This window comes from Scyliorhinus torazame, chromosome 2, assembly GCF_047496885.1.
Source record: "Scyliorhinus torazame isolate Kashiwa2021f chromosome 2, sScyTor2.1, whole genome shotgun sequence".
Lineage (NCBI taxonomy): Eukaryota > Metazoa > Chordata > Chondrichthyes > Carcharhiniformes > Scyliorhinidae > Scyliorhinus > Scyliorhinus torazame.
The window spans coordinates 189,858,144-190,061,737 of NC_092708.1; the positions used below are offsets into that span (position 1 = coordinate 189,858,144).

At 49.0% G+C, this 203,594-nt stretch overlaps 1 protein-coding gene across 2 annotated transcripts; it reads right to left on the reverse strand.

Annotated features, from left to right (window-relative positions):
• Nucleotides 1–242: 242 nt before the first annotated feature.
• On the reverse strand, nucleotides 243–153,103 carry cdk15 (cyclin-dependent kinase 15). Of its 2 annotated transcripts, XM_072481638.1 has the most exons (15): nucleotides 152,789–153,103; nucleotides 142,910–142,941; nucleotides 138,532–138,681; nucleotides 137,858–137,952; nucleotides 129,250–129,329; nucleotides 116,930–117,024; nucleotides 115,379–115,441; nucleotides 52,106–52,229; nucleotides 50,018–50,138; nucleotides 46,926–47,019; nucleotides 45,297–45,360; nucleotides 24,813–24,861; nucleotides 19,162–19,301; nucleotides 6,812–6,933; nucleotides 243–4,173 (listed from the first exon to the last, which is right to left on the reverse strand). In XM_072481638.1, exons 1-14 carry the CDS (start codon nucleotides 152,832–152,834, stop codon nucleotides 6,833–6,835), a joined length of 1,254 nt encoding a protein of 417 aa, XP_072337739.1. In that variant the 5' UTR covers nucleotides 152,835–153,103; the 3' UTR covers nucleotides 243–4,173; nucleotides 6,812–6,832. The 2 variants fall into 2 exon arrangements, with proteins under 2 accessions (XP_072337739.1, XP_072337745.1); XM_072481644.1 differs by lacking the exon at nucleotides 6,812–6,933.
• Nucleotides 153,104–203,594: the final 50,491 nt, after the last annotated feature.

Here is a 203,594-nt window from a genome sequence, read left to right on the forward strand (position 1 = left end):
CACGCACAGAAGAGGAAATAAAAATATTGAGTGGCTAATTTCCCCTGTGGTCTGGGGGACAGGGGGGGGGGGGGGGGGGGGGGGGGGTTGGCCTTCCTTTTAATTGGATATTGGACCTACGCTCAGTGGCACAGTGAAACAAGTGGAATCAAGCTGGAAACCACCAAACCCAAGAATGAATTATACCTTCCTGAAGAAAATATTTATCATTGTTCGAAATTAAGTTGAAAAGACACCAGAAAGACAGCCACATCAGACAAGGTTTATTCTGGATTAGTTACACACAGAATTCCTCACACTAACCCTCAATTGGTATACGCAACAGACAGGAGCAGTCAATGGCTAGACTCCCCCTGTCCATCAGGGACGCACAGGCAACTGGGCAGCACTGATGAGTAAGGGACTCATCAAGAGAGCAATGTTCACATTGGGCAATGTTTCCCCCCCCTCAGCCGCATCCTCCTCCCGCCCGCCGACCCCCAGGGTGACGGGGCCACAGGAACACATGCCCGCAATGGGACACTATCCCAACACTGAATGAATGCGGTATAAAGCTACATCAAGGCTATGGTGTGTCAAACCCAACTCTCAATATAAAAGCCGCATCACCATGTGGTGTCCAATGAATGAACCCATTGGATGGGAATAGGTGATCAGATACACACAGGACAGTCCAGTCCAGGCACAAAGCACACATTTGACAATGAGCATTTATGATTTGGGGGAAATTGTTTAAGAATAGTTTATGTAGCGCCTTTCATGATCTCAGGATGCCCTCAAGTGCTTTGCAGCCAATGAAGCAATTTTCAAGTGTAGTCACGGTTGTAATGCAGGAAACGCAGCGGCCGTTTTGTTGCACAGGGTGATCCTACAAACAGCAATGCAATCATGCCCAGATATTCGTTTATTGAGGTTATGTTGGATGAGGGATAACTCTTGGCCCTGCTCACTGGGGAAAACTCTCCAGTTCTCCCCAGAGGGCAGGCGGGGCCAATGTCTCATGCAAAAGATGGCACTTCCAGCAGTGCAGTGGGCCCTCAGTAGTGCACTAAGATTGTCAGCCTAGATTCTGCACTGAACTTATTTGGAATGGGGGCTTGAACCTATGAGTTGCTGACGGGAGGGCAAACAACTGAGTCATGGTTCACGAAGAAAATCCTTCGAATTTGCCATTCCCGTAGATTGGGAAATTGCACAGGGTTAGTGCAGAGCCACATCAGGAGATCAACTAAATTATTATCTCACAACCCTTGGGAAGTGCCACATTACGAATGAACGGCAGGCAGTTGGCCGAAAGCAGGAACTTCTTTCCTGTCAGCAGGAAGGGCAACACTTGTGTGAATTGGGTAAATCTAACTGTCCCTGGGAGATCACACCTTTTGTTTGATGAGTTGCAGCCCATTTATGTCCTCTGTTGTGAGGTCCATCACTCAATATCAGAGGAAAAGGGCAAATCGAACGTCCTCCAGAATGACGCTCTTCACAATGGAACACATACACATCAATTTGGATTTGGTGGGGCTGTTCTGTTATTGAGGTCAATTGCATATTGCCACACCCTCAAACCCCAGCTCCCAATCAACCTCACATTTGAAGTGGAGTGGAAGGGGGGGGGCAGTGGTGAATGTAGAGATCTCACTGGAATGTGGCTTCTGAGGACATGATACCCTACATTAAAAAAAAAAAATTTAGAGTACCCAATTCACTTTTTCCAATTAAGGGGCAATTTAACCTGGGCAATCCACCTACCCTGCACATCCTTTGGGTTGTGGGGGCGAAACCCACGCAAACACGGGGAGAATGTGCAAACTCCACACGGACAGTGACCCAGAGCCAGGACCGAACCTGGATATCCTACATTATTTACTCAGGAATCTGAATGCCTGCAGATTGAGGCAAGTCTATCCTGATAAGGGCATCGCTCACACTGTTTCTCACATGTATGGTTTTCGGGTCATCAGTCTCTAGCACAGGAACCAACTATGAACTTAGAACCACACCTGTCCCAACCAACGCCAATGATAACTTCCAGTAATATATTTCCCCAAATATCAATTATCTCCAATATGCTTTTACGTTAACTGAGCTCATCAAAGCAAATAAATGACAGTGCATTCCAATTCTGGCACAGAGAGCAGGTACAGCACAAGGTTAGATAGAGAGGAAAGCTCCCTTTACACTGTCCCCATCAATCACTCCCAGGGCAGGTACAGCACAAGGTTAGATAGAGAGGAAAGCTCCCTTTACACTGTCCCCATCAAACACTCCCAGGGCAGGTACAGCACAAGGTTAGATAGAGAGGAAAGCTCCCTTTATACTGTCCCCATCAAACACTCCCAGGGCAGGTACAGCACAAGGTTAGATAGAGAGGAAAGCTCCCTTTACACTGTCCCCATCAAACACTCCCAGGGCAGGTACAGTACAGGGTTAGATAGAGAGGAAAGCTCCCTTTACACTGTCCCCATCAAACACTCCCATCAGCACAGGGTTAGATAGAGAGGAAAGCTCCCTTTACACTGTCCCCATCAAACACTCCCATCAGCACAGTGTTAGATAAAGAGTAAAGCTCCCTTTACACTGTCCCCATTAAACACTCCCAGGGCAGGTACAGCACGGGATTAGACACAGAGTAAATGTCCCTTTACATGTCCCCATCAAACACTCGCAGGACAGGTACAACACGGGGTTTTTGATAGAGTAAAGCTCCCTCTACATTGTCATAGAATCCCTACAGTGTAGGGCGGTACGGTAGTGCAGTGGTTAGCACTACTGCTTACAGCACAGATGATGCGGGTTTGATCCCGATCCCGGGCCACTGTCTGTGTGGAGTTTGCACATTCTCCCCGTGTCTGCGTGGGTTTCACCCCCACAACCCAAAGATGTGCAGGGTAGGTGTACTGGCCACACAAAATTGTCCCTTAATTGGAAAAAAGATGATTGGGTATTCTGCATTTTTAAAAAAGAAAAAAAAAGAATCCCTACAGTGCAAAAGGAGGCCATTCAGCCCATCAAGCCTGCACCGGTCCTTGAAAGAGCACCCTACTTAAGCCGACACCTCCACCCAATCCCCATAACCCAGTAACCCCACCTAACCTTATTGATGCGAAGGCCCAATTTAGCATGGCCAATCCACCTAACCTGCACAACTTTGGACTGTGCGACTAAACTGGAGCACCTGGAGGAAACCCGCGCAGACAGGGGGAGAAAGAGCACACTCCACATTGTCACCCGAGGCTAGAATTGAAACCGGGACCCTGGAGCTGTAAGGCATCAGTGCTAACCACTGTGCTACCTTACCGCCCAAAACACTCATCATGTTCCCATCAACCACTCCCAGGACAGGTACAACACAGGGTTAGATACTGAGTAAAGCTTCCTTTACACTGTCCCCATCAAACAAACCCAGGACAGGCACAGCACAAGGTTAGATACAGAGTAAAGCTCCCTCTACACTGTCCCCATCAAACATTCCCAGTACAGGTACAACACGGGGTCAGATACAGAGTAAAGTTCCCTCTACACTGTCCCCATCAAACACTCCCAGTACAGGTACAACACGGGGTCAGATACAGAGTAAAGTTCCCTCTACACTGTCCCCATCAAACACTCCCAGGACAGGTACAGCACGGGGTTCGATACAGAGTAAAGCTCCCTCAACACTGTCCCCATCAAACACTCCCAGGACAGGTACAGCACGGGGTTAGATACAAAGTAAAACTCCCTCAACACTGTCCCCATCAAACACTCCCAGGACAGGTACAGCACAAGGTTAGATACAGAGTAAAGCTCTCTCTACACTGTCCCCATCAAACACTCCCAGGACAGGTACAGCACGGGGTTATATACAGAGTAAAACTCCCTCAACACTGTCCCCATCAAACACTCCCAGGACAGGTACAGCACAGGGTTAGATACAGAGTAAAGCTCTCTCTACACTGTCCCCATCAAACACTCCCAGGACATGTACAGCACGGGGTTATATACAGAGTAAAACTCCCTCAACACTGTCCCCATCAAACACTCCCAGGACAGGTCACTTATGAAGCATCATGGATTGAAAGTTGGTGCACTGAGAGTTTAGGAAGATGAGGTCCGCTAACGAGTCTGAGAGTCTTCATTCTCTCGATGTTGAGGGTCTGGAAGGTCGAATGGCAGTATCTCAGAAAAAACAATCTGCAAAGTATAAGAGCAGAGGGTTAAGGAGATGAAATCATTGGGTATCCAATCATGTGTACGTATGAAATAGGAGATGTAGGCCTTTTGGCCCTTCGTACCTGCCCCTCTGGTCAATAAGATCATGGCTGATCTTTTTGTGTTTCGAATTCCACATTCCCATCTCGCCCCCGATAACCTTCGATTCCCTTGCCTAACAAGAACTTATCTACCTCCAGCTTAAAAATATTTAGTGACCCCCAGCCTCCACTACCTTCTGAGGTAATGAGTCCCAAAGGTGCAAAACCCTCTGGGGAAAAGAAATTATCCTCATCTGGGTGACTGTGTGGAGTTCGCATGTTCTCCCCGCCGTGTCTTCATGGGTTTTCTCCGGTTCCTCCCCACAGTCCAAAGATGTGCAGATTAGGTGGGACTGCGAGGATGGAGCAGGGGAATGGGCCTAGGCACTTGGAGCGAGTCGGAGCAGACTCAATGGGCTCAATGGATTCCTTCTGAACTGTAGTGATCCTATGATTCATCTCTGTCCTGCAAAGGCAACTCCTAAACTCGGCACGGGCTTGGAGGGCCGAAGGGCCTGTTCCTGTGCTGTACTTTTCTTTGTAAAGAGCAATTCAGGATCTTATATACTTCAACCCAATCACCCATCACTCTTCTAAACTGCTCTGGAAAGAAGCCCAGCCTGTTCAACCTTTCCTCACAAGACAAGCCCCTCATTCCAGGTAACAATTTAGTGAACCTCCTCTGAACCGCCTTCAACGCATTTATATAATTTGCGTCAGAAGGAATTATCTTCAGGGGAGAGACAAGTGAAGCCCCACAGGAATATTCAAATTGGGGGCGGGAGAGGCCACTCGGCCCCTCGAGCTTGCTCTCCCATTCAATATGATCATGGCTGATCTGATTGTGACCTCAACCCCACATTCCTGCCCATCCTGATAACCTTTCACCCCCCCCTTGTTAATCCTGAATCTATCCAGCTCTGCCTTAAAAATATTCAAATATTCTGCTTCCACTGCCTTTTGAGAGTTAGAGAGACTCACGACCCTCTGAGAAAATCCTTCTCCTCATCTCCGTTTTCAATGAGTGGCACCTTATTTTTAAACAGTGACCCCTAGTTCTAGATTGTCCCACAAGATGAAACATTGTCTCCACATCCACCCCTCAGGTCGCCTCTTACTCTTCTAAACTCCAATGGATACAAGCAGAGCCTGTCCAACCTTTCCTCATAAGACAACCCGCCCATTCCTGCTATTAGTTTAGTAAACATTCACTAAACTGCTTCCAACGCATTTACACCCTTCCGTAAATAAGGAGACCAATACTGTACACAATACCCCAGATATGCTCTCACCAGTGCCCTGTATAATTGAAGCATAACCTCCCTCACAATAAACAATAACATGCTATTAATTAGCTTTCTATTTACTTGCTGTACCTGTATATTAGCCTTTTGTTCCTCTGAATCCCAGAGCTCTGCAATCTCTCACCATTCAGATAAGCTTTTTTATTCTTCCTGTCAAAATGAACAATCCACATGTTCCCACATTATACTCCATTTGTCAGATCTTTGCTCACTCTCTTAACCTATTTAAATTCCTTTGTAGTCTCCTTACGTCCTTTTCACAATTTACTTCCCTACATAAGTTTGTGTCATCAGCAAATCTAGGAGCCGTCCCTTCATCCAAATAATTTCTATCAATTGTAAAAGTTGAGGCCCTAGACTGATCCATGTGGCATACCACACATCACATCCTGCCAACCAGAGGAAGACCCATTTATGCCAATTCTCTGCTTCTTGCTAGCCAGCTAATCTCCAATCCAAGCCAATATGGAGGATTTCATCCTAGTCAAGCTTGAAAACCATATACTAGATGCACGCAAATGTTCAAATAGACGATTGCTTTGTGGAAGGAAGGCGCAAAGAGACTCTACAATCAGTGCAAAAGCAAAAAGGGAGCGGCCTCAGTACCCAGATCAAGGAGGCAACCCATCTGGGCTTCCTGTTCATTATCATTGTCCGATACCTCATTCTGGTAAATAAATTGAGGCTGCTGAAGGAAATGTTGGCAGAACATTGCAGCCTTTTAAAAAATTCTTTCATGGGATGTGGGCATTGCTGGCCAGGTCAGCATCTATTGTCCATCCCTAATTGCCCTCGAGAAGGTGGCGGTGAGCTGCCTTTTTGAACCACTGCAGTGCATGTGGTGGAGGTACATCCACTGTGCTGTGAGTAACAACAAGGAACACGTTTAAGATTCTTCAAATATTACAGTGGGAACCCAGGGAGGGAGAGGCAGAGAGAGAGAGATGTTCATTTTTGTTCTTGTTAAATCACTGCCATTTCCATGGAGGAACCTGAGTCCCAGGTTGAGCCTCACTGTATGAGAGAGACTTACCCTATCGATGCTCAGAAAATATTGTTGAAGAGGTTTGTGTCAACAGGCCGATGAGGACGGTATTGCCCAGGGAGCCTAGCTGACCCAGTCAGCCTCCCCATCCCAGATTGACAGTCAGCTCTGAGTCCCAGACTCTCTGGCTTTGGAAATAACCCTCCCCCTCTTCCCCCACCACCCATTTTAAGCAGCTTTTTCCCATGCCCTCCTGGGGGGTTGCGGTAAGACCCCGCTCCGTGCCTCACCTGTCCTGTTCTCTCCCCACGTCAGGCAAGAATTGAGGTGCACCTGACCTTCCGAAAGGGATGAAAAGCATTCCTGGCCTCAGGCTCCAGGCGAACTCCAGTCACGCTAAAGATGGAAACCACTGCAAGAGAAAGAATGGCAGCAGCATTGCGGGGCATGAAGGAGAGTGCTGTGGACCCAATACCTGGCGTAGCACTAAAAATACAATTCAGATACCGACAGTGTCTCGTGGGATGCGTGAAGCTCAATTCCTTCACAAAAGATTAATACTGTGCCCTCTGCTACCGGCACTGCCAACCTATCCTGCACCCCCTCACACACAGTGGAAATGACAATGGTGCTGACATTGAGGGGAGTCTCTGACCCATCGGAGTGGGTATATTTGGGACGGTGTGGGGGGGGTGGGGGGGAATTACATCTGGAGTAAGCGACAGGACAGCACAGGGTGGGCGGGAGTGACAGTGTGGCACAGGGTAGGAGGGAGAGAGGGTGGGAGAGTGAGAGTGGCACAGGGTGGGAGAGAGAGAGTGGCACAGAATGGGGGGGGGAAGAGAGAGAGTGGTACAAGGTGGAAGGGAGAGGGGGTGGGAGAGAGAAAGTGGCACAGGATGGGAGACAGTGGCATAGGGTGGGAGCGAGAGACAGAGAGTGGCAAAGGGTGGGAGAGAAAGAGAGTGGCACAGGGTGGGAGAGAAAGAAAGTGGCACAGGGTGTGAGAGAAAGAAAGTGGCACAGGGTGGGAGAGAAAGAGAGTGTGACACAGGGTTCTACCAGAAATTGCAGGTTTCACTCCAGCACAGTGAGTATTTATGTAATCGTCCCCTCACCTCCTCTTGGCAGGGAAATGTTGCTAATGGACATATGGCCAAGTTCAACATGAGGCTCACTGACAGGGCAAGAGCAGTGCAGAAGGAGGACGCTGAGTTATCGCCGGTGAAATGCTTCACTAAATACAAAGCACCTGCAACTCCTCCCTCACCTTCTCCAGGGGAAAATATTTGGTTACTGTTTGTGAGAGGTTATTCTCCACTGTGCGGATGTTCACTGAATCACATCAGGATGGGGAATAGCTGTCTCATCTGAGATACAAAGTGACTGGCATCAGCTGCAGCAGCTTCCTGCTGTTCAGTGACTCCTTGCTGGATAGCAGAGAGGGGAGCAGCAGAGCCGAACATGACAAAGATATTCAGCAGGAGGCGGAGGACGATGAGGGCACCATACAGCTAGCTGCTCAGATTTCCTCTTTATTCTTTCATGGGATCTGGGTGTCGCTGGCTGGCCCAGCATTTGTTGTCCATCCCCAAATGTCCTTGCATTGAACGGCTTGCCAGGCCATTTCAGAGGGCAGTTTAGAGTCCAGAAGACCACAACATATGGGAGTAGAATTAGGCAATTCAGCCCATCGAGTCTGTTCCATCATTTGATCATGGCTGATATGTTCCTCATCCGCATTCTCCTGCCTTCTCCTCAAAACGTCTGATCTCCTTTTTAACCAAGAACCCCCCTTTTTAATCAAGAACACCAGATTTGTGCTTGAGGTGCTGTTACCTCCAGGGCTACAGACCAAGAGCTGGAAGGGGGAATTAGACAGAATAGTTCTTTCTTAGAACATAAGTACTAGGAGCAGGAGGAGGCAATTTAGCCTCTCGAGCCTGCCCCATCGTTCAATACGATCATGGCTGATCTCATCCTGGCTTCAACTCCACATCCTGCCCGTTCTCCACACCCTTCAACCCATTATTTAAAAAAAATATATATTTTTATTAGAGTATTTGCGATTTTTATAATAATAACAAAAACAGCGACATAAACATGGTACAATAAACATTCCCACAACATCACAATCTTCACCCCCCCCATAAAACAAGAGTCTGCCCCCCCCCCCCCCGCCAACTTTGGAATTCTGCTTCTGCTGACACTTTAATTTTCCCCGAGAAAGTCGACGAACGGCTGCCACCTCCGGGTGAACCCAAACCTTGACCCTCTTAAGGCGAACTTTATTTTCTCCAGACTGAGAAACCCAGCCATGTCACTAACCCAGGTCTCTACACTCGGGGGCTTCGAGTCCCTCCACATTAACAAGATCCGTCTCCGGGCTACCAGGGAGGCAAAGGCCAAGACGTCGGCCTCTTTCCCCCCCTGAACTCCCGGCTCTTCAGACACTCCAAAGATCACTACTTCTGGACTCGGCGCCACCCGTGTTTTGAGACATTGCCTTAGCAAAACACTGCCAAAACCCTCTGAGCTTCGGGCATGCCCAAGACATGTGGACATGATTTGCTGGGCTTCCCGCGCACCTCGCACACCTGCCCTCGATGCAGTCATGTGTGCCGGTGGACTACCTTGAACTGTATCAGGCTACGCCTGGCACATGATGAGGATGTATTAACCCTGCTTAGGGCATCCGCCCACAGATCCTCCTCTATCACTCCCCCTAGCTCGTCTTCCCACTTGCCCTTGAGCTCCTCCACCGGAGTTTCCTCTGATTCCAAAAGTTCCTGGTAGATATCTGATGCCTTCCCCCTCTCCCACCCATGTACTGGAGACCACTCTGTCCTGTATCCCCTGTGGCAGCAGCAACAGGAAGGCCGGAACCTGCCTTCTCAAGAAGTCTCGTACCTGCAGATACCTAAACCCATTCCCTGCTGGCAATTCAAATTTATCCTCCAAGGCTTTCAAGCTGGGGAAGCTCCTGTCTATAAATAGGTCCCCCATCATTCAAATTCCTGCCCTTTGCCAACTCCGGAACCCGCCATCTGGCCTACCCGGTACAAACCGATGATTATTATAAATCGGGGTGCAAACCGATGCTCCCTCCACTCTCTTATATCACCTCCACTGCCCCCAGATTCTCAGAGCCGCCACCACCACCGGACCTGTGGAGTATCGGGCCGGCGAGAACGGAAGAGGTGCCGTTATCCATACTCCCAGACTGGTGTCTTTGCATGACGCCGCTTCCATCCGCTCCCACACCGACCCCTCCCCCACTACCCACTTCCTGATCATGGCTATATTAGCCGCCCAGTAGTAATTGCAGAAGTTCGGCAGCGCCAACACACCCTCGCCCGACTGCACTCCAGCAACACTTTCTTCACTCGCGGGGTTTTATCCGCCCACACAAAGCCGGAGATAACCTTATTCACCCGCTTGGAAAAGGCCTTTGGGATGAAGATGGGGAGGCACTGAAAGACAAACAGAAATCTGGGAGGACTGTCATCTTCACGGTCTGTACCTCCCCGCCAGTGATAGCGGGAGCATGTCCCATCACTTAAAGTCCCCTTCCATTTGTTCGACTAGCCGGGATTGGTTTAACTTTTGCAGTGCCTCCCATTCCCGGGTCACCTGGATTCCCAGATATCGAAAGCTCTTCCCTACCATTCTAAGCGGCAGCTCTCCCAGTCTCTTCTCCTGTCCTCTCCCCTATATTGCGAACATCTCACTTTTTCCCATGTTCAATTTATACCCCGACAAATTACCAAATTCCCCTGGGATCCACATAACGTTCCCCAGCACCTCCCACAGGTAATCCCACTCCATCCGATCAAAAACCTTCTCCGCATCCATCGCAACCACCACCTCCATCTCCCCTCCTTCCGAGGCCTTCATAATAACATTTAAAAGCCTTCGAAAATTGCCATGAGTTGCCTGCCCTTTACAAATCCTGTCTGGTCTTCCCCTATCACCCCTGGTACACAGTCCTCTATCCTTGTGGCCAGTATCTTAGCCAGCAGTTTGGCATCCACATTTAGTAGAGAAATCGGCCTGTATGACCCGCATTGCTCCGGATCCTTCTCCCATTTCAGGATCAATGAAATTGAGGCCTGCGACATTGTTGGGGGGAGGACTGCGTTCTCTCTTGCTTCATTAAATGTCCTCACCAGCAGTGGGCTCAATGTCTCCGAAAACTTCTTATAGAATTCCACCGGGTCGCTGTCTTCTGGAAGCCCTTCCAGAAAAAAGGTGTACCCACTATCTCATTCCTTCAGATGGCCTGCTCCTGTATGTCACGTCATACTGAGAGCAGCAATGATAATGCCCTTTAGAGTATCTGGGCAAGAGAAAACTGGGCCATCAGAACATGAGGCAGTGTGTGAGGGTCCAACTGAGGTTGGAAGTGGGGAGGCAGCGGGGAGAATGAGGATGTTTTAAGTGGACTCCACAATCCCATACTTGCCTTTCACATTCATCCCTGTCATGGCCCAGCCACACTGGCCTGCTCACAGTGCGCAGGACTGCACTTTGGACACATTCCTGGCTCTCCCACTTCTACCCTTGGCAGACTTAGAGTCATCCAATGTCAGCTGCCAGTGACTTTAAGCAAGTCCCTTATCACGGCTGGGCTTGCCAACCTACACTATCTCCCAGCCAAGCTACATCGTGACTTTAAAATTCTTATCCTTTTTCTCAAACCCCTCCATTGAATCGCCCCCTTTGTACCTCTGTAATCCCCTCCAGTCCCACAAACCTCCACGGTATTGTTCTCCTCTAATTCTGGCCTCTTGTTCATTCCTGGTTATAATCGCTCCACCGTTAGTGGCCGTGCCTTTAGTTACCTGGGCCCCAAGTTCTGAAATTCCCTCCCGAAACCACCCCATTTAGCTCACTTTCCTCCTTTCAGACACTTCCTGAAAACCTTCCCTTTCAAACAAAACAAAGAACAAAGAAATGTGCAGCACAGGAACAGGCCCTTCGGCCCTCCAAGCCCGTGCCGACCATGCTGCCCGACTAAACTACAATCTTCTACACTTCCTGGGTCCGTATCCCTCTATTCCCATCCTATTCATGTATTTGTCAAGATGCCCCTTAAATGTCACTATCGTCCCTGCTTCCACCACCTCCTCCGGTAGCGAGTTCCAGGCACCCACTACCCTCTGCGTAAAAAACTTGCCTCGTACATCTACTCTAAACCTTGCCCCTCTCACCTTAAACCTATGCCCCCTAGTAATTGACCCCTCTACCCTGGGGAAAAGCCTCTGACTATCCACTCTGTCTATGCCCCTCATAATTTTGTATACCTCTATCAGGTCTCCCCTCAACCTCCTTCATTCCAGTGAGAACAAACCGAGTTTATTCAACCGCTCCTCATAGCCAATGCCCTCCATACCAGGCAACATTCTGGTAAATCTCTTCTGCACCCTCTCTAAAGCCTCCCCATCCTTCTGGTAGTGTGGCGACCAGAATTGAACACTATACTCCAAGTGTGGCCTAACTAAGGTTCTATACAGCTGCAACATGACTTGCCAATTCTTATACTCAATGCCCCGGCCAATGAAGGCAAGCATGCCGTATGCCTTCTTGACTACCTTCTCCACCTGTGTTGCCCCTTTCAATGACCTGTGGACCTGTACTCCTAGATCTCTTTGACTTTCAATACTCTTGAGGGTTCTACCATTCGCCGTATATTCCCTACCTGCATTAGACCTTCCAAAATGCATTACCTCACATTTGTCCGGATTAAACTCCATCTGCCATCTCTCCGCCCAAGTCTCCAAACAATCTAAATCCTGCTGTATCCTCCGACAGTCCTCATCGCTATCCGCAATTCCACCAACCTTTGTGTCGTCTGCAAACTTACTAATCAGACCAGTTACATTTTCCTCCAAATCATTTATATATACTACAAAGAGCAAAGGTCCCAGCACTGATCCCTGTGGAACACCACTGGTCACAGCCCTCCAATTAGAAAAGCATCCTTCCATTGCTACTCTCTGCCTTCTATGGCCTAGCCAGTTCTGTATCCACCTTGCCAGCTCACCCCTGATCCCGTGTGACTTCACCTTTTGTACTAGTCTACCATGAGGGACCTTGTCAAAGGCCTTACTGAAGTCCATATAGACAACATCCACTGCCCTACCTGCATCAATCATCTTAGGGACCTCCTCGAAAAACTCTATCAAGTTAGTGAGACACGACCTCCCCTTCACAAAACCGTGCTGCCTCTCACTAATACGTCCATTTGCTTCCAAATGGGAGTAGATCCTGTCTCGAAGAATTCTCTCCAGTAATTTCCCTACCACTGAAGTAAGGCTCACCGGCCTGTAGTTCCCGGGATTATCCTTGCTACCCTTCTTAAACAGAGGAACAACATTGGCTATTCTCCAATCCTCCGGGACATCCCCTGAAGGCAGCGAGGATCCAAAGATTTCTGTCAAGGCCTCAGCAATTTCCTCTCCAGCCTCCTTCAGTATTCTGGGGTAGATCCCATCAGGCCCTGGGGACTTATCTACCTTAATATTTTTTAAGACACCCAACACCTCTTCTTTTTGGATCTCAATGTGACCCAGGCTATCTACACACCCTTCTCCAGACTCAACATCTACCAATTTCTTCTCTTTGGTGAATACTGATGCAAAGTATTCATTTAGTACCTCGCCCATTTCCTCTGGCTCCACACATAGATTCCCTTGCCTATCCTTCAGTGGGCCAACCCTTTCCCTGGCTACCCTTTTGCTTTTTATGTACGTGTAAAAAGCCTTGGGATTTTCCTTAACCCTATTTGCCAATGACTTTTCATGACCCCTTCTAGCCCTCCTAACTCCTTGCTTAAGTTCCTTCCTACTTTCCTTATATTCCACGCAGGCTTCGTCTGTTCCCAGCCTTTTAGCCCTGACAAATGCCTCCTTTTTCTTTTTGACGAGGCCTACAATATCTCTCGTCATTCAAGGTTCCCGAAAATTGCCGTATTTATCCTTCTTCCTCACAGGAACATGCCGGTCCTGAATTCCTTTCAACTGCCACTTGAAAGCCTCCCACATGTCAGATGTTGATTTGCCCTCAAACATCCGCCCCCAATCTAGGTTCTTCAGTTCCCGCCTAATATTGTTATAATTAGCCTTCCCCCAATTTAGCACATTCATCCTAGGACCACTCTTATCCTTGTCCACCAGTACTTTAAAACTTACTGAATTGTGGTCACTGTTACCGAAATACTCCCCTACTGAAACATCTACCACCTGGCCGGGCTCATTCCCCAATACCAGGTCCAGTACCGCCCCTTCCCTAGTTGGACTGTCTGCATATTGTTTTAAGAAGCCCTCCTGGATGCTCCTTACAAACTCCGCCCCGTCTAAGCCCCTGGCACTAAGTGAGTCCCAGTCAATATTGGGGAAGTTGAAGTCTCCCATCACCACAACCCTGTTGTTTTTACTCTTTTCCAAAATCTGTCTACCTATCTGCTCCTCTATCTCCCGCTGGCTGTTGGGAGGCCTGTAGTAACCCCCCAACATTGTGACTGCACCCTTCTTATTCCTGATCTCTACCCATATAGCCTCACTGCCCTCTGAGGTGTCCTCTCGCAGTACAGCTGTGATATTCTCCCGAACCAGTAGCGCAACTCCACCTCCCCTTTTACATCCCCCTCTATCCCGCCTGAAACATCTAAATCCTGGAACGTTTAGCTGCCAATCCTGCCCTTCCCTCAACCAGGTCTCTGTAATGGCAACAATATCATAGTTCCAAGTACTAATCCAAGCTCTAAGTTCATCTGCCTTACCCGTAATACCTCTTGCATTAAAACATACGCACTTCAGGCCACCAGACCCGCTGTGTTCAGCAACTTCTCCCTGTCTGCTCTGCCTCAGAGCCACACTGTCCCTATTCCCTAGTTCTCCCTCAATGCTCTCACCTTCTGACCTATTGCTCCCGTGCCCACCCCCCTGCCATACTAGTTTCTGGTCATCTGCCCTCATTGGCACGATTCAATGACCCTCTGGTGACCAGCGTAGATCCAGGCACAGCAGGTGAATCCCAGGAGAGCCCCTAATGGCTCATTTAAATACCTGGACACTGGTTTCATGCAGCGCCCGGGACTCACCGGCTGGGCCTGAGACCTCGCCAAGGCGCCGTTTAGTACTGTCCCACACAAACATGGACCAGGCATAACAGCACCTGGGGTGGGGTTCCTGGTGGTCGGGGACAGGGCAGGGTAGTACTATGGCACTGCCCCTGGCAGCCAGGCACCTTGGCACTGCCACCTGAGCACCCTTTGTAATGTCTGTCTGAAAATAGATGCAGAATTTTCTTGTCTCTCTCGGGACCGAGTATAATCCACTTCAGAATTCCGGCAAATGGTTACTTTGCCGTCTCAGCCCGTTTTTGTTTGTATTTCCTTTTTTAAAAAACATGTCTTATTTAAAAGAGCAATATGTCCTTCTGTAATTCGGGGCTGCACTGCATTGTCGTGACAGTGCGAGTGAATGCAGAGACTGTGAAGGATCAGCTCATTTGCAAGGTCAGTGGGTGTGAGGACCCAGAAGGCCGAATCTGGCAGTGGAGGTGATGTATGCAGCGGGATGCAGGTGACTGTGCAATTGTGTCCACCTTCCCTGGTCTGGTTAGATCATTGAACCTCTCCCTGCACTGCACCCAGAAGTGTTGCATGAGGCACTTGCTGTTTACCTCCTGGGCAATCTCCATCCATTACCTTCTTTTTTTTGCCTCCTGCTGCTGGAGGATAGGACATCCCTCAGCCCTCTCACAGCCCCCCGGCAGCCCATCAAGGGAGGGCCCTTGAATGTCTCAACTCTGATTCTGCAACTGCCTCCTCCCTTCTTCCCAATTCCAACACCTCCAAATTCCAGCTTTGTTTTGGCCCTTTAAATACCAAAGTAGCGATCAGTTCCTGAACACACCAGTGTCGCGGATTGGAAAGGAAACACAGAAATTAAAACGTGTGGTCCAGTTAAAAAAACCCTGAAGTACACGCTCAACATACTCCCAGATTGTCCATGTGACATGACAGGGCACACCTCTCTGGATATTTCCCCGTTGATATTGGGCCCAGTATTAGCTGTCTTACAGAACTGGTCTGTCACACAAACTACACGACTCACGCACACTCTAACAGAAAATCAATTTGGTCATTATCCACCTGGAGTATTCACTCAAAATTTGCCAATTTCCCCAAAGTCCAAATTTATTATTTTTTCAATTATAAGTTACGCATCATTTTTTTCTTTTTTCTTTTAAGTTATTACTTCTTCAGGTCTCTGACCCACAGTACCACAACCTCCACCATGGGGAGGGCAAGGAATCAGCTGGGATGGGGGTCAAACCCCGTGCTGTGGAAACCAATCGGATCCACACCGGCCGTCCAGCCAACTGAGCCAACTAGCTCCCCCAAGGAGCCAGAGTATCTGTGTCAGCATACACCTTTACATGCATGTTGTAGTCTTGAACTATGGACAGGGATGGTAGAGGCTACAATGTTCTTTCCATCACATGGCTGCCCAGGAATCTCTGCCATTCTTACTGCTAGCCATTAGTGTGTTGGAAGGATTTACAAGTTGATAATAAACCTTTTTGGTTGCGCTATGAATGTACCCTCCTTGGCTGTTAAGTCCTGGAGTGAGATTCGGACCTGGAGCACCTGGCCCAGAGGCAAGAACACTCCCCACTGCCCCACAAGGCTTCCTTGGTTTTAACTATTGAATGTTGTGACACAAATATCATGGGCATCATCTACTGGCCGCGTTGTGACCGAAAGGCAGCACGGCGTGGCCAATAGATGCTGGGAGGTCCGTCTTCTGGGATCTACTCGGCTCGCCACGCCTCCCGAGATCGAATGCAATCTCGCGATCTGAATCCCGCCCACTGTGGGTGGGACCGCTATCTTGCAAATCTGCATATTAGAGTGAGACAGTTAGTCTAACCCTTCACCTCAGAGATCTCAGGTGAGCACCATTCAGTGCTAGTCTCCACAAACAGGGACCAGACGGAACAGTATTTGTGGGGGTCTCCCAGGGGATCGGAGGTCCCCAGGTGCTTACCCTCTGGGAAGGTGGCACCCTGGCACTGCTGGTGCCACTTGGGCACCACCAACCTGGCACCCTGGTAGTGCCACCTGTGTGCCAGCCAGGCACTGCTAAGGTGGCATTTTCTCGCAACGAGGATTGGACCCGGGGTGCCCTTCGCAGGTGGACAGGGAAGCTCAAGGACCCCCTTATAGGTGAGATGGGGCTTTGGGGGTTGTGCCAGAGGGCTGAGAGGTCAGGACGGCATTTAAAAATGTCATCCTAATCTCACTCTGCACTGAGGAGTTCCGGCGAATCGAGCTCCCCAGTTTAGGAAACGGAACTAAGTGTGGCCTCGTCGGTGCATTCCCCACTGAGGCCCCAAATAGCAGCAGAGTCCTGATAAATAGTGCAGTGTTGGGAAAAAGCCAGCTAAATGTGTCCATTATGGGGCCGTTCCCATTCAGTTAAATCACGCCCCATATTTTACAAGATTTTCTCAATATTACTGTGGTATAGTATGTGTGTGTGACTAATTTAGTTAGACTGAAGACAGACTGCAATGTTAAAAATATCAAAATGGATTAGGTGTGAAAGCAAGGATTTTGAAGTGGAGATGAGCAGTGCTGAAATGGCACTAGTGAGCAGCTTGAGATTTGCATTGGGAAGATGAGGGAGGTGACTAGAAGTTTAACTATTATATTTCAAAGGAAATGTATAGATGGCAAAGATCATAGAACAGAGAGTGCAGAAGGAGGCCATTTGGCCCATCGAGTCTGCACCGACCCACTTAAGCCCTCATTTCCAACCTATCCCCGTAACCCAATAACCCCTCCTAGCCTTTTTGGTCACTAAGGGCAATTTAGCATGGCCAATCCACCTACCCTGCACGTCTTTGGACTGTGGGAGGAAACCGAAGAACCCGGAGGAAACCCACGCAGACATGGTGAGAACGTGCAGACTCCGCACAGATAGTGACCCAGTGGGGAATTGTACCTGGGACCCTGGAGCTGTGAAACCACAGTGCTAGCCACTTGTGTTACCGTGCTGCCCTTCATAAATGAATAAAGCAAAATATTAAGTTTATTTTTACCCAAAAGTTGTAGTCATAGAAAGAACATGAAAGATCTGTATATTCTGGAAAAGGGAACTTCCAAAGGGTTGTAAAACAATGGATTTAAATGTGAAAGGGGAAAATCATACTTCAAGAGAGATTTGAAGTTTAGGTGAGTCTGGTCTTGAGATTCTGAAGAGTATGTGGGCTGAAAACAGACCTATGAATAAAGTAGCCTGCAGCAACCCTCAGAAAAGACAAGGGGCAGGATTCTCCGCGAACGGCGCAATGTCCGCTACCCGGCCCCAAAATCGGTGCGGATCAGTCCGGCGCCGGGCTGCCCCAAAGGTGTGGAGAATTCCGCACCTTTAGGGGCCAAGCCCTCACCTTGAGGGGCTAGGCCCGCGCCGGAGCGGTTTCCGTTCCACCGGCTGGCGGGAAAGGCCTTTGGCGCCACGCCAGCCGGAGGCGAAAGGTCTTCACTGGGCGACGCATGCGCGGGGGTGTCAGCGGACGCTCACGGCATCCCCGCGCATGCGGAGGGGAGGGGGTCTCTTCTGCCTCCGCCATAGTGAAGACCATGGCGAAGGCGGAAGAAAAAGAGTCCCCCCATGGCACAGGCCCGCCCACAGATCGGTGGGCCCCGATCGCGGGCCAGGCCACCGTGGGGGCACCCCCCGGGGCCAGATCGCCCCGCGCCCCCCCCAGGACCCCGGAGCCTGCCCGTGCCGCCTTGTCCCGCCGTTGAAAAGGAGGTCTAATCCACGCCGGCTGGCGAGGTTTGACAGCGGCGGGACTTCGGCCCATCGCAGGCCGGAGAATCGCCAGGGGTGGGCCCGCCGACCAGCGCAATTCCCGCCGACCGGTGCGGCGCGATTCCCGCCCCCGCCGAATCTCTGGTGGCGGAGAATTCGGGACACGCCGGGGGCGGGATTCACGCCAGCCCCCGGCGATTCTCCGACCCGGTGGGGGGGGGGTCGGAGAATCGCGCCCAAGGATTGTATCAAGTGAGAGAGGAAGAACCCTTAGTAATACTTAACCTTGTAGCAACAGTGGATGTTGTGGTAATCTGTGAGAATTGTTGCCTAAACGGGGTATTTAGCTCTGAGTTTAATCAAGCTGAAATATTTTGGGAAATGTTTGTAGAACAACTGTTAACTGTTTAAACGTAATCTTGTGTGTTTAAGTTTTCTTTTTTAATAATTGTTTAAACTTAATATTTTAAATCTCCAAAAGTGATTTGAATTTTTTGCACCTGGCTTGAGTGTAGATACCTTCTCAAAATAAGTTGCAAACTGCAAACTATTGTGATAACTTGTTCAAGTTTTCCTTTGGGATTTGGGCAACCCTGGCATTACCACCTGGTACATCATTACAATGTTCGATTGTTCAATGGTGGCTCATTTTACTGTGACTATTCTCCACATTGCTCACATTTCCATTGCCACTCTCCCTGGTGACTGTTCTCACTCAATCCTGATAGTCTATATATTTCCTGATAGTCTATATATTTGTGCGCAGCAGAGCAAATATAGGTTTGTAACAGGAATGAACATGTACATACTGTCAGGAAGCTGGAACAAGGCAAGGGGTAGACTGCTGAAGTACTCGTGTGCCAGGGCATCCTCTGCGGAACTCCTGTCCCGTGGATAGCACTGGAGGAGCTGTGATGTTAAAGACTCTGCTTGTGGAACCAGGCCTAGTCTGAGCAAAGGGAACAGACAGGTCATTAGGAGAGACTGAGTGCTACAATGCAGCAACACACTCAAAATCAAAAGCTTGTATTTATATAGAACCCTCAATGTAGTAAGGAGTGCTTCACGGGAACATTAGTGATAGACAAAACTGGACATTGAGCTGCATAAAGAGATATTAGGACAAATCATGGAGGGGTCAATTTTAAAAAGACTCTTCTTGGAGGGGAGAGGTGGGAAGATTTAGGGAAGGAATTCCAAAGCTTAGGGTCTTGGCAGATAGAGAAAAGACAGAGAGAGGGAGAGGCTGAGAGAAAGACAGACAGAGAGAGAGAGACAGGCGGAGAATGAGAGTCAGAGAGAGAGTGAGAGTCAGAGAGAGAGTGAGAGTCAGAGAGAGAGTGAGAGGCAGAGAGAGAGTGAGAGGCAGAGAGAGGGTGAGAGGCAGAGAGAGAGTGAGAGTCAGAGAGAGAGTGAGAGGCAGAGAGAGAGTGAGAGGCAGAGAGAGAGTGAGAGGCAGAGAGAGAGTGAGAGGCAGAGAGAGAGTGTGAGGTAAAGAGAGTGAGAGGCAGAGAGAGTGAGAGAGAGGCAGAGTGGGAGAGAGAGAGGCAGAGAGGGAGAGAGACAGGGAGCGAGAGAGAGTGGGAGACAGTGAGGGAAAGAGAGAGAGAGAGGAGACACGGTGAGAGAGAGAGTGACACAGCCAGAAACAGAAAGTGAGAGAGACACACAAACAGTGAGGAAGACAGAGTGTCATGGGAGTGTCCCTTTAGAAATGTTTTTGTCTTATCACATGGCTTCAGTGATGTCATTGTGTGGGTGGTGTTGGGCTGTGGCTCTGTGGGTTTTACTTTCGCTATGAGTTTGGACTGGTATGAACTGCACAGATTGAAAGAAGTGTTTCTCTATCTTCATTTTAAAAGCTGTTTCCAGACTACTTGATAACTTAAAAGAGATAATTGCTTTCTGGAAGGAATTCAAATCTGCTGTTTGAAAAGGGGAGCAGAGTATCAATAACAAGTCTTATACCAGTGAGAGTGCCGTGTGCTGGGCCACACCTTTGAAAAGGGGTTTCTAGTTTTACTTGGATTTTGTTATTGAATTGGAACAGTTAAGGGGGTATTCATTAAGGGTTATACATAGATTACTGAAGCTGTGTGGGGTCTTTATGGTTGTAGTTGATAAAAATTCTTAATGTGTGCATTTATGCAAATGTTAACTAAATTCGTAGAATAAAGCTTGTTTTTTGATTAAAAGCACCTAAGAACTCTGATGAATAACACCTGAAAGGCAGGCTCTTGCGCTCATCATAGCCAAATTCAATAAACAGTGAGAGGTCAGGTGAACTCCATAATATACTTTGGTGTTTTCTAAACCCTGGCCCACAACAAATGAAACAAATAAAAGAACGCTAAGGAGAGCCAGCGAGAGGGACAGACAGACAGAGAGAGACAGACAGACAGAAACAGAACGTGAGATAGACAGAGACACAAACGGTGAGGAAGACAGAGAAACAAATAAAAGCACGATAAGGAGAGGCCAGAGAGAGACACACAGAGAGTGAGGAAGACAGAGAGAAAGCAAAAGAGGGATAGAGAAACGGTGTGACACAGACAGAGAGGGACACAGGTGGAGTGAGAGAGAAAAAGACAGAGAAAGACACAGAGAGACAGAGAGAGAAACAACAAAACACAGAGACAGAGAGAGGGAAAATCAAAGTCAGGGATGGAAAGACAGAAGGAGCTTTAATCTGGGTGACTGTGCAGGTTTGGTTAACATTGGGGGATCTAAAAGCTAGGGAAAATGTGAAGACTTCACACCAGAACACTGGGCTCTCTGAGCTCCATGTGTCTATCTTATCACAGGCACGGGGCATTAGCGACTGCATGTACATGACAATCCTGGCACTCTCAAATCAGCCAGGAGTATTTGCTGACCGTAAGGGTCTTCACTCCCATCAGTCTGCACAAGTGTGCAGACACAGTCAAGTGTTTCTGCGGGTGAGCACTTGATTCCTGGGCTGTCTTCATCCACCCTCCCTAACTTCTCCATGCCACGAAGCAGGGTGACAGGCACCTAGCTCGCAGGCAAGGTATACCCGCTGAAAGATGACGCTGGTGACAGAAAATGGCAGAATGAGACCCGGGAACGAAACAGCGAAAACTGTGTTACCATCGGGCACGTCATCAAACGGCCATCAGCAATGCTGAAGATACGCGCGCTTAGGTGCCTGGACAGATGTGGAGGCAACCTTCAGTTCATACTTGGCGCTGTTTCCGGAATGATCGTGGTGCGCTGTGCTCCACTCATTACACCTGCTGTGTACACCAACTTCAGATAATTCTGAGGGGGAGAAGGGGCATCAGGAGGAGGAAGAGGAGGCAGATGGTGACGTTGATCCTCTTGCTGCCTGCTCCCACTCACTAATACAAAGTTCACATACAAAGCTTGCATCAGCCCGCAGCTGGGAGAATCATAGAATCTACAGTGCAGAAGGAGGCCACTCGGCCCATCGAGTCTGCAATGGCCCCCGGAAAGAGCACCCTACCCCAGGCATTGTAAAACTCGGGGGCACGACCCGCGGGTGGGTGTTGGGAGGGTCGCTGAGCCATCCGTCACGGCGCTCCCGATCGTGCAAATCTGCGCACAACAGCCGCAGCAGCCAGCTGTTTATAACGCCGGCTGCAAGCGGCCTTCAAAATGGCTGCGAACATGTAAAAAAAATGCGGCCGCACTGCGCATGCGTGCCAGATCATAGGCACGCATGCGCCAAACTATGTGCATGCGCGCCGATGATCGGGCACGCATGCGCAGTGCGGCCGTTTTAAAACTTTTTGTTTTACAAGTTCGGGGGGGGGGTTTTATTCATTTATTTTTTTTCATTTATTTAATTCTTTTTGTTTTACAACTTCGGGGGGGGGGGGGGGGTTATTTGATAAAATTTTACAAGGAAAAAATGCACAACTCTGGATAGATGGAGACTCCATACTTTCCAACACCGGAAGTCTTCCCCTTCATCCAACAGGTTCCATTGGAGGAGTGTGTACGAGGGCCAAAGGGACCCAAAACCATTTCCTCCATTTTTGTCAGCAGCAAACGAGGTAAGAGAAAATGGTGGGTAGCGCAGGAAGGCCGGCGTGGGTCGCGAATGTCGGCCGGGTTGGTAAAAATGAGTCCCCTGAAAAAAAGTTTGAAGAACACTGCTCTACCCAAGCCCACGCCTCCACGCTATCCCCGCAACCCAGTAACCCCACCTAACCTTTTTGGACACTAATGGCAGCTTAGCATGGCCAATCCGCCTAACCTGCACATCTTTGGATTATGGGAGGAAACCGGAGGAGGAAACCCACGCAGGCACGGGGAGAAAGTGCAAACTCCGCACAGACAGTGACCCAAGCCGGGAATCGAATCTGGGATCTTGAAGCTGTGAAGCAATTGTGCTAACCACTGTGCTACCGTGCCCCCCCCAGGGAGGTGCATCAGCCTGAGGCTAAACTAACTGGATTTTAATGTATCTGATAGATGAGATCAGTTATTCAAATCTAGGTATTTGTCAGCTTTAAAATAGGGTGTAAACTCACCTTACGTCAATCTTGGACATTGAGTTTATGCTGATGTTGTTTTGACTCGTGCTGTGCTACAATACACTCAAACTGAATTTGTAATCTGAGCTTTAATGATTCTGTCAGTTCGTAACATCTGCTGAATTGTTCTGCTGCTTTTAATGCTTGATAGTAAATGCTGAGCATCGTTTAAACAAGTATCAATAAAGACCGGATTTCATGGTCTGACCGTCCTTGGAACAGATTAACTCATTCATTCAGTTGTTGCTAGATGTGCAAATGGGATTGAATTTGGGCCAATGATGCAAGAGCTCATGCCAACCAAATTTAGGCCTCCAGAAATGTAATTCATCTGTGGAAGTGGGAACTTCCAAACAGTACTTTGATTAGGTGTTTGGGGAGGGGAATAAGGCTGAGTCTCAGGTAGGAATATACCCTGTAAAATAAGCACCCCTACTCCGTCTGACCCTGTCTCACATTGTCTTTATTCAGAGGTGAACAATGAATGGTTCTCTCTGGACAGCAAGGCTGGCGTTGTGTTATGGGTCATTCAGGGAGTCCGGGTTGCTGTGGCAACATGCATTTAGTACTCTTGGAGCTAGGAATGGTGATAGTAGAGGCTCCAATTCCTTTCCATCACATACATATCTGACCAAGAATCTCTCCCACGCTTAACACCTGCATGTGTTGGAAGGATACACAAGTTGATAACCAAATTGTTTTGGCCGTGTTATGAACGCATCGTCCTCGGCCATCAAGTCCTGGGATGGGACTCTAACCTGGAGCTTCTGGTTTAAAGGCAGGGATGCTACCCACTGCATTACAAGACCTCCAATCCGACACCAATCCTGAAATACAATTGTGACTCTTATAGAACCCCTACAGTGCAGAAGGAGGCCATTTGGCCTATGGAGATTGCACCGACCCTCTGAAAGAACACCCTACCTTGGCCCACTCCCCCGTAACCCCACCTGCACACCTTCGGGCACTAAGGGCAATTTAGCAAGACCTAACCTGCACAGCTTTGGACTGTGGGAGGAAACCAGAGGAAACCCACGCAGACACAGGGAGAACGTGCAGACTCCGCACAGTCTCCCATGGCTTGAATTCAACTCGGATCTCTGGCACTGTGAGGTCACCATGCTGCCCTTGCCTGCAGAGACAGAAATCTGACCCCTCAAGTTGCCACTAGCTAAAGAGATTTGAAAAAGGTGGACTAGAGAGTGAGAAGGATACAATTGGAAGTAGAGTATGAAAGAAATTGGGGGGGGGGGGGGGGGGGGGGGGGAGAGAGAGAGAGAGAGAGAGAGAGAGAGAAAAAGAGAGAGTGAGAGGGAAATAAAGAGTTCCAGGTGAGAAGCGAGTGTGGAGTAAGCTGGTGATATTCCCATTTGCACTTTCTGCTCTTTACCTCTATGATACAGGAAAGTTACCTGACGGAATCTGACACCCAGCCACATCAGCAGATATTAGAACATGTGATCAAAGGCTTGGTTAAAGAGGGTAAGTTGAAAGGAGAATCCAATTGATTGAATGATTCAGCAGGGTAGCACAGTGGTTAGCACTGTTGCTTCACAGTGCCAGGGTCCCAGGTTCGATTCCCAGCTGGGTCACTGTCTGTGCGGAGTCTGCACGTTCTCCCTGTGTCTGCGTGGGTTTCCTCCGGGTGCTTCGGTTTGCCCCCACAAGTCCCGAAAGACATGTTGTTAGGTGAATTGGACATTCTGAATTCTCCCTCTGTGTACCCGAACAGGTGCCGGGGTGTGGCGACTAGGGGATTTTCACAGTAACCTCATTGCAGTGTTAATGTAAGCCTAATTGTGACACTAATAAAGATTATTATTATTACATGAAGTCACCAGGGGAGGAGTGGGGAACCTGGGAAGCAGTGTTTCAACTCAAACGGCCACTGTTTACCCCACACTCCCTGTGATAAATTCCTCTGAAAGAACACTCACCTTTTCCAAACATAGCCTAGTTTCTGAGGCGGGTGAGGTATAAAGTGCTCTGTGAGGAGAAAAGAGGAAGAATGACAGGATGGGTCCAACGTCCCCCTCAGAACACCTACATGCAAACCACTTCATATAACATTCCCACACCAACACACAACCAAACGTATTACCACTCCCCACACAGACACACCCACACAGTCCCACAAACGCTTCACCAATGTATCACCCCCAGACTGAACCGCAATATATCACCCAGACTGGACCCAATATATCTCCCAGACTGAACCCCAATATATGACCCAAGACTGAACCCCAATATATCACCCAAACTGAACCCCAATATATCACCCAGAGTGAACCCCAATATATTACCCCCAGACTGAACCCCAGTATATCACCCAGACTGAACCCCAATATATCACCCAAACTGAACCCAATATATCACTCCCAGACTGAACCCCAATATATCTCCCAGACTGAACCCCAATATATTACCCCCAGACTGAACCCCAGTATATCACCCAAACTGTACCCCAATATATCACCCAAATTGAACCCCAATCTATCATTCAGATTGAACCCCAATGTACCTCCCAGACGGATCCCCAATATATCACACCCAAACTGAACCCCAATATATTACCCAGACTGAACCCCAACATATCTCCCAGACTGAACCCCAATATATCACCCAGACTGAACCCCAATATATCTCCCAGACTGAACCCCAATATATCACCCAAACTGAACCCCAATATAACACTCCCAGACTGAACCCCAATATATCACCCAGTCTGAACCCCAATATATCACCCAGACTGAACCCCAATATATCTCCCAGATTGAACCCCAATATATCACTCTTATACTGAACCCCAATATACCACCCAGACCGTACCCCAATATATCACCCGGACTGAACCACAATATATTACCCAGACTGAACCCCAATATATCGCCCAGACTGAACCCCAATATATCTCCCAGACTGAACCCCAATATATCACCCAAACTGAACCACAATATATCACTCCCAGACTGAACCCCAATATATCACCCAGACTGAACCCCAGTATATCTCACAGACTGAACCCCAATATAGCGCCCAAATTGAACCCCAATATATCACCCAAACTGAACCCCAATATATCACTCCCAGACAGAACCCCAATATATCTCCCAGAGTGAACCCCAATATATTACCCCCAGACTGAACCCCAGTATATCACCCAGACTGAACCCCAATATATCACCCAAACTGAACCCCAATATATCACCCAGACTGAACCCCAATATATCACTCCCAGACTGAACCCCAATATATCTCCCAGACTGAACCCCAATATATCACCCAGACTGAACCCCAATATAACACCCAAACTGAACCCCAATATATCACTGCCAGACTGAACCCCAATATATCTCCCAGACTGAACCCCAATATAACACCCAAACTGAACCCCAATATATCACTGCCAGACTGAACCCCAATATATCTCCCAGACTGAACCCCAACATACTACCCTCAGACTGAACCCCAGTATATCACCCAAACTGAACCCCAATATATCACCCAGATTGAACCCCAATATATCACCCAGATTGAACCCCAATATATTACCCAGACGGATCCCTAATATATCAACCAAACTGAACCCCAATATATCACCCAGATTGAACCCCAATATATCTCCCAGACTGAACCCCAATATATCACCCAGACTGAACCCCAATATATCACCCCCAGACTGAACCCCAGTATATCACCCAGGCAGAACCCCAGTATATCTCCCAAACTGAACCCCAATATATCACCCAGATTGAACCCCAATATATCGCCCAGACAGATCCCCAATATATCACCCAAACTGACCCCCAATATATCACCCAGATTGAACCCCAATATATCTCCCAGACTGAACCCCAATATATCACACAGACTGAACCCCAATATATCACCCCAGAATGAACCCCAGTATATCACCCAGACTAAACCCCAATATATCACTCCCAGACTGAACCCCAATATATCTCCCAGACTGAACCCCAATATATTACCCCCAGACTGAACCCCAGTATATCACCCAAACTGTACCCCAATATTGCAACCAAACTGAACCCCAATATATCGCCCAGATTGATGCCCAATATATCTCCCAGACTGAACCCCAATATTTCACCCAAACTGAACCCCAATATATCACTCACAGACTGAACCCCAATATATCTCCCAGACTGAACCCCAATATATTACCCCCACACTGAACCCCAGTATATCACCCAGACTGAACCCCAATATATCACCCAAACTGAACCCCAATATATCACTCCCAGACTGAACCCCAATATATCTCCCAGACTGAAACCCAATGTATTACCCCAGACTGAACCCCAGTATATCACACAAACTGAACCCCAATATATCACCCAGATTGAACCCCAATATATCACCCAGATTGAATCCCAATATATTACCCAGACGGATCTCCAATATATCACCCAAACAGAACCCCAATATATCACCCAGATTGAACGCCAATATATCTCCCAGTCAGAACCCCAATATATCACCCAGACTGAACCCCAATATATCTCACAGACTGAACCCCAATATATCCCTCAGACTGAACCCCAATATATCTCCCAGACTGAACCCCAATATATCACCCATACTGAACCCAATATATCACTCCCAGACAGAACCCCAATATATCTCCCAGACTGAACCCCAATATATCACCCAAACTGAACCCAATATATCACTCCCAGACAGAACCCCAATATATCACCCAGTCTGAACCCCAATATATCACCCCCAGACTGAACCCCGGTATATCACCCAGATTGAACCCCAATATATCACCCAAACTGAACCCCAATGTATCACCCAGATTGAACCCCAATATATCTCCCAGACAGATCCCCAATATATCTCCCAAACTGAACCCCAATATATCACCCAGATTGAACCCCAATATATCACCCAGATTGACCCCAAATCCACTCCCAGACTGAACCCCAATATATCACCCAGACTGAACCCCAATATATCACCCCAGACTGAACCCCAGTATATCACCCCGACTGAACCCCAATATATCACCCAAACTGAACCGCAATATATCACTCCCAGACTGAACCCCAATATATCTCCCAGACAGAACCCCAATATATTACCCCCAGACTGAACCCCAGTATGTCACCCAAACTGTACCCCAATATAGCACCCAAACTGAACCCCAATATACCACCCAGATTGAACCCCAATATATCTCCCAGACTAAACCCCAATATATCTCCCAGACTGAACCGCAATGTATCACCCAGACTGAACCCCAATATACCTCCCAGACTGAACCCCAATATATCTCCCAGACTGAACCGCAATGTACACTCCCAGACTGAACCCCAATATATCACCCAGTCTGAACCCCAAAATATCACCCCCAGACTGAACCCCAGTATATCACCTAGCCTAAACCCCAATATATCACCCAAACTGAACCCCAATATATCACACAAATTGAACCCCAATATATCACCCAAACTGACCCCCAATATTTCACCCAGATTGAATCCCAATATATCTCCCAGACTGAACCCCAATATATCACACAGACTGAACCCCAGTATATCTCCTAAACTGAACCCCAATATACTACCCAGACTGAACCCCAATATATCTCCCAGACTGAACCCCAATATATCACCCAAACTGAACCCCAATATATCACTCCCAGGCTGAACCCCAATACATCACTCCCAGACTGAACCACAATATACCAACCAGACTGAACCCCAATATATCTCCCAGACTGAACCCCAATATATCACTCCTATATTGAACTCCAATATATCACCCAGACTGAACTCCAAGATACCACCCAGACTGAACCCCAATATATCACCCAGACTGAACCCCAATATATCACCCAGGCTGAACCACAATATATCTCCCAGCTGAACCCCAATATATCTCCCAGGATGAACCCCAATATATCACCCAGACTGAACCCCAATATATCACCCAAACTGAACCCCAATATATCACACCCAGACTGAACCCCAATATATCACGCAGACTGAACCCCAATATATCACCCCCAGACTGAACCCCAGTATATCACCCAGACTGAACACCAATATATCACCCAAACTGAACCCCAATATATCACTCCCAGACTGAACCCCAATATATTACCCGCAGATTGAACCCCAGCATGTCACCCAAACTGTACCCCAATATAGCACCCAAACTGAACCCTAATATATCGCCCAGATTGAACCCCAATATAACTCCAAGACTGAACCCCAATATATCACCCAGACTGAACCCCAATATATCACCCAGACTGAACCCCAATATATCACTCCCAGAATGAACCCCAATATATCTCCCAGACTGAACCCCAATATATTACCCCCAGACTGGAACCCCAGTATATCACCCAGACTGAACCCCAATATATCACCCAAACTGAGCCCCAATATATCACCCAAACTGAACCCCAATATATCTCCCAGACTGAAACCCAACATATTACCCCCAAACTGAACCCCAATTTCTCATCCAGATTGAACCCCAATATATCTCCCAGACTGAACCCCAATATATCACCCAGGCTGAACCCCAATATATCTCCCAGACTGAACCCCAATATCACTCCCAGGCTGAACCCCAATATATCACCCAGACTGAACCCCAGTATATCACCCAGACTGAACCCCAATATTTCACCCAAACGGAACCCCAATATATCACCCAAACAGAACCCCAATATATCACTCCCAGACTGAACCCCAATTATATTTCCCAGACAGAACCCCAATATATCACCCAGATTGAACCCCAATATATCACCCCAGACTGAACCCCAGTATATCACCCCGACTGAACCCCAATATATCACCCAAACTGAACCGCAATATATCACCCAAACTGAAACCCAATATATCACCCAGATTGAACCCCAATATATTACAGACGGATCCCCAATATATCTCCCTGACTGAACCCCAATATATCACCCAGACTGAACCCCAATATATCACCCAAACTGAAGCCCAATATATCACCCAAACTGAACCCCAATATATCATTCCCAGACTGAACCCCAATATATATCTCACAGACTGAACCCCAATATATCCCTCAGACTGAACCCCAATATATCTCCCAGACTGAACCCCAATATATCACCCAAACTGAACCCAATATATCACTCCCAGACAGAACCCCAATATATCACCCAGTCTGAACCCCAATATATCACCCCCAGACTGAACCCCGGTATATCACCCAGATTGAACCCCAATATATCACCCAAACTGAACCCCAATGTATCACCCAGATTGAACCCCAATATATCTCCCAGACAGATCCCCAATATATCTCCCAAACTGAACCCCAATATATCACCCAGATTGAACCCCAATATATCACCCAGATTGACCCCAAATCCACTCCCAGACTGAACCCCAATATATCACCCAGACTGAACCCCAATATATCACCGCAGACTGAACCCCAGTATATCACCCCGACTGAACCCCAATATATCACCCAAACTGAACCGCAATATATCACTCCCAGACTGAACCCCAATATATCTCCCAGACAGAACCCCAATATATTACCCCCAGACTGAACCCCAGTATGTCACCCAAACTGTACCCCAATATACCACCCAGATTGAACCCCAATATATCTCCCAGACTAAACCCCAATATATCTCCCAGACTGAACCGCAATGTATCACCCAGACTGAACCCCAATATACCTCCCAGACTGAACCCCAATATATCTCCCAGACTGAACCGCAATGTACACTCCCAGACTGAACCCCAATATATCACCCAGTCTGAACCCCAAAATATCACCCCCAGACTGAACCCCAGTATATCACCTAGACTAAACCCCAATATATCACCCAAACTGAACCCCAATATATCACACAAATTGAACCCCAATATATCACCCAAACTGACCTCCAATATTTCACCCAGATTGAACCCCAATATATCTCCCAGACTGAACCCCAATATATCACACAGACTGAACCCCAATATATCTCCTAAACTGAACCCCAATATATCACCCAGACTGAACCCCAATATATCTCCCAGACTGAACCCAATATATCACCCAAACTGAACCCCAATATATCACTCCCAGGCTGAACCCCAATACATCACTCCCAGACTGAACCACAATATACCAACCAGACTGAACCCCAATATATCTCCCAGACTGAACCCCAATATATCACTCCTATATTGAACTCCAATATATCACCCAGACTGAACTCCAAGATACCACCCAGACTGAACCCCAATATATCACCCAGACTGAACCCCAATATATTACCCAGACTGAACCACAATATATCTCCCAGCTGAACCCCAATATATCTCCCAGGATGAACCCCAATATATCACCCAGACTGAACCCCAATATATCACCCAAACTGAACCCCAATATATCACTCCCAGACTGAACCCCAATATATCACGCAGACTGAACCCCAATATATCACCCCCAGACTGAACCCCAGTATATCACCCAGACTGAACACCAATATATCACCCAAACTGAACCCCAATATATCACTCCCAGACGGAACCCCAATATATTACCCGCAGATTGAACCCCAGCATGTCACCCAAACTGTACCCCAATATAGCACCCAAACTGAACCCCAATATATCGCCCAGATTGAACCCCAATATAACTCCAAGACTGAAGCCCAATATATCACACAGACTGAACCCCAATATATCACCCAGACTGAACCCCAATATATCACTCCCAGAATGAACCCCAATATATCTCCCAGACTGAACCCCAATATATTACCCCCAGACTGGAACCCCAATATATCACCCAAACTGAGCCCCAATATATCACCCAAACTGAACCCCAATATATCACTCCCAGTCTGAACCCCAATATATCTCCCAGACTGAAACCCAACATATTACCCCCAAACTGAACCCCAATTTCTCACCCAGATTGAACCCCAATATATCTCCCAGACTGAACCCCAATATATCACCCAGGCTGAACCCCAATATATCTTCCAGACTGAACCCCAATATATCACCCATTCTGAACCCCAATATCACTCCCAGACTGAACCCCAATATATCACCAGACTGAACCCCAGTATATCACCAGACTGAACCCCAATATTTCACCCAAACGGAACCCCAATATATCACCCAAACGGAACCCCAATATATCACTCCCAGACTGAACCCCAATTATATTGCCCAGACAGAACCCCAATATATCACCCAGATTGAACCCCAATATATCACCCAGATTGAACCCCAATATATTACCCAGACGGATACCCAATATATCTCCCAGACTGAACCCCAATATATCACCCAGACTGAACCCCAATATATCACCCAAACTGAACCCCAATATATCACTCCTAGACTGAACCCCAATATATCTCCCAGACCGAAACCCAACATAATACCCCCAGACTGAACCCCAGTATATCACCCAAACTGCAACCCAATATATCACCCAGATTGAACCCCAATATATTACAGACAGATCCCCAATATATCTCCCTGACTGAACCCCAATATATCACCCAGACTGAACCCCAATATATCACCCAAACTGAAGCCCAATATATCACCCAAACTGAACCCCAATATATCACTCCCAGACTGAACCCCAATATATCGCCCAGACTGAACCACAATATATTACCCCCAGACTGAACCCCAGTATATCACCCAAACTGAACCCCAATATATCACCCAGATTGAACCCCAATATATCACACAGATTGAACCCCAATATATCACACAGATTGAACCCCAATATATCTCCCATGCTGAACCCCAATATATCACCCAGACTGCACCCCAATATATCTCCCAAACGGAACCCCAATATATCACCCAGACTGAACCCCAATATATCACCCAAACTGAACCCCAATATATCACCCAGATTGAACCCCAATATCACTCCCAGACTGAACCCCAATATATCACCCAAACTGAACCCCAATATATCACCCAGATTGAACCCCAATATCACTCCCAGACTAAACCCCAATATATCACCCAGACTGAACCCCAATATATCACCCAGCCTGAACCCCAATATATCTCCCAAACGGAACCCCAATATATCACCCAGACTGAACCCCAATATATCTCCCAGGCGGAACCCCAATATATCACCCAGACTGAACCCCAATATATCACCCAAACTGAACCCCAATATATCATCCCAGACTGAACCCCAATATGTCTCCCAGACTGAACCCCAATATATTACCGCCAGACTGAACCCCAGTATATCACCCAAACGGAGCCCCAATATATCACCCAAACTGAACCCCAATATATCACCCTGAATGAACCCCAATATATCACCCAGACTGAACCCCAATATACCACCCAGACTGAACCCCAATATGTCACCCAGACTGAACCCCAATATATCACTCCTATACTGAACCCCAATATAACACTCCTATACAGAACCCCAATATATCACCAAGACTGAACCCCAATATATCTCCCAGACTGAACCCCAATATATCACACAGATTGAACCCCAATATATCTCCCAGGCTGAACCCCAATATATCACCCAGACTGAACCCCAATATATCTCCCAAACGGAACCCCAATATATCACCCAGACTGAACCCCAATATATCACCCAAACTGAACCCCAATATATCACCCAGATTGAACCCCAATATCACTCCCAGACTGAACCCCAATATATCACCCAAACTGAACCCCAATATATCACCCAGATTGAACCCCAATATCACTCCCAGACTGAACCCCAATATATCACCCAGACTGAACCCCAATATATCACCCAGACTGAACCCCAATATATCATCCAAACGGAACCCCAAAATATCACCCAAACGGAACCCCAATATATCACTCCCAGACTGAACCCCAATATGTCTCCCAGACGGAACCCCAATATATTACTGCCAGACTGAACCCCAGTATATCACCCAAACTGAGCCCCAATATATCACCCAAACTGAACCCCAATATATCACTCCCAGTCTGAACCCCAATATATCTCCCAGACTGAAACCCAACATATTACCCCCAAACTGAACCCCAATTTCTCACCCAGATTGAACCCCAATATATCTCCCAGACTGAACCCCAATATATCACCCAGGCAGAACCCCAGTATATCTCCCAAACTGAACCCCAATATATCACCCAGATTGAACCCCAATATATCGCCCAGACAGATCCCCAATATATCACCCAAACTGACCCCCAATATATCACCCAGATTGAACCCCAATATATCTCCCAGACTGAACCCCAATATATCACACAGACTGAACCCCAATATATCACCCCAGAATGAACCCCAGTATATCACCCAGACTAAACCCCAATATATCACTCCCAGACTGAACCCCAATATATCTCCCAGACTGAACCCCAATATATTACCCCCAGACTGAACCCCAGTATATCACCCAAACTGTACCCCAATATTGCAACCAAACTGAACCCCAATATATCGCCCAGATTGATGCCCAATATATCTCCCAGACTGAACCCCAATATTTCACCCAAACTGACCCCCAATATATCACTCACAGACTGAACCCCAATATATCTCCCAGACTGAACCCCAATATATTACCCCCACACTGAACCCCAGTATATCACCCAGACTGAACCCCAATATATCACCCAAACTGAACCCCAATATATCACTCCCAGACTGAACCCCAATATATCTCCCAGACTGAAACCCAATGTATTACCCCAGACTGAACCCCAGTATATCACACAAACTGAACCCCAATATATCACCCAGATTGAACCCCAATATATCACCCAGATTGAATCCCAATATATTACCCAGACGGATCTCCAATATATCACCCAAACAGAACCCCAATATATCACCCAGATTGAACGCCAATATATCTCCCAGTCAGAACCCCAATATATCACCCAGACTGAACCCCAATATATCTCACAGACTGAACCCCAATATATCCCTCAGACTGAACCCCAATATATCTCCCAGACTGAACCCCAATATATCACCCAAACTGAACCCAATATATCACTCCCAGACAGAACCCCAATATATCTCCCAGACTGAACCCCAATATATCACCCAAACTGAACCCAATATATCACTCCCAGACAGAACCCCAATATATCACCCAGTCTGAACCCCAATATATCACCCCCAGACTGAACCCCGGTATATCACCCAGATTGAACCCCACTATATCACCCAAACTGAACCCCAATGTATCACCCAGATTGAACCCCAATATATCTCCCAGACAGATCCCCAATATATCTCCCAAACTGAACCCCAATATATCACCCAGATTGAACCCCAATATATCACCCAGATTGACCCCAAATCCACTCCCAGACTGAACCCCAATATATCACCCAGACTGAACCCCAATATATCACTCCCAGACTGAACCCCAATATATCTCCCAGACAGAACCCCAATATATTACCCCCAGACTGAACCCCAGTATGTCACCCAAACTGTACCCCAATATAGCACCCAAACTGAACCCCAATATACCACCCAGATTGAACCCCAATATATCTCCCAGACTAAACCCCAATATATCTCCCAGACTGAACCGCAATGTATCACCCAGACTGAACCCCAATATACCTCCCAGACTGAACCCCAATATATCTCCCAGACTGAACCGCAATGTACACTCCCAGACTGAACCCCAATATATCACCCAGTCTGAACCCCAAAATATCACCCCAGACTGAACCCCAGTATATCACCTAGACTAAACTCCAATATATCACCCAAACTGAACCCCAATATATCACACAAATTGAACCCCAATATATCACCCAAACTGACCCCCAATATTTCACCCAGATTGAACCCCAATATATCTCCCAGACTGAACCCCAATATATCACACAGACTGAACCCCAATATATCTCCTAAACTGAACCCCAATATACTACCCAGACTGAACCCCAATATATCTCCCAGACTGAACCCCAATATATCACCCAAACTGAACCCCAATATATCACTCCCAGGCTGAACCCTAATACATCACTCCCAGACTGAACCACAATATACCAACCAGACTGAACCCCAATATATCTCCCAGACTGAACCCCAATATATCACTCCTATATTGAACTCCAATATATCACCCAGACTGAACTCCAAGATACCACCCAGACTGAACCCCAATATATCACCCAGACTGAACCCCAATATATCACCCAGACTGAACCACAATATATCTCCCAGCTGAACCCCAATATATCTCCCAGGATGAACCCCAATATATCACCCAGACTGAACCCCAATATATCACCCAAACTGAACCCCAATATATCACACCCAGACTGAACCCCAATATATCACGCAGACTGAACCCCAATATATCACCCCCAGACTGAACCCCAGTATATCACCCAGACTGAACACCAATATATCACCCAAACTGAACCCCAATATATCACTCCCAGACTGAACCCCAATATATTACCCGCAGATTGAACCCCAGCATGTCACCCAAACTGTACCCCAATATAGCACCCAAACTGAACCCTAATATATCGCCCAGATTGAACCCCAATATAACTCCAAGACTGAACCCCAATATATCACCCAGACTGAACCCCAATATATCACCCAGACTGAACCCCAATATATCACTCCCAGAATGAACCCCAATATATCTCCCAGACTGAACCCCAATATATTACCCCCAGACTGGAACCCCAGTATATCACCCAGACTGAACCCCAATATATCACCCAAACTGAGCCCCAATATATCACCCAAACTGAACCCCAATATATCTCCCAGACTGAAACCCAACATATTACCCCCAAACTGAACCCCAATTTCTCACCCAGATTGAACCCCAATATATCTCCCAGACTGAACCCCAATATATCACCCAGGCTGAACCCCAATATATCTCCCAGACTGAACCCCAATATATCACCCAGTCTGAACCCCAATATCACTCCCAGACTGAACCCCAATATATCACCCAGACTGAACCCCAGTATATCACCCAGACTGAACCCCAATATTTCACCCAAACGGAACCCCAATATATCACCCAAATAGAACCCCAATATATCACTCCCAGACTGAACCCCAATTATATTTCCCAGACAGAACCCCAATATATCACCCAGATTGAACCCCAATATATCACCCCAGACTGAACCCCAGTATATCACCCCGACTGAACCCCAATATATCACCCAAACTGAACCGCAATATATCACCCAAACTGAAACCCAATATATCACGCAGATTGAACCCCAATATATTACAGACGGATCCCCAATATATCTCCCTGACTGAACCCCAATATATCACCCAGACTGAACCCCAATATATCACCCAAACTGAAGCCCAATATATCACCCAAACTGAACCCCAATATATCACTCCCAGACTGAACCCCAATATATCTCACAGACTGAACCCCAATATATCCCTCAGACTGAACCCCAATATATCTCCCAGACTGAACCCCAATATATCACCCAAACTGAACCCAATATATCACTCCCAGACAGAACCCCAATATATCACCCAGTCTGAACCCCAATATATCACCCCCAGACTGAACCCCGGTATATCACCCAGATTGAACCCCAATATATCACCCAAACTGAACCCCAATGTATCACCCAGATTGAACCCCAATATATCTCCCAGACAGATCCCCAATATATCTCCCAAACTGAACCCCAATATATCACCCAGATTGAACCCCAATATATCACCCAGATTGACCCCAAATCCACTCCCAGACTGAACCCCAATATATCACCCAGACTGAACCCCAATATATCACCCCAGACTGAACCCCAGTATATCACCCCGACTGAACCCCAATATATCACCCAAACTGAACCGCAATATATCACTCCCAGACTGAACCCCAATATATCTCCCAGACAGAACCCCAATATATTACCCCCAGACTGAACCCCAGTATGTCACCCAAACTGTACCCCAATATAGCACCCAAACTGAACCCCAATATACCACCCAGATTGAACCCCAATATATCTCCCAGACTAAACCCCAATATATCTCCCAGACTGAACCGCAATGTATCACCCAGACTGAACCCCAATATACCTCCCAGACTGAACCCCAATATATCTCCCAGACTGAACCGCAATGTACACTCCCAGACTGAACCCCAATATATCACCCAGTCTGAACCCCAAAATATCACCCCCAGACTGAACCCCAGTATATCACCTAGACTAAACCCCAATATATCACCCAAACTGAACCCCAATATATCACACAAATTGAACCCCAATATATCACCCAAACTGACCCCCAATATTTCACCCAGATTGAACCCCAATATATCTCCCAGACTGAACCCCAATATATCACACAGACTGAACCCCAATATATCTCCTAAACTGAACCCCAATATATCACCCAGACTGAACCCCAATATATCTCCCAGACTGAACCCCAATATATCACCCAAACTGAACCCCAATATATCACTCCCAGGCTGAACCCCAATACATCACTCCCAGACTGAACCACAATATACCAACCAGACTGAACCCCAATATATCTCCCAGACTGAACCCCAATATATCACTCCTATATTGAACTCCAATATATCACCCAGACTGAACTCCAAGATACCACCCAGACTGAACCCCAATATATCACCCAGACTGAACCCCAATATATCACCCAGACTGAACCACAATATATCTCCCAGCTGAACCCCAATATATCTCCCAGGATGAACCCCAATATATCACCCAGACTGAACCCCAATATATCACCCAAACTGAACCCCAATATATCACTCCCAGACTGAACCCCAATATATCACGCAGACTGAACCCCAATATATCACCCCCAGACTGAACCCCAGTATATCACCCAGACTGAACACCAATATATCACCCAAACTGAACCCCAATATATCACTCCCAGACTGAACCCCAATATATTACCCGCAGATTGAACCCCAGCATGTCAGCCAAACTGTACCCCAATATAGCACCCAAACTGAACCCCAATATATCGCCCAGATTGAACCCCAATATAACTCCAAGACTGAAGCCCAATATATCACCCAGACTGAACCCCAATATATCACCCAGACTGAACCCCAATATATCACTCCCAGAATGAACCCCAATATATCTCCCAGACTGAACCCCAATATATTACCCCCAGACTGGAACCCCAATATATCACCCAAACTGAGCCCCAATATATCACCCAAACTGAACCCCAATATATCACTCCCAGTCTGGACCCCAATATATCTCCCAGACTGAAACCCAACATATTACCCCCAAACTGAACCCCAATTTCTCACCCAGATTGAACCCCAATATATCTCCCAGACTGAACCCCAATATATCACCCAGGCTGAACCCCAATATATCTTCCAGACTGAACCCCAATATATCACCCATTCTGAACCCCAATATCACTCCCAGACTGAACCCCAATATATCACCAGACTGAACCCCAGTATATCACCAGACTGAACCCCAATATTTCACCCAAACGGAACCCCAATATATCACCCAAACGGAACCCCAATATATCACTCCCAGACTGAACCCCAATTATATTGCCCAGACAGAACCCCAATATATCACCCAGATTGAACCCCAATATATCACCCAGATTGAACCCCAATATATTACCCAGACGGATACCCAATATATCTCCCAGACTGAACCCCAATATATCACCCAGACTGAACCCCAATATATCACCCAAACTGAACCCCAATATATCACTCCCAGACCGAACCCCAATATATCTCCCAGACCGAAACCCAACATAATACCCCCAGACTGAACCCCAGTATATCACCCAAACTGAAACCCAATATATCACCCAGATTGAACCCCAATATATTACAGACAGATCCCCAATATATCTCCCTGACTGAACCCCAATATATCACCCAGACTGAACCCCAATATATCACCCAAACTGAAGCCCAATATATCACCCAAACTGAACCCCAATATATCACTCCCAGACTGAACCCCAATATATCGCCCAGACTGAACCACAATATATTACCCCCAGACTGAACCCCAGTATATCACCCAAACTGAACCCCAATATATCACCCAGATTGAACCCCAATATATCACACAGATTGAACCCCAATATATCACACAGATTGAACCCCAATATATCTCCCATGCTGAACCCCAATATATCACCCAGACTGCACCCCAATATATCTCCCAAACGGAACCCCAATATATCACCCAGACTGAACCCCAATATATCACCCAAACTGAACCCCAATATATCACCCAGATTGAACCCCAATATCACTCCCAGACTGAACCCCAATATATCACCCAAACTGAACCCCAATATATCACCCAGATTGAACCCCAATATCACTCCCAGACTAAACCCCAATATATCACCCAGACTGAACCCCAATATATCACCCAGCCTGAACCCCAATATATCTCCCAAACGGAACCCCAATATATCACCCAGACTGAACCCCGATATATCTCCCAGGCGGAACCCCAATATATCACCCAGACTGAACCCCAATATATCACCCAAACTGAACCCCAATATATCACTCCCAGACTGAACCCCAATATGTCTCCCAGACTGAACCCCAATATATTACCGCCAGACTGAACCCCAGTATATCACCCAAACGGAGCCCCAATATATCACCCAAACTGAACCCCAATATATCACCCTGAATGAACCCCAATATATCACCCAGACTGAACCCCAATATATCACCCAGACTGAACCCCAATATGTCACCCAGACTGAACCCCAATATATCACTCCTATACTGAACCCCAATATAACACTCCTATACAGAACCCCAATATATCACCAAGACTGAACCCCAATATATCTCCCAGACTGAACCCCAATATATCACACAGATTGAACCCCAATATATCTCCCAGGCTGAACCCCAATATATCACCCAGACTGAACCCCAATATATCTCCCAAACGGAACCCCAATATATCACCCAGACTGAACCCCAATATATCACCCAAACTGAACCCCAATATATCACCCAGATTGAACCCCAATATCACTCCCAGACTGAACCCCAATATATCACCCAAACTGAACCCCAATATATCACCCAGATTGAACCCCAATATCACTCCCAGACTGAACCCCAATATATCACCCAGACTGAACCCCAATATATCATCCAAACGGAACCCCAAAATATCACCCAAACGGAACCCCAATATATCACTCCCAGACTGAACCCCAATATGTCTCCCAGACGGAACCCCAATATATTACTGCCAGACTGAACCCCAGTATATCACCCAAACTGAGCCCCAATATATCACTCTGAATGAACCCCAATATATCACCCAGACTGAACCCCAATATATCACCCAGACTGAACCCCAATATATCACTCCTATACTGAACCCCAATATAACACTCCTATACAGAACCCCAATATATCACCAAGACTGAACCCCAATATATCTCCCAGACTGAACCCCAATATATCACACAGATTGGACCCCAATATATCTCCCAGGCTGAACCCCAATATATCACCCAGACTGAACCCCAATATATCTCCCAAACGGAACCCCAATATATCACCCAGACTGAACCCCAATATATCACCCAAACTGAACCCCAATATATCACCCAGATTGAACCCCAATATCACTCCCAGACTGAACCCCAATATATCACCCAAACTGGACCCCAATATATCACCCAGATTGAACCCCAATATCACTCCCAGACTGAACCCCAATATATCACCCAGACTGAACCCCAATATATCATCCAAACGGAACCCCAAAATATCACCCAAACGGAACCCCAATATAGCACTCCCAAACTGAACCCCAATATATCTCCCAGACTGAACCCCAATATATTACCCCCAGACTGAACCCCAGTGTATCACCCAAACTGAACCCCAATATATCACTCCCAGACTGAACCCCAATATATCTCCCAGACTGAACCCGAATATATTACCCCCAGACTGAACCCCAGTATATCACCCAAACTGAACCCCAATATATCACCCAGATTGAATCCCAATATATCACCCAAATTGAACCCCAATGTATTACCCAGACGGATCCCCAATATATCTCCCAGACTGAACCCCAATATATCACCCATACTGAACCCCAATATAGCACCCAGACTGAACCCCAATATATCACTCCCAGACTGAACCCCAATATATCACCCAGTCTGAACCCCAATATATCACCCCCAGACTGAACCCCAGTATATCACCCAGACTGAACCCCAATATATCACCCAGATTGAACCCCAATATATCACCAGATTGGACCCCAATATATTACCCAGACGGATCCCCAATATATCACCCAAACTGAACCCCAATATATCACCCAGATTGACACCAATATATCACCCAGACTGAACCCCAATATATCACCCAGACTGAACCCCAATATATCACCCAGACTGAACCCCAATATGTCACCCAGACTGAACCCCAATATATCACTCCTATACTGAACCCCAATATAACACTCCTATACAGAACCCCAATATATCACCAAGACTGAACCCCAATATATCACCAAGACTGAACCCCAATATATCTCCCAGACTGAACCCCAATATATCACACAGATTGAACCCCAATATATCTCCCAGGCTGAACCCCAATATATCACCCAGACTGAACCCCAATATATCACCCAAACTGAACCCCAATATATCACCCAGATTGACCCCAATATCACTCCCAGACTGAACCCCAATATATCACCCAAACTGAACCCCAATATATCACCCAGATTGAACCCCAGTATCACTCCCAGACTGAACCCCAATATATCACCCAGACTGAACCCCAATATATCACCCAGACTGAACCCCAATATATCATCCAAACGGAACCCCAAAATATCACCCAAACGGAACCCCAATATATCACTCCCAGACTGAACCCCAATATGTCTCCCAGACGGAACCCCAATATATTACTGCCAGACTGAACCCCAGTATATCACCCAAACTGAGCCCCAATATATCACCCAAACTGAACCCCAATATATCACCCTGAATGAACCCCAATATATCACCCAGACTGAACCCCAATATATCACCCAGACTGAACCCCAATATATCACCAAGGCTGAACCCCAATATATCACTCCTATACTGAACCCCAATATAACACTCCTATACAGAACCCCAATATATCACCAAGACTGAACCCCAATATATCTCCCAGACTGAACCCCAATATATCACACAGATTGGACCCCAATATATCTCCCAGGCTGAACCCCAATATATCACCCAGACTGAACCCCAATATATCTCCCAAACGGAACCCCAATATATCACCCAGACTGAACCCCAATATATCACCCAAACTGAACCCCAATATATCACCCAGATTGAACCCCAATATCACTCCCAGACTGAACCCCAATATATCACCCAAACTGGACCCCAATATATCACCCAGATTGAACCCCAATATCACTCCCAGACTGAACCCCAATATATCACCCAGACTGAACCCCAATATATCATCCAAACGGAACCCCAAAATATCACCCAAACTGAACCCCAATATATCACCCAGATTGAACCCCAATATATCACCCAAATTGAACCCCAATGTATTACCCAGACGGATCCCCAATATATCTCCCAGACTGAACCCCAATATATCACCCAGACTGAACCCCAATATAGCACCCAGACTGAACCCCAATATATCACTCCCAGACTGAACCCCAATATATCACCCAGTCTGAACCCCAATATATCACCCCCAGACTGAACCCCAGTATATCACCCAGACTGAACCCCAATATATCACCCAGATTGAACCCCAATATATCACCAGATTGGACCCCAATATATTACCCAGACGGATCCCCAATATATCACCCAAACTGAACCCCAATATATCACCCAGATTGACACCAATATATCACCCAGACTGAACCCCAATACTCAAACTGAACCCCAATATATCACTCACAGACTGAACCGCAATATATCTCCCAGACTGAACCCCAATATATCACCCAGACTGAACCCCAATATATCTCCCAGACTGAACCCGAATATATCTCCCAGACTGAACCCCAATATATCTCCAAGGCTGAACCCCAATATATCACCCAGACTGAACCCCAATATATCACCCAAACTGAACCCCAATATATCACTCCCAGACTGAACCCCAATATGTCTCCCAGACTGAACCCCAATATATTACCCCCAGACTGAACCCCAGTATATCAACCAAACTGTACCCCAATATAGCACCCAAACTGAACCCCAATATATCGCCCAGTTTGAACCCCAATATATCTCCCAGACTGAACACCAATATATCACCCAGACTGAACCCCAATATATCACTCCCAGACTGAACACCAATATATCTCCCAGACTGAACCTCACTATATTACCCCCAGACTGAACCCCAGTATATCACCCAGACTGAACCCCAATATATCACCCAAACTGAACCCCAATATATCACTCCCAGACTGAACCCCAATATATCTCCCAGACTGAACCCCAATAAATTCCCCGCAGACTGAACCCCAGTATATAATCCAAACTGTACCCCAATATATCACCCAAACTGAACCCCAATATATCACCCAGTTTGATCCCCAATATATCTCCCAGACTGAACCCCAATATATTACCCAAACGGATCCCCAATATATCACCCAAACTGACCCCCAATATATCACCCACATTGAACCCCAATATATCTCCCAGACTGAACCCCATTATATCACCTAGACGGAACCCCAATATATCTCCCAGACTGAACCCCAATATATCACCCAAACTGAACCCCAATATATCACTCCCAGACTGAACCCCAATATATCACCCAGTCTGAACCCCAATATATCACCCCAGACTGAACCCCAGTATATCACCCAGAGTGAACCCCAATATATCACTCCCAGGCTGAACCCCAACATATCTCCCAGACTGAACCCCAATATATTACCCCCAGACTGAACCCCAGTATATCACCCAGTCTGAACCCCAATACCCAAATTGAACCCCAATATATCACTCACAGACTGAACCGCAATATATCTCCCAGACTGAACCCCAATATATCACCCAGACTGAACCCCAATATATCACCCAGACTGAGCCCCAATATATCTCCCAGATTGAACGCTAATATATCTCCCAGACTGAACCCCAATATATCACCCAGACTGAACCCCAATATGTCACCCAGACTGAACCCCAATATATCATCCAGACTGAACCCAATATATCACCCAGACTGAACTCCAATATATCACCCAGATTGAACCCCAATATATCACCCAGGCTGATCCTCAATATATAACACGCACTGTCCCCTCTCCCCATCTCCAGTTAGTGTTTGGTTTTGGGGTGTTTACCTGCCCTGTAGTTTGGCAGTGCAGAGACTCCGGGCCAATGTTCCTCCGTGGGAAAGCCCAGTACCTGAAAATAAATCACCTTGTCAGATTGGGAATGGTCACCTCACACCACAGCTGGTCCTGGCTCAGCCACATTACAGTCACGTGTGTCCTTTCAACAGTTACCTCTCAGACTCTCCACGGTCGATCTCGACCTCTTCTCATAAACACGTAGAAAATAGGAATAGGAAGCCATTCAGCCCTTCAAGCCTGCAAACCCATTCATTAGGATCATGGCTGATCATCCAGCTCAGCAACCTGCTCCAGCTTTCCCCCCCACATCCTTTGATCCCTTTACCCCGAAGAGCAAAATCTAACTCCTTGAAAACATGTTTAAAGAAGGGCCCATCTGGGACCTGAACCTGGGACCTCTGGCATACTCACTGATCGTTAACCCAAAGCAAGAATCATATCCATAGACCAACAAGCCACTTAATTTGCGCTCTGTGAATGGGGACTCAAGCGAGAGGGTTATATCGGAGTGAGCCATTAGGGTTCAGAGAGACTAGAATCCAGTTGTTCAGAGCTCCTTCTGGAAACAGGAGTGTGGGGCTAACCAGGGTCAAGTGACCTGGGATCCCAACCTGGTCTCTGAACCCCACATTATTGCTGTCCTGCCATGTTGCAAATCAAATGAATAGGGGGAAAAGGGGAGATATCACTCCCTTGCCCTGGGCTGGATGGAAACCAAGGTCTCTCTCTCCTCTACGCCACCCGCCCAGAAATCTGGCTTCACTGGGCTGAGGCCATCTAAAATGGCCACCCGCAAAGGATAATGGGAATTGTGGTCAGGCTGGAACACAGACAAGACACAGCTTGTGTGTATTGGCAAAAGCAACCCAGACCTATACAGAAACTTGTACCTGCGAGAGGTCAATCACAGGTCTCCCCTGGACAATGGGACTCAGATTGAAACATAACAGTACTAACAGACTCGGGGGCACCTATTCACTTTATTTGGGAGTGCATACGTGCCTTGGACAATAACAACCAGGACCCGCCCCTAATTGGCCAGAATCGATTAGGGCGATCAAAATCCTATCGATCCATTGGATCCCGAGTTGGGACCGCCCAAAAGAGCGCAAAAGATCGGAGGATAAGAGGAACTTCGCGACCAACGCTCTGTCTGTTTTGGGACCGGCCTCTGCCCCACCAACTGCAGCACATCGACCAGCCAAGTTCAAGGAGCCGCGATCGCTACCTGAAGGACGAGCCGCAGATTAGACGTACCTGACAACTTCCAGCCGCCACACATGGGGAACCAGATAAAGGCCTTATCTAACCTGCACAGAGCTGGTCACTTGAAAATAAAGTAAAGGTCATTTAAGCTGTTGGATATAGTCTGAGATGTAGTAGCATGTAAGTTATTAAGTATAGAACCAATCCTATGTTTAATAATAAACTATAATTGAACTAATGTACTGGTTGTGGGTCATTTGTCCAAAACACGGAATACTCGCATCTTGTGGTATTAATAAAGATAGAAATCAACAGGGCATTCAGTCACCGCTTCCCCCTCAGTCTGAGCTGGATTCAAACCTCGATTGCAGAGCCTCTCTCTGAACTATTGCAACATCCAAAGTCACTTACTGTCCAGATTCTCTGTAGCTGCTCCGTGATATCAGAGACACCAGGGAAAGCTGGGCAACCTTCCACCATCTCAATGAATATACAGCCTGCACCCCTGTGAAGGAAATACAGAGTTACTCCCCATAATCGTCACTGCAAGTCAGCGGCAATCACAGAACCATTAACTCCTTTGATTGATACACTCCAGGCTTCTCACTGATGCCAATGGGAATTCTGGTTAACAATTTCCATGTATTCCGATGTAGCTCATTGTGTATTTGTGTGTTTATATTCGTGTATTTGTGGCATGTGCATGTGTAAGTGACATGCACATGCATGTGTGTGTGTGCTTGCATTAATGTGTGCTTGTATTAGTGTGTGCATGTGTATTTGTGTGCATATATTTGTATGTGTATGTATTTGTGTGTGTACTATGTTAGCATTTCTGAGTATGTTAGTGTGTATATTTTGTGTGCTTTTGTGTGTGTATTTATTTGTCTGTGTATGTGATTCTGTGTATTTTTGTATGAGTATGTATATTTCTGTGCATGTTTCTATATGTATTTGTGTATGTGTGCATTTGTGTATGTATTTGTATGTGTGTATTTTTGTGTGTGTTAGTTTGTGTATTTGTGTTAGTTTTTGTGTTAGTGTGTGTATTTGTATGTATTCTTTGTGTGTGTGTGTATAGTTGTGTGTATGTACATGTATTTGTGTGTGGGGGGAAGATGTTTCATGTGGGGGGGATCAGTACGCAATGGGTTAAAACAGCTTTCTTTCTGCACAAAAGGGAGGCTGTGTTAAAAATGAGAGGCTGATAAAAGTAGGGAAATCACTCATCCAAATCTGAAGGCCCCGGCACATTGGTTGGTCACTTGTTTATGGTAATAAAGAGGACCAAATAAACGGTACCGGAATCACTGGGAGAAACTGATGAGCATGAAGGTGTGTGTTCTTGGCTCCAAGTGATCTAAAGTCTGCCTTGTGTGTCTATTAAAGTGTTGTAAATCAGTATTTGGTAGTCACGGAATGCAGGCATCAAAAGATAGAATTGATAGAAGTGTTTAGAGCAAATTAGGTTGGCATGGTAACGCTTGGTACCCGAGTACTGTAGTCAATTGTCAACTCAGTAATAAAGGATCATTTGATTGAGCAACTCATGCTGTATTGTATAACAAGGGCTCATTAAAGTCAAGGACCTGGGGCGAGATTCTCCGACCCCCCGCCGGGTCGGAGAATCGCCGGCGGCTGGCGTGAATCCCGCCCCTGCCGGTTGCCAAATTCTCTGGCATCGGCGATTCGGCGGGGGCGGGAATCGCGCCGCGCCATTTGGCAGGCCCCCCTCGGCGATTCTCCGGCCCGGATGGACCGAAGACCCGCTGCTAGAATGCCTGTCCCGCCGGAGTGGATTAAACCACCTCTCTTACCGGCGGGACAAGGCGGCGCGGGCGGGCACCGGGGTTCTGAGGGGGGCGCGGGGCAATCTGGCCCCGGGGGGTGCCCCCACGGTGGCCTGGCCCGCGAGCGGGGCCCACCGATCCGCGGGCGGGCCTGTGCCGCGGGGGCACTCTTTTCCTTCCGCCTTCGCCACGGTCTCCACCATGGCGGAGGCGGAAGAGACCCCCTCCACTGCGCGTGCGCGGGGATTTCCACGCCAGCTGGCGGGGCACCAAAGGCCTTTCCCGACAGCTGGCGGGGCGGAAATCAGTCCGGCGCGGGCCTAGCCCCTCAAGGTTAGGGCTCGGCCGCTCAAGATGCGGAGGATTCCGCACCTTTGGGGCGGCGCGATGCGAGACTGATTTGCGCCGTTTTTGGCGCCGGTCGGTGGACATCGGTGACAAGATAGACGCTTCTAGCACGAAGATGAGCTGAGGTTGCAGAGGTAAAATACTTGTATTTATATGGCCACCTGACATCTCAAATTATTTACAGCCAGTGAAATACTTCTCAATTGTAGATATGGTTGTATTAATTTTCTAATTGCAGATTTTTGATCGACACGGGAGGGAAAGGTTATGGGGGACACAGACAAGAAAATGGAGTTGAGACCACAATCAGGTCAGGCAATGATCTTACAAAGTGATGAAGCAGGTCTAAGGAGTTGGGCCCATTCCTGTTCCTATTTTGTATTTCAAAAAGTAGGAAACACAGCAGCCAATTTGTACACAGCAGAATCCCACAAACAGTAATGTGATAATAACCAGGGATAAATATTGGCTGCGACACCGGGGAGAACTCCCCTGCTCATCTGCGAACTGGTGCCCTGGGGTCTTTCACTTGCACCCGAGTGGGCAGCCAGGGCCTCTGCTTGACATCTCGCCCAAAAGACAGCACAGCTGACAGTGCAGTATTCCCTTGATTGCTGCACCAGAGTGTCAGCCTGGATTCTACATGCTCAAGTCCTGGGGTCAGACTTCAACCCGCCAAATTTCTGCCTCAGAGGCGAGCGTGACACCCGGCGAGAACAGCTTTCTGGGTTGTTGGTCCCCGTGCCTCCTATCCTCAGCAACACAAATGAGGATACTTTGGCCCTTGGAGAGGCTGCAATGCAGCTTCACCAGACTAACAGCTGGGTTAAAAGGGTTAAATTGTGAGTCCAATTCGCATGGGGCTAGGCTTATATTTCTTTTAGTGTAAAAGATTGAGATATTTGAGATATTAATTGCGTTGGTACAGTAAATAGAGAGAAATTGTTCCCTCTGGTGGGAGTTACAGTCAGGCTGTTCAGGGGCGATGTCAGAAAGAACTTTTTTCACAAAGGGGAGTGCAAATCTAGAACACCCCCACCTCCAAAAAAAACTATTAGGATTGGGAGTCAATTGGCATTTGACGCTGAGATTGATCGATTTTTGTCAAGGGTACAACGGGCGATGGAACTGAGACAAATAAATTCAGTGAAAATACAGATCAGCTAAAATCTAATGGAATAGAATGACGGAGCAGGTTCCAGGGGCTGTCTGGTCTTTTCCTGATCCTATCATTACGGATGGGCTGCTAATCTGGATTCCACCTCCAATAGCTACTACTAGCGCCCAGCTTGAGGGGCGGTACTCCTGATTTCAGCCCCGGAGTCGCCACAGGTTTTGATCGGAAAGGATGTGAAGTGTCCTCACCAGATGTCCAGGGCCATGGAGTAATCAGTGGCTCCGAGCAGGATGTCAGGTGGACGATACCACAAGGTCACCACCTGTGAAGAGTAGGTCTGACTGGGGACAGACTTTGCTCTCGCCAATCCTGTGGTCAAAGCAAACAAAGAACAGGCAGAGGGTGAGAAACCAACGCTGAGACCTTCAAGAAGGAAGTGATGGAGGAGATGTCTGTAACTGCTGGCTTCAGAGATGCTTAGAGATAAACACAGCGCACATGAAGAAAGAGGATTCTAAAATGACACAGAATGTGTCAGAGTAAACAGATATATATGTATTTGTACAGGACATTGCAAAGATCTCATGACTAACTCCCCCAGAAAATCCCATCACTCTGGCACATTAACCCTGCACACACTCACACACACACACAGACACAGATCCACCCGCACGGACACATTAACAGACCCACCGCGTGGGCATACATACACAGACCCATACATACGGCCACACAAACACAGATTCACATGCATGGACACATTAACAGATCCACACACACAGGCACACATACACAGATCCACACGCACTGACACACAAACACAGATCCACAAGCATAGACACACAAACACAGATTCACATGCACGGACACACAAAACTCAGATCCACACGCATGGACACATACACAGACCTACATGCACGGACATACATGCACAGATCAACTTGCATGGACACATTCAGAGACCCACACACACGGACACACTTACATGGATCCACATGCATGGATACACATACAGATCCACACACATGGACAGATACACAGACACACATACACAGACCAATATGCATAGACAGACACACACCCACAGACTCACACACATGGACACACGAAAGATGAACACATATACACACGGACTCACAAACACACACATGGTCACGCATACACACGAGGTCACACACACACACACACAGACAAACACACATGGAAACAGATGCACACATATGGTCATGGAAACACACATACAGATAGACACTCACAAACACAGACAACACATATGGACACACACACACACACACACACGGGCCCACAAACACTGGCGCACACACAAACACATGGATGCGTGGACATACAAAGACATACACACACAGTAAAGGAAACATTTATACACATGGAAAAACATTCAGACACAGATGCATGAACACACACCACATGGCACATGCACTCAGACACAATTGTAAACACACATATGGTCATGGAAACACATACACCGATGCACACTCACAGGTACAGACAAACACATCTTGGGCGAGATTCTCCGACCCCCCGCCGGGTCGGAGAATCGCCGGGGGCTGGCGTGAATCCCGCCCCCGCCGGTTGCCGAAGTCTCCGGCACCGGAGATTCGGCGGGGGCGGGAATCGCGCCGCGCCGGTTGGCGGGCCCCCCCGCGCGATTCTCCGGCCTGGATGGGCCGAAGTCCCGCCGCTAAAATGCCTGTCCCGCCGGCGTAGATTAAACCACCTACCTTACCGGCGGGACAAGGCGGCGCGGGCGGGCTCCGGGGTCCTGGGGGGGGTGTGGGGCGATCTGGCCCCGGGGGGTGCCCCCACAGTGGCCTGGCCCGCGATCGGCGCCCACCGATCCGCAGGCGGGCCAGTGCCGTGGGGGCACTCTTTCACTTCCGCCTCCACCACGGTCTCCACCATGGCGGAGGCGGAAGAGACTCCCTCCACTGCGCATGCGCGGGAATGCCATCAGCGGCCGCTGACGCTCCCGCGCATGCGCCGCCCGGAGATGTCATTTCCGCGCCAGCTGGCGGGGCACCAAAGGCCTTTTCCGCCAGCTGGCGGGGCGGAAATTCTTCCGGCGCGGGCCTAGCCCCTTAAGGTTGGGGCTCGGCCCTCAAAGATGCGGACCTTTGGGGCGGCGCGATGCCCGTCTGATTTGCACCGTTTTGGGCGCCAGTCGGCGGACATCGCGCCGTTTCCGGAGAATTTCGCCCATGGATACACATGCAGGCAGACACATAGACAGACACACTGACAAACACACACACAGCCAAACACACACACACACAAAACAACAGACACACACACACGAACAGGTATAATGAACTGACCAAAGTCTGCCAATTTGAGTTCTCCAACACAGCTGATGAGCAGATTCTGTGGTTTCAGGTCACGGTGCAGGATGTGACAATGATGAATGTACGCTAGGCCACGCAGGAGTTGAAAGAGAAAGAGCTAGAAAGGAAGAAAGTTTGCTGTTCAGTTATTCAGGAGAGAGCACAGTAATGGAGCGGGCCACACTCAGAACAAGCCGAGTGACAAAGTACCTCAGAATGGTCACCATTTTGCTCAGTAAATCCCCAGTAAGAAGCAAGAACTTCACTGGATTTTCAAAAAAAAACATCGTCAGGATGTAATCAAAAAAGCCAATGGAATTTTGGGCCTTATTCCCAAAGATACTGGATTGCAAAGATGAAGCTAAACTTCAAATTATACAGCGTCAGGTAGATCTGACCTGCAGCAACTGCATTCAATTCTGGGAACCTACCTCAGGAAGAATATATTGGCCTTGGAGAGATGTAGTGTAGGCTCAGCAAAATGAAATCAGAGAGTGACCACTGCTAGGGATCCAGAGAGTACCCGGTGCTAGGGAAGAGTGACCAGTACTGGGGAATCAGAGAAGCCAGAGAGTGTTTTAAAAAATATATATATTTATTAAAGTTTTTTAACACAATTTTTCTCCCTTACAAACATTAGCCCCCCCCCACCTCGTAACAAAAAAAAAACGAGAAAACGTGCAGAGCAAGATATATACATGGCAAAATGATATATTTACACAGCTTGAAGCCAGAGAGTGTTAAGAGAACCTGAGGTTAACCAGTGCTGGGGAATCAGAGGGTGACCAGTGTTAAGGGAACCAGAGGGTGACCAGTGTTAAGGGAACCAGAGGGTGACCAGTGTTAAGGAAACCAGAGGGTGACCAGTGTTAAGGGAACCAGAGGGTGACCAGTGTTAAGGGAACCAGAGGGTGATCAGTGTTAAGGGAACCAGAGGGTGATCAGTGTTGGGGAACCAGAGGGTGACCAGTGTTGGGGAACCAGAGGGTGATCAGTGTTGGGGAATCAGAGGGTGTCCAGTGTTAAGGGAACCAGAGGGTGACCAGTGTTAAGGGAGCCAGAGGGTGATCAGTGTTGGGGAATAAGAGGGTGACCAGTGTTAAGGAAACCAGAGGGTGACCAGTGTTAAGGGAACCAGAGGGTGACCAGTGTTAAGGGAATAAGAGGGTGTCCAGTGTTGGGGAACCAGAGTGTGATCAGTGTTGGGGAATCAGAGGGTGATCAGTGTTAAGGGAACCAGAGGGTGACCAGTGTTGGGGAACCAGAGGGTGATCAGTGTTGGGGAATCAGAGGGTGACCAGTGTTAAGGAAACCAGAGGGTGACCAGTGTTAAGGGAACCAGAGGGTGACCAGTGTTAAGGGAATAAGAGGGTGTCCAGTGTTGGGGAACCAGAGTGTGATCAGTGTTGGGGAATCAGAGGGTGATCAGTGTTAAGGGAACCAGAGGGTGACCAGTGTTGGGGAACCAGAGGGTGATCAGTGTTGGGGAATCAGAGGGTGACCAGTGTTAAGGGAATAAGAGGGTGTCCAGTGTTAAGGGAACCAGAGGGTGATCAGTGTTAAGGGAACCAGAGGGTGACCAGTGTTGGGGAACCAGAGGGTGATCAGTGTTGGGGAATCAGAGGGTGATCAGTGTTAAGGGAACCAGAGGGTGACCAGTGTTGGGGAACCAGAGGGTGATCAGTGTTGGGGAATAAGAGGGTGACCAGTGTTAAGGGAACCAGAGGGTGATCAGTGTTAAGGGAACCAGAGGGTGACCAGTGTTGGGGAATAAGAGGGTGACCAGTGTTAAGGGAACCAGAGGGTGATCAGTGTTGGGGAATAAGAGGGTGACCAGTGTTGGGGAATCAGAGGGTGATCAGTGTTAAGGGAACCAGAGGGTGACCAGAGTTGGGGAACCAGAGGGTGATCAGTGTTGGGGAATCAGAGGGTGATCAGTGTTGGGGAATCAGAGGGTGACCAGTGTTAAGGGAATAAGAGGGTGTCCAGTGTTAAGGGAACCAGAGGGTGATCAGTGTTAAGGGAACCAGAGGGTGACCAGTGTTGGGGAACCAGAGGGTGACCAGTGTTGGGGAACCAGAGGGTGATCAGTGTTGGGGAATCAGAGGGTGATCAGTGTTGGGGAATCAGAGGGTGACCAGTGTTAAGGGAATAAGAGGGTGTCCAGTGTTAAGGGAACCAGAGGGTGATCAGTGTTGGGGAATAAGAGGGTGACCAGAGTTAAGGGAACCAGAGGGTGATCAGTGTTTAGGGGACCAGAGGGTGACCAGTGTTGGGGAACCAGAGGGTGATCAGTGTTGGGGAATCAGAAGGTGACCAGTGTTAAGGGAATCAGAGGGTGACCAGTGTTAAGGGAATAAGAGGGTGATCAGTGTTGAGGAACCAGAGGGTGACCAGTGTTAAGGGAACCAGAGGGTGATCAGTGTTGGGGAACCAGAGGGTGATCAGTGTTGGGGAATCAGAGGGTGACCAGTGTTAAGGGAATAAGAGGGTGACCAGTGTTAAGGGAATCAGAGGGTGACCAGTGTTGGGGAACCAGTGGGTGATCAGTGTTGAGGAATCAGAGGGTGATCAGTGTTAAGGGAATAAGAGGGTGTCCAGTGTTAAGGGAACCAGAGGGTGACCAGTGTTAAGGGAACCATAGGGTGACCAGTGTTGGGGAATAAGAGGGTGAACAGTGTTAAGGGAACCAGAGGGTGATCAGTGTTGGGGAATAAGAGGGTGACCAGTGTTAAGGGAACCAGAGGGTGATCAGTGTTGGGGAATCAGAGGGTGATCAGTGTTGGGGAATCAGAGGGTGATCAGTGTTAAGGGAATAAGAGGGTGACCAGTGTTAAGGGAACCAGAGGGTGACCAGTGTTGGGGAATAAGAGGGTGACCAGTGTTAAGGGAACCAGAGGGTGATCAGTGTTGGGGAATAAGAGGGTGACCAGTGTTAAGGGAACCAGAGGGTGATCAGTGTTGGGGAATCAGAGGGTGATCAGTGTTGGGGAATCAGAGGGTGACCAGTGTTAAGGGAATAAGAGGGTGTCCAGTGTTAAGGGAACCAGAGGGTGATCAGTGTTGGGGAATAAGAGGGTGATCAGTGTTGGGGAATCAGAGGGTGATCAGTGTTGGGGAACCACAGGGTGATCAGTGTTAAGGGAACCAGAGTGTGACCAGTGTTAAGGGAACCAGAGGGTGATCAGTGTTAAGGGAACCAGAGGGTGATCAGTGTTGGGGAATCAGAGGGTGACCAGTGTTAAGGGAATAAGAGGGTGTCCAGTGTTAAGGGAACCAGAGGGTGATCAGTGTTGGGGAATCAGAGGGTGACCATTGTTGGGGAATAAGAGGGTGACCAGTGTTAAGGGAATCAGAGGGTGACCAGGGTTAAGGGAATAAGAGGGTGTCCAGTGTTAAGGGAATAAGAGGGTGTCCAGTGTTAAGGGAACCAGAGGGTGATCAGTGTTGGGGAACCAGAGGGTGATCAGTGTTGGGGAACCAGAGGGTGATCAGTGTTAAGGGAATAAGAGGGTGTCCAGTGTTAAGGGAATAAGAGGGTGATCAGTGTTGGGGAATCAGAGAGTGACCAGTGTTAAGGGAATAAGAGGGTGACCAGTGTTAAGGGAATCAGAGGGTGACCAGTGTTGGGGAACCAGAGGGTGATCAGTGTTAAGGGAATAACAGGGTGATCAATGAGGGGAATCAGAGGGTGATCAGTATTAAGGGAACCAGAGGGTGACCAGTGTTGGGGAACCAGAGGGTGATCAGTGTTGGGGAATAAGAGGGTGACCAGTGTTAAGGGAACCAGAGGGTGATCAGTGTTAAGGGAACCAGAGGGTGACCAGTGTTGGGGAACCAGAGGGTGATCAGTGTTGGGGAACCAGAGGGTGATCAGTGTTGGGGAATCAGAGGGTGACCAGTGTTAAGGGAATAAGAGGGTGTCCAGTGTTAAGGGAACCAGAGGGTGATCAGGTTAAGGGAACCAGAGGGTGACCAGTGTTGGGGAACCAGAGGGTGATCAGTGTTGGGGAATAAGAGGGTGACCAGTGTTAAGGGAACCAGAGGGTGATCAGTGTTAAGGGAACCAGAGGGTGACCAGTGTTGGGGAATAAGAGGGTGACCAGTGTTAAGGGAACCAGAGGGTGATCAGTGTTGGGGAATAAGAGGGTGACCAGTGTTGGGGAATCAGAGGGTGATCAGTGTTAAGGGAACCAGAGGGTGACCAGAGTTGGGGAACCAGAGGGTGATCAGTGTTGGGGAATCAGAGGGTGATCAGTGTTGGGGAATCAGAGGGTGACCAGTGTTAAGGGAATAAGAGGGTGTCCAGTGTTAAGGGAACCAGAGGGTGATCAGTGTTAAGGGAACCAGAGGGTGACCAGTGTTGGGGAACCAGAGGGTGACCAGTGTTGGGGAACCAGAGGGTGATCAGTGTTGGGGAATCAGAGGGTGATCAGTGTTGGGGAATCAGAGGGTGACCAGTGTTAAGGGAATAAGAGGGTGTCCAGTGTTAAGGGAACCAGAGGGTGATCAGTGTTGGGGAATAAGAGGGTGACCAGTGTTAAGGGAACCAGAGGGTGATCAGTGTTTAGGGGACCAGAGGGTGACCAGTGTTGGGGAACCAGAGGGTGATCAGTGTTGGGGAATCAGAAGGTGACCAGTGTTAAGGGAATCAGAGGGTGACCAGTGTTAAGGGAATAAGAGGGTGATCAGTGTTGAGGAACCAGAGGGTGACCAGTGTTAAGGGAACCAGAGGGTGATCAGTGTTGGGGAACCAGAGGGTGATCAGTGTTGGGGAATCAGAGGGTGACCAGTGTTAAGGGAATAAGAGGGTGACCAGTGTTAAGGGAATCAGAGGGTGACCAGTGTTGGGGAACCAGTGGGTGATCAGTGTTGAGGAATCAGAGGGTGACCAGTGTTAAGGGAATAAGAGGGTGTCCAGTGTTAAGGGAACCAGAGGGTGACCAGTGTTAAGGGAACCATAGGGTGACCAGTGTTGGGGAATAAGAGGGTGACCAGTGTTAAGGGAACCAGAGGGTGATCAGTGTTGGGGAATAAGAGGGTGACCAGTGTTAAGGGAACCAGAGGGTGATCAGTGTTGGGGAATCAGAGGGTGATCAGTGTTGGGGAATCAGAGGGTGATCAGTGTTGGGGAATCAGAGGGTGATCAGTGTTGGGGAATCAGAGGGTGACCAGTGTTAAGGGAATAAGAGGGTGTCCAGTGTTAAGGGAACCAGAGGGTGATCAGTGTTGGGGAATAAGAGGGTGATCAGTGTTGGGGAACCAGAGGGTGATCAGTGTTAAGGGAACCAGAGTGTGACCAGTGTTAAGGGAACCAGAGGGTGATCAGTGTTAAGGGAACCAGAGGGTGACCAGTGTTGGGGAACCAGAGGGTGATCAGTGTTGGGGAATCAGAGGGTGACCAGTGTTAAGGGAATAAGAGGGTGTCCAGTGTTAAGGGAACCAGAGGGTGATCAGTGTTGGGGAATCAGAGGGTGACCATTGTTGGGGAATAAGAGGGTGACCAGTGTTAAGGGAATAAGAGGGTGTCCAGTGTTAAGGGAATCAGAGGGTGACCAGGGTTAAGGGAATAAGAGGGTGTCCAGTGTTAAGGGAATAAGAGGGTGTCCAGTGTTAAGGGAACCAGAGGGTGATCAGTGTTGGGGAACCAGAGGGTGATCAGTGTTGGGGAACCAGAGGGTGATCAGTGTTAAGGGAATAAGAGGGCGTCCAGTGTTAAGGGAATAAGAGGGTGATCAGTGTTGGGGAATCAGAGAGTGACCAGTGTTAAGGGAATAAGAGGGTGACCAGTGTAAAGGGAATCAGAGGGTGACCAGTGTTGGGGAACCAGAGGGTGATCAGTGTTAAGGGAATAACAGGGTGATCAATGAGGGGGAATCAGAGGGTGATCAGTGTTAAGGGAACCAGAGGGTGACCAGTGTTGGGGAACCAGAGAGTGATCAGTGTTGGGGAATAAGAGGGTGACCAGTGTTAAGGGAACCAGGAGGTGATCAGTGTTAAGGGAACCAGAGGGTGACCAGTGTTGGGGAACCAGAGGGTGATCAGTGTTGGGGAACCAGAGGGTGACCAGTGTTAAGGGAATAAGAGGGTGATCAGTGTTCAGGGAACCAGAGGGTGACCAGTGTTAAGGGAACCAGAGGGTGACCAGTGTTGGGGAACCAGAGGGTGTCCAGTGTTGGGGAACCAGAGGGTGATCAGTGTTGGGGAACCAGAGGGTGACCAGTGTTAAGGGAATAAGACGGTGACCAGTGTTAAGGGAATCAGAGGGTGACCAGTGTTGGGGAACCAGAGGGTGACCAGTGTTGGGGAACCAGAGGGTGATCAGTGTTGGGGAACCAGAGGGTGACCAGTGTTAAGGGAATAAGTGGGTGATCAGTGTTGGGGAATCAGAGGGTGATCAGTGTTAAGGGAACCAGAGGGTGACCAGTGTTAAGGGAACCAGAGGGTGACCAGTGTTGGGGAACCAGAGGGTGATCAATGTTAAGGGAACCAGAGGGTGATCAGTGTTGGGGAATCAGAGGGTGACCAGTGTTAAGGGAATAAGAGGGTGTCCAGTGTTAAGGGAACCAGAGGGTGATCAGTGTTGGGGAATCAGAGGGTGACCATTGTTGGGGAATAAGAGGGTGACCAGTGTTAAGGGAATCAGAGGGTGACCAGGGTTAAGGGAATAAGAGGGTGTCCAGTGTTAAGGGAATAAGAGGGTGTCCAGTGTTAAGGGAACCAGAGGGTGATCAGTGTTGGGGAACCAGAGGGTGATCAGTGTTGGGGAACCAGAGGGTGATCAGTGTTAAGGGAATAAGAGGGTGTCCAGTGTTAAGGGAATAAGAGGGTGATCAGTGTTGGGGAATCAGAGAGTGACCAGTGTTAAGGGAATAAGAGGGTGACCAGTGTTAAGGGAATCAGAGGGTGACCAGTGTTGGGGAACCAGAGGGTGATCAGTGTTAAGGGAATAACAGGGTGATCAATGAGGGGAATCAGAGGGTGATCAGTATTAAGGGAACCAGAGGGTGACCAGTGTTGGGGAACCAGAGGGTGATCAGTGTTGGGGAATAAGAGGGTGACCAGTGTTAAGGGAACCAGAGGGTGATCAGTGTTAAGGGAACCAGAGGGTGACCAGTGTTGGGGAACCAGAGGGTGATCAGTGTTGGGGAACCAGAGGGTGATCAGTGTTGGGGAATCAGAGGGTGACCAGTGTTAAGGGAATAAGAGGGTGTCCAGTGTTAAGGGAACCAGAGGGTGATCAGGTTAAGGGAACCAGAGGGTGACCAGTGTTGGGGAACCAGAGGGTGATCAGTGTTGGGGAATAAGAGGGTGACCAGTGTTAAGGGAACCAGAGGGTGATCAGTGTTAAGGGAACCAGAGGGTGACCAGTGTTGGGGAATAAGAGGGTGACCAGTGTTAAGGGAACCAGAGGGTGATCAGTGTTGGGGAATAAGAGGGTGACCAGTGTTGGGGAATCAGAGGGTGATCAGTGTTAAGGGAACCAGAGGGTGACCAGAGTTGGGGAACCAGAGGGTGATCAGTGTTGGGGAATCAGAGGGTGATCAGTGTTGGGGAATCAGAGGGTGACCAGTGTTAAGGGAATAAGAGGGTGTCCAGTGTTAAGGGAACCAGAGGGTGATCAGTGTTAAGGGAACCAGAGGGTGACCGGTGTTGGGGAACCAGAGGGTGACCAGTGTTGGGGAACCAGAGGGTGATCAGTGTTGGGGAATCAGAGGGTGATCAGTGTTGGGGAATCAGAGGGTGACCAGTGTTAAGGGAATAAGAGGGTGTCCAGTGTTAAGGGAACCAGAGGGTGATCAGTGTTGGGGAATAAGAGGGTGACCAGTGTTAAGGGAACCAGAGGGTGATCAGTGTTTAGGGGACCAGAGGGTGACCAGTGTTGGGGAACCAGAGGGTGATCAGTGTTGGGGAATCAGAAGGTGACCAGTGTTAAGGGAATCAGAGGGTGACCAGTGTTAAGGGAATAAGAGGGTGATCAGTGTTGAGGAACCAGAGGGTGACCAGTGTTAAGGGAACCAGAGGGTGATCAGTGTTGGGGAACCAGAGGGTGATCAGTGTTGGGGAATCAGAGGGTGACCAGTGTTAAGGGAATAAGAGGGTGACCAGTGTTAAGGGAATCAGAGGGTGACCAGTGTTGGGGAACCAGTGGGTGATCAGTGTTGAGGAATCAGAGGGTGACCAGTGTTAAGGGAATAAGAGGGTGTCCAGTGTTAAGGGAACCAGAGGGTGACCAGTGTTAAGGGAACCATAGGGTGACCAGTGTTGGGGAATAAGAGGGTGACCAGTGTTAAGGGAACCAGAGGGTGATCAGTGTTGGGGAATAAGAGGGTGACCAGTGTTAAGGGAACCAGAGGGTGATCAGTGTTGGGGAATCAGAGGGTGATCAGTGTTGGGGAATCAGAGGGTGATCAGTGTTGGGGAATCAGAGGGTGATCAGTGTTGGGGAATCAGAGGGTGACCAGTGTTAAGGGAATAAGAGGGTGTCCAGTGTTAAGGGAACCAGAGGGTGATCAGTGTTGGGGAATAAGAGGGTGATCAGTGTTGGGGAACCAGAGGGTGATCAGTGTTAAGGGAACCAGAGTGTGACCAGTGTTAAGGGAACCAGAGGGTGATCAGTGTTAAGGGAACCAGAGGGTGACCAGTGTTGGGGAACCAGAGGGTGATCAGTGTTGGGGAATCAGAGGGTGACCAGTGTTAAGGGAATAAGAGGGTGTCCAGTGTTAAGGGAACCAGAGGGTGATCAGTGTTGGGGAATCAGAGGGTGACCATTGTTGGGGAATAAGAGGGTGACCAGTGTTAAGGGAATAAGAGGGTGTCCAGTGTTAAGGGAATCAGAGGGTGACCAGGGTTAAGGGAATAAGAGGGTGTCCAGTGTTAAGGGAATAAGAGGGTGTCCAGTGTTAAGGGAACCAGAGGGTGATCAGTGTTGGGGAACCAGAGGGTGATCAGTGTTGGGGAACCAGAGGGTGATCAGTGTTAAGGGAATAAGAGGGCGTCCAGTGTTAAGGGAATAAGAGGGTGATCAGTGTTGGGGAATCAGAGAGTGACCAGTGTTAAGGGAATAAGAGGGTGACCAGTGTAAAGGGAATCAGAGGGTGACCAGTGTTGGGGAACCAGAGGGTGATCAGTGTTAAGGGAATAACAGGGTGATCAATGAGGGGGAATCAGAGGGTGATCAGTGTTAAGGGAACCAGAGGGTGACCAGTGTTGGGGAACCAGAGGGTGATCAGTGTTGGGGAATAAGAGGGTGACCAGTGTTAAGGGAACCAGGAGGTGATCAGTGTTAAGGGAACCAGAGGGTGACCAGTGTTGGGGAACCAGAGGGTGATCAGTGTTGGGGAACCAGAGGGTGACCAGTGTTAAGGGAATAAGAGGGTGATCAGTGTTCAGGGAACCAGAGGGTGACCAGTGTTAAGGGAACCAGAGGGTGACCAGTGTTGGGGAACCAGAGGGTGTCCAGTGTTGGGGAACCAGAGGGTGATCAGTGTTGGGGAACCAGAGGGTGACCAGTGTTAAGGGAATAAGACGGTGACCAGTGTTAAGGGAATCAGAGGGTGACCAGTGTTGGGGAACCAGAGGGTGACCAGTGTTGGGGAACCAGAGGGTGATCAGTGTTGGGGAACCAGAGGGTGACCAGTGTTAAGGGAATAAGTGGGTGATCAGTGTTGGGGAATCAGAGGGTGATCAGTGTTAAGGGAACCAGAGGGTGACCAGTGTTAAGGGAACCAGAGGGTGACCAGTGTTGGGGAACCAGAGGGTGATCAATGTTGGGGAACCAGAGGGTGATCAGTGTTAAGGGAATAAGAGGGTGTCCAGTGTTAAGGGAATCAGAGGGTGATCAGTGTTGGGGAATCAGAGGGTGATCAGTGTTAAGGGAACCAGAGGGTGACCAGTGTTAAGGGAACCAGAGGGTGACCAGTGTTAAGGGAACCAGAGGATGACCAGTGTTCGGGAACAAGAGGGTGACCAGTGTTGGGGAACCAGAGGGTGATCAGTGTTGGGGAACCAGAGGGTGACCAGTGTTAAGGGAATAAGAGGGTGACCAGTGTTAAGGGAATAAGAGGGTGCCCAGTGTTGGGGAACCAGAGTGTGACCAGTGTTGGGGAACCAGAGGGTGAACAGTGTTAAGGGAACCAGAGGGTGACCAGTGTTAAGGGAATAAGAGGGTGACCAGTGTTAAGGGAATAAGAGGGTGTCCAGTGTTGGGGAACCAGAGTGTGACCAGTGTTGGGGAACCAGAGGGTGATCAGTGTTAAGGGAACCAGAGGGTGACCAGTGTTGGGGAACCAGAGGGTGATCAGTGTTGGGGAATCAGAGGGTGACCAGTGTTCAGGGAACCAGAGGGTGATCAGTGTTAAGGGAACAAGAGGGTGACCAGTGTTGGGGAATAAGAGGGGGACCAGTGTTGGGGAACCAGAGGGTGAACAGTGTTAAGGGAAGCAGAGGGTGACCAGTGTTAAGGGAATAAGAGGGTGACCAGTGTTAAGGGAATAAGAGGGTGTCCAGTGTTGGGGAACCAGAGTGTGACCAGTGTTGGGGAATCAGAGGGTGATCAGTGTTAAGGGAACCAGAAGGGTGACCAGTCTTGGGGAACCAGAGGGTGATCAGTGTTGGGGAATCAGAGGGTGACCAGTGTTAAGGGAATGAGAGGGTGTCCAGTGTTAAGGGAACAAGAGGGTGACCAGTGTTAAGGGAACCAGAGGGTGACCAGTGTTGGGGAACCAGAGGGTGATCAGTGTTGGGGAATCAGAGGGTGATCAGTGTTAAGGGAACCAGAGGGTGACCAGTGTTGGGGAACCAGAGGGTGATCAGTGTTGGGGAATAAGAGGGTGACCAGTGTTAAGGGAACCAGAGGGTGATCAGTGTTAAGGGAACCAGAGGGTGACCAGTGTTGGGGAATAAGAGGGTGACCAGTGTTAAGGGAACCAGAGGGTGATCAGTGTTGGGGAATAAGAGGGTGACCAGTGTTGGGGAATCAGAGGGTGATCAGTGTTAAGGGAACCAGAGGGTGACCAGAGTTGGGGAACCAGAGGGTGATCAGTGTTGGGGAATCAGAGGGTGATCAGTGTTGGGGAATCAGAGGGTGACCAGTGTTAAGGGAATAAGAGGGTGTCCAGTGTTAAGGGAACCAGAGGGTGATCAGTGTTAAGGGAACCAGAGGGTGACCAGTGTTGGGGAACCAGAGGGTGACCAGTGTTGGGGAACCAGAGGGTGATCAGTGTTGGGGAATCAGAGGGTGATCAGTGTTGGGGAATCAGAGGGTGACCAGTGTTAAGGGAATAAGAGGGTGTCCAGTGTTAAGGGAACCAGAGGGTGATCAGTGTTAAGGGAACCAGAGGGTGACCAGTGTTGGGGAATAAGAGGGTGACCAGTGTTAAGGGAACCAGAGGGTGATCAGTGTTGGGGAATAAGAGGGTGACCAGTGTTGGGGAACCAGAGGGTGATCAGTGTTGGGGAATCAGAGGGTGACCAGTGTTAAGGGAACCAGAGGGTGATCAGTGTTAAGGGAACCAGAGGGTGACCAGTGTTGGGGAATAAGAGGGTGACCAGTGTTAAGGGAACCAGAGGGTGACCAGTGTTGGGGAACCAGAGGGTGATCAGTGTTGGGGAATCAGAGGGTGATCAGTGTTGGGGAATCAGAGGGTGACCAGTGTTAAGGGAATAAGAGGGTGTCCAGTGTTAAGGGAACCAGAGGGTGATCAGTGTTGGGGAATCAGAGGGTGACCAGTGTTAAGGGAATAAGAGGGTGTCCAGTGTTAAGGGAACCAGAGGGTGATCAGTGTTGGGGAATCAGAGGGTGACCAGTGTTAAGGGAACCAGATGGTGACCAGTGTTAGGGAATAAGAGGGTGATCAGTGTTAAGGGAACCAGAGGGTGATCAGTGTTAAGGGAACCATAGGGTGACCAGTGTTGGGGAATAAAAGGGTGACCAGTGTTAAGGGAACCAGAGGGTGATCAGTGTTGGGGAATAAGAGGGTGACCAGTGTTAAGGGAACCAGAGGGTGATCAGTGTTGGGGAACCAGAGGGTGATCAGTGTTGGGGAAGCAGAGGGTGATCAGTGTTGGGGAATCAGAGGGTGACCAGTGTTAAGGGAATAAGAGGGTGTCCAGTGTTAAGGGAACCAGAGGGTGATCAGTGTTGGGGAATAAGAGGGTGATCAGTGTTAAGGGAACCAGAGTGTGACCAGTGTTAAGGGAACCAGAGGGTGATCAGTGTTAAGGGAACCAGAGTGTGACCAGTGTTAAGGGAACCAGAGGGTGATCAGTGTTAAGGGAACCAGGGGGTGACCAGTGTTGGGGAACCAGAGGGTGATCAGTGTTGGGGAACCAGAGGGTGACCAGTGTTAAGGGAATAAGTGGGTGATCAGTGTTGGGGAACCAGAGGGTGACCAGTGTTAAGGGAATAAGTGGGTGATCAGTGTTGGGGAATAAGAGGGTGACCAGTGTTAAGGGAACCAGAGGGTGATCAGTGTTAAGGGAACCAGAGGGTGACCAGTTTTGGGGAATAAGAGGGTGACCAGTGTTAAGGGAACCAGAGGGTGATCAGTGTTGGGGAATAAGAGGGTGACCAGTGTTGGGGAATCAGAGGGTGATCAGTGTTAAGGGAACCAGAGGGTGACCAGAGTTGGGGAACCAGAGGGTGATCAGTGTTGGGGAATCAGAGGGTGATCAGTGTTGGGGAATCAGAGGGTGACCAGTGTTAAGGGAATAAGAGGGTGTCCAGTGTTAAGGGAACTAGAGGGTGATCAGTGTTAAGGGAACCAGAGGGTGACCAGTGTTGGGGAACCAGAGGGTGACCAGTGTTGGGGAACCAGAGGGTGATCAGTGTTGGGGAATCAGAGGGTGATCAGTGTTGGGGAATCAGAGGGTGACCAGTGTTAAGGGAATAAGAGGGTGTCCAGTGTTAAGGGAACCAGAGGGTGATCAGTGTAAAGGGAACCACAGGGTGACCAGTGTTGGGGAATAAGAGGGTGACCAGTGTTAAGGGAACCAGAGGGTGATCAGTGTTGGGGAATAAGAGGGTGACCAGTGTTGGGGAACCAGAGGGTGATCAGTGTTGGGGAATCAGAGGGTGACCAGTGTTAAGGGAACCAGAGGGTGATCAGTGTTAAGGGAACCAGAGGGTGACCAGTGTTGGGGAATAAGAGGGTGACCAGTGTTAAGGGAACCAGAGGGTGACCAGTGTTGGGGAACCAGAGGGTGATCAGTGTTGGGGAATCAGAGGGTGATCAGTGTTGGGGAATCAGAGGGTGACCAGTGTTAAGGGAATAAGAGGGTGTCCAGTGTTAAGGGAACAAGAGGGTGATCAGTGTTGGGGAATCAGAGGGTGACCAGTGTTAAGGGAATAAGAGGGTGTCCAGTGTTAAGGGAACCAGAGGGTGATCAGTGTTGGGGAATCAGAGGGTGACCAGTGTTAAGGGAACCAGATGGTGACCAGTGTTAGGGAATAAGAGGGTGATCAGTGTTAAGGGAACCAGAGGGTGATCAGTGTTAAGGGAACCATAGGGTGACCAGTGTTGGGGAATAAAAGGATGTCCAGTGTTAAGGGAACCAGAGGGTGATCAGTGTTGGGGAATAAGAGGGTGACCAGTGTTAAGGGAACCAGAGGGTGATCAGTGTTGGGGAACCAGAGGGTGATCAGTGTTGGGGAATCAGAGGGTGATCAGTGTTGGGGAATCAGAGGGTGACCAGTGTTAAGGGAATAAGAGGGTGTCCAGTGTTAAGGGAACCAGAGGGTGATCAGTGTTGGGGAATAAGAGGGTGATCAGTGTTGGGGAACCAGAGGGTGATCAGTGTTAAGGGAACCAGAGTGTGACCAGTGTTAAGGGAACCAGAGGGTGATCAGTGTTAAGGGAACCAGGGGGTGACCAGTGTTGGGGAACCAGAGGGTGAACAGTGTTGGGGAATCAGAGGGTGACCAGTGTTAAGGGAATAAGAGGGTGTCCAGTGTTAAGGGAACCAGAGGGTGATCAGTGTTGGGGAATCAGAGGGTGACCATTGTTGGGGAATAAGAGGGTGACCAGTGTTAAGGGAATAAGAGGGTGTCCAGTGTTAAGGGAATCAAAGGGTGACCAGGGTTAAGGGAATAAGAGGGTGTCCAGTGTTAAGGGAATAAGAGGGTGTCCAGTGTTAAGGGAACCAGAGGGTGATCAGTGTTGGGGAACCAGAGGGTGATCAGTGTTGGGGAACCAGAGGGTGATCAGTGTTAAGGGAATAAGAGGGTGTCCAGTGTTAAGGGAATAAGAGGGTGATCAGTGTTGGGGAATCAGAGAGTCACCAGTGTTAAGGGAATAATAGGGTGACCAGTGTTAAGGGAATCAGAGGGTGACCAGTGTTGGGGAACCAGAGGGTGATCAGTGTTAAGGGAATAAGAGGGTGATCAATGATGGGGAATCAGAGGGTGATCAGTGTTAAGGGAGCCAGAGGGTGACCAGTGTTGGGGAACCAGAAGGTGATCAGTGTTGGGGAATAAGAGGGTGACCAGTGTTAAGGGAACCAGAGGGTGATCAGTGTCAAGGGAACCAGAGGGTGACCAGTGTTGGGGAACCAGAGGGTGATCAGTGTTGGGGAACCAGAGGGTGACCAGTGTTAAGGGAATAAGAGGGTGATCAGTGTTGGGGAATCAGAGGGTGATCAGTGTTAAGGGAACCAGAGGGTGACCAGTGTTAAGGGAACCAGAGGGTGACCAGTGTTGGGGAACCAGAGGGTGATCAGTGTTAAGGGAATAAGAGGGTGTCCAGTGTTTAGGGAATAAGAGGGTGATCAGTGTTGGGGAATCAGAGAGTGACCAGTGTTAAGGGAATCAGAGGGTGACCAGTGTTGGGGAACCAGAGGGTGACCAGTGTTGGGGAACCAGAGGGTGATCAGTGTTGGGGAACCAGAGGGTGACCAGTGTTAAGGGAATAAGAGGGTGACCAGTGTTAAGGGAATCAGAGGGTGACCAGTGTTGGGGAACCAGAGGGTGACCAGTGTTGGGGAACCAGAGGGTGATCAGTGTTGGGGAACCAGAGGGTGACCAGTGTTAAGGGAATAAGTGGGTGATCGGTGTTGGGGAATCAGAGGGTGATCAGTGTTAAGGGAACCAGAGGGTGACCAGTGTTAAGGGAACCAGAGGGTGACCAGTGTTGGGGAACCAGAGGGTGATCAGTGTTGGGGAACCAGAGGGTGATCAGCGTTAAGGGAATAAGAGGGTGTCCAGTGTTAAGGGAATCAGAGGGTGATCAGTGTTGGGGAATCAGAGGGTGATCAGTGTTAAGGGAACCAGAGGGTGACCAGTGTTAAGGGAACCAGAGGGTGACCAGTGTTAAGGGAACCAGAGGGTGACCAGTGTTCGGGAACGAGAGGGTGACCAGTGTTGGGGAACCAGAGGGTGATCAGTGTTGGGGAACCAGAGGGTGACCAGTGTTAAGGGAATAAGAGGGTGACCAGTGTTAAGGGAATAAGAGGGTGTCCAGTGTTGGGGAACCAGAGTGTGACCAGTGTTGGGGAACCAGAGGGTGAACAGTGTTAAGGGAACCAGAGGGTGACCAGTGTTAAGGGAATAAGAGGGTGACCAGTGTTAAGGGAATAAGAGGGTGTCCAGTGTTGGGGAACCAGAGTGTGACCAGTGTTGGGGAACCAGAGGGTGATCAGTGTTAAGGGAACCAGAGGGTGGCCAGTGTTGGGGAACCAGAGGGTGATCAGTGTTGGGGAATCAGAGGGTGACTAGTGTTAAGGGAACCAGAGGGTGATCAGTGTTAAGGGAACCAGAGGGTGACCAGTGTTGGGGAATAAGAGGGTGACCAGTGTTGGGGAACCAGAGGGTGAACAGTGTTAAGGGAACCAGAGGGTGACCAGTATTAAGGGAATAAGAGGGTGACCAGTGTTAAGGGAATAAGAGGGTGTCCAGTGTTGGGGAACCAGAGTGTGACCAGTGTTGGGGAATTAGAGGGTGATCAGTGTTAAGGGAACCAGAAGGGTGACCAGTGTTGGGGAACCAGAGGGTGATCAGTGTTGGGGAATCAGAGGGTGACCAGTGTTAAGGGAATAAGAGGGTGTCCAGTGTTAAGGGAACCAGAGGGTGATCAGTGTTAAGGGAACCAGAGGGTGACCAGTGTTGGGGAACCAGAGGGTGATCAGTGTTGGGGAATCAGAGGGTGATCAGTGTTAAGGGAACCAGAGGGTGACCAGTGTTGGGGAACCAGAGGGTGATCAGTGTTGGGGAATAAGAGGGTGACCAGTGTTAAGGGAACCAGAGGGTGATCAGTGTTAAGGGAACCAGAGGGTGACCAGTGTTGGGGAATAAGAGGGTGACCAGTGTTAAGGGAACCAGAGGGTGATCAGTGTTGGGGAATAAGAGGGTGACCAGTGTTGGGGAATCAGAGGGTGATCAGTGTTAAGGGAACCAGAGGGTGACCAGAGTTGGGGAACCAGAGGGTGATCAGTGTTGGGGAATCAGAGGGTGATCAGTGTTGGGGAATCAGAGGGTGACCAGTGTTAAGGGAATAAGAGGGTGTCCAGTGTTAAGGGAACCAGACGGTGATCAGTGTTAAGGGAACCAGAGGGTGACCAGTGTTGGGGAACCAGAGGGTGACCAGTGTTGGGGAACCAGAGGGTGATCAGTGTTGGGGAATCAGAGGGTGATCAGTGTTGGGGAATCAGAGGGTGACCAGTGTTAAGGGAATAAGAGGGTGTCCAGTGTTAAGGGAACCAGAGGGTGATCAGTGTTAAGGGAACCAGAGGGTGACCAGTGTTGGGGAATAAGAGGGTGACCAGTGTTAAGGGAACCAGAGGGTGATCAGTGTTGGGGAATAAGAGGGTGACCAGTGTTGGGGAACCAGAGGGTGATCAGTGTTGGGGAATCAGAGGGTGACCAGTGTTAAGGGAACCAGAGGGTGATCAGTGTTAAGGGAACCAGAGGGTGACCAGTGTTGGGGAATAAGAGGGTGACCAGTGTTAAGGGAACCAGAGGGTGACCAGTGTTGGGGAACCAGAGGGTGATCAGTGTTGGGGAATCAGAGGGTGATCAGTGTTGGGGAATCAGAGGGTGACCAGTGTTAAGGGAATAAGAGGGTGTCCAGTGTTAAGGGAACCAGAGGGTGATCAGTGTTGGGGAATCAGAGGGTGACCAGTGTTAAGGGAATAAGAGGGTGTCCAGTGTTAAGGGAACCAGAGGGTGATCAGTGTTGGGGAATCAGAGGGTGACCAGTGTTAAGGGAATCAGAGGGTGACCAGTGTTAAGGGAATAAGAGGGTGTCCAGTGTTAAGGGAATAAGAGGGTGTCCAGTGTTGGGGATCCAGAGGGTGATCAGTGTTGGGGAACCAGAAGGTGATCAGTGTTAAGGGAATAAGAGGGTGTCCAGTGTTAAGGGAAAAAGAGGGTGATCAGTGTTGGGGAATCAGAGAGTGACCAGTGTTAAGGGAATAAGAGGGTGACCAGTGTTAAGGGAATCAGAGGGTGACCAGTGTTGGGGAACCAGAGGGTGATCAGTGTTAAGGGAACCAGAGGGTGACCAGTGTTCAGGGAACTAGAGGGTGACCAGTGTTAAGGGAATCAGAGGGTGACCAGTGTTAAGGGAACCAGAGGGTGACCAGTGTTAAGGGAACCAGAGGGTGACCAGTGTTAAGGGAACCAGAGGGTGTCCAGTGTTAAGGGAACCAGAGTGTGACCAGTGTTGGGGAATCAGAGGGTGATCAGTGTTAAGGGAACCAGAGGGTGACCAGTGTTAAGGGAATAAGAGGGTGTCCAGTGTTAAGGGAACCAGAGGGTGGTCAGTGTTGGGGAATCAGAGGGTGACCAGTGTTAAGGGAATAAGAGGGTGTCCAGTGTTAAGGGAACCAGAGGGTGATCAGTGTTGGGGAATAAGAGGGTGACCAGTGTTAAGGAAACCAGAGGGTGATCAGTGTTAAGGGAACCAGAGGGTGACCAGTGTTGGGGAACCAGAGGGTGATCAGTGTTAAGGGAATAAGAGGGTGATCAGTGTTGGGGAATCAGAGGGTGATCAGTGTTGGGGAATCAGAGGGTGATCAGTGTTGGGGAATAAGAGGGTGACCAGTGTTAAGGGAACCAGAGGGTGACCAGTGTTGGGGAACCAGAGGGTGATCAGTGTTGGGGAATCAGAGGGTGATCAGTGTTGGGGAATCAGAGGGTGACCAGTGTTAAGGGAATAAGAGGGTGTCCAGTGTTAAGGGAACCAGAGGGTGATCAGTGTTGGAGAATCAGAGGGTGACCAGTGTTAAGGGAATAAGAGGGTGACCAGTGTTGGGGAACCAGAGGGTGATCAGTGTTGGGGAACCAGAGGGTGACCAGTGTTAAGGGAATAAGAGGGTGACCAGTGTTAAGGGAATAAGAGGGTGTCCAGTGTTGGGGAACCAGAGTGTGACCAGTGTTGGGGAACCAGAGGGTGAACAGTGTTAAGGGAACCAGAGGGTGACCAGTGTTAAGGGAATAAGAGGGTGACCAGTGTTAAGGGAATAAGAGGGTGTCCAGTGTTGGGGAACCAGAGTGTGACCAGTGTTGGGGAACCAGAGGGTGATCAGTGTTAAGGGAACCAGAGGGTGACCAGTGTTGGGGAACCAGAGGGTGATCAGTGTTGGGGAATCAGAGGGTGACCAGTGTTCAGGGAACCAGAGGGTGATCAGTGTTAAGGGAACAAGAGGGTGACCAGTGTTGGGGAATAAGAGGGGGACCAGTGTTGGGGAACCAGAGGGTGAACAGTGTTAAGGGAAGCAGAGGGTGACCAGTGTTAAGGGAATAAGAGGGTGACCAGTGTTAAGGGAATAAGAGGGTGTCCAGTGTTGGGGAACCAGAGTGTGACCAGTGTTGGGGAATCAGAGGGTGATCAGTGTTAAGGGAACCAGAAGGGTGACCAGTGTTGGGGAACCAGAGGGTGATCAGTGTTGGGGAATCAGAGGGTGACCAGTGTTAAGGGAATGAGAGGGTGTCCAGTGTTAAGGGAACCAGAGGGTGATCAGTGTTAAGGGAACCAGAGGGTGACCAGTGTTGGGGAACCAGAGGGTGATCAGTGTTGGGGAATCAGAGGGTGATCAGTGTTAAGGGAACCAGAGGGTGACCAGTGTTGGGGAACCAGAGGGTGATCAGTGTTGGGGAATAAGAGGGTGACCAGTGTTAAGGGAACCAGAGGGTGATCAGTGTTAAGGGAACCAGAGGGTGACCAGTGTTGGGGAATAAGAGGGTGACCAGTGTTAAGGGAACCAGAGGGTGATCAGTGTTGGGGAATAAGAGGGTGACCAGTGTTGGGGAATCAGAGGGTGATCAGTGTTAAGGGAACCAGAGGGTGACCAGAGTTGGGGAACCAGAGGGTGATCAGTGTTGGGGAATCAGAGGGTGATCAGTGTTGGGGAATCAGAGGGTGACCAGTGTTAAGGGAATAAGAGGGTGTCCAGTGTTAAGGGAACCAGAGGGTGATCAGTGTTAAGGGAACCAGAGGGTGACCAGTGTTGGGGAACCAGAGGGTGACCAGTGTTGGGGAACCAGAGGGTGATCAGTGTTGGGGAATCAGAGGGTGATCAGTGTTGGGGAATCAGAGGGTGACCAGTGTTAAGGGAATAAGAGGGTGTCCAGTGATCAGTGTTAAGGGAACCAGAGGGTGACCAGTGTTGGGGAATAAGAGGGTGACCAGTGTTAAGGGAACCAGAGGGTGATCAGTGTTGGGGAATAAGAGGGTGACCAGTGTTGGGGAACCAGAGGGTGATCAGTGTTGGGGAATCAGAGGGTGACCAGTGTTAAGGGAACCAGAGGGTGATCAGTGTTAAGGGAACCAGAGGGTGACCAGTGTTGGGGAATAAGAGGGTGACCAGTGTTAAGGGAACCAGAGGGTGACCAGTGTTGGGGAACCAGAGGGTGATCAGTGTTGGGGAATCAGAGGGTGATCAGTGTTGGGGAATCAGAGGGTGACCAGTGTTAAGGGAATAAGAGGGTGTCCAGTGTTAAGGGAACCAGAGGGTGATCAGTGTTGGGGAATCAGAGGGTGACCAGTGTTAAGGGAATAAGAGGGTGTCCAGTATTAAGGGAACCAGAGGGTGATCAGTGTTGGGGAATCAGAGGGTGACCAGTGTTAAGGGAACCAGATGGTGACCAGTGTTAGGGAATAAGAGGGTGATCAGTGTTAAGGGAACCAGAGGGTGATCAGTGTTAAGGGAACCATAGGGTGACCAGTGTTGGGGAATAAGAGGGTGACCAGTGTTAAGGGAACCAGAGGGTGATCAGTGTTGGGGAATAAGAGGGTGACCAGTGTTAAGGGAACCAGAGGGTGATCAGTGTTGGGGAACCAGAGGGTGATCAGTGTTGGGGAATCAGAGGGTGATCAGTGTTGGGGAATCAGAGGGTGACCAGTGTTAAGGGAATAAGAGGGTGTCCAGTGTTAAGGGAACCAGAGGGTGATCAGTGTTGGGGAATAAGAGGGTGATCAGTGTTGGGGAACCAGAGGGTGATCAGTGTTAAGGGAACCAGAGTGTGACCAGTGTTAAGGGAACCAGAGGGTGATCAGTGTTAAGGGAACCAGGGGGTGACCAGTGTTGGGGAACCAGAGGGTGAACAGTGTTGGGGAATCAGAGGGTGACCAGTGTTGGGGAATCAGAGGGTGATCAGTGTTGGGGAATCAGAGGGTGACCAGTGTTAAGGGAATAAGAGGGTGACCAGTGTTGGGGAACCAGAGGGTGATCAGTGTTGGGGAATAAGAGGGTGACCAGTGTTAAGGGAACCAGAGGGTGATCAGTGTTAAGGGAACCAGAGGGTGACCAGTGTTGGGGAATAAGAGGGTTACCAGTGTTAAGGGAACCAGAGGGTGATCAGTGTTGGGGAATAAGAGGGTGACCAGTGTTGGGGAATCAGAGGGTGATCAGTGTTAAGGGAACCAGAGGGTGACCAGAGTTGGGGAACCAGAGGGTGATCAGTGTTGGGGAATCAGAGGGTGATCAGTGTTGGGGAATCAGAGGGTGACCAGTGTTAAGGGAATAAGAGGGTGTCCAGTGTTAAGGGAACCAGAGGGTGATCAGTGTTAAGGGAACCAGAGGGTTACCAGTGTTGGGGAACCAGAGGGTGACCAGTGTTGGGGAACCAGAGGGTGATCAGTGTTGGGGAATCAGAGGGTGATCAGTGTTGGGGAATCAGAGGGTGACCAGTGTTAAGGGAATAAGAGGGTGTCCAGTGATCAGTGTTAAGGGAACCAGAGGGTGACCAGTGTTGGGGAATAAGAGGGTGACCAGTGTTAAGGGAACCAGAGGGTGATCAGTGTTGGGGAATAAGAGGGTGACCAGTGTTGGGGAACCAGAGGGTGATCAGTGTTGGGGAATCAGAGGGTGACCAGTGTTAAGGGAACCAGAGGGTGATCAGTGTTAAGGGAACCAGAGGGTGACCAGTGTTGGGGAATAAGAGGGTGACCAGTGTTAAGGGAACCAGAGGGTGACCAGTGTTGGGGAACCAGAGGGTGATCAGTGTTGGGGAATCAGAGGGTGATCAGTGTTGGGGAATCAGAGGGTGACCAGTGTTAAGGGAATAAGAGGGTGTCCAGTGTTAAGGGAACCAGAGGGTGATCAGTGTTGGGGAATCAGAGGGTGACCAGTGTTAAGGGAATAAGAGGGTGTCCAGTATTAAGGGAACCAGAGGGTGATCAGTGTTGGGGAATCAGAGGGTGACCAGTGTTAAGGGAACCAGATGGTGACCAGTGTTAGGGAATAAGAGGGTGATCAGTGTTAAGGGAACCAGAGGGTGATCAGTGTTAAGGGAACCATAGGGTGACCAGTGTTGGGGAATAAGAGGGTGACCAGTGTTAAGGGAACCAGAGGGTGATCAGTGTTGGGGAATAAGAGGGTGACCAGTGTTAAGGGAACCAGAGGGTGATCAGTGTTGGGGAACCAGAGGGTGATCAGTGTTGGGGAATCAGAGGGTGATCAGTGTTGGGGAATCAGAGGGTGACCAGTGTTAAGGGAATAAGAGGGTGTCCAGTGTTAAGGGAACCAGAGGGTGATCAGTGTTGGGGAATAAGAGGGTGATCAGTGTTGGGGAACCAGAGGGTGATCAGTGTTAAGGGAACCAGAGTGTGACCAGTGTTAAGGGAACCAGAGGGTGATCAGTGTTAAGGGAACCAGGGGGTGACCAGTGTTGGGGAACCAGAGGGTGAACAGTGTTGGGGAATCAGAGGGTGACCAGTGTTAAGGGAATAAGAGGGTGTCCAGTGTTAAGGGAACCAGAGGGTGATCAGTGTTGGGGAATCAGAGGGTGACCATTGTTGGGGAATAAGAGGGTGACCAGTGTTAAGGGAATAAGAGGGTGTCCAGTGTTAAGGGAATCAGAGGGTGACCAGGGTTAAGGGAATAAGAGGGTGTCCAGTGTTAAGGGAATAAGAGGGTGTCCAGTGTTAAGGGAACCAGAGGGTGATCAGTGTTGGGGAACCAGAGGGTGATCAGTGTTGGGGAACCAGAGGGTGATCAGTGTTAAGGGAATAAGAGGGTGTCCAGTGTTAAGGGAATAAGAGGGTGATCAGTGTTGGGGAATCAGAGAGTCACCAGTGTTAAGGGAATAATAGGGTGACCAGTGTTAAGGGAATCAGAGGGTGACCAGTGTTGGGGAACCAGAAGGTGATCAGTGTTAAGGGAATAAGAGGGTGATCAATGATGGGGAATCAGAGGGTGATCAGTGTTAAGGGAGCCAGAGGGTGACCAGTGTTGGGGAACCAGAAGGTGATCAGTGTTGGGGAATAAGAGGGTGACCAGTGTTAAGGGAACCAGAGGGTGATCAGTGTTAAGGGAACCAGAGGGTGACCAGTGTTGGGGAACCAGAGGGTGATCAGTGTTGGGGAACCAGAGGGTGACCAGTGTTAAGGGAATAAGAGGGTGATCAGTGTTGGGGAATCAGAGGGTGATCAGTGTTAAGGGAACCAGAGGGTGACCAGTGTTAAGGGAACCAGAGGGTGACCAGTGTTGGGGAACCAGAGGGTGATCAGTGTTAAGGGAATAAGAGGGTGTCCAGTGTTAAGGGAATAAGAGGGTGATCAGTGTTGGGGAATCAGAGAGTGACCAGTGTTAAGGGAATCAGAGGGTGACCAGTGTTGGGGAACCAGAGGGTGACCAGTGTTGGGGAACCAGAGGGTGATCAGTGTTGGGGAACCAGAGGGTGACCAGTGTTAAGGGAATAAGAGGGTGACCAGTGTTAAGGGAATCAGAGGGTGACCAGTGTTGGGGAACCAGAGGGTGACCAGTGTTGGGGAACCAGAGGGTGATCAGTGTTGGGGAACCAGAGGGTGACCAGTGTTAAGGGAATAAGTGGGTGATCGGTGTTGGGGAATCAGAGGGTGATCAGTGTTAAGGGAACCAGAGGGTGACCAGTGTTAAGGGAACCAGAGGGTGACCAGTGTTGGGGAACCAGAGGGTGATCAGTGTTGGGGAACCAGAGGGTGATCAGTGTTAAGGGAATAAGAGGGTGTCCAGTGTTAAGGGAATCAGAGGGTGATCAGTGTTGGGGAATCAGAGGGTGATCAGTGTTAAGGGAACCAGAGGGTGACCAGTGTTAAGGGAACCAGAGGGTGACCAGTGTTAAGGGAACCAGAGGGTGACCAGTGTTCGGGAACGAGAGGGTGACCAGTGTTGGGGAACCAGAGGGTGATCAGTGTTGGGGAACCAGAGGGTGACCAGTGTTAAGGGAATAAGAGGGTGACCAGTGTTAAGGGAATAAGAGGGTGTCCAGTGTTGGGGAACCAGAGTGTGACCAGTGTTGGGGAACCAGAGGGTGAACAGTGTTAAGGGAACCAGAGGGTGACCAGTGTTAAGGGAATAAGAGGGTGACCAGTGTTAAGGGAATAAGAGGGTGTCCAGTGTTGGGGAACCAGAGTGTGACCAGTGTTGGGGAACCAGAGGGTGATCAGTGTTAAGGGAACCAGAGGGTGGCCAGTGTTGGGGAACCAGAGGGTGATCAGTGTTGGGGAATCAGAGGGTGACTAGTGTTAAGGGAACCAGAGGGTGATCAGTGTTAAGGGAACCAGAGGGTGACCAGTGTTGGGGAATAAGAGGGTGGCCAGTGTTGGGGAACCAGAGGGTGAACAGTGTTAAGGGAACCAGAGGGTGACCAGTATTAAGGGAATAAGAGGGTGACCAGTGTTAAGGGAATAAGAGGGTGTCCAGTGTTGGGGAACCAGAGTGTGACCAGTGTTGGGGAATTAGAGGGTGATCAGTGTTAAGGGAACCAGAAGGGTGACCAGTGTTGGGGAACCAGAGGGTGATCAGTGTTGGGGAATCAGAGGGTGACCAGTGTTAAGGGAATAAGAGGGTGTCCAGTGTTAAGGGAACCAGATGGTGATCAGTGTTAAGGGAACCAGAGGGTGACCAGTGTTGGGGAACCAGAGGGTGATCAGTGTTGGGGAATCAGAGGGTGATCAGTGTTAAGGGAACCAGAGGGTGACCAGTGTTGGGGAACCAGAGGGTGATCAGTGTTGGGGAACAAGAGGGTGACCAGTGTTAAGGGAACCAGAGGGTGATCAGTGTTAAGGGAACCAGAGGGTGACCAGTGTTGGGGAATAAGAGGGTGACCAGTGTTAAGGGAACCAGAGGGTGATCAGTGTTGGGGAATAAGAGGGTGACCAGTGTTGGGGAATCAGAGGGTGATCAGTGTTAAGGGAACCAGAGGGTGACCAGAGTTGGGGAACCAGAGGGTGATCAGTGTTGGGGAATCAGAGGGTGATCAGTGTTGGGGAATCAGAGGGTGACCAGTGTTAAGGGAATAAGAGGGTGTCCAGTGTTAAGGGAACCAGACGGTGATCAGTGTTAAGGGAACCAGAGGGTGACCAGTGTTGGGGAACCAGAGGGTGACCAGTGTTGGGGAACCAGAGGGTGATCAGTGTTGGGGAATCAGAGGGTGATCAGTGTTGGGGAATCAGAGGGTGACCAGTGTTAAGGGAATAAGAGGGTGTCCAGTGTTAAGGGAACCAGAGGGTGATCAGTGTTAAGGGAACCAGAGGGTGACCAGTGTTGGGGAATAAGAGGGTGACCAGTGTTAAGGGAACCAGAGGGTGATCAGTGTTGGGGAATAAGAGGGTGACCAGTGTTGGGGAACCAGAGGGTGATCAGTGTTGGGGAATCAGAGGGTGACCAGTGTTAAGGGAACCAGAGGGTGATCAGTGTTAAGGGAACCAGAGGGTGACCAGTGTTGGGGAATAAGAGGGTGACCAGTGTTAAGGGAACCAGAGGGTGACCAGTGTTGGGGAACCAGAGGGTGATCAGTGTTGGGGAATCAGAGGGTGATCAGTGTTGGGGAATCAGAGGGTGACCAGTGTTAAGGGAATAAGAGGGTGTCCAGTGTTAAGGGAACCAGAGGGTGATCAGTGTTGGGGAATCAGAGGGTGACCAGTGTTAAGGGAATAAGAGGGTGTCCAGTGTTAAGGGAACCAGAGGGTGATCAGTGTTGGGGAATCAGAGGGTGACCAGTGTTAAGGGAATCAGAGGGTGACCAGTGTTAAGGGAATAAGAGGGTGTCCAGTGTTAAGGGAATAAGAGGGTGTCCAGTGTTGGGGATCCAGAGGGTGATCAGTGTTGGGGAACCAGAAGGTGATCAGTGTTAAGGGAATAAGAGGGTGTCCAGTGTTAAGGGAAAAAGAGGGTGATCAGTGTTGGGGAATCAGAGAGTGACCAGTGTTAAGGGAATAAGAGGGTGACCAGTGTTAAGGGAATCAGAGGGTGACCAGTGTTGGGGAACCAGAGGGTGATCAGTGTTAAGGGAACCAGAGGGTGACCAGTGTTCAGGGAACCAGAGGGTGACCAGTGTTAAGGGAATCAGAGGGTGACCAGTGTTAAGGGAACCAGAGGGTGACCAGTGTTAAGGGAACCAGAGGGTGACCAGTGTTAAGGGAACCAGAGGGTGTCCAGTGTTAAGGGAACCAGAGTGTGACCAGTGTTGGGGAATCAGAGGGTGATCAGTGTTAAGGGAACCAGAGGGTGACCAGTGTTAAGGGAATAAGAGGGTGTCCAGTGTTAAGGGAACCAGAGGGTGGTCAGTGTTGGGGAATCAGAGGGTGACCAGTGTTAAGGGAATAAGAGGGTGTCCAGTGTTAAGGGAACCAGAGGGTGATCAGTGTTGGGGAATAAGAGGGTGACCAGTGTTAAGGAAACCAGAGGGTGATCAGTGTTAAGGGAACCAGAGGGTGACCAGTGTTGGGGAACCAGAGGGTGATCAGTGTTAAGGGAATAAGAGGGTGATCAGTGTTGGGGAATCAGAGGGTGATCAGTGTTGGGGAATCAGAGGGTGATCAGTGTTGGGGAATAAGAGGGTGACCAGTGTTAAGGGAACCAGAGGGTGACCAGTGTTGGGGAACCAGAGGGTGATCAGTGTTGGGGAATCAGAGGGTGATCAGTGTTGGGGAATCAGAGGGTGACCAGTGTTAAGGGAATAAGAGGGTGTCCAGTGTTAAGGGAACCAGAGGGTGATCAGTGTTGGAGAATCAGAGGGTGACCAGTGTTAAGGGAATAAGAGGGTGACCAGTGTTGGGGAACCAGAGGGTGATCAGTGTTGGGGAACCAGAGGGTGACCAGTGTTAAGGGAATAAGAGGGTGACCAGTGTTAAGGGAATAAGAGGGTGTCCAGTGTTGGGGAACCAGAGTGTGACCAGTGTTGGGGAACCAGAGGGTGAACAGTGTTAAGGGAACCAGAGGGTGACCAGTGTTAAGGGAATAAGAGGGTGACCAGTGTTAAGGGAATAAGAGGGTGTCCAGTGTTGGGGAACCAGAGTGTGACCAGTGTTGGGGAACCAGAGGGTGATCAGTGTTAAGGGAACCAGAGGGTGACCAGTGTTGGGGAACCAGAGGGTGATCAGTGTTGGGGAATCAGAGGGTGACCAGTGTTCAGGGAACCAGAGGGTGATCAGTGTTAAGGGAACAAGAGGGTGACCAGTGTTGGGGAATAAGAGGGGGACCAGTGTTGGGGAACCAGAGGGTGAACAGTGTTAAGGGAAGCAGAGGGTGACCAGTGTTAAGGGAATAAGAGGGTGACCAGTGTTAAGGGAATAAGAGGGTGTCCAGTGTTGGGGAACCAGAGTGTGACCAGTGTTGGGGAATCAGAGGGTGATCAGTGTTAAGGGAACCAGAAGGGTGACCAGTGTTGGGGAACCAGAGGGTGATCAGTGTTGGGGAATCAGAGGGTGACCAGTGTTAAGGGAATGAGAGGGTGTCCAGTGTTAAGGGAACCAGAGGGTGATCAGTGTTAAGGGAACCAGAGGGTGACCAGTGTTGGGGAACCAGAGGGTGATCAGTGTTGGGGAATCAGAGGGTGATCAGTGTTAAGGGAACCAGAGGGTGACCAGTGTTGGGGAACCAGAGGGTGATCAGTGTTGGGGAATAAGAGGGTGACCAGTGTTAAGGGAACCAGAGGGTGATCAGTGTTAAGGGAACCAGAGGGTGACCAGTGTTGGGGAATAAGAGGGTGACCAGTGTTAAGGGAACCAGAGGGTGATCAGTGTTGGGGAATAAGAGGGTGACCAGTGTTGGGGAATCAGAGGGTGATCAGTGTTAAGGGAACCAGAGGGTGACCAGAGTTGGGGAACCAGAGGGTGATCAGTGTTGGGGAATCAGAGGGTGATCAGTGTTGGGGAATCAGAGGGTGACCAGTGTTAAGGGAATAAGAGGGTGTCCAGTGTTAAGGGAACCAGAGGGTGATCAGTGTTAAGGGAACCAGAGGGTGACCAGTGTTGGGGAACCAGAGGGTGACCAGTGTTGGGGAACCAGAGGGTGATCAGTGTTGGGGAATCAGAGGGTGATCAGTGTTGGGGAATCAGAGGGTGACCAGTGTTAAGGGAATAAGAGGGTGTCCAGTGATCAGTGTTAAGGGAACCAGAGGGTGACCAGTGTTGGGGAATAAGAGGGTGACCAGTGTTAAGGGAACCAGAGGGTGATCAGTGTTGGGGAATAAGAGGGTGACCAGTGTTGGGGAACCAGAGGGTGATCAGTGTTGGGGAATCAGAGGGTGACCAGTGTTAAGGGAACCAGAGGGTGATCAGTGTTAAGGGAACCAGAGGGTGACCAGTGTTGGGGAATAAGAGGGTGACCAGTGTTAAGGGAACCAGAGGGTGACCAGTGTTGGGGAACCAGAGGGTGATCAGTGTTGGGGAATCAGAGGGTGATCAGTGTTGGGGAATCAGAGGGTGACCAGTGTTAAGGGAATAAGAGGGTGTCCAGTGTTAAGGGAACCAGAGGGTGATCAGTGTTGGGGAATCAGAGGGTGACCAGTGTTAAGGGAATAAGAGGGTGTCCAGTATTAAGGGAACCAGAGGGTGATCAGTGTTGGGGAATCAGAGGGTGACCAGTGTTAAGGGAACCAGATGGTGACCAGTGTTAGGGAATAAGAGGGTGATCAGTGTTAAGGGAACCAGAGGGTGATCAGTGTTAAGGGAACCATAGGGTGACCAGTGTTGGGGAATAAGAGGGTGACCAGTGTTAAGGGAACCAGAGGGTGATCAGTGTTGGGGAATAAGAGGGTGACCAGTGTTAAGGGAACCAGAGGGTGATCAGTGTTGGGGAACCAGAGGGTGATCAGTGTTGGGGAATCAGAGGGTGATCAGTGTTGGGGAATCAGAGGGTGACCAGTGTTAAGGGAATAAGAGGGTGTCCAGTGTTAAGGGAACCAGAGGGTGATCAGTGTTGGGGAATAAGAGGGTGATCAGTGTTGGGGAACCAGAGGGTGATCAGTGTTAAGGGAACCAGAGTGTGACCAGTGTTAAGGGAACCAGAGGGTGATCAGTGTTAAGGGAACCAGGGGGTGACCAGTGTTGGGGAACCAGAGGGTGAACAGTGTTGGGGAATCAGAGGGTGACCAGTGTTGGGGAATCAGAGGGTGATCAGTGTTGGGGAATCAGAGGGTGACCAGTGTTAAGGGAATAAGAGGGTGACCAGTGTTGGGGAACCAGAGGGTGATCAGTGTTGGGGAATAAGAGGGTGACCAGTGTTAAGGGAACCAGAGGGTGATCAGTGTTAAGGGAACCAGAGGGTGACCAGTGTTGGGGAATAAGAGGGTGACCAGTGTTAAGGGAACCAGAGGGTGATCAGTGTTGGGGAATAAGAGGGTGACCAGTGTTGGGGAATCAGAGGGTGATCAGTGTTAAGGGAACCAGAGGGTGACCAGAGTTGGGGAACCAGAGGGTGATCAGTGTTGGGGAATCAGAGGGTGATCAGTGTTGGGGAATCAGAGGGTGACCAGTGTTAAGGGAATAAGAGGGTGTCCAGTGTTAAGGGAACCAGAGGGTGATCAGTGTTAAGGGAACCAGAGGGTTACCAGTGTTGGGGAACCAGAGGGTGACCAGTGTTGGGGAACCAGAGGGTGATCAGTGTTGGGGAATCAGAGGGTGATCAGTGTTGGGGAATCAGAGGGTGACCAGTGTTAAGGGAATAAGAGGGTGTCCAGTGATCAGTGTTAAGGGAACCAGAGGGTGACCAGTGTTGGGGAATAAGAGGGTGACCAGTGTTAAGGGAACCAGAGGGTGATCAGTGTTGGGGAATAAGAGGGTGACCAGTGTTGGGGAACCAGAGGGTGATCAGTGTTGGGGAATCAGAGGGTGACCAGTGTTAAGGGAACCAGAGGGTGATCAGTGTTAAGGGAACCAGAGGGTGACCAGTGTTGGGGAATAAGAGGGTGACCAGTGTTAAGGGAACCAGAGGGTGACCAGTGTTGGGGAACCAGAGGGTGATCAGTGTTGGGGAATCAGAGGGTGATCAGTGTTGGGGAATCAGAGGGTGACCAGTGTTAAGGGAATAAGAGGGTGTCCAGTGTTAAGGGAACCAGAGGGTGATCAGTGTTGGGGAATCAGAGGGTGACCAGTGTTAAGGGAATAAGAGGGTGTCCAGTATTAAGGGAACCAGAGGGTGATCAGTGTTGGGGAATCAGAGGGTGACCAGTGTTAAGGGAACCAGATGGTGACCAGTGTTAGGGAATAAGAGGGTGATCAGTGTTAAGGGAACCAGAGGGTGATCAGTGTTAAGGGAACCATAGGGTGACCAGTGTTGGGGAATAAGAGGGTGACCAGTGTTAAGGGAACCAGAGGGTGATCAGTGTTGGGGAATAAGAGGGTGACCAGTGTTAAGGGAACCAGAGGGTGATCAGTGTTGGGGAACCAGAGGGTGATCAGTGTTGGGGAATCAGAGGGTGATCAGTGTTGGGGAATCAGAGGGTGACCAGTGTTAAGGGAATAAGAGGGTGTCCAGTGTTAAGGGAACCAGAGGGTGATCAGTGTTGGGGAATAAGAGGGTGATCAGTGTTGGGGAACCAGAGGGTGATCAGTGTTAAGGGAACCAGAGTGTGACCAGTGTTAAGGGAACCAGAGGGTGATCAGTGTTAAGGGAACCAGGGGGTGACCAGTGTTGGGGAACCAGAGGGTGAACAGTGTTGGGGAATCAGAGGGTGACCAGTGTTAAGGGAATAAGAGGGTGTCCAGTGTTAAGGGAACCAGAGGGTGATCAGTGTTGGGGAATCAGAGGGTGACCATTGTTGGGGAATAAGAGGGTGACCAGTGTTAAGGGAATAAGAGGGTGTCCAGTGTTAAGGGAATCAGAGGGTGACCAGGGTTAAGGGAATAAGAGGGTGTCCAGTGTTAAGGGAATAAGAGGGTGTCCAGTGTTAAGGGAACCAGAGGGTGATCAGTGTTGGGGAACCAGAGGGTGATCAGTGTTGGGGAACCAGAGGGTGATCAGTGTTAAGGGAATAAGAGGGTGTCCAGTGTTAAGGGAATAAGAGGGTGATCAGTGTTGGGGAATCAGAGAGTCACCAGTGTTAAGGGAATAATAGGGTGACCAGTGTTAAGGGAATCAGAGGGTGACCAGTGTTGGGGAACCAGAAGGTGATCAGTGTTAAGGGAATAAGAGGGTGATCAATGATGGGGAATCAGAGGGTGATCAGTGTTAAGGGAGCCAGAGGGTGACCAGTGTTGGGGAACCAGAAGGTGATCAGTGTTGGGGAATAAGAGGGTGACCAGTGTTAAGGGAACCAGAGGGTGATCAGTGTTAAGGGAACCAGAGGGTGACCAGTGTTGGGGAACCAGAGGGTGATCAGTGTTGGGGAACCAGAGGGTGACCAGTGTTAAGGGAATAAGAGGGTGATCAGTGTTGGGGAATCAGAGGGTGATCAGTGTTAAGGGAACCAGAGGGTGACCAGTGTTAAGGGAACCAGAGGGTGACCAGTGTTGGGGAACCAGAGGGTGATCAGTGTTAAGGGAATAAGAGGGTGTCCAGTGTTAAGGGAATAAGAGGGTGATCAGTGTTGGGGAATCAGAGAGTGACCAGTGTTAAGGGAATCAGAGGGTGACCAGTGTTGGGGAACCAGAGGGTGACCAGTGTTGGGGAACCAGAGGGTGATCAGTGTTGGGGAACCAGAGGGTGACCAGTGTTAAGGGAATAAGAGGGTGACCAGTGTTAAGGGAATCAGAGGGTGACCAGTGTTGGGGAACCAGAGGGTGACCAGTGTTGGGGAACCAGAGGGTGATCAGTGTTGGGGAACTAGAGGGTGACCAGTGTTAAGGGAATAAGTGGGTGATCGGTGTTGGGGAATCAGAGGGTGATCAGTGTTAAGGGAACCAGAGGGTGACCAGTGTTAAGGGAACCAGAGGGTGACCAGTGTTGGGGAACCAGAGGGTGATCAGTGTTGGGGAACCAGAGGGTGATCAGTGTTAAGGGAATAAGAGGGTGTCCAGTGTTAAGGGAATCAGAGGGTGATCAGTGTTGGGGAATCAGAGGGTGATCAGTGTTAAGGGAACCAGAGGGTGACCAGTGTTAAGGGAACCAGAGGGTGACCAGTGTTAAGGGAACCAGAGGGTGACCAGTGTTCGGGAACGAGAGGGTGACCAGTGTTGGGGAACCAGAGGGTGATCAGTGTTGGGGAACCAGAGGGTGACCAGTGTTAAGGGAATAAGAGGGTGACCAGTGTTAAGGGAATAAGAGGGTGTCCAGTGTTGGGGAACCAGAGTGTGACCAGTGTTGGGGAACCAGAGGGTGAACAGTGTTAAGGGAACCAGAGGGTGACCAGTGTTAAGGGAATAAGAGGGTGACCAGTGTTAAGGGAATAAGAGGGTGTCCAGTGTTGGGGAATCAGAGGGTGACCAGTGTTAAGGGAATAAGAGGGTGTCCAGTGTTAAGGGAACCAGAGGGTGATCAGTGTTAAGGGAACCAGAGGGTGACCAGTGTTGGGGAACCAGAGGGTGATCAGTGTTGGGGAATCAGAGGGTGATCAGTGTTAAGGGAACCAGAGGGTGACCAGTGTTGGGGAACCAGAGGGTGATCAGTGTTGGGGAATAAGAGGGTGACCAGTGTTAAGGGAACCAGAGGGTGATCAGTGTTAAGGGAACCAGAGGGTGACCAGTGTTGGGGAATAAGAGGGTGACCAGTGTTAAGGGAACCAGAGGGTGATCAGTGTTGGGGAATAAGAGGGTGACCAGTGTTGGGGAATCAGAGGGTGATCAGTGTTAAGGGAACCAGAGGGTGACCAGAGTTGGGGAACCAGAGGGTGATCAGTGTTGGGGAATCAGAGGGTGATCAGTGTTGGGGAATCAGAGGGTGACCAGTGTTAAGGGAATAAGAGGGTGTCCAGTGTTAAGGGAACCAGACGGTGATCAGTGTTAAGGGAACCAGAGGGTGACCAGTGTTGGGGAACCAGAGGGTGACCAGTGTTGGGGAACCAGAGGGTGATCAGTGTTGGGGAATCAGAGGGTGATCAGTGTTGGGGAATCAGAGGGTGACCAGTGTTAAGGGAATAAGAGGGTGTCCAGTGTTAAGGGAACCAGAGGGTGATCAGTGTTAAGGGAACCAGAGGGTGACCAGTGTTGGGGAATAAGAGGGTGACCAGTGTTAAGGGAACCAGAGGGTGATCAGTGTTGGGGAATAAGAGGGTGACCAGTGTTGGGGAACCAGAGGGTGATCAGTGTTGGGGAATCAGAGGGTGACCAGTGTTAAGGGAACCAGAGGGTGATCAGTGTTAAGGGAACCAGAGGGTGACCAGTGTTGGGGAATAAGAGGGTGACCAGTGTTAAGGGAACCAGAGGGTGACCAGTGTTGGGGAACCAGAGGGTGATCAGTGTTGGGGAATCAGAGGGTGATCAGTGTTGGGGAATCAGAGGGTGACCAGTGTTAAGGGAATAAGAGGGTGTCCAGTGTTAAGGGAACCAGAGGGTGATCAGTGTTGGGGAATCAGAGGGTGACCAGTGTTAAGGGAATAAGAGGGTGTCCAGTGTTAAGGGAACCAGAGGGTGATCAGTGTTGGGGAATCAGAGGGTGACCAGTGTTAAGGGAATCAGAGGGTGACCAGTGTTAAGGGAATAAGAGGGTGTCCAGTGTTAAGGGAATAAGAGGGTGTCCAGTGTTGGGGATCCAGAGGGTGATCAGTGTTGGGGAACCAGAAGGTGATCAGTGTTAAGGGAATAAGAGGGTGTCCAGTGTTAAGGGAAAAAGAGGGTGATCAGTGTTGGGGAATCAGAGAGTGACCAGTGTTAAGGGAATAAGAGGGTGACCAGTGTTAAGGGAATCAGAGGGCGACCAGTGTTAGGGAACCAGAGGGTGATCAGTGTTAAGGGAACCAGAGGGTGACCAGTGTTCAGGGAACCAGAGGGTGACCAGTGTTAAGGGAATCAGAGGGTGACCAGTGTTAAGGGAACCAGAGGGTGACCAGTGTTAAGGGAACCAGAGGGTGACCAGTGTTAAGGGAACCAGAGGGTGTCCAGTGTTAAGGGAACCAGAGTGTGACCAGTGTTGGGGAATCAGAGGGTGATCAGTGTTAAGGGAACCAGAGGGTGACCAGTGTTAAGGGAATAAGAGGGTGTCCAGTGTTAAGGGAACCAGAGGGTGGTCAGTGTTGGGGAATCAGAGGGTGACCAGTGTTAAGGGAATAAGAGGGTGTCCAGTGTTAAGGGAACCAGAGGGTGATCAGTGTTGGGGAATAAGAGGGTGACCAGTGTTAAGGGAACCAGAGGGTGATCAGTGTTAAGGGAACCAGAGGGTGACCAGTGTTGGGGAACCAGAGGGTGATCAGTGTTAAGGGAATAAGAGGGTGATCAGTGTTGGGGAATCAGAGGGTGATCAGTGTTGGGGAATCAGAGTGTGATCAGTGTTGGGGAATAAGAGGGTGACCAGTGTTAAGGGAACCAGAGGGTGACCAGTGTTGGGGAACCAGAGGGTGATCAGTGTTGGGGAATCAGAGGGTGATCAGTGTTGGGGAATCAGAGGGTGACCAGTGTTAAGGGAATAAGAGGGTGTCCAGTGTTAAGGGAACCAGAGGGTGATCAGTGTTGGAGAATCAGAGGGTGACCAGTGTTAAGGGAATAAGAGGGTGTCCAGTGTTAAGGGAACCAGAGGGTGATCAGTGTTGGGGAATCAGAGGGTGACCAGTGTTAAGGGAATCAGAGGGTGACCAGTGTTAAGGGAATAAGAGGGTGTCCAGTGTTAAGGGAATAAGAGGGTGTCCAGTGTTGGGGATCCAGAGGGTGATCAGTGTTGGGGAACCAGAAGGTGATCAGTGTTAAGGGAATAAGAGGGTGTCCAGTGTTAAGGGAATAAGAGGGTGATCAGTGTTGGGGAATCAGAGAGTGACCAGTGTTCAGGGAATAAGAGGGTGACCAGTGTTAAGGGAATCAGAGGGTGACCAGTGTTGGGGAAAGAGGGTGATCAGTGTTAAGGGAACCAGAGGGTGACCAGTGTTAAGGGAACCAGAGGGTGACCAGTGTTAAGGGAATCAGAGGGTGACCAGTGTTAAGGGAACCAGAGGGTGACCAGTGTTAAGGGAACCAGAGGGTGGCCAGTGTTAAGGGAATAAGAGGGTGTCCAGTGTTGGGGAACCAGAGTGTGACCAGTGTTGGGGAATCAGAGGGTGATCAGTGTTAAGGGAACCAGAGGGTGACCAGTGTTAAGGGAATAAGAGGGTGTCCAGTGTTAAGGGAACCAGAGGGTGGTCAGTGTTGCGGAATCAGAGGGTGACCAGTGTTAAGGGAATAAGAGGGTGTCCAGTGTTAAGGGAACCAGAGGGTGATCAGTGTTGGGGAATAAGAGGGTGACCAGTGTTAAGGGAATCAGAGGGTGATCAGTGTTAAGGGAACCAGAGGGTGACCAGTGTTGGGGAACCAGAGGGTGATCAGTGTTAAGGGAATAAGAGGGTGATCAGTGTTGGGGAATCAGAGGGTGATCAGTGTTGGGGAACCAGAGGGTGATCAGTGTTGGGGAATCAGAGGGTGATCAGTGTTACGGGAACCAGAGGGTGATCAGTGTTGGGGAATAAGAGGGTGTCCAGTGTTAAGGGAACCAGAGGGTGATCAGTGTTAAGGGAACCGGAGGGTGATCAGTGTTGGGGAATCAGAGGGTGACCAGTGTTAAGGGAATAAGAGGGTGTCCAGTGTTAAGGGAACCAGAGGGTGATCAGTGTTGGGGAATCAGAGGGTGACCAGTGTTAAGGGAATCAGAGGGTGACCAGTGATAAGGAAATAAGAGGGTGTCCAGTGTTAAGGGAATAAGAGGGTGATCAGTGTTAAGGGAATCAGAGTGTGGCCAGTGTTAAGGGAACCAGAGGGTGATCAGTGTTGGGGAACCAGAGGGTGATCAGTGTTGGGGAACCAGAGGGTGATCAGTGTTAAGGGAATAAGAGGGTGTCCAGTGTTAAGGGAATAAGAGGGTGATCAGTGTTGGGGAATCAGAGAGTGACCAGTGTTAAGGGAATAAGAGGGTGACCAGTGTTACGGGAATCAGAGGGTGACCAGTGTTGGGGAACCAGAGGGTGATCAGTGTTAAGGGAACCAGAGGGTGATCAGTGTTGGGGAATCAGAGGGTGACCAGTGTTAAGGGAATCAGAGAGTGACCAGTGTTAAGGGAATAAGAGGGTGTCCAGTGTTAAGGGAACCAGAGGGTGATCAGTGTTGGGGAATCAGAGGGTGACCTGTGTTAAGGGAATAAGAGGGTGTCCAGTGTTAAGGGAACCAGAGGGTGATCAGTGTTGGGGAACCAGAGGGTGACCAGTGTTGGGGAACCAGAGGGTGAGCAGTGTTAAGGGAATAAGAGGGTGATCAGTGTTGGGGAATCAGAGGGTGATCAGTGTTAAGGGAACCAGAGGGTGACCAGTGTTAAGGGAACCAGAGGTTGACCAGTGTTGGGGAACCAGAGGGTGATCAGTGTTGGGGAACCAGTGGGTGACCAGTGTTAAGGGAATAAGAGGGTGATCAGTGTTGGGGAATCAGAGGGTGATCAGTGTTAAGGGAACCAGAGGGTGACCAGTGTTAAGGGAAGCAGAGGGTGACCAGTGTTGGGGAACCAGCGGGTGATCAGTGTTAAGGGAATAAGAGGGTGTCCAATGTTAAGGGAATAAGAGGGTGATCAGTGTTGGGGAATCAGAGAGTGACCAGTGTTAAGGGAATCAGAGGGTGACCAGTGTTGGGGAACCAGAGGGTGACCAGTGTTAAGGGAATAAGAGGGTGATCAGTGTTGGGGAATAAGAGGGTGACCAGTGTTAAGGGAACCAGAGGGTGATCAGTGTTAAGGGAACCAGAGGGTGTCCAGTGTTAAGGGAACCAGAGGGTGACCAGTGTTAAGGGAACCAGAGGGTGATCAGTGTTAAGGGAACCAGAGGGTGACCAGTGTTAAGGGAAGCAGAGGGTGATCAGTGTTAAGGGAACCAGAGGGTGTCCAGTGTTAAGGGAACCAGAGGGTGACCAGTGTTAAGGGAATCAGAGGGTGATCAGTGTTAAGGGAGCCAGAGGGTGTCCAGTGTTAAGGGAACCAGAGGGTGACCAGTGTTCAGGGAATAAGAGGGTGATCAGTGATAAGGGAACCAGAGGGTGTCCAGTGTTAAGGGAACCAGAGGGTGACCAGTGTTAAGGGAATAAGAGGGTGACCAGTGTTAAGGGAATAAGTGGGTGATCAGTGTTAAGGGAATAAGAGGGTGATCAGTGTTGGGGAACCAGAGGGTGACCAGTGTTAAGGGAATAAGAGGGTGACCAGTGTTAAGGGAACCAGAGGGTGATCAGTGTTGGGGAATAAGAGGGTGAACAGTGTTAAGGGAATAAGAGGGTGACCAGTGTTAAGGGAACCAGAGGGTGACCAGTGTTAAGGGAACCAGAGGGTGACCAGTGTTAAGGGAATAAGAGGGTGACCAGTGTTAAGGGAACCAGAGGGTGACCAGTGTTAAGGGAACCAGAGGGTGACCAGTGTTAAGGGAACAAGAGGGTGATCAGTGTTGGGGAACCAGAGGGTGACCAGTGTTAAGGGAATGAGAGGGTGTCCAGTGTTAAGGGAATCAGAGGGTGATCAGTGTTAAGGGAATAAGAGGGTGTCCAGTGTTAGGGGAATAAGAGGGTGATCAGTGTTGGGGAACCAGAGGGTGACCAGTGTTAAGGGAATAAGAGGGTGACCAGTGTTAAGGGAACCAGAGGGTGTCCAGTGTTAAGGGAATCAGAGGGTGATCAGTGTTAAGGGAATAAGAGGGTGATCAATGTTGGGGAACCAGAGGGTGACCAGTGTTAAGGGAATAAGAGGGTGATCAGTGTTAAGGGAATAAGAGGGTGTCCAGTGTTAAGGGAACCAGAGGGTGTCCAGTGTTAAGGGAATAAGAGGGTGATCAGTGTTGGGGAACCAGAGGGTGATCAGTGTTAAGGGAACCAGAGGGTGACCAGTGTTAAGGGAATCAGGGGGTGACCAGTGTTGGGGAATCAGAGGGTGATCAGTGTTGGGGAACCAGAGGGTGATCAGTGTTAAGGGAATCAGAGGGTGATCAGTGTTAAGGGAATAAGAGGGTGATCAGTGTTAAGGGAATCAGAGGGTGATCAGTGTTAAGGGAATAAAAGGGTGACCAGTGTTGGGGAATCAGAGGGTGACCAGTGTTAAGGGAATAAGAGGGTGATCAGTGTTAAGGGAATAAGAGGGTGATCAGTGTTAAGGGAATAAGAGGGTGATCAGTGTTAAGGGAATCAGAGTGTGACTAGTGTTAAGGGAACCAGAGGGTGACCAGTGTTGGGGAACCAGAGGGTGATTTGTGTTGGGGAACCAGAGGGTGATCAGTGTTGGGGAATCAGAGGGTGATCAGTGTTGGGGAACCAGAGGGTGACCAGTGTTAAGGGAATAAGAGGGTGACCAGTGTTAAGGGAATAAGAGGGTGTCCAGTGTTGGGGAACCAGAGTGTGACCAGTGTTGGGGAACCAGAGGGTGAACAGTGTTAAGGGAACCAGAGGGTGACCAGTGTTAAGGGAATAAGAGGGTGACCAGTGTTAAGGGAGTAAGAGGGTGTCCAGTGTTGGGGAACCAGAGTGTGACCAGTGTTGGGGAACCAGAGGGTGATCAGTGTTAAGGGAACCAGAGGGTGACCAGTGTTGGGGAACCAGAGGGTGATCAGTGTTGGGGAATCAGAGGGTGACCAGTGTTCAGGGAACCAGAGGGTGATCAGTGTTAAGGGAACAAGAGGGTGACCAGTGTTGGGGAATAAGAGGGGGACCAGTGTTGGGGAACCAGAGGGTGAACAGTGTTAAGGGAAGCAGAGGGTGACCAGTGTTAAGGGAATAAGAGGGTGACCAGTGTTAAGGGAATAAGAGGGTGTCCAGTGTTGGGGAACCAGAGTGTGACCAGTGTTGGGGAATCAGAGGGTGATCAGTGTTAAGGGAACCAGAAGGGTGACCAGTGTTGGGGAACCAGAGGGTGATCAGTGTTGGGGAATCAGAGGGTGACCAGTGTTAAGGGAATGAGAGGGTGTCCAGTGTTAAGGGAACCAGAGGGTGATCAGTGTTAAGGGAACCAGAGGGTGACCAGTGTTGGGGAACCAGAGGGTGATCAGTGTTGGGGAATCAGAGGGTGATCAGTGTTAAGGGAACCAGAGGGTGACCAGTGTTGGGGAACCAGAGGGTGATCAGTGTTGGGGAATAAGAGGGTGACCAGTGTTAAGGGAACCAGAGGGTGATCAGTGTTAAGGGAACCAGAGGGTGACCAGTGTTGGGGAATAAGAGGGTGACCAGTGTTAAGGGAACCAGAGGGTGATCAGTGTTGGGGAATAAGAGGGTGACCAGTGTTGGGGAATCAGAGGGTGATCAGTGTTAAGGGAACCAGAGGGTGACCAGAGTTGGGGAACCAGAGGGTGATCAGTGTTGGGGAATCAGAGGGTGATCAGTGTTGGGGAATCAGAGGGTGACCAGTGTTAAGGGAATAAGAGGGTGTCCAGTGTTAAGGGAACCAGAGGGTGATCAGTGTTAAGGGAACCAGAGGGTGACCAGTGTTGGGGAACCAGAGGGTGACCAGTGTTGGGGAACCAGAGGGTGATCAGTGTTGGGGAATCAGAGGGTGATCAGTGTTGGGGAATCAGAGGGTGACCAGTGTTAAGGGAATAAGAGGGTGTCCAGTGATCAGTGTTAAGGGAACCAGAGGGTGACCAGTGTTGGGGAATAAGAGGGTGACCAGTGTTAAGGGAACCAGAGGGTGATCAGTGTTGGGGAATAAGAGGGTGACCAGTGTTGGGGAACCAGAGGGTGATCAGTGTTGGGGAATCAGAGGGTGACCAGTGTTAAGGGAACCAGAGGGTGATCAGTGTTAAGGGAACCAGAGGGTGACCAGTGTTGGGGAATAAGAGGGTGACCAGTGTTAAGGGAACCAGAGGGTGACCAGTGTTGGGGAACCAGAGGGTGATCAGTGTTGGGGAATCAGAGGGTGATCAGTGTTGGGGAATCAGAGGGTGACCAGTGTTAAGGGAATAAGAGGGTGTCCAGTGTTAAGGGAACCAGAGGGTGATCAGTGTTGGGGAATCAGAGGGTGACCAGTGTTAAGGGAATAAGAGGGTGTCCAGTATTAAGGGAACCAGAGGGTGATCAGTGTTGGGGAATCAGAGGGTGACCAGTGTTAAGGGAACCAGATGGTGACCAGTGTTAGGGAATAAGAGGGTGATCAGTGTTAAGGGAACCAGAGGGTGATCAGTGTTAAGGGAACCATAGGGTGCCCAGTGTTGGGGAATAAGAGGGTGACCAGTGTTAAGGGAACCAGAGGGTGATCAGTGTTGGGGAATAAGAGGGTGACCAGTGTTAAGGGAACCAGAGGGTGATCAGTGTTGGGGAACCAGAGGGTGATCAGTGTTGGGGAATCAGAGGGTGATCAGTGTTGGGGAATCAGAGGGTGACCAGTGTTAAGGGAATAAGAGGGTGTCCAGTGTTAAGGGAACCAGAGGGTGATCAGTGTTGGGGAATAAGAGGGTGATCAGTGTTGGGGAACCAGAGGGTGATCAGTGTTAAGGGAACCAGAGTGTGACCAGTGTTAAGGGAACCAGAGGGTGATCAGTGTTAAGGGAACCAGGGGGTGACCAGTGTTGGGGAACCAGAGGGTGAACAGTGTTGGGGAATCAGAGGGTGACCAGTGTTAAGGGAATAAGAGGGTGTCCAGTGTTAAGGGAACCAGAGGGTGATCAGTGTTGGGGAATCAGAGGGTGACCATTGTTGGGGAATAAGAGGGTGACCAGTCTTAAGGGAATAAGAGGGTGTCCAGTGTTAAGGGAATCAGAGGGTGACCAGGGTTAAGGGAATAAGAGGGTGTCCAGTGTTAAGGGAATAAGAGGGTGTCCAGTGTTAAGGGAACCAGAGGGTGATCAGTGTTGGGGAACCAGAGGGTGATCAGTGTTGGGGAACCAGAGGGTGATCAGTGTTAAGGGAATAAGAGGGTGTCCAGTGTTAAGGGAATAAGAGGGTGATCAGTGTTGGGGAATCAGAGAGTCACCAGTGTTAAGGGAATAATAGGGTGACCAGTGTTAAGGGAATCAGAGGGTGACCAGTGTTGGGGAACCAGAAGGTGATCAGTGTTAAGGGAATAAGAGGGTGATCAATGATGGGGAATCAGAGGGTGATCAGTGTTAAGGGAGCCAGAGGGTGACCAGTGTTGGGGAACCAGAAGGTGATCAGTGTTGGGGAATAAGAGGGTGACCAGTGTTAAGGGAACCAGAGGGTGATCAGTGTTAAGGGAACCAGAGGGTGACCAGTGTTGGGGAACCAGAGGGTGATCAGTGTTGGGGAACCAGAGGGTGACCAGTGTTAAGGGAATAAGAGGGTGATCAGTGTTGGGGAATCAGAGGGTGATCAGTGTTAAGGGAACCAGAGGGTGACCAGTGTTAAGGGAACCAGAGGGTGACCAGTGTTGGGGAACCAGAGGGTGATCAGTGTTAAGGGAATAAGAGGGTGTCCAGTGTTAAGGGAATAAGAGGGTGATCAGTGTTGGGGAATCAGAGAGTGACCAGTGTTAAGGGAATCAGAGGGTGACCAGTGTTGGGGAACCAGAGGGTGACCAGTGTTGGGGAACCAGAGGGTGATCAGTGTTGGGGAACCAGAGGGTGACCAGTGTTAAGGGAATAAGAGGGTGACCAGTGTTAAGGGAATCAGAGGGTGACCAGTGTTGGGGAACCAGAGGGTGACCAGTGTTGGGGAACCAGAGGGTGATCAGTGTTGGGGAACTAGAGGGTGACCAGTGTTAAGTGAATAAGTGGGTGATCGGTGTTGGGGAATCAGAGGGTGATCAGTGTTAAGGGAACCAGAGGGTGACCAGTGTTAAGGGAACCAGAGGGTGACCAGTGTTGGGGAACCAGAGGGTGATCAGTGTTGGGGAACCAGAGGGTGATCAGTGTTAAGGGAATAAGAGGGTGTCCAGTGTTAAGGGAATCAGAGGGTGATCAGTGTTGGGGAATCAGAGGGTGATCAGTGTTAAGGGAACCAGAGGGTGACCAGTGTTAAGGGAACCAGAGGGTGACCAGTGTTAAGGGAACCAGAGGGTGACCAGTGTTCGGGAACGAGAGGGTGACCAGTGTTGGGGAACCAGAGGGTGATCAGTGTTGGGGAACCAGAGGGTGACCAGTGTTAAGGGAATAAGAGGGTGACCAGTGTTAAGGGAATAAGAGGGTGTCCAGTGTTGGGGAACCAGAGTGTGACCAGTGTTGGGGAACCAGAGGGTGAACAGTGTTAAGGGAACCAGAGGGTGACCAGTGTTAAGGGAATAAGAGGGTGACCAGTGTTAAGGGAATAAGAGGGTGTCCAGTGTTGGGGAATCAGAGGGTGACCAGTGTTAAGGGAATAAGAGGGTGTCCAGTGTTAAGGGAACCAGAGGGTGATCAGTGTTAAGGGAACCAGAGGGTGACCAGTGTTGGGGAACCAGAGGGTGATCAGTGTTGGGGAATCAGAGGGTGATCAGTGTTAAGGGAACCAGAGGGTGACCAGTGTTGGGGAACCAGAGGGTGATCAGTGTTGGGGAATAAGAGGGTGACCAGTGTTAAGGGAACCAGAGGGTGATCAGTGTTAAGGGAACCAGAGGGTGACCAGTGTTGGGGAATAAGAGGGTGACCAGTGTTAAGGGAACCAGAGGGTGATCAGTGTTGGGGAATAAGAGGGTGACCAGTGTTGGGGAATCAGAGGGTGATCAGTGTTAAGGGAACCAGAGGGTGACCAGAGTTGGGGAACCAGAGGGTGATCAGTGTTGGGGAATCAGAGGGTGATCAGTGTTGGGGAATCAGAGGGTGACCAGTGTTAAGGGAATAAGAGGGTGTCCAGTGTTAAGGGAACCAGACGGTGATCAGTGTTAAGGGAACCAGAGGGTGACCAGTGTTGGGGAACCAGAGGGTGACCAGTGTTGGGGAACCAGAGGGTGATCAGTGTTGGGGAATCAGAGGGTGATCAGTGTTGGGGAATCAGAGGGTGACCAGTGTTAAGGGAATAAGAGGGTGTCCAGTGTTAAGGGAACCAGAGGGTGATCAGTGTTAAGGGAACCAGAGGGTGACCAGTGTTGGGGAATAAGAGGGTGACCAGTGTTAAGGGAACCAGAGGGTGATCAGTGTTGGGGAATAAGAGGGTGACCAGTGTTGGGGAACCAGAGGGTGATCAGTGTTGGGGAATCAGAGGGTGACCAGTGTTAAGGGAACCAGAGGGTGATCAGTGTTAAGGGAACCAGAGGGTGACCAGTGTTGGGGAATAAGAGGGTGACCAGTGTTAAGGGAACCAGAGGGTGACCAGTGTTGGGGAACCAGAGGGTGATCAGTGTTGGGGAATCAGAGGGTGATCAGTGTTGGGGAATCAGAGGGTGACCAGTGTTAAGGGAATAAGAGGGTGTCCAGTGTTAAGGGAACCAGAGGGTGATCAGTGTTGGGGAATCAGAGGGTGACCAGTGTTAAGGGAATAAGAGGGTGTCCAGTGTTAAGGGAACCAGAGGGTGATCAGTGTTGGGGAATCAGAGGGTGACCAGTGTTAAGGGAATCAGAGGGTGACCAGTGTTAAGGGAATAAGAGGGTGTCCAGTGTTAAGGGAATAAGAGGGTGTCCAGTGTTGGGGATCCAGAGGGTGATCAGTGTTGGGGAACCAGAAGGTGATCAGTGTTAAGGGAATAAGAGGGTGTCCAGTGTTAAGGGAAAAAGAGGGTGATCAGTGTTGGGGAATCAGAGAGTGACCAGTGTTAAGGGAATAAGAGGGTGACCAGTGTTAAGGGAATCAGAGGGTGACCAGTGTTGGGGAACCAGAGGGTGATCAGTGTTAAGGGAACCAGAGGGTGACCAGTGTTCAGGGAACCAGAGGGTGACCAGTGTTAAGGGAATCAGAGGGTGACCAGTGTTAAGGGAACCAGAGGGTGACCAGTGTTAAGGGAACCAGAGGGTGACCAGTGTTAAGGGAACCAGAGGGTGTCCAGTGTTAAGGGAACCAGAGTGTGACCAGTGTTGGGGAATCAGAGGGTGATCAGTGTTAAGGGAACCAGAGGGTGACCAGTGTTAAGGGAATAAGAGGGTGTCCAGTGTTAAGGGAACCAGAGGGTGGTCAGTGTTGGGGAATCAGAGGGTGACCATTGTTAAGTGAATAAGAGGGTGTCCAGTGTTAAGGGAACCAGAGGGTGATCAGTGTTGGGGAATAAGAGGGTGACCAGTGTTAAGGGAACCAGAGGGTGATCAGTGTTAAGGGAACCAGAGGGTGACCAGTGTTGGGGAACCAGAGGGTGATCAGTGTTAAGGGAATAAGAGGGTGATCAGTGTTGGGGAATCAGAGGGTGATCAGTGTTGGGGAATCAGAGGGTGATCAGTGTTGGGGAATAAGAGGGTGACCAGTGTTAAGGGAACCAGAGGGTGACCAGTGTTGGGGAACCAGAGGGTGATCAGTGTTGGGGAATCAGAGGGTGATCAGTGTTGGGGAATCAGAGGGTGACCAGTGTTAAGGGAATAAGAGGGTGTCCAGTGTTAAGGGAACCAGAGGGTGATCAGTGTTGGAGAATCAGAGGGTGACCAGTGTTAAGGGAATAAGAGGGTGTCCAGTGTTAAGGGAACCAGAGGGTGATCAGTGTTGGGGAATCAGAGGGTGACCAGTGTTAAGGGAATCAGAGGGTGACCAGTGTTAAGGGAATAAGAGGGTGTCCAGTGTTAAGGGAATAAGAGGGTGTCCAGTGTTGGGGATCCAGAGGGTGATCAGTGTTGGGGAACCAGAAGGTGATCAGTGTTAAGGGAATAAGAGGGTGTCCAGTGTTAAGGGAATAAGAGGGTGATCAGTGTTGGGGAATCAGAGAGTGACCAGTGTTCAGGGAATAAGAGGGTGACCAGTGTTAAGGGAATCAGAGGGTGACCAGTGTTGGGGAAAGAGGGTGATCAGTGTTAAGGGAACCAGAGGGTGACCAGTGTTAAGGGAACCAGAGGGTGACCAGTGTTAAGGGAATCAGAGGGTGACCAGTGTTAAGGGAACCAGAGGGTGACCAGTGTTAAGGGAACCAGAGGGTGGCCAGTGTTAAGGGAATAAGAGGGTGTCCAGTGTTGGGGAACCAGAGTGTGACCAGTGTTGGGGAATCAGAGGGTGATCAGTGTTAAGGGAACCAGAGGGTGACCAGTGTTAAGGGAATAAGAGGGTGTCCAGTGTTAAGGGAACCAGAGGGTGGTCAGTGTTGCGGAATCAGAGGGTGACCAGTGTTAAGGGAATAAGAGGGTGTCCAGTGTTAAGGGAACCAGAGGGTGATCAGTGTTGGGGAATAAGAGGGTGACCAGTGTTAAGGGAATCAGAGGGTGATCAGTGTTAAGGGAACCAGAGGGTGACCAGTGTTGGGGAACCAGAGGGTGATCAGTGTTAAGGGAATAAGAGGGTGATCAGTGTTGGGGAATCAGAGGGTGATCAGTGTTGGGGAACCAGAGGGTGATCAGTGTTGGGGAATCAGAGGGTGATCAGTGTTACGGGAACCAGAGGGTGATCAGTGTTGGGGAATAAGAGGGTGTCCAGTGTTAAGGGAACCAGAGGGTGATCAGTGTTAAGGGAACCGGAGGGTGATCAGTGTTGGGGAATCAGAGGGTGACCAGTGTTAAGGGAATAAGAGGGTGTCCAGTGTTAAGGGAACCAGAGGGTGATCAGTGTTGGGGAATCAGAGGGTGACCAGTGTTAAGGGAATCAGAGGGTGACCAGTGATAAGGAAATAAGAGGGTGTCCAGTGTTAAGGGAATAAGAGGGTGATCAGTGTTAAGGGAATCAGAGTGTGACCAGTGTTAAGGGAACCAGAGGGTGATCAGTGTTGGGGAACCAGAGGGTGATCAGTGTTGGGGAACCAGAGGGTGATCAGTGTTAAGGGAATAAGAGGGTGTCCAGTGTTAAGGGAATAAGAGGGTGATCAGTGTTGGGGAATCAGAGAGTGACCAGTGTTAAGGGAATAAGAGGGTGACCAGTGTTACGGGAATCAGAGGGTGACCAGTGTTGGGGAACCAGAGGGTGATCAGTGTTAAGGGAACCAGAGGGTGATCAGTGTTGGGGAATCAGAGGGTGACCTGTGTTAAGGGAATAAGAGGGTGTCCAGTGTTAAGGGAACCAGAGGGTGATCAGTGTTGGGGAACCAGAGGGTGACCAGTGTTGGGGAACCAGAGGGTGATCAGTGTTAAGGGAATAAGAGGGTGATCAGTGTTGGGGAATCAGAGGGTGATCAGTGTTAAGGGAACCAGAGGGTGACCAGTGTTAAGGGAACCAGAGGTTGACCAGTGTTGGGGAACCAGAGGGTGATCAGTGTTGGGGAACCAGAGGGTGACCAGTGTTAAGGGAATAAGAGGGTGATCAGTGTTGGGGAATCAGAGGGTGATCAGTGTTAAGGGAACCAGAGGGTGACCAGTGTTAAGGGAAGCAGAGGGTGACCAGTGTTGGGGAACCAGCGGGTGATCAGTGTTAAGGGAATAAGAGGGTGTCCAGTGTTAAGGGAATAAGAGGGTGATCAGTGTTGGGGAATCAGAGAGTGACCAGTGTTAAGGGAATCAGAGGGTGACCAGTGTTGGGGAACCAGAGGGTGACCAGTGTTAAGGGAATAAGAGGGTGATCAGTGTTGGGGAATAAGAGGGTGACCAGTGTTAAGGGAACCAGAGGGTGATCAGTGTTAAGGGAACCAGAGGGTGTCCAGTGTTAAGGGAACCAGAGGGTGACCAGTGTTAAGGGAACCAGAGGGTGATCAGTGTTAAGGGAACCAGAGGGTGACCAGTGTTAAGGGAAGCAGAGGGTGATCAGTGTTAAGGGAACCAGAGGGTGTCCAGTGTTAAGGGAACCAGAGGGTGACCAGTGTTAAGGGAATCAGAGGGTGATCAGTGTTAAGGGAGCCAGAGGGTGTCCAGTGTTAAGGGAACCAGAGGGTGACCAGTGTTCAGGGAATAAGAGGGTGATCAGTGATAAGGGAACCAGAGGGTGTCCAGTGTTAAGGGAACCAGAGGGTGACCAGTGTTAAGGGAATAAGAGGGTGACCAGTGTTAAGGGAATAAGTGGGTGATCAGTGTTAAGGGAATAAGAGGGTGATCAGTGTTGGGGAACCAGAGGGTGACCAGTGTTAAGGGAATAAGAGGGTGACCAGTGTTAAGGGAACCAGAGGGTGATCAGTGTTGGGGAATAAGAGGGTGAACAGTGTTAAGGGAATAAGAGGGTGACCAGTGTTAAGGGAACCAGAGGGTGACCAGTGTTAAGGGAACCAGAGGGTGACCAGTGTTAAGGGAATAAGAGGGTGACCAGTGTTAAGGGAACCAGAGGGTGACCAGTGTTAAGGGAACCAGAGGGTGACCAGTGTTAAGGGAATAAGAGGGTGATCAGTGTTGGGGAACCAGAGGGTGACCAGTGTTAAGGGAATGAGAGGGTGTCCAGTGTTAAGGGAATCAGAGGGTGATCAGTGTTAAGGGAATAAGAGGGTGTCCAGTGTTAGGGGAATAAGAGGGTGATCAGTGTTGGGGAACCAGAGGGTGACCAGTGTTAAGGGAATAAGAGGGTGACCAGTGTTAAGGGAACCAGAGGGTGTCCAGTGTTAAGGGAATCAGAGGGTGATCAGTGTTAAGGGAATAAGAGGGTGATCAATGTTGGGGAACCAGAGGGTGACCAGTGTTAAGGGAATAAGAGGGTGATCAGTGTTAAGGGAATAAGAGGGTGTCCAGTGTTAAGGGAACCAGAGGGTGTCCAGTGTTAAGGGTATAAGAGGGTGATCAGTGTTGGGGAACCAGAGGGTGATCAGTGTTAAGGGAACCAGAGGGTGACCAGTGTTAAGGGAATCAGGGGGTGACCAGTGTTGGGGAATCAGAGGGTGATCAGTGTTGGGGAACCAGAGGGTGATCAGTGTTAAGGGAATCAGAGGGTGATCAGTGTTAAGGGAATAAGAGGGTGATCAGTGTTAAGGGAATCAGAGGGTGATCAGTGTTAAGGGAATAAAAGGGTGACCAGTGTTGGGGAATCAGAGGGTGACCAGTGTTAAGGGAATAAGAGGGTGATCAGTGTTAAGGGAATAAGAGGGTGATCAGTGTTAAGGGAATAAGAGGGTGATCAGTGTTAAGGGAATCAGAGTGTGACCAGTGTTAAGGGAACCAGAGGGTGACCAGTGTTGGGGAACCAGAGGGTGATTTGTGTTGGGGAACCAGAGGGTGATCAGTGTTGGGGAATCAGAGGGTGATCAGTGTTAAGGGAACCAGAGGGTGACCAGTGTTGGGGAACCAGAGGGTGATCAGTGTTAAGGGAATCAGAGGGTGATCAGTGTTAAGGGAATAAGAGGTTGATCAGTGCTGGGGAATCAGAGGGTGACCAGTGTTAAGGGAACCAGAGGGTGACCAGTGTTGGGGAACCAGAGGGTGATCAGTGTTGGGGAACCAGAGGGTGATCAGTGTTAAGGGAATAAGAGGGTGATCAGTGTTAAGGGAATAAGAGGGTGATCAGTGTTAAGGGAACCAGAGGGTGACCAGTGTTAAGGGAACCAGACGGTGTCCAGCGTTAAGGGAACCAGAGGGTGACCAGTGTTGGGTAATCAGAGGGTGACCAGTGTTGGGGAATCAGAGGGTGATCAGTGTTAAGTGAACCAGAGGGTGACCAGTGTTAAGGGAACCAGAGGGTGTCCAGTGTCAGAGAACCAGAGGGTGACCAGTGTTAAGGGAACCAGAGGGTGTCCAGTGTCAGAGAACCAGAGAGTGACCAGAGTCGGGAAACCAGAGAGTGACCAGAGTCAGGGACCCAGAGATGGGCCAGTGTCAGAGAAGCAGAGAGTGACCAGAGTCAGAGAACTAGAGAGTGACCAGTGTCAGGGTAACCACAGAGTGACCACTGTCAGAGAACCAGAATGTGACCAGTGTCAGAGAACCAGAGAGTGACCAGTGTCAGAGAACCAGAGTGTGACCAGTGTCAGAGAACCAGAGAGTGACCAGTGTCAGAGAACCAGAGAGTGACCAGAGACAGAGAACCAGAGAGTGACGAGAGCCAGAGAACCAGAGAGTGACCAGTGTGACGGGAACTAGAGAGTGACCAGAGTCAGAGAACCAGAGAGTGACCAGTGTCAGAGAACCAGAGAGTGACCAGTGTCAGAGAACCAGAGAATGACCAGAGTCAGAGAACCAGAGAGTGACCAGTGTGACGGGAACCAGAGAGTGACCAGAGTCAGAGAACCAGAGAGTGACCAGTGTCAGAGAACCAGAGAGTGACCAGTGTCGGAGAACCAGACAGTGACCAGTGTCAGGAGAACCAGAGAGTGACCAGTGTCAGAGAACCAGAGAGTGACCAGTGTCAGGGAACCAGAGAGTGACAAGAGTCAGAGAACCAGAGAGTGACCAGTGTCAGGGGAACAAGACAGTGACCCGTGTCAGAGAACCAGAGAGTGACCAGAGTCAGCGAAACAGAGAGTGACCAGTGTGACGGGAACCAGAGAATGACCAGTGTCAGAGAAACAGAGAGTGACCAGAGTCAGGGAACCAGAGAGTGACCAGAGTCAGGGAAACTAGAGAGTGACCAGCGTCAGAGAGCCAGAGAGTGACCAGTGTCACACGAACCAGAGAATGGCCAGTGTCACATGATCAAGAGAGTGACCAGAGTCAGGGAAACTGGAGAGTGACCAGTCAGAGAACAAGAGAGTGACCAGAGTCAGAGAACCAGAGAATGACCAGAGTCAGGGAAACTAGAGAGTGACCAGTCAGAGAACAAGAGAGTGACCAGTGTCAGAGAACCAGAGAATGACCAGAGTCAGAGAACCAGAGAATGACCAGTGTCAGAGAACCAGACAGTGACCAGTGTCAGGAGAACCAGAGAGTGACCAGAGTCAGAGAACCAGAGAGTGACCAGAGTCAGAGAACCAGAGAGTGACCAGTGTCAGAGAAACAGAGAGTGACCAGAGTCAGAGAACCAGAGAGTGACCAGAGTCAGAGAACCAGAGAGTGACCAGTGTCAGGGAACCAGAGAATGACCAGTGTCAGAGAAGCAGAGAGTGACCAGTGTCAGGGGAACCAGAGAATGACCAGTGTCAGGCGAACCAGAGAATGACCAGTGTCAGAGAACCAGAGCGTGACCAGAGTCAGAGAACCAGAGGGTGACCAGAGTCAGAGAAACAGAGAGTGACCAGTGTCAGGGAACCAGAGAATGACCAGTGTCAGAGAACCAGAGAGTGACCAGTGTCAGGGGCACCAGAGAGTGACCAGTGTCAGAGAACCAGAGAGTGACCAGTGTCAGGGGAACCAGAGAGTGACCAGTGTCAGAGAACCAGAGTGTTACCATTGTCAGAGAACCAGAGAGTGACCAGTGTCAGGGGAACCAGAGTTACCAGTGTCACAGAACCAGACAGTGACCAGAGTCAGAGAACCAGAGAGTGACCAGTGTCAGAGAACCAGAGAGTGACCAGTGTCAGGGGAACCAGAGAGTGACCAGTGTCAGGGGAACCAGAGAGTGACCAGTGTCAGAGAACCAGAGAGTGACCAGTGTCAGAGAACCAGAGAGTGACCAGAGTCAGAGAACCAGAGAGTGACCAGTGTCAGAGTACCAGAGAGTGACCAGTGTCACGGGAACCAGAGAATGACCAGTGTCACATGATCAAGAGAGTGACCAGAGTCAGAGAACAAGATAGTGACCAGTGTCAGAGAACCAGAGAGTGACCAGAGTCAGAGAACCACAGAGTGACCAGAGTCAGAGAACCAGAGAGTGACCAGTGTCAGGGAACCAGAGAATGACCAGTGTCAGGGGAACCAGAGTTACCAGTGTCACAGAACCAGACAGTGACCAGAGTCAGAGAACCAGAGAGTGACCAGTGTCAGGGGAACCAGAGAGTGATCAGTGTCAGGGGAACCAGAGAGTGACCAGTGTCAGAGAACCAGAGAGTGACCAGTGTCAGAGAACCAGAGAGTGACCAGAGTCAGAGAACCAGAGAGTGACCAGTGTCAGAGTACCAGAGAGTGACCAGTGTCACGGGAACCAGAGAATGACCAGTGGCACGTGATCAAGAGAGTGACCAGAGTCAGAGAACAAGAGAGTGACCAGTGTCAGAGAACCAGAGAGTGACCAGAGTCAGAGAACCACAGAGTGACCAGAGTCAGAGAACCAGAGAGTGACCAGTGTCAGGGAACCAGAGAATGACCAGTGTCAGGGAACCAGAGAGTGACCAGTGTCAGAGAACCAGAGAGTGACCAGTGTCAGGGGAACCAGATAGTGACCAGTGTCAGAAAACCAGAGAGTGACCAGTGTCAGAGAACCAGAGAGTGACCAGAGTCAGGGGAACCAGATAGTGACCAGTGTCAGAAAACCAGACAGTGACCAGAGTCAGTGAACCAGAGGGTGACCAGTGTCAGAGAACCAGAGAGTGACCAGTGTCAGGGAACCAGAGAGTGACCAGAGTCAGTGAACCAGAGGGTGACCAGTGTCAGAGAACCAGAGAGTGACCAGTATCAGGGCAACCAGAGAGTGACCAGTGTCAGAGAACCAGAGAGTGACCAGTGTCAGAGAACCAGAGAGTGACCAGAGTAAGAGAACCAGAGAGTGACCAGTGTTAGAGAACCAGAGAATGACCAGAGTCAGAGAACCAGAGAGTGACCAGTGTCAGAGAACCAGAGAGTGACCAGTGTCAGAGAACCAGAGAGTGACCAGTGTCAGAGAACTAGAGAGTGACCAGTGTCAGAGAACCAGAGAGTGACCAGCTTCAGAGAACCAGAGAGTGACCAGAGTCAGAGAACCAAAGAGTGACCAGTGTCAGAGAACAAGAGAGTGACCAGTGTCAGAGAACCAGAGAGTGACCAGTGTCAGAGAACCAGAGAGTGACCAGAGTCAGAGAACCAGAGAGTGACCAGTGTCAGAGAACCAGAGAGTGACCAGTGTCAGAGAACCAGAGAGTGACCAGAGTCAGAGAACCAGAGAGTGACCAGTGTCTGAGAACCAGAGTGTGACCAGTGTTAGAGAGTGACCAGTGTCAGAGAGTGACCAGGGTCAGGGAACCAGAGAGTGACTAGAGTCAGAGAACCAGAGAGTGACCAGTGTCACAGGAACCAGAGGGTGACCAGGGTCAGAGAACCAGAGAGTGACCAGTGTCAGAGAACCAGAGAGTGACCAGTGTCTGAGAACCAGAGTGTGACCAGTGTTAGAGAGTGACCAGTGTCAGAGAGTGACCAGGGTCAGGGAACCAGAGAGTGACTAGAGTCAGAGAACCAGAGAGTGACCAGTGTCACAGGAACCAGAGGGTGACCAGGGTCAGAGAACCAGAGAGTGACCAGTGTCAGAGAACCAGAGAGTGACCAGTGTCAGAGAACCAGAGAATGACCAGAGTCAGAGAACCAGAGAGTGACCAGTGTCAGAGAACCAGAGAGTGACCAGTGTCAGAGAAACAGAGAGTGACCAGTGTCCGAGAACCAGAGAGTGACCAGTGTCAGAGAACCAGAGTGTGACCAGTGTAAGAGAGTGACCAGTGTCAGAGAGTGACCAGGGTCAGGGAACCAGAGAGTGACCAGTGTCCGTGAACCAGAGAGTGGCCAGTGTCTGAGAACCAGAGTGTGACCAGTGTAAGAGAGTGACCAGTGTCAGAGAGTGACCAGGGTCAGGGAACCAGAGAGTGACTAGTGTCAGAGAACCAGAGTGACCAGTGTCAGAGAACCAGAGAGTGACCAGTGTCAGAGAACCAGAGAGTGACCAGTGTCAGAGAACAAGAGAGTGACCAGTGTCAGTGAACCAGAGAATGACCAGAGTCAGAGAACCAGAGAGTGACCAGTGTCAGAGAACCAGAGTGTGACCAGTGTCAGAGAAACAGAGAGTGACCAGTGTCCGTGAACCAGAGAGTGGCCAGTGTCTGAGAACCAGAGTGTGACCAGTATAAGAGAGTGACCAGTGTCAGAGAGTGACCAGGGTCAGGGAACCAGAGAGTGACTAGTGTCAGAGAACCAGAGAGTGACCAGTGTCAGAGAACCAGAGAGTGACCAGTGTCAGAGAACCAGAGAGTGACCAGTGTCAGACAACAAGAGAGTGACCAGTGTCAGAGAACCAGAGAATGACCAGAGTCAGAGAAACAGAGAGTGACCAGTGTCAGAGAACCAGAGAATGACCAGTGTCAGAGAAACAGAGAGTGACCAGTGTCCGAGAACCAGAGAGTGACCAGTGTCAGAGAACCAGAGAGTGAGCAGTGTCAGGGTAACCAGAGAGTGGCCAGTGTCAGGGGAACCAGAGAGTGACCAGTGTCAGGGAACCAGAGAGTGACCAGAGTCAGGGGAACCAGAGAGTGACCAGTGTCAGGGGAACCAGAGAGTGACCAGAGTCAGGGAACCAGAGAGTAACCAGTGTCAGAGAACCAGAGAGTGACCAGTGTCAGAGAACCAGAGAGTGACCAGTGTCAGGGAACCAGAGAGTGACCAGTGTCAGAAAATCAGAGAGTGACCAGTGTCAGAGAGCCAGAGAGTGACCAGTGTCAGGGAACCAGAGAATGACCAGTGTCAGAGAACCAGAGAGTGACCAGTGTCAGGGGAACCAGAGAGTGACCAGAGTCAGAGAGCCAGAGAGTGACCAGTGTCAGAGAACCAGAGAATGAGCAGTGTCAGAGAACCAGAGAGTGACCAGTGTCAGATAACCAGAGAGTGACCAGTGTCAGAGAACCAGAGAATGAGCAGTGTCAGAGAACCAGAGAGTGACCAGTGTCAGGGAACCAGGGAGTGACCAGTGTCAGCGAACCAGAGAGTGACCAGTGTCAGGGGAACCAGAGTGACCAGTGTCACAGAACCAGACAGTGACTAGAGTTAGAGAACCAGAGAGTGACCAGTGTCAGAGAACCAGAGAGTGACCAGTGTCAGGGGAACCAGAGAGTGACCAGTGTCAGGGGAACCAGAGAGTGACCAGTGTCAGAGAACCAGAGAGTGACCAGTGTCAGAGAACCAGAGAGTGACCAGAGTCAGAGAACCAGAGAGTGACCAGTGTCAGAGTACCAGAGAGTGACCAGTGTCACGGGAACCAGAGAATGACCAGTGTCACGTGATCAAGAGAGTGACCAGAGTCAGAGAACAAGAGAGTGACCACTGTCAGAGAACCAGAGAGTGACCAGAGTCAGAGAACCACAGAGTGACCAGTGTCAGAGAACCAGAGAGTGACCAGAGTCAGAGAACCACAGAGTGACCAGAGTCAGAGAACCAGAGAGTGACCAGTGTCAGAGAACCAGAGAGTGACCAGAGTCAGAGAACCACAGAGTGACCAGAGTCAGAGAACCAGAGAGTGACCAGTGTCAGGGAACCAGAGAATGACCAGTGTCAGGGAACCACAGAGTGACCAGTGTCAGGGGAACCAGAGATTGACCAGTGTCAGAGAACCAGAGAGTTACCATTGTCAGAGAACCAGAGAGTGACCAGAGTCAGAGAACCAGACAGTGACCAGAGTCAGAGAACCAGAGGGTGACCAGTGTCAGAGAACCAGAGGGTGACCAGTGTCAGAGAACCAGAGAGTGACCAGTGTCAGAGAACCAGACAGTGACCAGAGTAAGAGAACCAGAGAATGACCAGTGCTAGAGAAACAGAGAATGACCAGAGTCAGAGAACCAGAGAGTGACCAGTGTCAGAGAACCAGAGAGTGACCAGTGTCAGAGAACCAGAGAGTGACCAGTGTCAGAGAACTAGAGAGTGACCAGTGTCAGAGAACCAGAGAGTGACCAGCTTCAGAGAACCAGAGAGTGACCAGAGTCAGAGAACCAAAGAGTGACCAGTGTCAGAGAACAAGAGAGTGACCAGTGTCAGAGAACCAGAGAGTGACCAGAGTCAGAGAACCAGAGAGTGACCAGTGTCAGGGAACCAGAGAGTGACCAGTGTCAGAGAACCAGAGAGTGGCCAGTGTCTGAGAACCAGAGAGTGACCAGTGTCAGAGAACCAGAGAGTGACCAGTGTCAGGGAACCAGAGAGTGACCAGTGTCAGAGAACCAGAGAGTGGCCAGTGTCTGAGAACCAGAGTGTGACCAGTGTCAGAGAACCAGAGAGTGACCAGTGTCAGAGAACCAGAGAGTGACCGGAGTCAGAGAACCAGAGAGTGACCAGTGTCAGGGAACCAGAGAATGACCAGTGTCAGGGAACCAGAGAGTGACCAGTGTCAGAGAACCAGAGAGTGGCCAGTGTCTGAGAACCAGAGTGTGACCAGTGTAAGAGAGTGACCAGTGTCAGAGAGTGACCAGGGTCAGGGAACCAGAGAATGACTAGAGTCAGAGAACCAGAGAGTGACCAGTGTCACAGGAACCAGAGGGTGACCAGTGTCAGAGAACCAGAGAGTGACCAGTGTCAGAGAACCAGAGAGTGGCCAATGTCAGAGAACCAGAGAGTGACCAGTGTCAGAGAATCAGAGAGTGACCAGTGTCAGAGAACCAGAGAATGACCAGAGTCAGAGAACCAGAGAGTGACCAGTGTCAGGGAAACAGAGAGTGACCAGTGTCCGAGAACTAGAGAGTGACCAGTGTCAGAGAACCAGAGAGTGAGCAGTGTCCGAGAACTAGAGAGTGAGCAGTGTCAGGGTAACCAGAGTGTGGCCAGTGTCAGGGGAACCAGAGAGTGACCAGTGTCAGGGAACCAGAGAGTGACCAGAGTCAGGGGAACCAGAGAGTAACCAGTGTCAGAGAACCAGAGAGTGACCAGTGTCAGAGAACCAGAGAGTGACCAGTGTCAGAGAACCAGAGAGTGACCAGTGTCAGAGAACCAGAGAGTGACCAGTGTCAGAAAATCAGAGAGTGACCAGTGTCAGAGAGCCAGAGAGTGACCAGTGTCAGGGAACCAGAGAATGACCAGTGTCAGAGAACCAGAGAGTGACCAGTGTCAGGGGAACCAGAGAGTGACCAGTGTCAGAGAACCAGAGAGTGACCAGTGTCAGAGAACCAGAGAGTGACCAGTGTCAGAGAACCAGAGAATGAGCAGTGTCAGAGAACCAGAGAGTGGCCAGTGTCTGAGAACCAGAGAGTGACCAGTGTCAGAGAACCAGAGAGTGACCAGTGTCAGGGAACCAGAGAGTGACCAGTGTCAGAGAACCAGAGAGTGGCCAGTGTCTGAGAACCAGAGTGTGACCAGTGTCAGAGAACCAGAGAGTGACCAGTGTCAGAGAACCAGAGAGTGACCGGAGTCAGAGAACCAGAGAGTGACCAGTGTCAGGGAACCAGAGAATGACCAGTGTCAGGGAACCAGAGAGTGACCAGTGTCAGAGAACCAGAGAGTGGCCAGTGTCTGAGAACCAGAGTGTGACCAGAGTCAGAGAACCACAGAGTGACCAGAGTCAGAGAACCAGAGAGTGACCAGTGTCAGGGAACCAGAGAATGACCAGTGTCAGGGGAACCAGAGTTACCAGTGTCACAGAACCAGACAGTGACCAGAGTCAGAGAACCAGAGAGTGACCAGTGTCAGAGAACCAGAGAGTGACCAGTGTCAGGGGAACCAGAGAGTGATCAGTGTCAGGGGAACCAGAGAGTGACCAGTGTCAGAGAACCAGAGAGTGACCAGTGTCAGAGAACCAGAGAGTGACCAGAGTCAGAGAACCAGAGAGTGACCAGTGTCAGAGTACCAGAGAGTGACCAGTGTCACGGGAACCAGAGAATGACCAGTGGCACGTGATCAAGAGAGTGACCAGAGTCAGAGAACAAGAGAGTGACCAGTGTCAGAGAACCAGAGAGTGACCAGAGTCAGAGAACCACAGAGTGACCAGAGTCAGAGAACCAGAGAGTGACCAGTGTCAGGGAACCAGAGAATGACCAGTGTCAGGGAACCAGAGAGTGACCAGTGTCAGAGAACCAGAGAGTGACCAGTGTCAGGGGAACCAGATAGTGACCAGTGTCAGAAAACCAGAGACTGACCAGTGTCAGAGAACCAGAGAGTGACCAGTGTCAGGGGAACCAGATAGTGACCAGTGTCAGAAAACCAGACAGTGACCAGAGTCAGTGAACCAGAGGGTGACCAGTGTCAGAGAACCAGAGAGTGACCAGTGTCAGGGAACCAGAGAGTGACCAGAGTCAGTGAACCAGAGGGTGACCAGTGTCAGAGAACCAGAGAGTGACCAGTATCAGGGCAACCAGAGAGTGACCAGTGTCAGAGAACCAGAGAGTGACCAGTGTCAGAGAACCAGAGAGTGACCAGAGTAAGAGAACCAGAGAGTGACCAGTGTTAGAGAACCAGAGAATGACCAGAGTCAGAGAACCAGAGAGTGACCAGTGTCAGAGAACCAGAGAGTGACCAGTGTCAGAGAACCAGAGAGTGACCAGTGTCAGAGAACTAGAGAGTGACCAGTGTCAGAGAACCAGAGAGTGACCAGCTTCAGAGAACCAGAGAGTGACCAGAGTCAGAGAACCAAAGAGTGACCAGTGTCAGAGAAACAGAGAGTGACCAGCGTCAGAGAACCAGAGAGTGACCAGTGTCAGAGAACCAGAGAGTGACCAGTGTCAGAGAACCAGAGAGTGACCAGAGTCAGAGAACCAGAGAGTGACCAGTGTCAGAGAACCAGAGAGTGACCAGAGTCAGAGAACCAGAGAGTGACCAGTGTCAGGGAACCAGAGAATGACCAGTGTCAGGGAACCAGAGAGTGACCAGTGTCAGAGAACCAGAGAGTGGCCAGTGTCTGAGAACCAGAGTGTGACCAGTGTTAGAGAGTGACCAGTGTCAGAGAGTGACCAGGGTCAGGGAACCAGAGAGTGACTAGAGTCAGAGAACCAGAGAGTGACCAGTGTCACAGGAACCAGAGGGTGACCAGGGTCAGAGAACCAGAGAGTGACCAGTGTCAGAGAACCAGAGAGTGACCAGTGTCAGAGAACCAGAGAATGACCAGAGTCAGAGAACCAGAGAGTGACCAGTGTCAGAGAACCAGAGAGTGACCAGTGTCAGAGAAACAGAGAGTGACCAGTGTCCGAGAACCAGAGAGTGACCAGTGTCAGAGAACCAGAGTGTGACCAGTGTAAGAGAGTGACCAGTGTCAGAGAGTGACCAGGGTCAGGGAACCAGAGAGTGACCAGTGTCCGTGAACCAGAGAGTGGCCAGTGTCTGAGAACCAGAGTGTGACCAGTGTAAGAGAGTGACCAGTGTCAGAGAGTGACCAGGGTCAGGGAACCAGAGAGTGACTAGTGTCAGAGAACCAGAGTGACCAGTGTCAGAGAACCAGAGAGTGACCAGTGTCAGAGAACCAGAGAGTGACCAGTGTCAGAGAACAAGAGAGTGACCAGTGTCAGTGAACCAGAGAATGACCAGAGTCAGAGAACCAGAGAGTGACCAGTGTCAGAGAACCAGAGTGTGACCAGTGTCAGAGAAACAGAGAGTGACCAGTGTCCGTGAACCAGAGAGTGGCCAGTGTCTGAGAACCTAAGTGTGACCAGTATAAGAGAGTGACCAGTGTCAGAGAGTGACCAGGGTCAGGGAACCAGAGAGTGACTAGTGTCAGAGAACCAGAGAGTGACCAGTGTCAGAGAACCAGAGAGTGACCAGTGTCAGAGAACCAGAGAGTGACCAGTGTCAGACAACAAGAGAGTGACCAGTGTCAGAGAACCAGAGAATGACCAGAGTCAGAGAAACAGAGAGTGACCAGTGTCAGAGAACCAGAGAATGACCAGTGTCAGAGAAACAGAGAGTGACCAGTGTCCGAGAACCAGAGAGTGACCAGTGTCAGAGAACCAGAGAGTGAGCAGTGTCAGGGTAACCAGAGAGTGGCCAGTGTCAGGGGAACCAGAGAGTGACCAGTGTCAGGGAACCAGAGAGTGACCAGAGTCAGGGGAACCAGAGAGTGACCAGTGTCAGGGGAACCAGAGAGTGACCAGAGTCAGGGAACCAGAGAGTAACCAGTGTCAGAGAACCAGAGAGTGACCAGTGTCAGAGAACCAGAGAGTGACCAGTGTCAGGGAACCAGAGAGTGACCAGTGTCAGAAAATCAGAGAGTGACCAGTGTCAGAGAGCCAGAGAGTGACCAGTGTCAGGGAACCAGAGAATGACCAGTGTCAGAGAACCAGAGAGTGACCAGTGTCAGGGGAACCAGAGAGTGACCAGAGTCAGAGAGCCAGAGAGTGACCAGTGTCAGAGAACCAGAGAATGAGCAGTGTCAGAGAACCAGAGAGTGACCAGTGTCAGATAACCAGAGAGTGACCAGTGTCAGAGAACCAGAGAATGAGCAGTGTCAGAGAACCAGAGAGTGACCAGTGTCAGGGAACCAGGGAGTGACCAGTGTCAGCGAACCAGAGAGTGACCAGTGTCAGGGGAACCAGAGTGACCAGTGTCACAGAACCAGACAGTGACTAGAGTTAGAGAACCAGAGAGTGACCAGTGTCAGAGAACCAGAGAGTGACCAGTGTCAGGGGAACCAGAGAGTGACCAGTGTCAGGGGAACCAGAGAGTGACCAGTGTCAGAGAACCAGAGAGTGACCAGTGTCAGAGAACCAGAGAGTGACCAGAGTCAGAGAACCAGAGAGTGACCAGTGTCAGAGTACCAGAGAGTGACCAGTGTCACGGGAACCAGAGAATGACCAGTGTCACGTGATCAAGAGAGTGACCAGAGTCAGAGAACAAGAGAGTGACCACTGTCAGAGAACCAGAGAGTGACCAGAGTCAGAGAACCACAGAGTGACCAGTGTCAGAGAACCAGAGAGTGACCAGAGTCAGAGAACCACAGAGTGACCAGAGTCAGAGAACCAGAGAGTGACCAGTGTCAGAGAACCAGAGAGTGACCAGAGTCAGAGAACCACAGAGTGACCAGAGTCAGAGAACCAGAGAGTGACCAGTGTCAGGGAACCAGAGAATGACCAGTGTCAGGGAACCACAGAGTGACCAGTGTCAGGGGAACCAGAGATTGACCAGTGTCAGAGAACCAGAGAGTTACCATTGTCAGAGAACCAGAGAGTGACCAGAGTCAGAGAACCAGACAGTGACCAGAGTCAGAGAACCAGAGGGTGACCAGTGTCAGAGAACCAGAGAGTGACCAGTGTCAGAGAACCAGACAGTGACCAGAGTAAGAGAACCAGAGAATGACCAGTGCTAGAGAAACAGAGAATGACCAGAGTCAGAGAACCAGAGAGTGACCAGTGTCAGAGAACCAGAGAGTGACCAGTGTCAGAGAACCAGAGAGTGACCAGTGTCAGAGAACTAGAGAGTGACCAGTGTCAGAGAACCAGAGAGTGACCAGCTTCAGAGAACCAGAGAGTGACCAGAGTCAGAGAACCAAAGAGTGACCAGTGTCAGAGAACAAGAGAGTGACCAGTGTCAGAGAACCAGAGAGTGACCAGAGTCAGAGAACCAGAGAGTGACCAGTGTCAGGGAACCAGAGAATGACCAGTGTCAGGGAACCAGAGAGTGACCAGTGTCAGAGAACCAGAGAGTGGCCAGTGTCTGAGAACCAGAGAGTGACCAGTGTCAGAGAACCAGAGAGTGACCAGTGTCAGGGAACCAGAGAGTGACCAGTGTCAGAGAACCAGAGAGTGGCCAGTGTCTGAGAACCAGAGTGTGACCAGTGTCAGAGAACCAGAGAGTGACCAGTGTCAGAGAACCAGAGAGTGACCGGAGTCAGAGAACCAGAGAGTGACCAGTGTCAGGGAACCAGAGAATGACCAGTGTCAGGGAACCAGAGAGTGACCAGTGTCAGAGAACCAGAGAGTGGCCAGTGTCTGAGAACCAGAGTGTGACCAGTGTAAGAGAGTGACCAGTGTCAGAGAGTGACCAGGGTCAGGGAACCAGAGAATGACTAGAGTCAGAGAACCAGAGAGTGACCAGTGTCACAGGAACCAGAGGGTGACCAGTGTCAGAGAACCAGAGAGTGACCAGTGTCAGAGAACCAGAGAGTGGCCAATGTCAGAGAACCAGAGAGTGACCAGTGTCAGAGAATCAGAGAGTGACCAGTGTCAGAGAACCAGAGAATGACCAGAGTCAGAGAACCAGAGAGTGACCAGTGTCAGGGAAACAGAGAGTGACCAGTGTCCGAGAACTAGAGAGTGACCAGTGTCAGAGAACCAGAGAGTGAGCAGTGTCCGAGAACTAGAGAGTGAGCAGTGTCAGGGTAACCAGAGTGTGGCCAGTGTCAGGGGAACCAGAGAGTGACCAGTGTCAGGGAACCAGAGAGTGACCAGAGTCAGGGGAACCAGAGAGTAACCAGTGTCAGAGAACCAGAGAGTGACCAGTGTCAGAGAACCAGAGAGTGACCAGTGTCAGAGAACCAGAGAGTGACCAGTGTCAGAGAACCAGAGAGTGACCAGTGTCAGAAAATCAGAGAGTGACCAGTGTCAGAGAGCCAGAGAGTGACCAGTGTCAGGGAACCAGAGAATGACCAGTGTCAGAGAACCAGAGAGTGACCAGTGTCAGGGGAACCAGAGAGTGACCAGTGTCAGAGAACCAGAGAGTGACCAGTGTCAGAGAACCAGAGAGTGACCAGTGTCAGAGAACCAGAGAATGAGCAGTGTCAGAGAACCAGAGAGTGGCCAGTGTCTGAGAACCAGAGAGTGACCAGTGTCAGAGAACCAGAGAGTGACCAGTGTCAGGGAACCAGAGAGTGACCAGTGTCAGAGAACCAGAGAGTGGCCAGTGTCTGAGAACCAGAGTGTGACCAGTGTCAGAGAACCAGAGAGTGACCAGTGTCAGAGAACCAGAGAGTGACCGGAGTCAGAGAACCAGAGAGTGACCAGTGTCAGGGAACCAGAGAATGACCAGTGTCAGGGAACCAGAGAGTGACCAGTGTCAGAGAACCAGAGAGTGGCCAGTGTCTGAGAACCAGAGTGTGACCAGTGTAAGAGAGTGACCAGTGTCAGAGAGTGACCAGGGTCAGGGAACCAGAGAATGACTAGAGTCAGAGAACCAGAGAGTGACCAGTGTCACAGGAACCAGAGGGTGACCAGTGTCAGAGAACCAGAGAGTGACCAGTGTCAGAGAACCAGAGAGTGGCCAATGTCAGAGAACCAGAGAGTGACCAGTGTCAGAGAACCAGAGAGTGACCAGTGTCAGAGAACCAGAGAATGACCAGAGTCAGAGAACCAGAGAGTGACCAGTGTCAGGGAAACAGAGAGTGACCAGTGTCCGAGAACTAGAGAGTGACCAGTGTCAGAGAACCAGAGAGTGAGCAGTGTCCGAGAACCAGAGAGTGAGCAGTGTCCGAGAACTAGAGAGTGAGCAGTGTCAGAGTACCAGAGAGTGAGCAGTGTCCGAGAACTAGAGAGTGAGCAGTGTCAGGGTAACCAGAGTGTGGCCAGTGTCAGGGGAACCAGAGAGTGACCAGTGTCAGGGAACCAGAGAGTGACCAGAGTCAGGGGAACCAGAGAGTAACCAGTGTCAGAGAACCAGAGAGTGACCAGTGTCAGAGAACCAGAGAGTGACCAGTGTCAGAGAACCAGAGAGTGACCAGTGTCAGAAAATCAGAGAGTGACCAGTGTCAGAGAGCCAGAGAGTGACCAGTGTCAGGGAACCAGAGAATGACCAGTGTCAGAGAACCAGAGAGTGACCAGTGTCAGGGGAACCAGAGAGTGACCAGTGTCAGAGAACCAGAGAGTGACCAGTGTCAGAGAACCAGAGAGTGACCAGTGTCAGAGAACCAGAGAATGAGCAGTGTCAGAGAACCAGAGAGTGACCAGTGTTAGGGAACCAGAGAGTGACCAGTGTCAGGGAACCAGAGAGTGACCAGTGCTGGAGAACCAGTGAGTGACCAGTGTCAGAGAACCAGAGAGTGACCAGTGTCAGAGAGCCAGAGAGTGACCAGTGCTGGAGAATCAAGGAGTTACCAGTGTCAGGGGAACCAGAGAGTGACCAGTGTCAGCGAACCAGAGAGTGACCAGTGCTGGAGAACCAGTGAGTGACCAATGTCAGAGAACCAGAGAGTGACCAGTGTCAGAGAGCCAGAGAGTGACCAGTGCTGGAGAATCAAGGAGTTACCAGTGTCAGGGGAACCAGAGAGTGACCAGTGTCAGCGAACCAGAGAGTGACCAGTGCTGGAGAACCAGTGAGTGACCAGTGTCAGAGAGCCAGAGAGTGACCAGTGCTGGAGAATCAAGGAGTTACCAGTGTCAGGAGAACCAGAGAGTGACCAATGCTAGAGAATCAGGGAGTGGCCAATATCAGGGGAACCAGAGAGTGCCATCCACCATTGGAAACAGGCAGACTAGTGCTAATTGAACCAAAGTGACCAGGGTCAGAGAAAAAGTGGAGTCAGAGAAAAAATGGACCAAAGTGACGGGAACCTGGGTGACCAGTGGCAATGACCAGTCAGTTTGTGTCTTTACCGTCAAGGAAGGATTAATGAAAGTTGGAATTTTAGGACTGCTGCCTCACGGCGCTGAGGTCCCTGGTTCGAATCCCGGCTCTGGGTCGTTGTCCGTGTGGAGTTTGCATATTCTCCCCGTGTTTGCATGGGTTTGAGCCCCACAACCCAAAGATGTGCAGGGTAGGTGAATTGGCCATGCTAAATTGCCCCTTAATTGGAAAAAATGAATTGGGTACTCTTAAATTTATTTTTAAAAAATGAAAGTTGGAATCAAAGCGAGAAGTGAGACATGCATTGCGGGTTTGATAGTTTGCGTTAATTGAGCCTGTGTGTTGTGTATTTTACAGGATCAGTGCTGGAGTGGTCGATCATTTTCTCTCTCACAGTGTCAGGCTTGTTAATGGGAACAGTGGGCCTCTGCATCTCCTGAACTCCACCTTACCTTGACATTGTGTGTGTGCAGACCTCCTGGGTGCTGGGTCATGTACTGCGCAAGATCTGTTTGCTGGATTGGGAGAAAGAAACTGGAATGAATATAATACAGATTCAGCCAAGGCAGACTGCAAACTTTCCCTTGTAAATCCTTAAACACATCACCAAGTTCTGGAGTTAAGTGTATGACAACTGTAAGGGCCGGTTTAGTTCAGTGGGCTAAACAGCTGGTTTGTAATGCTGAACAAGGCCAGCAGCGCGGGTTCAATTCCCGTACCGGCTTACCCAAACAGGCGCCAGAATGTGGCGACTAGGGGCTTTTCACAGTAACTTCATACTTGTGACAAAGATTATTATTACAAAGAAACTTCCCCTTCTTGATCCAATTGTTTACTGATAATCTCAACTGTACCCTGTCTGCAGGTGATTTACTTCTTCATTTTCTCCCTCAAGCACAAACAACATTGAATTACATAGACTATACAAGCCAGAAACAGGCCATTCAGCCCATCCATCCCATGTCTGTCAGCATGTGTGAGGTTGGTTTGTATGGATCACATTAACATGTTTCTGTATCTAACTCCATCGGAGATGCCCCCACAGCCACAGTGTCCTATTCAACCCCACATCGGTGCTTTAAATCCACACTCAGTCATCGCCAACCACTTTCTTCCACACCCCAAGAATTGGCCGCCTGTTCTCAAAGCCTCCAGGACTGACTCCCCTGGCACTCTCGTTGCTGGACTCCCCACTCCCTCCCGGCTATTATACCCATCTCCATTGGCCTGCCATTTCTCATTGATTTGATTTCAAGATCCTTTTGTCTTCACAAATCTCTTTGTGGTGTCAAGCCTCTCTGAGACATCATTAGCATTGGTCAGAAAGTGAACCCTTTGATCCTCCTGGCACTAGACCAACCCTCGACCAACCCTCAACATCCACCCACCACTCCCTGACTCATCACTCCTGTCCCAAAAACCAGTCACAAACCTCTTCAAACGAGTCCAGGAAATTTTGATCTTCATGTTTATCCTAGGTCATCTTAACTCCATCATTCTGGGCCTCGATTGCCGAGCCATCTGGCACACCAATGTAGGGCATCCATGCCCTCCCCGCACAAACCCTTCCCTGTGTGTTGTACATCTTCACCCCTATTCTTGTCCATGTGCACAACTACATTGCAATCAGAAAACACTCTCAAGCCAGAGTCAAATGGGGTTGAAGTACGGGTCGGCCATGATCTAATCGAACGGCAGTCAGTGCTCAAGGGGTTGGATGGCCTCCTGATGGTCCCATGTCTCCACTCTCCTCCTACCAATGTGGAAATCAAGCTACATCTCGGTGTCTCCAAATATCAGCATTGCTACAATTCAGGTCTCTTGCAAATCTCCACTTCCATCATTCCACCATTGGCGGCCGTAACTTCAGCTGCCTGGGGCCAACGCTCTGGAAGTCCCTCCCTAAATCTCTCCCCCTTTTAAGGTGCGTTATAAAACATGAGCTTTGTTCGGTTACACACACACTTCACTCCTTCCACACCAACAGCAGTTAACTAACTCACCACATATTCAAAAACGAAGGTCAGAGTTTCCTGTGTGTGGATGATGTCGTGTAGCAGTACGATATTGCTGTGTTTCAATCCCTTCAGCAGCGAGGCTGCAGGCAGGAGAAAAGCAGGATACGAGATGTTTTCCGGAAAAGATAAAAGGGCATCAAGAATACGGTATATATAACACACCCTCACAGCAGTGAATTACAGTATATATAACACACCCTCACAGCAGTGAATTACGGTATATATAACACACCCTCACAGCAGTGAATTACGGTATATATAACACACCCTCACAGCAGTGAATTATGGTATATATAACACACCCTCACAGCAGTGAATTACGGTATATATAACACACCCTCACAGCAGTGAATTACAGTATATATAACACACCCTCACAGCAGTGAATTACGGTATATATAACACACCCTCACAGCAGTGAATTACGGTATATATAACACACCCTCACAGCAGTGAATTATGGTATATATAACACACCCTCACAGCAGTGAATTATGGTATATATAACACACCCGCACAGCAGTGAATTACGGTATATATAACACACCCTCACAGTAGTGAATTACGGTATATATAACACACCCGCACAGCAGTGAATTACGGTATATATAACACACCCGCACAGCAGTGAATTACGGTATATATAACACACCCTCACAGCAGTGAATTACGGTATATATAACACACCCTCACAGCAGTGAATTACGGTATATATAACACACCCTCACAGCAGTGAATTATGGTATATATAACACACCCGCACAGCAGTGAATTACGGTATATATAACACACCCTCACAGCAGTGAATTACGGTATATATAACACACCCGCACAGCAGTGAATTATGGTATATATAACACACCCGCACAGCAGTGAATTACAGTATATATAACACACCCTCACAGCAGTGAATTACGGTATATATAACACACCCTCACAGCAGTGAATTATGGTATATATAACACACCCTCACAGCGGTGAATTACGGTATATATAACACACCCTCACAGCAGTGAATTACAGTATATATAACACACCCTCACAGCAGTGAATTACGGTATATATAACACACCCTCACAGCAGTGAATTATGGTATATATAACACACCCGCACAGCAGTGAATTATGGTATATATAACACACCCGCACAGCAGTGAATTACGGTATATATAACACACCCTCACAGCAGTGAATTACGGTATATATAACACACCCGCACAGCAGTGAATTACGGTATATATAACACACCCTCACAGCAGTGAATTACAGTATATATAACACACCCTCACAGCAGTGAATTATGGTATATATAACATACCCTCACAGCGGTGAATTACGGTATATATAACACACCCTCACAGCAGTGAATTATGGTATTTGTAACACACCCTCACAGCGGTGAATTACGGTATATATAACACACCCGCACAGCAGTGAATTACGGTATATATAACACACCCGCACAGCAGTGAATTATGGTATTTGTAACACACCCTCACAGCGGTGAATTACGGTATATATAACACACCCTCACAGCAGTGAATTATGGTATTTGTAACACACCCTCACAGCGGTGAATTACGGTATATATAACACACCCGCACAGCAGTGAATTACGGTATATATAACACACCCGCACAGCAGTGAATTACAGTATATATAACACACCCTCACAGCAGTGAATTACAGTATATATAACACACCCTCACAGCAGTGAATTACGGTATATATAACACACCCTCACAGCAGTGAATTACAGTATATATAACACACCCTCACAGCAGTGAATTACAGTATATATAACACACCCTCACAGCAGTGAATTACGGTATATATAACACACCCGCACAGCAGTGAATTACGGTATATATAACACACCCTCACAGCAGTGAATTACGGTATATATAATACACCCGCACAGCAGTGAATTACGGTATATATAACACACCCGCACAGCAGTGAATTATGGTATATATAACACACCCTCACAGCGGTGAATTACGATGTATATAACACACCCTCACAGCAGTGAATTACAGTATATATAACACACCCTCACAGCAGTGAATTACAGTATATATAACACACCCTCACAGCAGTGAATTACGGTATATATAACACACCGTCACAGCAGTGAATTACAGTATATATAACACACCCTCACAGCAGTGAATTACAGTATATATAACACACCCTCACAGCAGTGAATTACGGTATATATAACACACCCGCACAGCAGTGAATTACAGTATATATAACACACCCTCACAGCAGTGAATTACGGTATATATAATACACCCGCACAGCAGTGAATTACGGTATATATAATACATCCTCACAGCAGTGAATTACGGTATATATAACACACCCTCACAGCAGTGAATTACGGTATATATAATACACCCGCACAGCAGTGAATTACGGTATATATAATACACCCGCACAGCAGTGAATTACGGTATATATAATACACCCGCACAGCAGTGAATTACGGTATATAGAATACACCCGCACAGCAGTGAATTACGGTATATATAACACACCCTCACAGCAGTGAATTATGGTATATATAACACACCCTCACAGCAGTGAATTACGGTATATATAATACACCCGCACAGCAGTGAATTACGGTACATATAATACATCCTCACAACAGTGAATTACAGTATATATAACACACCCTCACAGCGGTGAATTATGGTATATATAACACACCCGCACAACAGTGAATTACGGTATATATAATACATCCTCACAGCAGTGAATTACGGTATATATAACACACCCTCACAGCAGTGAATTACGGTATATATAACACACCCGCACAGCAGTGAATTACGGTATATATAACACACCCGCACAACAGTGAATTACGGTATATATAACACACCCTCACAGCAGTGAATTACGGTATATATAACACACCCTCACAGCAGTGAATTACGGTATATATAACACACCCGCACAGCAGTGAATTACGGTATATATAACACACCCGCACAGCAGTGAATTACGGTATATATAACACACCCGCACAGCAGTGAATTACGGTATATATAACACACCCGCACAGCAGTGAATTACGGTATATATAACACACCCGCACAGCAGTGAATTACAGTATATATAACACACCCTCACAGCAGTGAATTACGGTATATATAACACACCCTCACAGCAGTGAATTACGATATATATAACACACCCGCACAGCAGTGAATTACGGTATATATAACACACCCTCACAGCAGTGAATTACGGTATATATAACACACCCGCACAGCAGTGAATTACGGTATATATAACACACCCTCACAGCAGTAAATTATGGTATATCTAACACACCCTCACAGCAGTGAATTATGGTATATATAACACACCCGCACAACAGTGAATTACGGTATATATAACACACCCTCACAGCAGTGAATTACGGTATATATAACACATCCTCACAGCAGTGAATTACGGTATATATAATACACCCGCACAGCAGTGAATTACGGTACATATAATACATCCTCACAGCAGTGAATTACGGTATATATAACACATCCTCACAGCAGTGAATTACGGTATATATAATACACCCGCACAGCAGTGAATTACGGTACATATAATACATCCTCACAACAGTGAATTACAGTATATATAACACACCCTCACAGCGGTGAATTATGGTATATATAACACACCCGCACAACAGTGAATTACGGTATATATAATACATCCTCACAGCAGTGAATTACGGTATATATAACACACCCTCACAGCAGTGAATTACGGTATATATAACACACCCGCACAGCAGTGAATTACGGTATATATAACACACCCGCACAACAGTGAATTACGGTATATATAACACACCCTCACAGCAGTGAATTACGGTATATATAACACACCCTCACAGCAGTGAATTACGGTATATATAACACACCCGCACAGCAGTGAATTACGGTATATATAACACACCCGCACAGCAGTGAATTACGGTATATATAACACACCCGCACAGCAGTGAATTACGGTATATATAACACACCCGCACAGCAGTGAATTACGGTATATATAACACACCCGCACAGCAGTGAATTACAGTATATATAACACACCCTCACAGCAGTGAATTACGGTATATATAACACACCCTCACAGCAGTGAATTACGATATATATAACACACCCGCACAGCAGTGAATTACGGTATATATAACACACCCTCACAGCAGTGAATTACGGTATATATAACACACCCGCACAGCAGTGAATTACGGTATATATAACACACCCTCACAGCAGTAAATTATGGTATATCTAACACACCCTCACAGCAGTGAATTATGGTATATATAACACACCCGCACAACAGTGAATTACGGTATATATAACACACCCTCACAGCAGTAAATTATGGAATATCTAACACGCCCTCACAGCAGTGAATTATGGTATATATAACACACCCGCACAGCAGTGAATTACGGTATATATAACACACCCTCACAGCAGTAAATTATGGTATATCTAACACACCCTCACAGGAGTGAATTATGGTATATATAACACACCCTCACAGCCGTGAATTATGGTATATATAACACACCCGCACAGCAGTGAATTACGGTATATATAACACACCCGCACAGCAGTGAATTACGGTATATATAACACACCCGCACAGCAGTAAATTATGGTATATATAACACACCCTCACATGAGGGAATTATGGTATATATAACACACCCGCACAGCAGTGAATTACAGTATATATAACACACCCGCACCGCAGTGAATTACGGTATATATAACGCACCCGCACAGCAGTGAATTATGGTATATATAACACACCCTCACAGGAGTGAATTATGCTATATATAACACACCCGCACAGCAGTGAATTACAGTATTTATAACACACCCGCACCGCAGTGAATTACGGTATATATAACGCACCCGCACAGCAGTGAATTATGGTATATATAACACACCCTCACAGCAGTAAATTATGGTATATATAACACGCCCTCACAGGAGTGAATTACAGTTTATATAGTACACACTCACAACAGTGAATTATGGTATATATAATACATCCTCACAACAGTGAATTACGGTATATATAACACACCCGCACAGCAGTGAATTACGGTATATATAACACACCCTCACAGCAGTGAATTCCGGTATATGTAACACACCATCACAGCATGAATTACGGTATATATAACACACCCGCACAACAGTGAATTACGGTATATATAACACACCCTCACAGCAGTAAATTACGGTATATATAACACACCCTCACAGCAGTGAATTACAGTATATATAACACACCCTCACAGCAGTGAATTACAGTATATAGAACACACCCTCACAGCAGTGAATTATGGTATTTGTAACACACCCTCACAGCAGTGAATTATGGTATATATAACACACCCTCACAGCAGTGAATTACAGTATATATAACACACCCTCACAGCGGTGAATTACGGTATATATAACACACCCTCACAGCAGTGAATTACGGTATATATAACACACCCTCACAGCAGTGAATTACAGTATATTATAACACACCCTCACAGCGGTGAATTACGGTATATATAACACACCCGCACAAAAGTGAATTACGGTATATATAACACACCCTCACAGCAGTAAATTACGGTATATATAACACACCCGCACAACTGTGAATTACGGTATATATAACACACCCTCAAAGCAGTAAATTACGGTATATATAACACACCCTCACAGCAGTGAATTATGGTATTTGTAACACACCCTCACAGCAGTGAATTACGGTATATATAACACACCCTCACAGCAGTGAATTACAGTATATAGAACACACCCTCACAGCAGTGAATTATGGTATTTGTAACACACCCTCACAGCAGTGAATTATGGTATATATAACACACCCTCACAGCAGTGAATTACAGTATATATAACACACCCTCACAGCGGTGAATTACGGTATATATAACACACCCTCACAGCAGTGAATTATGGTATATATAACACACCCTCACAGCAGTGAATTACAGTATATATAACACACCCTCACAGCGGTGAATTACGGTATATATAACACACCCGCACAACAGAGAATTACGGTATATATAACACACCCTCACAGCAGTAAATTACGGTATATATAACACACCCGCACAACAGTGAATTACGGTATATATAACACACCCTCACAGCAGTAAATTACGGTATATATAACACACCCTCACAGCAGTGAATTATGGTATTTGTAACACACCCTCACAGCAGTGAATTACGATATATATAACACACCCGCACAACAGTGAATTACGGTATATATAACACACCCGCACAGCCGCAAATTACGGTATATATAACACACCCGCACAGCAGTGAATTACGGTATATATAACACACCCTCACAGCAGTAAATTACGGTATATATAACACACCCTCACAGCAGTGAATTAAGGTATATATAACATCCTCACAGCAGTAAATTATGGTATATATATATATAACACATCCTCACAACAGTGAATTACAGTATATATAACACACCCTCACAGCAGTGAATTACGCTATATGTATAACACACCCTCACAGCAGTAAATTACGGTATATATAACATACCCTCACAGCAGTGAATTACAGTATATATAACACACCCTCAAACAGTGAATTACGGTACATATAACACACCCTCACAACAGTGAATGACGGTATATTTAACACACCCTCACAGCGGTGAATTACGCTATATATATATAACACACCCTCACAGCAGTGAATTATGGATTATAAAACAGACCTTCACAGCAGTGAATTACAGTATATATAACACCCTCACAGCGGTGAATTACACTATATGTATAACACACCCTCATAGCAGCGAATTACGTTATATATAACATCCTCACAGCAGTAAATTATGGTATATATATCACACTCTCACAACAGTGAATTACAGTATGTATAAGATGCTCACAACAGTGAATTACGGTATATATAACACCCTCATAGCAGCGAATTACGTTATATATAACATCCTCACAGTAGTAAATTATGGTATATATATCACACTCTCACAACAGTGAATTACAGTATGTATAAGATGCTCACAACAGTGAATTACGGTATATATAACATCCTCACAGCAGTGAATTACGGTATATATAACACACCCTCACAGCAGTGTATTATGGTAGAGATTACACCCCCCCACAGCAGTGAATTACGGTATATATAACATCGTCACAGCAGTGAATTATGGTATATATAACACACCCTCGCTCTGCACCATCCCTCATACCAGTAAATTACAGTATATGTAACACACCCTCGCTCTGCACCATCCCTCACACCAGTGAATTACGGTATATGTAACACACCCTCGCTCTGCACCATCCCTCACACCAGTAAATTACAGTATATGTAACACACCCTCGCTCTGCACCATCCCTCACACCAGTGAATTACGGTATATGTAACACACCCTCACTCTGCACCATCCCTCACACCAGTAAATTACAGTATATGTAACACACCCTCGCTCTGCACCATCCCTCACACCAGTGAATTAAGGTATATGTAACACACCCTCGCTCTGCACCATCTCTCACACCAGTAAATTACAGTATATGTAACACACCCTCGCTCTGCACCATCTCTCACACCAGTAAATTACAGTATATGTAACACACCCTCGCTCTGCACCATCTCTCACACCAGTAAATTACAGTATATGTAACACACCCTCGCTCTGCACCATCTCTCACACCAGTGAATTACGGTATATGTAACACACCCTCGCTCTGCACCATCCCTCACACCAGTAAATTACAGTATATGTAACACACCCTCGCTCTGCACCATCTCTCACACCAGTGAATTACGGTATATGTAACACACCCTCGCTCTGCACCATCTCTCACACCAGTGAATTACAGTATATGTAACACACCCTCGCTCTGCACCATCCCTCACACCAGTAAATTACAGTATATGTAACACACCCTCGCTCTGCACCATCTCTCACACCAGTAAATTACAGTATATGTAACACACCCTCGCTCTGCACCATCTCTCACACCAGTGAATTACAGTATGTGTAACACACCCTCGCTCTGCACCATCTCTCACAGCAGTAAATTACAGTATATGTAACACACCCTCGCTCTGCACCATCCCTCACACCAGTGAATTACGGTATATGTAACACACCCTCGCTCTGCACCATCTCTCACACCAGTGAATTACGGTATATGTAACACACCCTCGCTCTGCACCATCTCTCACACCAGTGAATTACAGTATATGTAACACACCCTCGCTCTGCACCATCTCTCACACCAGTGAATTACGGTATATGTAACACACCCTCGCTCTGCACCATCTCTCACAGCAGTAAATTACAGTATATGTAACACACCCTCGCTCTGCACCATCTCTCACACCAGTGAATTAAGGTATATGTAACACACCCTCGCTCTGCACCATCTCTCACACCAGTAAATTACAGTATATGTAACACACCCTCGCTCTGCACCATCCCTCACACCAGTAAATTACAGTATATGTAACACACCCTCGCTCTGCACCATCTCTCACACCAGTGAATTACAGTATATGTAACACACCCTCGCTCTGCACCATCCCTCACACCAGTGAATTACAGTATATGTAACACACCCTCGCTCTGCACCATCCCTCACAGCAGTAAATTACAGTATATGTAACACACCCTCGCTCTGCACCATCTCTCACACCAGTAAATTACGGTATATGTAACACATCCTCGCACTGCACCATCTCTCACACCAGTGAATTACAGTATATGTAACACACCCTCGCTCTGCACCATCTCTCACACCAGTAAATTACAGTATATGTAACACACCCTCGCTCTGCACCATCTCTCACACCAGTAAATTACAGTATATGTAACACACCCTCGCTCTGCACCATCTCTCACACCAGTAAATTACAGTATATGTAACACACCCTCGCTCTGCACCATCTCTCACACCAGTAAATTACGGTATATGTAACACACCCTCGCTCTGCACCATCCCTCACAGCAGTAAATTACAGTATATGTAACACATCCTCGCACTGCACCATCTCTCACACCAGTGAATTACAGTATATGTAACACACCCTCGCTCTGCACCATCCCTCACGGCAGTGAATTAAGGTATATGTAACACACCCTCGCTCTGCACCATCTCTCACACCAGTAAATTACAGTATATGTAAGACACCCTCGCTCTGCACCATCTCTCACACCAGTAAATTACAGTATATGTAACACACCCTCGCTCTGCACCATCTCTCACACCAGTAAATTACGGTATATGTAACACACCCTCGCTCTGCACCATCTCTCACACCAGTAAATTACAGTATATGTAACACACCCTCGCTCTGCACCATCTCTCACACCAGTAAATTACGGTATATGTAACACACCCTCGCTCTGCACCATCTCTCACACCAGTAAATTACAGTATATGTAACACACCCTCGCTCTGCACCATCTCTCACACCAGTGAATTACGGTATATGTAACACACCCTCACTCTGCACCATCCCTCACACCAGTAAATTACAGTATATGTAACACACCCTCGCTCTGCACCATCTCTCACACCAGTGAATTACGGTATATGTAACACACCCTCGCTCTGCACCATCTCTCACACCAGTAAATTACAGTATATGTAACACACCCTCGCTCTGCACCATCTCTCACACCAGTAAATTACGGTATATGTAACACATCCTCGCACTGCACCATCCCTCACGGCAGTGAATTACAGTATGTGTAACACACCCTCGCTCTGCACCATCCCTCACACCAGTAAATTACGGTATATGTAACACATCCTCGCACTGCACCATCTCTCACACCAGTGAATTACGGTATATGTAACACACCCTCGCTCTGCACCATCCCTCACACCAGTGAATTACGGTATATGTAACACACCCTCGCTCTGCACCATCTCTCACACCAGTGAATTACGGTATATGTAACACACCCTCGCTCTGCACCATCTCTCACACCAGTGAATTACAGTATATGTAACACACCCTCGCTCTGCACCATCTCTCACACCAGTGAATTACGGTATATGTAACACACCCTCGCTCTGCACCATCTCGCACAGCAGTAAATTACAGTATATGTAACACACCCTCGCTCTGCACCATCTCTCACACCAGTGAATTAAGGTATATGTAACACACCCTCGCTCTGCACCATCTCTCACACCAGTAAATTACAGTATATGTAACACACCCTCGCTCTGCACCATCCCTCACACCAGTAAATTACAGTATATGTAACACACCCTCGCTCTGCACCATCTCTCACACCAGTGAATTACAGTATATGTAACACACCCTCGCTCTGCACCATCCCTCACACCAGTGAATTACAGTATATGTAACACACCCTCGCTCTGCACCATCCCTCACAGCAGTAAATTACAGTATATGTAACACACCCTCGCTCTGCACCATCTCTCACACCAGTAAATTACGGTATATGTAACACATCCTCGCACTGCACCATCTCTCACACCAGTGAATTACAGTATATGTAACACACCCTCGCTCTGCACCATCTCTCACACCAGTAAATTACAGTATATGTAACACACCCTCGCTCTGCACCATCTCTCACACCAGTAAATTACAGTATATGTAACACACCCTCGCTCTGCACCATCTCTCACACCAGTAAATTACGGTATATGTAACACACCCTCGCTCTGCACCATCCCTCACAGCAGTAAATTACAGTATATGTAACACATCCTCGCACTGCACCATCTCTCACACCAGTGAATTACAGTATATGTAACACACCCTCGCTCTGCACCATCCCTCACGGCAGTGAATTAAGGTATATGTAACACACCCTCGCTCTGCACCATCTCTCACACCAGTAAATTACAGTATATGTAAGACACCCTCGCTCTGCACCATCTCTCACACCAGTAAATTACAGTATATGTAACACACCCTCGCTCTGCACCATCTCTCACACCAGTGAATTACGGTATATGTAACACACCCTCGCTCTGCACCATCTCTCACACCAGTAAATTACAGTATATGTAACACACCCTCGCTCTGCACCATCTCTCACACCAGTAAATTACGGTATATGTAACACACCCTCGCTCTGCACCATCTCTCACACCAGTAAATTACGGTATATGTAACACATCCTCGCACTGCACCATCCCTCACGGCAGTGAATTACAGTATATGTAACACACCCTCGCTCTGCACCATCCCTCACGGCAGTGAATTACAGTATATGTAACACACCCTCGCTCTGCACCATCTCTCACACCAGTAAATTACAGTATATGTAACACACCCTCGCTCTGCACCATCTCTCACACCAGTAAATTACGGTATATGTAACACATCCTCGCTCTGCACCATCTCTCACACCAGTAAATTACAGTATATGTAAGACACCCTCGCTCTGCACCATCTCTCACACCAGTAAATTACAGTATATGTAACACACCCTCGCTCTGCACCATCTCTCACACCAGTGAATTACGGTATATGTAACACACCCTCGCTCTGCACCATCTCTCACACCAGTAAATTACAGTATATGTAACACACCCTCGCTCTGCACCATCTCTCACACCAGTAAATTACGGTATATGTAACACACCCTCGCTCTGCACCATCTGTCACACCAGTAAATTACGGTATATGTAACACATCCTCGCACTGCACCATCCCTCACGGCAGTGAATTACAGTATATGTAACACACCCTCGCTCTGCACCATCTCTCACAGCAGTAAATTACGGTATATGTAACACACCCTCGCTCTGCACCATCTCTCACACCAGTGAATTACAGTATATGTAACACACCCTCGCTCTGCACCATCCCTCACACCAGTGAATTACAGTATATGTAACACACCCTCGCTCTGCACCATCCCTCACGGCAGTGAATTACAGTATATGTAACACACCCTCGCTCTGCACCATCCCTCACACCAGTGAATTACAGTATATGTAACACACCCTCGCTCTGCACCATCCCTCACGGCAGTGAATTACGGTATATGTAACACACCCTCGCTCTGCACCATCTCTCACACCAGTAAATTACAGTATATGTAACACACCCTCGCTCTGCACCATCTCTCACACCAGTAAATTACGGTATATGTAACACATCCTCGCACTGCACCATCCCTCACGGCAGTGAATTACTGCATATATAACACACCTCGTTCTGTACCTACCCTCACGGATTGCTGTGAAAGGGACGCCTTCTTCTTCCTGCATCTTAATCACTTTCAGGGCAACAAGGTTACCATTTATCCTGTGCAGAGTGAGTGGAGCATTAACACCAGTGATACTCATACTGAAATATCTCAGACTGTTTGCCATAATAGTGGTGCAATGGTTGTTGTGTGGAGAAATGGGACAATTACTCAAGAGCAGCAATAAGAGGGATTTCCAGTTAACCTGGCGGTTTAGCGGTCACCCCAACTCTTTGAACACGTGCTGTGGCCTTTATATGGATGACCCAGCATTTAGCTCTGGTCTTTCTATTAGAATGATAATGGGAATCTGTATCCCCTGGCAGAGGGATCAAAAGAAAATGATCCAGATTCAAGATAATTGGTAGAAATGGCTGCAACCAACAATTTGACAAGTAAACAGCTGAAACCACCCACTTTTGAACCATTCGGATAAAGTTAGTAGCCACTCCAAAATGAGACACACAGCACAGATTTGTGAAAGTCAATTCACGTTTGAAGGAGATAAAGGAAATGTGGGGGATGTTAAGTGTAGAGATTTTCAGAAAGTACTTGCTAGGATGGGGTGGAGGAGGCTGTCTGTGTTTCGAATAATTCAAAACAGAGTGGCATGGATAGCCAGATAAAGAGCATAGTGAGGAGGAGTGAGAACAACCTCAGGTTAGTGGAATGGCAGAGAGGGGCAACTCTGGTTTAATGTGGAGGGGTGAGGGGTAATACATGTTCAGAGGGAGTGGGAGGGAACACTAAATGAAGAGACCTTGGAGCACATGGATAGCCAGATGGCTGATTGACATGAGGATTCACAGTTGGAATGAATGGCGTATTCCTGAGATTAGGCATGAGTTGAGAGTAGGATGCCCGCAGGGTTAATGCTGGGCACAGTCGTCTTCTCAATGATATGGATTTGGGCACAGGGACAACAGTCTAAAACGTGGACAATGATTGAGTACAGTAAGATGGCTTGGCGTAGTTGAGGTGGAGTGAGAACAACCTCAGTTTAATGGAACGGGCAGAGAGTGGGCAACTCCAGTTTAATGTGGAGAGGTGAGAGGTAACCATGTTCGGAGGGAACGGGAGGGGACCTTAGAGCACGTGGATAAACAGAGGCTGTCAGATTCAAACACACAAATCCCGACAGTTTGAATGGAGGGAGATAATTCCATTAAAAGGGTCATTTTGATTTGGGATTCTATAAATAGAAGCTTTTTAGGCATTTTTACAGAAAAGAGAACAAGCTCAGAGAGAAGTTACAAAGTGGATTCACCAGGCTGAGGGCAGGGATGGAAGCTAAAAGTTATGGGGAGAGATTGGAATTGTTTCCACTGGAATAGAAAAAACTATTGTTACAAAGGTGTGCTCTGTGGTACATTAATTGGTAACGTGACCTGCTGAACACGTAAACTTTCTGAAAAGGACATTTTGTGTAAACCAAAGGACACTGGCGTATTGCAGTGACTAAGATGCATTTGTAGAGACCATGTGCAGATTTATGGAGAAAGGGGGGGGGATTTTCCGCTCCTGTTTTCCAGAGGGGGGAATTTCAAAACGAATCTCATGGCGGCGAGTTTTCCTGCTGCGATTGTCCATGTCCCCCCGCCAATGACATAACAGGTATCCCGATGTTCATTTGTCCATTTATGACAGTGTGAATCATGACAGGTTTCAGCCCCCCCCCCCCCGTTGCGGTTTTACCCCCGTGAGGGGGAGTGTCACGCCTGGACTTTGCCAGGGGACAGTACCAGGAATGGTGTTGGCAGGGTGGGTGTTCCGTAGTGGGAGCTTTGTGAGGGGGCGTGGCAAAACGACACTCCATCTTTTAAAAACCCCAGTTGTTGTCTGAGCCCGCCCGCCTCGCTAGTGTGTTGTTGTAGGACCGGCCCCTTAAAATTATGTTGACTTGGCGCAGTGGTTAGCACTGCTGCCTCACGGCACCGAGGTTCCAGGATCGATCCCGGCTCTGGGTCACTGTCCGTGTGGAGTTTCCACATTTTCCCCGTGTCGGCATGGGTTTCGCCTCCACAACCCAAAAGATGTGCAGCGTAGGTGAATTGGCCACGCTAAATTGCCCCTTAATTGGAAAAAATGAATTGGGTACTGTAAATTTATTTATTTTTTACAATTTATGTTGACTAAGAGCCTAAAAATGCAGTGGAGGAAGCCGCCTTTGGGCCAAGCACCCTCAACCCAGTTTTTCACACCCACTGCGCCACTCTGCAAAACAAAAAGTCAGAACATTCCAACCAGAATCTATAGAGCTCTCAGGGACAGTGGCTAAGAAAAGGCCCAGATTGAAACCTGAGAGACGTCACATGACACAACTGCATATTAGATTTGAACAAACAGACAGAGACTGCAACAGGGACAGTAGGAACAACCCCCTTACCCCCTCGTTCTGAAACCCCTCAACAAAGCTGAGCCTGTTTGTCGTTTGAAAACTCACGAGAAGAGCAGCTCATTGCTGAAAACTGAGAGGTCTTAAAGGAGTAGACACGGTTAAGTTCACATTGAACTGGCAATATCGCTTTTTTAAAACAAATATTCAAATGTCAGTTCACCCTTCCTAGCCTGGTTGTAACACTATGGGGAAATTTAATAAGGAATGCTTTGGAAACTGAGGGGTTACCTGTACACTCATCTGATCCCATCACTCCCCCTCCCTGGCACCATCAACACACCTTCCCTTCCCCCAATCCTACTGCACTCCTTTCCGAAACCTGATCCCCCATCACTTCCGTGCCCTGACTGCATCAGTTTCCTCTCCTTCCCCATGACCCTGCCACGCCCATTCATGTATCTTGCCATCATCACTCCCCCTCTCTGCACCATTACTCCCACCTGCTCCATTAACCCCCTTCTCATTACTCCCCCTTGCCCTATTCCTAGTCCCCCCCACCCTACAGTCTGCTCCTCCCATTTACCTCCCCTTCTGGAAATTGGAGGTAATAGTTTGTCAGGTTTGATGGGCGCTACACTGGATAGTGTCCCTCAAAAAGCCTCCAAAGGACTTCCGGTTGCGGTGAGGATGAGCTAGCCGCACGTTTCGGCGGCTCCAGCTCCGACGGACCTTCGGGCTCTTTTAAGAGCCCCAACGGGGAATTTTTTGACGACGCAACCCGGTGTGGGGTGTGTGAGAAGGGAGTCCCCCCCCCCCAACGAAGGAGGAAAAAACCGGCGGCGGCGGCTGCAGCGCGAGGAATCGTCGACCAAAGGGTCAGAAAGAGAGAAGCACAAGATGGCGGCGGAGAAAGCGCAGGCGACATGGGGGCCTGAGCAGGATGAAATTGTGAGACGGTGCGTGGAGCTGCTGAAGAGGGAGGTGCTGACCCCGTTGCTACAGGCAATTGAGGGGCTCAAGGAGACACTAAAGACCCAGGAGACAGAGCTCCGCGTGGTGGAGCAGAAGGTGACAGATATTGAGGATGAGATCCTGGGCCTGGCGGTTAAGACACAGGCGCACGAGGCACTTCATAAAAAGTGTACTGAAAGGATCGAGGCCCTAGAAAACGGAGCGCGAAGGAAGAACCTTCGGATACTGGGTCTCCCTGAGGGTGTGGAAGGAGTGGACTGTGGAGCTTATGCAAGTACAATACTGAGCTCACTGATTGGTGCTGAGGCCCCTACGGGCCCCTTGGAGGTGGAGTGGGCAAATCGGATTCCGGCGAGAAGACCAAAAGCGGGAGAACCACCCAGGGCGATAATCGTGCGATTTTACCGCCTTAAGGATAGAGAAGAGGTCCTGAGATGGGCGAAAAAGGTGCGGAGTAGCAGATCGGAGAATGCAGTGGTACGGGTATACCAGGATTGGAGTGCGGAGGTGGCGGAAAGGAGGGCGAGCTTTAACCGAGCCGAAGAGGTGTTGCATAAAAGGAAGGTGAAGTTCGGGATGCTGCAGCCGGCAAGACTATGGGTCACGTATCAGGAGAGATACCATTATTTCGAGACGGCGGAGGAAGCCTGGACCTTTATCAAAGAGGAGAAATTGGATCGGAACTGAGGGACTGATGCTGCAGGAAATGTTATTGTTAATGTTATGGTTGGAGTTAATTGAGAAGTAAATTGGGAAGGGGGGAGACATTGGGGAAATGTGGGCGCCGGTGAGGGGGGAAAGACGGGACATAGTTGGAGAATGGGGAAGGGGAGGGGGAGGGGAAAGGGAGCTGCGCCATAAGAGGCGGGTCAGGTAAAGGGATGTTCCCGCGCTAGAAAGAATAAGGCGGGAAGACAGGCGCAAGGCGGATGGGAGTTCCCCACACGGGGGGGTCGAGGAGTGAGCAGGAGTAGCCGGGGTCAGTTGAAGTCAGCTGACTTACGGAAGTAATATGGGGGGAGCAATCACGCTAGAAAGAGATCTAGCGGGGGGGGGGGGGGGGACAACTGGGTTGCTGCTGCGGAAATCCAAAAGGAAATGGAGTGGGTGGACGGGGATGGTGTGCGACGCTGGGGGAGCGAGCGGGAGCGCGGAGGCGGAATATGGGACTGGCCTAGAGAAGGTAATGGCTAGTCGACACGGGAGGGGGGCAGGTAGCCCCCTAGTGAGGCTGATCACGTGGAACGTGAGAGGCCTGAACGGACCGATAAAAAGGGCCCGAGTGCTCGCGCATTTAAAAGGACTAAGGGCAGACGTGGTTATGCTCCAAGAGACGCACCTAAAGGTGGCGGACCAAGTTAGGTTAAGGAAAGGATGGGTGGGACAGGTGTTCCACTCAGGACTAGACGCAAAGAATAGAGGGGTGGCCATTTTGGTGGGGAAACGGGTAGCATTTGAAGCAAAGAACCTCGTAGCAGATAGCGGGGGTAGATATGTAATGGTGAGTGGCAGGCTGGAGGGAATGGAGGTCGTGTTGGTTAATGTGTATGCCCCAAACTGGGACGATGCGGGATTTATGAGACGGATGCTGGGGCGTATACTGGACCTGGAGGTAGGAAACTTGATTTTAGGAGGGGACTTTAATACGGTGCTGGACCCGGGGCTAGATAGATCCAGCTCAAGGACCGGAAGAAGGCCGGCAGCGGCCAAAGTACTTAAGGGGTTTATGGACCAAATGGGGGGAGTGGATCCATGGCGATTTCTTAGACCTAGGGCTAGGGAGTTCTCCTTCTTCTCCCATGTCCATAAAGTGTACTCCCGGACAGATTTTTTTGTTTTGGGAAGGTCGTTGATCTCTAGGGTGGAAGAAGCTGAGTACTCAGCCATAGCAGTTTCGGACCATGCCCCACATTGGGTGGACCTGGAATTAGGAGAGGAAAGGGAGCAGAGAACACTCTGGCGATTAGAGGTGGGACTGATGGCGGATGAGGGAGTGTGTGCAAGAGTGAGGGGGTGTATTGAGAGATACCTGGAGGTCAATGACGACGGCGAGGTCCCTGTGGGAGTGGTATGGGAAGCACTAAAAGCGGTGGTCAGAGGAGAGCTGATCTCCATTGGGGCCACAAAAGGAAAACAGAGGCCAAGGAAAGGGAAAGATTACTGGGGGAGATTTTAAGGGTGGATAGGGAATTTGCAGAGACCCCGGAGGAGGAACTGTACAGGGAGAGGAGACGACTCCAGACGGAGTTTGACCTTCTGACCACCAGAAAGGCGGAGGTACTGTGGAGGAAGGCACAGGGGAGGAGGTATGAATATGGGGAAAAGGCTAGTCGCCTGTTGGCTCATCAATTGCGAAAGAGGGCAGCAGCGAGGGAGATAGGAGGAATTAGAGACGAAAGGGGAGACACGGTGCGAAGGGCAGGAAAGATAAATGAGGTGTTCAAGACCTTCTATGAGGGACTGTATAGGTCTCAACCCCCAGAGGGAGAGGAGGGGATGCGGCAGTTCCTGGACCAATTGAGGTTCCCGAAAATGGAGGAGCAGGAGGTGGCAGGCCTGGGGGCACCGATTGAGGTGGACGAGGTTATTAAGGGACTGGGAAGCATGCAAGCAGGGAAGGCCCCGGGACCAGACGGGTTCCCGGTGGAATATTACAGAAAATATGTGAACTTGTTGGCCCCGTTGATGGCGAGGACGTTCAATGAGGCCAGGGAAGGGGGGACTCTACCCCCGACGATGTCGGAGGCGACGATATCGCTAATTTTGAAGAGGGATAAAGATCCGTTGCAGTGCGGGTCCTATAGACCTATTTCATTATTGAACGTGGAGGCCAAATTGCTGGCAAAGGTACTGGCATCGAGGATAGAGGACTGTGTCCCGGGGGTAGCGCACGAAGGCCAGACAGGGTTCGTAAAAGGGAGACAACTGAATGTTAACGTGCGACGACTATTAGGGGTGATAATGATGCCCCCAGTGGAGGGGGAGGCAGAGATAGTGGCGGCAATGGATGCAGAGAAGGCATTTGATAGGGTGGAGTGGGAGTATTTATGGGAAGTGTTAAGGAGGTTTGGGTTCGGGAACGGGTTTATTAGCTGGGTTAGACTTCTTTATGGGGCTCCAACGGCAAGTGTAGTTACAGGTCGACAAAGATCGGAGTATTTCCGACTATATAGGGGAACAAGACAGGGATGCCCGCTGTCTCCATTGTTGTTCGCATTGGCAATTGAACCTCTGGCCATGGCGTTGAGAGACTCCAGGAAATGGAGAGGGGTGATTAGAGGGGGAGAAGAACACCGAGTTTCGTTATACGCAGATGACCTATTGTTATATGTGTCGGACCCAGCGGGGGGGATGATAGAGGTAATGCGAATTTTGAGGGGGTTCGGGGATTTCTCGGGGTATAGGCTAAACATGGGGAAGAGTGAATTATTTGTGATACATCCAGGGGACCAGAGTAGAGAGATAGAAGGCTTGCCTCTAAGGAAAGTGGAAAGAAACTTCCGATACCTGGGGATTCAGATCGCTAGGAGCTGGGGAACCTTGCACAGACTTAATCTGACACGGCTGGTAGAACAAATGGAGGAGGACTTCAAGAGGTGGGACATGCAGCCTCTATCGCTGGCGGGCAGGGTGCAAGCAATCAAGATGATGGTCCTCCCGAGGTCCCTATTTGTATTTCAATGTCTCCCTATACTAATCACCAAGACCTTTTTTAATAAAATAGACAGGAGCATAACGAGCTTCGTGTGGGCAGGGAAAGTTCCGAGAGTAAGGAGGGGGTTCCTTCAGCGTAGTAGGGACAGAGGAGGATTGGCACTACCAAACTTGGGCGATTACTATTGGGCCGCCAATGTGGCAATGATACGTAAATGGATGATGGAGGGTGAGGGAGCGGCGTGGAAAAGACTGGAGAGAAAGTCCTGTAAAGGGACGAGTTTAGAGGCGCTGGTGACGGCACCGCTACCGTTCTCACCTAAAAAGTTTACCACGAATCCGGTGGTGGCGGCAACATTGAATATCTGGGGACAGTGGAGGTGACAGAGAGGGGTGCGGGGAGCCCTGGTGGGGTCCCCAATCAGGAACAACCATAGGTTCGCCCCAGGAAGAATGGATGGAGGATTTCAGAGCTGGCACCAGTTGGGAATTAGGAGGGTGGGAGATTTGTTTATAGATGGGACTTTTGCGAGCTTGGGAGCATTGGAGGAAAAGTATGGGTTGCCCCGGGGAAATTTCTTGAGATATATGCAGGTGAGGGTGTTTACTAGACAACAGGTGAGGGAATTTCCGCTGCTCCCGACACAGGGGATTCAGGACAGAGTGCTTTCAGGGGTGTGGGTCGGAGAGGGCAAGGTGTCAGAGATATACCGAGAGATGAGGGAAGAGGGGGAGGAGTTGGTGGGCGAACTAAAAGGAAAGTGGGAAGAAGAACTAGGGGAGGAGATAGAGGAGGGTATGTGGGCTGATGCCCTAAGCAGGGTGAATTCCTCTTCCTCATGCGCCAGGCTTAGCCTGATTCAATTTAAGGTGCTACATAGAGCACACATAACGGGAGCAAGATTGAGCAGGTTCTTTGGAGTGGAGGACAGATGTGGGAGGTGTGGCGGGAGCCCGGCAAACCACGCACATATGTTTTGGGCGTGCCCGGCACTGGAAGGGTATTGGAAGGGAGTGACGGGAGTGATTTCGAAGGTGGTGAAGGCCCGGGTCAAACCAGGATGGGGTTAGCTCTATTTGGAATTGCGGATGAGCCGGGAGTGCAGGAGGCGAAAGAGGCCGACGTTGTGGCCTTTGCGTCCCTAGTAGCCCGGCGCAGGATCCTACTCATGTGGAAGGAGGCGAAACCCCCCGGACTGGAGGCCTGGGTAAACGATATGGCGGGGTTCATTAAACTGGAGCAGATAAAGTTTGCCCTGAGAGGGTCGGCTCAAGGGTTCACCAGGCGGTGGCAGCCATTTCTCGACTACCTAGGGGAACATTAGAGGGAAGACAGATGACCAGCAGCAGCAACCCAGGGGGAGGGGGGGGGGGGGGGGGGGGAGGGGGGGGGCGGGGGTTTTAGTTTAGTTTATGTCAAAAGATAATGGGGTTTTGTTATTTGTGTATTGTTAAAAATTTCTTTATTGTTATGTTTGCTTTGTAAGAGGGGAAAAATTGTTGTTTGGAAAAATTTTTCAATAAAATATATTTTTTTAAAAAAGCCTCCAAAGGTCTTCAGTGCTGGAGGAACCAGTCCGAACTGGGGTAACAAGGAGGATTAAAAAAAACATTATAACTAACCTGCTGATCCCCTTGTACACTGTGGAGTAGGATCCTTCCCCTAGTTTCTCCAGGTTTAGGTAAGAGGCTGCTGTCCCGAAACGTAGGCCACTTCGCTGAAATGCAGAAACTAATATTACAACTTGCATTTCCATAGCGGCTTTCATAACCTCAGGACATCCCAAGTTGCACCAGTGAAGTACTTTTGAACTGTTAGCACTGGCATAAAGGGGGAAATGTGTCAGCCATTTTGTGCACAGCAAGCTGCCAAAAATAGCAATGAAATAACAGCCCAAAGACCTTCTTTGGCGGTGTTGGCTGAGGGATGAATGTTGCCCAGGACACCGGGGAGAACTCCCCTGTCCTTCTGAGAAGGCAGGTGGGGCCTCCGTTTAATGGATCATTCAGAAAATGGCACCTCCAACACTGCAGCACTCTCTCAGTACTGCAACGTTACTTTCTTTTCATGCTTAAGTCTCTGGAGTGGAACTTAAGCCCACAACCTTCTGACTCATAGATGAGAACGCTACCCAATGAGCCACAGTTGACACTGTCCAATCTATAGATAGATCTAGAGAAGGTTACAGGGGGATACATCCCAACATAAAATGCATCATACTCTAAGTGGACTTGGGGAGATAAGCTATGATACGGGTAGGGACTGTTATATGGAGATTAGTGTTGATGCAGCGTACCCATTGGTGACCCTGGGTGTAGTTCTTGCACCCTATCGGAATGCTGTTGCTGCGACTCCTGTGCCCGCTGGGTTTTCGGGCCTGCAGTGTGTGGTACAGGCGGGGCTCGCAGACAAACGGACTTCTCGGTGACTCGGCAACCTCAGTCAGCTGGAAAAAGAGAAAACAACGTTCTTATCGAGACAGTGCTGGGTTATACGCCGAATAATCACCATCGCTGTGAAAATGCTCGGGCTCCAATTGCTTACTGGTCCTCTCCCCTGGTCCCTTTGCTTTGCCATGTGATCTCCAGTGATATTCAAACCTTTCCTGCCCCTACAGCTGGGCTCGGTGGGTATCACTCTTACCCAGAATTAGAAGGTTGTGGGTTGAAGCCCCATTCAAGGGACTTCAGCGCATCGTCCAGGAGGAGAGAAAGCCAGGGCTATCCCAGGTCCCAGAATTTGGGAGGGGCCTGCTGTCAGGGATGGGGTTTATCCCAACTCCTAAAATGTGGGAGAGGCCCGTTATTTGGTGCGGTTATGCGAGGGGCTTGTTGTTAAGGGTGGAGTGATGGGAGAGACCTGTTGCTAGGGGCAGGGCGATCCCAGCTCCAAATGTGCAGAAGGGCATGTTGTTCAGGGCAGGGCCTGTTGTTAGAGGCAGAGCATGTTGCTAGGGATGTGGTCATGGGAGGAGCCTGTGTTAAGGGATGAGGCTATCCCAGGTCCAATAATGTGGGAGGAGCCTGTGTGTGGGAAGGAATGTTGATAGGGGTCTGGTAATAGGGGGGACCTGTTGTTAGGTGGGGGGGGGAGGGTGATCTGAGCTCCCAAAGTGGGGCAGGGTTATAGGAGTGGATTGTTGTTGGGTGCGGCACTATCCCAGCTCCCATTGTGTGGGGCAGAACTATGGGTGGAGCCTGTTGTTAGGGTGGGGTAGTTCCATGTTCAGTAGTTTGGGGTGGCCTGTTGTTAGGAGTGGAATTGTGGGCGGGACGTGTTGTTAGAATCATAGAATCCCTAGTGTAGAAGGAGGCCATTCAGCCCATTGAGTCTGCACCGACCCTCCGTGAGAGCAACCTACCTAGGCCCACCCCCCTCCCCACTATCTCCGTAACCCTACCTAACCTGAACACCTCTGGACACTAAAGGGCAATTGAGCATGGCAATTCACCTAACCAGTACATCATTGGATTGTGGGACGAAACTGGAGCACCTGAATGAAACCCACGCAGACACTGGGAGAAAGTGCAAATTCCACACAGACAGCTAACAGTAGGATTATCGGAGGGGCGTATTGTCAGGAGCAGGATTGTTGGATGGGCCTGTTAGGGGTGGAGCTATGGGAAGCACCTAATGTTAGAGGTGGGACTATGGAGCAGCCTGTTAGGGGTGAGTGTTTAGCAGGGACGTGTTGTTAAGGGTGGAGTTATGGGAGGGGCCTGTTAAGGGTGGGATTATGGGAGGGCTCTGTTGTTAGGATGGGGTTGTGGAAGGAGCCTATTGTTAGGGTTGAGGTTATTAGACGGGCAGGTTGTTCGGGATGAGTTATGGGAGGAGCCCAACGTCAGGGGTGGGGTTAGAGGGCAGCACAGTGGCGCAGTGAGTAGTACTGCTGCCTCACGGCGCCGAGGTCCCAGGTTCGATCCCGGCTCTGGGTCACTGTCCGTGTGGAGTTTGCACTTTCTCGCTGTGTTTGCATGGGTTTCGCCCCCACAACCCAAAGATGTGCAGGGTAGGTGGATTGGCCACGGTAAATTGGCCCTTAATTGGGAAAAAAAATGAATTGGGTACTCTAAATTTATAAAAAAAATAGGGTGAGGTTATGCCAGCTCCCATTCATTGAGGTGGATTCTTTCAGTTCCTGCTGCCAGCACCATGTTGGCCAGGGCTAAAATTACTTGCAATAACCTGGACCACTAATAAGCATCTAAACAAGTTTCTAATAATAATCTTTATTATTGTGACAAGTAGGCTTACATTAACACGGCAATGAAGTTACTGTGAAAATCCCCTTGTCGCCACACTCCAGCACCTGTTCAGGTATACGGAGGGAGAATTCAGAATGTCCAATTTTATGTATAGATACCCCAATCGGAACCTGGCCCTTTCTAACACACAACATCCCGTTGTCCAGCTTCTGTTTGAGAACACTCTCTCAGCTTGCAGCGACCTCCTGATGCAGTAGGATGATAAATAACATTCAAATCAAACTTAACAAACCCTGGGGTTGATTCCCAAAATGGCATTGCGTGACAGTGATTCAATCTGAAGATTAAAATGTAGGCCAATAATGCTTGGTGATTCTGAATTTTGTTTCTTCGCTGAGTCTTTAGCTCCTCTTTGTTGCCTCCTCTGTGTGTTGAGACTTCCTTCTCGTGAGGTTAGAGTTTCTGTCACACTGCAACCTCAGGATGGCCTGAGCATGGGCATCACCACATTGTCTCCAAGGTAAAGGTTACAATGCACCTCTGCCATGGAACCTTTTACTTAAAATTACAGACATACAGCTCAGAAACAGCAATGTGGTCCAACCAGTCCACTAGAATCTCTTCTCCATCCTCGCTCATCTACCTCAATCAATGTAACTCACTACATGGGTGGCAGGGTAGCACAGTGGTTAGCACTGTTGCTTTATAGCTCCAGGGTCCCAGGTTTGATTCCCAGCTTGGGTCACTGTCTGTGCGGAGTCTGCACGTTCTCCCCGTGTCTGCGTGGGTTTCCTCCGGGTGCTCCGGTTTCCTCCCACAAGTCCCACAGACGTACTGTTAGGTAATTTGGACATTCTGAATTCTCCCTCAGTGTTCCTGAACAGGCGCCGGAATGTGGCGACTGGGGGATTTTCACAGTAACATCATTGCAGTGTTAATGTAAGCCTACTGGTGACAATAAAGATTATTATTTTTTTCCCGCTCCCACATTTCTGTTTTCTCCTTTAACGCATCAATACCACTTGCCTCAACTACTCATTGCCAGTGAATCGCTTTGTCCTCAGCTTTCATACCGGAATTACCTCAAAAGAAGCTTCCCTTCCATTCCGAACGCTTGCCAGACTGGACTCAGATCCTGAACAGCAACAGATTCTTCCCCATGTTCTCCACTTGGACATTCTATCCCTGACTGCACAGCCCTCCCTCAGCGAGACTTCAAACAAATTACTGTTCAGTCACAGGGCTAGAGTCTCATGACTCGTCACAACAAGGCTCTAGTCAGGAGGCAGGCAACTCCTCACCAGAACGAGCAGTGAGCCCAGCATTTCCCAGAGCTGGCAACCTGTCAGGAACAGTGAGCAAAGTGGGAATGTCCAAGGAGGTGCCTGGAAGTCTTTTGCAAAATTGAAACGTAGACAAGACAAGAGGAGATTGGCTGTATTGGGAAAGTGCAGAGTGAGTAATTCAGAATGAGAAGAATGCAAGAGAGCAGCAAAGGGAAAGAATGGAGTGGGGAAACAAGCTGGGATCACCCCATGAGTATGGAGCCACGCTAATAAGATGCCAGAGCGGAGGAGCTATTGATTGGGGGGTGGAGCTTGACACCAGAGGGGGAGGAATTATTGACTGGTGTGTGGATCTAGAGCACACCAGAGGAGGGGCTATTGACTGTGGGGGGGGTGGATATAGAGCTCAGAGAAGGAAGAGTAGGAGCTGGGGAATTCAGCTCAGAGATGGCAGAGCTATTGCCTGAGTGGGGCGGAGCTTGACACCAGAGGGGGAGGAGATATTGACTTAGTGGGGCAGAGCTTGACACCAGAAGGGGAGAACTATTGATTGAGGGTAGGGGTGGAGCTGGAGCCCAGCGGAGGAGCTACTGCCCAAATCCCATAGGCAGGGATTATTTCGCAAATTGGGAGCATCTATTGCCCTGGGGTTAGAGCCATCCCTCAATGAGAGACAAGGTAGGTCCCAAGCAGAAGGACTGAAGCATAGAGAGGGAGGAGTGAAACCCGGGGGAGCAGCCAGAGGACAAAAGGGAGGCGCCCCAGCTCTGGGGTGAATGATAGGGTGGGGGAGGAGCTGGAAAAGAAGGGGAGGTGCTGGAGTAAAGGGGAGGAGCTTTAGCAGAAGGTGGGAACTATAGCGGAGGGCGGGACAGGGACGGAGGGAGCTGGAGCAAAAGGGGTGGAGTTAAAGCCCAGTGGAGCTGAGGCTTAGAGTTGGACTCCTGTGGGTGGAAGTGACAGGGCCCAGTGAAGGGTCTGTCCTACCCACTTCATCTGAAACTCCCTCGCATCCCCAACAGACTCCGGCTCAACGCATGCAGCACTCTCAAACTCCTGGATTGCTTTAGACATGGACAATAAAGGCCTGTATGCCTGACAGTGACATCTATAACCTAAAAACAATCCACTCAAAGTGAATGAATCAACCTCACTCTCACTGAGCAGCAGAACCTTTTACCTCTTTATATCCAGGGTGTCGGTGTGTGAGACCTGTTAAAAATAAATAACAAACTGAGTAGTCTGAATACTTATTGAAGATATTATAGAACAAGGAAAAACAGAAATCAGAAATAAGAGCAGAAAATGCGAGAACTTTGCCACCCATCCCCCAACATAGAATCCCTACAGTGTAGGAGGAGGCCAATTGGGCCATTGAGTCTGCACCAACCCTCCCAAAGAGCAGCCTATCTAGGCCCACTCCCCCACCCTATCCACCGCAATCCTGTTGCCCCACCCAACCTGCATATTTTAGGATTGTGGGAGGAAACCGGAGCACCCAGAGGAAACCCACGCAGACACGGGGAGAACGTGCAGACTCCACACAGACAGTCACTGGAGATCGGAATCGATCTCGGGGTCTCTGACGCTGTGAGGCAGCAGAGCTAACTGTACTGCCGTGCTGCCCATATCTGGAAAAGAGGTTGATAATTATAACACAGCTTGCATTTATATGGTTCCATTAACGTAATAATACTTCCCAAACCAATTCACAAGAGCATTGTGCAGCAAAATTCAACATTGAGTCGCATGAGGAGGATAAAGGAACATAGGAACAGGAGTAGGCCATTCAGCCCCTCCAGCCTGTCCCGCTATTCAATGAGATCATGGCTGATCTGTGGCCTAACCCAAACACCTGCCTTTGGCCCATATCCCTTAATATCTTTGCTCAACAAAAATCTATCTCAGATTTAAAATTAACAACTGTTCCAGCTCCAACTGCTGTTTGTGGGAGAGAGTTCCAAACTTCTGCCACCTTTTGCATGAGGAAGTGTTTCCTGACATCTCTCCTGAACGGTCTGGACCTAATTTGTAAAACAAGCCCTCTAGTTTTAGAATCTCCAAAGAGTGGGAATAGTTTACCTTTATCTACCCTGTCTATTTCTGTTAATATCTTGAATACTTTGATCAGATCACCCCTTAATCTTCTAAATTCTAGTGAAAACGTGCCTAATTTGTGTAATTTCTCTCTGGGCATCCTTCACCTGTTTCCATTTAGAAAGTACCCTGCTCTATCCATTTTTGGTCCAAAATGGATAACCTCACACTTGCTTACTTTGAGTTCCATCTGCCACAATTTTGCCCATTCACCCAGTCTGTCAATATCTTCATGCAATTTTATGCTATCAGCTGATCTGTCTACAATGCCATCTAACTTTGTATCATCTGCAGATTTAGATATATGACTTTCTATGCCATCATCCAAGTCATTAATGAATAATGGGAATAAGTCTTTAATAATATTTTTATTAGTGACACAAGTAGGCTTACATTAACACTGCAATGAAGTTACTGTGAAAAGCCCCTAGACACCACACTACTGCACATGCTCGAGTACACTGAGGGAGAATTCAGAATGTCCAATTCACCGAACAAGCACGTCTTTCAGGACTTGTGGGGGGAAACCGGAGCACCCGGAGGAAACCCACGCAGACACGGGGAGAACATGCAGACTCCACACAGTGACCCAAGCGGGAATCGAACCCGGGTCCCTGGCGCTGTGAAGCAACAGTTCTAACCACAGTTCTACTGTGCCATCCCCAACACAGATCTCTGTGGTACACCACGAGTCTCCTCCTGCCAATTAGAATAATTACCCATTATCCCCACTCTCTCTCGCTGCCACTCAACCAATTTCCTAATCATATTAATAATTTGCCCTCAACTCCATGGGCTTCCAACTTAGTTAACAGTCTCTTCGGTGAGGCTTTATCAAATGCCTTCTGGAAGTCCATATAAATAACATCCAGAGGCATTCTCCTGTCCACTACCTCCGTCAGGCACTTCAGAAAATTCAATAAGATTAGTTAGGCATGAGGGGCAGCACGGTGACAAAGTAGTTAGCACTGCTGCCTCACGCCGCTGAGGTCCCAGGTTCGATCACGGCTCTGGGCCACTGTCCGTGTGGGGATTGCACATTCTCCCCATGTTTGCGTGGGTTTTGCCCCTACAACCCAAAGATGTGCAGGATTGGTGGATTGGCCATACTAATTGGAAAAAATGAATGGGGTACTCTAAATTTATTTAAAAAAGAAAAAAAAAAGATTAGTCAGGCATGACCTTCCCTTCACAAATCTATGCTGGCACTCCCTGATTGACCAAAATGTTTTGAGGTATTCAGTTACCCCATCCCTGATTATAAACTCCAGCAATTTGCCCACCACAGATGTTAGGCTAACTGGTCTGTGATTCCTTGGTTTCCCCTTTCACCTTTCTTAAAAAGTGGAGTGACATGTGCAATTTTCCAATCCAGAGGGACTACTCGGGTCAGGTCAGATGATCAAAAACTTGGTCAAAGATGTGGGTTTTAAAAAAAGGATGGAGGTGGAGAGGATTAGGGAGAGAATTCTAGAGCTTGGGGTCCAGGAGATGGGAAAGTGATCAAGTCAGCCTAGAAGGCAGAGCAAAGATAAACGTGTTAAGACACAAGGAAATAACGCAACAAAAACAGAAAATGCTGAACAATCTCAGCAGGTCTGACAGTATCTGTCGAGAGAATGGAGCTAATGTTTCGAGTCTGGATGACTCTTTGTCAATATATATGGCAAGAATATGGCAAGGCTGGTTGGCATTTATTTTAATGCAAGGGGCCTTATGGGCAAGGCAGATGTATTAGGGCACTGATTAACACATGGGAGTATAATATTATTGCTATCACAGAGACATGTTTGAGGGAGGGGCAGAACTGACAGCATAATATAGGGGCTGGTTTAGCACTGGGCTAAATAGCTGGCTTTTAAGGCAGGCCAGCAGCATGGTTCAATTCCCATACCAGCCTCCCCGAAAAGGCGCCGGAATGTGGCGACTAGGGGCTTTTCACAGTAACTTCATTTGAAGCCTACTTGTGACAATAAGCAATTTTCATTTCATTTCATTTTTCATATTCTGGGGTATAGAATATTCAGGCGAGGTAGGGGGGATGTAAAAGAGGAGATGCTGTTGCAATATTGATCAAGGAGTTGATTACTGCAGTAAGGAGGGATGATATCTTAGAAGATTCCTCAAATTAGGCCATATGGGAAGAACTTAAAGACAGAAAAGGGGTAATCACATTGCTGGGAGTGCACTATAGGTTTCCAAACAGTCAGGGAGAGATAGAAGAGCAGATATGTGAGAAAATCTCAAGAAGTGTAAAAACAATAGGGTAATAATAGTAGGGGATTTCAACTTCCCCAATATTAATTGGGATAAGCAAATTGTAGAATTATTAGAGGGGCTGGAATTCTTGAAGTGCATCCAGGAGAGCCTTTTGAGCCAGCATTTAGAAAGTTCTACAAGAGAGAGGACCTACTTTTAGGGAATGAAGCCAGGCAGATGGTAGAAGTGTCAATGGGGGAGCATTTCAGTAATAGTGATCATACCTCAGTGAGATTTAGGGTAATTATGGAAAAGGACAAAGATGGACCGGAAATAAAGCTTCTGAATTAGGGGGAAGGCTGATTTTAATAAGATAAGACAGGATCTGGCCAAAGTTGACTGGGAGCAGCTACTTGCAGGAAGATCCAGGAGGAGTAATTCAAAACGGAGAGTGAGTACAATGCCAACATGTTCCCATAAAGGTAAAGGATGAGACCAACAAGTCCAGAGAACCCTGGGTGTCAAGGGATATACAGGATTGGATAAGGGAAAAAGGGAGGCTTATGACTCATACAGGGGGCTCAAAACAGTGAAAACCTAGAGGAGTATAGAAAGTGCATGGGTGTACTTAAAAAATAAATTAGGAGAGTGAAGAGGGAGCATGAAAAAACACTGGCAGAAAAAATAAAGGAAAATTCCAAAGTGTTTTATAAGTATATTAAGAGCAAGAGGATAATCAGGCAAAGAGTAGGGCCTATTAGGGACCAAAGTGGCAACCAGTGTATGGAGCCAAATGATGTAGGTGAGGTATTAAATGAGTATTTTGCATGTGTGTTCACTATGGAGAAGGACAATGTTGTATCAAAAGGAGAGAGGAGGACTTTGATATAAATGAACTGATTAGCACAGAGAGGGAGGAGACATTTACGGTTCTAATAGGCTTAAAAGTGAATAAACGCCCAGGCCCAGATGAGATGTATCCTAGGCTGCTGAGTGACGTAAGGGAGGAGATTGCAAGGGCTCTGATGTTAATTTTCAAATCCTCTCTGGCCACAGGAGAGGTGCCAGAGGACTGGGGAACAGCAAATGTGGTACCATTATTCAAGAAGGGAAGTAGGGAAAAACAAGGTAATTATAGGCCAGTGAGTCTAACATCAGTGGTAGGGAAATTATTGGAAACAATTCTGAGGCACAGAATTAATCCCCACTTGGAAAGGCAAGGATTAATCAAGGATAGTCAGCATGGCTCTGTCAAAGGAAGGTCATGTCTAACAAATTTGATTTAATTTTTTGAGGAGCTGACTAGGTGTGAGATGTGACTACTCCAGTTGATGTAGTTTACATGACCTTCAGTAAGGTTTTTGACAAGGTCCCGCATGGGAGACTGCTCAAGAAGGTAAGAGCCTGTGGGATCCATGGCAATTTGACAAATCGAATCCAAAATTGGCTTAGTGGCAGGAGGCAGAGGGTGATGGTCCAAGGTTATTTTTATGAATGGAAACCTGTGTCCAGTGGTGTTCCACAGGGATCGTCGATGCTGGGTTCCTTGTTGTTTGCAGTGTACATTAATTATCTAGATGTGAATGTGGGGGGTATTATGATCAGTATGTTTGCAAATGACATGAAAATTGGTGGTGTGGTAAATAGTGAGGAGGAAAGACTTAGATTACAGGACGATATAAGTGGGCAGAACAGCGGTAAATGGAATGTAACCCTGAAAAGTGAGAGGTGATGCATTTTGGGAGGACTAACAATGCAAGGGAATACACAATGAATAGCAGTATTATAACCTCAGACCAGATCCCAACAGTGGCTAGGATACTGGACAGAAACTCCAATATTTTATTCTAATTTTGTAAGACTGTGAGAAAAGGATACCTCATGCTAGGTAAAATTCATGCAAAATAGCGATATGGTATATTAAAACAAACTTTATTACAAACACAGTATTGAAATATCTTTAACATCACTCAAGACAATAACTTACAATTACCTCTTAAACAAAGATAATCAATATAGTGACACAATAACCCTTAACTGCTATCTTTATTCCCACTCAAAACACAAACCATCTCAGCTTTCAATTCGCTTTTGTTTTATAAATTTAGAGTACCCAATTATATTTTTTTCCAATTAAGGGACAATTTAGCATGGCCCTAAATCCAGCCCAATACATCTCAAATTCCCACATTCGTCACAGTAGAACTCTGGGCAGCACGGTGGTGCAATGGTTAGCACTGCTGCCTACGGCGCTGAGGACCCGGGTTCAATTCCAGCCCTGAGTCACTGTCTATGTGGAGTTTGCACAGTCACCCGTGTCTGCATGAGTTTCACCCCCACAACCCAAAGATGTGCAGGTTAAGTAGGTTGGCCACGCTAAATTGCCCCTTAATTGGAAAAAAATAATAATTAGGTGCTCCTGGAGCATTTCAGCTATGAAGAGAGGCTGGATAGGCTGGGGTTGTTTTCCTTGGAGCAGAGAAGGGGGGGCGGGGAGTGTACAAAATCATGAGACATATAGAGAGGGGAGTGTCCAACCAACAACCCAACTAGACACGACTGCACTCAATGCATATACCCCTCATGGGGGAATCGAGAGGGGCACCATCTCAAAATAAAGGGCCTTTCATTTAATACATATTTCTTCTCTCAGAGGAGCATAAATGTTTGGAATTCAGTGGGGGACAGTGTCACTGAACATCCTGGAGGCTGAGTTGGACAGATTTCTGATTGACAAGTGGGCAAAGGATTTGGGGGTGGGGTGGGGGCAGGCAAGGGAGGTGTTAAGGCCACAGTCCGATTGGCCATGATCTTATTGAATTGTCGTGATCTTATCAAGTGTCTGGATGGCTTGATCTTGCCCCTGTGGCTTATGTACCCATGACCTCAAGTTGCCCAAAGCCCCCTTAAGGGGGCTACAGTCACCCATCTTCTCTCGAGAACTGAGCCAAGTCAACTCTTGATGGAGCTTGGGACCAGCACGGGAAAAGCACTGGAGGATGGCTGGGCCTGGTCAAGGCTTTTAGTTCTGAGCTCTGTACCTCAGGCAGAATATGTTGGCTTCTGTAGGGGTAATATTTGCCATAATGACCCCAGGACTAATTTACAAGAACAGATCGCATAAACTAGGCTTGTATTTGCCGCAATATAGAACATTGAGGAGTGATCGAATTGAGGTGTTTAAGCTGATTAATGGATTTGATGGGGCGGAGAGGGAGAGACTATCCCCTCTGGTTTAGGGGTTGGGGGGAAGGGGGGGTAAGTCTGGAACAAGAGGGTAGAACTTTCAAATTCGAGCCTGCCCATTCAGGGGTGATGTCCAGAATGCACAAAGGAATGTGAAAGTCTGTAACTCTCTCCCCCTAAAAAGCGACTTAGGCTTGGGGTCCAGTGAAAATTTCAGAGCTTTTAGGCCATGGTATTAGGGGAGTCAGAAACATGGAGATAAAATATCAAACATGACCTAATTGGATCAGGCTTGAGGGGCTGAATGGTCTTATGTTCCTATGTTGCATCCCAGCATTGACCAGTTTACCTGCTGACTATAATATGCTCAGCTGCTGGTTCCCTGGGCCAAAGCCTGCTGAGCACCCTGAGTTGGGTAAAAGCAGATAGCCACAGATTATAAACCCAAATAGCAAAATGAACTGACTCCAGCAAGCTCGGAGTGACCACATGAAAACTCCTCTTTGTAAAAGAGGGATTTGAATGCACAGATGAGGGAGGCATTTATTTACTGCCCCTCACCAGCTGCTCCGAGAAAGTGAACGGTCCCCACCCAGAACCAATATCAATGGTTTTGACATGACTGAGTGGCTCAGCCTTTTCAGAGGGGCAGTTAAGACTCAAACTGTGGGTCTGGAGTCACAAGTAGGCCAGACCAGGTAAGGATGGCATATTTATTTCCCGAAAGGACGTTAAGTTGGGTTTTAATGCCATCACAGAATCACACAGATACACAGAATAATACTGCACAGAAGTGACCCTTCGGCCCTTTGCTGCTGCACCAATGCATGTAAAACACCTGACCTGCCTCCCTAATCCCATTTGCCAGCACTTGGCCCATAGCCTTGAATGTTATGACGTGCCAAGTGCTCATCCAGGTACATTTTAAAGGATGTGAGGCAACCTGCCTCTACTACCCTCCCAGGCAGTGCATTCCAGGCCAACACCATCCTCTGGGTAAAAAAATATTTCCTCAAATCCCCCCTAAACTTCCTGCCCCTCATCTTGAACTTGCGGATAGCGATGAGGACTGTCGGAGGATACAGCAGGATTTAGATTGTTTGGAGACTTGGGCGGAGAGATGGCAGATGGAGTTTAATCCGGACAAATGTGAGGTAATGCATTTTGGAAGGTCTAATGCAGGTAGGGAATATACAGTGAATGGTAGAACCCTCAAGAGTATTGAAAGTCAAAGAGATCTAGGAGTACAGGTCCACAGGTCATTGAAAGGGGCAACACAGGTGGAGAAGGTAGTCAAGAAGGCATACGGCATGCTTGCCTTCATTGGCCGGGGCATTGAGTATAAGAATTGGCAAGTCATGTTGCAGCTGTATAGAACCTTAGTTAGGTTCACTGGGTCCGTATCCCTCTATTCCCATCCTATTCATGTATTTCATCCTCTTCACTGCTACCCAGCCCCCCTCCACCCTGGACACAGGCACACACTTGGAGTATAGTGTTCAATTCTGGTCGCCACACTACCAGAAGGATGTGGAGGCTTTAGAGAGGGTGCAGAAGAGATTTACCAGAATGTTGCCTGGTATGGAGGGCATTAGCTATGAGGAGCGGTTGAATAAACTCGGTTTGTTCTCACTGGAACGAAGGAGGTTGAGGGGAGACCTGATAGAGGTATACAAAATTATGAGGGGCATAGACAGAGTGGATTGTCAGAGGCTTTTCCCCAGGGTAGAGGGGTCAATTACTAGGGGGCATAGGTTTAAGGTGATAAGGGCAAGGTTTAGAGTAGATGTACGAGGCAAGTTTTTTACGCAGAGGGTAGTGGGTGCCTGGAACTCGCTACCGGAGGAGGTGGTGGAAGCAGGGACAATAGTGACATTTAAGGGGCATCTTAACAAATACATGAATAGGATGGGAATAGAGGGATACGGACCCAGGAAGTGTAGAAGATTGTAGTTTAGTCGGGCAGCATGGTCGGCACGGGCTTGGAGGGCCAAAGGGCCTGTTCCTGTGCTGTACATTTCTTTGTTCTTTGTTCTTTTGTTCTTTGTGTCCTCTCGCAACTGATCTTTTAACTAATGGGAACAGCTGCTCCCTATCCACCCTGTCCAAGCCCTTCATAATCTTATACACCTCGATCAGGTCACTCCTCATTTTTTTCTGCTCCAGCAAAAACAAGCCAAGCCTATCCAACGTCTCTTCATAACTTAAATGTTCCATCTCAGGCAACATCCTGGTGAATCGCCCCTGCACCCACTCCAGTGCAATCACATCCTTCCTATAATGTGGCAACCAGAGTTGCACACTGTATTCCAGCTGTGGCCTAACCAAACTTGCATACAATTCCAAAATTACCTCCCTGCTTTTGTAATCTATGCCTCGATTGATAAAGGCAAGTGCCCCATTTGCCTTTTTCACCACCCTATTAACCTGCCCTCCCACCTTCAGAGATCCATACTTCTGTTGATATATTCTTCACTGCTACCCAGCCCCCCTCCACCCTGGACACAGGCACAGACACACACAGACATAAACACACACAGGCACACACCCACAGATACGTACACACCCACAGACAGAAACACACGCACACAGACATCCACACAGACACAGCTGCACACAGGCACACACAGATGCAGACACAGGCACAAACACACAGGCAAGCACACATGTGCATACACAGACATCCGCACACAGGCACACATGCATATACATGTGCAGACACACATGCACACACACATAGACATGCACACAAAAGCACACACAGGCATATATACACACACACACACAAACACAGGCACATGCACGTGCACACAGGCACAGACACATACACACACACAGGCACACACATACACACACCCAAGCACACATACACACAGACAAGCAGGCACACACACTCAGGCACATACACAAGCACATACACAGAGGCACACACAGGTGCACATACACAGGCGCACACTCATAAACATACACACACAGGCGCGCACACAGACATGCACACACACAGCCACACGCACAGACCCACATGCACGCAGACACACAAATGCGCACACTAGTACACACACACTTCAATACACACAAAAACGTGGCCACAGACACACACACACACAGATACAGACACAATCATATACACAGAAACGCAAACACACACAGACAGATTCAGATACAAGGACACACAATTCCTGTGTTTGGGCGATTGGGAATGCATATCAGGAGCAGGAATGTGTTACAGTCCGCCACTGGGCTCAACTCACAGAGATCTCATCCTGAGCTGGCTCTCCAGGTTGAAAATGCAAATGTGGTCCTTGCTGCATTAATTCCCCGACCCTGCCCGCCCCCACCCCATCTCCCCCTCTTGTGGAAAACCATCTCCTCCCAACGCACACGGAGGGAAAGATCAATCTGTCCTTGACCTCGAAGGATTAACAGTGATCAGTTTGTTATCCGGTGCTGCCAATTTGATGTCTGAGAGCTGGGACAATCCGTGTTGGAGGTGAAGCTGGGCTTTAAATGCAAAGGCCGGGCAAGTGCAACCAGGGACGGGCTCAGATTCAGTGCAGTCTGTCGATGCATTGCTCACCTAAGCGGCTCAGTGTGTCTGCGGCAGCCTGTCTCAGAGTCTTCATTCCGGAGTCTCTGCCTGGTTGGAAGCGTCACTTGCTCCAAACCAGCGGAGCATCCCAGCTCTCCAGCAGCTTGAGGCCGGCTCCTGTATCCTGTGTCAGGGGGAAGACTGGACCACCGGCCCTACCCCTCTGTCTGATTGCAATAACTTCCCAGGACACACGGCAGCTGCACACAACCACAGCAGATCATTAAATACAGCAAGGCAGAGTGTCCTGACCCCAGCACACACACACAAACAGCAATCCCAGCACACATACAAACAGCAATCCCAGCCCACACACACGCAAAGCAATCCCAGCACACACACCAATCCCTGCACACACACACAAACAGCAATCCCAGCACACACACAACAATCCCAGCACACACAAACAGCAATCCCAGCACACACAGCAATCCCAGCCCACACACACAAACAATCCCAGCACTCACACACAAACAGCAATTCCAGCAGACACACACCAATCCCAGCACACACACAAACAGCAATCCCAGCACATACACATCAATCCCAGCACACACACAAACACCAATCCCAACACACACCAATCCCTGCACACACAAACAGCAATCCCAGCAGACACACACCAATCCCAGCACACACACAAACAGCAATCCCAGCCCACACACACAAACAACAAGCCCAGCACACACACCAATCCCAGCACACTCTCACACACAAACAGCAATTCCAGCAGACACACACCAATCCCAGCACACACACACAAACAGCAATCCCAGCACATACACACCAATCCCAGCGCACACACACACACAAATAGCAATCCCAGCACACGCACACCAATCCCAGCACACACACAAACACCAATCCCAACACACACCAATCCCAACACACACACACCAATCCCAGCACACACACCAAACGCAGCACACACATGCAGACATGTGGCAGCATGGTAGCACAAGTGATTAGCACTGTGGCTTCACAGTGCCAGGGCCCCAGGTTCGATTCCCTGCTGGATCACTGTCTGTGCGGAGTCTGCACGTTCTCCCTGTGTCTGCGTGAGTTTCCTCCGGGTGCTCCGGTTTCCTCAAACAGTCCAAAGACGTGCCAGTTAGGTGGATTGGCCATGATAAATTGCCCTTAGAGACCAAAAAAGGTTAGATGGGGTTATTGGGTTACAGGGATAGGGTGGAAGTGAGGACTTAAGTGGGTTGGTGCAGACTCGATGGGCCAAATGGCCTCCTTCTGCACTGTATGTTCTAAAAAAAAACACCAACCCCAGCACACACATCAATACCGGCACATACACCAATCCCAGCACATACACACACCAATCCCAGCACATATATACACCAATCCCAGCACACACACACACACCAATCTCAGCACACACACACCAATCCCAGCACATACACGCCAATCCCAGCACACACACACACCAACCCCAGCATACACACACCAATCCCAGCACATACACATACCAATTCCAGCATACATATCAATTCCAACACACACACCAATCCCAGCATGCACACCAATCCCAGCACACACACCAATCCCAGCACACACACACGAATCCCAGCACACACACACTAATTCCAGGTCACACACATCAATTCCAGCACACACACCAACCCTAGCACACACATACTAACCCCAGCACCCACACACCAATCCCAGCACACACACCAATCCTAGCACACACACCAATCCCAGCACACACACACCAATCCCAGCACACACACACCAATCCCAGAACACACACCAATCCCAGCACACACACACTAACCCCAGAACATGCACATTAACCCCAGCACACTCACACCGGTCAAGGTGACGGTCGCCCTGAACTTTTACACGACGGGGTCCTTCCAGGCGCCGAGTGGGGACCTGTCCGGGATCTCACAGACCTCGGTGCACAGGTGTATCCACGCCGTCATGGAGTCCAGGCAGGCACAGGAGGCCGCATGATGTGTGCGCCAGGGCCAACATGCATGGGATGTCTGATTGCCTCCAGGTTCACCAACTGGGGTGGGTGGGGGGACTGGCCAGGAGAACGGACACCTCATCCCAATCCAAAACCCCCTAACTCCCCTCCCCCCCACCTGGCCCCCTCCCCCTTCCCGCATGCAACCTCACCCATGATACATACCTGCCGCACTACGGGATGGGGGCCTGGGTTGGCAGTAACAACGGGTCTGGTCCATGGGATGGAGGATGATGACAACCCGCTCTGAGATGAGCTCTGGTGCTCCACATCATCTGACAACGTCTGACACCTGTCCAGGGTAACACTTTCCACCATCCACCTGGGTGATCCCTGCATGCGAGCTGGCTACTCTATCACATGGTCCCATCGATTCCCTGAGGTGACAGTGGTGGGGATGGTGATGGGGGGGGGGGGGGATTGTGGGGAGCTCAGGCCACCCACAACGGCCATCCACTCCCCCCTTCCCTCCCCCATGTTTGGCACACTGAGACCAGCCACCCCTCACATTCATCCCACAGAGAACTGTGACAGGTTGTAACTGTGGTAGCAGGTGTTTAATGTGAGTTCTCCCAGTGAGCCAGAGAAGACAGAGCCAGGAGTGAGACACAGCTAAGTGTGAGTTTGTGAATTTGAATCTAGGTGGGAATTCGAAGCTGGGTGGGGAGGAAGTGCTTTTTATCCCTGGTAAGTGACTGATAAGTAGTGTTTCTGTTTTTCTGTTTCTTTTCATTGGTATATTTATTTATTTTTTCTTTGTTGTTTTTTTTGTTGAATTTGAAATTGTTGAAGTTAACCGAAGGTTTAAGACATGGCAGGAGATCTCAGACCCGTGTCATGCTCCTCGTGTGCGATGTGGGAGCTCAGGGACACGTCCACTGTCCCTGGCTCCTTCACGTGCAAGAAGTGTGTCCAGTTGCAGCTCCTGTTAGACCGCTTGACGGCTCTGGAGCTGCGGATGGACTCACTTTGGAGCATCCGCGATGCTGAGGACGTCGTGGATAGCACGTTTAGCGAGTTGGTCACACCGCAGGTGAAAGGTACTGAGGGAGATAGTAAATGGGAGACCAAAAGACAGAGCAAGAGTAGGAAGGCAGTGCAGGTGTCCTCTGCGGTCATCTCCCTGCAAAACAGATATACCGCTTTGGATACTGTTGAGGGAGATGGCTCACCAGGGGAAGGCAGCAGCAGCCAGGTTCATGGCACTGTGGCTGGCTCTGCTGCGCAGCTGAGCAGGAAGAAGAATGTCAGGGCTATAGTGATAGGGGACTTAATTGTAAGGGGAATAGACAGGCGGTTCTGCGGACGCAATCGAGACTCCAGGATGGTATATTGCCTCCCTGGTGCAAGGGTCAAGGATGTCTCGGAGCGGCTGCAGGACATTCTGGGGGGGGAGGGTGAACAGCCAGCTGTCGTGGTGCACATAGGCACCAACGATATAGGTAAAAAAAACGGGACGAGGTCCTACAAGCTGAATTTAGGGAGCTAGGAGTTAAACTAAAAAGTAGGACCTCAAAGGTAGTAATGTCAGGATTGCTACCAGTGCCACGAGCTAGTCAGAGTAGGAATGTCAGGATAGAGAGGATGAATGTGTGGCTCGAGAGATGGTGTAAGAGGGAGGGATTCAAATTCCTGGGACATTGGAACCGGTTCTGGGGGAAGTGGGACCAGTACAAACCGGACGGTCTGCACCTGGGCAGGACTGGAACCGATGTCCTAGGGAGGGTGTTTGCTAGAGCTGTTGGGGAGAGTTTAAACTAATGTGGCAGGGGGATGGGAACCCATGCAGGAAGTTGGAAGGTAGTAAAACAGGGACAGAAATAAAAGGCAGTAAGGGGGAAAGTGTAAGGCAGAGAAGCCATAGTCAAAAATCAAAAAGGGCGACAGTACAAGGTACAGTGACTGAGGGGAGCTCAGTGAATAGGACCAGGAATACTAAAAGAAATAAAATGGGAAGTGAAAACATTAATGGTAAGTGACGCGGCAGATATGGGTTCAATGACAAGGAAAATTAGGAGAAAGGTTAAGAGGAAATATAACTTAGGCGAGGTTACTGATCGAGGTGTTAAGATTCAGAACAGAGGTAAAAAAGCCAACATAAGTGTACTTTACCTGAATGCTCGTAGTATTCGGAATAAGGTAAATGAGTTGATGGCGCAAATCATCGTGAATGACTATGATTTAGTGGCCATTACTGAAACATGGTTAAAGGATGGTCACGACTGGGAGTTAAATATCCGAGGGTATCAAACTTTTCGGAAGGACAGAGTGGATGGTAAGGGAGGTGGTGTAGCTCTGTTATTTAAGGATGACATCCGGGCAACAGTAAGGGATGACATCGGTGCTATGGAGGATAAGGTTGAATCCATTTGGGTGGAAATCAGGAACAGTAAGGCAAAAAAGTCACTGATAGGAGTAATCTATAGGCCACCAAATAGTAAAATTATGGTGGGGCAGGCAATAAACAAAGAAATAACTGATGCATGTAGAAATGGTACAGCAGTTATCATGGGGGATTTAAATCTACATGTCGATTGGTTTAACCAGGTCGGTCAAGGCAGCCTTGAGGAGCAGTTTATAGAATGTATCCGCGATAGTTTCCATAACAGTATGTAATGGAACCTACAAGGGAACAAGCGGTCCTAGATCTGGTCCTGTGTAATGAGACAGGATTGATTCAGGATCTCATAGTTAGGGATCCTCTCGGAATGAGCGATCACAATATGGTGGAATTTAAAATACAGATGGAGGGTGAGAAGGTAAAATCAAGCACTAGAGTTTTGTGCTTAAACAAAGGAGATTACAATGGGATGAGAGAAGAACTAGCTAAGGTAGACTGGGAGCAAAGACTTTATAGTGAAACAGTTGAGAAACAGTGGAGAACCTTCCAAGTGATTTTTCACAGTGCTCAGCAAAGGTTTATACCAACAAAAAGGAAGGGCGGTAAAAAGAGGGAAAATCGACCGTGGATATCTAAGGAAATAAGGGAGAGTACCAAATTGGAGGAAAAAACATACAAAGTAGCAAAGATCAGTGGGAGACTAGAGGACTGGGAAATCTTTAGGGGGCAACAGAAAAAAAGCTATAAAGAAGAGTAAGATAGATTATGAGAGTAAACTTGCTCAGAATATAAAAACAGATAGTAAAAGTTTCTACAAATACATAAAACAAAAAAGAGTGGCTAAGGTAAATATTGGTCCTTGCGAGGATGAGAAGGGAGATTTAGTAATGGGAGATGAGGAAATGGCTGAGGAACTGAACAGGTTTTTTGGGTCGGTCTTCACAGTGGAAGACACAAATAACATGCCAGTGACTGATGGAAATGAGGCTATGACAGGTGAGGACCTTGAGAGGATTGTTATCACCAAGGAGGTAGTGATGGGCAAGCTAATGGGGCTAAAGGTAGACAAGTCTCCTGGACCTGATGGAATGCATCCCAGAGTGCTAAAAGAGATGGCTAGGGAAATTGCAAATGCACTAGTGATAATTTACCAAAATTCACTAGACTCTGGGGTGGTCCTGGCGGATTGGAAATTAGCAAACGTGAAACCAGTTTAAAAAAGGAGGTAGGCAGAAAGCAGGTAATTATAGGCCAGTGAGCTTAACTTCGGTAGTAGGGAAGATGCTGGAATCTATCATCAAGGAAGAAATAGCGAGGCATCTGGATGGAAATTGTCCCATTGGGCAGACGCAGCATGGGTTCATAAAGGGCAGGTCATGCCTAACTAATTGAGTGGAATTTTTTGAGGACATTAACAGTGCGGTAGATAACGGGGAGCCAATGGATGTGGTAGCTCTGTCATTTAATGATGACATCCGGGCAGTAGTGAGGGTTGACATCGGTGCTATGGAGGATAAGGTTGAATCCATTTGGGTGGAAATCAGGAATAGTAAGACGAAAAAGTAATTGATAGGAGTGGTCTATAGGCCACCAAATAGTAACATTATGGTGAGACGGGCAATAAACAAAGAAATAACAGATGCATGTAGAAATGGTACAGCAGTTATCATGGGGGATTTTAATCTACATGTCGATTGGTTTAACCAGGTCGGTCAAGGCAGCCTTGAGGAGGAGTTTATAGAATGCATCCGCGATAGTTTCCTAGAACAGTACTATAATGGAACCTATGAGGGAACAAGCGATCCTAGATCTGGTCCTGTGTAGTGAGACAGGATTGATTAATGATCTCATAGTTAGGGATCCTCTCGGAAGGAGCGATCACAATAAGGTGGAATTTAAAATACAGATAGAGGGTGAGAAGGTAAAATCAAACACTAGTGTTTTGTGCTTAAACAAAGGAGATTACAATGGGATGAGAGAAGAACTAGCTAAGGTAGACTGGGAGCAAAGATTTTATGGTGAAACAGTTGAGGAACAGTGGAGAACCTTCCAAGCAATTTTTCACAGTGCTCAGCAAAGGTTTATATCCACAAAAAGGAAGGTCGGTAGAAAGAGGGAAAATCGGCTGTGGATATCCAAGGAAATAAGGGAGAGTATCAAATTGAAGGAAAAAGCAAACAAAGTGGCAAAATTAGTGGGAGACTAGAGGATTGGGAAATCTTTAGGGGGCAACAGAAAGCTATTTAAAAAGCTATAAAGAAGAGTAAGATAGATTATGAGAGTAAACTTGCTCAGAATATAAAAACAGATATTAAAAGTTTCTACAAATATATAAAACAAAAATTAGTGGCTAAGATAAATATTGGTCCTTTAGAGGTTGGGAAGGCAGATTTAATAATGGGAGATGAGGAAATGGCTGAGGAACTGAACAGGTTTTTTGGGTCGGTCTTCACAGTGGAAGACACAAATAACAATGCAGTGACTGATGGAAATGAGGCTATGTCATGTGAGGACCGTGAGAGGATTGTTATCACCAAGGAGGTAGTGATGGGCAAGCTAATGGGCAGCACAGTAGCACAGTGGTTAGCACAGTTGCTTCACAGCTCCAGTGTGCCAGGTTTGATTCCGGCTTGGGTTGCTGTCTGTGCGGAGTCTGCACATTCTCCCTGTGTCTGCGTGGGTTTCCTCTGGGTGCTCCGGTTTCCTCCCACAGTTCAAAGATGTGCATGTTAGGTGGATTGGCCATGATAAATTGCCCTTAGTGTACAAAAAGGTTGGGTGGGGTTACTGGTTACGGAATAGGGTGGAGGACTTAATTGGGGTCCTCTTTCCAGGGGCCGGTGCAGACTTGATGGGCCGAATGGCCTCCTTCTGCACTGTAAATTCTATGATCTATGATTACAAGTCTCCTGGCCCCGATGGAATGCATCCCAGGGTACCAAAAGAGATGGCTAGGGAAACTGCAAATGCACTCGTGATAATTTACCAAAATTCGCTAGACTCTGGGGTGGTCCCAGCGGATTGGAAATGAGCAAACGTGACACCACTGTTTAAAGAAAGGAGGTAGGCAGAAAGCGGGTAATTATAGGCCAGTTAGCTTAACTTCGGTAGGGAAGTTGCTGGAATCTATCATCAAGGAAGAAATAGCGAGGCATCTGGATGGAAATTGTCCCATTGGACATGCATGGGTTCATAAGGGGCAGGTTTTGGGCAGCACGGTAGCACAAGTGGATAGCATTGTGGCTTCACAGTGCCAGGGTCCCAGGTTCGATTCCCGCTGTGTCACTGTCTGTGCGGAGTCTGCACGTTCTCCCCGTGTCTGCGTGGAATTCCCCTGGGTGCTCTGGTTTCCTCCCACAGTCCAAAGACGTGCAGGTTAGGTGGATTGGCCGTGCTAAATTGCCCTGAGTGTCCAAAAAGTTTAGGAGGGGTTATTGGGTTACGGGGATCGGGTGGAAGTGAGGGCTTAAGTGGACCGGTGCAGACTCAATGGGCCGAATGGCCTTCTTCTGCACTGCATGTTCTATGTTCTATTTTCATGCCTAACTAATTAAGTGGAACTTTTTGAGGACATTACCAGTGCGGTAGACAATGGGGAGCCAATGGATGTGGTATATCTGGATTTCCAGAAAGCTCTTGACAAGGTGCCACGCAAAAGGTTGCTGCATAAGATAAAGATGCATGGCGTTAAGCGTAAAGTAGTAACATGGATAGAGGATTGGTTCATTCATAGAAAGCAAAGAGTGGGGATTCATGTGTGTTTTTCTGGTTGGCAATCAGTAGCTAGTGATGTCCCTCAGGGATCAGTGTTGGGCCCACAACTGTTCACAATTTACACAGAAGATTTGGAGTTGGGGACCAAGGGCAATGTGTCCAAGTTTGCAGACGACACTAAGATAAGTGGTAAAGCAAAAAGTGCAGAGGATACTGGAAGTCTGCAGAGGGATTTGGATAGGCTAAGTGAATGGGCTAGGGTCTGGCAGATGGAATACAATGTTGACAAATGTGAGGTTATCCATTTTGGTAGGAATAACAGCAAAAGGGATTATTATTTAAATGATAAAACATTAAAACATGCTGCTGTGCAGAGGGACCTGGGTGTCCCAGTGCATGAATCGCAAAAAGTTGGTGTGCAGGTGCAACAGGTGATTAAGAAGGCAAATGGAATTTTGTCCTTCATTGCTAGAGGGATGGAGTTCAAGCCTAGGGAGGTTATGCTGCAACTGTATAAGGTGTTAGTGAGGCCACACCTGGAGTATTGTGTTCAGTTTCGGTCTCCTTATCTGAGAAAGGACGTATTGGCGCTGGAATGTGTGCAGAGGAGATTCACTAGGTTTATCCCAGAGTTGAGGGGGTTGGATTACGAGGAGAGGTTGAGTAGACTGGGACTGTAGTCGTTGGAGTTTAGAAGGATGCGGTGGGATCTTATAGAAACATATAAAATTATGGAAGGGAATAGATAGGATAGATGCGGGCAGGTTGTTTCCACTGGCTGGTGAAAGCAGAACTAGGGGGCATAGCCTCAAAATAAGGGGAAGTAGATTAAGGACTGAGCTCAGGAGGAACTTCTTCACCCAAAGGGTTGTGAATCTATGGAATTCCTTGCCCAGTGAAGCAGTAGAGGCTCCTTCTTTAAATGTTTTCAAGATAAAGATAGATAGTTTTTTGAAGAATAAAGGGATTAAGGGTTATGGTGTTCGGGCCGGAAAGTGGAGCTGAGTCCACAAAAGATCAGCCATGATCTCATTGAATGGCTGAGCAGGCTCGAGGGGCCAGATGGCCTACTCCTGCTCCTAGTTCTTATGTACGGGTGGCTCTGGCACATGGTCGCTTGTGATTTGGCAACCCTGTCCTGGGCCTCGGCCAGTGCCTGCACAGAATGCCATGGGCCTTGGACATGCTGATCCATAGCCAAACCATTTCTCCCAATGCCTCCATCACGGACGTCATCCGTGCGGTGTTGTCCTGGATGGAACACATTGTTGGCACCACCTGCTGCTCCTGCACGCGTTTGGACTCCTCCAACTGCACCTGTAGGTGCTGGATACTCGCCGACAAACCCTCATGTAGTCCCGAGCTCTGCGACTGCATCTCCACAATCAATGAGACTGTCCGTTCCAGAAGCCCGAAACCCGTCTGGACGGCCGCTAGTCCCTGGGGTTGGCCCGCCCCTTTGGGTGTTCCTACCTCCACCTGATGTACCGGATCAGCTGTGTGGGGATCACCAGAGAGTGTCCCAAGAGTCTCTTCACTAAAGTGCCCAACCGAGATGAGTGTCTCTGGGATGGTGGAGGGTGTTGGAGACAGCTGTGATGGGAAGTCAGTGTCCTCCTTCAACTCGAGCTCCGGGGTCTCCTGAGGCTCGGGCGGAGAGCTGGTGCCCGAGCTGTTATCCTTGTTGTTGCTCGGCTCACGGGGAGGGCGGGGGGGGGGCCTCCGGCTGTGGCACTGGCTGGGGGCAGGGGGCACAAGATGGATCCTCACCATCCCCAGCAGCTCCTGTAAGACACAAGACAAGACGCATGATTAGACCGCAGGCCGGGGGAGGAGAGGGGGTGAGGTGGGTGTGAGGTTGGTGTGGGGTGGTGTTGGGGTGGTGAATGGTGAGGGTGGTGTGGGGGTGAAGTTGGGGTGAGGGTGGTGTGGGGGTGAGGGTGGTTGACATGTGGCGATGGTGCTAGCCATTTAAAGTAGCTGAATCGATGCAGGTGTTGCGCCGATTTTTCTGTCATAAAACACCACACATCCTCCGCTGGCATCAACACTTAGCCACAGAAACGGAGAATCTAGCCCTCAGTCTCAGAACTGGAGGAATCCATCCAGGAATGATGGAGTGAGTGGTCGCGCAGAGGGCAGCTCCGCTCGAAGGCTTTGATATGGTCACTTTATACCTGCTAGCGGTGGCTCCGGCAGGAAAGTGCTGCAGAAAGCGTAGAGGGAGAGGTTCTCCCAAGATTGGCATGTCCACTGGCTACCAGACCCAGCATGTCGAGCCCCAAGTCAATGGGAGGGGTGAGGATGGTGAAGGAGTTGGGAGGGTTTATGGAACGAATAAGAATGGTTGATCCGTGGAGGTTTAGGAACCTGAGGTGGGGGGTGGGCGGGGGGGGGGGGGGGGGGGGGGCGGGCGGGGGGGGGGGTGGGGGGGCTTTTGGAGAGTACTCCTTCTTCTCACACGTGTATAAGGTGTACTCGAGAATTGAATTCTTTGAGGTAAGCCGAGTGGTTTTGTTGGGGCTGATGGGGGAAGAGTACGCAGGGATTGTAATAGCCGATTGTGCGCCGCATTGGCTGGAGGTGAGGTTTAGTGCGGGGCAGGTGCAGAAGCCGGGATGACGGCTAGATTCCGGTCTGTTGGTGGATAAGGGGTTTTGTGAAAAGGTGAGATCGGGGAGTACGTGGAGATTAATCAAATAGATGTAGATAGATGAGTGTGCCAAAATGTGGCAGATGGAGTTTAACGTGTGAGATCATCCAGTTTGGTTGGAAAAATGGAAAGGCAACTTATTATCTAAATTGGGAGAGACTTTGGGGTGCTCCAGTGCAGAGGGATCTGGTTGTCCTCGTGCATGAGTCACAGAAAACTAGAATGCAGGTAGAGTAGGTAATAAAAAAAGCAAATGGAATGTTGGCATTTATAGCTGAAGGAATTGAGTATAAAGGTAAGGAAGTGTTGTTGCAACTATACAGGTCATTGGTGAGACCGCACTAGAGTATTGTGCAGTTTTGGTCCCCTTATTGTTTTGTTATGCTCTTGACGTAGCATAAGCTGCTTCCTTGATGTGCATTCTGACAAAGGAAGGTTCAGACTTGGAGATAGCTTTAACACGTTTATTAAACTATTAACAATTCTCCTACTTGGATTCGACTCTACTGTTAATCCTTCTATAGCTACTCAGACTGACGAACCAGTCTGCTACAATCCACGTGGTGGGTGTGATGTTCAATCAACCCTGTGTCTGTACTCACTGGGTGTCTCCACTGGAAAGAGACTGAGCATGTGTGATGTGTCCTTTTATATGGGTTGGTGTAATGCCCTCCTGTGATAGTGTCACTGCTATGTGTATCGTGAATGCCTTATGGTCGGGTCCTATCTTACTGACCTATTGGTTGACTGTCTGTGTGTCATGTCTCTGGTGCTCCCTCTCGTGTTTAGCTAGGTGTAATGTATGTACATTAACCCTTTGTGTACTTAAGTGACGTATATCACCACATCCCCCTTTTTTCGTGTTACATATTTTCTGTACAGTGTTAAAGAAAATTGAACAAACTAGGTAGATGAGTGATGCTATGTACAAGTCATGATAACTGTGATGACTATCCAATATGATACAAGACCAAATCATAGTTGTGATGACTTTGAGGATAAGACAATACAAAATAAAAGTTATGAGTCCAAAGTTCATGAATTTATATGGTCTGGTATAGAAGTGTCAATGGTGACATTGTCATTCCCTTGTGAATGCTGTCAGTGTCCTGGTGTTTGGTCATCAGGAGGTGTTCAAGTGTTCAAATCACTTTGTTGACTAATTTGGAGTCTGTGTCTTTTTTTTCCCGATGCTTATGGTAGCAATTCTTGATGGCATCTGTCCTGAAAGCCAGGTTGCCTGTTGGTAGTGCAGCAAACGTGAATTGGTAAGATGCATCGTCCTGCCATGGCATGTCATTGTACTGAGCTGAGCAGCAACAGTGTCCCTCATTTGCAGAGTTGTACCATGTCGTACCAGTCGTAGTTCCATAGGTATTGTTTTTGTCGTGCTTGTTGTCGACATTGTTGTCTTTGGTACGCTTCTTGCAATTGTCTTTGATGTTGTTGATGTGTTGGTTGGTTTTGTTGTCGTGTTTGCTGCGCTCAAGGACCACACTCTGTGGATAATACGAGTCCTTCACACAGTTACTCGTGCCAGCGTCCTTTGTAGCGTCTGCTGTTTCCTTGAGCGTGCCGTCACTGAGTTTGCTGCGCTCCCTGTCTGGAGTCATGTCCGGCTTACTTGAATCAGCTTTGGCTTGTCGATGCTCCCTGTCTGGAGTCTGGTCTGGTTCACCTGAGTCAGTTTTGGATTGTCGATGCTCCCCATCTGGAGTCTGGTCTGTTTCACCTGAGTCAGTTTCGGCTCGTTAATGCTCCCCATCCGGAGTCATTGCAGGCTCACTTGAGCCAGCTGAGATTTCTTGATGCTCCCCGTCTGGGGTCATTTCAGGTTCACTTGAATCTTCCGAAGTTTCGTGATGCTCCCCGTCCGGAGTCAAAACGTTCAGGAATGCATTTGCTTGTGGAGAGGCTCGAGCGAATGAGATTTGAAGTAACGTGATGTTACCGGAGTCACCAGTAGTCTCACTGTGATTGTCGAGTGCCTCTGTACATTCTAGCTGAGGTCTGTCATGTTGCACATCTGGTATGGGAAGTGGGATGCCGTCGTCACTTGTCGCACATACAGTGGGTAGAGCCTCAGTGTCTTCTTGCTGGTCAAATGAGCTGGGTAGACTGTCAGAGTCTTCTTCTTGTTCACTTGAGCGCGGCAGACTTGCATCGTCTGCTGCTGGTTGCTCAGAGAAGGTTGCTAGACCCTCATGGTCTTGTTCATGCAAGGACTGCGCTCTGGAGTCTTGCATTGCTTCTATCGTGGAGGCTGCCCATGAGCTCGCTGTGGAGTCTTGTGTCACTCCCTCTGTGGAATCTTGCAGCGTTCCCTGTGTGGAATCGTGCATTGGTCTCGCTGTGGGGACTGTCATCACTTCTTGTTCATGCAAGGACTGTGCTCTGGAGTCTTGCGTTGCTTCTACAGTGGAGTCTGCCACGAGCTCGCTGTGGCCGCTTGTGTCACTGGAGTCACTTTCTGTGTGGAGACGTGCAGTTGTCTCGCTGTGGAGTCTTTTATCGCTTTCTGTGTGGAGGCTGGGACCCTTTGTAGTGCGTGGACCACTCTCTGTGTGGAATCGGGGACCCTTCGCGGTGTGTGGACCACTCTCTGTGTGGCAGCAGGCCGCTCTCTGTGGGCTTGTACAGCTCTCTGTCTCTTGGTGTCAGGCCGCAGCATACGAGTTGGGATGTCATATGTGCTGGGCTGAAGATCCTCAAATTCAAAGAACACATCCGCATCTGTGTCGGATTCTTCACTGTGCAACACATCTTGTCGCGGTTCGGATTTGGTACTGGGGTCGCCATCTCCAATGATGAAATCATCGTCTGAGTCATAGTCTTCTAGAACCATATCATCACGTTTTGTGTCAGAGCTGGCATTGGGCTCGATTGTCCAAAGAAGAAATCAAGGTCTGAGTCGTAGTCTTCAAGGACTGTAACATCTCTTTGGGCGGATCTAACTGCTTGTTGCAGGGTGCTGCGGAGGTTACTTTCAGCTGCTGGTCGAATTTCAGGCATTGTGCTGTCGTTCCAGGTGAAAGAATCTGGTTTTACGGCTTAAATTTTTTTTCATGTTTTGGGACATTTCCCCTTTAATGGGACGCGGTTTCTGATGTCACGAAGCGTGTGACGTGTGCGTAGAAAGTGATTGCGCATGCGCAGATCGCGGTTTCTGTACGTGGGGCCTTTTTCGCAAGTGCGCATGTGCGGCTTCTCGCGCATGCACAAACGGACCTTCCTGTTCTGTGCGCTCTTCGCGCAACTGCACATGTGCAGCACCTTTTCCAAGATGGCTGCAATTCAAAACTGCCGTTCGTTGCTGCAGGCCTACCTTGTGGTGAGTTTTGGCGCCTCTTTTACGTTTTCTTCTTGTATGCTCCTCGCAGAATTCTTGGAATTTGTCCAGGACTGCCTGGAAGTCGCTCTTGTTTTGCCCCTTTGAGTATTTGAAGGTCTGGAAGATTTCAGTTGCTTCTGGACCTGCGATGGTAAGTAGAAGCTTTATTTTCTCTGCATCCGCCACACCACCTAAGTCGGAACCAAGGCCAGTTTTCACTGAGATTGCCTTGGTACCGGAGCTGCTGTGGAACCGGAATCCCGAACATCATCTTGCCTGGCTGCTGTTGCTGGTTGTCACTGTTTTGTTGAGTTGAGCTATTTGGATTGAACAGTCACTCCTGTGTACCATGTTTTGTTATGCACTTGACGTAGAACAAGCTGCTTCCTTGATGTGCACTCTGACAAAGGAAGGTTCAGACTTGGAGATAGCTTTAACACATTTGTTAAACTATTAACAATTCTCCTACTTGGATTCGACTCTACTGTTAATCCTTCAATAGCTACTCAGACTGACGAACCAGTCAGCTACAATCCACGTGGTGGGTGTGATGTTCAATCACCCTTGTGTCTATACTCACGGAGTGTCTCCACCGGAAGGAGACTGAGCATGTATGATGTGTCCTTTTATATGGGTTGGTGTAATGCCCTCCTGTGGTAGTGTCACCTCTATGTGTATCGTGAATGCCATTGGTCGTGATCCAGCAGAGGGCAGTAGTGCGGAGCTGCTAATTGGCTGTTGCAGGGAAGTTTGCATATGTCTGTGTGCTCACCCTAACTTGAAGGTGTACCTGAGCAAGAGACCCTAGCTGTTCAAGTGAAGACAAGCATCCAGCAGAGGGCAGTAGAGCTGAGCTGCTGATTGGCTGTTGCGGGGAAATTTGCATACGTCCATGTGCTCACCCTAACTTGAAGGTGTGGCTGAGCAAGAGACCCTAGCTGATCAAGTGAAGACAAGCATCCAGCAGAGGGAAGTAGAGCGGAGCTGCTGATTGGCTGTTGCTGGGAAATTTGCATACGTCCGTGTGCTCACCCTAACTTGAAGGTGTACCTGAGCAAGAGACCCTAGCTGTTCAAGTGAAGACAAGCATCCAGCAGAGGGCAGTGGAGCGGAGCTGCTGATTGGCTGTTGTGGGGAAATTTGCATACATCCGTGTGCTCACCCTAACTTGAAGGTAGTTTGTGGAGGAGCTGTTGTCAAGTGACACTTAAACCCGAAACACTTCTTCAGTGTTTCCCTTCCTACCCCCTCCTCTAACCCAAAAAACCCAGCTGCTGTAAAGATCAAGAGGAAGGCTCGAGGGCAGGTAGACGTCGAAAGAAGTTGAACCGTGACGTCACAGCCTGCAGGTAAGGGACTGGCTGGTGACTGGTAAGTAGCTTTTCTTTTATTTTCCCTCAGGTGTTATTGTGCAGGGCGCAGAGGTTGCTGAGTGAGTGCTTGCTGAGAAGGGGAGTGAATAACAGGTAAGCTCTTTCTTTCTTTTTCTTTTTTTATCTGGAGGGGATGGCAGGGAAGGTAGTGAAATGTTCCTCCTGCAGAATGTTTGAGGTGAGGGACGGCGTCAGTGTCCCTGCTGATTTCATCTGTGGGAAGTGCACCCACCTCCAGCTCCTCAGAAACCGCATTAGGGAACTGGAGCTGGATGAACTTCGGATCATTCGGGAGGCAGAGGTGGTCATAGATAGAAGCTTCATGGATGTAGTTACTCCGAAGAATAAAGATAGATGGGTGACGGTGAGAGGGCCTGGGAGGAAGCAGTCAGTACAGGGATCCCCTGTGGTCGTTCCCCTTAGTAACAAGTATACCGCTTGGGATACTGTTGGGGGGGGAGACTTACCAGGGGTAAGCCATGGGGTAACAGGTCTCTGGCACAGAGTCTGTCCCTGTTGCTCAGAAGGGAAGTGGGAGAGGAGTAGAGCATTAGTCATTGGAGACTCCATAGTTAGGGGGATAGATCGGAGATTCTGTGGGAACGAGAGAGACTCACGATTGGTGTGTTGCCTCCCAGGTGCCAGGGTGCGTGATGTCTCGGATCGTGTTTTCGGGATCCTTAAGGGGGAGGGGGAGCAGTCCCAAGTCGTGGTCCACATAGGTACCAACGACATAGGTAGCAAAAGGGATAGGGATGTAAGGCAGGAATTCATGGAGCTCGGGTGGAAACTTAGATCTAGGACAAACAGAGTTATTATCACTGGGTTGTTACCCGTGCCACGTGATAGCGAGACGAGGAATAGGGAGAGAGAGGAATTGAACACGTGGCTACAGGGATGGTGCAGGAGGGAGGGTTTCAGATTTCTGGATAATTGGGGCTCATTCTGGAGTCGGTGGGACCTCTACAAACGGGATGGTCTACACCTGGACCAGAGGGCTATCAATATCCTGGGGGGGAAATTTGCTAATGCTCTTCGGGAGGTTTCAAACTAGTTCAGCAGGGGCTTGAGAACCTGAATTGTAGCTCCAGTATACAGGAGGTTGAGAGTAGCGAGGTCATGAGTAAGGTTTCAAAGTTGCAGGAGTGTACCAGCAGGCAGGAAGGTGGTTTAAAGTGTGTCTTCTTCAATGCCAGGAGCATCCGGAATAAGGTGGGTGAACTTGCAGCATGGGTTGGTACCTGGGACTTCGATGTTGTGGCCATTTTGGAGACATGGATAGAGCAGGGACAGGAATGGTTGTTGCAGGTGCCGGGGTTTAGATATTTCAGTAAGTTCAGGGAAGGTGGTAAAAGAGGGGGAGGGGTGGCAATGTTCGTCAAGGACAGTATTACGGTGCAGAAAGGACATTTGATGAGGACTCATCTATTGAGGTAGTATGGGTTGAGGTTAGAAACAGGAAAGGAGAGGTCACCCTGTTAGGGGTTTTCTATAGGCCTCCGAAAAGTTCCAGAGATGTAGAGGAAAGGATTGCAAAGATGATTCTGGATAGGAGCGAAAGCAACAGGGTAGTTATGGGGGACTTTAACTTTCCAAATATTGACTGGAAACGCTGTAGTTCGAGTACTTTAGATGGGTCTGTTTTTGTCCAATGTGTGCAGGAGGGTTTCCTGACACAGTCTGTAAATAGGCCAACGAGAGGCGAGACCATATTGGATTTGGCACTGGGTAATGAACCAGGACAGGTGTTAGATTTGGAGGTAGGTGAGCACTTTGGTGATAGTGACCACAATTCCATTACGTTTACTTTAGTGATGGAAAGGGATAGGTATATACCGCAGGGCAAGAGTTATATCTGGGGGAAAGGCAATTATGATGCAATGAGGCAAGACGTAGGATGCATCGGATGGAGAGGAAAACTGCAGGGGATGGGCACAATGGAAATGTGGAGCTTGTTCAAGGAACAGCTACTGCGTGTCCTTGATAAGTATGTACCTGTCAGGCAGGGAGGAAGTGGTCGAGCAAGGGAACCGTGATTTACTAAAGCAGTCGAAACACTTGTCAAGAGGAAGAAGGGGGCTTATGTAAAGTTGAGACATGAAGGTTCAGTTAGGGCACTCGAGAGTTACAAGTTAGCTAGGAAGGACCTAAAGAGAGAGCTAAGAAGAGCCAGGAGGGGACATGAGAAGTCTTTGGCAGGTAGGATCAAGGATAACCCTGAAGCTTTCTATAGATATGTCAGGAATAAACAAATGACTAGGGTAAGAGTAGGGCCAGTCAAGGACAGTCGTGGGAAGTTGTGCTTGGAGTCCGAGGAGATAGGAGAAGTGCTAAATGAATATTTTTCGTCAGTATTCACACAGGAAAAAGACAATGTTGTCGAGGAGAATACTGAGATTCAGGCTACTAGACTAGAAGGGCTTGTGGTTCATAAGGAGGAGGTGTTAGCAATTCTGGAAAGTGTGAAAATATATAAGTCCCCTGGGCTGGATGGGATTTATCCTAGGATTCTCTGGGAAGCTAGGGAGGAGATTGCTGAGCCTTTGGCTTTGATCTTTAAGTCATCTTTGTCTACAGGAATAGTGCCAGAAGACTGGAGGATAGCAAATGTTGTCCCCTTGTTCAAGAAGGGGAGTAGAGACAACCCCGGTAACTATAGAGCAGTGAGCCTTACTTCTGTTGTGGGCAAAATCTTGGAAAAGTTTATAAGAGATAGGATGGATAATCATCTGGAAAGGAATAATTTGATTAGAGATAGTCAACACGGTTTTGTGAAGGGTAGGTCGTGCCTCACAAACCTTATTGAGTTCTTTGAGAAGGTGACCAAACAGGTGGATGAGGGTAAAGCAGTTGGTGTGTCTCTGGATTTCAGTAAAGCGTTTGATAAGGTTCCCCACGGTAAGCTACTGCAGAAAATACGGAGGCGTGGGATTCAGGGTGATTTAGCAGTTTGGATCAGAAATTGGCTAGCTGGAAGAAGACAAAGGGTGGTGGTTGATGGGAAATGTTCAGACTGGAGTCCAGTTACTAGTGGTGTACCACAAGGATCTGTTTTGGGGCTACTGCTGTTTGTCATTTTTATAAATGACCTGGAGGAGGGCGTAGAAGGATGGGTGAGTAAATTTGCAGATGGCTCTAAAGTCGGTGGAGTTGTGGACAGTGCGGAAGGATGTTACAAGTTACAGAGGGACATAGATAAGCTACAGTGCTGGGCTGAGAGGTGGCAAATGGAGTTGAATGCAGAAAAGTGTGAGGTGATTCATTTTGGAAGGAATAACAGGAAGACAGACTACTGGGCTAATGGTAAGATTCTTGGTGGTGTGGATGAGCAGAGAGATCTCGGTGTCCATGTACATAGATCCCTTGAAAGTTGCCACCCAGGTTGAGAGGGTTGTTAAGAAGGCGTACGGTGTGTTAGCTTTTATTGGTAGAGGGATTGAGTTTCGGAGCCATGAGGTCATGTTGCAGCTGTACAAAACTCTGGTGCGGCCTGGTATGGAGGGAAGAACTTATGAGGAAAGGCTGAGGGACTTGAGGCTGTTTTCGTTAGAGAGAAGAAGGTTAAGAGGTGACTTAATTGAGGCATACAAGATGATCAGAGGATTGGATATGGTGGACAGTGAGAGCCTTTTTCCTCGGATGGTGATGTCTAGCACGAGGGGACATAGCTTTAAATTGAGGGGAGATAGATATAAGACAGATGTCAGAGGTAGGTTCTTTACTCAGAGAGTAGTAAGGGCGTGGAATGCCCTGCCTGCAGCAGTAGTTGACTCGCCAATACTAAGGGCATTCAAATGGTCATTGGATAGACATATGGACGATAAGGGAATAGTGTAGATGGGCTTTAGAGTGGTTTCACAGGTCGGCGCAACATCGAGGGCCGAAGGGCCTGTACTGCACTGTAATGTTCTATGTTCTATTCTATGTTCTATCTTACTGACCTATTGGTTGACTGTCTGTGTGTCATGCCTCTGGTGCTCCCTCTCGTGTCTAGCTAGGTGTAGTGTATGTACATTAACCCTTTGTGTACTTACAGTGATGTATATCACCACACTTGTTTGAGGAAAGATGTAGTGGCATTAGATGCAGTTCAGAGCAGGTTCACTAGGTCGATTCCAGAGATGAGGGGTTTGTGTTATGCAGTTTTCGCTTATACTCTCTAGAGTTTGGAAAAATAATGGGAGATCAAATTGAGGTATATAAGAGGATAAACGGTATGGGAAAAGTAGATGTTGAGTGGATGCTTCCTCTTGTGGGGCATTCTAGAACGAGAGGTCATAGTCTCAGGATAAGGGGTAGCAAATTTAAAACAGAGATGAGGAGAAACTACTTCTCACAAAGGGTCATGAATCTGTGGAATTCGCTACGCCAGAGTGCGGTGGATGCTGGGACAGTGGGTAAATTTAAGGACGAGTTAGACAGATTTTTAATTAGCAATCGGTTGAAGGGTGTGGAGAACGGGCAGGATGTGGAGTTGAAGCCAGGATGAGATCAGCCATGATCGTATTGAACGATGGGGCAGGCTCGAGAGGCTAAATTGCCTCCTCCTGCTCCTAGTACTTATGTTCTAAGAAAGAACTATTCTGTGTAATTCCCCCTTCCAGCTCTTGGTCTGTAGCCCTGGAGGTAACAGCACCTCAAGCACAAATCTGGTGTTCTTGATTAAAAAGGGGATTTCTTGATTAATAAGATCAGGCGTTATGGGGAGAAGGCAGGAGAATGGGGATGAGAAACATATCAGCCATGATCGAATAGCGGAGCCCACATTTGAAATGAAATGAACCATAGAATTTACAGTGCAGAAGGAAGCCATTCGACCCATCGAGTCTGCACCAGTCCTTGGAAAGAGAACCCTACCTAAGCTGACACCTCCACCCTATCTCCATAACCCAGGAACCCCACCTAACCTTTTTGGACACGAAAGGGCAATTTAGCATGGCCAATCCACCTAACCTGCATGTCTTTGGGCTGTGGGAGGAAACCGGAGCACCCGGAGGAAACCCACGCACACACAGGGAGAACATGCAAACTCCACACAGACAGTGACCCAAGCCGGGAATCGAACCTGGCAAGCCGGGAATCGAACCTGGGACACTGGAGCTGTGAAGCAACTGTGCTAACCACTATGCTACTGTGCCGCCCCCACCATGGGCGCAAGTGGCGACAATGGGTACAAAAGGCGACACAGGCGCAAAGTCCCAGTCAATAGCAGCACACAGCTCTCAGCTGAACCAGCCTTGAGCCATATGTGAGGGCTGGAGTTCCCCGACATTGCGATGTGTTGCTGCGAGGAAACCGGGTGATCTCCCAAGTGCCGATACCAGCAGCTTCCAGAAGGAAACGAGCCTTTACTCTCTCCCAGCAGCTGCTCTACCAACCGCGTCCACCTACAAAGGAAAACTCTTTTAAAAATAAATTTAGAGTACCCAATTATTATTTTGTTTTTCAAATTAAGGGGCAATTTAGCATGGCCAATCCACCTAGCCTGCACATCTTTGGGTTGTGGGGACGAAACCCACGCAGACAGGGGGAAAAGGAAAACTCTTTTAAGATAATAATAATAATTATTATTATTCAACTTCAAAAGCCATCGCAGCTGCTGAACCGAACATTACATTTCCACCCCTTGACTTTGGAAAGAAGGGTTTCAAGCAATGATGTCTCACAGAGATTGATTTGAAATATCGTCTTGCAATATATTTTCTCCTTTATTTGCAGTTAATCTTTGGTTGCGATCTACTGGCTGTTGACGCCGGCGGGAATTTGCCGACGCAGGCTCACCAGGAAATGCCGCTGACAACGGTGGGGGTCAGTAAATGCTGCTGGCGGGTCACCGAAAAACACGCGGCAGGTTGGTCAGTAAATCCTGCCCTCTATATCTGTATTTTAGTTAATAACTTTACCACTTTTACTTCAGTAACTTTCAGCAGCAGTTTTGTGACAAACTATCTCTATCTTGTTTAAGAATAAAGTTTGTCTGTTGGGTTATTTTAAATGGAACCAATCACAAAATGGAAGGAGGGCTACTTACAAACACAAATTCTTAGCCCATTGACCACTTTGAGGAAAAGGTCTCTTATGTGATTGGGACACTTTGAAAACAGCTATTTATTCATTTATAAAACGTATTGGGGTTGGGGAATGAAGCTATTCGACTTGGTGGGGCAGCTGGGATGTATGTGGATGTCGTTGGTTCTTACACCAAGCTCTGGCCCGCAGGTAGGCCTGGGAAAAGCACCGGAGGCCGTGGAGAACGAGTTGGGGGCCGGTGTTACCCAGCTCTATTTCTGGGAATTGTGGGGGAGCGGGAGATAGATCTCCTCCTCTGATCTGACTCCACGATAATGTAAATTGGAGATGTTTCGGGGGCATTTTCTGCCGTGTGGCCGGCGGGAGACACTTGACAGGTGTTGCCAAGGCTCTCACTCAACACCCTGGTTTTTATAATTATATCACGTGTAAGGCCGAATGGAATGTGTCTCTTTGGATAACTGACAACTAAGCAGTTGCAGTCATGGAGTCATACAGTACAGAAGAGGCCCATCGACAAAACCACTAAATCTACACTAATCCCACTTCCCAGCACTTGGCCCATAGGTTTGAATGTTATGACAATTCAAGTGCTCATCCAAATGCTTTTTAAAGGTTGTGAGGTTTCCCACCTCAATTACTCTCCAGATAGTGCATTCCACATTCCCACCACCCACCCTCTGAGTGAAAAACCTTTTCCTCACATCCCCTCCAAACCTCCTGCGTTTCAGCTTAAAATTATGCCCCCTTGTTATTGACCCTTCAACTAAGAGGAACAGCTGCTTCCTCTCCACTCTGTCCATACCCCTCATAATCTTATACACGTCAACAGATCCCCCCTCAGACTGCTCTGCCCGAAGGAAAACAACCCCAGACTATCCAGCCTCTCTTCATAGCTCAAATGCTCCATCCCAGGCAACATCCTGGTGAATCTCCTCTGCACCCTCTCCAGTTCAATCACATCCTTCCTATAGTGAGGCAACCAAAACTGCACTTTAAAGCATGATATAAAGGGCCGCCATCTACGGTAAAACCTTTCCACTGACCCTCTCATGGTTAACTTAACCTTCTCGAGGTGTAAAAACTCCATCAAGTTACCCAGTCACGCTGAGGCGTTTGGGGGCCATTGGGCATCCCGAAGGAGGAGGAGGAGCCCTACCTACCAGCTTTGTTTGAATCAGTAATACCCACATGTCCTATGGCCATTTCATTTGTTAAGATACCTTCTCAAATGAAATGAAAAAGGCTTTTACCTCCTTCTCATCAAACCTTGGCAATGTTTGGACATACTTAAATAGATTCCCACCAAGCCTTCGACTCTGACGCTCGTTCTCACTATCCTCATCACTATCCTCAAACTGTACATTTTTCTTTACGTCTGCCAATTTAAACTGACTGTCATGTTTCAATGCCATTTTCTGAAGTTCAAACGTTCTCTCTTTATCTTTTTCCCTCATCCGTATCTCCCTTTTTTTTTCTTTTTGCTCTCTTTCTTTTTCCTCTCTCTCTCTTTCGTATTCAAGCTGCTTTAATTCTTTCTCATGTTCCATTTGTTTAATTTGTAACTGAATTTTTGCCATTTCCAATGAGTCAAACTGTATCTCAGGCAACTTTAAATGCATAGCCACCGCCATAATTACCTCATCTTTTCGCATTTTGTAAGGTAATGTTAACTGCAATGTTTTTGCCAAATCTAACAGTCTGTTTTTAGTCTCTGTCCGTAAGGTACTTGTGTGATCATCTCCACCCCCAAAAACCTCTGAGCCTTTGAAAGAGCCATTGTCCACAACACACTCCCTACTTAAACTAGAATACCACACCTGAAAAGCAACCACAATATGCTCACCCCTCACTGTCGTTAAGTTCACTAAGCCAATCCAATAGATAGACTTTTATCCCCCTCGAGCCCCCAATTTGTTATGGGCCAGGGTTGACAGAACCCCAAAGTGTATCATGAAGTTCACCTGACCCACAACATTTAATAGATTGTGGTATGGGGAGCACACGGCCCACTCTACAGGTGTGGTACAGCAGAAATGGAAAATTATTTTTTAAGCAAAACAATGGTTATTCCATGAACTGAAGTTAACCTTTTTAAAACATACAGTGAACATCTTAGCAACCATTAATTCAAATACAACCCCCAAAGAAGACAACACTACGTAATCCTTAAGCTGTCCTTTTGACATCCATAAGACTTAAAAAAGAACTTTTAACAGAAGCACATCAGGTTAAAGTCACTACTGAGAGCAGTTATTAGTTTTAAATCACCAAAGGATCGATTTACAGTTTTAGATTACAGAGAGAGAGACTAATACCCCTTCTGACTGCAGCTATCAAGCTCTGAAAATTAAACTAAAACACACCCTGCAGCAAACAAGACTAAAACGAAAGTAAAAAGCTAACAGACAGCCCAGCGCCACCGACACTCTGACATCACTGATAAACACCCATTTCTTAAAGGTACATTTCTTAAACAACCATTTCTTAAAGGTACTCTCACATGACAGCTACCATATGGCTGTTAGCTGCAATTCCAATTAATTCTCCCTCTGTGTCCTGTCGACTGTCCTCATTGATGGAATTTAGAGCCCGTTTAACCTGCCAGGTCAGAAGTCTAAGTTTATTGTCCAAATTAGCCAAATCAAGGGAATTAATAGTAGTACTCCTGCTCCGTATGCTGTTGCTACATTATTCACTAATCCTCTTTTAACTCGGTCCTGCCTCTCGTCCATTCCTACCTTTCTTCCTGACAGTCGGTGGGTCAGGTGGAGATAAAGGGCGGGATTCTCTCACCCCGTAGCCGGGCGGGAGAATCGGCCCGACCGGCGCGAATCGTGCCACGCCTCCCCGACGCCGGGACGCGATTCTCCGGATGTGGTGATGTGCATCAATGTAAATGCATGTAGGCTAGCTGGACACTCGAGGGGGCACCAGGAACAGCACACACACACACTCAACCAATGCATCAGTTAGATAGGACATGACCAATGGACATTCACGATACACACAGAGGTGACACATCCACAGGAGGGTATTACACCAACCCATATATAAAGGACACTACACACATGATCTGCCTCTTTCCAGTGGAGACAGTCAGTGAGTAGAGATACAGTGTTGATTCAATATTACACCCACCACATGGATTGCAGCAACTGGTTAGTCAGTCTGGGTAGCTATGGTAGGATTAGCAGTAGTGTCGAACCCGAGTAATAGAAGTGTAAATAGTTTAATAAACGTGTTGAAGTTATCTCCACGTCTGAACCTTCCTTTGTCAAGTGCACCACAAGGAAGCCGCTTATGTTACACCTACAACGTAACAAATTACCAGAGAGTGGAGAATCGGCGCCATTCGCGCCGGCGCTGCACCTGGCCGTCCCGACGATTTTCCACCCGGGATGGGTCGAGCAGGCGTACAAAAAAACTCGCCGGCGCCATTCTAATCTGGTTTTACCCAGCGGGACCTCGGCGTGGATGGATCCGTGGGGAGGGAGGAGGGGTCTGACCCGGGCGGGGGGGGGTGGCGGTCCTCTGCTTTGGCCTGGCCCGCGATCGGGGCCTACCAATCGGCAGGCCGGCCTTTCGGGCTGGGGGCCTCCTTTGTTCGGCGCCGGCCCCTGTAGCCCTACGTCATGTTGCGTCGGGGCCGGCGCGGAGAAGGGAAATCTGCATGCGCGGAAATCGCGCCGGTCCCACTGCGCATGCTGCCCACCTGACGCCGGGGATCAGCAGCTGGAGCGTCGTTGGTCGTTCCAGTGCCCTGCTGGCTCCCTGTAGGGGTAAGAATCGCTGCTCCTGAGCCCATGTTGACGCCGTCGGGAAACGTGACGGCGTTTACGACGCCGTCAGCACTTAGCCTCAGGATCAGAGAATCCCGCACAAAGTGTTTTAAGTTGGGGAGAGCACCACTCTGGCAGTTTGGGTTCCAGCTATCTCACCACCACAAAAGCTCAGCTAACATTCGACTGAACGTCCGTTTGGCTTATTATAAATAAGCCTCTGATTATTACACCAAACATAATGCTTTTATTGGGATGTAACCATAATACACCATCCTCACATTTCCCCAAGTCAGGTGGGGCAAACCATAAATAATCTGGATATAAAACGTTCATCTGATTTGGTGTCCTGAGTGCTGTGTCCAGTGAATCCGATGAAAAGTAGACCAATGTAGGTGCACGATTTCATCTCGCCGTGGTTCTGGTTCCATTGGTATCCTGAGGAAATGAACCATAGTCTCTGTTATTATCGCATGCTTAATATCTGCATTTATATTGTCACCATATATGACACTGTGGTACTCACCACTGATGTATGTACTAGGTGATTTGTGGTAAGGCCCTGTACTACAGGCACGGGGGTAGTTTCCTGCCTGCTGGCTCCGCCCAGTAGGCGGAGTATAAATATGTGTGCTTCCCATACAGCAGCCATTTCGCCAGCTGCTGTACGAGGCCACACATCTTAGTGTAATAAAGCCTAAGTTGCATTCAACTCTCGTCTTTGTGTCATTGATCGTGCATCAATTTACTCCACTAAAATTTTCAGAAGATGGACCTCCGCATCAAGCCGGATCGCCTGCAGCTGGATCCGCAATCAGGCAACGCCAAAAAGGACTTTGAACATTGGCTAGCCTGTTTCGAAGCATACATCGGGTCTGCACCAGACTCAATTCTGGAAGCTCAGAAGATTCAGATCCTCTACACGCGGCTGAGCTCCAACGCCTTTCCACTTATCCAGGACGCGCCGAACTACGATGAAGCCATGGCGCTACTGAAAGAAAACTATGCTCAGTGGACTAACATGCTTTATGCCAGACACATCCTCTCCACGTGCAGTCAACTCCCTGGCGAGTCAGTGGAAGATTTCTGGTGTGCTCTAATTCCCCCAGTCAGAGACTGTGACTGTCAGGCCATCACAGCCACAGAACACTCAAACGTGCTCATGAGCGACGCTTTTGTTACGGGGATAGGGTCAGATTACATCCGCCAACGCCTTTTAGAAGGGGCCACGCTCGACCTCGCTGCAACCAAAAAGATTGCGCTCTCGCTGACGGTCGCCTCGCGCAACATTCAGACCCTACACCCCCGGCCGTGAGGCCCACCCCTCCTACGCATCGTGGATTCCGCAGACGGCCGCCCCATCGGGGACCCCACTCAGCCAACCCCACGCCTGAGCCGCGCGGCAGCCAACCAACCACAGGGGCCCCAAATGTTACTTCTGTGGGCAGCCAAAACACCCCCAACAACGCTGCCCGACCCGGAGCGCCCTTTGCAAGGCCTGCGGCAAGAAGTGGCACTTTGCGGCGGTGTGCCAGGCCCGTTCAGTCGCCGTTATTGTTCCAACCCCCCCCCTCGTACGGCCAGTGGGTGCCGCCATCTTCCCCTCCTCGGACCATGTGCGGCTCGTGGGCGCCGCCATCTTACCAGGACCTATGCCCCCTGGGCACCTCCCCAGGAACATCAAGCGCCATCGTCTGCCACCAACGACAATCAGCCGCGTCTCGCCTCGGTCACGATTGACCAGTCTCGCCCCCGTAATCTAGCAACCGCCTCTACAAACGTGAAAATCGATGGGCACGAGATCTCCTGCCTGCTGGACTCCGGGAGCACCGAGAGCTTCATCCATCCCGATACGGTAAGGCGCTGCTCCCTTGCGGTACACCCCGCCAATCAAAGAATCTCCCTGGCCTCCAGGTCCCACTCCTTGGCGATCGGGGGGTACTGCACCGCCACTCTCACTGTCCAGGGCGTAGAGTTTACCGGCTTCCGCCTCTACGTCCTCCCCAACCTCTGTGCTGCCTTGCTACTCGGCCTGGACTTCCAGTGCAACCTCCAGAGCCTAACATTGAAATTCGGCGGGCCCCTACCACCCCTTACTGTGTGCGGCCTCGCGACCCTAAAGGCTGACCCACCTTCCCTATTTGCAAACTTAACCCCAGATTGCAAGCCCGTTGCCACCAGGAGCAGACTGTACAGCGCCCAGGACAGGACCTTCATCAGGTCCGAAGTCCAGCGACTGCTTCGGGAAGGCATCATCGAGGCCAGCAACAGCCCCTGGAGAGCCCAAGTGGTAGTGGTGAAAACTGGGGAGAAACACAGAATGGTCGTGGACAACAGCCAGACCATCAATCGGTACACGCAGCTCGTCGCGTATCCCCTCCCACGCATACCTGCTATGGTCAATCAGATTGCACAGTACCGGGTGTTCTCAACTGTGGACCTTAAATCCGCCTACCATCAGCTCCCCATCCGTAAGGCGGACCGCCCATACACTGCCTTCGAGGCAGATGGCCGTCTTTACCACTTTCTCAGGGTTCTTTTCGGCGTCACCATGTCTCGCCTCGAAGGCAGTGTATGGTTTTCCAACGGGAAATGGACCGAATGGTTGACCGGTACGGGCTGCGGGCCACTTTCCCTTACCTGGACAATGTCACCATCTGCAGCCACGATCAGCAGGACCATGACGCCAACCTTGCCAAATTTCTCCGCACCGCCACTCTCCTCGACCTCACTTCCAACAAGGAAAAGTGTGTGTTCAGCACGAGCCGCTTAGCCATCCTCGGCTATGTGGTCCAGAACGGAGTTCTGGGGCCCGATCCCGACTGCATGCACCCCGCCATGGAGCTCCCCCTCCCCCACTGCCCCAAGGCCCTCAAACGTTGCCTGGGGTTTGTTTCTTACTACGCCCAGTGCGTCCCAAATTGTGCGGACAAGACCCGCCCACTCATTCAATCCACTCTTTTTCCCTTAACGGCCGAGGCTCACCAAGCCTTCAACCGTATTAAGGCCGACATCGCCAAGGTCGCGATGCACGAGAGCGATGCATCAGACGTTGCTCTGGCCGCCACCCTCAACCTGGCAGGCAGGCCCATGGCATTCTTTTCACAAACCCCTCATGCCTCCGAAATTCGGCACTCCTCCATCGAAAAAGAGGCCTAAGCCATCGTTGAAGCTGTGCGGTATTGGAGGCATTACCTGGCTGGCAGGAGATTCACTCTCCTCACTGACCAACGGTCGGTAGCTTTCATGTTTAACAACACACAGCGGGGCAAAAATGATAAAATCCTGAGGTGGAGGATCGAGCTCTCCAACTACAACTAGGAGATTTTGTATCGCCCCGATAAGCTCAAAGATGCCCTATCCCGAGGTACATGTGCCAGCGCACAGGTGGACCGACTCCGGACTCTGCACGACAACCTTTGTCACCCAGAGTCACACATTTGTACTACTTCATCAAGGCCCGCAATCTGCCCTACTCCATCGAGGAAGTCAAGGCTATCACCAGAGACTGCCAGGTCTGTGCGGAGTGCAAACCGCACTTCTACCAGCCAGACCATGCACGCCTGGTGAAGGCCTCCCGCACCTTTGAACGCCTCAGCGTGGACTTCAAAGGGCCCCTCCCCTCCATCGACCGTAACACGTACTTCCTCAGTGTGGTCGATGAGTACTCCAGATTCCCCTTCGCCATCCCATGCCCTGATATGACGTCTGCCACCATCATCAAAGCCCTCAACGCCATCTTCGCTCTGTTCGGCTTCCCCACCTACGTCCACAGCGACAGGGGATCCTCATTCATGAGCGATGAGCTGCGTCAGTTCCTGCTCAGCAGGGGTATCGCCTCGAGCAGGACGACCAGCTATAACCCCCGGGGAAACGGGCAGGTGGAGTGGGAGAATGGGACGGTCTAAAGGGCCGTCCAGCTGGCCCTACGGTCCAGAAATCTCCCGGCCACCCGCTGGCAGGAGGTCCTCCCCGACGCACTGCACTCCATTCGGTTGCTTCTATGCACTGCGACTAATGACACACCCCATGAACGTCTCTTTGCCTACCCCAGGAAGTCCACCTCCGGGGTGTCGCTCCCGACTTGGCTCGCAGCTCCAGGACCTGTACTCCTCCGTAAGTACGTCCGACTCCACAAGGCGGACCCGTTGGTTGAAAGGGTACAGCTACTCCACGCCAACCCACAGTACGCCTATGTAGCGTACCCCGACGGCCGCCAAGATACTGTCTCCCTCAGGGACCTGGCACCAGCTGGTTCCATACACACACACCCCTCCGGCCCGACGCCACCCTCCCCTCCCCCGGCGCACCCAGCCGCAACCCCCGCCCCAGGACAATCCGCCCTCCCCCTGCCCATACCCGAGGATGACGAGGATTTCGGCACGCTCCCGGAGTCACCGAGAACCAGACTGACACCGGAATCTCCACCACTACTGCGGTGTTCCCAACAGCAGATCAAGGCTCCGGACCGACTGAACCTGTAACTTGATCGGGACTCCATTTTTTATCTGTAGTTAAAACATGTACTTGTATATAGTTCTCCACCAACCCTGCTGGACTCAATTTTAACAGGGGGTGAATGTGGTAATCACCACTGATGTATATATTAGGTGATTTGTGGTAAGGCCCTGTACTACAGGTACGGGGTAGTTCCCTGCCTGCTGGCTCTGCCAGTAGGCGGAGTATAAATATGTGTGCTCCCCATACAGCAGCCATTTCGCCAGCTGCTGTAGGAGGCCACACATCTTAGTGTAATAAAGCCTCAGTTGCATTCAACTCTCATCTTTGTGTAATTGGTCGTGCATCAGACACCCCCCCCCCCTGTTTTCTTTTAAAAAACTAAAGGAGACAAGGCACTTCTTCTATCTTCAAACACCAATCGCGGTTGAGGCTTGGAGTGGTCGTAGTGCCACTTTCTTAACTGGCTGAATTTTAGGGTGGTCAGTTTGATAATATTTCACCCTGGGAGCAAGGAGGTTTGTATCAGGCTAAATGCAGGACAGTCCGATTGGTCCGATTATGCAGCACACACAATTATTGGAATATAAAATACAGCAAAACACCTCAATGAGCTAAAGTGTTTCGATATTGCCACCACGATGTAACGAGAGAGATGGTGGCGATGGCTATGCGGGGCAGGCACCATTAGTAATTCTGTTACCTGAGGATTGTGAAGAGGTAGGCTGAACATCATCATCTGGACACCTCAATAATCCGCATGCCACATTACATTCTGTAGTTCACCCAGGAAAGGCTCATCCGCAGAATCACTGGACTCGCCTGGTTCCCAAACCGGCAATTGGTCATTATCCTCCTGAGAGGAACTGGTCTGTTCAGCTTCATCATCAGGTATCCTTACCCTCGGGGTCTTCCCTGCCCACACGAAACTCATAACGCTCCTGTCTATTTCCTTAAAAAAGGCCTTAGTGATCAAAATGGGGAGACATTGAAACACAAAAAGAAACCTTGGGAGGACCATCATCTTGACCGCCTGCACTCTGCCCGCCAGTGAGAGCGGCAGCATATCCCACCTCTTGGAATCCTCCTCCATCTGCTCCACCAGCCGCGTCAGATTGAGTTTGTGTAGAGTTCCCCAGCTCCTGGCTACCTGAATCCCCAAATATCGGAAGCTCCTTTCCGCTCTCCTGAACGGCAGGCCGCCTATCCCTCTTCCCTGGTCACCGGTGTACTACGAAAAGCTCACTCTTCCCCATATTAAGCCTATATCCCGAAAAATCTCCAAACTCCCTCAATATCTGCATGACCTCTGTCATCCCCTCCACAGGGTCCGCCACATACAGCAGTGGGTCATCTGCGTAGAGTGACACTCGGTGTTCCTCTCCCCCTCTAACCACCCCCCTCCATTTCCTAGAGTCTCTCAACGCTATGGCCAGTGGTTCAATTGCCAGCGCGAACAGTAATGGGGACAACGGGCACCCCTGCCTCGTTCCCCTATGTAACCGAAAATACTCCGATCTCTGCCAATTTGTGACTACACTTGCCACTGGGGCCCCATAGAGGAGTTTAACCCAACTGACAAACCCCTCCCTGAACCCAAACCTCCTTAGCACCTCCCATAAATACTCCCACTCTACCCTATCAAATGCCTTCTCTGCATCCATTGCCGCCACTATCTCTGCCTCCCCCTCCGCTGGGGGCATCATTATCACCCCCAACAGCCGTCGCACGTTGACATTTAGTTGTCTCCCCTTTACAAACCCGGTCTGGTCTTCATGCACCACCCCCGGGACACAATCCTCGATCCTCATCGCCAGCACTTTTGCCAACAACTTGGCATTCACATTCAGGAGCGAGATAGGCCTGTATGACCCGCATTGCAGCGGATCTTTGTCCCGCTTCAGGATTAATGATATCATCGCCTCCGACATTGTCGGGGGTAGAGTCCCCCCTTTTCTGGCCTCGTTAAAGGTTCTTGCCAACAGCGGGGCCAACAAGTCCACGTACTTCCTATAAAATTCCACCGGGAACCCGTCTGGTCCCAGGGCCTTCCCTGCCTGCATGTTCCCCAGCCCTTTAGTCACCTCGTCCACCCCGATTGGCGCCCCCAGGCCTGCCACCTCCTGCTCCTCCACCTTCGGGAACCTTAGTTGGTCCAAAAACTGTTGCATCCCCTCTTTTCCCTCCGGGGGTTGGGACCTATATAGCCTCTCATAAAAGGTCTTAAACACCTCATTTACCTTCCCTGCACTCCGCACCGTGGTTCCCGTTTCATCCCTAACTCCCCCTATTTCCCTCGCCGCTATCCTCTTACGAAGCTGGTGGGCCAACAGCCGACTCGCCTTTTCCCCATATTCGTATCTCATCCCCTGTGCCTTCCTCCACTGTGCCTCGGCCTTCCCTGTGGTCAGCAGGTCAAACTCCGTCTGGAGTCTTCGCCTCTCCCTGTATAGTCCTTCGTCCGGGGCCTCTGCATATCTTTTATCCACACTCAAAATCTCCCCCACTAATCTCTCCCTTTCTTTGCCCTCTTTTTTCTCCTTGTAAGCCCTAATGGAGATCAACTCTCCCCTAATCACCACCTTCAGGCTTCCCATACTACCCCCACCTGAACCTCCCCATCATCATTGGCCTCCAGGTACCTTTCAATACATCCCCGCACCCTTCCGCAGACTCCCTCGTCCACCAATAGTCCCACATCCAGTCGCCAGAGTGGGCGCTGCTCCCTCTCCTCTCCTAGTTCCAGATCCACCCAGTGCGGGGCATGGTCTGAAACAGTTATGGCCGAGTACTCCGTTCCTTCCACCCTCGGAATCAGTGCCCTACTCAAAACAAAGAAATCTATCCGGGAGTATACCTTGTGAACATGGGAGAAAAAGGAAAACTCTTTGGCCAGCGGCCTAGCAAATCTCCACTCCCCCCATTTGCTCCATAAACCCCCTGAGCACCTTGGCTGCTGCCGGCCTTCTTCCGGTCCTGGATCTAGACCGATCTAACCCTGGATCCAGCGCAGTATTGAAATCCCCCTCCCATTACCAGGTTTCCTACCTCCAGGTCCGGGATGCGTCCCAGCATCCGCTTCATAAATCCCGCATCATCCCAGTTCGGGACATATATGTTGACCAGCACGACCTCCATTCCCTGCAGTCTGCCACTCACCATCACATATCTGCCCCCGCTGTCTGCTACAATGTTCCTAGCCTCGAACGACACCCGTTTCCCCACCAATATGGGCACCCCTCTATTCTTTACGTCCAACCCTGAGTGGAACACCTGTCCCACCCATCCTTTCCAGAACCTAACCTGATGCGCCACCTTCAGATGCGTCTCCTGAAGCATGGCCACGTCTGCCTTCAGTCCTTTTAAGTTGCGAACACTCGGGCCCTCTTGATCGGCCCATTGAGGCCTCTCACGTTCCACGTGATCAGCCGGATTGGGGGGCCACCCGCACCCCCCCCCCCCCTCGCCGATTAGCCACCCCCAATTCTAGGCCAGTCCCCGTCCCGGTCCCGCGCACCCACCCGTCCCCCAGGCGGAGCCCTCCCGTCCCGACCACCTCTTCCCTTGCCAGCTCCCTCTCGCTCCCAGCAGCAACAACCCAGTTGACCCCCCCCCCAGCTAGATCCCCATCTAGCATGGTTACTCCCCCCATATTGCTTCCGAAAGTCAGCTGACTCCAACTGACCCCGGCTTCCCCCGCTCTCTCCTTGACCCCCCCTCCCCCCGTGTGTGGAACTCTCATCCTTCTTGCGCCTATCTTCCCGCCATCATCTCCCTAGCGCGGGAAAAAAACCTGCGCTTTCCGGGATCGGCCCCGCCCCCTATGCCGCAGCTCCCCCTACAGCCCCATTCCCATCCCCCACCTATGTCCCTTTTTCCACCGGCGCCCACATTTCTCAGTGTCCCCCCGTCAAGAAGAGAAAAAAACCCGCCTATCGTCTCGATACTGTGAACCTCCCATTCCCCAATTTACATTTCTATACACTGACATCGTCGTCTCCCCCACAGCATCAGTTCCTCAGTTCTGGTCCAGTTTCTCTTCTTGGATGAAGGTCCCTGCCTCATCTGACGTTTCAAAGTAGTAATGTTTGCCTTGGTGTGTGACCCACAATCGCGCCGGCTGCAGCATCCCAAACTTTATTTTCTTCTTGTGAAGCACCGCCTTGGCCCGATTAAAGCTCGCTCTCCAGTCCTGATACACTCGTATCACCGCATTCTCCCACCTGCTACTCCGTACCTTCTTGGCCCAGCTCAAAACCGCCTCTCTGTCGGTGAAGCGGTGAAATCTCACCACTATCGCCCTTGGTGGTTCTCCAGCCTTTGGTCTCCTCACAAGGACCCGGAGAGCTCCTTCCACCTCCAAGGGGCCCGAGGGGGCCTCAGCTCCCATTAGCGAATGGAGCATCGTGCTCACATAAGCCCCAACGTCAGCTCCCTCCACTCCCTCGGGCAGACCCAGAATCTGGAGGTTCTTTCTCCTCGAGCTGTTCTCCAGGACTTCGAGTCTTTTGATACACCTCTTATGTAGCACCTCGTGCGTCTCCATTTTTACTGCTAGGCCCAGAATCTCATCCTCGTTTTCGGCTGCCTTCTCCTTCACTCCACGGAGCTCTATCGCCTGGGCCTTTTGCGTTTCTTTGAGCCCTTCGATTGCCAGTAACATCGGCGCCAGCACCTCCTTCTTTAATTCCTCCACACACCGTCTAAGGAATTCCTGCTGGTCCGGGCCCCATGTCGTCTGGGCTCCATCCGCCGCCATCTTGCTTCTTCCTTCTCTCCTCTGCCGCTGCTCCAAAGGATCCTTCGCAATCTGGCCACTACCACCGATCCTTTCCATACTCACCCAGGGGGGGGGACTCCTTACTTCGTCACCCCACACTGGGTTTGGTCTGAAAAAGATTTCCGTTGGGGCTCCCGAAAAGAGCACAAAAGTCCGTTAGAATGGGAGCTGCTGAAACGTGCGGCTTAGCAGTGCATCGCCACAACCGGAAGTCTCAGTCAGCGTGAAATTAATAGATTCAAATCATTACTCTCGGTCCAAGACGATTTTTTGTGTACCTTCAGGCCAGCTGAGGTAGGAGATGAAGAGAGGGCAGATTGGGCAGAGCTTCATGAAAGGCAAAAATGTAAGTCATGAAGACCAAGAGTTGTGACCCACTACCGCAACCCCCAGAAATAACCATACCGACTCCCCCACCATTAACCACAGAGAAAGTTGTACCCGTTGTGGTGAACCGCTGTAATAGGAGATGTGAGGTAGGACCTGCACTACAGGTTCGCCGGTAGCCCCTGCCAGCTGGCTCCGCCCACGGAGAACTGTATAAATATGCATGACCTCCAGTGCCCTGCCATTTCGCCAGCTGCAGCAGGAGGCCACGCATCTGACTGTAATAAAGCCACAGTTGTACCCAACTTTAGTCTTTGTGCAATTGATCGTGCATCACCCGTTACACCACTGGATCCACCCCCAGTACCAATGCACCCAGTCACCGCTGAGAGAAGTGTAGGGGATAGGCCCGGCAATTACCCATACAACTCCGCTTACAGTGACCCAATTGAGTGATGCCTGCAATAAAATCACCACTTGTAAGCCTACTGCGGACCCACTCTGCTTCTTTGAGGATATTAGACAGCAGAAAATAATGTATGGGCTAGACGAATGGGAGGAGATAAAACTCATAGTAATGTGCCTTAGTCCGTCAGTCAGGTCAGCTTTACCATCGCCCAAAAACGTGGGAGAAGAAACTTTAGAGGAAATTAAAGAGCCCATATTAACAGCAGTAGGATACAAAATGGGGGATCCTGTAGATGGTTTAAACAAATGTAGACGACAAAGGAAAGGGGAACATCCGACCGCCTTGGTGGGTCGGCTCTGGATTCATTTTAAAGGGGTGTTTGGAGACTTACAACGCTCTGCATTAGATGATTCTGACTCCTCCAATTGGGCACGGACAATAGTATCCCACGCTACCCAGGCAAAAAGGCTTGCATAAACCAAACAGAGTGAAGATGCTGTGCAGTGCCTTGATTACGGAGGCCGAGGTCATATCGGGGCAGGGGACAGCGAATGGGAAGCGGGAGAATTCGTCGATGACAGTGAGGAAGTAGATGTTGCGGTTGGTGGACGGGAGGGGCCCTTTGAAGTCCACGCTTAGTCGCTCAAAGGGCACAGAGGCTTTCACCAGGCGAGCCTTGTCTGGTCGATAGAAGTGCGGTTTGCACTCCGCACAGATCTGGCAAGCCTTGGTCATGGCCTTGACCTCCTCGGTGGAGTAAGGTAGATTGCGGGACTTGATGAAATGAGCAAGCCAGGTGACCCCCGGGTGACAGAGGTCATCGTGGATGGCCCGCAGACGGTCTTTCTGCGCGTTGGCGCACGTGCCGCGGGACAGGGCATCTGGGGACTGGTTGAGCTTCCCCGGACGATATGTAATATCGTACGTGTAGGTGGAGAGTTCATCCTCCACCTCAAAATGTTATTATTTTTTATTTTGCCCCGTTGTGTGTTATCAAACATGAAGGCTACCGACTGTTGGTCGGTGATGAGGGCGAACCTCCTACCGGCTAGGTAGTGCCTCCAGTGCCGCACGGCCTCCACAATGGCTTGTGCCTCCTTCTCGACTGCAGAGTGCCGAACTTCCGAGGCGGTGAGGATTCGGGAGAAAAGTGCTACTGGCTTGCCTGCCTGGTTGAGGGCAGCAGCCAGGGCGACGTCTGATGCATCGCTTTCTACCTGAAAGGGGATGGTTTTGTCCACTGCGTGCATGGCGATGATATTGGCCTTGATACGACTGAAGGCTGATCGGGCCTCAGCCGTCAGGGAAAAAACCGTGGTCCTAATGAGTGGTCGGGCTTTGTCCGCATATCTGGGGACCTACTGGGCATAATAGGAAAAGAGCCCCAAGCACCGTTTGAGGGCCTTGAGGCTACGGGGAAGGGGAAGTTCCTTAAGGGGGCGCATGCGGTCGGGGTCTGGGCCAAGGACCCCGTTTTCCACGACATAGACGAGGATGGCAAGTCGGGTTGTGTGGAAAACGCATTTCTCTTTGTTGTAGGTCAGATTGAGGGCCCGGGCGGTCTGGAGGAACTTTTTTAGGTTAGCGTCATGGTCCTACTGGTCATGGCCGCAGATGGTGACATTGTCCAAGTACGGGTATGTAGCCCGCAAACCGTACTGGTCCACCATTTGGTCCCAGCGCCCTTTGAAAAACGGAGACCCATTTGTGACGCCAAAAGGGACCCTGAGGAAGTGAAAAAGCCGACCGGCTGCTTCGAAGGCCGTGTAGGGGCGGTCCTCCGGGCGGATAGGGAGCTGATGGTAGGCGGATTTTAGGTCAACCATGGAGACTACCTGGTACTGGGTGATCTGGTTAACCATTTCTGCTATGCGGTGAAGTGGGTACGCATCGAGCTGCGTAAAACGGTTTATGGTCTGACTATAGTCCACCACCATCCGTTTCTTTTCCCCAGACTGGACTACCAATACTTGTGTTCTCCAGGGGCTGTTGCTAGCCTCTATGACCCCTTCTTTCAGCATCCGCTGAACCTCTGATTTCCTAAAAGTCATATCTTGGGCACTGTACCACTGACTCCTGGTGGCAACGGGCTTACAGTCGGGGGTGAGGTTCGCGAAGAGAGGGGGTGGGGCAATGTTAAGTGTTGCCAGGCTGCATACCATGAGTGGGGGCAGGTGTCTGCCGAACTTCAGTGTCAGACTTCGGTGGCTACACTGAAAGTCCAGACCGAGCAGCAGGGGGGCGCAGAGGTGATGAACGATCAATGACCACTGAAGCGAGGTTGTAGTCCAACTAAAGGCTTTAATAAGCTAGATGTTTCCCCCAGCAGCTCAAGTACAGAATGAAGGCTGCTGGGGCGGCACAGGCTCTTATATCCCGCCTAGCAGGGCAGCGCTACCATACATCTTAACCAATAGAAAGCATACAGTTTCCACCAATGGTGCTCCAGCCGTACCGTAATACCTCTACTACCGCAAGAGGTGAGGGAGGATATACAGTTTGAAACGGGCGTATTTGGCGCCCTGGATCGCGAGGTTCGTGACACAGTACCGCATGATTTGGACCTAGTGGGACCCGGAGGTGAGGGCGATAGTTTGGGAGGAGGGATTGGTGCGCAACGAGCAACGCCTTACCGTTCCTGGGTGGATAAAGCTCTCCGTGCTCCCGGAGTCGAAGAGACAGGTGGTGTCGCGCCCATTGATTTGGACCTGCGTCATGGAGTTCCGCAGGTGCTTCGGCCGTGATTGTTCCAGGGTGATCGCTCCCAGTGGCGGGTAGTCAGAGTCCTCAGCCGAGTCAGACTCACAAAATGGCCACCCGGAGTCACAAAATGGCCACCGCCATCGGTCGCACGTGTCGGATTTTGAAGATGGCCGCCGCCAAGAGGCCAACCCAAGACTCGCACAAAGCCGATGACGTGTCAGAAAGGGCCATGTCCGGCCGGCGCGCAGCTGCGTTGTGGGGCCTGTGGGCCTGGGAGCTCGATTTTTGGGCCTGATGAGACTTTTGTTTCTGCCTTGGCCCCAGCCAGGCAGACCTTTGCGAAATGCCCCTTCTTTCCGCAGTCGTTGCAGATAGCGGAGCGGGCTGGGCAACTCTGACGTGGGTGCTGGCCTTGCTCACAGAAATTGCATGGTGTACCCCCGGTGTGAACGGGTCGCCGTGCGACGCAGGCCTGTAGCGTGGCCCAGTCTGGAAGGGACCGAGAGGGGCTCGCAGGGTCCGTGGAGTACGTGCGGAGATTATGGTGGGCCACTTCCAGAGAGTAGGCGAGCGTTACCGTGCCTTGAAGGTCTTTTGCTCCGTCTTCGAGGAGTCACTGCCTGATGTGTGTGGATCGTATACCGGACACAAAAGCACCTCGGATGTGCAAGTTCATATGGACTTCTGCCGTCACCTCCTTGTGGTCGCAGTTCCTAGCGAGCGCGGTGAGTCTTTCCACGTACTCGTCTTACGTTTCCCCGGAGCGCTGCCGGCAGGTCGAGAGCAAATGCCGGGTGTGTACCTTGTTTATTGGCTTAACGAAGCACTTCCGCAGGATTTCGACCGCTGCCTTGTACGTGGTGGCCTTCTCGATCGCGGAGGAGAGTCTGTGGCTCACCCAGGTGTGTAGTAGGCTCAGCTTTCGAGTTCCGTCGACTGTGGTGTCCGAGGAGTCCAGATAGGCCTCAAAACACCGAAGCCAGTATTTAAACATTTCTGCGGCCTCCGGTGACCGAGCGTCCAAATTGAGCTTCTCCAGCTTTAGACCGCTGTCCACCTTGAAGTAGTCTGCTAATTAAATTGAGATACCCTCAATTACAACTCGAGAGAGATGATTGGTAATACAAAGGCTTTAATTAGCAGAGAACCAGTCAGCTACCGAGAAGTGTGCTCTCTGCACACTGCCCACTGGACATTACCTTATATATGGCTCCCTGGGGGGTGGAGCCGGAGGCGGAGTCCCCCAGGGTTCCAAACCCGGTCTTAAAGGGATCATTACATTAAAGGTGCAGTAACCATTCATCACAGTTATCAATCTGGTTCTCTTCTGGCTCTGGTCTTCCTTCTGTTGGTAGCGTGATGGTCTCCTTCGTCGACTGGTGAAGGGTCACTGTTGTTGGTTGCTGCTGCAGAGAGAGATTCTAAGGTGGTGCAGCACCTTTAAACCTGCTTGAATTTCGTCCCCTTTGATGGTCGGTCTCTGGGTCATTTGTCAATCAATTGATCAGGGCTCGATCAACCTGATCGATCAAGTCCAATTAGGGACTGCCACATCAATTTTGTTGTGGGCTTTCAGTAGCCATGCCTGCAAATGTTGGGGCCATATAGACCCTTCCAAATAAGGAGCTTCGGTGCTGCTGTTTCTGGTAAACAAGTGTGATGGACAGGACAGTTCTATTGTTCCTGGGCTAGCCTGGAGATGGCCTTTTGCCTATGTTATTTGCATAAACCTGTGAAATCTTTTGAAGTCTGTGAAGCCTTTTGCTGCAACTTTGTTTGATCTGTTCTGCTGCCTGCTTGTCCACAAAATCTGACCACTTTTCCCAGCATCCCTTGCTGGACACCATTTTAGGTAGCAGCAGAGGGAAGTAAGAGACTACAGTATGTTGTGTTTCACGGAGACATGGCTCACCTCTTCCTCACCGGACGGTGCCATACAACCTGAAGGATTCTCAGTACACCGGACGGACCGCAAGGCGTCATCAGGCAAAGCAAAGGATGGAGGGGTTTGCCTCCCCATCAACTCCTCCTGGTGACCCTGGTGACCTACTGCTCCCATGACATGGAATACCTGACTGTGAAGTGCCGCCCATTCTACCTTCCACATGAGTTCACTTCAGCCATTATCACAGCGGTCTACAGCCCATCCCAGGGAGAAGTGAAGAAGGTGCTGGACGAATTGTACACCGCTATAAATAACAATGAAACAGAACACCTGGAGGCCTTGTTCATCGTGGCCGAAGACTTCAACCAGGCCAACCTCAAGCCAAAATGCCACCAACACATCTCCTGTCCCACCAGGGGCACCAACACTCTCGACCACTGCTACACAAAAATCAAGGGCGCCTACCGATCCATCCCCTTGAAGGGGGTGTCTTGAGATGTGACTCCTTAAAACTGAATAGCTAGTATAACTCTAGAATAGTTCTACATATGTTAGTTTATTAAGGATTGAGATTAATCATTTTTTAAAATGTTTTAAAAATAAATTTAGGAGTACCCATTCATTTTTTCCAATTAAGGGGCAATTTAGCGTGGCCAGTCCACCTAGCCTGCACATCTTTGGGTTGTGGGGGCGAAACCCACGCAAACACAGGGAGAATGTGCAAACTCCACACGAACAGTTACCCAGAGCCAGGATCGGACCTGGGACCTCGGCGCCGTGAGGCTGCAGGGCTAACCACTGCGCCACCGTGCTGCCCGATTGAGATTAATCATAAAAAGTAATCATTATTAACCATTAAACCTGTATTTTAGGATATAGCAGGAATAAGCATTTAAACCCTTGCTACAAGCAGTGGCCACAATGCATGTTGGGATTTAAGCTAGCTAACTTGACAATGTTTTCCAGACAAACAGGGATATACAGAAATAGTGTGGTCAGCAATAACACGGTCAGATCAGTAAACAGTTCTTATCAGTGCCTCCAATATCCTGTCTTAGACTATCCATGGTGTAAAGAGGAACCAACTTTGGCATCCTGCACCTGGATGAACAATGCGGTAGGCAGTAACTGGCTGCGATATGTAAGATGGGAATGTCAGAAAACAACTTTATAATGAACACAGTATCCTAGTAAACAACAGGTGGCAGGATGGGGTTAAATCATGAGCTGATCACAAGTCATAATTTTGCTTAGAGTAAATTCTACTGGACAATATAAAATTGACAGCTCCAAGGAGTGGATCAACTCCAACTGGGGTGAGCTATTGATTTTTGGAAAACTCTATAATTGGTGTGTTTGTACCAGTGTCAGACAGGGTAATTTTGGCATTTATCTAGATCTCTCTCCCATGTACATGGACCAAGCTTGGGAAAATAAAGCTGTCTTAACCGAAGTTGATGTGTCTGCAATCTGTGTGTTGAGCTCAGCTATAACTAAGAGGGAGGAAAGCTAGCTCAATACTCAGGCCTTGGAAATGCTTCTACACCCCCGACCGCACTTCAGAAAATTGGACCATAAGACGGTGCTCCTTCTTCTGACTTACAAGCAGAAACTTAAGCGGGAGATTCCGGTTAAGAAGGTCGTGCAGTGCTGGTCTGAGGCAACAGAAGAGCTCCTACGTGACTGCTTGGAGTGGACTGGCCCATATTAAAGAACTCAGCGACCAACCTAAACATGTATGCCACCACCATCACAAACTTTATCAGTAACTGTGCAGAAGACTGCGTGTCAAAGAAAGTAGTACGTACGTTCCCCAACCTGAAACCATAGCTTATATCAGGAGATTGGCTCCCTACTGAAGGCCAAGTCTGAGATGTTTAAGTCAGGCGACCCTAACCTATGCAGGAAATCCATGTACGACCTCTGCAAAGTCATCAGGGATGCCAGGAGACAATATCAGACCAAGCTAGAGTCACAGACTAACGTCACAGACTCTCGTCGGTTGTGGCAAGGCTTAAACATCATAACAGGCTACAAAGTGAAGCCAAGCAGAATCTCCGGCAGCAGCGTACCCCTCCCCGATGAACTCAATGCATTCTATGTTCGGTTTGAGCAGGAAAAAATCAAACCGCTGTCAACTGCCCCAGTTGCCCTGGATACAGCCATACCCACCGTCACAGCTTCCGAAGTCAGATTCGCCTTCTTGAAAATTAACCCTTGGAAGGCGACGGGTCACTCGGATCCTGTGCGGACCAGCTGGCAGATGTGTTCGTGGACATCTTCAACCTCTCCCTACTCCGTTCCAAAATCCCTACTTGCTTCAAGAAGACCACCATCATACCGGTGCCAAAAAAAGCAACTTGCTCTCAACGACTATCGTCTGGTGGCCTTGACATTGATCATAGTGAAGTGATTCGGGAGGTTGGTCATGAGGCACATCAACTTCATTCTCCCAGAATGCCTGGATCCATTGCAATTTGACTACCACCTAAACCGGTCCCCAGCAGACGCCATCTCCATGGCCATATACTCATCCCTGGAACATCTCGACAACAAGGACTCCTACATCAGACTCCCATTTATTTACTACAGCTCCGCCTTCAACACCATAATCCCAGCCAAGCTCATATCAAAGCTCCAAAACCTAGGACTTGATTCCTCCCTCTACAACTGGATCCTCAACTATCTGACCCACAGACCATAATCAGTAAGGATAAATAACAACACCTCGAACAATGATGAGTCAGAATACAGGAGGAAAATAGAGAACCTAGTGGAGTGGTGTGACGACAACAATCTCTCCCTCAGTGTCAGCAAAACTGAAGAGCTGGTCATTGACTTCAGGAGGCAAAATATCGTACACACACCTTTCTGTATCAATGGGGCCGAGGTGGAGCTGGTTGACAGCTTCAAATTCCTAGGTGTGTACATCACCAACAATCTGTCCTGGTCCACCCAAGTCGACGCTACGACCAAGAAAGCACAACAGTGCCTATACTTTCTCAGGAACTAAGGAAATTTGCATGTCCACATTGACTCTTACCAACTTTTACAGATACATCATAGAAAACATCCTATGTGGCTGCATCACTGGTATGGCAATTGCTCGGCCCAAAACTATAAGAAACTACAGAGCGTCGTTAACACCGCCCAGTCCATCACACGAGTCCGCCTCCCATCCACTGATGCTGTCTACACCTCCCGTTGCCTGGGGAAAGCGGGCAGCATAATCAAAGACCCCTCCTACCCGGCTTATTCACTCTTCCAACTTCTTCCATTGGGCAGGAGATACAAAAGTCTGAGAATACGCACTAACATATTCAAAAACAGCTTCTTCCCCTCTGTTCCCAGACTCCCGACCCTCTTATGACCTGAACTGATCTCGTCACACATCTTCTCTACTGAGCAGTACTACACTCCCGTATGCTTTACCAGATGCCTGCGTTTATGTGTTTACATTGTGTACTTTATGTTTGCCTATGTATTTTCTTTTCATGTACGGAATGGTCTGTCTGAACTGTACACATAACCAATACTTTTCACTGTACCTTGGTACAAATCCAATCCAATCCAAACTACCCTTTCCCATCAACCAACCCAAGAACCAAACACCCAACCATTACCCCGCACAAATATAAAACAAATAAACAACCTGAAACAAGAAATAAAAGCTGTACACAACATTTAACCCTTCTCCCCTCAGTCTGAAGTCAAACCCCAGACCCATCTCTCATTTCTACCCCAGTACTTCGGCCTTCACAATCACCTCCACCGTCTCAAAGTAGAAGTCTCTCAAGTTATCGGTCACCCTCAGCTTTGCTGGATAGACCACGCTGAACCTCACGCCATTGCTGTGGAGTGCCGCCTTCACCTGGCCAAAGGCCGCTCATCTTCTTGCCAGCTGCACACTTAAGTCCTGGTATATTTGACTACCAGCTCCTTGCCACTTCACCTCACTATTTTGCTTAGCCCAACTCTGGACCTTCTCCTTGACATGGAATTTGTGGAAACAAATTCTGACTGCTCTTGGCGGCTCATTTGTCTTTGGCTTAGGCCTGAGCGACCGATGAGCCCTGTCCAGTTTGTACCGGGAGGGTTCTTCCCCCTCCTCCAACAACTCCGCCAACATCTTCGCAAAGTATTCAGCCGGTCTCGGGACCTCCACCCCCACCAGCAGACCCAAAATTCTTAATTTCTGCTGCCTCGGCCTATTCTCCAGGTCCTCCACCTTGACTCTGAATCCTTTGTTGGTCTCCACCACCCTCCGCAGCTCCTCCCCCATTGAGGTGAATTGGTCGCTATGCTGCAACAGTGTTTCCTCCACCCCCATCAACTTCTCCCCTTGCTCCGGTATCTCAGCAGATGTCTTCAACACCACCGCCTTCACCAGGGCCATCACCTCCTCCACCAGCTCCTTCATCGCAGCCATCATCTCCTTACGCATCACCGCTATGTGTTTGGCGAACTACCTCTCAAACTCCCCGGCCATCACCTCGGTCAGAGTTTTCACTGTGCAGGGCGTGGCCCCACCCAGCCATCCAGCCTCTGCCATCGTTCCTGCTGCCGGGCTGGCCAATTCACTCAACGGTGAACTTTCACTTGCTCCCTCCTTCCCAGTGGCTTTTCTCTGGGTCTTCGGCCTTCGCCACCTTCCTTATGCCTTCCTGCACCAGCTTATCCAGAAACTGCCCCTGGAACCAGGCATTAAACACCAAAAACCAGCAGGAGCTAGCCAATGTACAACTTCCACCTACATGCTGCCACCGGAAGTCCGATCCTGCCGTTTATCATGTATTCCCTTGCCTGGTTTGTCCTGCCCAAGTGGATCACTTCACACTTATCCAGATTGAATTGCATTTGCCACAGATCAGCCCATCTGACCAGCCAGGGTTGAACATTGTGCAATCATCAGCAAATATCCCCATTTCTGATCTTATGATGGATGGAAGATCAGTAAAGCAGCTGAAGGTGGCTGGGCCTAGGACACCGCCCTGAGCAACACCAGCAATGAGGTATTGGAGCTGAGATAACTGACTGTCAACAGGCAAACCCACCTTCCTGACTCCAATCAGTGCTATACGTTTAGCTGCTGTTGTACAAAGAGTCAAAGGTTCTGCTCCTTTTCCACAAACACCTTTAATTTACTTCAACAGCCTCTGCACAAAACTCCAACATCACATCACCTGACACAAAGGCCACCTGAAGTCCCTTTACATATCAGTGTCAATTATTGGATACCTTAACATAAATGAGACAACTAATTGGAATGTCTCTTAACCCATTACTTAACAGTCTCCCCTTCCTTGGAGAAAAAAATAATTAGGTCAAAACAAAATGACAAGAAACTCAAAAACACACACGCAATTTCCCCCCTTCTTTTTTTTCTCCATTTTTTGGAAGGAAAAAACCCAGTCACAGAAACAGGCGCCCTTCATTAACAATATCCAAAAGTTTCTGTGAGCTAGCCCCTCTTTTTGTAAAACAGTCTCACAATTGATAGCTAATGTCAACCCATTTAATTTTTGCTATTTCCCCTCTGATGCACAATCAATTACTCTCGAGACAAGGTGAGTCATAACTAATAGGCTTTAATCAGCTAGAACTGTACCCAGCAGCTTTGATACAGAAAGTGAAGGCTGCTGGGACGGCATAGGTTCTTATACCCTGCCTCTCAGGGCGGAGCTATGTACATTAGCCAATGGTAGACTCCTAGGTCTAGCCAATGGGCATCCACTTCTCAGGTACTGCAATACCTGGTATTACCACACCCTCTGTCCAACATCTGCTTCAAACTCGCGATGTCTATCCTTAACCTTTATTCATTGACACTTTTTGTAGAGTGCACATTTTCCCACAGAAATTTATTGTCAATGTGACATTCAATAGGTATATTACCCAAATCCCCTAATTTCTGTCAATAGCTGAGATATATAAAAGGCCATATCCACTGCCTCTACAAGGCTTAACGTCTCAGCAGCCAAAGTGCTTTTGGCCACTCTCCTTATTTTCTCTGTTTACCACAAAAGGGCAACCTTTACCATTGTTCCCCAAAATGAAAATTATAAAACCTCCTGCGCTTGAAAGCCCATCTCATAAATTTGTACAGGATGCATCACTATAAACTATAAACCGGGAACCTCAAAGTTTGAACAACGCTTTATTTGCTCTTATTATGTCTTCCACTTTGGGATCATTCATTTTTGTACTCAACTCCAAGACATCAAAACTCACGTCCGGTCTAGTCTGTCTACCTAACCAATTCAGTCGCCCAATCAAACTTCCCAGTTGCTCTTTTTCCATCTTTGAACCCATTGCATCATTTTGTGAAACCTGACCACCGTTAATTGCTGTTGGGCTGATGCTTTCCAAATAAGATTGCTGACGTAAAGTTGCCCCTAACTTAGTCTGTCCGATTTCCAGTCCAATATATTTAAATGCACCGGAATCCTGACTTCCAACCCTGAATTCTTTCCTCAAACCAGGGATTACAATAGCTTCAAAATCACTAGTCCCACCCCACAAAAAATCATCGACATGCATCATAAAGATGCCTGAAAGATTTCCTTTATAGTGCCAGTAAAACATTGCCGGATCTGCTTTCAACTGGCAACAGCCTAACTTTAACATAACTGACCTTACCGCAAAATATCAGACTCTAAGACACATCATTTAATCCATATACACATTTGTTCAATTTCCAGACTACCTCTTTCTGTGCTAGCTGCCTCTTTAGGAGGGCAGAGAAAAATTTCTCTCTGGAGCTGAAGCCCCTGCAAGAAGGCAGCTTTTATATCTATAGATTTGCATTCCCATGCCTTTCTGGCTAATAGAGCCAAGAAGATCTTTAAAATAACCTTTCCTGCCATAGGTGAATCTACCCGTAAATCCTGATCTTCTAAGTTTTCTTCAAATCCCCGCGCCACAAGCCTGGCCTTTGCCTTATAAGTTCCATCCGGAAGAACCTTTTCCGTGCAAATCCATCTGTGGGATAGAGCTCTTTGTCCCCTATCCGGTACTTCCGGGTATACCCCAAATTCACTCCAACTATACAGTTCTTGCTGTTTGGCATCCTTGATAACTTTTTCATCTAACTTATTGGAAGCCACCAAAATCTCACGTGCATGTGGGCTTCTACTCCTATTAGTATTTGTAGTCTTACTCATGTTCCGAGACCTTGATAAACTACGTCCCCTCTCCCGCCTGGTATCTCGTTCTGCACTGCTACTGCTTGATCTTTCCCTTCTGCTGCGGGATGTCCTTTCAATAGTTCTCGACCTTTTCCTGCGGACCTGTTCACTATCCGATGTACTCTCTGAACTGGCACTGCGTTTCTGTGCCCTCCATTTTTGAACTTCGTGTTCCCAATCCATTGTCTTGACTCCTTCCCCTGAATGCTGTACATTCAACCAATGTTTATACTTTACTGTGGCCTTCCCTCCTCTACTGATAACAGTTGCATCCTGCCATTGACTAGACCCTTCAGGCAAGTATGTCACTTTTGTAACAACTTTTGGCAGTTGTCCTTTCAGAAAAATGGCCTGTTCTAAATCATCAGAAGTGTTGGGTTCCTCTACAGAAACCCTGTCTATATCAGTTAACTGGTCCTCATAGTCCTGTATCATGTGTGTACCAGATGACCCTGGTTCCTCGTTGTCTGTCTGCTCTGTCTAACTTTGAAAATTTGTAATCTGTACCCATTATCCTTGATGAAAGAACCCTAACAGTTTGATTGCCATGTTGCAAAATAATTGTTTTGCCATCTATGCCTATGATCTTCCTTGGGCCTTTCCATTCATTAAAATTGTCTCTCTTATAGTATACTATGTCTCCTTGCTGAAAAACGGGATTTGATGGCCGCACATTATGCCTCAAAGCTCTGCGAATTCTTTCAGATACTTCTGCTTCCAAAAAAGCTTTTCTACTGCTATGTAATGCATTTAAATGCTCAGAAAAGGCAGAGCTAATTGTAGTCCCTTCCCAAGCTGGAGGCTGGTCATCCAAAATGGACGGAATTTTTAGATTTCTACCAAACACTAATTGATAGGGACTATAGCCCCTAATGATCTGCAATGAATTCTTTGCATGTACTGCCCATGCCAAAGCTGAATTTAGCTTGCAGTTTGGTCTATCTGCCAAAACTTTCCGGAGCATGTTATCTATTACCGCATGGTTTCTTTCACACACACCATTACTAAATAGGCTTTCTGCAGCCCTGTTCAGAACTGTGATAGTCACGTTTTCACACATATCCCTAAACTCATCATTAGCAATTTCTCCCCCATTGTCCATAAAGAATTTTGCCGGTGGGCCCATTCCTGTCCCTATCCATTTTCCACGATTTGATCCAGAATTTCTCTCTTTTCTTTACTTCGTACAATTGATGATTGACTAAATCTGGTTGCTAAATCTACAAAATGCAAAATAAATATATTATTGGCTTTATCCCAGATCTTAAGGTCCATGGCCAGAATGTCGTTAAAATCCCTGGCCAAAGGTAGGGTTACCATCGGTCGTGCTGGTATCCTTCTGTACTTCCAACAAACTTCACAGCGATCACTAACCTAGTCTATTAACTTAGTATAGTCTTCATCCCTTACCCCTGCATCCCTTAATACATTTTTCAGCCTCTGAGGAGACCGATGCGCAAATTGCCGATGCAGTTTTAATACAAGCTTTTTATCAGCGAAAGTCCCATTTTCAACTGCCATTAACACATTCTTAACAACTGTACTTGAAATATTATTTGTCAGTAATGGAATACAATAGTGCCCCACACTGTAAATTGTAAGTCCACCGTCTTTCCAAAAACTGTTGTTGCCTTATCCTGTTCCATATCCAGTTTCATGTGTGCTTTCTTCATCAACGGTCTGCGCAGAAGCAAAGGTATCTCACTTGATACAACATCCGTGCTAATGAAATGATTCACTCCGGCAATATTGCAAGGGATCACCACTCTTTTCAGCGACTTCAGAGTATTATCATCCTCAAACTTGAAACTTGTGGAACTTTCAAATTCCTTAACCTTATTACGATTTTCAGCATTCAAGGAGTCCAGGTAACATTTTAACCAGTCAATTCCACACACAGTAGGTGTGCAGCCACTGTCCAATACAGCACAATTGAAGGATTCTGCAACCAACACCCTCATTACCGGCGTAAAACTGCTTGTTAATAGGACAATGCCTTCTTTCTGGTCACTATCTTTTTCCTCTTCTGACTCTTCCGTGTCATGTGTCACTTCAAACACTCTATTATAACATGTTGGACAGTTGAAAGCATAATGGTATTGAGAGTCACATCGAAAATATCGATTTATCATACCCTGTGCATTTCTGGGGTTCTTCTTCCTATTGTAGGTTCTAACTGGGTTTCTGTCTTTATAATTTTCAGTTCCCGATCTCCTTCTATAGTCGTGGAACCTGTTTGTAGCTATGCGATTTTGCCATCCCGTTAGTAGTGTATCTTCCATATTCTGCTTTATTTCAGACTGACCTATTTGGGTCATCAGAGCCATTGGAATCGAATGTTTCCCAGAAACTTTTTTTAAAGCTTCTGTCATCTGATTGAATAAGGTATCCTTATCAGTAAACTGAACTCCTGTCAAAACCAGGAGCCTATCCATGTTGCTCACTCGAGCACAGTCAAGTAATTTAAAGGCCAACACAGACTATGGAAATTCCAGGTTGTGTTTCTGCAGTCTTTTATATAGTTTGCCAAATTCCATTATATAGTCTTCAATGGAGAAATCCTCTATTTTCCGGAACCTATCAAAATCCGACCATGCTTCATACGCACTTAACAAGTCATCTTTCTTATAAATCTTATCCGTATCACGTAATAGAGTCTACAGACCTTCTTCTGAGTCTAATTCTTCCAATTCCAGCTCAGAAAACACTTTGCTCTGGATTTTACTGTCATAAGATAGAGAAAGAGCCAATGCCATACCTTGTTTTCTCTTTCCCAAGGCAGTTACCTTAGTCCACATAACTACTGCACTTCTCCATTGGTCGTACGATCCCCTTTCAGAAAATAAGGAGGGTTAGCCATATCCAGCCATCTTTATCCTTGGTTCAGCCATATATCTTTGTTTGTTTTTTTTCTTCTCACTCACTCCTTGGTTTGGTCTGGAAAAGTTGTATCTTTCAACCCTTCACATTTGCACAGCAACCATCCTCTGCTACCATTTGTTATACGTTTAGCTGCTGTTGTATAGTCAAAGGTTCTGCTCCTTTTCCTCAAAAACCTCTAATTTACTTCAACAGACTCTGCACAAAACTCCAACATCACATGACCTGACACAAAGGCCACCTGAAGCCCCTTTACATATCAGTGTCAATTATTGGATACCTAACATAAATGAGACAACTAATTGGAATGTCTCTTAACCCATTACTTAACAATCAGCAGGGAATTTTCTTCCTGATTCCCATTGACTCCAGTTTTGGTGGTGCTCCTCGATGCCGTACACGATCAAATGTCGAGGGCAGTCACTCTCCCCTCACCTCTGGCATTCAGCTCTTTTGTCCATGTTTGAACCAAGTCTGTAATGAGGTCAGGAGCTGAGTGACCCTGGCGGAACTCAAACTGAGCGTCAGGAAGCATGTTATTACTGAGTAAGTACTGCTGGATTGCGCTGTCGATTACACCTTCCATAACTTTACTGATGATTGAGAGTAGATTACAGGGCAGTAATTGGTCAAGTTGGATTTGTCCAGCATTTTGTGGACAGGGCACACATGGGCAATTTTCAATATTGCCGGGTAGGTGCCAGTGTTTTTAAATTAAAAAAAAAAAATCTTTATTGTCACAAGTAGGCTTACATTAACACTGCAATGAAGTTACTGTGAAAAGCCCCTAGTCGCCACATTCCAGCACCTGTTCGGGTACACAGAGGGAGAATTCACAGAAGCACGTCTTTCGGGATTTGTGGGAGGAAACCGGAGCACGCGGAGGAAACCCATGCAGACACGGGGAGAACCTGCAGATTCTGCACAGACCTGACCCAAGCTGGGAATCGAACC

What these genes read in the sequence shown, in the direction of transcription:
- cdk15 (XM_072481638.1), bottom strand. Translation starts at nt 152,834, where the DNA reads ATGAAGACTCTGAGACAGGCTGCCGCAGACACACTGAGCCGCTTAG. An exon ending in AGACACACTGAGCCGCTTAG is followed by an intron (nt 142,942 to 152,788) that starts GTGAGCAATGCA and finishes TATTTTTAACAG; the next exon opens with GTCTCACACACCGACACCCT. An exon ending in ACTCAAATTGGCAGACTTTG is followed by an intron (nt 50,139 to 52,105) that starts GTCAGTTCATTA and finishes CTTTGACCACAG; the next exon opens with GATTGGCGAGAGCAAAGTCT.